Below are 288358 nucleotides of genomic sequence, written 5' to 3'. Positions count from 1 at the left end.
GGTCAGGCGTGGTGGTGCCTATCTATAATCTCAGCACTCAGGAGGCTGAGTGCTTTATACCTCAAAAGATATTAAGTTCAGTCTTGAGATAGTGAATAAATTTAGGAAATCTAATATACAGAATGATGACTATAGTTAATACTGGATGGTAAACTTGAAATTTTCCGAGAGTTCATCTTAAGGCATCTCACTATATAGAGCAATCCTAAATACCTGAAGTGATGGATATGCTAATTAGCTTGAAGTATTCATTATTTCAGTGTTTATCAAACATCGCATTGTATACCTTAAATACATATCATTTTTATTTGACAAGTATACCCTAATCAAACTGGAAAAAAATCAATTGAAAAAACTATGAAATATTATTTACTCTGCAAAAATATTTGCTTGCCATATTTTTTAAACTTAAACCCTCTGTGGGTCACTGATGACAATAACCAAATTTCTGCTTTAAGCTGACCATCAGACTTTGTTCTTAAAAAAAAAAAAGAACTATATAGGGTGGGCATGGTGACTCAAGCCTATAATCCTAGTTACTTGGGAGGCAGAGATCAGAAGGATCGCTGTTTGAGGTCAGCCCACACGAAATTTCATGAGACCCCCATCTCAACCCAATGGCCAGGTATGGTGGCATGTACCTGTCATCCCAACTATGTGGGAAGTATAAATTGGAGGATTGTGGTCCAAGTTGACAGGGGCATAAAGTGAGACTGTATATCAAAAACAACCAATACAAAAGGGCCGGCACAGTGGCTCAAGTGGTAGAGCCTAGCAATTGTGAGGCCCTGAGTTCAAACCCCAGTGCTGCCAGAAAAAAAGAACTGTACAGATGCAAATATGTGTATGGATTTTTTTATAGACAAGAACACCTCAAAAAATAAAACTTTTATTGAAAAAATGTACCAATTTGAACGTAAATGTTTTCCAAATGATTTAGATAGTGTTGCAAGAGAATATACAATTGGTTAATTCCTACTAAAATTCCACTGATTTTTGCATGGTTGTCTACAACTTCACTCAACAATAAATATCTAATGAGACTTCCTTGCTTCAGGCACTGTGGTATGCAAAGTTTATTAATAGTTTATTAATATTCTATTTATTAGTAGTTTATTAATATTCATATCCATGTAGATTTTTTTAATCTATGGCATAAGACCATGCTATCCACATAACACATACTAAAAAACAAATCCATGAATTTAATTTTGTGTCCTATCAGTCACAATAAAACAACTGCTTTATGTAAATGATATTTTGTTTCATGGTTGTTAGATACTAAAGTGGCTACAATTAATGGAACTTTTCTTCACCCAAACCACACTGTGTAGTTGGCCCCTTCTCATTTTGTCAGGGCTGTCTTTACACACACATGTGTCTCTTATGCTGTGTACAATATAATCCATAGGTTAGGCTGTGCACCCTTCCATACACTGCCTCATCTTCTGAAAAATAGCCTAAGGTCCTACAAGACTCTACAGAATTCTGGGAACTCCTGCTCACTCACAATGCCCTACATTCTGGGGATGTGGCCTTTTGTTTCCTCGTATTTACTCAGCTTATTTTTGTGTATCTCACTTCCACCTCACTCCAGAGGGACATTAGGCAACACCTGCTTGTTTCCTCCCCACTTACTTTTCTCCACCATCAGTTACTCAACCCCTAGTCAACAAGTATTTCCTACAAGCCAGGCATCTAAGATGCATGATGTTCTTTTCAAGAACATCAGTTTAGTGCTGTGCAGAGGGTGCTGTGGTCCAGTGTTCTGGATGCTATGGCCTGAATGTCTGTGTCCCCTCAAAGTTCCTATGTTGAACCTAATCCCTAAGGTGACAGTGTTAAGAGTGGGGCCTTTGGGGGGTTATTTTGTCATGAGGGCAGCCCTCACATATGGGATTAGTGCCTTTGTGAATAAGAATTGAGAGGTTGAGTGTGGTAATTCACACCTGTAATCTCAGCACTCAGGAGACTAAGGCAGAAGGACAGCAAGCTTGAGACCAGCCTGGGCTACTTCATAAGGCCTTGTCTCAAAAAGAAGAGGAGGCTTAAAGGATCCCATTTGCTCCTTCATACAGGGGAACATTTATGAGCCTCTCCAAACACTGCATCTGCTAGCACCTTGATCTTGGACTACCCAGCTCCAAAATGGTGAGCAATACATTTCTGTTGTTTATAAATTATCTAGTTTAAAGGCATTTTGTTATAGCAATCCAAATGGACTGAGACACTGGAGGTCATAGATGATCCAATCACTGAAAAATTGCCTATGATATCTGTGGTAACAATTTCATGCTATATAAGGAAAGAGGTGACAGTGACAGTACATAATGAGTTTTCAATTGCTGGGCCTTAGAAGAGAGAGGGGAAATGTGTAAGAGGAGGTGGCTGGTTCAGTCCAGGATAGGGGAAGACAGCTGGGAGCACAGGAAGACTTTCACAAGGTAAGGCAGTCTCTGAATCCTGGGCTAAACGAGAAAATAAACAAACAGACAAAATGTTTATTGAACAACACCTCAAAAACGGTTGTTACTCCTGCTAATAGGGTTACAATAAATCCAGCTGGACAGCCCCAGGAGAACAAGGAAAAGCAGAGCTGCATACAAAAATAAGTCCATTTCTTGAGACACCACTCTACAATGACTCATGGATGAACCTTTAAGTTCTCACAGTAAATAGGAGTGGTATGATTTACCAGATAACAAATGATTAAGCCAACCAACTTTGTAAAAAGAAAACACATCCACAATTTTGTTAGGCACATATTATTTTATCAATAGGCAGTCTTTCATAAAGATTTCCTAAAGTCTTCTTGTATAAGTTTGGAGTTAAGACATTCAAAGAAAGCCAGGCATGGTGGTCCATGCCTATAATCTCAGCCCTCAGGAGATAAGGTAGGAGAATCAAGAGTTTGAAGCCAGCCTGGGCTACATTATAAGACACTAAAAAAAATGTGGGGGAGAGGTTGGAGATTTAAAGCAAGAACAAAGTTGGGAGGCTACTTGTACTCAGCTGGGAACTATCAGTCACAGCACCCTACTTGTTTTCATAAGACCTAGGAATGGAACACAATGACGCAAGAGCTAAAAGAATTTGGAGTGCCATGTTTCCAAAACCCAACTCTGGATGCACCCCAGTGTGGGCCCTACACTGTGAATACTGAAAAGCTTACAGACATATGGAAGTCGGGTGAGAAATACTTTAAGTCACATCCAGGTTTAGATGCTGATTGAAAATATGCTGAAGAAGGTGTATTGGTCTTCCAGTCTGCCATAGCAAAATACCAGAGACTTGCTGGTATCTATTTCTCACCACTCTGGAGGCTAGAAATCCAAAATCAAGATTCTGATGAACTGAATTTTAGCTGAAAGCTCTTTCTGGGCTGTAAGCAGTCCCATTCTCACTGAACCGTCACATGGCAAAAAGAGAGAGAGAGATACCGCTCTCTTTTCCTGTTCTCATAGGGTTGCCAATCCTATCAGATCAAGGTTCCATCTTTAAATCCTCACTTACTCTAAAATCCCCAGTTCCAAACCGTCACACTGGAAATTACAGCTCCCATGAATACCTTAGAGAGGTACACAATTCGGTTCATAAACAGGTTATATTAGTGCCTTGCCAAAATTTTGTTTATATAACTAAATTCCTCATCATTTTCTTAAAAGTTTCAAGTTTGCAACAAAATGAATATATGCTTATTTAAATAGTACCAAGAAATCAAAATAACACTCATTACCTTAAATTCCCAGCCACACAGATAAATTTTCTCAACATTGTCCCTTTTACTCTAATTCAGTGAAATCCCAAGTCTAAAAGTGTGCTTCATCTTCTGAAGCTGATGAGGTATCGTGACTAGATTTTATATACTTTTTTAACTTCAGCAATGTTCTTTGGTGGACTTCCATTGCCACAATGGATGGATTTAAAAGTATAACACATGGCTATGCTTGCTCCATACCCTACCTAGATAGCTATGCATAGCCACAGGTACCCATGGGACAAGAAAGTCCTAAGATCTGAGAGAACCATCTGCTATCTCCTTACCCTCCTTCCACTGTCCCTGTTGCAAATACTTGGGACAAAATGTAGCACACTGGGGATTGCTTCATTTTCTAGACTATTCAGAGTCTCTAGGAAGGCTATTGTTAAGAATGTAGACACACCTGCCACTCTTGTTCAGAGGCAAACAGTTTCTTGAACCAAGATAGCCTACAGGATATCAGTGTTCCTGAGGTGTCGAGAAGACTGGTCATCTCACACTTGTGGCTACCTCTTGTGGTTATCTCTTGTGATTAACAGAATAACATCCCATAACAGAGACTATACCTCCAAACGTGACTTACTTCCTAAGGAACTGTGTTGTAGCCTGTGGTTCAGTCCACGTGGAAGTAGCGACCATGATGTTCTGTTACATGCTGGGTGCTCAAATTCAGTTTAACATGAGCCAAAAAGGCAGGGAGATCTAATGAAATAAAATAGAGTGGAGTCAAATTTTTAGGATATCTAAATAACAGGGTGGGAGTACATCAAACTTAAAGAATACACAAACTTAAAAAGAAACCTCTCATGCATGTCAGTGTATATTTACATTGTTTTCATAATGCTATTTAAATATGTATAGATATACAAGTATATATAGACACCTAAGGTTTATATCTCAAATCCATGTATGTCACGATAAAAAATAGTGGTTAAATGCCAAAAGTACATCATGAATAATGTGAAAATTAAAATACATTTGTCAAATCGCATGATATGCTGTAAACATGGTTATGTGAGTTGGTATAGGATTTTTTTTCCTCAGTTATGAAAATCTTAATGGATTTATGTTTCATAATTATGTATTCATAAATCATTTAATTAAATTTGATGTAGGTATATATTAAATAACTTATATTTTAGATAAATTTATATGCATTTTAATGTATTTATATTTTATCATATAAACTAAATCACAATCATTATAACAATATTTTATGATTGATTTCTTTTAAAATTATGAAATGCAAAGGACAGAAAAAAATTAAAATTACCCAAACATGTAATACTAAGGTCTACTGAGTTGAGGGTGCTTCTTTCCTTTCCTTTCAAATGCACAATTGTGGAGGGAGGAAAGGGAAACATCGGGTTGATCTACCTGTAAACTTTTACACCATACCCCATGCTTTCAGCTGTCTGGGTTTTCCTAGAACTGTGGGGTTTCCTAGGACATGGGACTTAAACCACCAAAATAAGGACAGTCCCAATCAAACTGAGATGGTCGATCACCATACTTTCAACCTCCACCTGCCTAAATCTTCATGTATTTTAAGTGGTAGCTACTCTTACTTTTTTTCCTTCCTCATTCAATACTCTTCATCCAGTTTCCCAAAATCTGTTGAAATACCTTAACACTGTTTCTTTAATGCTCAAGACTGAGAACTATGTCTTATGTAAATTCCACTGCTGTCATTTTCATGGCTCTAAGGAGGGAGAGCTGACAAACAGGTGTGGTCTGTTCTTAGACCAGAAGCCATATGGTTCTTTGGAGTTTCACAAACTCCTGGGGCTCCATAATGATTCAGTCCTAGTTCTATTTCTCAGAAAGCCTTTCTGTGTATAGGTAAATTCACCTGCCCTAAATGCATCATCTTCCACCTCTGTCCCATTTGGTTTTTTTTACATTAAGAAAAATTTTTTGATTTATCATACATTAATAAGATGAGAGAATTTCATTATGATAATTCCATACATGCATACAGTGTACCTTGAACAAGTTTACCTGCTCCATTATATTCCTATTACCACTTCTCCTTCTCTCCTGCTCTTTCAAACAGTGTTTGGTGGGATTCATTAGGTTGTCTTCATATGTATCTATGCGCTGTACTTCATTAGCTTATACCAATCGAAGTAGAGCCTCATGGCTCTGATGAGGTCCTAAATCAACAAAAATTGGATTCGCATATAATATTGGACTATGAAAGTCATCTAAATGATATTAATAGTCACTTTTCAGGATATCATTAAAATAAGCACACATAAGCTGGGGCTTGATGACTCATGCCTGTAATTCCAGCACTTGGGCAACTGAGCTAAAAAGATTATGAGCTCAAGGCCAGCCTGGGGTACCTTTGAGACCATCTCAAAAAGAAAACAATCATATAAAATTTAATACTAATTAAAACAAACTCTTAAATTACCAAGATTATATTTGCAGAATTGAGTGACTTCACATAAATCATTTTAACCCTACATGTTTATTCATAGTCATAGGGAATGTTTTTAAAATATGGAAAAAATAATGATCATAAGTTACATTTGACCTGAAAAATGTTAGAATGTAAGCAAGTCCTTTTTACTATTAATAATATAAGATCCAGTCACTTAGGTCTATTTCAGAGGAGAGTTTCCTAAGAAGCATTCTAAACAAGATCATACAATAACAAAGTAGAATGTTCACCTGACTTCTCACCCCTAGGAAGTCAGGTCCTAGGCCAAAATCTTTTTCCTTTTACAACTAGAAACACCACCACATTCTGTCCTAAATATTCTCAATTAACCTTGTCCCACCAGCTCTAGTTTTTTTAAGGATCTATGCTTATATCAATAAGCAGACTGATCTTACAGATTTTTTTTACCATAATTTAATTTATTATTTCAAATGTGAAATGAACTAAAAATTAGACAGCTAGTAATGTAGTAAATTTTATAGGATCCATTTCAGAATGGCACACACAATCTGTGAACTAATCTTCTCACCATGAGGCCATTGATGTAAATGTGAGTGATAGAGAAAATTCAAGCATTTGGAATCCTTATGAATTTAAAGAGAAACTCACATCTTAATAGAATTGAAAAGAGAAAAACACAAAACATAAATCTATTTGGAGGATAATTTTTTGTTCATTCTATTATTATGGCAAATATGTGTCTGGATTCTTTTTTGTTGATTTCTCAAAATAATGGTGTCTGGGTTTTGTCTAAAGCTCATTTCTTTTATTACAAACATTTTGACTTTCTTGAACTGAAAGGAAAAAGTCCTTTGAGAAACAATTTTGCCCTTGTTAAATAAGAAAAGAAATTTAGTAAAATACCAAACATGGAAAATTGGTACATTTTCTGAAAAAAAAAAAGATTTATCGCAATGTCTTCTGTAAGATGGAGATCCACTTTAAGGATAGAGAGGTAAGAATTCATTGATAAGAATTTTCATTTTGTGATTGTTTAAGCAATAATCCCTTTAATGTTTTGTGAGATGGCAATTTTATTTTATAGACCATCTTTTTTAGTCAAATAACTTAAAGGTAATTTCCAGCTCCTTAAATCACACAAAACAAGGACATAGTTCCCATAACTCTAATTTTAATGTCCATGAAAATCTTCATCAGGATGAAGATTTGTGACTAACTCATATCTCCAGAGTGCAGTCTTAGTTATCATTTCCCAAATTCATCTCTGGTTAAGTGTTTGAATACTGATGACAGGATGTTAAAATATATATCAAGTGAAATTGAAGGAAAAAATTCAGAAAGGCAGCTATGCAAGTCTGAACCTGAGAGACATGATACCTTTGAAGAGATTGAGGAGGATCTGTGACATTAGCTAGGCTCTTCTCTCTGGCAGAAGAGCAATCAGTTTCTGCCTACAAGCTTTGGTGAATTCCTCAAAATCCAAGGCATTAGCCCAGTTCACCACTTCCTAGGACTTTTTCTTGCCAACGTGAGGATGAAATGTGATCTGTTGAGAATCTGTATTAAGATTTAGGAATTAGCCAGTTATAGCATAGGATAAATATGGTAAGATAAAGTTACTGAAATTCTATACACATGAACTCACCAGGGTGCCATGAACTAATGAGTGGAGTTCTACATTGATGACTTGAAACTATTTCCCCACAGAATTAACAATACTTACGGAATTGATGTTTTAACCTACAACGTACATACATTTTGTTACCAATGAATAGTAGACCCTGATCATCACATGCAGTCCCTTTCTGTATCTATCTTGCCAGTGAAGACAAACTCTTCCTCTTTTTCCAGCTAGCTCAGAGCCACTCAAAGAAAATCAGAATCCTAAGATGTTATTAAAATAAGGTCTCAAATCTTCATAGAGGTGAGGAGACAAAAAATGGAAGGGGTTTACAAGGCAATGTCTCAAGAAGTCACATATAATTATCCATTTTCAGACTCAAAGAATAAATGGCCTTCCAGGAGGCTTCCTATTCTGCTGATGTCATCTTTAGAAATTTCAGTCTCTGTGCCTGAAATATAGTCATGAAAGACAAGATGTTGGTGATGTTGGTGATATTTATGGAAGAAAGAAGAATTAAAATCCTTCCTTTATGTCTCTTTCATGTAGTAAAAACCTATAAATTGTAATGAGCTCTGAGGATTTGACTGCATTTATAATTGTGGAAATTAAACAAGATAATGGAACATGTGGTTCTTCCATCTTTCTGAAAGCTGTCTTAACATCACATGAGTAGTGTGTCTAATTTTTCTGGCCTTTGGCCATACTATATACACAAGCCATGCTGACTAAATGCTTTAGACTATTTTGGCCAGAATGGATTCATTTGTATAGAAAGACTGTAGACAAAATGAATTAGTGCCTCTTCTCAACAGTAACCTGACACTACATTTCCTGTCCACTCAAATCTCTCCTGTGAAATACACACAATATTAAAATAAAAAATCTTGACAGTTACAGTTTTTTTCTTCTAGTAACTTGCTTCTTCCCTTTGGCAACTTAATCACTATGTTCCTGGATTTTATCATTTGTAAAATAAAGAAATTATACCAAATAGTATTCAAGGGCTTTTCTAACTGTAAACTCCATAGTATTTCTTACAGTTATATTAGGGTGCAATATATGCAAATATATTGTGAGTAATGAGAACTGGGTTCTCTACTTTTGCAGGAAAACAAAATATGGAAAAGAGGGAAGAACAGAATGAACCCTGTGGTGTTTGATTGAAGCTAAAGGTATAAGAATGAATTCATAGCTTGAATATAAATACAGATGGGTAGAAAAAGGCCTATAGATATGTGCATACAAAGATATATTTCCTGGCTCTGTCTGCTAACAAGGCCTAGGAACAATGACAGCAGCAGCTAGCAATCCTAGAGCCCAGAGATTAGTTCTAAATATCAGTGTCCAAAAAAAAAAAGAAACCAAGGCTGTGGCACAGAACATTTAAGATGTGTCCAAAACATTTTGTAATGCCAAAAAGCAAAAATGTGGTAGGGCCATGTCAAAAAAATAATAATTTGGAGGAGCTCCTAATGGTCAAAACTGGAAATTTTCAATGATGAAGCATATGATTACAAATTATAACCCACTGAGTAAAATAAGTAGCCAAGAGTCCACACTTAACCAATCAGTCAATAGGGAGAAGAAACTACTCTTCTTCACAATAGAATCTCAAGTAGATGTGAAAGAAACGAGAGAGACAGAAAATGACCCATGGGCAAACAGAAGGACAATTTAAGGATGCTAAAATCAGTGGGCAGAACCACAATGCAAAACTAAGATGAATATTTGCATAGCTATAAAATATCTCCTCACAAGACACTTACTAATTAAAAAGAGAAAATTCCAATATTATAATGGATAAACTTAGCAAAGACCAATTTAGCCGAATTGTGAAAGTTAACATCATCAGTAATAAGACATCCCATACCTGTATCCCCTGATGTGGTACACTGAGAAGGACATAATATTATTTCTGCATTCATTCCAGAAATGCACAATCCCAATTAAATGCTGAGAAAATATCAGATGAATGTAAAATGAGGGCTGACTGACCAGTACTTTTCAACCAAAAGTATCACCTAGCATGGGTGAGGACTTACGTTCATCCCAAGCATGGCAAAAAGGAAGAGAAGGGAAGAGGAGGGGAGGAAAGGAAGGAGAGGGAAGGGAAGGGGGAGAAGGAAGGGAAGGGAAGGAAGGAAGGAAGGAAGGAAGGAAGGAAGGAAGGAAGGAAGGAATTATGCTATGAATACATAAGATGTTTATATAAGGAGAAGCTGGGTACAGGTGTACAAGAATTCTCTGGAGGGCTTTCACAACATTTTTCAAAGACTGAAATCATTCCAGTCTTAAAAGCAACAAAAATTATATAGTTGTTATAATTTATAGATTTTACTTGTTTATTTGTTTATTTATTTAAAGACAGGATCTCCTATGTAACCCAAGCAGTCCTCAAACATGCGATCTTCTTGCCTCAGCCTCCTTAGTGCTGGGATTAAAGACATGCGCCACCACACTCAGCTAATTTATGTATTTTAAATGATAATGACATTCATTTAACAAATACCTATTGAATGACTTCTCATGCAGGCACTTTGTTAAGAACTATCTATTGGATGCAACATATGCATTTCCAGCTATTTTAAATGAACTTTCAAAGGAAACATTATTTTTTTAAGAAATGAAAACCAAATATTTCTAATTATAATCGTGGAATGACAACAAAAGTAATGAAGAGTAAACATACTTCAAATTAATCTATAAATACTATGTAGTTTTAGTATAAAAAAATCTTCACAAAATTATGGGGCTTCATAAATTAATTCTAAAGTTAATCTGGAAAATAAAATATGCAAGAATACCTAAGGAAACAATTTTATAAATGACCCTAACAAATGTAATAATGTACTTTAAATCTATAGCAATTAGAATGGTGTGATAAGAGTATAAGAAGAGATCAGTGATGCATGGAAGAGGGCCAAACACATCCATCTATCTATGAGAACTGAGTATAGGACATTGATGAAATTTTAATTCTCTGCAGGAAAGGTTAGGACGTATTAGGAAAAAACTAAGCTTGTATGTTCATTCAACAAGTATTTAAATGCCTACACTTAGACATTTAAATTTTAAGTATAGGAGGCAAATCTGCACTAAGTAAATTTCTAGTGTAATAAAGAGCTAGGTAATATTTTAGTTTACGAAAAATAAAAATATTAGGATAAAATACAAGTGAACTGTTTTTGAAATCTTGGGAGGGGATTAATCTAGCATAGAAAAGTCTACAAGCTATTGGGGAAAAAATTGAAAGATTTAATCTCACAGAATTTTAAGTGTTTACATGATAACAGATATAATAAACAAACTAAAAGATGTGAAGGAGGTTGAAAAACATTTTAGTGTGCATAAAGTATTAATTAGAAAATAAAATAGAGTGATAAACAAAAAGATAACTCAACTGTAAAATGGGAAAAAAATATGAATTTTCAATTAAAAGTGGTAATGATAAGTGTATATACTCAACCCATTAATAAACAAATACACACAAATTAAAGCAATATAGAGATACTTTGACCAGATTGGCAAAAATGTTTGAAGGTCATTAATATCCAATATTGATGACTGCAGTCATGCATGTGAGGCCAGGAATACTCAGACACACTGTCTATGTAATAAGATGTACATATGACTTAACAAAACAATTTAATTTCAATGAATCTATCAAAAAATACTTAAATGTATACACAAGAAGCATTACAGGGAAGATGATTTTCATTATGTAAAATAGCAAAATATTAGAAATAACCTCAATATCCTTTAAAATGAGAATGGCTAAAAATCTGTAAAACATTCAAATGTAATTGAACTATTTTCCAATAATTATAAAAAAGAATAAGATACTATTATATGTATACACATGGAAAAATCTCCAAGACATTTTGCTATGTGTAATAAACAACTTATATATCAATCAAGCAAGTATGATTACAGATGATTACATGCATGTAGAAAAGGGAAATTAACGTATTTTGTCTGTATTTGTTCCATATACTCTTTGACTTGAAATTTTACATTGGAAACACATTCATTTATGCTATATGTTGCTAAAACTACTAAGTGAAATAAACTTCCATATGTTTTATAAGAGCTCTATGTAAATATCACTATTCTGTACACCTTTTAAGTTCAAATTTAAAAGGGAAAAGTTGGCTAAGAGTAGAATATGTAATAAAAAATATGTATCCCTTAGATTAAACTAAGATTAAACAAGGTCCTCTTGGTCAAGCTTAAAAACGTGAATGATTTCCTCCTGAACAGACTCACTGAGCTACACATCAGGTGAATTGTTGGAAGGAATGTCTATGCAACTCTACTAAGTTGGAAGGTGAAGCAGGGAGGATGGGGCCAAGGATCCACCCAGCTCCCATTAGTAATCTGGGGCTCACATGGCATATGCCGAGGACCAGCACAACCAGACTCCTGAAGTTCATTAATCTGAAATGATAATGACAAAGTGAACTTACTCATTTGAATTCATTTCTTGCATTTAATGGAAATAAAGGTGGAGCAAGGTGAAGGAAGAAAAGTCATAGGTTCTACTAAACTAGGGGTAAACCATTGCGCAAATCAAGAATTAAAGAGTAAGTCTACGGAATGTATCCAAAACTAGAAGAGACACTTGAGAGACAGCGAGTGAATGATAGAGCTTCGGACACACAGTCCTATGAGAAAACCTGTGGGAATCTCCAAACAGGCAATCTTCCTGCCATCTACCAGTGGCTCAAACCAGAAACCAGCAGTCATTTTCCGTATGTCCCTTTGCTCTCCATCACTGGGAGAGAAGTGACTCCATCAACTCAACTTCCAGAGTACCTGGGGGGGCGAAGAAGACTGAATATGCTTTATATATATGAAATAGCACAACGAACCCACCAACACCATTTGAGAAAGGAAGGAGGTTAAGGGAATATAATGAAGAGGGTGAACTCATTCAAAATACACAGTACACATCTGTGGAATTATCAAAACAAAACCCCCTTGTACTATTAATATATACTAATAAAAATAGTAAGAAAAAAATCTTTCCACTGCATTCTACTCTCAAAGCCAACACCAAGGTCCTGCTGCCCACAGGGTTCACCAAGACAACCACAATGACCTTCTGTTCTCACAGCCTTCACTCCTGCCCCTAAAATCCATCTGTGATAGCAACTAGGGTGACCTTTTTAAAAAATGTAAGCAGTCTGTCCCTTCTATTTAAGGGGACTGCCATGACCATCAATTCAGCAGTTCTTGCCACAACATAGCTTTCACTTCTACATCTCTGTCATGCCAGTATCACTTCCTTTCTCTCCCTGCATCTTTCCTCAGAGTCCTCATGCCCTCTTTCCCCAAATTTTTGCCTTCCTTTTCATCAGTCAGGCCTCAGCTTAAATGATATTTACCAATAGATGATTCTCTGGCCATACAATCTAAAATAGCCCCCACCTCCAGCATTTTGGTCTCTGATAGCAATTACAGAAATGTGTAATTACACATTTCTTTGAGTGTGTGTCTGTTTAAGACATACATACATCAGCTGAATGCGTCCTACCAATGAAACAGATCATATGAGATGCTGTGATATGCAGAATTCTAAGAGGGTCTCCCAAAATACCTGTCCCCATCCTGCATGTGTTCTTCCCCTGTAATCTCTGAAACTGTGAATGTGATGGACTTCAGCCCATGGTTAGGTTATGTGACATGGCAGGATTGGCTTGAAAAAGGGATTTTGGCCTTTAGAAGCTGAGAGTGGTTTCATCTGGACTCAGAAGAGGAAGGCAGAGATTCAATACACAAGAAGGAGTTCATGGACACACAGTTGCTGGCTCAAGACGGGCAGCCATGCTCGGGAATCTAGGCAGCCAGCAAGGATGTAGGACCTTGGTCTCAGTACTACCAGAAATTGAATTCTGTCAACAAGACTGAACATGCAAGTCGATTTTTAACCATAGCCTTCAGATGAGAACTCTGGCTGGCTGATATCTTGATTTCAGCCTCTCAGACCCTGAGCCAAGAATCCAGGCATGCTATGTCCATTTTGACCTGAAGAACCATGAGCTAATAAATGGGTATTGTCTTAACCCTCCATAGTGTGATCACTTGTTACAGGACAATAGAAAACAAGTGCAGACACCGTTGGCTGAGACCACCAGGTGCTTGCAGAAGGGCCCTAGAACTCTCTTCCACCAGAGGTAGTGTGTAGAAAGTAGCTTCAGAGTGTTCCAGCAGCCTCTGGGAAGGGCAGAGTCTGTGCTCCCTACTCTGCTGCCAGCCCTCAGTTCCTGTGGCCTCATTTTCCTGGTTAACACTACACCTCTGACCAGTAACATTTTATGTGTTTGGGTTTTGGTCTTTCACACGGTACTGTGGCTCCTTTGAGTATTCTTGGTTCCCTACTTTTCTCACAAGGAGCAGGTCAGCCCCTTGCTCAAAAATCTCTTCCCAAGTGGGAAAGTTCCTAACTCTGGAGCCAGACTGACATTCCTTCAATTCTGAATCCCAGCCTGGATCTAGGAAATGGGGCTGCTGTCAGTTTAGGGGAGGAGGTTAGAATGGTCAAGGCTCACTTTTATGGAAGGAAAGCACTAAAAATGTGCAGTAGCTCTGCAAGGCCAGGAATTCCCATTTTGGTTTTTCTGGTTTTGTTTGTTTGTTTTGGTACTGGGGTTTGAACTCAGGTCTTTGTGTGTGCTAGGCAGGCATTCTACTGCTTGAGCAATGCCTCCAGCTCATTTTTGCTCTGGATATTTTTGAGATAAGGTCTTCTTTTTTGCCCAAGCCAGCTTGAAATTCAATGCTCCTATTTATATTTCCCACAGTGGCTAGGATGGCAGATGCATCTACCACACCCAGGTTTTTTCTGTCAAGTTGGGGTCTCACAAACAATTTTTCTCCCTGCTGGCCTAGAATGGGGAAATCTCAGCCTTCCATGCAGCTTGGGATGATAGGTATGAGCCACTGTGCCTACCCAGCTGTTGATTGAGATGGGGTCTCATAAATTTTTTGTCTGGGCTGGCCTCCAAACAGCAGGCCTCCTGATTTCAACCTTCTAAGTAGCCATTTTGATTTTTTAATTAGGCTAATCTCTTTTATACCTTAAACAAATACTAGTAGCATCAGCCTAAACTGATGACATCAGGGTGTTCCAAATTCATATTTTTCCTCTATATCTTGTGTGTGTATAAAATAACATGGAATTTCTCTGTCCTGAGTCGATATTTGTAAAACCCTGAAACTATAAGGTCTTTCTCAAGCTGTTGGACTATTCTAGAACCAGAAGAACTGAGTCCTGAGGTTATAGGTCCAGCATTGATAGAACTTATCAGTGGTGATGGTATAGTAAGTGCTTGCTATGGCCAGGCTCAGTGAGGTACTGAGGACCAGGCAGAGCCTGGGCAGGAAACTCCCCACAGTCCTTAACAGAAAGGTCTGTATAATTTCAAGTTCCCTTCCATGTTTGACATTCTACAAATGGATATGACAGATGAGAACAGAAGCATCATGCCAAACTGGCATTCAAGCTAAGACTGACTAAATTGGCTTACTGGTGTCCAACAAGTGGAGGGGAGAACTGGGAAGATTGGGCTATGGGACAATCAAGGAAAACTACAGAAAACTTATATCAAGTACCTACATCCTGCCAGGTATCTTCACATATGCATTTTCTTTTCAATTACTTTCTGAAATGAGGTGCTATCATCTCCATTTTACAAATGCGGAAACTGAAACAACAAGGTGAATGCCTTAACTCTGCATACTTAGTAAAGAAAGAGTGAGTTAGGATTCAAACTCAAGTGACTTCAGCTGGCATCGCCTGTCAGACTTGCCTGGGGTTCCTCCCTCATGTAACAGAGACATTTTGGACTCCAAGGATACCAATTCTGTTAATTGAAGATGTCTTGCTCACCAAGTACATACCTGGTATTAGTCACAGTGCTAGAGCTATTGCCTGTTTGCTGGGTAGTCCATGGTCCAGTGGGAACTCATGATAGGGTGGCAATAATGATTAGTTGGGATTTTTATGAGCAATATGAATATGGTAGCAGCAGTGAAGACCTGTCAGGCTTATCAAATGCCTACTATGCCTCCTGCACTGTGCTAAATGTCAGAAATATCATAGGCAGCAAAACAGGTCTTTCTTCTCATGCCTATGGCAGTTTCCTAGCTGTTAGTACTCTGAGGTAGAACCTATGCAAACTTTGAGAATGGTCTTATGTGATCCAATGATCTTTAAGAGAAGTATCCCAAGGTTTTGTTTTCATCTAAAGTGAAAATAGACCAGTTGGCCCAGATGGGATCAGCAGAAAAAGCCAACAGATTTCCGGTAAATACATGGCTGGATAGTTTGGGCAAGATCCAAGCCCAAAAAGCCTGTCTCAGAGTCATCTAAAGAAGCAGGGGCAGAATGTGAGTAGAACTAAGAAAGCTGGAGCTTGATCAATATGCCCCATCTGGGCAAATGTGTTAAAGGAAAAGACAGTCTGACTGGAGCATTAAAAAAGGGATATAATAGAATAGATCGAGAATTTATTAGTATTAATCTAATACTGCCAGCTGAAGCCTGATAAGTCACCAGAGAAGTATTAGCCACTGGAAAACAAAAATGATTTTTTTCCAGGTTGATAGGAATATCTCTTAAGATTATCTCATCTCTTTGTTTCTAATTTCATGATATAAGAAGGCTTCCAATTAATATTTTAACTTTGGCATCAGAAATTAGGGTGTAGATTCCAGTTAAATTATTAAGTTGGAAATCTCATGTATGCATCCATCTTTTATAAATCTGATTAATGTTTGCCTCAGGGAGCTGAATGATCACTTAGGAAAACTCCTACACAATACTAATATCTGGGTTTTGTCATTTCCCAGGGTGTGGTCTTTAGCTTTACAAGAACTGAAAAGAAAGAAACTGAATTGTGAAGATAAGGACCAGACCTAGGAAATGGGGACCACTCCAGATATTGTCATCTCAAGGGTGTTCTGCCTCTTTCTATAATCTCTTTGTGACTTTGCTAATTGCAAACATCCCTAAGATGGGTACCAGAGGGAGAGGAGGAAGAGGGGAGAACAAGAGAGAGTAGAAGGGAGGATAGATATGATATATACATGTATGGAAATACCACAGTGAATCCCATTAATTTGTACAATTAATATGTGTTAAAAATTGTAATTCAAAAATCCCTAAGAGAAACTTTTTGAAAGTGGGATTGCTAGTAAACAATGGACCATGACAAATTTACTTCCTTCTTAGTCACCTATGTGTTTTGGAGGATCTTGAGACTGGAATCTACAGGGAGAAAACAAGTCCTCGGCTTCACTGCCCAGCGCTGGTAGTTCTGTACTTTATTCTGGTTGATTCTGTACTACATCTTTTGTTTTTCAATTGTCTACCTTCCACACATCCTTGGATTTCCAAATCCTTGGATTTTCCATGAGAAAATTAAACCTACTTCCATGAAGCTGAAAGCTGAGCCGTCTCTGTTGATCTACAAAGCCTCTGAAGTGTGCCTCTCTGGCATCCTCCTGGCCCGAGCCCAGGCTGGCTGCTGAAGAACATTTGCATCAGAAGCAGCTGAGTTAATTTTTGTGGCAGAGAGGGAAAGTCTCACTGGCTAGGGTCTTTCCTAGGGTGCCCAAAATGAATCACTTATGTGGCATTTTGGGGACATGGATTCCACACAGAAGGTGATCTGAAATTCCTTCCAGATTTTAATGTCGGGGGTAGATGACTGCAACATAATAGCAACATTTACAGCGGCTGTGGATTCCATGCAATGAATACAATGTCTAAAGGATAGTTAATGGAGCTTATGGGTAATATATGTTTCAAAATATTTTTAACTGTGGTTTAAAAACACACAACAGAAAATTTTCCCTTCTTATTCACTTTTAAGTGTGCAGTAGTTAAGTATATTTAAATCATGGTGCAGCTGATCTCTAAGACTTTTCTATGTCGGAAATCTGAAACTCTATACCCGTTAAACACTCACTCCCCTCTCCCCTCTCTCCTAACCCTGGAAACCACCATTTTACTTTCTCTATTTAGTTACTTTAAGTAACTCATGTGAGTGAAGTCATACAGTATTTGTCTTTTTGTGAGGCTAACAGTATGCTTTTAATGATAATTCCAGTTCCTCAACTGTATATCCCTTTAGTTGAGAAATAACAAAACTTTATGATGTCACTATGACAATAGTTAGCTTTGCTTCAGGGTGCCACTGAGACTCACAGAGTGGATCTCGGTTCTCACGAGAGCCTGGAGAGATAGATAATGTGATTAGCACTATACAAATGAGAACCCAGGACCAGAGAGGTTAAGCAAGTAGCCCAATGTCACAGATGTAGTAAGGGCTACAGTCAGTGTTCACACCCAGGCAATCACCCCCTGAGCCTATGCTTTTCACGCTATACCACACTGCTTCTCATCAATGTCTATGATTTTCCTGGTGGCAATGCTTCTCTTCCAAACTGGATATACATTTCTCAGATGCAAACCCTGGTGAAGGTAACCTCCAATTTGGCAATATCTTCAAAGCATTCATCCTAAGAACTTACTCAGGTTTCTATAAGAAAGCTTGATGCAGTTAGTGTAGAAGATGCTCTGCATCCTCCCCATACCTGAACTCATCTGCATTTGCAGTGGACCATGCATGGGCACTCAAGGCTTTTCTCTCAGCTTCTCTGCCTGAGTCTTTCTAGAGTGTCCAAGCTATGCCAGCTTGTCCAGCCAGCATGCCGGGCAACTGAGAATACTGAGGGTGTAACATCCCCATGGTTGGGGTAAGAGGATAAATACCTTAGCTATTCTGTGCACTGCTCCTCCCTTTCCTCTTTCTCCCCTTGTCCTCATTCATATGTCCTGAGATGACTCAGAAAACTACTTTCCTCAGTTCTTTCTCTCAAGTCCACCAGGGAACCCAAACTAAGACAGTCAACAAACACAAAAGTAGAACTGCAATGCCCATTACTCCTCAGTTTGTTGTTTTTAACAGAATTGCATACTCAGACCAGATGTCTGTAGGAGTATCAAGGGATAAGCCATCTTGCCAATGGGACATTGGGAAAATATAACTGAGCTAAACACCTAATTTACCACAGCATGGAAGAACTAGATTTCAAATGGAGCTTGCCAGCCTTGTTCAACAGCCCCTTGGTAAGAATGGAGCAGATACTAAGTCATTTTAAACAACAAACAGCATAAATTAAATTTGAACTGCAGTGTATATGTCATTTGGTTCTTTGCAGAATAAATGAAATGCAAGCTGAGCAGATCTAAAAGGCAAGTCATTTCCTCTGTTTTTGAGAAAGCCACCTGTGGCTTTCTGTTTACTGCTACTAAGCCCTGCCCGGAGAGCACCATAAGTGGTTGTACAATGGGTCTCCATGCATTTCCCATTTATACTATTGAGATAAATGAAGCATTCAAGAGAAAATAAAACAGTAAATGCATGTTACACTTCGATTTTATGAAAGAAACATTTCACTTCATCCAAAAAGAAATAACCACATTGAACTCATTAGAAAATGATGAAAACAATATTTTGTCGCAGTCCTAAGCAGCTGGTTCTAGTCTAAGTGATTAAGTGGAAGTTAATCAATCATAGACAATTAAGCAAATGCTCTGTTGGACATCCCCACATAATGAGCAGTAACCTGCAGGGCATTTATAGAAACATGGCAGATGAACTTCATGTAGCCTAAGAGGGAGATGAAGTTCATGTTGCAAGAGTCCTGTGTACAAACCATGCTGTGCACATGAAGTTTGGCTCATGAAACTCACAAGTGAAAAGCAAGTACTTGAACCAAATACAGAACAATGAAGTGATTCCAAAATGAAATTAGTGCTTCCAATTTCTCAAAGGAAGTTTATTCCCAAGGGAAATGTGAACAATAGGAAGGAAGACAAACAATTACAACATAGGATGGTACTGAGTGATGAACAAGTTTTTTAAAGTCAAAGTTGATTGGAAAATCACCACACTATCATTCGCATGATGATAAATTTGCCTTAATCTCATCCTATTGGAACAACAATGGGAGAGAAAGAATGATAGGGGAGAATGGGAGAAATCACAGGTGAGGTAAAAAGACTGATTCTACCCCCCTTCCAAAAAAGAAGAGAAAAACAACCAAAAGAAGGAAGCTTAGAAGAAGAGAACTGGGAGTTTTTGAATTTAGTTTGGAGTGTTTCCACTGGAATGAAGTCATAACAACTCATTCTGTTTGTCTCCATTCTTATCTATCTCTAGGTGTGTCAGTCTTCCCTATTTTTAGAATAAAAGATTCTGGAGGATAAGTATGATTTATTTCGGTGTACTGTAGTGAAATTTAGGGAATAAAATGATAAAGAATTCTCTGGATACTGACCTGAGAAGTTATAGGTGAGTTTTTCTATCTTATATATACAGTTGTACAGTGACAGGAAGGAGTCTGCTTGAGGACGGGGATGTTCTGAAGACAGTCAAGGCACCCTATGTGGACTTGGATGACATCCTGAGGTGCTCTCTTTCAGTAACTGAGGACATCTGACCTATCTGTACAGCAGAGAAGTCTATCAGGACTTCACTCAGCACAGCCATTATAGAGCAAACTCATTATATGTACATATAATCCTGATATATGTCCATATCAGGATTGTCAACTTTCAGTATTTACATCCAAAATTTTTAACTTTTATTTTAAAACAATGTGAAATTGCTCAAATGCTTACATAGAACATGTGATACATAATTAAACCTTCTTAGGGTATAAAAGTATTATTTCAACTCACAAAACATTTTAATTAATTAATTTATTTATTTATTTTTATTCATATGTGCATACAAGGCTTGGGTCATTTCTCCCCCCTGCCCCCACCCCTCCCTTACCACCCACTCCACCCCCTCCCTTTTCCCCTCACCCCCTCAATACCCAGCAGAAACTATTTTGCCCTTATTTCTAATTTTGTTATAGAGAGAGTATAAGCAATAATAGGAAGGAACAAGGGTTTTTGCTGGTTGAGATAAGGATAGCTATACAGGGTCAACTCACAAAACATTTAACTCTTCTGTATTCCAGGACAGTGCCTGAAGCACTGGACATACAAAAATAGAAATAAGGATTTTTCTCACTGAGCTTATGCTCTGGCAGAGTAAGCATGTCGATTTGTTTTACAGAAAGGAGTAAAGATATAAATATCACTAGTGAATCAAGATATGGATATATTTATATGCAATTATATATTATACAAAATAGTAAATAAAGGCATATATATGTATCTTTATTTCAAACACATTCAAACATGTTCATTTTAATAGTTACACTATACTATGTATAAGAGAGTAAAACTTAATCAATCACTCCTCAGGTTAGTCAAAAAGAATATATATATTTTCTTTTTTAAAAAATTGATATGTCTACTCCACCAGAGTATAAGTTGGGAAAAAGCCTTATTCTCATTTAGGGGAAATATATGTATAATATATACATTTTATTATACATATATGTATGTGTATAATGTACAATGTATATGTATATGATAAAAATATATGTATATATAATATGATAATATAATAAAATAATACTAATTAACTTCCTACAGCAGCAAGAAATACCTGAGATAATCATCTTAAAAAGAGGAGAGGTTTATTTTGGCTCACAGTTTTGGGGGTATCAGCCTAGGGTGGTTGGTTCCATTGCTTCTGGGTCTCTGGCAAGGCAGCACAACCTGGTAGAGGAAACTGCTCATCTCAGGGCAACTGGGAGGCAAAGAGAGAGACAGGAAGGAACTCAGGTCCCAGTGCCTCCTTAAGGACTCACTCCCAGTGACCTAACTTCCTCCACCTAGGCTGCACCTCCTGAAGGTTCTACCATGTCCCATTAGCACCAAGCTGAAGACCAAGCCTTTAACAAATGGGTTTTGGGAACATTCAAGATTAAAGAGACAGTATAAAATATGACTTGGACATTAAAGATACATGAGGTGCACACACACACACACACATCAGAGAGAAAGGAGAGAGAGCAAGAGAGAGAGAGAGAAAGAGGAGAGAATGAGAAAAAGCTAAACTGATTTCTGGGTTTCTGGTCCAAGTAACGGTGTGACTGTGAAGCCATTTGGTGAAGTGGGAATGGTATATGCTGTAAGAAGTAAGGATAAGGAGGACAATAGTCAGCTCACCTGTGAGCTGTTATAGGTGATGTTGGAGATGATGTAGAATAGGCAACCCCAAGAGTGGGCCTAAAACTGACTCATTACAAAAGTCATTAGAGCCAGGCTCACACCTATAATCCTAGCTACATGGGAGGATGGGATCAGGAGGATAGCAATTCAAGACCAGCCCTAGCAAATAGTTCATGAGACCCCGATCTCCAAAATAACCAGAGCGAAATGGCCTGCAGGTGTGGCTTAAGTGGTAGAGAACCTCCTTTGCAAGCTTGAACCCCCTGTGTTCATATCCCAACCCTACCAAAAAAAATATTCAGTAGAATGCATCTTCAGTATCTGACTTGTGATATAAACAGAGTGAAATCATTCATATATGCCTCCTAACACATTCATGCATTATTATTCATGTCTCAAAGGACATCATATCTGTAGTTTAGTGCAGAGTGCAGGTGGCTTGCTTGTGCTTTCAGAGTAAGGAGCAGCTGTTGTCACTTCTGTTTGTCTATGTGTTTGTGAAAAGTTGTCGTCTCCTTTGTGGTCACAACATCACCTATTTATACTCCTCCTTTGACCTCAGCTCATTTACTGCCAGAGCTGAAGTAGGCACTTACCACTTTGCTCTCTAAGGAGTCTTTATTTTCCCCCTTGACCTGCTTCTTGGTGAATCTTTAATGCTTCTTGGCTTCTAAGCTAATAAACCAGTAAAATTTGGACCTTTCTCAAAGCCGGAATCCACCCCAGTGTTCCTCCTCCCAGAGGCCAAGGGACCCTGCCAACAGTGCTCACTTCTGCTCAGTGGATTCAGAGTCCCAAGTCATAAGGGCTCAGCCACTGCCTTGCTGCCTCACAGAGGGTAGACTCAGTATCTTTGTTCTGGGCTTTTCCAATTTCAGCTATTTCACAATGTTGAAGTGTTCAAGGACCTCAACTTTTGAAAATCATAGTTTTATTACATGTTAATTCTGAGTCTAGTGTTTTTACAGAAGACAAGCACATTCAAATATAAAAGTTATTTTTTTAACCTTAGTTTCTGCCAAGAAGTTCTTGAAATCATGATTCTTATGCCAAAACAAATCTGGAACAATGGCAAACGGATAGTACACTAGTTTCATATTGTGAAGGGAATTGTACACAGTGTTCAGGAGGCTGGACTGTATTTAGAAAGCAAAGACAAACCCTAGAAGGTTTTGAACAAACAGCAATGGAGACCTTCCTCTTTCCCTTGCTCCCTTCCTGTCCTCAAGATAAAAGAAGCTGGTTTAGAACATTTTAGCAGAGAATGAAGCACCCGCCCCCTTGTTCCTTGGAAAGTGACTTCAAGGTGCCTCTTATTTCTGCAGAAGTCAAGAGGACGACCATTCCACATGACAGTAAGATTAGTCCAAATTCCTTTTGCATTTTTCACACCAGATAAACCCTGACGGCACTGTAATTGTCCACCTCTTTGTGCTCCCCATTATTTCCACTTGCTGTGTACTTGTCTCACTTCTAGTTGACATGTGACATCTTACTATGTCATTTAGCTCAACTGTGGCCCTTTGGGAAGAATCATCACTTCTCCCTCTTGAGTTGTCATATCATGACTATCCCTTGCCACAAGAGTTCTTATCATACAATGTTTTGCTTATTGTATATGCCTATCACCTGACTAGGGACACCTGCTCTGTGTATCCCCAGAAACCACCAAAAGACCTAACCCTTCAATATGCATTTGTTGAACAGAATGGAAGTAACTGAATTGGAGGATAACTTGGTCAGCACTTTTTTTCTTGGAGCATTTCAACCTCTTGCAGGTTAAGATGATATATATTCAGTGTCTTCAGACCAGAAGAGATGGTACACAATAAAATATTACAGAAGCAAAATCCTAACTTTGTAAATTTTCACATTAGTGTTTCCTACAATATCAAATGGTATTCAGTGAAAGAAATCCAAGGAAGAAAGCAGAAAAGGTAATAAATATCAGTGAAAAGTAAAAGTTTATCTGCATGCTACCATTTACCTCAGCTCGTGTCTGATTTTTTCCCAAAATTTTCCTTTTAGTTTTTCATGAGGCTCTTTCTCACACAGAGCACAGGACACTCTTGGTGCAGCCTATCCCTCCCTCTGATGTCAGAAACAACAGCTCAGTTGCCCCAAGCCTGGACCAGCTCTGGGATGAGTTTGATGACTGTTCAATTCCACATCTGTGATGGTCTGTTCCTGTATGTCCCTGAAATGCATTTCCTAGCTCTCATTCTCTGTGACTTTATTAACTTCCTATACTCTTCTGATGTGCTGTTGTGTATGTAGCTGGTTTCTTTTCACATTGCCTTGTTGGAAAACTCAGCATTGTCTAAGTAACATTTTGAAGGCTGGGCTCAAACACAATTCTAGCAGGATTTATCAATCACTTTATACATGTTGCCTAAGAAAAAAGGCAAGCTAGTAATTTCTCAATTAAAAATTTTAAAGGTAACTCTAGCTTATCATTTTTTAAAAATGTAAATAATTTTAGTAGTGTTTTGGTACCAGAAGGTCTTGGAATATTTTTAAGTATTTGCATTGATGAATCTACATACAGTTGGCCTTCTGTATTATTGACTCAACCAACCCAAGACTGAAAATATCCCAAATGTATTGCATCTGTCCTGAACATATTCAGATGTTTTTTCTCATAATTTTTCTCTAAATAATATAGTGTAACAACTATTTATAGCATTTACTTTAGATTAGGTATTATAAGTAATCTACAAATGATTTAAAGCCTAGGAGAGGATGTATGTAGGCTATATGCAGGTTCTATGCAATTTTATGTGAGGGCTTGGACCTAGGTATCCAAGGATTTTGGTGTCCTGGAGCCAATCTCTGTGGACACCAAGGGACGACTAAGAACAAAGTAGAGGATAAAGGAAACAAGTCTGTTTTTAACTCATGTGCTTTTTTCTGAATCATATTATCCATCTTCAACATTATATTATTGGTTGAATTATTGTTTGTTATATATCTGGCAAAAAATTCTCTACTTGTCATTGCCTTTTAAGCTTTGATTGACATACTTGGTTAGAGTTGTTTATAATGCTTTTATTATTGAAATGAACATTATTGTTCTTTATTGTTGTGCTTGATGGTTTAGGAAAGGATTTTCCATGAAGCTTTAAACTCCAGCACTCCTCATTTATATGGATCCTTTCCAGAGTTTTGGAAGAAATCCTGGTAATGTGTTGCCCTGGTCATAAAACTTTCAAAAGTCAAACATTTTAACCATATTCACTTTCTTTTCATTCTCACTTCCTCTCCCTTACACTGAACTTTATGGCAAATGGTGTCTAGGAAATTATGGGCAGTTAAGGGATCTAACAAGGGAAGTTGAGTTCAAGACACATTGAATTTAGTTGGATGTGTTTTTTATGTAGTTTGCTCTCATTTCTGAGTATAGTTTAGGTCTTGCTAACTGTGTCCCTATAGGAATGCCTTCCAGGAATAGGTACAATATGCTTGAAATATAGAGTGAGGAACTTGGATACAAAATTAAAAGCTCGAGATTTAATTCTCCTCAATGCCAAGTCATAACAGAATTTGTCTCCTGACAATGTGTATGTTTTAGCTTTCCATTGCTATACAGATAATGGAGATAAGTCAATCTAAAAAGAGGAAAGATTGCAAGAGATATAGCTCAGAGGTAGAGCACTTGCCTACCATATGCCAGGCTCTCGGTCTGTTCCCCAACTCTACAAAAGAAGAAGGAGAAGACAGAGGGGTTTATTTATGGCTAACAGTTTTGAGGTTTTAGTTCATGACTAATTAGCCCTGCTGCCTTGAACTTGTGATACAGTAGCCATGGTGGCAGAGGAAGCCCATTCACCTCACTACTGGAAACACAAAAGAGAGGGGATGAGACCACAATCCCACAATCTCCTTGAGGGAACGCCCTCAAGGACCCGAAATCCTACTGTACTCCATCTCTTAAAGGTTCCACCATCTCCAGTAGCACCAATCTGAGGACCAGGCCTGTAACACATGGACCTTTGGGAGACATTTCAGATCCAACTGTAGTAACAGAGGGCTGGTGGAGTGGCTCAAGTGGTAGACTACCTGCCTAGCAAGTGCAAGTCCCTGAGTTCAAGCTGTAGTTCTGCCAGAAAAAAAAAAAAATCAAAACTTGATAATCCACTGTACATAATTTTAAATGTCCACATCATAAAATCATTTGCTATGCATTTCTATATAATATCAATTGAAATTATTTTGACACTTAGAAGCAAACTTTAACAATAAAAAAACCTTACCTAATACTGAAACCATAATTCATTACAAGAGAGGAGATAAATTTTAAGCAGAAGTAGTGAATGAGCCATGGTACCGTTAGACTTTCCAGTTAATGAAGAAGAATGAATCACACTTCCAATGAAGAAGTTGGAAAACATTTACCTTGTCTTGCTAATTTGTCAGGAAATACAAACATCATGGAAGAAAACATTACACAGCATTTCAGAACCATTAAGGACAGATTGCTAAAAGAGTGTAGACAATTGAAACATTTTTTTTTTTAAACAGACTCTGTGGAAGATAACTTAAAATGGCCTGAAGTCTTCCAACTGATACTTGAAAGAAACTTACTAGAGGTTTCTCAGTACAGCACCAATGCTAAAAATATGCATATTATCCATTATGAGTTGGGAAGCAGAAAGAAACTGTTCTTAGTCTAGCAATACAAAGAAGGCGCTTTGATCTTTTATTTTCTCTTGAGAAAATGATCTTTAAAAAATTATTGTCCTCTGAAGAGGTGGTCACATGGCTAGGTGTGTAGGACGTGTGTCGTAGAAAGTATTCATAAATATCTGAATTTTTCTGGGGTTTTGTATTATCTATAGTATTTACCAGCTTTATTTTCTGATTCTAAGTAGATATCACTTTTGTTTCTAATTTTGATCTCACAGTTTTATATTATTTTTCTAATGAAAGTTCTAAAATTGATTAAACTTAATTCCCACAAAATCTGGGTCCATGACTTTTCATCTGCTTAAAGAGTTCTTGACTATAAACATGATTCATGTTGTATATTTGAAATCTTATTTGTGGTATGTGGTACTTTTTTCTTTTAAAAAGCGGGCCAGTCATTCATCACCATTATTAAATAATATCATTTTCCTATTGTTAATAAAGGTTACTTTAGCATATATTAAACTTTTTTAATATGCTTGATCTCTTCCTAGGATTTTTTTTTCATTCTTTATCTATTGCGTTTTAATTGTTGTATTTTGAAAACCATAAGAATAAATCTCTTCCTATTCTTAGTTTTTTAAAATTTCTGGATTATTAGTGCTGGATATGGTGGCTCACGCCTGTAATCCTAACTACTCAGGAGGTGGAGATCAGGAGGATCATGGTTCAAGGCCACCTTGGACAACAAGTTAGTGAGCCCTTAGCTCAAGAAAACAAGCTGGGCATAGTAGTACATGTCTGTAGTGCCAGCTAAGCAGGAGACATAGGTAGGAAGGCACCACAGTGCCAGGCCAGCCCAGGCCAAAAAAAAAGTGCAAGACTCTACCTGAAAAATAAACTAAAGCAAAAAATCAAACAAAAAGTCCTGGGGCATGGCTCAAGTGGTAGATTGCTTGCCTATCAAGTTTTGGAAGGTCTTGAGTTCAAAGTCCAGTACTACAAAAAAATCCCAAAATACTAGATTACTGTAGCCTGTTTATTTTTCTTATGAACTTTGAAATCACTGTTATGTCATTGAAAATCCTAGTAGAAGGCTGGTAATTTGTTACCAATTCGGCAGGAACTGATATTTTAATAATACTTCATATCTGGTAGCATCATTTTTTGAAGTTGTCTATGTCCCTTGGATGATTCTGTGCATTTCTAGTTAAATATATATCTAAGTAGTTTATATTTGTTGTTGGAAAACTATTTCATAATTAATATGCCTATATATGTGATTTGTAAATGGCCATTTTACTCAATTTTCTTGTTTAAAGAATTTCACAAATTTAAATATTAATAATACTTTTCTCCATTGGAATACTTTGAAGCTTATTTAGCTTTTTTCATAATGTAACTGTTTACACCAAATATTTATGAATTTGATAGGGGTGCCCTCAAAGAAGAGATTAGGGGGCATGTTGAAGAGGGGAGATTGATTCATCTTGATACCTATGTATTCACCTGTGTGTATATTAAATGTTGAAAACAGATTCTCTCTAATTTCCTAAATTGTCAACCATAGATGTTGAACTAAATTGTGTACTTTTGGAGGACACATTGATACAATCATATTTTTAAAGTAATTTGTATCTGTGACATTAATAGATATCTTGATACTAAACCATCCTTGATTCCAAGAATAAACCTTACTATGTTAATAATTTGTTGCTGTTACTACATGTGGGTTGATGATTTTATTTAGGGTTTTTTCTCCTCTAAAATCATAAGTGAAATTTAGCTGGTTTTCTTTCATTGTGATAATTTTATCAGGTTTTGGTGTGAGGTTAAAATAAACTGGGAAGATTTCCATCTTTCTTTATACTCTGGGATATTTTAAATTGCAAAAGAAATCTATAATTTCAGAGTCTAAAATAACATCCATAAAATCATCTGGTTTTGGCAAATTTGGGGGGGGATAATTATCTTTTTCAATTTTATTCAGGATGGATCGTCTACATATTGAGCCAATTTGAGTTATTTATATATTCCATGAAGCCCATCCATTTCATCAAGATATTTTTACTCAGTTGCCTGAAGTTTTATAGAGAAATGGTACCCAATGTTTTGTCCTTGCACCCCACCAGTTAAGAAGTATTTGAGCAAGCACTCTGGTTTTCTTATTTAATAATTTTATATGTTTATTACTATACTCATAGTTGCATGAATTAGAAACTTGGTAATAAAAATGTTTACAGATGCAGTAAACCTTTAAAATAATTGTTCATTTTTTAAATTGATAATGGAATAAAACCTTTTTATAAGATAAGTCTTAGTCTTAATATTTTAATAAGAGTTTATGCAATTAAACCAGTATTATGATTGCTTAAATATCTTGGCTTAATACTTTGTGATACCAAGTGATCAAAGATCTTTCATCAAAAATAATTTATATTTGTTTTTAACAGAGACCTCACAAATACACATAGGTCCAAAGCAAATAAATGCATCCTTGTCAGCCTTACTAAATCATCATATTCCACTTCTTCAGTCTCATTTACCAATTATGTAGATATCATTTGAAATATTAGGTAAGGCTTGCTTTCCTTGATACTTATCAGCTGTCTTTTAAAATAATCTGAAGATATTTTTAAGAAATGAATTTAAAAGCCAAGGGGCCATGATTACAGTTTCCAAAGCAGGTTGCCTCATTCTATGTCAGTGTTTTTATAGTATGCGGCTATAAGACACTTTATAAGTGATAAATATTATTTCTACCAACAAAAATCACATGATGATAGAAACATTTCCAAATATTGACTCTCAAAATGGTGTTCCCACAGCAGAAGTTTCTTCCAAAAGCAGTTATTTTGTGTTTCTTTATATAAAAATCAACTATGATATTCATTTCTGAATGGAAGATTGTGCTAATTTTTTTCAGTGTCTGCTGGGTTGATACCACTGACAGTCATTTACTTTCACAAAAGGTCTCTATAAAAGAAACATGATACTCACTGATAACTTAAATAAGGAAAGGAAATCCCATGTACTTCTTCATTATTATTTGCTTATTTGTTTTTATTTATTGGCATCACTGGAGTTTAAACTTAGGGCTTTGTGTTTTTTGGGCAGGTGCTCTACTGCTTGAGCCATGCTTCCAGTCTTTTTTGCTCTGGTTATTTTTGAGATGGGGTCTTGGTTGTTTCCCTGGCTGACCTGGACTGTGATCCTCCTGTTTCCTTCTTCCCTCCATAGCTCACATGACAGAGTTGCCCCACCTGGCCCAGGCATTGGTTGAGATGGAGCGAGTCTCATCAATTTTTTGTGCAAGTTGGACTTGAACCGTGATCCTCCTGATCTCAGTCTCCCAAGTAGATACAGGTATGAGTCACTGGTGCCTGGCTTTTATTTTGTTTTTAATTGACAAATTTATGGAACAGTATGATACTCTAATACCTGTGTACATTTTGCAATGATCAAGTCAGTCTAATTAGTATATATATACCATCAAAGATTTGTCATCTCTTTTTGATGAGAACTTTCTAATTATTTTGAAACGTACAATACATTGTCAACTAGTCATCCTACTGTGTAATAGAACATCAGAACTTACTCCTCCTGTCTAACTGTAATTTGACAAACAAATATGACAAAATCTCGCCATCCTCCTTTCCCCTCCTCTCCTTCACTGACCCTTTCCAGCTTCCCATAACAGTCACTCTATCCTCTACTCGGTAGTATCAGCTCGTTAAGGTTCTACAAGTAAGCAAGCTTGTGCAGTGTTTGTCTTTCTGATCCTTGTTCATTCCATTTAACATAAAGCCCTCCAGGTTCATCCGTGTAGCCACAAATGACAAGATTTCAACTGTTCTTAAATATTTTTTAAATTGTTGTGCTGGGTGGGAGTACATTGTGACATTCACAAAAGTTCTTACATCAATGTATCATATCTGAATTGACTCCCCTCCACCATTCTCCTTTATCCACCCTCTCTCCATTCCTGGAATAGTCTCATTTTTCATTTACATACATGTATACACAGTATTTGCACTACAGTCACCCTCCCATGCCTTTTCTCCCCCTCTTCTTCCCCTACTGGTACCAAGCCCCCCAGACAGAAACTATACAGCTCTCCTGTTCTCTGATCTTGTAAAAGAAAAAAAGTAACATTTTTGTGTTTAGGATAGCTACACAGAGAGTTTTCTTGTGATATTTCCATGTATTTATGTATTATAATCCAAACTGGTTCATTTCCTCATTTTTCTTCTTTATACCTTAGTCCTCTTCTTATGGTGATTTCAACAGGTTTAAAAAAGTCTATATTCATTCTTGTATAGAGAGTACATCAACTATATTCACCTTCTTAACTTCCTTCTTTCACCCTCCCCCTCTTGTATGTGAGCTCCCCTTAGTGTGACCTGTTTTTCATACTATTGCTGTATTTGTGTTAGGTCTATATTCTACATATGAGAGAAAAACGTGTGGCCTTTGGCTCTCTGCACCTGGCTAACTTCACTTAAGATGATGTTCTCCAGTTGCATCCATTTACCTGCAAACGACAAAATTTCATTCCTCATTGTGGCTGAATAAAATTTCATTGTGTATAAAAAGCGCACTTTCTTAATCCATTCATCAGTATTGGGGCATCTTGGCTGTTTCCATAGCTTAGCTATTGTGAATAGTGCTGCAATAAATATGGGTGTGCAGGTGCCTTTGTTGTAACCTGATCAACATTCCTTTGGGTAAATCCCTAGGAGTGGAATTGCTGGAAGAGTTCACCTTTTTAAATGGCTGAATATTAATCCATTGCGTGTGCCTTGTTTTTATCCATTCATCTATTTCTGAATATATAGGTTAATTCCATATATTGATTATTGTGAACAGTGCTGCAAGGAAGGAGAGTACAGATAGCTCTCTGATGTACTGATCTCATTTCCTTTTGATAAATACCCAGCAGGACGGCTGAGTTATATGTAGTTGTATTTTTACTTTTTAAGGAATTCTTTCCATATTGGCTGTGGTAATTTACATTCCCACAATCGGTGTGTAAGAGTTCCTATTTCTTTTCATCCTCACCAGCATTTGGATCTTATGATTCTTATCAAAAGTTTGTTAAGTGTGCAAAGATATAATTTGTGGAATTTGGCATCTCCAATGTTGACATTTTAAAAGAATGATGGCATCCCACTATACAGTAATTCAGTATCAGCCACTATCCATTCTTAAAACTATAAAGTGTTTGTTCTCTTTCTCTCCATGACTCTTATTCCCATTCCACTCAAATCCCCGTCCCCAAGAATATATTTTAATTTGTACCTATTTATGAAACTCTATGTTAATTATCTTTTTCCTGCCATCAAAATATGCATATAAACTGAAAGTTTAATTTTTAATTACCTGTGAACATAAGGCTGTAAGTGTTAATTGCCTCTTGGATAGAGTTATCATTGCAATTGTTAGTAGTATGTAATTAGTATAAACAACATAACTATATTACAAAATTTCATAAATAATTATTAAATAAAATTTTAAATTATTGGAAATAAGGCTAATGATGAGATGAATAGGGTCACATTATTTTTTATGTTTCCATGCATAATTATTATTCACCCTATTCACAGGTTTCATGTTTCTAGACGTAAACCTTGAGAAATGTGATTTCATATAAATAGAAATGGAAGTTTTCTTGTAACAACACTGCTGCTCCATCTAACCACTTCTGGATCCCATGCCAAGAAGTCACCCCATGATGACAGTACTTTTAATAATCTATGTTTGGGCAATTCTAATTCATTTTTCCTTTTTGTGAAAAGCAAAGGTTTGATACGCTACCCAGTCATTAGGGTTCACTTATTTAGATTTTATTGGGAGTTCTGAAATGATTACTAGATTAACCTTTGCTATGTAATTAACACAATTACAGTGGCAAAAGGCAAAAAGCAGTTTTTGTTGCAGAGACTTAGTTGTAATATGAAAATACCATATTAAGCATGGATCTTCACCTTCAGTATATTGGGAGATGTTTGGTCTATATATGCTTAGCTAAATGCTATTCAGACTAGATAATTTAAAATAATAGAATTTGGAGGCATGTCTCAAATGGTAGAGCACCTGCCTAGTAAGCTTGAAGCCCTGAGTTCAAACCCTTATACCAACAAATAATAACAATAATGATTATTCTTTCAATTCCCTGAAATGAGATGAAGAATTATTGTGAATATCTTTTATTTCAGCAAACTCCTTTGATATCTTTTGGTCAAGTATGTAAAAGAATTTTTTAAATCCAGTTTTCTTAAACTGGGCTAGAGAGACATTTTTTAAAAAGTTATTAAAGACTTGTTAAAAGGATATATAAAGCTGGGCACAAGTGGCTCACACCTGTAATCCTAGCTATTTGAAAAGGTGAGATTGGGAGGATTGAGTTTTGAGGTCAGCCTGGACAAATAGTTTGAGAAACCCCCAACTCCAAAATAACCACAGCAAAAGATTATTTTGGAGATGTGACTCAAGCATTCAAGCACTTGTATTTCAAGTGTGAAGTCCTGAGTTTGTTTGGAGACAAAAATTTCACAAGACCCCATCTCAACCAATGGCTGGGCACAGTGCATCCCGGTCATCCCAGCTATTCAGGGAAAGCACAAATAGGAGGATTTCAGTTCAGGCCAGCACAGGCATAAAGTGAGACTCTAACTCAACAATGATCAACACTTGAGTGGAGTGTCTCAAGACCATGTGACTAACAAGGCAAGGCTCTGGGTTGAAACTTCAGTACTAAAAAAAAAAAAAAGGCTGGATTTGATCAGCACATGCTATATTACATTGAGTCCTGTTAATATTAATACATGGTCACAGCTTTTTAAAAGACCGAGTTGAGGGTTGATTATAATTACAGTGGTAATAAGTGTCATTGTAAAAGTTAAGTAAGAGATAGTAGGAAATGTAAACATTTTTGTCCAACCCCTCCACTTTAGGCCTTCTGCAGTATTAACTCCATGTTAGAATTTTAGCATGCCTCTTTCTACACCTTTTTCTGTTAACAAATACATACAGATATTAAGTCTGGGTTTTTTGTTTTGTTTTGTGTTTTGTTGTTCTCACATAGGGTTCAGGTTGATCTAAAAATTGTGTTTTTCCTGCCTCTGTGTCACAAGTGCTGCAATTACTGGTTTATGCCACCAGACCTGGCAAAGATTAAGGTTTTTTTAAAAAATGGAGTCAATTGCATAGGAACAGAGGGTAGCACAGTGGTAAGCAGAGGAAGGATAGGAAGAAATTGGCTAGCAGGTACAAAGTCACAGCTAGGTAGGAGGAATATGTTTGACAGACTATTAAACCGCAGAGTGGTTAACAATATATGGTGTATTTCAAAATAACATGAAGAGAGGGTTTCAGTGTTCCCACTAGAAAGAAATGGTAAGCATTTAAGACAATGGATTTTTATCATTACCCAATGGATACATCACACTGTACCCCACAAACATGCACAATTAGTATGTACTAATTAAGAATAAAAGGGGGGAAGTGAAATCATGCAATAGACATTAATTTGACAGCTTTCTTTTAAGATGAATTTTTCTGATATTCTTTATCTGTATTTTTTATGCAATACTATTTATAAAAGCATATCAAAATTTATAACTTTAAAAGCTTATTGTGGAGGGGACATACCCAAACATTGTATGCACATATGAATAAAAGAAAAAAAAAGCTTATTGTATCAGTATAAAATAATCCACTTGGGTCTCACTGGATGCTTACCACATGGGTATTTTTTAAATAGTTTTATTGAGATATAATTTATACATCATAACATTTATTTGTTTTAAGTACCTTAATGAATTTTAGTGTATTTACAGAGTTGTACAATCACAAAATCTAATTTTAAAGTATTCTACCATGCCATCTCGCCACTCCCAACCCCTTTCAGTCTCTAGTTATTTTCCTTTGTTTGACCTTTCGTATAAGTGAGATCATATAATGTGACTGGCTTCTTCTGCTGAGCAAGTTTTAAAAGTTCATCAATATTGTAGCATTTTTCAGTACTTCATGCCTTTTTATGGCCAAATAATATTCCATATACCTGGCATGCACTTATACATTTCATTATTCTTACTCTTATGATACATCATTATGATTTAGGTGTCATATAAATAAAAGGTTATACTTTGTTTTTAATCAATTTGGGAATCTTTTTTACCATGATAATTAAAGATATTCAAATTTTTGTCTTTTATTTTTATTTAAAAAGTTATTTTTGAGACAGGGTTTCATTATACAGTCCATAGTGGCCTCAAATTCGTAATCTTCTGCTTCTGCGTCCCCAGTGCTGAGATTACAGGCAGGAACCACCATGTCTGGTCCCACATATTAATTTTGGTGCTAACAAGATTTCATCTGTTTGTGCCATCTAGTTTTATGCTTTGTGGTTTATATCTGATATTGACCATTTTTCTTTTTCTAGATTTTTCTTATATTAAACAGTTTTTCCTTTCATTTTTTCCCCAGAATTTTCCAGTATTGCCAACTTTTTTTTTCTGCTAAATACTTGGAAAGTATATAGCTACTTTAATTCTGTAATTGAGTAGTTACCTGAAAGATGAATGTGTTTTTCTATGTTCCTGAGTGAGATTGGTCTATAATTTTATTTTCATGCTTTTTTTTTTTTCCTACAGTAGGCATTGAGGTTGTTTGGGCCTCAAAAATGAGAAATATTCCCTCTTCTTTTAATTATTTTTTTAAAGTTTGGTAAAACTAGTGTCATTATCTTTTTAAATGATTGAGTTTTTCTTCATGGGATTTTAATTATGGATTCGATTTCCTTAATAGAAGGACTCTGCAGATGTTCCATTTCTTCTATGTCTACTTAGTATTGTCTCTAGAAATTTGTTCATTTCACCTACATTTTCAGTGTTGGGATAATGTTTTTCTTAATGTTCTCATGATCTTTGTCATTTCACAGAATTAAATACTATAATATTTTATTCTTGGTATTGCTTATTTCTGCCTCCTTTGTTTTATTCTTAAAGAACTTACTTTGAGCTTTGTTGATTTTCTTCATCATATGTTTGTTTTCTATTGACATCTGCTCTTTATTTCACTCCTATTTTTTTTAATGCGTGTTCTTTCTTAAAGTTGAGGCTTCATTCACTGATGTCGGCCTTTCTAATTTAAGCCATAAACTCCATGAAAAATGTTAATTGCTTTCCACATATGGATACCGTGTCTTTTTTTCATTCTCTAACTTCCATTGTAATATCAGTTCGACCAATATTTTATTTTGAACTAACTCGGTAGTTTATTACTTAATTTCTTAGCTTTCTAACATATAAGGATTGTTTGTTTGTTTGTCCGGGAATGCAATCCAAATGCACCACGTCTGACTTTATGAGCCACTATAAGGTCATGTTTTAGAAAACGTTGCCCGTGTTTGAAATGAAGGTGTGCCGTGCAGCCATTTGGTCAAGAGTTTTGTATGTGCTTGTCAGCCCAAGTTCTCTTGTTGCAGTCTGTTGTCTCTATCATTGAGAGACATAATGGAAGACCTCTTAGTGGGATAGAAGATTTACCTGTTTTTCTTTGAACTCTGCCAATTTTGCTTTACATATTTTGAGGCAGTATTGACTATAAGTAAGTTTAAAGTTTAGTTTCTTCCTCATCAATTGAAATCTTCTCATTGAAGCACACCACTTTATCTCTAGTAAAGAGAACAGATTTTGCCTTAAAGTCCAATCCGACTGATATGGATCTTAGGACATAGCTTTTGGGGTTGATAGTTTCAATGGCATAATTTTCTATCATTTTATTTTCAACTAGTATACACCCCTTTAGTTTTAGATTTGCCTCATCTAAGTAGCTGGGTACTACATTTTTATTCAGTTTAACAGCTTTATCTTTTAATCGAGTTGTTCAGTCCACCTCCACTTAATGTAGCTATTAATGCATTTGTTTTAAATCTACCATCTTATTGAGTCCTGTATCTATTTTATGTTTCTTTTACCATCTGTTTTTCCCTTCTTACAGGCTGATTAGTTTTTATTCTTTGATTTCCTCTCCATTAGTTTGAAACCAATATAGTCATTGATTATTCTTTTAGTCATTAGCTTAGAGATAAGAACAGGCTCCTCACTTATCAAAGCCTAGTACTAAACATTTTTATTCTGTTTAAGGAAAATGTAAGAACATTAGAACATGTCAATTCTATTTGTCCTATTCTCAGAATTTTCCTTTTGTATTACTCTGTTTCTTTGATAGACATAATGTGCTCTGAAATCATATTTAAAATGTAGAAGAGATCTTTAACCTAGTTTGTTGTTTCTTGAAGAGAGAAGTAGGTGAGAAAGAGGGATTTACACTATTGCCACAAATGTGTCCCCTGTCTGAACCACCAAGTCTTTTCATAGGTCAAGCAATTTGCTTTTGTTTCATGTTTGCCCTTCAGTATAGCGAAATGTCTTTATTTGTCCAATTTTGATAGTCTAGATGGGTTTTGTTGAAAGCTCTGTGGGTTTTTTTGGTAGACTGTATAAAAACTGGAAAAATTGTCTCATTGAATGAATATCCCTTTGTTTTTATTATTTTGCAACTCCTCTGATAAAAATTTGGAGCCTATTTTCCTACTTGACTGGTCTTGTGACTTGCTTTGACAAACAGAATATGTCAGAGTCATACCATTTCCAAGTCAAGGCTTCAGGAGATCTTGTGCATTTGGTTCATTCTCTTAAATTTGTCACAGCCACCAAACAAATATTGGGTTAGCCTGCTGGAGGCTGGGGGAGTATGTGATGGTATAAGACACCCTTAGTGAAGCATCCTACAAGAGTCAGCACCAGTCAACCCAGCAGCTGACCATACCCACAAGTGCAGCCAATCAAGACTAGAAGAACTTCCCAAATATGTCCACTCAACTGCCAACCTACAGAATTGGTAGCTAAACAAATGACTACTATTTTAGGCTACTAAATTTTGGGAGAGGGGGCTATTTGTTATGCAGCAGAGGCTAACTGACACAGTTGTTATTCAAAACTTTTAATTCATAAGGAAGTAGAAAGGACAGTATAGATGTTTTTTAGGTTTTGCTTTTATAGCTTAGTTCTAGCAATCTGTGGGGGTGGGGAGGAAGTTATATGTTTGGGGAATCTCGCCAATATGCTAAGGTTGCACAGTGGTCACGGACTTATTCTCAACTATTACAATAAAGTGGTAATTAGGAGAAAGTAAAGGGGCCAGAGCTTGTGGTCTCTGTTGGGAGGCCAGAGAAAACTCATAGCCCTCCGTATAGTCATCTACAGCACCACATCCCTGGAAGACAGAGAGACAAAAGTGGATCAGCTCTACAGTGAGCCAGGAAGGCAAGTAAAAGCAGAGCGTTTTCGAGTTAGTTCACAAGAGACAGCCAGTGCTGAATCCAGAGAAAGGAATAACTTAATATTGATTAAGACATCTTAGACAGTATTATATAATTGTTATCATGAAAAATTTTCTAATAGGAAGTAATGTACAATTGACTTGATTTATCATGCTAGCAAGATTAAAGGAACACAAGAACTTCCAACCAAAAGAACAAAAACTATGATAAACTTTCAGATGTCTTTTCTTTGTGGGAATGTGACTTAACCCTGAGTATTTCCTATCATTCAATCCATCAAGAGGTCTGGCAGGTAAAGGTTTGGAGCCATTCATTTAACAAGTTCTATCAAGTGCCTGATATTTGTGAGTAGGTTGTAAGAAACATAAAAATAATCATAGTAACTCAGAAATAGGAACTTTCTTTAAGGAATAAGTAGACTAGTAGGGAGTGAGGTAAGGATGTTAGTGATGGTAATTCATTCTCCAAAGCATACATCCTCAGGTATAACAAAATGCCTGAGATAATCAACTTGTAAAGAGAAAAGGTTTATTTTGGCTCATAGATTTGGAGGTTCTGGTGCAAGATTAGGCAGATCCAGTGTTTGAGGCCTGTGGTGAGATAGGAATGCAAAACCACACACCTCAAGGTCAGGAGGGACTCCACCAGTCCCTCTGAGGTCATGCCCCCAATGACCTAAGACTCTCCACTAGGCCCCATCTTGTAACAGTTCTGCCACCTCCTGATTGTATCACCCTGGGGACGAAGCCTTCATACATAGGTCTTTGGCAGACATTCAACATTCAAACTGTAGTAGGTACCATCTGAAAGTGAATAATTCCACGTGAATTCAGCACAGGGTGGAATCAGGAATGCTTCATCCGAAGGGCTTCAGCTGATCTTCCAGGAATGGCAGAGTTTGGATAAGAAGGGACTCTGATAAGGGGCAGGAGGAGATGGAGGCCGTTTCCACATGGTGACATCAGCTTAGGCACTGAATCAGAGTCAGCAGGCCTTTTATTTAAGTGGCAGTAAGAAAGTGGCTAACCAGCTGTGTGATACAAGGAAGTCTCCAGGTCTTGCTCTCTCTTTCCTTTTCTGTGAAATCTGGCTTGAAACTCCATGTTTTTATATATTACAACTGTAATAAATATCTTTACTCAAAAAATACATAAATAAACTCCACTCTAAGGTTCCTCTTGCTAATGGCATATTGTCAGTCATATCCTTGCTTTATTTGACATCAAGCCCTTGTTTGGGAATGCAAGAGTTAGTTATAACACTAAAAGTGAAGAGAAATATGATTTATTTTACAGCAATATTTTTGACAGGAGCTTTCGGAGGGCTCTGTGTAAACAAAAGAAAGACTTTATGCATTAGTAATATATCTAGGAGAGATTTGGAAGATATTCGATGAGGACCTAAGTTGTTAGATGGAGCTATAAGACAGGAACAAGAAGCTCTAGAAAGCTGTGCTTGAAAATTGCAGAAAAAATAACCATTAAAAAATAAAGCTGATACTTTAAGTGTAAAAATGCAAGCTCTTTCTGAAAGATGAATGAGAGAAATGAAATTTTTGTTGACATTTTTCTTATGGTTTGGGTATGCTGAGGAAAGGAAGTTTGGAGGCTTGCTAATCATCTTTAGTTTTGCCTAAATAAGAAAGAAAACCAGACAACAGAAGAGAAACTTTGTAGTTACACTGAGTAGAACTGAGCCCAACTTGCATTTGTAATGACTTAGTAGTCTGCATAGCTGCACTAGTCTCTAAAACCATAAATCCATATTCCATCATTATTATTCAGTACAAATGATGTTAAATTTTTAAGTACCTTTATGGTATTTCTGCTATTTCTATAGGTGAAATTTAAGTCAACATTTACATTCAAAACATTTACGATTCATCTAAAGAAAAAATGACTTTGCTAAAGTAACGATCATCACCATGATTTTCTCCAGAGACCAGAGCTAATACGTGAAGGATCACTAAAGCCACATGTTTATTGAATAAAAAGCGTGATGTAACTTTGCATGTACTAACTCTTTTCTGATGCCTGCCTTCCTTTCAATAGACCGACAAGTCTGTTATTAATGAATTTCAAGTCAAAATGTTGTCATTCACATTAAAATGTGGGTGATCGATTTTTCTTATTCCTTCCCTCATTATCACTGCCCCATATCCTAAGACAGCAAAGGAACTCTACCATCAGACGGGAAGAAGGGTAATAGGAAAATCTCTAATGTTTGGAAATTCTATGCTGAAAAAATGGATTAACCAATATATACACTCAGTTAAAAGGCAAAATCCTAGGCTGGAGAACCTAGCATTTCACAGAGACACAAGTAAAATATTACACAAAGGATGTGGACTCATTTTAAAAAAAAAACTCAGACATACAGTTTTTCTATACTAAAGCATATTTTCGTCTGCAGGCAGACAAGTACAGGTAATTGCCTCCAGGTGTTTGCCTGCAGGAAGTCATTGAAATTCAGTGCTAGTAATGGCAGTTTTCTTAGCAGCAAAATCTAACCTGCAGGAACCTCATAGGCACAGGTATATTTTAGAATAGTAATGCCAGTCAGCTGAAAGATATTAGACTCAGGATGCCCAGTTTAACAGGCGTGAAGATTAGGTCAAACAAAAAGGAAGACATACTTATTAACTATTAGCAAAAATTTAAGAGTTAAAAAATATCCCTGGCTTTAAAATTTTTTAATGTTGTTTTTTCTGCCAGAGAAATATAAATTATAATCATAATTACACTTAAAGTTCTGATTTTATGGAAGTCCATGTTTGAAAATAATGTATTGTAGAAACAATAACCCAGATTTTTTTCCCACTGTGAATATAGGATATTTAATTAAAGGTGGTGGCAGATTAACCATGCGCCTTTAGCTCAATTCTACCACTCCAATGACAATAAGTTTTTGAAAATCACAAATCTATAATGACTAAATAAGAATGGAGACAACGGCCACAGGAATTTGGAAGTAAGGAGCAAAAGCTGAATCCTCAGCCAACCACAGGGAAAGCTGAAGAGTAGTTGTTGTCTTTCATTTTCTGAAGATTTTCAAATAAAGATCCAGGCATAGACATCACCAGGTTCCTTTGGTTCCTCTGGAAGTTCTATTGCAAGTGGGATTGTTTAAGAAGCAGCTGTGTTTCACTAGGGCCTACAGGGGAAGGGCTCCACAGGGCTTTATACACTTCTCCTGGGCAGGTGGCTGATCTTCCCAAGAAGTGGCCTGGACCCAGTGGCATCTCTGTGGACCCAAGGAGGTGGAACAAATCTCCAGAGTTCCTGCAGACGAATGGGCAGCTGCTGAAGGAGAACCGTTACAAGCTCATCCTCTTACCCAGGGAGCCCATGGCCCCCAAGAAGGGAGAGAGCTCTGCTGAAAAACTCAAATTGCCACCCAGCTGACAGGACCAGTAATGCCCATCTGGAACATCTACAAAAAGAAGAAAGCCAGGGTTATCTCAGAGGAGGAAAAGAACTTCAAAGCATTTGCCAGTCTTTGCATGGTCAGTGCCAATGCCAGGCTCTTTGGCATCTGAGCAAAAAGAGCCAAGGAAGCTGCAGAACATTGAGAATAAAAAAAAGTTGTAGTTTTATTATAAACCCTCAGGAAAACTACCCAAAAGAAAGAAAGAAAAAGCATCTGGGCCTCAGCATCTCTTTCCCCACTTCATGTGGCAAGTAGCCACCCAACAGAAGAGCTGAGAGGTTTACATCCTGGAGACAGACACACAGAAGTTACAACCAAGTGCTAAAACATGCAGCATTTCTTGCCCTTTTCTAGTGTAGAACACTGGTTACTCCCCCCTCACTCGGCTACCATGCACACCAAGTGAACAGAAGTCTTCTCTGGGCTATCTGACCAGCTCATGATAAAGGATCTAAAATAACAATCCTAAAGAGTCCAAAAGAAGAGCAAAACCAGGCACCATACAGACAAGTCCTTGGTCAAGACAGACTAGCCACACACTCCTCTGCTAGTCACTTTTGCCCATTCCTGCTGAGACAACAGTCACCAGCATCGGATTCTAACACATAAGGGCTGAAATAACCCGGGAGAAAATAGCATGTGGGGAGGATAAAAACTTGAAACTGTTATTAGTACACTCAGAGAAGATATTGCAGGTAGAAGACAAGAAAAGATGCTATTTTAGAAAATGAATATTTGGAGAGAAGAGAGGTCTCAGATATTAAAAGTAGAATTGTGGAAATGAAAATGGTATTTAAAAAGTTGGAAGGTACATTAGAGGGAACCTTCCAAAAATGAAGCAAAAATAGAAAAAAGGGGATAAAAGATAAAAAGAGAGGCGGTATCTAGGTGGTCCAACATCTGTATAATAGGAGTTCCACACAGAGACAACTCAGAAAATAGACATGAGGAAATCATCAAAGACAGAACTTAAAACTATTTCCTACAGATGAAATGACATGAGATTTTAGGTCAAAATAAACTATAGAAAGCCTGCCCTTAAATATAATAAAAGAAATTAAGACATATGAACAAAATTTAAGAAATCTGGGATAAAAAGAAAATTTTCTATAAGCTTCTAAAAAGAACACATTTCACAAGAAGAATCAAGATAGAGTGGTACAAAATTTCTCAGTAGTAAGCTGGGCGCTGGTGGCTCACGCCTGCAATCCCAACTACTCAGGAGGCAGAGATCAGGAGGATCACAGTTCAAAGCCAGCCCAGGCAAATAGTTCTTGAGACCCTATCTTGAAAATACCCATCACAAAAAAGGGCTGGTGGAATGGCTCAAGGTGTAAGCCCACAGTTCAAGCCCCAGTACCATATACACAAAAAATTTCTCAGTAGCAATACTAGAAGACAGGGAATTTAATGCCTGGAAAATTCTTTGGTAAAATTCTTTTCATTCTAGAATTCTTTGTCTAACCAAGCTATAAATTAAGCATACAGATAGAATGAAGACATTCTCAGATGCATGAGGTCTCAAACATTTTTGTTTTCCGTGAACCCTTTCCTAGGAAGTCGCTGGAGGATAGGCACTCCTAAAATGGGAGAATAACCTCATAAAGAGGGATGCAGGATACAGAAAATGACTGTCCCACATGAGAAATAGGAGACAGCAATCCCTGGGATGGAGATGAAAGGACCCCATGAAAAAGCTCAAAAGCTCTAGGAGAGATCTCAGCATGGTGGTACACACCTGTAATCCCAACACTGGGAGACTGAGGTAGGAGGATATGGAGTTTGAGGCCAGCTTGGATTACATATTGACACCTTGTCTCAAAATAAAACAAACAAAAAAACCCAAAAAATTAAAAAACAAAAAAGAGAAAGAGAGCAAGATTTAATAAGACAAAATATGTTGCAGTGATTTTGAATGTATTGGTATGACATTCACCCATCTTAGACTGAATTACTAAGTACATAGAAAGCCAAGCAAATAAACAAACTAAACAATATTTTTTCTCCAGGGGACTGAAAAAGGAAAAACCATCATAGCACAGTACATAGTTAAGCTGTGTACCGTATTCACAGTAAAATCCATAGTTGTGGTGATCACATGCTTGTAAACACTGACTGCTGACCTACTCAAAATCCTAATCTACATGAGGTACTTAGGACAGTGGTCAAGGTATGCTGGAAATGGAGGCAGTGAGATAAGAGAGCTAAAGTTTCATGTTTTAGAGAGAGGAGTGAATACATAATGTCTAAAAGTGAAAAGTCAGAAATTAGGAACACCCTTATGTTATCTGGAGATAAAAACATAAATATTAAAGAATTGATCAAAAGAGCTGAAAATACTGTATCCCAGGGCATGGGAAAGGTGAGAGGAGAGATGGTAAGAGATAGGTTTCCATAACACCATCTAACTTCAAACTTGAAATCACATCCTGAACACAGGCGAGATGGAAGGCACAGGCGTTGAATGTTAACCTACTAATAAGTGACACATCAAATACAGGAAGATACTTAAGTTTAGAGAGATTTACAGTAAGACAAGGAATTTTCTCCTTGAGAACCACAAACCTTTCTGGGTTCAGTTGGGAGTAAAAAGCACAAAATCGAATAAAAGAACAAGATATAGAAAAGTAGTTTGCTCTCTCTTTGGGATATTTCAGAGTACAGTTACATTGAGAAGGCAATAGTTTTATAAATGGAATATACAACATTGAATTAGAATTCATAACATTTTTATAAAAATAAAAATTTCATTGTTTAGAGCAGTTTTCAGTTTATAGATCTGAAAGTTCCTATGTCCTCTCTTGTCTAGCTCTCATTTCCCCCAATACTACTAACATATTTGCACATTGTTAATAGCTGATAGGCCTACATTGGTGAATTATTAAGTCCAGAGTTTACATTACTCTTTGTGTTTCACAGGTTTATGAAACCCACTGATTAAACAATACCATTTTAATTGTGCCATCTAGAAAATAGTTTTTATTTGTTAATTTGTGAGCTGAAGAACACATTCAAAAGATCAAATAAACATTTAGATTTTGGACTCACAATACTGTGTCTAGTCAGGATTCAAAGAAATCATGAAGACCATGCTTTGTGTGCTTCTGTATTACCTTTTGAAATCTTTCCAATTTGTAGTCTATAATCATATCTCAATATTCTCTAAAATACCTATGTGAGTTTTTTATTCCAATTTTTTATTGAAATGTAGTAAAGTTTGGAGAAAACATCACACAATTCTTGCAGGCATAACAAAATTATATAGTAGAGAAGAAAGGGACAAAATGCATGCATTGATTTTGTTTTCAAATCAATAGTTTACAGTAAATCCAAGTACATCAGGCATGTTATCTTTGATCAAAAAGAGCCTAGAATGTCATCTAACTGTTGAAACTGAAGATCACTGAAGGTTTGTCTAGGTCAGAAAAATGTGGTTTTGACCACACCATCTCAAATTGGTCAAAATGAAATGAGAAAGAATGAAGACGTCAATGTAAGAGAGTAGATTAAAGAAAACCTAAAAGGACGAGACTGGTGATTAAATTTTTTATTATCACAAAGTACCTGAGTAGCAAATTTGAAGATCTTTGAAGTAGTTCCAACAAGCCATAGATTCTTTTACCCAGAATGGATTTTAGTGAGCTAGTCCAACACGGTCGCTTTATAGGTAGAAGCTAAAGCCCAGGAGTTACCTACCCATGTTTCACACACAGGCAAAAAAACCAAAACAAGACTAGATGCCGGACTCAATAGACTTTGAGAAGATGGGTCATGGCTAACATCCAGAGTTGGTTACTAATTAATTAATGAGGGTGATATAATGGTAGGGGCCCTATAGTCAAGGCTGGAGTTATCTATTCGAAACAATTTATACCAGAAGATAGAAACGTGGAAAATTGAAAATAACAGTACTTGAAGAGACTTGCATGATTAATTACTACTCCAAAGGCCCATATATTAAAAGTTTGGCCCTCAGTTTGGCACTATTGGTAGGTGGTAGTCTTTAAGAAGTGAGGCCTAGTTGAAGGAAGTTAGGCCACTGGGAGTGTGACCTTGAAGGAGATGGAGGGACCCCGAGCCCCTCCCCTCTCTCTTCGCTTTTGAGTTGTCAAGAGGTGAACAGCTTGTTCCACTGCCTACTCCCTGTTAGGACATGCTTGCCGCAGGCCCAAAGGCAACATGGACTGATACATCCAAAATCGTGAGCCGAAATGATCCTTTCGCTTTATAACCTGATTATTACAGGCATTTCTCTCCCCTGTCTCCTTTATTAGTTAATAACCAACTCTGGATGTTAACCATGAACCATCATTCCAGGGAAATGAGATCCATAGTCTATTGATTATCTAGTTTTGTTTCGGTTTTTGGTGAGAAATATGGGTAAGTGGTACCTTCTCCCATTAACAGTGACTTTTCATTGCACTTTAGTTTCTACTTGTAAAGTGATTACAGAATCTAGGATTTGCTAGTTCTACTTCAAAGATTGGCAATCACAGTAGCAGAAAGCTCACTAACACAATTGTCTCACTGAGAGAATTTTATTTGAGCTTGAGAGATCACTACTTAGAGCAGTCATGGAAAGCCTGGACAATTCAGCTAGATCTTAGAGTATGGGTAGTGTGTAGAGAGCGAATCTTCTATTGAGGTACTTTGTGATAATGTAAAATTTAAAGACAGGCATTAGGCACAAGAACAATGATCAAAAAAAGAATGTGGAGGAAAGGAAGCATTAAGTCAACTGCAGGAACTGAGTGGAACCATTTAAAGGAATGAAGGTCTTATTAGTGAAGCAGCTGAACACAAAGCTGGAAATTAAGGCTTGGATCACCCTGAGGTGTGAATACCAGCTAGAGAATATGGTCTTTGTAGTTAGAGGGAAGCTACTTGGTTTCTTCAGTAAGGGAGTTACATGATCAAAGAACTCTTTTAGGAGATAATTAGGGTGGTTTGCCTGATTAAAAGAAGCTAGGCATGTTTGGAGTCTAACCCTTCTTTGCCAAGTTGATGTCATGGTGGACAACTGCCTTCTCCTCAGATACCCTCAGATGTTAATACCTGAAACATTCTACCTCTGGAGCAACTGACTGTTGGGTCATTTTTGTGAACTAGAATAGGGCTGCAACTGCTTTTTGTCTTTAGCAATTTTATGAAGAAGAGTGAGAACATTTTTAAATGTATCTCATTAGGCCTGTCCAAATCTTCTAAATGTGAGAACAAAGCGGGAGTTGGGATTGAGAATACAGGCAAGTGGGGGTTGGTTATGAGAAAAACTAAGCGGATAAGAAAAATGTTGTTGGCAATGTACAATATAAGCCTATATGGAATTGTCACAATAAATCCCCCCGGTACAATGAACATATCCTAATTAAAAAATTAATGGAAGAAAAAGAAAAAATGCTGTTGAAGACTGGAGAGCGGCTCAAGTGGTAGAGTGCCTGTCTAGCAAGCATGAGGCCCTGAGTTCAAACCCCACTACCACCCCCCCTAAAAAAGAAAGAAAAATGTAAAATATTGGGAATGATGTCAAAATTGGCCATAAAAAGATAGTTCTGATTTTAATTAATCAAAGAATCTGTATTCAAGAAGCCAGGTATGGGGGACAATAAAGTAGAAAAAAGTAGGATTTTTCGTGGAAAGAATTCAAAACACTTGAAAATATTAGTAGAAGTAATTAACAATGAAGAGGGCAGATGCCCAATTCACCATCTTCAAATAACCTGAAATTTTTTTCCTGGGTTAAGAATAAGTCATTCACTTAAAATTAAGAAGCAAAAAAGAAAAAGGAAATAGAGCAGTATACTGGTAAGTACTTAAAAGTATGGAAATAAACATTTACTTACAAAGGAATCCAGAGTCTGGAAGGTATGGGTAAGTCAGTGGTAGAGCTAATGCTTAGCATATATGAGGTCCTGGGTAAGCAATGCAGGAAGGGAAGGATGGAGGGAGGGAGGAGAAAAGAGGATATAAGAAAATAAAGGAGATGATATACGTCCATGCAGTGGAAGGATAAAGGAAAGGAGCTATTAAGTTAGATACTTACAGAAGTAGATATTTCTGATTACTTAATAAGCACACATTGCTCTTCTTTAAAGCACCACTAATATGACTGATTTTACAGATGAGGACACTATAAAATGTCCCTAGTCCCTTACAATATTAAACATAGGCTGCCAATTAGCAATGTGTCTGAGTTGGAATTTAGCCATCATAAAAAACATTTACATTGCTTTCTTTTTTCTAGAACATTTAGTTTAACCTGGCAGAATGATCCCTTTGCCTTAACTGCTACCCAGCTGGTCAATATTGCATGAGAATTTCTCAATATTGCTATATGCTTAGATTACCAGAAAAAAGGAAGCAAGCTTCAAGGAGACTTGAGTAGCAAAAAATTACACCGTCCAAGATCTGCTGATATGTATGCAGCATCCCAGAATTTTCATTCATTTTATTTTACTTTATTTTATTTTATTTTCGGTACTAGGGATGGAACCCAGTGCCTCATGCACCTGGTCAAGCACTCTCCCACTGAGCTACACCCTTAACCTAGAATCTCTCTTTAAATGCTGCTCAGTCTTTCTCTGGTTTCCTATGAATTTGTGAGAGCAGACACAGTGGAGTACTTTGTTGTGATTTATTGAAGAATGACAGACTGGCCTTTAGGGATAGATTATGAATCATGGACCACTATCATAACATAATACGCATGAAACTTTTTACATAGCAATTAGTTTGGGATAAATGATTTTTTAAAAAAATAAGAAAACCGGAGATTTCTTCAGACGAAATCTCATTAGCAATTTGAATGAAAAAAAGTTGTGTGAATTTGTTTTAGTTGCATCAAAATGGATACAGGATCATCATTGTTTAGCACAGACACACAAAAGGAATGGTTACTGAGATACTAGAAAAAATATTTTGGAAGGAAATTCATAACTCAACCATTCTCCTTCTCCAAATCAAACCTTAGTAAAAGAAAACAAAGCTCTTAGAATTACAAAAATAGGAGAAAAGGCTACTGTTGGACAACCTCTGATTTACTTTTTCTGGAAATAACTATTTTGTTCCGGGGGTGGACTATGGAACTTTCTGAGAGAACATGGTTACGAAACTGCTGTGTGATCAGAGCTCAGGAGGGGAACTGTTTTGACTCTTCTGTTACTATGGATGAGGGATGGAATTTTGCAACCAGAAGGTTCCACAGCAGTTGGGACGACAGTTGTAGCAAGCAGAAGACAAATGTGTGTGTCCTGTTACTCGTGCTTTGAGCACTACAGAAGGTGACTCTGCCAAGATTTCCTGCTTTCATCAATATTTTTTTTTATAATTACCAACAGTTGTGTGTGTCATCCATTAATAGAAAAAATAATTTTACAAATAATATCTACACTGTCTTTAGGTTAGGCAGCAATCTGGCTAGCTGATAGGTACCACACTTGCCCACGCATACACGCATACACACACAGGCTTATTTAGTTGACTGATTATAACTCCTGTTCTATTTTTCAAACATCTACCATAATTCAAGCTCCACCTTCTCTTACAGAAATTAAAATGGCTGAAATTTTAAAAGGCATTTGTAAGTAGATTAAAGCTCACCATGAACTATTATATTAAAAGAGAATGATGATAAATTCAAAATCACAAATTTATAACTGTAGGTTTTTATGTTCAGAAAATTGGACAAAAGTGCAGTATAGTGCAGTGTAGAATTTAGGGAAGGCAGTAATTGATGGTTTAAGAGTTGTTTGCTGGAAGCAAATGGGTTGCAAAATATGATTCCATGAACAGGCATCTGGGGAAAGTTTCTTAGAGTTTCTTAAAGTTTCAACATATTTACAGAGCGGGAAGCTGGTGAGTTTGGAATCTGGTAAGGTTTGGGTAAACAAAGATGCTAGTGTGACTGGGAGTCTAACCAATGGGTGTCTTCTCTCCCCAGGGTAGCAGGAGCTTTAAGCATTTGGCATTACTATGTACTCATTTTCTCACTAACTCTTTTTTTTTTTCTTTGACAGTACTGGGGTTTGGTAGGCAGGCACTCTACCATTTGAGCCACTCCACCCTATTTTGTGCTGGATTTTTTTTTTTTCAAGATAGGGTCCTGTGAACTACTTGCCTGGGGCTACTTCTAACTGCAATCCTCTTGATCTCCTCCTGAGTAGCTAAGATTATAGGTGTGAACCTCTGGTGCCTGCCTTAACGCGCTTTAATTCAACAATTATAACAACTCAGAAAGAAAAGGTAAGGAATATGGATTGAATTAGGCAGGATCACTTGGTAGAAAACTTTTCTTAGAAGTCATTCTTTGGACCCTTACTCTGCCATATTTTTTCTTAATTTTATATTGATATATACCACCCCCCCTTCCTTCCTTCCACACAAAATGGTTTTAAGTCACAAAACCTCTATCAAAACTGCACCAGAAGAGCTAGGCATGGTGACACATGTCTACAGAATCCCAGCACTCAGGAGGCTGAGTCAAGAGGGTCAAGAGTTCAAGGCCAGCCTACCCCTGTTTAGGGAGCCCTTGTCTCAAAAGCAAATAAACAACAGCCAGAACTGAAGCAGAGGAGAAACTGAGTAAAGACTATGAGCAAGCAAAAGTCAGTGGAGTCACTGGCAGGAATGAGGAAGGGAGGGAATTAAGGGAAAAGGACTTGGGGAGCTGGAGGCTGAGTCAGAGGAGGACGGACTGGAGCTCTCCAGGCACACTCCCAGCAGCCAGCTGGCGACCCTATACAATGTGTCAGACCATCCCATATTTCAACTTCCTAGTCTACAAATGAAGCACATCCCCTTTAACTATGTAATATAACTTTGCTTTCAGAAATAAAAATAAGATATTTAAAGAAAAATGTAAAAGCAAGAGAACAGGTTAAGTTGACAGGTAAGGCTTAGGAAGTAACTTGAAAGGTGAGCAAGATTCAGACTCCAGTATCGTGTAAAAAACATGTATTCAACACTGTTTTAGGTGCTGAGGATACAGTGGGTAACAAGACAAGGCTCTTGTGTTCTAGCTGTGGATTAAGAAATAATAAACAAGGAGACTAATTAAGATACACTTATATTTATGGTGTTATAAAAAGAATTAGTGGAGTGATGAGATACACTGTTTACGGGAGGGGAGGAGATATCTACCCTGTAGATAGGCTAAGACTTAAATTTATACATGTTCAGGAAAATGAGCCCCTTCAATCCTTTAGCAGTCAGTAAAATGGCTTTATTTATAGCACAATGACTGTGTAGACCAAGATGGCTTTCCACAGAAGGTTTGCAATCACTTTTCCTAGAAATGTTAAAGAGTAGCGTCCACTCTACTCTTTATTTTTAATAGAGCAACATTTTTAAATAAAGAGCAATATTTTTAGGACTTATTTAGGAGCAATTCTTCCTTGAAATAAGAGGGCCTAGAATGAAGACCCTTTGGTCCTTTCCAAGCACCTAGGTTGACATAAATGCCACTTGCAGGTCTATGTCAAGACTCTTGGTGTCTGCTATGGACTGATTTGTGCCCTTCTTCCATTCACATGTTGAAGGCTACCCTCCACACTGCATCTGGAACAGAGTCTTTAAGAGAACAGTAATTAAGGTTAAAATGAGCTCATAAGGATAGAGCCCTGATTCCATAGGTTAGTGTCCTTATAAGAAGAGACACCAGAGAGAGCCTCCCTTTCCCTCCATCCTTCTCCCCTGGAAAAGCCATGTGAAGATTCACTAGGAAGTGACCAGGAAAACAGCCTTCAGTAGAAGGCCGGAAACTTCATATTAGACTTCCATCCTCTAGAACCATGAGTAAATAAATATGTGTTGTTTAAGGCCCCAGCCCATGATATTTTGTTGTAACAGCCTGAGCTGATGAATAAAGTGTCTTAGATTGCTGTGCTTTTTGCACTTCATTGGATCATGGATAAGTTAGATTTCTTTTCTACAATGCTGTCCATCCATCCCTTTCTAGTTTTCCTCAGTATTCTACTTATGGACATGGCCTTGAAGGAATTGTTTGGAGAACTACAACTATCACTTTTATCAGTCACGTCTAGTGCTCTCCCCTGCAACAGGAACTACACCAAATACAAGCCATTAAACTGTCACATGTGCTATTGACCTAGGCCCTTTTCAATGAAGGTAATAGTGTAGCCTATAAGATTAACACTGTTAGCACTGGCATAAATGTGACTTAAATCATTCTCCAAACCAGACATGGCTAAACCCAAAGACATTTTCTCTTTGTCTTCTTAAGTATCACACTATCCCAACACCTCCATTTCCATGTCACGATCTACGGAGTTCTCCAAGCTTGAAAGTATAAACTTAGGGGGAAAAAAAAAAGCCAGGCACAGGTGGCTCAGGCCTGTAACGTAGCTACTCAGGAGACAGAGATCAGGAGGATGGTGGTTCAAAGCCAGACTGGGGAAATAGTTCATGAGGCCTTATCTCGAAAAAACCCATTACAAAAACGGATTGGTGGAGTGGTCCAAGGCCTAGGACCTGAGTTCAAATCCTAGTACTACAAAAACAAAACAAAACAACCTTTAGTTTTTCCTTTGGCTCTACAGATGTAGAATAGTATAAGGCTATTGTAATCTGTTTTTTTGTTTTTGTTTTTTAACAAGATATGCTCTCTAAGCTTTAAACGTATGGATATTCTCTGGTTTCCAGTCATGGATCTACCATTTGCTAGCTCTTTGGCTTCAGGCAGATTAGTTAGCATTTTAGAAGCACTAAATAATTTGAGCCATTTTTTTTTTGAGTGTAGAATGGGTTGATGGTAGGGATTAAGTGGGCTCATATAGGACTGCCCTGTGGGTTGTAAATTCCCATCATCCTTAATCACAACCTGCACTTCCTTCACTACTACACTGCAGTTTTTGGTACCCAGCTTTCATATCTATCCTAAACCTATCAGCGATAATAACTTTCCTTAAAAAGACTATTATCAGTCCAGATATCTCCAAACAACTACCAATGGTTTGCAGTATCATGTCTTAATTCCTTCCAAACCAAGACTCGGCTCTTCTTTGGTTGCCTGGTGCTAGCCCATTCTGTGTTCATAGTTCATTCCCAGAGAACCCAACCCTTTCCACTTGAGGGGACACAGGACAGTCCAGGTGGATGCCTCTTCTCTCTGTATAATCATTAATAGATTCTCTTTCACTCTCAAAAGTGTCCTAATTTGGGTGTTTGTGGTTTCACCTTTGCTTGGACTTTCTGCTCTAGGCAGAAAAACCATCACACAGTCCCCTTGTTCTCACCTTCCAGCTGCTTCTCTCCCTTGGGATTCTGTTCTCATATCTCTGCTAAATCCTTCAAAACTTTTTCTTCAAAATCCAACCCAGGACTCACCCTCTGATGGAACTTCCTCTGATAGCCCTGCCCTCAGCCCAACCAGAAACCTCTCAGTGACCATGTAAATAAGTCTGTATAACTTTAATTGCCTCTATTTATAAGCTGCTTCTTGTATCTTTTTCCCTCTAGGTATTTTTCCGTGTGTTTATGCCGTCTCCATTAATTTGTAAACTCCCAGAGGGCAAGGCCTGAACACAAGCTGTTGCTGTCATAAAGTGGATGCATAGACAGGGATGTCTCTTTATTACTGTTTTCTTTTTTAAAAGTATCTTTTGTGAGTGATGGTCCTGAGACTTCTAACTTGACAATGCATATAAAAATATATCAGGCTCTGCTAGTGTCCATATAAACAAAATAAAAGCAGCACTAACAAGCTTTCCAGAGAGTGAGCAGAAAAGTGTGTGGCTCTTTTGACCCATACGGAAAGCCCGATGTAAGTCATGTTTATTATAGTTTATGGTCTTCAGAGATTTTTTTTTTCTCTTCAAGGCTACAGGATTATCCCAAAAGGCAAATAATTTTTACTTCCAAAACTGAGATCTAAAAACTGAACAAAGTCCCAGGAAACAAACACCACCACCAGCGTATTTTAAGTTTGTACTATAATGGAAGGGAAACGAATCTAATTTACGAGGCCTCCTACGTGTCTCACAAAAACTACCACATGGTCCACCTCTCCAAGATCACTAGCTAGGTAGATCTTTCCTTTCGGTTCAGGTCACAAAGGGAAGCCAGTGCAAAAGTTGCATTTCTCACTGCAGGGTTAGAAATGGGGTTCCTTTACCTTGACCACCTGCTACCCTCGCTTCCAAGCAGGACACAGAGTGCCGACTATCTATGTGTCACTCGGCGTAGAGCCCAAGGTATAAACCCGCGTAGGCGGTGCACCAGATAACATCAAAGCCCCAGGCAGGGGCCAGAAAAGGGGGGGGGGTGACAAACGCGGCGAGGGAGCGAAGCGCCTCCCCCTAGCATTTCCTCTCACGCCCACTTCCAACCTAGGAGGCTTTTGGTTTCTGCTTTTGTTGTTTTTAAAATTAAAAGTTAAACCCAGGAAGCTCTGGATCAGACTTTTGCGTTGCAGTTCGGGTAAGTTTTTCCTCTCGATTCTTTTGTCTGGCGCCTGGCTTGGGAAGAGCAGGGGCGTGGGGCAGAGTTGGCAGAGTGTGCGGGGTTAGGTTTTGTCGCCGGGTCGCCCTGAGGAGGAGGGGATTCGGCGGGTGGACGGGAAAGCCCAGCGCGCGGAGGGCGAGGGGGGGCGGGCGGCGTGACCCGGCGGCCGGCGGGGAGGAACCTCCGGGATCTCCGCGTGGCGGTGGCGGTGCTGGTGGCGCTGCCCGGTCGCTCGCAGGGCGGAGGGCCGGGGCCGCGGGGCCGCGCCAGGGGGGAGCCCGAGCGGGGCCGCGCCGGGCCGCCGCGTGGGAACCCGCGCTGAGGACGCGGGGGCGGGGTGCACTTGCGCTCCCCCCAAACTGCTGGGCCAGAGGGAGGCGTGTAGAGCCTCTCTGTGACGTTGCCTCTCCTGAACCCCATTTCCCACGGGGGAGGATGGCGACATCACTGGCGTCCACAGGGCTAGTGGCTTGTAGAGAAATGGGCCCCCCTGGAGCCTTGCTCTGTCTTGCAGAGAGAGGTCACCCGGGTCCTCATTGTTCCAGGACTTTTGACAGTCCACACTGCAGTTTACTACTCACGTTTATCCTCTGGTTCTGTTTGTTATATTCTGAGAATCTGTACTGAATTTGCCACAAAACCAGCCGAAACAGAGTACTTTATAACCTAGCTGCATCTCCCTTATTCTGGTATCTAGGAAGTTAGGACTGCAGGCAAAGAAATTGCAGTTAGGAAATCCGAAAATTTGCTAGTAATGTTCTGTATTGTATTTGTTTCAAAAAAAAGTTTGTGTTCAAGAAAACACGTTGGAATGACAAAATTAATCTTTTATAATTCAAAATTGCATATGTATTTTGTTCAAAAGTTCCTAGCACGACAAATCCTAAACAAACACTGAATTTATATTACATAGTTGTGCCCAGCAACCGAATAGAAAATATTCATGTAGTTAGCATTTTTGACTTCCCAAGTGATAACACACACTCTACTTATCAGGCATCTTTATCCTGACAGACGATTAGCTGTGCTTTCACATTTAATTGCATGTTTAGTTTTTGATTCAAATAACCCAGTTAGGGAGTTGCATTTATATACTTTTTGTGATTGCAACCCATTAGTTATTCATTTCATAAGAGATTATATTATATTGAAAATTAAAAATTGTACTATTTCATTGTAGGTTAGTATAGCTTGCTAAACATCATTCTAAATTTATAGTTGGATGATTTTTGCTTCTCCAACCAAATTTACTTTTAGGTAGGCATATTTCCTCTTTGTATAACATTATCTTTGGCTCTAAAGAATTTAATGACTCTTTTTGCCATTATTGAATATTCCATTTTTAATCATTTCCATTCTGGGGCTTTGAGCTTTTCTTAGCTCAAATGAGCTAAAGGTAAGTTTTCCTGGCGGAATGGTAGGGGTTGGCCCTCGCAGGAAAGACTTAGACGTCTTTAGGAAAGTACAAGGGATCAAAACAATTGAAGTTTGCATAGATGGTCAGCTGTCTTCGTGGGCGTATGGTCGTTTAGTGTTTTTATTCCTTAAAAGGGGAAAAGAGTTTGGTTTTATGTAAGACTATTTTTTTGCATTGAAATTTCTGTTTTATTTTATCCCTTTCAAGTTCAAGCGGTGGCCCGTTAAAACCAATCACTGCTTGGAACTGTGCACCTCAAACTGCTAATGTTCCTTAGGGCTAACCAGAACCTTTTTACCCAGGTCCAGCCCTCTCCTGAGGTCTTCCCATAGAGTTCCACTCCTGCTTCCTCTAGTGCTTTCTAGCAGCGGGGTCAAACTCTGGTTTATAGTAATCACTCCTTCCCCTTTCATTCCTCCTTTGGGTCCTAGCAGCCGGGTCGGCGCCCAGCCCTGCACCCCTCTTCTGTCCCCAAAGTTCCTCCCTTGTTAGTCCCCAGCTGTCAGGTGGGCAGGCAGGGGTTAATCACGCTCGCAGCTACGGCTCCGGGAAGCACCCGCCGGTTTTGGAGCGGCCTCTGGAATAACCTTGGCTTCCCTCGATGTTTTAATAGAACATCCGCCACCAAAAAGTGGTTTCTGTTCAGAGTTAATAATAAGTCCCCTTCTACCCTCCAAACCAACACCCCGCCCCCCTCGCTTTTTTTTTTTTAAGTTGTTTTTCAAAGTTAATGAGTTTCAAGTTTCACAATGATTTTCCCCTTCCTTCTACGCGTTGCTGAGGAAACCCCCTTGGGGTCCCCCCTCCCTCTCATGTGCCTCCCCCTCCCCCCCGTCGGCCCGGGCGAGGGGCGGGGCTGGGAGACCCCATGACGTCACCGGGCCGGCCCACATCCTGCTTTAGAAAGTAAAGAGACGGTAAAGAGAAACTACGGCCCCGCCCAACCCCGCCCCTCTTCCCAGGCCAACCGCCCCCGACTGCGCGGCCCTGCCAGGCCTCCCCGGCCCGGCCCGCCCCTCCGCCCCCGTCAGCTCGATTCCCCCGCAGAGCGACCCTCCTTTCCCGCCCCTCGCGTCCCTAACCGCCCCTCCCCCTCGGGCCGCGCCACGGTCTCCTTCCGCGTCCCCTCCCGTCCCTGCGGTGGCCTGGCGGGGCGGGGCGACGGGTGGGTGGCAGGGGCTGGCGCGGTCCGGGTCCGCCCCGCCGGGGAGACCCGGGCACCGGCTCTACGCGATTGCCTGAGCCGGGGCACCCGGCCCGCCTCTGGCCCGAGCTGAGGTGGCGGCCGCGCCCGCCCAGCTGGTGTTCCCCGCCTTCTAGCCGCGAAGCCCCCGCCTCGGGACGCCCCCTCCCACGCCCAGCGCCCGCGCATCGAGGCCTCCCCGCCTCCCGCCCCCGGGGATCCCCTGGCGCCCCGCCCACCCGCGGGAAAGCCTCCGACCTTCGCCCTCCTTCCCCCGCGCCTCCCGGCCCGCGCGCCTCCCGCCGTCCCTAAAGACGCTAAACGTGCCCCACTCTGCCCCGGGGGAGAGGTAAAGCCCGCGCCCGCCCATCCCGCCGGGGCACCCCCCCCCTCCCGCAGGTCCGTCCGCCCGCCCTGGCGCGGCGCGCGCCCCGACCCCCCCGGACTCCCCCTCCCCGGCGGGCGGCCGCGATCATGCAGCGGCCCGGGGCGCCGCCGAGCGCCGCCACCTCCCCCGCCCGGCGCCTGCGGCCCCCGCCCGCGCGCCCCGCGCTCCCCCCCGCCCCCCGGCCCGCTCCCCTGTTTAATATTTCAGCGCTGGGTGGTGTGAGCGCCAGTCGCTGGCCTTTAGTGTGGCTGCTGCTGGGCGGCGGCGGCGGCGGGGAAGGGGACGGAGCCGGGGGACTGGGAGAGCAGCGGCAGCTGGAGGAGGTTATGTTTGTGTTTGGGGTTGTCAAGTGAAGGAGGGTTCCCGGGAGCCGCCGCCGCCGCCGCCGCCGCACGGGGGTCTCGGAGATCCCGAGCTGCGGCTGCCGCCATCAGCAGCGCCAGGGCCGGCTGCAGCTACAGCGGCTCCGCCGGGCGTCCTGGCATCAGGTTCGGCGCGGGCTCCGCGGCAGGGGCGCTGCAGCTGGGGAGGGCGGCGGGGCATCGCGGAGCTGGGGCGCGGGGCCGGGGAGGCGCAGGACCACCTCCCCCTGGGCGTGCGGGCTTGTGTGTGTGTGTGTGTGTGTGTTGTGCAACCGCCGACCTTGCAGAGGGGATGGCTGCGTGCGGGAGACACTTGCCACTTCTGGGCGCCCTGGCCGCGCGCAAGCGGCCCGAGCTGCGGTCCTGCGAGCCCAGCAGGTACGGAGGGACGCAGCCTGCCAGCCGCAGACGCATTTTGCAAGAGGGTGGGGGGCGAGGGAGACCAGGCCTCGGCTTCCCAACCTCCCGGCTTTGTGGCTTTCTTTCCCCTTCCTTCTTTGCTCTAAGTGTCTGTATACTCTCTGGCCACCTGGGTAGTTTCTTTCCGGGTTGGGAGTGCGCGCCTGCAGCTGTCGGGCTGGGGGTGGTGGGTTGGGGCGCGGGTGGGCTCGGGCTCGCCTTGGGGTCGGACTCGGGAAGGAGTTGCTGGCTGGAGAGGGGAGGGGGCGGTGGAGCTGGGCAAGGAGGAGTCTCAGGGCTGCCGCGCTCGCTTGCGCTCTCTCTCTCTCTCTCTCTCTCTCGCACACTCATTCGCCTCGTCCTCCTCCTGCTGCTCTCCGCATCCACTCCAGGCTCCTTCCTGAGCTGGCACATCCATTCCCCCTCCTCCTGGCATGCGAAGCGCTTTGTTCAGTGCAGCGTTGCAGAGGGGTTTTCCCAGGCTCCGCCCTCCACATTCATTCATGTTTTTTCTGCTTGCAACTGTCTTTACGCTTTTTGATCGTGTCCTGTTTTGGCTCCATGTAGTGTTTATTCCCCCTTCCCCCCGTAAAGGAAGGGTTTATCACTGGTCCTAGTAGCTACAATGCTGTCGTCTTTGAAAATACCTCCCCCCCACCAAGGATTTAAACATGGGATGGACAGCTAGGGACAGTGGGTAGGCAGTGAAGGAGGTAGCAGAGAGCCATTGTAGATTGGGAATTTGCGTATTTTGCATTTCTGCTCTGGATTCGATGGGATCACATGATTGGATTATAAACGGAGTTCACGCTTTAAAAACTTCGTTATATCGTGACTACTCAAAAGCTTTAAGTTTAACAAGGAACAGAACTAAGAATTCACCGAATGTATTTGGCTCTAATGTGTTTAAATTCTCTAAACCTTCCTGAATCAGGGAGTGGATACTTCTCAGTCATGGGAGTTGAGGAAGCATATCCTTTGTAGCTCAATTTAGCACAGTGCTACATGAAAATATATAGTATTGACCATTATATTTCATATTCTTCCCCGAGGGTAGTTAAGCAGTTGTGAATATGTTGTGCTGTGCCTTCCTAGAGCTATACCCAGAATAAAATACAGATGTTAATTGGAGTCTTTTATTCCTTCTATTTCTTAGCTAAAGTGAAACCATGAATTTTTTAAAAAACCTTATGCTAGGATAATAGACATTCTTTCCCAGTTGGGCTTTCTTAAGGAGAATTAATATGTCAGCATTTTTGTGTGACAGCAAAGCTTCTAAATTGTTTACTTTAGTCCTTATAACAACCTTCTGAGATGGGTCATGTTTCCTAATCTTACAGTTGGGAAATCTGATCTTCAGAGAGGTTAAGTACCTTGAACAAGGCCACACAGTATGGGGTAAAGCCTGGCCTTGAACCTAGTCTAGTTTGATACCAAAACATATATTGATGACTTTCTGTACCATGCATCCTCTTGAAAAAAAAAACAAAAAACAGAATAACTGAGTTGTGTGGTGCCACAGTCCTTAGTTGCTGTTTTTAGGCAGGTTCCTTAATCTCTCCCCAAACTTGTTTTGTCTCAGTTACTATCAGGATTAAATTAGGTAATATGTAAGAATGACATAGGAAAATGGCAAATGCTCAGTAGATACTTGTTTTTTATACAATAACAGATATGACAACAGTTTTAAACAAAGCATTCCTAGTCCACTGCTTTGTGTTTGCTTAGTGATCGAAGATTGTATTCTGTTCAGTGCCAACATAATGGGTTTAGCTTATCAGCTTTGCTGCAAGAAGTTTAAACTAAAATTTTAGTTCTTGGGAAAGAGAAGGCTGAGGTGGCCAACTTGGGAAGACAGGTGGCTAAGTTTTAGATAATTAATTGTCTTCACGTATTATATTTCAGATCACTTTTTAAAAAGATAGAGGTCAGGACAGACTAGGTTATGCTGCAGTAACAAATAATTCTCAAGCTTCAGTGACTTAAAACGACCAAAGGCTGTTTTTGTTAGCTCAGCTCACTCATGTCCTGTTAGTGGGAACTCAGCTCTATGTTGTCACATTGGCTGTCTGGAACAGTGCTGGGGCAGAATGCTCTGGAGGACCTTGCTTTGACAACTGAATGCTCCAGCCTGCAAGAGAAACATCTCTTTTCCACTCAAAGGTCATTTAGTTAGAACTGGAGGCAGTAAGTGCAGTAATAGGGCAGCAGCCATCATACCAACTACACGACTCTAAAACAAGATGACCAAGGGGCTGGCAGAGTAGCTCAAGTGGTAAGAGCACCTGCCTAGCAAGCATGAGGCCCTGAGTTCAAACTCTAGTAAACCACCTGCCCCCACAAAAAAAAAAAATCAAAACAAGATGACCAAGACATGGTGCCTGTCCTTATGAATGGCAGACGGAGTTTGTATAGTGTATGCCTCTTGTCGCCGGGTGCTGTCCTTCAATTGAACCAGTAATGTTATTTTAAAACATAAAGTGAATTTTTTCAGCCATGTCTGATAAAAGATAGTCTCATCATTTTCTTGACGAGACAGCCCAGATATTGGCAAAATGACCTGTCCTATATTTGATTAATGCTTGGCAGTGGTACCCAGTTTGGTTACTTCCACCTAAGTTTTAGGTTAGGGTTATGCTAAGCCTTAACTTTTGAACTATCCTTTTCATTTGAAGATAGTCAAATATGCTTCTTGTTTTATTCTTTGTGTTTTAGCCCATGGATTAATTGATTATGTTGCATTTATGGAGCCACCTTTTTGTGACCTGCTCTTGCTACAGTTTCTAAGAAGAAAAAGCTCCTAAATCCAAGAAGATGCCTCGAACGAAACAGATCCATCCCAGAAATCTAAGAGGTAAGCCTCCACATTCTGTAGAAGTAAGGCTTCTGGCAAAGGCAGCTCTCTTAATCTAACCTAAAAGTATGTCTTTGGTATCAGGAATGGCAGGTTCATCAATCTCTACTTTGCTGGTGACCTGTGGTTCACATGGTAGAGCTCTTGCCTCATGTGCCCCAGGCCCTGGGTTCAATACCCAGTGCTGCAGAAACAAAGCAAACTACAGATACTTACCCTTCTTCATGGCCAGCTCTGTTTTTGTTCATTTCCACTTGCCTTACACGATTGCTGTCTTTTTTAAGAGATATGAATATCTGTTGAATGAATTAGTTGCATTAGACAAATTACAGTTTTTCCCATCCATAGATGGTTGTTCAAGTCTGAGATATCTTAACAGGAACCATATTGGGATTGAGGAATCTGAAATGAATGGTTGATATTCTTTACCATCTGGATCACCATGCATTTTATATCTACTTTTCTCCTTTTTCCTTCCCCATACCTTCTTTTTTTTAATTTTTTTTTTTTGTAGTGGCTAGAGATGGAACCCAGGCCTCAAACATGCTAGACAAGTGCTTTCCCACTGAGCTATACTCCCTAACCCCTGCATACCTCTTTTGACATTTATTTCTGTTCTGCTGTACAAGTTAGAGCAACAAGGTAAGAAGAGAATTGAAATTGATATTTGCCCAGACCATTATTGGCAGAACTCAGAACAAACTGACTTGCTTTTCAGAAGGAACATTGGGTGACAAATATGTTCATAGGGCTGAGGGTGCAGCTTAGAGCTCAGTTTGTGCTTAACATGCCTGAGGCCCTGTGTTCAGTCCCCAGCACCAAACAAAAACAAAGCAAAACAAACAACATGTTTATGATAATACATTTCATGCAAAACCTTTTGAAAAATGATTTTTCTCTTAAATGTGAAGATATTTTAATATTAGAAAAGTAAGCATGTTTTAAACAAGATCTACATTCTAATTTATTAAGTGGGAATAGCAATTGTCTTTTACATTTAATAGTGGATAAGATTGTAGCAGTGTTAAGCAAACAACTGTTAAAGGAAGTAATTCCAAATGGAATAAAGTATCTTATGAAACCTAGTCATGCTTCACTTAACAATAGGGCCACTCTCTAAGAGTGAGCTGTTAGGTGATTTCCTTGTGGAAACATCACAGATTGCACTTACACAAACACGGGTGGTCTAACCTACCACACTCCTAGGCTGCATGGTATAGCCTGTTGCTCCAGGCTAGAAATCTGTACTGCATGTTACTGTACTGAGTACTGGAGGCAGTTGTGACATACGGGAAGTATTTGCGTAGAAAAGGTAGAGTGAAAATGCAGTGTAAAAGGTTAAAAATGGTATATACCGTGCAGAGCACTTCACCGTGAGTGGAGTTTGCAGGACTAGAAGTTGCTCTGGGCGAATTGGGGTGGGGGAGATGGAGAGTGAATATGAAGGCCCAGGACACTGTAAGGTTCTATAGTGTACTATAGGGTACTGCCATAGACTCTCAACACTGTACACTTGGGCTACACTAAATTTATAAAACTTTTTTTTTTTTTTGGTGGTACTGGGGTTTGAACTCAGGGTCTTACACTTGCTAAGTATGTGCTCTACTGCTTGAGCCACTCCATCTGCCCCATTTTTCTTCTTTAATAATAAAATTAACCTTAGCTTACTAAGGTTGCTTTTTTGTTTTATGCATTTTTAAAACTTTTAAACTCTTTTTAAAGGGTCGTGCCACTTAGCTTAAAATACAAACACCTTGTATAGTTGTGCAAAAATATTTTCTTTATATTGTTATTCTGTAAGTCTTTTTCTATTAAAAATACTTTCCTTTTAAAATTTTTGTTAAAAATGAACACGAGACAAATTAGCTCAGGCCTCCCAAGGGTCTTGACAGTTTCCCTGTCTTTTACCTTCGTATCTTGCCCCATAGTCAGAGTTCCAGGGCAGTAACAGGCACAGAGCTGTCACCTCCTATGATAACAGTGCCTTCTAGAGTCCCTTCTGACAGCTGCCTGAGCTGTTTCAGAGTTTATTTTTTAACAGGCACAAGGAGTAAATGCTGATAATACAAATTATAGTATACAAATACATCACCATTTGTTATCAAGTACAATGTACTGTATGTAACTGTAAGCACTCTACTGTTGTGTGACTGGCTGCATAGTGGCTTTGTTTAGACATGTCATCACAGACGTGAGTGATGCTTTGTGCTATGTAACTAGGTGACAGGAAATTTTTTAGCACCATTAAATTCTTAATGAGACCACTTTCATATATGTGGTTTGCTGATGACTGAAATGTAGTTATACAGTACATGACTGTATTTATTGCTGTTTATAGGGAAAAAAAAAACCTCAAGCACATATATACAAGGTAAGAAATGGTTGAAAAATCAAATAAACTCATAGAAAATGTTTCTTGGAGAAATAGATGTGGCCAGTCACCATAAGGTGCTCCCTGGAAATACGGTCCGTTTCTCAGCCTAGTTGAATCTGGAAGCAGTGCTTGTTTCCTGCCTAAAACATATTCACACTGTCAGCTGGCATAGGTGGAGGCCTTGGGCCCAAGTTCAATTGATCACTATAGTACAGTGTTTAATGAGGTGGGGAGTTAGAGGGACAGTTTTAAGTGTAGTGTTTCAAAGTCTGATTTTTCAGTCATAAAGAGAATGTGGAAGCTTGAATGTGCATTTGCCTGTCTCCTGCACTTAGAGTCTGAACCATTTCAGGTAGGGACTTTCTCTCATTTACTATGGCAGGCAAGTAAGGAGTTCACACCAAGGGGGCTCACTGAGGTGGGTATTTGAATCCTTTAGCTCTGATCTTAGGGTTTTTCTGTCCAGAAGGAATGCCCTGTTCCAGTTTGCACAAGGGTAGCATATAGCTAACAGCTGCCCTAGCCAGCTCATGGGAGCCCAGGCATTTGTTGAATGAGTATAGATAGTCCTAGAATTACGATGGTTTGCCTTAGGATTTCTCCAGTTTCAGGCAGTGAGAAAGTGATGCGCACTCAGAAGAAACCATAGGTTAGCCAGGTGCACCTGTAGTCCCGGCTACTTGAGAAGCTAAGGTGGGCAGGTTCCTTGAATCCAGGAGTTTAGGGTAGCTGGGGCAATGTAATGAGTCTCCATCTCCAAACACAACGACAAAACTCGGTAGAGTCCATACTTCGCATTCGGATATCCCCAGGAGAATGATACATGATGCTGTCCTCTTCTGATGCTGGGCGGTGGCATGGAGTCAAGGCAGCGATCATGTGGGGACCACTGGCACTGCACTGTGCTGCGTGTCTAAGCTAGGATGGCTGTAGGTCAGGTGTATTAAACCCATTTCCAACTTAGGGTGTTTCCCGTTTAGGATAGGGTTATTGGGACATCACCCCGTTGAACATCTGTATATGATAGATCTAAAATGATCATTTGTTCTGTCATGAATATTTAAAGGTGTATTCTTTATAATAGTCAAATATAGAATAAATACAAGTAGGAAAACTTTCATCTTTTCTAAAATTATGCTGTTTTCCATTTTCTAAGAGGACTTCAAGTTACAATGGGTTTTGGATCATCTTAGAGAGTCTAGTAAGTTATGAACACTCGGCTATTAAACACAAGGTTGAAGAAGGCGAGCACGAATGGCACAGTGACACCATGTCGGCCTTCCATGGGAGGAGGACCTCTGATGGGGAGTGAGGCAGACTTCCTAGGAGAGGTTGTTTGAGCCACCTTCGCTCCCTCACCAGGGCCTGATGAGAGTGAAGCTGTGCGAAGCTGTAATGCCTTAAAATTTCTGCCTGCCTTCTAAAGATGTATGTGAGGACTATCCTTGTGAAGAATTTTGGGAGTAAGGCATAAACATGAGCTGCTGGAGTTAAATTTTAAGCATATCTTTTATATTTCATTGTGACAGTATAGCACAAATCATATTTGCTTTTCCTGTGATCCTCTGCTTGGGCCTATAGAAATAGGTATGAAATGGAGAGAGAGGAACTCAGACAACCAGACGAGGAGTTCACACTGCTTGTGCTGTCCCATGGGGGTGTTCACAAAACCCATCACCTCCCTCTAGACTTCCTTGGAATGTAGTCTTACATTTGTCTTGTGCTTGGTAACTAAGTTAATATTAAAAGATTGATACCTTAAAAAGTCTTATATATTTATGTGAGCTTAAGAGATGAGTTTAAGTCTTAAACTTATTGTTTGATTTATTCTTTGTTTTTCAGTTGAGGTAGGTATATACAGTGTCTTTCTGGGGGTGGGACTTTTACTTAGAAAAAATGTGTATGCATACGTATGAGTGTGTGAGTATTAGGCAAATACAGAAATACAATGCTGATATGTCTCATGACAGAGTATACAAAATGTGCATGGATTTTAAAATTGGCACACTCAGGCTGTGCTTTCCCTAAGAGGGCAGAGTTTAAAGTTCTCTGCTCTTAGAGTTCTTTGGTAGAAAAGTTGAGAATTGATATGCTAAGGGCAGAAAATAAATTTGGAGTGCATCTGAGATCCAATTAGACCCGATAGGGGACCTGTTCACTTTGTAGGATCAAGTCACTGTGGAATTCATTCTGTTCATCTTTGGCTGTGTAGCCCAGATAGACCCTTTGTTTTTGCTGCTGATTTCCCTTCTGCATAATACAGGTGGTGGAGTTTTAGCATTGACTTCTTTTTTATGAGATTGGAGAAGAATGGAAGAACACTGGGAAAGGGTTGTCCTGAGTTCCCTGGAGAAGGACCTCTAGACCATGATGTGGCCAACACCAAGGTCCTTGCTTCCACACATGGTCTTAGTGAATGACCATAGGGAAGAACAAGCTTGCCCTGAAATCACTCCTTACTAATTGCTTCTCTGGGGTGGGGAGAGGTCTTTAACACCAGTTTCCCAGGTCTTTACTGGGACTCTTGGATAATGTGGACTGAGGAACTGGGGGTCTGGGGCCAGTCCTCTTGAGATAAAGGGCTGTTTTTGTGTTATAACAGATATTATTATCATGAATTGGTCTCAGAGCTTTGGAAAAAAGAAACAAGGTCTTTGTTGTATTTGAGCCTAAGGTTTCAAAGCCTCGTGTCCTCTACTTTTATGATGGGAAGCCACTGTGGAAAATACTAAGTATTAAACCTTTTACAAAACATATTTTGAAAATTTGGTGTGGCTGGTTTTAGTTTTTACTGGTTGAGTACATTTGGCTCTGAACACACTGCAAAAAATGAAAACTTTTTTCTCCCCTGTGAGCCAACTTTATTATGACACGAGAGGTAGCACTTGGAGTTGATCAGATCATGGCTGCCATTGACACATGGGTCTGTGGGTGCCCCATTTTACAAGGTGACCTGCAGTGACCTGAGTTTGGCTGGGGAGACCTTGCACAGTTTGTTGTTATCTCTTCTGCTTCTGGTGAGTAGCTTATTTGCCATTCTAGGAACTTAGCTTACAAGTACAGCATTTCAGGGCTTTCTCTCTTTGTAGAAAATATCTCTTATCCTCTCTGTTTGCTTTCTATGGGGGATGTCTTTGTCAAGGCCTTCACCACCTCTTTGAGGTTTTTTTCCTCCTTTCTTTATCTGTCAAGACCCTCTTCCCCCCCACAAACCTACACTGGACTGCATTGCTTGTGTCCACATGTGCCTCAGTGAAGTTATGGCTTTGCTTCCTAATTATTCATCACAGATCTCTCATCTTAGCTGGACTATAAATATGTCAGAACAGACTATTTCGGGCATCTGTGTTTGAGAGAGGAATATTTGGATGTGTTAGCTTTTTAGCAAACTGGAGGGTTAAGATGATTTGTATTTATAAAATTTGTTTATGTTTTTGAAGCTTGAGTAGGAAATGCTTCTGATATTTGGCAGTCTCTGATTAAAGAAACTTGTGATAAAACAGAATTTTAATTGGCTGAACAGATAAACCAAGTGGTTATTCTTAACTTAGGTTGAATGCAAAGTTTCCACGTGGGATTTGAAGAATTGATGTGTTTTGTACACTCAGTTGGTATGAAGGTGAGAAGTTTGGCCTCACGCTTTGTCTGGCTAACTGTGATCTTAGGGAGGCTTGGAGTGTCAGTTTCCTTGTCTGTAAAACATAGATAGTGGGTGAAGATGAGATAATCCAGCAACTGCAAGCTTCTGCCATCATGCTTGGTGCAGGGTAAGCTCTCAGGACAGAGCTGTTAATTTCCACAAGTACTGGGTCATGTCAAACTCTTGGGTTGCACCTGCTTCATAAACAGAGGGAATAGGAGTGCCTACAGCAAACCTTTCATCCTGCTTCATGTTACACAGAGGAAGCTGCATCTTTCAGTGTTGGTCACTGGCACTCCTTTTTCTTGTCCTCCAGCTGGGAGAGGAAGCTCAGTACAGAAAACAATTTGGGAAGTGCTCAGTGTGCCACCACCTCGATTTTTTCCACTGAAACTCATTCAAACCCTGCCTTGTTTTTTGACATGCTAAATGAGGTATTTTGTCTGTCTCCATCCAGCAGTCAGGAAACTGATTGTGTAAGCTCTTCTATTTTATTGAACTTTTGTAAAATATTTTGGCATTACAGATCATGTGGGATGTAAGTAAAATGCTCTTATTTAGGTTCTGAGATAGGTGTCAATTCTCTGTCCCCTGTTTTACTTCTGTGTGAGACAAAAAACCCAACCTGATTTTCAGGATTAATCTGATGAAGCTGAATGTTTTCATCTGCTATCATTTTGTGAGCCTGCTCTGGGGGAGGAGTTATAAAGTCTTATTTACTTGTTAATGTAGGGATTATCTTGTTGAGCTTTCAAGTAAAATATGATTAAGTTTGTTGATTGTCATGTGGAATTCTAGCTGTTCATGCACTGTTTTTCACATTTGAATGATAGGTCAGCAGTTCCATGCTGGCAGCCTTCTGATTTGAGAGGTCAGAAATATCTAGGGAAAACAACTCCACAGCTTATTTTGAAAAAATTCCATATATGACTGAAAGAACATAAGTAATAATTAAAAAAAATAGTTGTTGTTTAATGTAGGTGAAAAAGCCATTGATGTTGTTAGGAGCTGTGCTGTAAATAGGTGACATCGCATAGCTTGACTAGGACAACCTGAGAATAGAGTTAACACAGCCTCCCTTTTCTCGAAGATAATTATTTTCTCGGCTCATGTTGAGAACTTATTTGATGCTTTTTGAGTGCCCATTAATATTAACGAAATGCTTTTTTCTTTTTGAAAGCAAATAGAAAATATAATAATACGATTAACCAGCGTAATGATTTTATTTTAGAACATCTCTGTACAAAATATGTTCTGATGAGATATAATTTCATCTTACTGTAGCATAGAAGAAACCATTATGCTCCTGAAGTCTCCTATCATCTGCAAACATTTTTAAGTTCTGGAGTTAGAATGCAGTAATTTGAGCATTTCTGGGCTAAAGTTGGTTCTTATATTGTTGGAAAAATAATTTTATGAATAAATTAAGTGCCTTATTTTTCTTTCACATGTTTAGTTCTTTTAAAAACATTTTAGCAGTATTCTTCTGCATATTAATTGGCTATCCTCTTGTGTATGTTAATAATATGCCAATCACAAAAGATGCCATGGTGTTAGAGTTTGTTCATTAAGCACGAAAACTTATAACTGAATGGCATCATTTTTTCCCAATGATCAAGTCATTTTTTTCAAAAGGAAGCTCTTTTTTGTCCATAAACTTTAGGCTCATTTATAGTCCAGGATTGCATTAATTTTGACTCTTTAAAAATTTTTTGCTTTTTTACAAGTTTAAAATAAGAAGTTTTGAGAAGGTTCTTAGAAATCTATGATGAGTTCTTTCTACAGAGTTCTCTAAGATTGTGCTGCTGTGCTGTAGCATTGGAAAACAGAAAGCCATCACAAAATAGTTAGATGCCATTTAACTGGAATCACCCTATAATCAACCTCAACGTCCCTAACCATGAAATGGAGCCAAGGCAGTCTAACACTTACACCTACTTAATTGATCTGAGGCCTGATTTTTCTAGTGCTGAGGGATTTCTGTGTGTCTGTCTGATTAGAGTATGAATTTAAGCATACATGGTGATTGTTTTGAAAAGATGCTTGCTGTGTTTATCTTCCAACTCTTTCAGATTTACTAGTGAAGAAAAAGATAAGACCAGCACATAACTACTTAATAGTTACAGCACCCAAATAAAAGTAGGTTAAGCATACAATTAGGGCAGTGTGTGGTAGTATAAAAAGAAATGAAAAAGAAGTGAGCTGGGCTGACATGCTGGGACCTAGGAGGTGGTTCCTTGGTGCCAGCAGGTCACCAGGGCCCTCTCTGTCACTGTCCCTCTTACACACAAGTTAGAGTGGGAAGGAAGGAGAGCCAATGAGGTCTTTTAGTTCAGCCTCATTTCATAGATGAGAAATAAAGGCAGCCAAATGAACTTAAGTTACTCTACTTTCAGCAGCTTATTTGAAATATTTGTGACATATTGTTTCCAGTTTGTTTGTGTTTTCTCTTTTTGTTGAGATGGGTTCTTCTTCTGTTTCCCAGGCTTGCTTCAAGTGCTCCTCCTGCCTCAGCTTCCTGATTTATCTGGGACTACAGGTGTGCACCACCTTGCCTGCCTCCAGTTTTTAAAAACTCATATTGCTTCCCATAGCAGTGGTTGATCATGGGCCAATGGCAAGGAGAGTGTTCTGTATAGTTGTTATGATGTCAAAAAGATCTACCCTTTCCATAGGTCTGTGTACCATGCTCTATTCAAAGTGCCTCTTACACCTTTGCTCATTTCATTCCTGCAGCCACATGAGGTTAGATATTATTGCTCCTCCCATTTTACAGCTGTGAAAGTGAGATGCAGAGAGGTTGCTGCTTGCCTAGGGTCACTCAACTGGTGTCTCCAGGTCCGTCTGCTTTGCTTCTCACCATCATGCTCATGCTTGGGAAATTCATTGTAGGGAGCACTTTTCTGACCAGTGAGTTTGCAGAGACTACAGTTAGGGACAAAGCTTGTTAGGAACAGCGCAGTAGCTGGGTGCTAGTGGCTTGTGCCTGTAATCCTAGCTACTCAGGAGGCAGAGATAGGGAGGATCGCTATTTGAGGCCAGCCAGGGCAAATAGTACATGAGACCCTATCTTTAGAAAACCCATCACAAAAAGGGCTGGTGGAGTGGCTCAAGGTGTAGGCCCTGAGTTCAAGCTCCAGTACTGAAAAAAAAAGAACAGCACATTGAGCCGAGCTTGCTGCTGAGGTCAGAATTAGAGGGGTTATTTATTTTTTCTTCTAAGTCTTTGATTGTTGACAGTTTGTTGCAGAGCTTTGTTTGCACACAGTCCTCCAGATTGATCACAAACCATCAGGGATGTCTTCAGAAGAGTGTCACCATTGAAGACCTTCGCCTTCGCCTGTGTAGTTCATGTAGTGATAATCTGACTTAAAATGGAGAAGGGCAGTATTTACGTCAGAATCTCAGTGGAACAGTTGAGACACGAAGTCTTAGACAATATTTCTGAGGAAACAAATGTGAAAGCATTAAAGTTTGAAACAAAATGTAAAAGATAATGTTCTATAGTTTTCCTTGTGTGATGTGCACAGTAGAATGTAGAAGAACTGTCCTGTTTTCAAAGGTCATGGACTCTTCCACATTGCAGGTGTCGAGAAAGGACAAATGAAGAACTCAGGAGGTTTTTTGTTAGTCTTACATTTTAATTCTAGGAGTAGTGAAACTGCTAGTAGGCTATGCTGAGAGAAAAAGCCTAATACCTCTCCTCCTAAGGTTTTTCCTTTTTTTTGGTGGTACTGGGATTTGAACTCAGGGCCTTGCACTTACTAGCAGGTGCTCTACAACTTGAGCCATGCTTGCAACCCTATTTGCTTTAGTTATTTTTCAGGTAGGGTCTCACATACTTACCCAGGGCTGGCCTTGAACCATGTGTGCCTCTCAAGTAGCTGGGATTACAGATGTGAACCACTGTTCCCAGCTAGAGTTTTTAAATATGTCTCCAAACACAGGAAAAAGATCTAAGAGCAATATAAGACAACACTCACAATTTCGGATTAATATGGGACTCGAAGCATGGAATCCCCAAAAGGAAAACAGAGCAAAAACTAATCTCAGTGGGAGAAAGCAGCAAGCAGGAAGCACTTCTTGGAAGAGTCAGCTTTTTTTTCTCAATAAAACCTGAATGAGGAACAATGTTACAATGTGTCTTTAAAGAAAGGAAAGCTACAGATACTGAAAGAAATACCTTGCTTTGAGACTTCTGCAGAATGGGGAAGGGTCAGGTGCAAGTGATGGTCTGTCTTTTTCACTTGGCTGGAGTGGATTTCTCAATGAACTTAGAAGCTTCAAGGACCAAAAAGAGGAAAGAAGAGTTCTTAGATTTGATGTGTGTAGTTTCTGTTTACGGTAATGATAAAATTGCCAAGTTAAGTTGTTTTTTTTTTTTTTTTTAACTGCTAGGTAGGTGGTAAATGTTTAAGGAAGGTACAGCAGAGGCTGGGTACTGTCACGTCATACACTTTTCAGATTAAAAATGACTTCCACATAGGGTCAGTATGATGTGTTGACGTCCAGGGAACAGGATGACAGAGGACAAGAATAAGGCAGTGTTCTTTTTATTTTTTTCCATTCCAGAAAACTATCGTGTAGAAAAAAGAAAGCAGAAGAGCAATATGTGATAATTGCAATTTAGTTTCTTCTCTGACAGCAAGTCAAGGCCAGAGGGTGAACCTTCATCTCTAATTTCCTTTTTATCTAAATAGCTGTTATTTTAGGGAAGGGATTGGAAAACTAGTCTACTGATCAAAATCAGGCTCTACCAGTGTGTCAGTAAAGTTTTATTGAAATTCACCTGTGTTCATTATTCATGGACTGCCCATGGCTGTTTTCATGCGTGCAGTGAAGGCGAATAGTTAAGCCTGGCCGGCTGAGCACTCACTCTTCAACATAGAGACCTGACGCACGTATTTATGGACTTTTATATTTAGGGAAAAATACGAATGTCTCATCTTTCTCAGAGGAAATGGATTATTATAGGGTGACCCAGAGCTTCTGGTTTAGTACATGAGAGCTGCCACCTGCCGCGTGTGTCACGGGACTTCACATCTGTGGGAAGAAGTCCCACAGCAGTGGTGATAAAGTGAACAGGAGAGACCTGCGGAGGCTGAGTTGCTCTCAAGCTGCCGTGGTCATGGTCTCCACCCAGGAGGCCTGCCCCATTGCCTAGCCAGCTCTTCTGACGATAGAGCACTGTCCTACTCCCACTTGTGTTTCCAACAGGCACCTGAAACACCTAGTCAGGATTGTTCTTCAGCAAAATAGAGGTACGTTTGAAAGGAGTATTGTTTTTTTTTTTTTTTTTTGGTGGTACGGGAATTTGAACTCAGACCTCTGCACTTGCTAGACAGAGGCTCTACCACATGAGCCATGCTCCCCAGTCCTTTTTGCTTTAGGTGTTTTTTTCAGATCTTTACACTTTTTGCCTGGAGCTGACCCCAGGCAAAAAGTGCTTACTGCCTCTTATAGTTGAAATTACAGGCATGTACCAGCATACCCAGCTTGGTTTTTGAGATAGGGTCTCACAAAATTTTGCCTGAACTGGTTGAAAACTAATCCTCCTATCTCTGCTTCCTGTGTAGCAGAGATAGGTGTCAACCATAACACCCGGACCAAAAGAAGTATTCTCTGAGAAATGAACTCTTTGAGGAAATTTTTCCACTTGTAATTGGAGAGCCAGGTCTAAAGGATGGGCCCAGGTCACCTGTGAAATCACTGTGAGCAATTAGGCATATTATGTTTGGTACTTAAATACAGTTGAACCTCTGATATGTCTGAATTCTCAGTGTTCCCCATCACACCTTCTTCACTGTCATAATTCTTTATTCCCGTGGTTTTGAGGTCATAGGGGAGAGGAGGCAGAGGAAAGAATATTTTTCTGTTTAGGTTTCATTCTTACTTCATTTTGCTTAAGTTGAAATACTTCCTGTTTAAGGATGGGCTCAGCTGAGTTTGTGATGACCATGTGAGAAGGCGATGTTAGTTCTCCACAGACTCAACCAGGATGGGCTTGTGGCTCAGAGACAATGTGGGAACCAGCCACTTGACGTGTTTCCTTCCTCGGTGACAGGAAGAGTGAAGTGTGATGCAATCGAGGGCCACGTTGACTGCCATGGCTCACGAGTCTCGGCCTTGCCTCCGTGGCCCTGCGGTGATGTGTTGGGATGTGTGGAGCTTGGCAGCTCTGCCCTGTCTGCTAGGAAGTTTATAATTGACATAAGAGCACAATGGCTTGCTCATGGAAATCCAGACAGCTGTGCAAATGTTTGATGAGTGCACATACAAGGAAATCTCCCACCAGCATGGAGAAGGAGACGCATGACTGCGTAGTTACGGGGTTGAACATGCTCTTTGGCCTTCTAGATGTTGATAGTTTAAGGTGACCTGCTGTGCTTTGATGGAATCTGTACCCAGTGGGTGATGAGTTCATGTTCACGTTTGCATGACATCTTGGAGGAGCTGGCGTTGACGTTGGATGTACTGGATAATTGCTCCTGCCCAGAAGAATGACCTTGCTCCATCTCCAGACAGTAGCGACTGCCTCAGTCACGCTAGTGACTTACGGCTTTATCAAGATATAATGTACAGGCAGTAAAAATACCCAAGGTAAGTGTGCAATTTAGTGATGTTTAGTGAATCTGTATAGTTGGACAACCATCTTTAAAACATGTCTGCCATCCTCCCCACCCTCCATTGCCTTGAGTCAGTGGAGTGCCGGCAACTGCTGATCTGCTTTCTGACTCCATCTTTGCCCTTTTTGGACATTTAATAAAATACATCGTTTTTACATTTAACTTACTCTGTATAATGTGTTGGAGATCCATGTACATTGTAGCACGTATCAAGGTTTTGTTACCTTGTAATTGAACTGACCACATTCTGTTCGTCGTTCCTGAGTGGGTGGACGCTGGATTGGTTAGGATGAGTAAGGTTGCCATCAGCAATCCCGTGGTGGGTGGAGGATTCTAAAGTACCAGTTAGTCTAGTTGGTCATTGACGTTGATGTCACATGATCTCACAGTGGATTCCACTGTCACAGGGTAACTACTTGGTATGTTTTCTTCTCCTTTCACTTTGAGCCTCAGTCATTTCTCTCGTGGACAGTGTGTGCCTGTCTGTTTTTCAGGTGGCTGTTTATTTCGTCACAGTCATGTAATTGTTGGATTTATACCTGCCTTTTGGTATTTCTTTTCTATTTACTTCATGCTTTTGTTTGTCTGTTCCTCATTTATGGTCTTCTTTTAGTGTACCTTTTGATTTCTGTTTTCTTTTTTAAACTGCTGAAGAGTTTTCAAGTGATTGCTTTGAAGAGCATCGTTCTGTGTCACTGTTCACTCTAGAGCGGCACTTACTAAACTTGATAAAATACACAACTTTGCTCTAGGTCTCCTTCCCTTTTGTTATTTATTAATTATTATTTTTACTATTTTTGAGGCAGAGTCTCACTGTGTAGCAAAGGCTGGACTAGAACTTTCTGTGTAGCCCAGGCTGGCCTCGAACTCAAAATCTTCCTGCCTCGGCCTCCTGAGTACTGGGATTACAGCTGTATGCCACCATGCCTAGCACCTTTCCTTTCTTTTATGCCACTTATGTTTGGTCCTTACATAAGCTGTATAATGACAATTATACAGTGTTGAGTGCTGCTTTATACACTCTTATTTTTAAAGGACTTTAAAAGAAACGAGAGGAAAACAGTTGAGATTTACCACTGCCCACATACCTATCATTCCATGCTTTCTTCTCATGGATTCAGATTGCCTTGTATTGCGTCCACCCAGCCTAAAGTTCCTCCTGTAGCATTTCTTGTAAGGCAGGTCTTTTAGCAGTAAAGACCCTTCAAAAAAAAAAATTGATGGAATGTCTGTCTGTCTCCTTGAGTTTTAAAGAACTCTGGCTTTTTAGGTTTGTGGCTTTGGTTTTCTTTCTGCACTCCAGAACATTCTACTGCCCCCTGGCCTCTGTTGCTTGTGATAAGTCAGCTGTTTTTCTGTGTGAGAGAAATTGTGTTTTTCATGGTCTTTCATGTTTTTCCTTCTTCATGTTTGGGGATGATGTGTGTAGGTGTGTGTGAGGGTCTCAATGTGTTTATCCTATTGGAATTTTGTGGAAGTTTTTGGATTTCTAGATTATTGTGCTTATTAAATTTTGGGAGTTTAGGCTACTGGTTCTTCAATTATTTTGTTCTTCTTTTTTCTCTATCACACATACATTTGTCCTTAGATATCAGAGATGGATCAGTTCCTGGACCGCTCTTAGATAATAAAATCTGAAGCCACTCATGTTCCTTTTGAGGAATGATGTGCCTAGGTCCCATCCTCCTGTGTGCTCACCTGTAGATTGCTTATAATATCTAACACAGTATAAACAATTATTATACTGTGTTGCTTAGGGGATAATGACAAGAATAAAGTCTTGTGTTAAGAATAGCTGCAATTTTTGGACTTCGTCTCTCTTTATTAGTGTGTATTAATTGTATAAAGGCTTTTATTGTGATACTTCCATACACGTATAATGTACATGTACTTGGCTCATGTGCACCTCCTCTATGACTCTTTCTGTCCCCTCTTCCTTGGAATATTTTTTTTATCTGTGGTCAGTTGAATCCATGGATGCAGAGGCTGGCTGTATTATTAGTATGCTTTATGATTCACAGATCTCTGAAGCTTTTTTCGTATTTATTAAATCTTTTTTTCTCCGTTCCTCAGATTTCCATTCAGGTGTACTGATTCTGTCTGGTGCCAGCTCAGACACAATGCTGAGCTCCTCTACTATTTCATTTGTTGTATTTTTCACTCTGGAATTTTCATTTGGTTCTGTTTTATAATTTCTGTCTCTCTTTTGAGATTCTGAATTTGTTATAATCAGATTATAAATTGATATGGATATATATATTTTTTTCTTTTTTTCAGCACTGGGAATTGAGCCCAGGGTCTTGAATTGCCAGTACTTTACCACATAAGCCATACCTCTACTTTATTCTTATTTTGTTTCTGAGATAGGGTTTCACTAACTTTACCCAAGCTGACATCAAACTTTTGATCCTCCTGCCTCTGTCACCCAGTTAGCTAGGATTACAGGTGTGCACCATCTCATCTGGCTTCATAATAGTTTTTTAAGCATGCTTCCCTTCAGTTTTGTGTTTTTAAACAGATATATTCATATAAATGTTACTTTTAATTCTTAACCTATTAAATACAGCATCTGGAGACACCAGACACATTTTCTCTCGTCTGTTTTCCCTGAGAATAAGTCATACTTTGTTGTTTCTTTTCACATCTAAATTTTTTGTTCAATATTCTACATTTTACACAATGGATTATAGCAATTTCTTGTTATTATTCCATTGTGAGTTGTTACTTTGGCTATTTGTTTCATAACTTGTGTGGACTAACACTTTTTACTCCCATAAAGTGTTGGGCTGACGTGTCAGCTCAAGTTTCATTTTGTTGTTGTTTTATTTTGTTTTTTCCCTTCAAAGCCTGGCTTCCAAGGGGTCATCCTATATAGTTTTGTGTTCAGCCAAGACTGGTCAGAAGTTGATTGCAAGTCAGTAAAGATTTCACTCTTCACTGATGGCTCTGTGTGCACTGGGAGCACTTTCAGATGGCAGGCAGTTCTGATGTCTTTACTGGCTTTCACTTTCAGCCAGACCCCTTGCATCTTTCCCGTAAGTGTCCATGTAGGCACTTTTGGTAAGGGGTGGGCAGGTGGTGTGAGCCTGCTCTCGTCTCTGCTTGGCTGGAATACGTGTGGAGTTATCAAGGGTGTAGTGGTGGCCTCACTTCCCAGAACTCCCTGTGAAATCCCTGGCCAACCTGTTGGAGTGTTGTTTGCCTGAACAGGACCTCAACCTTAGGCCACCAGAGCTTCTTACTGAAGGGACTGCCAAGTGATTCACTATGCTCCCAATCCCAGGGCTGGCCTGGCAGTGGAAGTGGAATTGCTGGTTCTGCAACCTGCTGTTCAGTGTTGAACTATGGGGTGAGGGGTCAGGAAAGCCTCAGGGAACAAAGCTGGAGGCAGGCTTCTGCTGGGCTGGTCCTACCTGAAGTCCAGTACTTTCCATGAAGAAATTCCTCTCAGTGTGTGGATGCTTTGGGAGCATTTCAGAGCACAGGTAGTGCTGTTTTTGTGACAGTTTTGTCTGGCTTTCTAGTTGTGTCTTAAGGAGAGGGTCTGTGACTCCTTGTGTCTTTGCTCTGTTTCTCATGCATGCATAAGGAGTGGCCCCCTGTGACAGGCACTGTCCTGGACCCTGTTAACATCAGCTTGCACAATGTACTTTAGTATAAGCTTACTAAGGTCTGCCTGCAGTGGCTATCAAGATGCAGAAAGTCTAGATGCTGTTTAAAGATATAAGGAATTACATGGAGATACTTTGAGACATGAATCTAGGCATTATTGGAGTTTATTTTATTTTGGATGTTTTAGCAAGGATTTATTTTAGTCTAACAGGATAAAGTAGAGAGAAATGGAAAAAGGGCGAAACATTTCCTGCTCCCCACACAGGAAATGCGAGCAAAAACTCCCATTGTTGATATTTAAAATCTGTACTCCTCAGACAAATATTAGCCCATTGAGAACTGTAATGTCTAAGCTTCTGCCACTGGAAATATTGTTGAGCTGGAAAAAGAAAAGCAAGGGTTTAGAAATTGGGGTTGTAGATTTGAGTTTGAACTATCGTTCTACAATTTACTGTGTCTGCAGCCAACAGAACATTACCTTAGTTGTCTCAGTGTGTTTCTTGCATTCACCAGAATAACGAAGCCAACCTTATGGATTATTTTGAAGATTCACCATGTTGGTGAAACATCAGGCACTTCAAGGTGCAGTCATTCCTTGGTATCTGCAGGAGATTGCTTCCAGGACCTACCCCTGCAGAGACCCAAAGCTGCAAATCCTCAAGTCTCTGTATAAAATGTCACGGTATTTATATGACCTCCACGTGCACTCCCAGATACTTTAAATTGTCTCTACATAAACTTGTAATACCTTACACAGTGTAAATGCTATCTAAGTAATTGTTGCGCTGTATTTTAAAGATATTTCTAACCATGGACACGGAGGTCCAGCTGTACATAATAAAGTGAATATATCCACTCATAGTTTTGGTTAATTTGCCACCAGATTTATGTCCTTGCTTTAGCTCTAGGTTTGCTCCTTAAGTTTTCTCCTTTTTAAAACGGAGCAATTTTTGCATTTTATATAGTGATTGAAACATTACAGTGCATTTTTCTCAGAATGTGCTTTCGTTGAGTACTCTTTCCAGACACCCAAATGTTTCTGATATTTCATAGTGAATTCTCCTCCACAGTTTACATTCTCATGTGTATGAGTGACAGTGAAAACTGTTTATTGTCATTTTACGACAAAGGAGTACATATAATAGGATTGTCCAGTGGGTAGGTCTGGACAGGAGAGAAGGTGGCACCAACAGCTGGGGATCCTCTGGCCATCTCTGGAAGGAAGAAAACAAAGACTGTCATAGGGATTGTCACTGAGTGTATAGAGAAATGTTCTTGGGTCTTACGGGAACATGGCCCACTGCCCGGCCTCAGGCTCTGTCCTACGATAGGTTGTTTACATGGGGAAGTGGTAACTTTGGTTCATCCAGTCTTATGTCATCCTTACTTTTGAGTCCACATTGGACTCTGGCACATTGATTGGAATCTTCTCGAGTCATGCATATGTAATGATCCTTAGAACTGAGAAGTTAAAAGTTCCCCTTCCTGTTCTGCTTCACTCTGGCAGAATACCTTATTCCAGAATATGTTAGGATGATTTTTGATAGCTTTTTTAACATTAAGTTTCTAGACCCTGCCTATTCCTTGGAAGCCTTTCATTTTCTCCAGAAGAATGTGTTGTTGTACATAGTGTGTTGACCACGCTTGGATAAGTAGTTGGATAGGTAAAAAGTACTTGGATAGGTATAAATTTCACAATGTAGACACTGGGATTTGGATGTTCAGAAAATCAGGATTCAGAGGGTATTCATATTACAGTGCAACCAGGGAGCCCCTGTTCGGAGGGTGAAGGGATCATGCAGACACTTTGTAGCAGTCATCTGGAACGCGGAGTGGCAGTTGTTTCTGCCTGCATGAGGCCTGACTGAAGAGCAATGCCTGTGACATCCGTGGTACAGCCAACGCGCTGCAGTTCAACAAGGGGTTTCCTAAACGCTGAATGCACTTACATTTGTTGCAGAAGTCAGATGTGGCGCTGTTACATGTAAATTGGTCTGCATCTTGTATTCCTATTAAACATTAATATAAATGTCTTTTGAGACAGGTACATAACAGGGTTATAATAATTATTTTTTTCCCCCACAGGCTTTAGCAATCATATTTTTGGAAATACCTGTGAAAGAATTTTAAAATAATTTCATTAAATGATGCAAAAGCTTAATATTTTGTAGATCCAATATTTTTTCCTGTGTGCTCAGCAAATGTTTGATAAACAGCCCTGTAAGGCACAGTGCCTGCCAAGTGTTGTGGACGATACCAGAGTGACACTGGTGTAAATCTTCATCTCGATGACCTTGCAGTTCAGTGGGACAGATAAGACAAGTCCAAAATTGTAACGGCAGGCTTGAAGTGACAAGACTCTGAGTGACTCAAGCTTCCAGGAGAGACTGAAGGGAGGTAGTGAAGGATGCTGAGTGTTCCAATTCCATGAGGAGGTCACCACCTCCAACCCAAGTTCTCTTGTGTCCACACTAAACTGTTTCTGCAAATACCACTTTCGTGAAACTTATGTATGTATTTTTTCTAATTTCCTGTCATTGCGGGTGTCCAAAAACTAGCAAAGAGGATCCCAGGGTGTGAGGGACTTGTTAAGGAGGTGAGCTTGGACCAGTGGGTAGTTCCTCAAATTGAGAGTTGGGTTAGGCAGCAGAGGCTGCGTGTGGCATTCTGACTTGATACGCCACTGGAACGCCTGGATGTGCAGGACGTCAGCAAGACTATAATGGAAAAAAATAACTCGGGTATTCTGGGACTGAGAACATGTTAGATTTGAGAAAAATACCATTTGTGTGAATCCAGTGCTCGCTACCAAATGTATGAAGAGCTACTGACACCTCATGGGTGTGGATATTATTTTTGTCTAGAAAGTATACATGTGTGTGCGCCTAGTCTATAAATGGGTAGGTATATATACATAGCTATCATCTTGCCAAAATTGATCTCTGAGTTTAATCTGAGAAGGTGAAAGCTGTTCGGTACATTCTAAACAATATTCTTTACTGAAAAATAAAGTTGGGAACATTTGTTCAATGAACTCACAGATTAATCTTTGCAAAGTGTCCTGATTTGTCCTATAGAATTTTGCTGATAGAACTTCCTGTAAGTGTAGCACTGAAATGATGCATTATCTTTTCAAATTTACATGTATCGCTTTTTTGGGAAGAAATTACATTCTTTTCTGTTTTTAATGACACATTAAGCGTTCAACAAGGCTCGTACTTGCTGACAGGTAAGTCTAGGTGAATCTAATTCAGTGAAAGCTTGCACGTGGTACATTTTGCTTCCCATGTGTCCCTTGCTCTGTGGCCCTGCGTGAATACCAACTGAGTTGGTTGTTGAATGTTTCTAAGTAAATCTTATTTTCTAACATTTACAGTTTTAGAATGATTGTTACTCCCACATGAACACACACTTAAACAGGAAAGAATCTTTTACAAATGATGTTGGGATCAATGGAGTGAGTGTTTGGGAGGGAAAGTGTGGACAGAAGAAACCAAGATGTAGGAATCGGAAACACGAAAGACCATTATAGAGCTCTGGAGAGGTTGCATTACCAGATTTGGAGAATTAGAACTCAGCTATAAAAAATATGACATACAAAAGCATAGAATATCTATTTCAGAACTGATAGATAAAACTAATAGTAAAAATATAGCTTATTCTAATATATAATAAAAGCTAATAGATAAATGGACAAAGAATTTTGCAAATGATAAGTAATATATAGAAAAAGGATTCTCTAAAATAAATAGTGGAAATGAATTTTTTGGGGGGTGGAACTGGGATTTGAACTCAGGGCTTCACACTTGGGTGCTCCACCATTGAACCACTCCTCCAGTCCTAAGCAGTGGAAATGATTTTTTTTTTGATGGGGTTGGGGTTTGAACTCAGAGCTTCACGCTTGCAAAGCAGGTGCTCCACCACTTGAGCCACGCCTCCAGTCCTTAACCAGTGGGAATGAGATCATTTTTGTTTGCAAATGCAGTTGGTCTTTTAAAGAACAACACCAGGGCTGTTGAGGGTGTGTGGAACAGTGGACCTCTGTGTTGGTGATGGCATCCTTTGGCTAGGGTGGAAGCAGTATCAGAATTTTAGATTACTTCAGGCACCGATCAGATACGTGGCATGTGACTCTTGAGTTGGTTTGTCAGGCTGTGTCTGGGCACTGTTGCAGGCTGGGTGCCAAGCTCCCTAAGGTGGCCTCATAAGGTCCTGGGGATGGATAGGTAGCAGTGGCAACTGTCCAGAGCAGACTGTGGGACTTGTGACTTGGAGAATGAACAGAAGTTGACCAGATCATCTGGTCAGAGGGGCAATGTGCAAGGAAAGGGGGACTGGGGTATTTTAGAGACCTGCCAATTTCCAGGGTGCATTTAACAGGAGCAGAAAAGGGGACTGAGCATCGAGGGCCAGGTCATGAGCTGGGTGGGGCACACGTGACACCTAGGATGGAAGAAGACTACCTCATTTTCACCGCTGCAGGTTTTCACTTTGCAAAGCCCTGTATGAAATATTTATCTTGTTTGCCGTTCCCCATGCATGTAATTGTATGCATTTTTTGTACCAGTATCAAAACAAATAACTGTCTGTGTCAACTTCGTTGTCTGTTTGCTGTCATGGCCATTCATATATTGATCATTGGTAATTTTCCTAAGATTGCAAAGTGAATAAATGACAGAAATTAGGTTTTTCTGATTCCTGAACCATGAAACCATAATACTTTCTGGAATTCATTGCTGAGCTGAAGGTTATGCTGAACATAAACAAATTTGAGGCTAATCTTGTATTTGGCTGATAAAAAAGTTTCATTGGCTGTTACAGGAAAGAATTCCATATGAAATAGATAGTAGCAATGAGTGTTTTCCTCTTTTATTTTTAAATATTCTTCAACATGAAGAATGAAATCTAAGTGATAAATTCTACTGTTTATTGTTTTTCTTTTTAAGTGCATCCTGTGTAAGGGAAATTAAGGAACCAGGTCTGTCTGTTAGACATTAGTGTCATGCAGATTCCCTGTGATTTTAGTGTTTTGATGGATGGATGTCCTTCCTGTTGAAGGCAGTAGTCATTAGCTGCTTTATGAGATCTTACTCATTGCTTTCATAAGGAAGCACAGAGAGTACCATTTCTCAAATGTGTTTTTTTTAATATTTGGGAACTGTATTTTGGTGTAAGTCTTTTCCTTTTTTATCTTGTGTGTTTCCTGGATTAAAAACATTCTGAAAAGGGTCCATAGATTTTAGTAGCCTGCAAAGCATTCTTAGCACACAGTAAAAGGTAAGAACACACTCCTTCCTTCCCTACAGTCCAAAGCTAGCAAGGATAAAGGTGAGCTTTAGAAATTCCCAGATCATTTTGAGTCTCTACTCTGCTGCTGTTCAGCTCTATGGAGGATGCAGGTCATGTGTGAGCATCATCAAGATTTGTACAATACAACCATTGCTGATCTGATCTGTGATGACAAATAAAGTAATTAATACCTGGCAGGGTAACTGGCATCAGCATTGTTGCCCACCTTGGTCCTAATGCTCACGGAAGCTAGTTGTGTGTCCTTGGGGGAAATTACTTATCTTTTCTTGGTCTTTGTTACGTACCTTAGATAACAGCACTTAGATTTGTCTACTTCACTGAAAAATCTGATAATCTCACATTCCAGGACTGCCCCTTTCTGGTTGGAGTGCTTGGTCAGCTAAGCTGTAGGAACATATATGTGTTCTCATCTAGTACCCCCAAAGGGAAGGAGAAGTAGGCCTTTAGTCTGTGGATTAAGGACATGCATATACAGATGGAGCATCCCTTATCCAAAACACCTGGACCAGAAGGATTTTTCAGTTAGGAGTACTCGTATGGACTTTACCAGTTAAGCATCTCTGCTCTAATGTCCAGCCTTCGTCAGTGAGCATTGCTTTGTTTATGCCACCTGCCCTGCTTCCCTCCCCTCCCCTCCCCTCCCTTCTCCTTCCCCTTCCCTTCCCCTCCCCTCCCCTCTCCTCCCCTCCCTTCCTTCCTCCCTTTTCTTTTTAAAAGAAACGCACTTTCTGTCATTAACTATTTGCCAGTCACTTTTGGTGGAAAGCCATGCTGTTTATCAAAGATCATGACTTAAAGTAAAAACAGTGTACCTAATGGTCCCAGAACCTGCCCAGAGCCATGTGGAAATTGCCCTGGCAATATGCTTCCCTTTGGTGCTAGGTTCCCTGGCATCCATTCGAACACAGAGACACTTGAGTTTTTTGTAACTGGTCATCCTCTAGTTTTCATTCCCAGGAGCTCCTTAAACCTCAAGTTCCATTGGTGCCAAGCCAGTTAGGAGGCCATAGAACTGGTGGGTTTCCTGGAGTGGGCAACGATATCCTGGAAGGGGCTTATAATAAAATAGGAGGACGCTGGTTCTTTAATTCAGTGAAAGAATTTGCCAGAAGGGTATGGGTTGCTGGCATAATTCCCCCCACAGGTGGGTATCTTGTTTAAAGACAACCCAGGAACAGCCTGAATCCTGGGTGGTGCCTTGATGGGGAGCATGAGGCCTTCTGGTCTGGCCTTCCACTGGCTGGCATTTAGGGAGAATGAGGATGGGCCTGGCTGTCCCCAAGACTCACACAAAAGTGGATTCCCAGCTGTGGGGTGCACGTTCTAATGCTGGGTGACCATTGAGACATATAAGCCCAAAGACAGATGAATGTTTTCTATTGACAGGTTCGGGGGTTCTGGAAACTGTTATTTGGGTGTTTGAGTGAGTGCATGCGTGTGCCTGCCTTTGGAGAGGAAGGGATGCTAGCTTTCATCAGTCCTGAAAGGGCCTTTGGTCCAAAAGGAATTAAGCAACACTCTAATAAAGAGACTTCGCTGTGTATGAGTCTTTTCTTTTCCACCAGGTGGTGCAAATCTTTTATAATGTTCACAGAAGTGAAATCCTCTTTAAAGATAAGAAAAATTTGAAATTAATTCATTTTCTTTAAGAGTTTATTCTACCACACAACAGTGAAGAGTTGATCTGGCTTTTAGTTTCTGTGTTTAATAAATAAATATATGGCCGTATGTAGCTTTAAAAATAATGACCATAGGTTTAAATTATCCATAAGTTTTGATACTGTCCTATTTTGTTTGTAGAAAGAAACTGTAACCATGGAGGAAAATGGCAATATATTCAGTATATTAATGTCTCATGCCTGCAATAGTGGTAGAAAAACTCAATTTTTGTAATTTTTCTTGATGCAAAGAACTTGTATGATTTAAATTTTTGAGAGGTAAAGTCGTGTCATGACATTTTAACTGGGGGTGTGGCCTCAGGGACAGAAGGTTGTGATCAGATACAGGAAGGAAAGCTGTGATTGGACAGGCACCTGAATGGACACTTCAGGCAGGACCCTTGTAAGTGAGGTGTAAATATTTCATGGCCAGGACGAAGATAAACATGAGTGTGCTTTAGTTCAGATGTGTTGGAGAGTGGTCTTAGAAACTTGGAAGAGACATGCATGCTTTGAATATTTTGGGGAGAGCATTCGAATACATTTGCTAAGTTTAGTCAGCTGTTATTAACCATTGTAGTTTAACATTCAGATTTGACTTATTAATAGTTAGGATGTTGATATCAAGGGTTAGCTTGTATAAGCAGTTAAGATATTCCAAAGCAAAAATGGATTGACTCAAGGGCCATGCCGTGTGTCTGAAATTTTGAGAATTTACTAAATAAGATCTTTTTTTGATAGTACTTGTAACTCTGCTGTTTAGGTTCATTTTAGATCCATTATTTCACAACCATTTTTTAAAAAATTGCTGTTTCTTTAAAGAGAAAAGGTAACTTAATTTAAATTTAATTTCTGCCTAATGAGAAAAATTAAATACTGAGGATTAAAGTTTTTGTCAGGGAAGGTTGGCTTTTGGAAGGTCACAACCATGGTAAAAGCTAAAATAGTTTTCAACCCCCAAGAGCCATTTTTCTCCCTAGAAGAAGCATGATGTCAGCTCTGCTGTGGTTCAGACCCTTTCCTCTTTCTGGCTGGTCTGCAGTCAGAGTGGTGGCTGTGCCCTGTCCCCAGCGCATCGTGAGCCAGCCGTTCACAGGGTGTGCTTGTGTAAGGGGTGGAAATGAAACACACTTTCCAGCTGCTCCTCACCATGTTCCTTAAACCCAGAGAGTGACACTGATGGCACTAGATTCCCTCCCAAAACTGCATGTTGTCCTGAACAATTTCGTTTCTGAAGAAATTTTCTCAGGGCTTAGACAGAAATGAGTGAATTCCTTTATTTTTGCTCCATTTTGATGGTGCCTTCTTTAGACTTGTGCCTAGACGGAAAAAATAAAGCAGTCTTGTGTTTTCACCTATTTTTGTCAAGAAGCTGTGTTTTATTGAAGAACAGAATCACGTAAACAATAAAAAAGGTTACGCTCTGCTTACGCAGCTGGATGAAACATAGAAAAGTAGCAGATGAGCCTCGCAGATCTCAGACCCTGACTTGGGACAGTTTGAAGAGACAGCCTCCTTCAGAGGCAGAAAAGTAACTGCCATTTTATTTATTTGGAAAAAGAATGTAATTGGTGGGCCATGGACGTGAAGGTTGGTCAGTCAGTCTTTTGTTTGTCTCTGACTCTCCCCTAAACTGGTAACAGATTGCAGCCTCTCCTAAGTTTTCTATTTTCAGCACTAAATAGCCAGAGAGAGAGAGAGAGAGAGAAGATTGCGAATTTATTAGTATTTTTTTCCCCAAAGCAGAGGCTACTATATACCTTACCTCTAGCTTCATCTCCCCCGGCATAGTAAGAGTTTGGTGTAGAGCTGAGCTTGATGGTGCACAACGGTAATCCCTGCACTTGGGAGGCTGAGGCAGGAGGATTGTGAGTTTGAGGCCAGCCTGGGCTACATAGCAAGACCCTGTCTCAACAAAGCGACACAGAAGAGTTTTGATGTAGACCTCCTACAGGTTTGTACATACAGATCTTAATTAGTCGCACCATCTATAGTACAAATTTACCTAACTTATTTACTTATTTCCTTGATAGAACAAATTGCTGGGTTTTGTTTTCCTTTTTTCTCCCAGCAATTTGTATATAATTCTATTTATTGATCTTTTTATAGGATAGATTTCCCACATGGCCCCTTATGAGCCAAAGCATGCCCACATGGTCAGATTCAGTAGACGTTGACATCCGTGTTAGCAGCACCTCTTTCCCCCTCCCTGCATCATCATCACAGGTTTTACTTTTGGGGGATTCTGATGGGTAGAAGATGGGTAGCTTGTTTAAATGTGCACTCCAGATCTCTATCGGCCGCTCGCCCTCATCCTCCCTCTGTGTGTTGGTTGCGAGTAGCCTTTGCAGGCTTCCTCTCGGATGCTCCTCCTTTTCGCATCAGTTTAGGGAGGGCTTTTCTTTCTGTTAATGCTTTGACAGTCACATTGTTTCCAGTGATTCTGCCAAATCTATATTTTAGTTTTGTTTTTCGTGCATTTTCATTAAAACTTATGTAGTCGGTCTGTGGATGTCTTTCTGTCCTAAGCTGCAGTTACCCAGGTATTCTTCTTAAGCATCTTCTGATCTTTCTACTAGAAATAGGTTTAGGTTGTCAAACAACATTTTACTGATTCAAAAGCACATAGATTTTATAAATACCTTCCCACCTCTGAAGTAGTTTGGTATAATACTGTGTCATAGTTCAGCTAGTAGTATTTTTTTCTCTTTCAGGGCTATGTGAAATAATGGTTTATGTTGTAACTGATGCCTTGAATTTAATATAATTGATTCTTTTTGCATTTAGATTTTTAACCCATTTGTACTTATTTTTGTGCATGTTGTCAGGTAGGTAGTTATATTTTCCCCTAGAAAGAAAGCCAGCTTGCCAGGCTTGTTTCCTAAATGAATTCAGGAAATTGCTGTGTAGTAGCTTTTCATATATACTTTGACTGCTAGCTGATTCATTAATTAATTTATTCTTATGCTTATATTTGGTCAATCATAGCTTTTGAGTGGGTGTTAAATTCCAGAAGGGTAGGTTTGGCTTTATCATTCACGTTACATTATTTTAAGTAATACTGGGGTTTGAACTCAGGGCCTGTTGCTTGCTGGGCAGGCGCTCTGCCACTTGAGCCACACTCCCTGCTTCACCATCCACTTAAAAAATTTCTTAATGTTTCCTGTCAGTGTTCTACTGTTTGACTCCAAAGTATCTGTTTCATTGGGCAGGCGTTTCATGTGGGATTTGCATGTAAATATTTGAAAGATATTTTGAGTGCTCATGTGACAATTATTTCCGGTTTTCCTGGGTCGATCTCAGCTCCTTGGGCAGTAGCATCAGGCATGGAGGTTGTCCTCCTTGATCATCCAGAAGCTCACCAGCGTGTGAGTGGCATTTCTAAAGTTTTTGTTGAGAGACTGGCCTGGCATTTATCGACTCTGATGTCTGTCCCTCAATGCTAGTGAAACTCTAGTCCTTTATGATAATGCTTCAGAACAACCTGAGGGGCGGGACTTGGGGCTGGTAGAAGAGCAAGGGTAATGTTGCAAGATGGGTGAGAATGTGAATACAGGTCTCTACCTTTAGATATATATTTGGAGTTTTTGATAATAAACGTTTTTTTCAGTATCCCTTACGTATAAGTGATGCATTCTGTGGGGTGGGCCTTTCCCTGGTGAGATCACTGAATTATTAAACCTGTGAGTGCCAGCTAGGGCACTTCTGGCTTTCCGAATAAGAAGTGTAAGTGATCCACCCACCCCCTATATTTTATCATCTCTGGGGGCAAATTTGTGGACTGTTTTTCAACTCAAGATACTAACCAATTTAATAATTTTTGTCTTCGGGGAAAATCCATTCAAATTTTTGAATAATAAGATCTCAGTTGAACTTTAAAACAGAGTTTTAGTTAGGGACTCAGTGGGCACAGTGTGCCATGGGAAGCATTACCACCACCCTGTGCCGTCACCCTGTGAGTGCCCCTAAGCTCTTGCCGGGGTGATAACTGAGGAAACCCAGTGCTTGGTGCTGTGCAGTGCAATGTAGCTATGGGCCTCCTACCTCCTGCTTCCCTTCTGGGGAGACTGACTCTGTGTCCTGCCCCAGACATTTCCGAGCCTCCACTGCAGTCCTTGCCTGTAATCTTTCTGCAGAGCTGAGTTACATTTCCTTTTTCAGAAGGTTTGTGTTTATTTGCTGGTGCTTGGGCTTGTGTGGGTATTTAGATCAGCTGTGTGTTCTACTGACTAATGAGATCACCGGGGTGATCCACACTGTGGATCTTGGCTTTCTCCTGGCACATTCAACTCTGTTCCTGACCCTTGTCATCTATGGGTGTGTTTATTCATATGGCTGGTCAGAAACTGGCCTGGGTGAATGTGTATGTGGATCCAAATGCATCTGTCATCCACCTCACAGGCAGCATGGCACCTGGGTTCTGGGGTCCATGGATGGCTGTGTGGATGAAGAGGAAGGACAACTTGCTCCATGCTCAGCACTGGCTTCAGATAGGTGAGATTATCCTGTAAGGAAGGTGGAGCATTTGGAATTTACATTGACGTGTCAGGGTGGATTGACTTGTGTGTGTATTTCTTTTAACATTTCATGAATTGGGCATATTTTGAAAGGTGCTATCAAAGTGGAAAGGTGGCCCAGGGCTGCACTGCTGCCATCTGTAGAGCACAGTGCCAGTGGTGTTCCTTGGATTGTGTAGTGGGCTTAACCTGGAGCCAATCCATTAATTTATACAGCAAATTTATATTGAGTTGATGCCCATAATGAAGTGTGCCTGTCTATGTTAAGGGGGTGTTTGTTAGTGGCGATTATCTCAGAGGATTTGCTAGCATGGTTGTAGCACATAAACACCCTTTTATAACAAATCTCAAACCTCATTTATTAACAGTTGAAACTGTATTATAATTTCAACAGTGCATGCCTATTTAAATGCTCTCTATCCCATCTGTAGAAATGCAGACATGCCTAATAAAAATTTGATAATAATGACTATATCTAAACACTGAGAAGCCAGGCATTATAATTGCCTTTGAAACCTACACATTTAAAATTCAGAAGATAATTTGTATTTTTAATACTAAAAATTTCTTTTTATAAGTGAATGTGATTTTCAAACAAAAGTTAATTATCTTTTGTGAAATATCAAGTGAAGAAACGAAGTACATTCCTAATAGTTATTATGGGTAGCAATCCATATTGATTGAGTTCTCAGTTTGGGACCTATCCTAATTTTATTTCCTAATTTAATCCTTCAAAAACATCCTGTGGCATGTTGATACTTTTGTTGTCCCCATCTTAGAGAGAGGGAAAGGGAGCCGTATAGGAGTAGGAAGCTGCAAGCCACATAGTAAGTGAATGTCAGCGCAGAGACTGGAGTGAGGTCTGGGTCCCTTCAAAGCCTACACTTCATCTCAGAGGTGCCACTTCGTGCAAGGCATGAAATGCTATTCAAATAGTTCTAGCAGTAACTTATAAATAAATAAGAATGACACAAATTCTGAATGCCTACAAGATGTAAGTCTTGTAAAGTACGTTGGGTGTGCTGAAGAATCACCCTTGTACTGTGATATACAGGATGCAGAAAGACTGTACAGGTTAACAATTGGAGGCATTTTGCCAAGGTCATTGTTAGGGACTTCAGGAAGTTGTACAGTTGCCCATTGTGTGCAACAGCGATTTTGGAAGGCATTCTTGGAAACAGAGAGGAAACAGATGTAACTGAATGCTCACTTTATGCCACACCCTGTCCTGGGTGCTGTCACAGGTGCTGCCTGGTACTCCTCACAGTGCTGGGGACACAGGTTTAGAATGGCCCGGAGAGCCTCAGTAACTTGTCCCAGGTCATGCAGCCATCAGGGAAGAGCTGCTACGAAGGAACAGGTCTTCTGTCACAAACATTCCTCCCACTCAGGTTGGCTTTTCCCTCACCTTGCTTTTGGGGTCGGGTTGACTGAAGGAGGTGAGGTTTCCTTTTGTCTTTACCCTTCAGTGTTTTCAGTAATCCATGCAGTCCACTGTGTTGCTGCCTATGCCCCCAGTAGGAAGCAGTGGGCTCCCCTAGATATTGTAAGAGCTCACTGGTGGTCGTGGAACACTCTTCATTTCTCATTAAGCCAGATGGGAAGAAATGTCAGATCCTTGTTTGGGTTCATGGCACTTGTCCACTCGTCCATTCAGAGCAGTGACCTTGCTTTTCACATCTGAGTTCTGAGCAGTTTCTCAGTTCTGAGCGAGGCTGGAGTCCCTCTTGAGTTTCTAAGTGAACCATGTGTTTGGCTCTTTGGTTCCGGAACTTCCCTTTCCTTACCATTTCCAGCCTTTTCCAGGCTTTCTGATAAGGAGCCATCACTGTTTAGTTCAGTTTTTGTCCCCCCTAGAAAGTCCTGGATTCTATGTTCCATGTGGTCCAGTGTTAAGAGCAGAAGGGTCACAGCAAAGCCCATCTCTGACCCAATGCTGTTCATGTGAACAGTGCATTCCAGACGCTTGAGAACTAACATTTTTGATAAAGGAAGGAACTTTGCTTGAATACAGAATTAACAATCATATTTTTCAGAACCTTCCATGTAGAAATTAAGTGCTTATTTAGGGTTGAGAAGAGATGGCTTTTATTTTCAATACTCCATCTCTCTAAACACCCATTGGCCTTCCAAATGAAAATGCTTGCTCCTTCTCAGAATCTTTCCTTTTTTTTTTTTTTTTTTAAACTTGAGCCTTGTCTCCCCTCTGCCCTTTTTCTCAATAGTCAAGGTGCTCCTTGGCCAGATATTCTGGTGCATGTCTGTAATCCTAGCTACCCAGGAGATGGAGGTAGGAGGATCATGACTGACCCAGAGGAATAACACAAACTAAAGCAAAAATGGGTGTGGCTCAAGAAGTAGAGCTCTTTCCCAGCAAGCATATGACTTTGAGTTCAATCCCCAGTACTGATTCCTGCACCCCCCAAAAAATGCATCTTGTGATTCACAGGATATTTACATATATATGAGGTCATTCTATTGTTAGTGATGCCTGGACACACTCTTGCAAAACCAATGTTAAGGTCTTTAAAAAGAAACATTGGGATGCTTCTTTTTAAAAATGCCTTCCAGTTCACTTGAAGAGCTCTAGCAGTTAAAACCAGATTTTCTCCTTTTTAATGTTATTGGGGGTGGAGGGGCCGTCCTTAGTCTTTGTGCAGCAGAGATGCAGGGTTGCTTTGGAACACTTGCTTCCTAGGTACCACATGGCCTCTGAGCACAGTGGTGAAACTGCCCTTTCTGCTTGGGAATATTTCTGTTATGTTCTTGCTACTCGTCTGCTCAGTTCATCACGGTGTCTAGCCAACTTCTGGGTGTCCAGAGGAGTAGAGCAGAAGTGAGAATGCAATAAAAGGTGTGTGGTAGGAAGGGGAGAGGCTCCCAACCCGTGGATAACCATAGCATTTGCTTTGAGGTTTAGGCTTTCATAATGTGAGCAACATTGAAATAGCTGCTAAAGTGAAGAAATCTCTTAGGGACACGGAAGTTGGGGATGAATGATGTCTACAGTGGCCAGACTTACCTATATTTAAGGTGAAAGGTAAATTTGGTCCATACCCCTTATGGTGGGCAGCCAGCCTCCCTCTAAGGCATTTTGTGTGTGTGTGTGTGTGTGTTCACTCCCCATTTCACTGTCTCTAAGATTTGGCAGCTGGTGGTCAGGACCTTGTGGAAGAGAACCCGAGTTCCTTCTGAGCTTCTCAGGGTGCTTGTGGGGTGACAGTGTGGGGTTTTGTGGTTGGTGGAGTGCATAAGGCTTTGCATCAGTGGGAGACCAGCATGCCCGTTGTTCTGGCTGAATCGATTACTTCTGTTTAAATGACTTACATTGAAAATCTAACAAGGGCTCTTAGATTTCTAAGCTTTACCCAGTTCTCTATTCATGGAACAACATAAATAGCAAAGAAGATATTTTTCTGCCTGCTTGCTCAGGTAATAAATACTCATTATGTGTAGAAAGATGGAAGGATTATTTGCAGACAATTTGAAGTTATTTAAAGACAAATTAAATTTGTGGATTTCTAACTAATAAGCTTATAGTCTAATGCAAGTTTGAGTAGTTTTATTAAATAAGCTTTTCTTTCTCTAGCAGACTCTACTTGGGATTTCAACAATTTTTATTACGCAATGACGGAATATTTCTTTTGTGAAATTCTGCTTCCTGTTTAGATGTCACTTATAATAAGAAAGAAAGAAATAAAGAAAGTTGGAATTTGATGAATTGATTTGTAATATTAAAATGAGGATGAAAAACCACAAGGTATTCCTCGTGATGATTCTCTTGTCTGGCGTGCACTGAGCATAGTGGCCTATCTGGTATGGACCATAGATCAGTAGGCACTTAGACATGTCCCTGTTGCTCCTGAGAGAATTGTAACCTCCTGTCTGAGCAGCTTGTCATCCTGGGCCTCTCAGCCTAACATTAGGTGCCCCAAGTGCTCAGGTACCTGGTCTGCCAGTGCAGTCTGGACAGCGCTGAACTAGGAAGCCATGATCAAGTGTATAGTCTTGACTTTTCCATGTACTCATGTGCCAGATGTTAAGCCTTGACTTCCTCATCTGTAAGGAAGGAGAGCATGCATACCTGCCACACATGGACATTGTAAAGATTAAATACCACCATTTCTATCAGTAGGCCCCTGAGTGGAGGTGTCCCTGAATCTTACCTCCCATCCCTATCTGGAGAAACTTCCTTTACTTTCAGGAGAAACTGTTTCTCCTGGCATTGAGCTGTATTTGTTGGGCCCCTCTGGGTAATATCACGACAGGTGCCTCTGTTCCAGCCTCTGTTTAGGAGGGCCATTTGTTCCTGTAAGCAGGCTGTGTTTCTCTTTGGTTGCAGGTGTTTGTCCTCACTTTTCCACAGTGAGGTTCATGCTTGCTCTGGTCTCAGCTTGTTGAAGTGCCTTCTTGAAGAAGGTGGGAATGCTGGCAGGCGGAGTCTTGGCCTAGTGTGTTGTGTTCATTGCTTCTGGTTGGCCATTGTTTCTAGGCCTCTTCAGTTGACTGTGTGTGTGTACACGCATGTGTGCGTAAGTGCACATACATACTTTGAAATAAAAATCAGAAATACACCTGTATGAGGGTTTTTCTCACAATGAGAATTTTATTCTTAGTGACTCTTGGAATGATAGAATTACTTACCTGCTTTCTCTCAGGATACACAAGCAACATTTTCAGAATAACAGTGTCAATACTGCCATCACTGCATTTTCATTTTTTCCTTAGCTGTGTTCTGTAGAGATATATAGTTGAAATAATGTATTTTAATAATGTCACTCGTTCCTCCTTATGTGGTTATGTTACAACTTAATACGTAGTGAAATTCATTTCTCACATTTTATTTTTGGTTTTTAGGGATTTTAAATTTAAAATCTTTATTTTATAATTATATAAGATATTTACATGGCTCCAAAGTAGAATCTAGAAATCAAAATATTGTTAAGGAAGCCCAGCTTCTAGCTCTGGTCTCTCTTCTCCACTAAGTATCCACTTAAAAAATATTACAATTTGTTCATCTTATTTTAGTCTGTGCTGTGTGTGTGCATACATGTATGTGTATACATGCCTATATGTGTATGTACATATATACTATGTGGCTTATAGGTCATATATAGCTACATAAGACACATACAGATGTTTTTGTGGACAAATGCTTCATGTTTCTAAAGGAGAGGAGACTTACTCAGTGACCCTTTATTTGCCAACACATGCTCTCAAGCCATTCTTTTCTTTAGGGAGAAGGAGATGGCGAGAGAGGGTGGTACATGAATGGATATTCTAAAATTATTTCATTAAGATGGAATGAAGTTTTTTTTTTTAATCTGCCAAATCACAATTTCTACTAATACCATGTTTTTCAGAATCCTTGTTATGTTTTAAGCTTCATAAACTCTTGCTTGGTTACCTACTTTTTTTTTTTTTTTAAGTTAGCTATTTTTTCCATAATTACACTTGCCCATAATTATACTTAAGCAGTCTTGGGAGAAAACCTCTGTGGCTTTCTGAAAAACTGTTCTTTCATATAAACTTACCCAGATGAGATCTAGGAGGAACTGTGTCTCTGGTTTCAGAATGAATTTCAACCCTGTGTGGGGGACTTTCCAAATGAGAGGAGCCTGCCATGGTGTGCGGTTAGCCAGCATGGAGTTGGAGGCTGCAACAGCTGTTGCTGGCTGGTGAAACATGCTGGAGATTGAGCGCGGTGTTTGGAAACTGGTGACTTCCACTTGTGCTAGCTTTGGATGCATAAAGAAAAGTCTTCCAGTGTACCGAAACTATGGTACTCCGGAGAACTATGAAGCCATGGTCTTTCTCTTACTTAGTTTACATTTACCTAGCAGGAATCTGCAGCTCCCTGCAGGCATCCAGAATAGGTGAATACATGTTGACAGGGTCACTCAGGGTGGCTTTTGTGTAACACGATATCATACGTAAGGAGTTGTAAACTTCTTAAACTTTTTTTTTTAAATTGATGTTTCCAGGAAAATAATTTGCTTAGTTTAGAAAGTTTGTATTTGTGAAGAAGGGTAAAAGCACGAACATTTGTTGGATATCACCTCTCTATCTGGTTTGTGACATCAGTTTTCTCAGGCACTAAAGCCATCGTGTGAGACAGGTGGCCTTGTTTAAATTTGTGTGCGTGTGTGTGTGTGTGTGTGTGTGAGATGAAAGAAACTGTGATGTGGGGAGTTCGTTTCCTTCTGGGCATCAAACAACTAGTAAGTCACAGGACCAAAAATTGAGCCACAGCTCGAATACAGGTCCTCGCTGTGTCCAGGACACCGTGTTACCTCAGCTTTAGTTTCTGGTCCTGAAATGCAACCCAAGGGATTCATTTCAGCAGAGGAGAGTAGGTAACTATTTGTGAACTAGAAGTTGTAGTCAGTGTAACAGTTATTCCTGTGCTTTAAACATGTGTGCTAAAATGGTTTTAAAATGCTTCCCTGTGAGGACCTGTGCTCAGAAAGTAATTTCTTAGAGTGGGGTTGGGGATTCCCATCAACACAGCTTTTAAAATAATTTTGATTTTCGTTATTGGAAAAGTTGTATAGTTGCTGTGATTGGACTATGTGCTTTTACAATTCACAACTTTAATTCTCCCCCAGATCAGAAGACTTTCTGGGCAACTGCTTTAATTTGCATCTCCATTTTGGGGAAAATCTAAAATCATGTTTCCATAGTATATGGTGTTTCAGAATAAAGTTTGCAAGATACAAGGTATAAAATTATTATAGATATCTCCTAATATGCTGGTCGTACATGTGCAGGGATGTTCTGTGGCTTGTCTAGTCAAATTTTGCTTCTTCTTTAAAAATTGGGATGTCCTGACTACCAATTTATGTTTCATTTTAAAAGAAGAGTTGGGTATTCTTGTAGTTAAGTTAGAAGATACTGTTTACCAAAGGTAAAAATACATAGAAATGTGTTATAAGCTATGGGAAAAAGATTATTATAAGAAAATACTATTAAGTATATATTAAATGTTAGGATATAACAGCAAAATATTGGTAGGACCTGCAATTCTTTTTTTTTTTTTTAATTTTTAATTTATTTTTAGTTTTTTTATTCTTTTATTCACGTGCATACATTATTTGAGCCATTGGTACCTGCAATTCTTATGAGGCAGGAGACCAATAGAATAGTCTAAGGCCCTGGGTGTCAGCATGGACAGTTCTCAGAGTCCACAGAGCCAGGTAAGGGCAGAATTGGTTCCAAGTCTTGACTGAAACCAAGATGGAGCCAGGGCTGTGGATGAGGGTGTGGATGCTGCAGCCCAGGTGTGTGTGGCAAGAGAGGACATCTGGATCAGCCCCCTTGGACTGGAAATGGCATCAGAACTTAAGTGGTACGCATGGGTCTGTTCTTTTCCAGAGTTAAGTGCAGTCAGGATGAGCATCTTAACACAGAGTGCTTGTTCCATATTTGGGAATTTTAGTTTTCCAGTTGAACACGCTCACAGGCAGGATAGCAGAAAGGGACTGCACAATTTCATTGTTCTCCACGCAGAAATAGGAGCGACAGTTTGTTAGCACCAGAAAGGCGGTCATCTTGCCTTTCCGCATTTCAACTAGAGGCTGCTACACCCGAAACCCAATAGCTTTTATGCCCTCCTAGCTCTTTGCTCTCAGCAGCTTGTGAAAAGTATCTGCTCTGCATTCATTTGCTTTAATCTATTAATCATGGCACCAATTTGAAGTATTTAGGATTTGATTATATTCTGTTCGCTCACTTGCTTGAGGACTGTGTAAGTAACTGGATTGATACCAAAGTTGATGCTTTCATTATTCTCTCTCTATCCTCCATAAGATGGAGGATAGTATAAGAAAACATACCATTTCTTAATATATATTCATTCCAGAAAAATTAGAAGATCCATCCACATGCTCATGGAACTAGTAGTCACTCAACTATTTCATGTAGAAAAAACTTAGCAATTTGTTGTGAGTTGTTTTTATGTGTTCAAAAATGTGTAAGTACATGCATATATGTATTTACACACAGTTCGAGCATGCACTTAAAACATGGATGGTATGATACAATATGCATTACGTGGTGCTCCCCTTAATATTATCACTAGTTTTTCTCAGTGTCACTGAAATTCCCTGCAGACATTGTTTTAGATGACTACACTGTGTCGTGTCCCATGACGACCAGAACTAACATGCTGTCGCTGTCGTGTGATTTATTTGTCTCATTGTGGCTGTGGAGCCTTCACGTTTCGTTACTTTTCTAGTTAGCATGCATGATTCAATGACACAGCACTTTGTTTTTAATTGAAAAATGCCTTGCTTCTTGTTGGTTGAGAGTCTGAGCATTTGGAGCTGGGATGTATCTCTGATAGAGTGTACCCACATGAGGCCCCAGTAACAGAAAAACAACAACAAAGATCTGAGCATTTGATTTAAGAACCTAATTCAGGATTGTAATACTCCACTTTTATATTTATACCACAGTAATTTAAAGAAAAATTTCTCTGCATTTTAAATACTTCTTTTAGGATGCTCCTCTTAGTAACTTCACTTTGACCTTTGACTTACTGTTTCATGAAATGTAGATTGTCGCCATGCTAGGGCTGCTGTGCAGAACAGGGTGGACGTTCCTGCCTCTGTAGTGCTTACTGCCTGCTGGGAAAGTGAACTATTCAGTAATTACGTAAATTATCATAGAATTACACTTGTGATGAGTATCACACACCAAAAGTTACATGTGCTGTAGAATGATGCTTGAGGAATCTAAACTGGAGAGTAAAGGAAATTCTTTGAGAATTCCCATTAATTTTATTGTCTTGTGGCTTCTGTTTAAAATAGAAAACTCTTGAGTGTGTTATCGAGGTCACAGCACGGACACTTTATGCATTTATTCTCTTACCAAATATGTAGTTTGGAGGAGAAGCAATCATTAATCCTTTAGGTTGGATATTTAATTTCTGAACTGGAATGTTTTTTGAGCTACCAAATTTCAGGGTATAAACTGAGTTATTTCTGCCAGCATCCTGAATTTGAAGGAGGAGATTTCATTGCTATGATTAAAAAGCTCTTTCCTGCTCACAAAGCAAGTTATAAGAAATAAGCAAAATGGGGCTGGCAGAGTAGCTCAGGTGGCAGAACAACTGGCTAGCAAGCATGAGGCCTTCAGTTCAAACCCCAGTGCTGACGAAAAAGAAAAAAATAAGCAAAATGACATAGACCAGTATGCTGATTAGTCCATAAAGTCCAGCACAGGCATCCTTTTAAAGCAGGGCTGTTTATAAAGTGAGTGCAGTAAGATACAGGAGGACATTGAGCATCACTGTGGTGAACTGTGAAATGGTCGTGGGAAAAGATGAGTTATTACTTGTTCCTTTTGTTGTACATTTGATTGCTCAGTGTTTTCACAGATGTCATATATGGGATTAAGAAGTCAGGGAGCAGTTGCTCTGAGGCTCCAGATTAGATTTAAATTTGACCTGATATAAAGGATAGAAAAAAGCTGAGAAAGAAAGGATTAGGTGATGCCTAATGAGCAGTGAGGAATCTCAGGCAGAAGGTAGGTTTCAGTGCCTTCAGGATTTGTAGGAGCTGAGATAGGCTCAGTGGAGCTCCTAGTGAATAAGTGGGCAGTGTGAGATGTGAAGAGGAAGGGGGCCTCTTGAGTTTATTTACTGAGATTGAAGTAGTGTAATGTTCTTAAAGAAAAGTGAAAAGACTAATAAATGCCCAGGCTTCCTTCACTTCAGTTCCTAGCTGTGAACATGTTGGCACATTCTTCCCTTTTATTTATTTTTTTTGTTGCTGTTTTGTTTTGCTTGTGGTACATTTGAAAGTACACTAAAGCTACGAGTTTTTATAAGTTGATTTTGTATAATGCCACCTTACTGAATTCTTATTTCATTCTTACCAATTCAATTGATTTTCTTGAAATTTTCTAATTAAATTATAAAATCAAATAAAATGATTTTTCTTTTTTCTTTTTTACTCCATTATTATACCTTTAAAATTTTTTAATCTTATTTTATTGCATTGCTCATTACATCTAGTGAATTGAGTATTCCTTATCCTAAATGCTGGGGTCAAAAGTATTTCTGGATTTTGGGGTTTTTTGGATTTTGGAATGTTTGTATATACATAATGATGTATCTTGGAGATGGCATCCAAAAGTAAACTTGAAATTCATTTCTGCTTCACATACAGCTTTCATACATAGCTTGAAGTACTGTTACACAATATTTTTAGTAACTTGTGCATGGAACAGTTTTGTGGCATGGGATTTTCCACTTGTAGCATGATATTGGTCTGGAAAATAATCTGTGGATTTCTGATTTCTGGGTTAGGGAATGCTCGAACCTATGGTATCACTGACAAGATACTGACTTTAATGGAAACGGTTCTCACAGCTCACAGTTAAATACAGAGATTGCATTTAATGTCTTGTAGATATTCTTTACATCATTTTGGAAGTTATTTTGTAACCATGACTTTCTGAGTATTTTGGTAAGAATGGGTTTGGAATTTTATCAGTTTGGCTTTGATATGTCTGTGGTGAATTGTAGAAATATATTTTTCTAATGTCAATCTAGAGACTAATTGTTGATATATTTTAAATAGCTCAGTGAATATAGTTGCTATCATGACAATGAAATAAGGTACATTTTAAAATACTATATAATTATTATTATTGATGTGCTTCCCAAATCAGCAGAGAGTGACAGTGTCACTGCTGTCATCTGGAGGACTGTACAATTCTTTGTCAAGAAGAGATCCTCACTCTTGAAATGGTTGGCTGTCTGTCATCTACATACTAAAACGCAAGTCTCCTCCTCATCCTCGCCCTCTTTCGGGGTTTTGCTTCTGAGTCTGTGGACTGGAAAATCTTGATGTTCATCTGTGTGTCCCACAACCTCAGATAGAAGCACTTGAAGCAGTTATCTCAGTTTTCCTTATGATTTCTGTTACCAAATACTTGCAGAGATGGCAATCGTGATACATACCGTCTTAAGAGATAACTAATTCTGGTGCTCTGCTGTATTTGTGGCTCTCTTGGCTTTAACGCTTGGGGCCGTGTAGTTAGTTATGCTCAGCGTTGGTTACAATGCTTCTCACTTGAATATTTGATGTTACACCTCTTTCTAAATAGATTAGAGTGGTGGGTAGAAAATTTAATACTGTTTTTTGAAAATTCAGAACCCTTCCTGACAACGAATAATCACAATGTAATAATCGTAAAATTGACAGATACTAGGTTTAGCATTCATAAGTCCCCGAAGCCAGTATATGGGATCGTCATGCCTCCAGTGTGTGGGGGAAGGAAGGAATGCATGCAGGCAGATTGAACTGATAACTATTTCATCTCTTTTCAGCCATGTGGGTGTGTCTTTAGATGTTCTGGATGCTCTTCTTTCTCTCTTTGTAGAATCAGAAAGATGGTAAGTGTGGATTCTAGAAAGGAGGTCATTTTAAATGGAAAATGCTGCTATAATGTGGAGGGCTTTGATCTGAGAGCACGAGCCAGTGTTGGCTTTTCCTGATGATTTGGAAATTTGTAAAACTTATCTATACTGCATATAAATGCAGTACTTACTGGCAATTAGGAAAACAGCTTTCTGAAAATAGCTTTCACCCAGTCATGCACTTAGATTATCGGAGGGAGTCAAAAGAAGGTTGAAGATGCAGTTGATGGCATCAGCTACATTTTAGGTCCACGCCCAAGTTGCCTGGCTCTTCTGAAGTTAGCTCATAAATGAAATCCTAGAATTATTGATCTTATACCTGAAAGGAACCTGGAGAATATTAATTTAAAAATATTTTGGCATTTCCAGTGGAGCAAATATTGTACCAGATGTTAGGAATAATAAAAATGAATGAAATATGGCTCTGGCATAGCTGAAGTGGTAGAGCACCTGCCTAGCAAGTGTAAGGCTCTCAATCCCCAGTACTGTATAAATAAATAAACATATGAATGAACAAATGAATGAATGAATGAATGAATGAAATATAGTTCTTGTTCTTAACATCTAGCCTGGAAGAAAAAGAACCTTACTTGTGGGTAGCAGGTTCTAGAATGGAACCCTTAGGACATTCTACATTTTCTAGGTTTGTAGCCTCAGGCTGGTCAGGTGACCAAGGCACATCCAGCTCCAGGATGGTAGTAGCATTGTTAGGACTAGACTCCGAGTTTCAAAACAAGCCATAGTTCAAGACTTGTTAGTTTTTGAAAAGGACCATAGTACCTCATCTGTATGTAGCTGTGCATGTATTTTAGTAGCTTACTCTATGCACTTAGCAGCTGTTTAATTTGAGTGACAGGTATTCCTACTTTTCTGTCTCACATTTTGGGGAGAAGTAGGTTAGGTGACTATTCCCACTAAATATTTAAAAACAAAAACAGTTAATAATTGGAGTTATTTTTAATCCAATTGTGTCATTGTGTTATCTAAAATCTGACACTGTGACCCTAGACCTCAGGATAAGGGCTTAGATCATTTCACAGTGCTCTCCATTCTCTTGCTCACTTTTCCCGTGGAATCCCTTCTGTTGCTTCCTGCTTTACACTTGAACTTCAGAGCCATGGACACCGTGTACCTATGGACGTACTGTGCTCTTTCCAGCTGCCATATTTTGCCTTTTTGATCCTCCTCTTAAGCACTGGGCCAGGCTGGCTGCTGAGGTACATGGGCCAGGCTGGCTGCTGAGGTACAGCTCCTACAGTGCCCTAGTGGCCCTTGTGAAAATGTCTCTTGTCTGGCTGTCCCTAAGCATCAGTGTGCCTAGTCCATTGGTAGGCACTTAATAAATATGTGGTGAGTAATGAAGTTTGAAAGCTGCCCTTTTCATGGGACAGTTAAAAAAGGTGTATATATACCCCTCGGTATATATTTTTAAAAATACTGCTTATTGTATTGTTCTCTATCCCATGTAAACATAATGGATTTGGATTCCAATATGTTTTCTCTTAGGGGAGTGTGTCTTTTAAGGATATTTAAGCCACTCTGTTTACATTGCTTACAGTCTCTGGGAGCTTGCTTCACACTATTGCAATTGGAATTCTTATTAGACAATCACATTTTTAATAATAACATGCAGAATTTGACATTTGGTCCATATTATGGGTTAAACATTTCATGATTTTATTGATGGGGATTATGTCACCTCTCTAATCTCTGTAACCTTGCAAAGTGCTTTTTTAAATGTATCTGGGAAATGAAACTTCAGACAATTGCAAGGTGAACCTGGTAACATTGAAAGATTATCTGTTCAGCTTTTAATTCCTGTTGGATTATTAATAGATAGTTGATTATTTGGTTTAAAAAACAAATTGAAAATACTGACTTTTCTAAATAAATGAGAATTTGCCAAGGAAACAATGGATATTGAGTTCTGATCCTTTCTTGGTAATAGTAATGGATTCTTTCTCTCTCTCTCTCTCTCTCTCTCTCTCTCTCTCTCTCTCCCCCCCTCTCCCTCCCTCTTTCCCTCTTTCCCTCTTTCTCCTCTTCTCTTAAGCCACATTTCAGAATGGCTAATACCTTAAAGGACTCTTATCTAGGCAGCCCAGATACACAAGGGGCTTGCTGAGACACTGGGTTGGTAACTGAAACTCAGCAAATCATAATCGTCTTTGGATCCTCAGTCAGGTTATGTAAGTGGCCATACAGATGGATTTTTAACTCTGATTTTCCTAAGTTGCCTTCCCAGCCATTAGCTGGCAGGGATGGGGTTCTCAAATGCAGAATCAAGAATAAACTACTGTTTCTTTAAGAAGGAAATTAAGTAGGGAGGGAGAGCGGGCTGTTGTGACTGCTGACATTTGTGGCCTCCTTTCATTTGCGTAAGAGGTGGACTGGCTTCTCTGTGGCTGTGGTTGCCATGGAGAGGTAGTGGGGGAGAACTCCCAGGACTGCAGCCTGAGAGCCAGGCCGAGGCAGCACAGATAATGGGGGATGGCTGACCTGCCATGGCTGGTAAACGTGACTGTGCACATGGCCGTGGGAGTGACGGATATGTTTGTGCAAGTGCCGTGGATTCTCTGTGTGAAGTGAAAGGACTGTAGTGTTGTGTGCGTCCCCAGCCTGCGATGTGATTGCCTGCAGTCCATGCGATTTGATCAGAGTTGAAACAATTAAACCAAATGTACACCCTGATCATAAGAAACTAACTTCAGCTGGCAGATTTGCATCTAGCTAAACAGTGTCAGTGACAAGGCAAATAGATTGTGGTGGGAATAAAACACTTAGAGAAAAATCTACCATGGTAAATGAAACTGCAAGAAACGAATGAGTTATTCACTGAAGTCTTTAACATGGATGTTATAGAACAGTGTAGCTTGCTAATACAGGAAGAATGAAAGCATGAAAGTTGTAAGATTTTTTTTCTACAGAGCAGGTAGAAGCAAATCAGTTGGGTGTTTTGTAAGTAAATAAGCTTGTATCTTAGGAGATAGATTTTGAGTCTTTATCATTGCTATTAATATATTTTAATGGAAATACTTTGACATCAAAAGGGAAATTGTTAATAACACGAGTTTGTAGTACAATCATTCCAAGCCTTTTGTTTTGTTGACATAGTGGCGAATTGAGTAGGATGACTATATTAGTTTCTGGTCTTTGTTTTCTTGTGGCTATCATTATGGATAATACTTTTGTTTAAAAACAACTCTGACTGATAATCTTAATTTAAATTCCAAGCTACTGTTTAAGAAAATATTTTTAAGTAAAAATATATTTCTCTTGAGGAAACATATCGTGTTAAATTTCTCAAATGTAAAGAAACTCATCTGAGTTTTCAGTTTTCTGAAGACAGCTAAATGAGAGCTGACTATAAATGAACATTTTGGTACAAATTACAGATTTCACCCACATCATTAGAAGCAATGTCAATGACAGAATGCACTGTCAGGTGGTTTTTAGGCATTGCTACCTCAGCATATTTGCAACTTAACTTGTTTTGAGAATGGTAACTTGTCTAATCTAGCCCATGAAACAAGTGCCAGACCAAGTCTTTTTTAAAAAATACAGTCTGGGCTCAGTGGCACACACCTGAACCCTCAGCACTCAGGAAGCAGAGGCAGTAGGATCCATGAGTTCAAGGCCATCTTGGGCTACATAGTGAGACTGTGTCTCAAAAAAAAAACAAATCTTAAAAAAAAAAAATTCTCAGAAAAGAGAGTTATACAAAAGAGGAGAATTTAAGGCCTAAGAGCTAAAGTTATATTGGACAAACAGAATCAGATTAAAAACCCCATTGTATGGAATAGATAAAATACTGTGTGAGGAATAGGAAGATGAGGAATTACTACTTTTCTGGAATTATTGGTAGACATATCTGAGAGGTGGGATTCAAGCTTGATCATGGATAATGTTGAGTTTGGGATTACAGTGACTGTGACAGAGCTGGACGATGGAGTTTATGACTTTGGGGTGACATACATGTATTTACTGCAAGAGGAGGTTGGGTGCTGCTGGTGAATCCTGCAGCAGTCCCAGTTAGGGTGAGGATAGGGCTTCAAGGGCATGTGTGTGGTTGAAGGTCACAGGAGAAAGGTGAGGAATTGCCAGGTCAGGCAAGATGCCTTTCTGATGTCCATGAAGAATACCAAGACGTAAGGCACACAGCACGCACAGGTTCCCATCTGGAAGTCCTATGCCTTGGTTCACACCTGGCTCGTCTTCGGTGACCTCTGTGAAGTGGGCTTCTGCTGGCCACTGTTTGCTCTTCTGGAAAATGGAGCCCATAGGTGCTGCCTTCCTCCTCAGTAGGACTTTGACCGATCAAGTGAGTTCGTGTCTGTGAAGTTCCAACAACAGGCCTCGCACAGAGTAAGCACTTGGACTTCAGCTTTTGTTGATAGTGCTCTGTACTGCAGGGGCTCTAAAAGACAGTGTTGCTCACTTAGCAGGAAGGTTTTCAAGAGGAGGGTTCTTTTTGTCTGTTTGTTGTAATTCCCTTATTTTTTTTCTTTCTTCCCTCTCTTCCCTTCCGTCCTTCGTTTTCCTTCTCTCTTTCGTTCCTTTTTTTTTTTTTGACAGTGCTGGGGATATCAAACTCTGGGCTTCCTGCATGGATGGCAAGTGCTCTACTACCAAGCCCACCCCCAGCCCCTAAAAACAAGGGGATTCTTTTGATTGACTGATGGATATTTGATTTTTTGAGACAAGGCTTGCTGTGTGTACAGGCTGGCCTTGAGCTCAAGGTCAAGAGGAGGACTACTTAGGGCTTGTGCCATCTCCCATCAGTTTAAGAATAGTACATGAGTGTTAATTCTGTTCTGCTGGGGTATTTAACATTTATCTTAGGGAGTTTAGAAATAGTGAACCTTATCAGCTTTCCAAAATAATTACATTACACCCTGGCTCTCCCTCATGCACTCTACAATATTATGGCCGAAAGAGCTTGAAGTCTTCCTAGGTACACTTCTATTTTAGTGTGTTTTCCTCATGATTTGTCTGAGCGGGTTTCTATGATACATTAGCAGCAAAAGCAAAAGGCAGCAGCGATAAATGGTCAAAATCCATTTTTGGTTTGACTGCTTCAGACCGGTTCCTACATCTGAAGTTACAAGCCTAATGACTTGTTTTCAGCCAGAGTCCTTGGGAGTGTTGGATTTGGCCAAGTACTTCCCTTTGTGAACAAAATGAAAACAGTTCATCATTTCTGTAATGGTTACTTCCTTCTCAGAGCATATCAGTTTTTTGAGTACTTGGCTTAGGGAGATTTAGATTGAAATTTTTATGCATCACAAATTTTAGCATAAGTATTTGTTTAGAACCACTTAAATGTGCTAAGGACTCAATACTGTCCTTCTCTTCTATGAAGTGTTATATCAGGATAACAGTGACAACAAGTAGAGGACGGACGCGTGCATGTACAATATGCAGTGTGATGGGGACATGTTTCAAATGATGCATGCAGTATGTACAACATACATACTACACACCTAAACATGCATAAACACCACACATGTACACACACACACGTGATTATTACTCACTTGTTTAGACTAGTGGCTTTGAATAACAATGTGAATAGACCTCAAATAACTTATTTTCCCAAAATAAAATATATATTTTATTCAGCAGCATTGGTGATAATGTTTTATAAGTATCAGTTATTTGAAAATCAGTTTAGGGAGTTCATCTCTGAGGGTGTTGACCAGTAATAAAAAGCTAATTATTACATTAATCATTAATATTATGATACAGTTGACTACCTACAAGTTTCTGCTCTTTTTAATCGTGTTGTGTTTTAATGAAGTGTATCACTTAGTAGTAGAAACTATAGTATAGAAAATTAGTGCTTGCAAGTTATATATTTAGCCTATTTGTATTTACTGCTGTGAAACTGAAAGTTTTATGCACTTTTCTCATGAGTTCTTTTTTTCTTTTATTATCATACCTTAATTCATGAGAGTTTTAAATCAAATTTTACATTAGTCATTTGTTCTTCAATCACATAAAAAAAGATAATAAGGATGGTTTAAACAGTACAGTTAACTGCAGACTTCTTGAGCTGCTTCTTTTTTTTTTTTTAAGGGTAGGTATCCTTTGCTTGTGATTATGAATTTTAATTCTTCTCGGCTTTTGAGTGGCCTTACACCGTGTAGAGCAGTCAGGATTATTGCATTTATCTAGTGCTAGTGTCAGGATGAGTTGACCCCTCACTGAATGCTGTATGTCCAGCAGGGTACTCAGGACAGTGGTGAGCCCTTCCTTGTCTCTGCCCTGGGGGCACTTAGAGTTGCTCACAGTAGAAGGAGAAGAGAGGCGACTGCTGTGGAAGAGAAAGTGTAAGGTAGCAGGTGACATGGGACTGAGAATGGACCAGTGGCCCATAAAAGAAAGAACCATAAAATGTTAGGCTGTTTGGGCTGATTCTAATTCCCCATATAAATGTCATCTCTGTAGTTGATGAGTAAACTTGAACCTAGCCTGTTGTTTTCACCCTATTTTTCTCCCTCAACCACCTACTTAATGTTTCATATCTGCTTAACTTCTGCTGCTGGCTGGTGAGGGGCTATCCTTGGGAAGAAATGCAAATTGGGTGATTTTGAGATGAGACAACACACTTGTTTTTAAATTTTATAAATTGTTTTTGGCAGTACTGGGGATTGAACCAGGCCTCACACAAGCTAGGTAAGCCCTCTACCACTTGAGTTATGCCCCAGCCAAAAAACGGACTTCTTAGCTGATTTTAGAATGTTTCGACTAAACTTTTGGCTAAATTTAGTGAATGTAAAGAGTAAAGAATAATATTTTGTGGTATTTATCATGGCGTTATTGCCAGTTACTAAATGTTAAAAATCCTTAATTTGAAAAGTGTAAACAGGCACCAAATAATTTTGAGGCATCAAATAATGTGTAGTTTAGGTGAGAACACTAAGAAAGAATCTGAGAGTATGCCTATATATTCATATATGTACAGATGTATGGGTATATGTACATGTATCTATATAACATGTATTTGGTTATGCATGTTAGCACATGTCTTCCCTAGTATGAATTATATGTGTTTAATTTAAAAAATCACTTTAGAAGTATATACATAAGTTAATAGATTCCCCTTTCCTTCTTCTGCTGTTTACCCTCACATAGAGCCATATTAATATCTTGTCACTTTTTTCCAGAAGTGTTTGTGCAGACATGACAGTATTATTCTTTAAACCATGGACACAAAAACTGAACCACATAGTACATAGTGATCTGAACCTCTGTTAAATATTTATAAAACTTAACTTTCTCATGTTCCAAAATGTTATGATCTAAGTGTCTACAGTTTTGAGTTTAAATTGAAAGTGGAGTCATACCACGTAGGAGGACCACTCACAGAACTTGGCTCCTCTTCCCATTTCTTCCCACCCACCTGGTCAGGGTCCTTAACACTTTGTTGCTGAATTTTTATTTTCTTACTTATAGTAGTAGTATAATAGCAATAAATCAAATATATAACAAACAAAAATAACATTTCAAATGAATATGCATTTGAAATAGTGAGAACAAAGCATGTTCAATCTCTCTAGTGAGGAAACATGATAAAACACAGCCAGCACCTCTGGAACTCTGAATTTTAAATCAACATTCATGCCCGAGCTGCCACAGCCAGGTCAGCTTCCCACCAAGTCCATCAACTGTCTGAGGATCCGTCCTTAATGGGTTATCAGGGTCCTGTCATTCCTTTGTCAACTTAGTATTGCATCCCTTGGTTCTAGATGCTTCAGAAGCACCTCGTTACCTGTGGCAATCCGTTGCAGGAACCCCCGTGGTGCCTGAAATGGTAGACAGTATCAAACCCTCTGTGAACTAAGTTTATTCCTGTAATAATACTGTGATAGGGCTTAATTTATCAGTTAGGCATAGAGAGATTAACAATAAACTATTAATGAAATAGAACAATTGTAATATGCTGTAATACAATTATTTCGATCTTGGGAATTACTTCTGGAATTTTCCATGAAATGCTTTCAGACTGCAGAGGACCAGGGGTAACTGAAAGCAGAGCAGAGAGACTGGAGGGGGGAGGACTCTGCACACGCTGAGCTGAGCATGTGAATTGTGCAGCACGTGCCTCCCAGGAGGTCACCTGCTGCCCTCATCCTCCCGCCTCCTGCCTGAAGCCTCGGTGCCACTTCTCACACATGCCGTGCCCTCCCCTGCACACCACTTTCTGCCATGCACGTGCTCGCTTCCCAAGTGCTGTGCCCTCCTTCCTGCGTGCCCACCGTCCAGTGTGTCCACCTTCTGTGTGCCCATCTTCCCACATGTTCACCTTCCTTTGTGCTGACCTTCCTGTGTGCCCGTCTCCTGTGTGCCCGCCTTCCTGCATGTCCCACTTTTTCTGTGTGTCCTTCCTCTGTGCCCACTGTCCTGCGTGCCCACCTCCTGCATGCCCACTGTCCTGCGTGCCCGCCTTCCTGCATGTCCACTTTGTGTGCCCATCTTCCTACATGTCCACCTTCCTTTGTGCTGACCTTCCTGCGTGTCCACCTTCCTGTATGTCCACCTGCCTGCATGCTTCTCCACACGTGCCATCGTACTCTTGTGGCTTACCTCAGCTCTCACGTTCAGCTGTGCCCATGACAGTAGAGAACAAATTCAAAAAGCACTTTAAATGGACAAGGAGACTTTATGAAATGTGCGTGGTTGATAGCTTGCCGTTTGTAATATGTATTAAAAATAGACTGGGAACAAACCATGTGCCGTATATTAGTTTGTGTTGGTAAAAGATAACTATTTTAGGCTGGGCATAGTGGCACATGTCTATAATCCCAGCTTCTTGGGAGACAGAGATTGGGAGGGTGTCAGTTCTAGGCAAGCCCAGGTAAAAAGTGAGCAATATGCCATCTCAACAAGAAAGACAAGTGTGCTGGTGCACATTTATGATCACAGCTACATGGGAAACATAGGTAGGAGGATCAAAGTCCAAGTCCAGCCCAGCCAGAAGGCAAGATGCTATGTGAAATATAACTAAAAACAAAAAAGGGCTAGAGGTGTGACTAAAGTGGTAGAGTGCCTGCCTAGCAAGTATGAGGCCCAGAGTTCAAATCCTAGTACTGCCAAAAATACTTACTTACTTACCTACCTACCTACATGCATGCATAAATCAACTATTTCAGCCAGGCGTGGTGGCACATTCTATAATACAAGCTACTCGGGAGGCAGAGATCTGGAGGATCAAGGTTTGAGGACAGCATAGGCAAAAGAGTTATTGAGATCCCTATATCATATAATGTTTAAATTTCAACAACTAAAGTTAAATCTCACAAAGTAAAGTAACTCAAAAAGAACAGGAAGTACAAAAGGAGAATGAGGTGTATGTCTTTCCTGCCCAGTGCCTCCCGTGGTGACTCTAGATCTATGGGTGCAGGCACACACACAATCATTTTTATGTTTTGTCACAATGGAAGGGCACTGTATTCTTGGGTCTTGCTTTTTGCTCTTCTTTGCTTTTTTAACTTTGCATCTGGAAAGCGTTTCAGTCTTGTCCCTGTTAAAGGTGAACTGTGACCCTATCCCCATCTTTATTCCCAGAGAATTTAAGAACACAGGGCGTCAAGTTTCTGGAAAGTATCTTCAGTTCTTTTTGTCATCCTCAGCCTCAGTGTGTGCAAACCTGCCTCCTAGTGGCAGCTCAGAAGTTATTTCCTCCTGGCTCAGAGTGCTTTTAGGGCCAGTGACCAGCTCTGGGCTGGCCTTTGGACTCTCTGCCTCACTCATCACATACCAGTATGTGCCATTTCCTGCCTCTCACGGTTGATACTGTAACAATCTGTGAATGGTACTTACTTGATAATCCATTTTTAAAATTTCAGATTGGGCTCTTTCATTCCTCTTTAAAGCTTTTGATAATTGAAGTTTTAGGTGACTACGCCACAGGTGAGTATTATAGTCCTCCAACTCCCAGTCACCAACCAGTCTGCTTGCATTTGTTCTCCTCCCTTCAGTTGCCTTCCCATACTGAGTTAAAGAACTTCAGATAAAGCATTTCGTTCATGTTTTCTTAAACTCCAAAAGATAACGGATATCTTTTCACATAATCTCAGTTCCTTCTTGAGCCTCCCCCCCGCTCAAGGAATTCCTTAATGTGGTCAAATAGTCTATCAGTATTTTAATTTCTAACATTTCATTTGGATCAGGACAGATAAGTTCCATGTATTTTATAAGTTCATACATATTTTTATGTTATTTTGCTTTTTACACTCACTTTCCATTTTTTATGGCTTTGATTTGTTTGGGTCACTAGGTAACAGATTCAAAATGTAGGATGCTCACTGAAATAAAAATTCACAAGAAAAAATAATTAAAAATTAATGAAGTCAAGTCTTAGAAATGTTTGTGTAAAGAACAGAAATTTATTTCTGACAGTTCTGAAGTCTGGGGAAGCAAGATCAGAGGTGGTACCTGGTCAGGACTTTCTTCCTGCATGGAAACGCCCGGGAAGGTGGACAGCAGGAGCGGGATGGATTCTCTTATTTTTTTTAAAATTTTTAAAAATTTTTTTCTTTTATTCATCTATGCATACAATGTTTGGGTCATTTCTCCCCACTTCCCTCCACCACCTCCCGTACCCCCCTCCCACTCCCCCCACCCCCTGGACTCTCTTCTTGTAGCAAGAGAGCAGCAAAGAGAACCGTCCTCCCGCCAGGCCTTTTAGTAGCAGCATTAACCCATTCCTGAGGATGGGGCCTCCTGACCTGAACACCTCCCTTTAGGCCCCACCTCCCCACACTGTTGCCTTGGAAGTGAAGTTCCCAATGCACGAAGAATTGAAGACAGAGTTGATGCCCACACCTGTGCAAGGATAATGAGTGCATTAGGTCTGCTAGATGTGTGCTGGCGGCTGGAAGGAAAACACTTGCTTGTTGTTTCTTTAGATTGTCACCACCTGCTCAGTGTCACATGGAGATAGGCATTTTCAGGATCTCTGAGCCATGAGCGTGGATGACTGGGAGCTGAAATCTCCACAGAAGACAATCTTGCTGCAGGGATGCTGTATGTCAGCTAGGGAGCTAGGGAGCTAGGGATTGACCGACCTTAAACCACAATGCTCAGAGCCCAGGAGGAGCCTGGGTGCTTTTCTTCCTAGGCAAGTTACCTGAAGCATTGTGAACCTGTTACATGCAGTTAGGCCCAATTATAAATGGATCTTGAGGCCAGATGTGGTGGTTCACATCTGTAATCCTAGCTCTTGGGAAGGCACAAATTGGGAGGATAGTGGTTTGAGGCCAGTATCACACACACACAAAAGATCATAAAACAGAAATTCAGTTTCAAATCAGTGATTCGGTGCCCAAACCATATTGGTCCTTCATCTGATTAACCTTCTATCTTATCAGGCTTCCAGGCTAGCCTACAAAAGGTACTTAATTTGCGAGGAACCTGGCTTTATTGTAACTGGTAACTTAGAGCTGATCCTGTTAAAATCAGGCCTGATCACCTGCCATTGTGTCAGACAGAGATAGCTCAAGATGTTAGGTGGGTGCTTCTGTGTTAGGAAGCCTAGGCCAACACTCTGAAGTCAGCTGCTTGGGCCTCCTTTTCTAGCATGGGATGGGGGAGTGACAGCTCCCTGAAAGCAGGTGCCTCCTCAGCCAACGCTTAAAGTTGACAGGAGAGCAAGGGGACTGTGCAGTGCTGATAAACCCCATGGCTCATAGCTGGGAAGTTCTGAGTCTCAGCTGTGCCCAACTCTAGGAGAAAACAGAGTGCCAGGGTATGATTTGCCTCCCACCATTTCATTTAGTTAGAGCTCCAGACACTCTGCCTCTGAATCCTCTTCAAAGAAGTTGTGGCAGTTACTGCCACCATTTCTTTCCTTCCAGTCTCACACTGCTCACCTCTGTTTTCTCCTTTCTCACTTCTTAGAGTTGTGGGTATATTTGGATCTGTAGCAACCTGAGATCACAGGACATGATGGAGTACTGTTTTGTGTCTTGCTTGCTGTTGTATCCCCCACAGAGTACTACCAATTCTGAAAAGGGTCACAGAAGAAGAGGAGGTTGTTTTGGTAAGAAGGTGAGGAAGAGGTGCACATACATCAAATTAATGGGATGGTTGTAGTAAATATTAACCGTAGCGAATATTACCCACCCTGATTGGCAGTGCTGCGTGCCTCTGCCCCTGGGAAGGCAAGTGAAAGATGCTATGCAGAGCATCAACTTGGCTAAGAGCAGTTCCTGAATTATGATTTAAAGCCTAAGGCAACATGCAAGTGAGTTTCCACATTTTGTCTGTGGTGTCAGATTGTGTTCCTCCATTCTCTATTGGTTCCCTCTCTTGGATCTTCCCACACTGCCCTAGCACTGATCAACCTTGTCTTATTCCAACAAACCCAAATCCAGGGATATCCACATATGATTTACCTAGACTATAGTACCATCATCACTGCTCCTGGAGTGCTGCAAGCACATACCCATTCCTGATGGTGAGCGAGGGGGGGAAGGTGTTGCCAGGACAGCAGGAGACACCCTGAAGTCAGGTAGCCTGTCAGTCAGACAGCCAGGGCTTACTACACTTAGTTTCTATATTTTTGCCCTATACAATAACAAGACCTTCATATCTAAGTCCTTTTCTTTTGTGGTTAATGAGAGAACCTTTTGAAATTTACCTTAGGAAAAGTGGTGTAAGGATGTAATGGATGTACTATTTGCTGACAAAGGGTAGGACAGGTAGCCAGCCTGAGAAGCTGGAGCTGCATGAGGTGAGGGTTTCAGTCTTTGAGATCCACACTTCCTGAGTCTTTTCCAGTCATTTGCATCTGCACCCTTAGTCCCAAATTCCTAGTGTGTGCGTGTATGCACATGAGTGTCCAGGAGGCTCACCTGTGAGCTAAATGTGTGGAAAGCCAACACTGGCTAATAAGACAAGCTTGGTGGACCTTGGCTTTTTTTAGGGTCAGGATGCTGTCTTCATAGTCTTTTTTTCTCCCACCATGGTTACCATGACTACCGCCTTCATTTGCTGTGTCAGAAATCATCAAACACTGGAAAAGGAAACCAGCGTTGCCCTACACTAATGATTGTGTCTAACCCAAAGTGGACAACATATGTGTTGTGATCATTAAAAACTGGGTGTTGGAAAGCACAAATTTTAAGTAACTTCACACAATAGTTGATTACGTTGAAATAGTTTTGTATTTTTCAGACGTTGGATTTTCAGCAGGAAGATTACTTTGTAGTTTGGGGCGGCCATTAGTAATAATAATTTGGCTCTATTTTTGGTGTAACACTAAGAATATTTGCTTTGGCTTTGTATTTTAGAAGTATAGCTTAATTGGCTGCTTAGCCGTGAAGTAAGGGCACCTTATCTTCCGTAGCTTCCTCTGACAGCAGCAGCAGCCTTGGGAAGGCAGAGGGATGCTGCCGCTGGGTACCCAATAACACATCCCTGCCAACAGCCAGCTGATAAGCCTTTTCCCTTAAGTTCTATACTATTTTGAATCTTGACCCGATAATATCTGTAATTTAGAGAATTGCTTCTCAAGGTGGACTGCTTGTTGGAATCACTTGGGAAAGTTTTTAAAATGCTAATTTAATTGGTACAGGGGACAGCCCCAGTATCAGGATTTTTATAGGATTGTACTATTACATGACTCAAGTCCGTAGCAGGTTTGGGCTCTGCTGTTCAGGGGAAGTATAAAGGGCTGTCAGACCAGGAGCTGGAAGAGTGACACTATGGAGTTGACCTTGAGCTGAGGTGATGTGGCAGCTATCTAAAGAAGGAGCTTTGTGACTGAGCTCAGCCTCTCCTCTGGGCCTCTGTGGGCTCCAAGACAACATGAGGTTTGGAGAAGACTTGGGGAAGTTGCTTTGCTTTCTATTTCTTAGAAAATGTTCACTGAACCATGAAAGCTGCAGTTCTTTGTAGCATTTTCCATGGGTAAAAAGATACCATTATGTCTGGCAACACTTGGGAGGCTGAGAAAGGGAATCACAAGTTCAAGGCTAGCCTGGGCTTCGTAGTGAGACCCTGTCCCCTTGCCCCCTGCCCCCCCCCAAAAAAAACCTTCTTTTTTTAAAGAAGTTCTTTAAAATGTAGTTTAAGGACAATGATCTCCACAGTTCTCAGCTGTAATGAACAAGGCTGCCATGTGAAACCAGGTGATTGCTTTCTCTCTCTCCAGATAGAATAATTAGATGTGTTATTGAGGGACAAAACATTTTAACTCCCTAGTAGATAGTCCAGTGATTCTTAATTTGTGTGTCTGTGTGCCTGGTCAGTTTTGATATGAAGATGGTCTTTGTAAAGAAACATTGCACTTAGTTGGTCCACAATTTTAAAAGCATAACAGAGCTTATATCTGCTTTTTCTTTAAACTTGTTTCAAGCTTTTTTCAGTATCATGATGGAAACATGCTTTGTGAAAAGATCTTTTTCAGAGGGCCATCCATACAAGAATAGCAAGATGCAACATTTTGCATTTTAATTTTTAGTATGTTTTGTTCCTCATGGTCTTTGCTGTTCTCTGACTCAGTCTCATACGGGGATAGACATTTTTCTTGCCCATCTAACTTCTGTCTCTAGCCCATTTTACCCACTGCCACTTTCTAAAATTCATTTATTCACATGTGCACACATTGTTTGGGGCTTTTCTCCCACCTGCCCCTTGCTCCCTCCCTCTCTCTCCCACCCTCCTCACTTCCAGGCAGAACCCTATTCTGCCCTCTTCTCTAATTTTGTTAAAGATAAGACATAAGCAATAATAAGAAAAACAAAGTGTTTTTGCTGGTTGAGATAAGGATAGCTATACAGAGAGATTCCTAGCATTGCTTCCATGCACGTGTGTGTTACAACCCGAATTGATTCATCTCTTCCTGACCTCTTCACTACTTCCCCATCACCTTCCCAGATTGACCTCTGTAGTTTTAAGATTACTATATATTAGTTCCTCTGCAGTGGGGACATCAAACACTTTCAAGTTTTAGGTTTTGTACCTTTCCCTATTCCTCCTGTACGTGTCCTTCCCTTGGCGTGTGACCCATGTCTAATAATATTACTGTATTTGTTTTAGATTTAAAGTCCACATATGAGGGAGAACATACAATTTTTGGCTTTCTGAGCCTGGCTAACTTCACTTAAGATGATGTTCTCCACTTTCATCCATTTACTTGCGAATGATAAGATCTCATTCTTCATGGCTGAGTAGAATTCCATTGTGTGTAAATACCACATTTTTCTTAATCCATCGTCAGTGGTGGGGCATCTTGGCTGTTTCCATAACTTGGCTATTGTGAATAGCACTGCAATAAACATGGGTGTGCAGGTGCCTCTGGAGTAACCTGAGTCACCTTCCTTTGGATATAGCCCCAGGAGTGGGATTGCTGGATCATATAGTATATCAGTTTAGATTTTTAAGAAGCCTCCATATTGTTTTCCACAGTGGTTGTACTAGCTTGCATTCCCACAAGAAGTGTATGAGGATTCCTTTCCCCCGACATCCTTGCCAACATTTGTTCTTGGTGGTGTTCTTGATGATAGCTGTTCTAACAGGGGTGAGGTGGAATCTTAATGTGGTTTTGATTTGCATTTCCTTTATGGCCAGAGATGATAAGCATTTTTTCATGTGTTTTTTGGCCATTTGAATTTCTTCTTTTGAAAATGTTCTGTTTAGTTCAGTTACCCATTTCTTTATTGGTTCATTGATTTGGGGGGAGTTTAGTGTTTTGAACTCCCTGTATATTCTGGTTATCAGTCCTTTGTCTGATGTATAAGCTAGCAAACATTTTCTCCCACTCTGTGGTGGTCTCTTCAGTTTAGAGACCATTTTTTCTGTTGTTTGGAAGCTTTTTAATTTCATGTAGTCCCATTTGTCTATCCTTTCTCTTAGCTGCTGAGCTGCTGGGGTTCTGTTGAGGAAGTCCTTGCCTATTGCTTCCAGGGTATTCCCTGTTCTTTTCTGTACTAGCTTCAGAGTTTTGGGTCTGATATTAAAGTCTTTGATCCATTTTGAGTTGATGGTAGTACAGGGTGATAAACATGGATCTAGTTTCAGTTTTCTGCAAGCAGATAGCCACTTTTCCCAGTAACACTTGTTGAAGAGGCTATCTATTTTCTGTTGTATGTTTTAGGCACCTTTGTTGAAGATAGGGTGGGCATAGCTGTGTGGATTCATATCGAGGTCCTCTATTCTGTTCCACTGGTCTTCATGTCTGTTTTTGTGCCACTACCATGCTGTTTTTATTGCTATTGCTTTGTAATGTAGTTTGAAGTCAGGTATTGTGATACTTCCAGCATTGCTCTTTTTGCTGAGCATTGCCTTGGCTATTCGCAGTCTCTTGTGTTTCCAGATGAACTTTAGGGTAGATTTTTCAATCTCTGTGATGAATGTCATTGGGATTTTGATGGGAATTGCATTAAACATGTAGATTGCTTTTGGTAGTATAGCCATTTTTACTATGTTAATTCTACCAATCCATGAGCATGGGAGATCTTCCCACCTTCTGTAGTCTTCCTCAATCATTCTTCAGAGGTTTGTAGTTCTTCTTATAGAGGTCATTCACATCCTTTGTTAAGTTTACTCCTGGGTATTTGATTTTTTTTTTTTGAGGCTATTGTAAATGGAATTGTTTCCATATATTCTTTCTCAGTTTGTTCGTTATTGGTGTATAAAAAAGCTAATGATTTTTGTAAGTTGATTTTGTATCCTGCCACATTTATGGTGTCTAGGAGTTTTTGGGTCTTTGAGGTATAGGATCATGTCGTCTGCAAATAGGGATATTTTGACAGTTTCTTTACCTGTTTGTATTCCTTTTATTTCCTCTTCTTGTCTTATTGCTCTGGCTAGGAATTCCAGTACTATGTAAAATAGGAGTGGAGATAGTGGGCACCTTTGTCTTGTTCCTGATTTTAGAGGAAATGGTTTCACTTTTTCTCCAATATGTATGATGTTGGCTATAGGTTTGTCATATATAGCCTTTACAATGTTGAGGTACTTTCCTTCTATTCCAAGTTTTCTTAGAGCTTTTATCATGAGTGGTGTTGAATCTTATCAAAGGCTTTTTCTGCATCTACTGAGATGATCAAGTGTTTTTTGGTTTTGGTTCTATTAATGTGCTGTATTACATTTATAGATTTGTGTGTATTGAACCACCCCTGCATCCCTCCACAGCCACTCTTGATCACTTTAAAACCTGTGAACCCTTCCCTAGAAATTGATCCATTCTCCCCCCCCCCCACATTTCTGGGGCCCTCAAACTGCCAGTTGCCTCCTGCTCAGTCACCTTTCCTAAGGACCCTCATCTCCTTTCTCCCTCCCATCCTAGAGGCTACCCATCCTGTTTGGTCAACACATGAGTACTCTCTAGCAACTCCATTTCTCTGAATTCCTTGTTTTTTCTCCTGGAAAAGTTCAAAGTTGGCATCCCTTCTCTGCCCCTCATCCAGGTGCCAGGCTTGTTAGAATAGAGGACACCACTGCAGACTGGAGTCAACAAACTTTCCTTGGTTTCTACATCACAGGTCTGGAGGTGCTGAGTCTCAGTCTTCTGTCACCTACTTCACCTTATTTTCCTAGTGTCTAATCCCCCTTGTGTGTGTGTGTGTGTACATACACACACACAACTCCCTTTTCTTTGGAGACCTCCATGCCTCTTCTCAATATAGTTGAAGCCATTGGATGTGAGCTCCCTCAGATTCCTCTTTCCAGCCAGCACGCTTTGCCTGAACATCCCTGCTTTCCCCAGGCCTTCCCTCTGGCCTTGGAGAGCAGCTCTGGCTGTTTGCCTGTTTAAACCTCTGCCTGGACTCTTGCTGGTGTCTTCTACTTTTTCCAGATCCTCACCCATCCATATTCCTTGTTTTTTCTCATACCTTCACTTTTTTAGTTCACCCCCACCCCATCCCAGGTCTTTCTCTCTGCCTCCACAATACTCACTTTTGCTCAGTGTTTTTTGTTTGCTCTTTTTTTTTTTTTTGGTTGTGGGTTTTTAAGCTGGCCTAGAACTCACTATCCCCTAGCCTCAGCTTCCTTAGTACTGGGATTTCAGGTGTGCCCTATCACACTCAGCTCGTTACAGTGTGAAAGGATAGTTTGGCTTTATTCTCTTTTCTTCCCCATCTCAGGTCTCCTCGCTTCCTTGGCTACTGCCCTCTAGCCTCCCTGGCCCCCACATGCTTTGGGAAGCACTACATCCACCTCTTTAACTGCTCAGTGCACTGGAGACCCTTTTTGTTCATTGCTCACGTCGCATATTGTTTTGACATTTTTGAAACCCTGCTAATGACTTTTGTGGACAAAATCTTTCCTATTCTTAGAATTCCTTCTAGTCTTTCCCTTTTTTCTCCTCTTTCTTGGGACTCTTTTCCTGCACATGTTCCTTAAAAATTGGGGCTGTCTCCCACCCCACCAATGTTTGTTAGCTGGAGAGTAAGTGACCCATCAAAACCACTGGCAAAAGCTTTACACATTTACCCAATCTGGAATGTCATCCCTGAAGTGTCTGAGTCAGTAGGTCTTCAAAGAAATCACAATGTAATATTCCACAATATTCTATCATACAGAGACACCATGATTTCTTTAACCACTTCTTAAATATGTATACATTGAACAAGTACTCATTGCGCACTTAACTGTGTCAGGCACAATTCGTTATGTAGTTTTCTTGCTGTCATAAAAAGCATTTGATGAGTAGCATTTGTTCCTCCCCTTCTTTCATAGGCTCAGAGTAGGGTTCCAAAGGGCAGGTTACTTTCTTAAAGGAATGAGTTGTTTTTCAAAGATCTTGAAATGTGGTCACATTGCCTCATAGAAAAGTTCTCTGTCTGTTTCCACCAGCTCTGGCATGGTTTTAATTGTCGACTGCATAAGAAAGTGGCTCCCAGACGCTTATCTCTGGATCTGCTCTCTCTAAGTTTATGATCCAAATTGCATTGAGTTCCTAACTAACTCCGTTTTCTGCTCTTTTGTGTTTCTAAAACCTCAGTGTTCCCTTACTTGAATACCCACCCCCCTGGACCGTAGTCACACTCTTACACAAGTAAACGATTTGCTGCGGTACTTCCCTAAGATTCTGCACAGTACAGGACTGTTCGTTAAGGCTGGCACATTGGAGCTAATGCATATACTCTGAACTGAATGAACCACAGTTACAGGTTACATATCCTTTTTCCAAAATGCTTGGGACCAGAGGTGTCTCTGGTTTTGGAGTTTTTCAGACTTGGAATATTTGCATCAACTCTTCAGGTTGAATATTCCTAATCTAAAAATCTGAAATCCAAAATGTTTCTACGTTTGGAATGTTTTGCACATCAGTGTTTCAGATTTTGGAGCAATTTGGATTTTCAGATTAAGATGTGCAACCTATGGTATTCTCATGTTTTAGAAATTATCTTGATTTTTTCATGGGATTTAGAAATGTGGAATTTAGGATGAATAGCCACCATTTTTATAAAAGATAATTTAGTACATTACTATGGTTTATTTCTGTTAAATAATTTTTTTTCTGCAGTACTGGAGTTTGAGCTCAGGGCCTTGCACTCTGGATGAAGGCACTCTACCTCTTGAGCCATGTCCCTGGCACTTTTTGCCCTGGTATTTTGGAGATAGTATCTCACTTTTTTCCCAGGCCAGCCTGGATTATGCTTCTCCTATTTTACACTTCCCACTGTTGCTGGGATGACAGCAACACACCCAGCTTTTTTCCCGTTAGGATGGAAACTTTTTGCTTGGAACCATGATCCTCTTGATCTCAGCCTCCTAAGTAGCTGGGGATGACAGGTGTGCACCACTGCACCCAACTTTTCTTTGAGATGTGGTCTCTGCCCAGGCTGGCCTCAAACCACAGTCCTCCTGATCTCAGCTTCCAAAGTAGTTAGGATTATAGGTGTGAGCCACTGGCATCAGCTTATAATTCTTTTTTATACCCAAGTATTTATTCATTATAGGTAATTTAGTAATTCAAAGAAAATATAAATAGTAAAATGAAAATTATTAATGTTCCATCCTCAGATATCTCTTTACATACTGAGTTTTTTTTCCCCATAGTAAAAAACCAGTTTTACATTACTCTTATTTTCTCCATAACATTCATGGTGGTTAATCTATTCAGGGCTCCCTCTTTCTGGATCAATTTGGATAACTGTATGTTTTTCTAGAAGTCTACTAATTTATCACAGTTTTGAGATTTGTTAGCACAGAATTGAGTTTCTGTTTATTTTTTTTTCCACTTGTATTTCAGACAGGCTTTTTCCCTTTGAAATATTGCTAGTCTGGACGCATTTTCAACATTATCTTAGTTTGTCATAGATAGGCTCAGGGGCACTGGAGATATGGGACTTGGAGTTAAAGTGGATTGTTCATAGGATAGGTTTGCTTGGTTGATTTAGCCTGGAAGACTGGGAGTGGCCTTCATGCAGGAGAGCATCTGTTTTGGCATTACACCATTGTCTATATTTAGAGTCATTGAAATAGCTCGAGCAGTTAGCAGTGAAAGTGAAGAGCATGGACTGATGTCTAACAAAGAAAAGCAGAAGTCATGCTTTATTCAGTAGTAACAATAGGGCACTAACATATGACACTCTTTTCAATTAGATGGCCCTTCTTTTCAACAAACAGAGGTGACTTTTACAGTTCATTAGGTTCTACGTGATGACTTTTTGTTGTTTGTGTTGTAGGACTAAGCGAAGAGAAGGGATATGGGTGCTGGAGCAGAGGCTGAGGCTGAGTGGAGGGAGCATCGAGAGGCTGAGCTAACAGGATGGAGGTGGACACAGTTTAGATCTTTTATACACCAAAGCTTTAATTCTCTTCTGAGTGTGTAGTTCTTTGTGGAATTGTTACCCAGATTGGTGGAGGGGGGCATGTTGGGGGTATCTCAGAATCTAAGGTCCTGTCTCCATCCTTTTCTCCCCGCATCCCCTAGAGCAAGACTTACAGTGAGGGATGTTACTGTTGGGGGCTGTTACCCTCGGGTAAAGGCGTGATGAAAAAGATGTGAGCAGAGGTGCAGGTTTGTAGTCCTGTAGTGAGTCGTAAGTTAATGTGGATGACGGATATCACTTTTCATTTTACATAGGAAAGGATACAAAGTAGAGTGGGTAAGCTGGTTTTGAGTTATATACATACATATTACATATGTATAATGGGGTGAAATATCAAAATGTATTTATTGCTCTGGATCATAATGCGGAAAAACCCCAGTGCTATTGCCTTAAATAGCAGTATTTGGTTCATCTTCTATGAACCAATTTAAGAGCATATAATAAAGACACTTTCTCTCAAAGTTTGGAGATTATTGTGGAAACAATCGTATTTACCAGGAAAATTGTAAAACGCAGGTTAAATATACACACGACTTTGACAGAAGCACAAGCTATTTGCATGGCTGCAACAAACTTTCTAATTAGTGATCGTGTTCACCTGCTGAACTGGAGTTGAAGGTCAAAGCATGTGAGAAGATGCTTATTGCATCCAGTGCAGGACATGCTCCAAGCCAGTAGTTCAAGTCTGTCTGCTGTTACCAGCAAAAAAGAACTTAATTGAAAAATTTAGGAGAGTAGTATTTAGTGGTCAAATGTAAACTCAGGTCATTTTTGTAAGAATTTACATTAACGTGACTAGAAGGTGGCTAATTTCAATGTACTGCATTGTAGTTAATAAATCATGAGTTTTTGTTGCTTTGAGCCACAAATGAATCTGTTAATAACAAGTTGCATTTAGTACATAATGTCAAATCATGTGTAAACTCTAGATAAAGCTTAGCCAATACTGCTGTGAATATATATATATAATATGTACATATAGAATTTATGATTCTTTAATAATAGAAATAATGGTTGGTAATGAAACTACTTTTTAAGTGTTTCTTAAGGACTATATATTTAAATCACATGATTTATTATTTATACTTTGAATGTCTATAATGTACTTAATGTGTTTTTTAAAGTGGCCCTTATTCTTTGGTTACTATTAATGTAGATTTTTATCCATGCATTAGGAATTTCTTTCTTTGAGATAAAATTACTACTGTTGAATGCTGGGTCCAGTCCCTGCATTTGTTGCACTAATTCTTAGTTTTATTTATTTTTGTTTTTTAACTGGTACATAAAACAAAAATTATACATGCTTATTGGACAACATGTGATCATGATAGTTTAATACATGTATAGATTATGTAAAATTAGGTTAAAATATCTATCTTCTCTAATACTTATCATTTTTTAATAGTGAAAATTCAAACTCTTCTTGACTTTTTCTCCCCCCAGTGCTAGAAATGGAACCCAGGACCTTGTGCATGCAAAACACACACTATACCACTGAGTTAACATCCCCAGCCCAGGCTTCTCATTTAATATGGGATTTTTTTTTCTAAAAAAAATTATTGTCAGTTTCAACTCATTATTTCAAGAGTTATAGCTTCAGTCTGTCAATCTGGTTGCCTGTGCTCTTCTCCAGGTATATTCTGCTTGTGATATTAGCAGGGAGCAAACAGGACAGTGCTTGGGGACGCATTTGTCAGGTTGGAAATGTAGGTATTTTGACCTTTGCTGAGATCGAATGTTTCTTATTTCAGACCAGCTTGCTTCCTTTGTTCCACAGTGCCCATTCTGCCTTGGTTGAATCAATGTGCAGTGGAAGGCAGTTTGATCAGTAAGTCAGATGTTATCTGAATTTCTGGCTTTTCTGGCAAGAGGCAGGTCTACCAGAGTTAGAAGAGGCCATGGTGGTCGTTGCCTGTGATTTGTTTAGAATTGGATGCTACATTGGAGGTTGCATCTTCCCAGACCAGTAGTGGTAAATTTAGCATTGGGGACAATTTGTGGGGCTGGTGGTATATGCCAAAAGGCAGAGACTAATTATTTACATGGCTAAGGAAACCATATTTCAAGAGCGTTTATCTAAGCTATGCTCTCATGGGGTATCTAACATGTTGTGTAATGTTATCTAAAATGTTATGTAGACTAAATGTTTGTATCTTTGTATATGTACATGTATGCAAAATATACCTTGGGGATTTTATATCTTTCACCATTATAATAAGTGCTTAGACCAATGTATTAATTTTGGAATTAGTTACTGTCATCATCAACTATATACAAACATTAAAATTCAAATTGGTACCAAAGTAGGACATGATCATTTTTTTTTATTACAAAATACAGTCATGTCCATAGCCTCAGAATGAAGAAGAACAGGCTTGGGGCACACTTGCCTCTCTGCTCTGTCCACCCGAGGCAGCACTCCCAACTCGTGTTTGCTTTTGGGTTACACCTGCCTGTCAAAGCTGTGTACGTGTATAGTCACTTTCCTTGATGCATTACTCTGTCTCACACTTTGTAGATTCTCCATTGTTACAGGGGACACACAGAGTCCTGCCAGGTCTCTTTCAGATCACTGTTTCCTTGGTTTTTCCATCCACTTCTGTCTTCCATGCTTGTCCTACATCTTTGTGTCACAGCATTTTCTGTCACTCTAATGAAATACCGAAGCTGGGAAGAAGTTCATTTAGCTCACAGTTTAGGGGACTGAAGGATCAAACAGTATGGTGATGACTCTGACAAGAGTCCCAATGGGTGCGTCACTCCACGGTGGATGACATCATGGTGGATGCATGCAAGACCACAAGCCTAGGAAGGAGCCTGGAGAGTGGCCAGCCTTGTTCTTTAAAAACATCCTACTCCCAAGTCCTGACTCAGAGTCCCATGAGAACTACCTTAATCCTTTCTGAGAATAGTATCCCCAATGACCTAAGAACTCTCTTCATTGTCACCGCCCCCCCCCCAAATCACCTCTTCACACTGCTTCAGTGGGGACTAAGCTCACAACATAAGAACACGTGGGGTTCATTCAAACCATATCTAAGCCATGGTGCCATCAGGAAATTTGATTCTAATCTGGTAAGCATTTGTTTTATCTCTTAACAAAATCCCTATTGGGCACTTCATACATAAGGAAAGTATTACTTTTAGATATTCTTAAACAATAAAGTACTTTTTAGCTATAGTTCAATATTTAAAATACAATAATTATTTGCATTATGGAAATGTGAGTCAATTAGAAGTAGTTCTTCTAAGAAATTATTAAAATTAAAAGTTTAAAAGAGAATATATCTTTTAACAGTTTACACACTTTCCTTTCATAAATGCATTCATTTAATTAAATATTTATTAGTGTGTGTCTGACTGCTTGTAAGTAGTATGTTGCTTTACTGTATTAGTAATGACTCATTGATTTATGTATTTTCCTTTTTATCTTTTAGACAAAATTGAAGAAGCACAAAAAGAGCTTAATGGAGCAGAAGTTTCCAAAAAAGGTAAATTAAATTCGACCCTAGTATAAACTTTATTACTGCCCATGTAGATAGTTCATAATTGCAGCCTGAACAAAATCAGTCACTGTAAACAGGTCACAGAATTAAAAATTGGTGCTTCCTCATTACCTTAGACTAACTGGTACCTAAAGTCCTATGGACTCTGCTGTGTGAACTATTTTAGCTACACAGCGTATTCTAGAACTGTTTCTCACATACTCACATACTGATGGGCAAACAGCCTGAATGCAAATCAGTGGAAGAACAGTTGAATCCAATGTAGCAAATTCATATTTGGAGATATCAGCAGCGTTAGCAAAAATGTTCATGATTTCAGTTGGAGGTGATAACTTATTGTTAAATAAGAAAAATTAGGTCAGGTACAGTGTTTTATGCCTGTAATCCCAGCTATTTGAGATGCAGAGATTGGGAGAATAGTGGTTCGAGGCCTGGCAAAAAGTTAAGCGAGACCCCCATCTGAAGCAACAAGCTGAGCATGATGGTACGTACCAGTGATCCAAGCTGTGCAGAAGGCATCATTAGAAGAATAGTTGACTGAAGCTGCCCCGAGGTAAAAAAGAGACATTGCCTGGAAAATAACTAAACAGCAAAACAAAACAAAACAAAACAAAAAAGCCCCAACAACAACAACAAAACACCCTGAAAACTTGATAGGCGGAAAGTGGTTTCGTGGCAGAAAGCATCTTGCCTTTGCAGGTAATGTAAAAGTACACATGATGCAGAAGAGCGTGAGGGAGAGGGGTAGCGTCCCCCGTATCTGTTAGTAAAACTCGTGTTCTTTCACTGTTGTGGGGGAGTAAAGGGCTCCATACATTGTTTATTTGGCAGTAGCTTAGCTAAATAGGATTCCAGCGGAAAGCCTTTTCTTTTTTGAAAATTTATTTTCTAGATTGATCATTGATTGAGCAGATGTCTTAGAGAAAATAATTTCCTGCTATCCCATTCTCCACCTCTTGGAGCAACCTGTGCACCACCAAGATGATTAAGTACAAGGTGATGGATGGCAGCCTTAAAGTGTCTTCTTCCCTACCCCTCCTCCACAGGGACCGGGAATGGCCATATCCTATCTGACAGAGAAGCAAGGCTAGAAAGGGTTAGGGAGGTTGCCATAACTATGATGACCCTTTGAGAGGCTGCCTAGCATCCCTTCCTTCCTTCCTCACACTGCCATAGCTGTGACACTGGGACGTTGGGTTAGGAGAGGCCTTGCTTCTTAGACTTCTTGGTCACAGCTACTCATGGCTTTGAGCTGCTTCAAGTAGCAGAATCAATGTGAGCTTGTCTTTCTTTCTTACTCTTGTGGCAAAAGTTTTCACAAAAGTGAGCTAAATGCCTAATAGAAAGAAGGAAGGGACAAAGGCTCTAGAAGAAGAAGTTGGGTGACGAGCTTCAGAGTAACGGAGTGGGCTGCCATTGGCAGGCTGCACTCAGCTCAGCCCAAGGTGAATACCAAGGGAGCGTTGTTCCGTGCCAGGCGCTGCTCACAATTACTACTTGCCTTTCATTTTAACACAGAAATTCTGTGGCAAATTAAAAACAAAACAGTTTTCTTTTCATGTATAAGTACAGAATATTGTCAGTTCCTCTTTAACAATAGGAGGGAAAAGTCTTGGAAATGACTCTGGAAGTACTGAGCCTTCTCAGCTCTCTTCTTGCTGAGTTCCCTATTTTTCTTAAAGGAAATTCATTTCTTCCATCTAAGACCATATTATAAAAGTATGGGCTTATTTATTGTTTTGGGGTTATGATGAGTCCTCTGCAGTAGATCATTTTCCTCCATATCTCTGAGATGCTTTTGGTTTTTCTCACCATGAAAGTCCGAGTAAATCTATTTGAGTTTTGGTTTCACATTGCAAATGGATCTAAGGCTTTTGTCTCCATTGAAAGTTGTTTGGTCCCAAACTTAATGGGTAGTTCTCCTCCCTCTTCTTTTCATAATTAGTAGCACAAGTAAATAATTGATTCTCAGAAGTATCCATCTTAGCAGTAAACTCTTAAAAAACACGAAACTTGTTCATTGAGAGAGTAAAGGAGGTTTTCCTATTTTTTAACATTTTAAGAAGGGTAAATCTGTTTATTGTAATATGGTAGGATAGAAACTAGCTGTGTCAGTCACACATACACAATAAAGAGATGCAATGAATTTTAACAGTGTGCATGTCTCATTCTTTTTCTCTGCTTCCAAATGAAAATCAGGCAATGTTAATTTGATTTATTTTGATTTTTAATCCATCTGGGATAAATAGTAGCATGTACCATTCACACGTTCTCTGCAGTTCCATTGTTCTTCCTTATGGCATTGTCTATGTTCTTAACATGCATTGTGCTTGACACTGTTTTCAGTTATTGAGCAGAATTTAAATAAAATAGTGATTGTCACAGATGTGGTAATGGGACGTGAGTAAAATAAACTAGAAAGAAAAAATTTGATCATTAGGAGAGTGTTATGGGCCATTTCTTGAGTAAACTTTAATTTTCATTCTTTTAATATTTTATCATACAGCGTGACACATAGATTAACATGTGTAACGCATTAAATTATAACAGCTACCGATGAGGTGGTAAGGTTGGACCCCAGCCCCCAGTGCAAGGACTGCAGCGCTCTCCTGCCCCTCCCAGGCTCCTCTGCACCACATCCGCCCTTACGAAGAGGCATTAACGTCTCAATTTTGTGATCATCACTTCAGTGCTTTGCACAAATGATGCTCTCTGAGTGGGCATCCCTGACCAAGGTGGGGTTTTGTTTGTTTTGCCTGAGTCTGAACCTAAAATGCAGTGATGCTTTACAGTCTCTTCAGTGTTTTCACTTGGCCTCACCCAGCATCGCATGCAGCTGCTTTTCATTGTGGTCACAATATTCATTGAACGACACGCTTGTTGCATTCCTCTACTGAGAGATTTGAGCTATTTCTGTCTGTTGCTGATCACAAACAGGAGATGGTTCCATATCCTGGTACCAGGTGTGAGTTTTCAGGGACATACTTAGGGAAGGTGAATGTCCACCTCATGGAACGATGCTCAGTTGTTTCCCCAAGTTTTTTTTAACTTCTTGTATTCTCACCATGACTGTTTAAGAATTCATTTTGTGCTGTCAATACACGATATTTTCAGTCTTTAACTTTTGCCATTGGAGTGGATATAAACTAGCATTTTATTTTGCACTCGATTTATATTTTCCTAACTACTAATGTTAAAAGAAAAACTTCAGACACCTTAAGTTTAACAAAGTTTATTTGAGCAAGGAAAAATTCATGAGTTGTATAACACCATAAGGTGGACGTTTTTTAGATTCCACATAGGAATGAGATCAAGTGGAACTTATCTTTCTGTGCTTCTGTGCCTGGCCTATTCCATGTAATATAATACTGTCCAGTACTGTCCATATAATTGAAAATGACAGGATGCATTTTTCATGGCTGAATAGTATTTTACTGTGACTACACACCATGTTTTCTTTACTCATGCATCACTTGATGGACAAGTCAGTTGTTTCCATTTCTTGCGTACCATGGATAATTTTATAATGAACATGGCTGCTGTCTAATACTGTCTGTGAAGCATGTGTTGAGTTGATGCCCCTTTTGAGATCTGCTTCATATTAAGTTGCATAGGTGAACAGGTTTGTTTCCTAGCTCTTCTGCTGCTTTATTGTCTTGACGTACAGCATGCATTATAAATGAGTAACTGTATACAGCAGTGCAAATCCCTCAAGTTACTAATTTTCTTCAGTTTTTAATAACTATTTCTAATTTTCACTCCTCTATTTAAATTTTGGAATCTGTCTTTAAAACTTTTTAGAGTTTCGTTTGGATTGGGATGGGCAAGCTGACCATCCTCATAGTTTTAGGTTTCCTGTACATAAAGATGAAATATTTGATGATCTTATTTTCTTTGATGTCTTAGAACTTTCTCCATATGGATTGTTCTTATAAATTCATTGGGCTTATTTCTTGGAACTTTATTTGTTTAAACTTTTTTTTAGTTTTGCATTTCATTGAGTTTTGTTTTTGTTTTGTTTTTTTTTCCCCTGGTCCTGGGGATGCGTCATGCCTGCTAGGCAAATGCTCTGCCACTGAGCCACACCCCAGTGCCACTGATTTCATTCAGTTATTTGCTTCTCTGCTTGCTTGTAAAAGTTGTTTCTGGCTTTTGTTGGCACATTAAAATGCAGCACATGTTTGTAGACTGGTCTTTTATCAAGCGTCCAGCTGAATTCTCATGCATTCTGAAGCGCATTGGTACTTTCTTGTCTTATCAATTGGGGTAATCAAAGTTTTGTTCCTTGCTTCTGAAGTCATTGCTTTTTTTATTTACTCTCTCATCCTCCCTACTTGGCTTCAGTAAAATGCCAACAGAAAGCTGTAGTGTTGGCGTCCACGCTTTGTTCTTGATTTAAAGAAAATGCCTCTAATATTTCACTGAAAATGTGTGCTGTCTTTTTGTTTGTTTGTTTATTGAGGTCAGTATATTTTTTAACTGCTTAATGAGGTTATATTCTGTTTCTATTGAGATTTAAAAATCATAAATGGCTATCTTTATCAAATGTTTTTTCATAAATAAAAGATAATCTGTGATTTCATCTCTGTTTTAAAACTGACTTGCAATCATTTTATAAAATCAGTTTGGTCATTGTGTTTTGTCTTTGTAAGCACACTGTGAGCTTAGATTTTTAAATATTTTGTTGAAGAGTTTTGTGTCCGTGTTCAAGACATTTGCCTATAATTTTTTTTTTTTTTTGCTTGTTGGTAGCTTTCCCTGCCCCATTTTGTTTTAAAGTTACACTAGTTTAACTCAATAATCTGAGGACTGAATACTTATGCTTTTCATGAAGGCATTAATATTGGAAAGATGTCTTCATAGGCAATTCTTAAAACATATTTTGGCTTTTAAATGGCTAATTCAGTGTCTTTAATGATATATGGTTATTTAGTCTTCCTATTTCAATCAGTTTTAAAGAGTTGTATTTTTCTTCTAATTTGTCCATCTTATATAAGCACTCACAGTTACTGGCAAAAATGCATAGTATTTCTTCTCTTGCCATCTTTCATTGCTGCTGGATCATAGCTGTCTCTAGTTCTCTCTCTCTTTCTCTCTGCTATTGATTAAGCTCATAACCTTTCACTTGCTAGTCATGTACTCTGCCACAGAGCTTCATTCCCCAGCCATACGTGTTTTGCAACAGGGTCTCACTGTCCTTCTGCCTCAGCCTCCCAAGCGCTTGAACCCACCATGCCTGCCTGGCTGCTTTTCTCTTTCTTGATTAGCGTTATCAGAGAGTTCTGTTTTTCTCATCAACTTCTAATTTTTTAATACGCTCTTACATCTTTATAGTTTTGTTAACTTTTGTTCTTAAAATCTTTTCTCTTCTATTTTCTTGGGATTTATTTTGTTATTCAGATTTCTTAAACTGAAAACAGCTCATTCCTTTTTACACCTTTGTTCTTTTCTGCTGGGTCATTAAAACTCTTAATTTTCTTCAAAGTTCTTTCGATAGTTCACATGTGATTTTGTATTTACTAGTTTTATCAGTCTAATGCTGGCTTCTTTTTGACCTCTTTGTTAGAATTTTCTTTTTCCACATGGGTGGTTGGGGGGGTTGTATTTGTGTGCACGTGTGTGTGATTTGTGACTTAACTACATCATGGTATTGGTTGTTTTTGTAAAACTGTTTAGGATATCTACAATTATTTCTTGTTTCTGAGCACTGTATAATCAGATTTCAGTGCTCTACAAAAGTGTTCTAGATTTATTAGCGATCTGCATTGTTTAAATTTGCCGTTTTGCAAAAGGCATAAGCCAAAGTTGAAGTTCAATGATTTATTCCCAAGGAGCACAAAGGAAAATGTCGCCAGGACGATCGGAGCCCGAGTCTTGGGCTGTGCTGTCCTGATTTCACTCCATAGCCAGAGGAGAGCTGTGCCTTAGTGGTGGTCGAATGGCTGGTGTGTCACTTCTTCTGAGCTACCCTTTGTGTGACGACTGACATCAGTCACCTCCAGAAATGGGTGATTCCTGGAAACATGGTGAGGATTCAGGCGTGGGTAGAGAAAGATGGCAGTCTTAGGCTAGCTGGCATTCTGATGGTATCTTTTCTACACAGTTGTTTGTCAAACAACAGAAACCTACAGTTGCCACCGTGATCAGTAGCTTCTTCTCAGCAGCAGTGCTGTCCCTCTGGCATTTTATACTCCAGCCACCAGAATGTTTTTGCTGAAACAGTAATTTCTAATTAATGTGTAAATAAGGCCAGAGTTTGCTCACCTTCTTTCCTATATTGGGGTTTTGGGAAAGCTCCTTAGAATATGAATAAATTTCCAAAAAGTAATAAATATGATGATTCTCATTCTCAAATTATTTTTTAAACATTATACATGATACGTTTGGAAATGAAGTTTAATTTCTAACGAGTATGACTTAACACTATTGCCGGTGTTAATAAGACCAAGCTCTAATGCCCTTAACAGTCTCCTTAAAAATTCTGCTAAGTTAAAATAACGAAGAAAATTCAAAACATATATGTTTATTTAGGGGTGATGAAGTCCTCATGTAAGACAGATGTCTTAAGGGGCATAATGGAAAAGTCGAACAGATTTTGTCCAATTAAAATGAATAATGTTAATATAATTTGGGGTAAGATGAAAATGTTTTAAACATTCTAGGGGAAATATGTGTAGTAAAACAAAACTTAGGAAGCTCAGTTGGGATTTTGCATACATGGAAGAGCACAGAAATGAATGTTGACATAGTGACAGTAAAGACAGAGTATTTCCATAAAATGAGCTCCAGAGGATTTTCAAAGAAATGCATCAGGTGTATTGTTGTAGTGTAATACTGGTGAGAAATAGTTTAATGTATTATTGAGAAGTTGTGGTGCTTGGATTTATAAATTGTTAGAAAATAATGAATTTTAATGAGCATGTTAAGTGGGGATTTATTTTAAACAGTGTAACTTCTCTTAAATGTCCTAAAAGATGGGGGAAGGGAGGGATTAAAAAAAAACAAATGTCCTGAAAAATGCATCTTGTTTTCCTCATAAAGTTGTTACTCATTCATTTATTCAGTGAGCTTTTATTTGGCACCAGCCACTTGTTCTTAAGTCCTGAGAACTAGGAAAGAAAAGGTGTGAGCCGGAAAGGCACCGCAGGCTTTGGCTCAGCTCGTGCTCACATTGCCGGGGAGTCTGAACTGATGAGGTCGAGTTCCTGAGGGGGTCTGTAGACTGCCAACAGAGCCAACAAATTTCTTATTTCTTGGAAAAGAAAGTCTTCTCCTGCTTCTTCTCATGTTACATTACTTAGAATTTCAAATCAGGTTCATGAAATGTTCTCAGTGGCACAGACAGTGAATGCTGTGAGCTTGAATTACAGAAAAATTAGTGTCAATTTAATTATTTGTGCCATGCTTGTAAGTTAAAGCTATCATATGTCAAGCGTTTCAGTGTTTTGGGATTTGTAATTGCCAGATCTCAAGAAAGCATTGCCTTTCATCAAATAGATTGTGCCAGCCTCATGAGAGGCGATTCACACAAGAGAAACAAAGCATTTTCATACATCAGTGTGAAATAAATGGCTTTAAATATCCTGTCCTCCTGGTATTTGAGTGCAAAATCGTGAACCTGGCCTTCTTCTGAAATGTGGAGGGAAAGAACTTGGTGTTCCGTGTGTCACTGGTTATTATCTATGGAGCCAGTAACCAAATTAGAGACTTAGATAGCTAACATGATTTTAATTTCATAGAATAATTCATAAAATGATGCATTTTGTGAACTTTATAATGTGTTTCATTGAATTCAAGATGCTATTGGTTGTAAAATACGCAATAACTTTTTTTAGCAAGGGAAAAGTCACTGCCAATTAAATTATGACAAAATGCCGTTCTTACCTTTGATTAACAGGTGCACCCTGATTTCAGAAAATGAAATTCTTAAAATGCCCATCTATCTTAGATTCTATTCAATACGTATTTATGTCTGTCGCCTTGTTTTGTGACAGGAGTAATTACAATAATGACATGTGGATGTTGCTGTGTTGGTTACCGGTCCTTAGGACTGTGAAGGCAAAGAAATGGGTCTCACGGCTTTACCTGGGGATTCCTAGAAGAATAATATGGGTCCCAGGTTTTGTTTGCTTCTCTCCTGTTCTAGGGTAATTGACTCCATGCCGTATGCCACACACCCCAGTGTTTCCTAGATAAATGTTATAGGACAACTGAATAGGAAAGCGTGTGCTGGTTTTCTCTAGCTCTGTGGCTGTGTCTTCTATGGGGCCACAAAGAAAAAAACTGAAAATAAAAAAGCCACCTCAGATCCCTGTTGCCTCTGTAGAGACTTGTTTTTTTCCTCAGAGAAGGCAGCAAACATGTTGGATGAAACCAAGGGATATAATTTGTAGAGAGAAAGAGTAGAAACTAATTAAAAGGGAGGCAGATAAAGTGAAGTCAAATAAGGAACTGGAATCTAGAAAATAAAATTGAAAAAAAATACAAAGCAAAGAAGATATGGCAGTAACACAGTACCTTTTCACCAAAAATAATGGTCTTTTACTAGTTCACTATTCAGAATGCGTTTTGTGGGGCTATGCTATATGTAAGAAGTATCAAACACTGGAGGGTGATAAGTCAGAATTTTGCCCTGACCAGCAAGCCTGGGACATAAACATATTTCACTCAAAAAGAAATTAGAAGCATCAAAGACGCTTGTGTGTGGTGATGCTTAAGCATGGTCAGGTGCCAAGCCCCCAGTGGACACCTAAAACCATGGATAGAACCAAACCCTATATGCCTTTCCTACCCATCCATACCCACGTTAATGGTCAGTTTATAAATATGGCATAGTAAGAGATTAGCAGCAATAACCAGTAATAAAGAGCAATTATAACAAGGTACTATAACAAAAATCACTTAAAACTTATGAATTACTCATTTCTAGAATTTTCCGTTAATTTTTTCAAACTGCCATTGCCCACAGATAGCTGAAAGCAGGAAGCGTGAAATCATGGATAAGGGGCCCTCTGTGTGTCCTGAAGGCAGACCATGGAAGTTGAGCCCCAGCACAGGGGCAGGAGGAGAACACTGCAACTCCTGGCAGCTTCTGTCGTGGCAGGCCATCTACCTAGCATGGGGTTAACCACTTCCTAACTGTTTACCAAAACACTCTCATGTTAGACTGCCAGGCCCTCACCTCACTGCTCTTTGCCCCTCACCTGTCACCTCTCCAAACTCCTCCAGCTTGGGTTTGTGTGATCACATCCCAGTGTCACTGTAGTTCCTGCGCATACAGAAGGTCTTTGACAGATGGTCATTGAGTCAGTGAAGATGGATGGGTGGATGAGTGGATAAGTAGAGGGTGGGAGAGAATGGATTCCTTTACCTGACCAGCAGAACTTGTAAACCACATCCACCATTGCTTGTACTTCTCAAGTGTAGTTAAATAGATATTTATTTCCCCTGCTGTAACCTAGACGGCTTATCTGAAGCAAATTGTTTCTTTCAGTACCTTAAATTATCTGGTGCAGGGATGCATACCAATAGTGTGTGTGTCGTAGTAACAAAAATGCTTCATTCTTCAACCTAAAATAGAGTCTATGGACAGCTACAAATGGATCTTTTCTTGGGAGTTTATTTAATCATGAAGACTAGGACTTCTGTCAGTGTAGTTATGTTGTAATACCACAGCATCTTTTTAACCTGGTGTGGAAGGCTATGATTTTTTCTGAAGACCTGAAGATTCCAGGTTTCTGAAGCTTTAATAATACAGCCCAAAGCCTTCATGGTAGAGATGTTTATCCAAGGGATTTCACATTTTCTTGTCTTGGAAATACAAAACAATACAATTTAAACTTTTCTCGTTGACTAAGGCTCAGTGGTGAGCTGGTAAACTAGCTCAGGATGGAGAAGCAATGATTTGTAGCATTTGCCAAAGAGGTGCAAATGCTCCCCAGTGTGGTTGATTTCCACCTGCTAATGGTTGCGCCTTGCAGAATTCCTGAATATGTCATCATAGAGTGGTTTTTAGCACACACTGCGTAGAGAAGTCATTATCACATTGTATTCTTCTTGTGGGTTCAAATATAGTAGGAGAGAGAAGAAGCCCCAGGTTTAGAGATCTTAGAACTTAGAAAAATCACTAAGGTTTTTAGAATCTTTGTCATGAAAGTGGAACAAAAAAGGAAGCCTTTCACAGCAGAGAAATGTGACTTATTCTATAAATTAGTGTTCTAATTGAAGGCTGGACTGGCCTTCTACCAGATGGTTTTTGGAAATCTGCAGAAACACATCAGAATTATTTGGTTTTATTATCAGCACCAGATTTCTTGTTAGCAGTGCTGAGGTTTTTACCTTCTTCATTTCTACTATTTTATGTAAACCATGTTGTACACTTAATTCCATAGCACTTCATATCAGTTGTTGTCACTTTCCTGTTACCTTCTTTGCCAACCCTGCTGTGGCATAGCCACTGAGACCTGTCTTGAAGAACTAAGTTGATGTGACACTTGCTCTTGGGTGTTAGAATCAGGCCAGTGCTAATTGCACAGGTTAAATAAGGTTAATAGAACAAAGTCTGTTAGTGTATGCTTACTCACTTCCTCTTAGTGGTATTTTTAAAAGACGTGGTTATATAAAGTAGTAATTATAACAATGTATCATTGGGATGTAACATTTATAGATGTAATATACATAGCAAGAATCTTATTAAGGGGGTTAGAAAAGAGAAGACAGCTGCATAAGCAATGTTTCCATATCTCACTGGAATTAAGTTACTTTAAATCTGAAGAGATTCATGGAAGTTATTTCCTCTGTAGAGCTTCTACAGAGGAAATAATTAAAAAGAGAGATGGTGAAAAAAATTATTACAGAAACTGAAATGTTTTACCTAATATAAAAGAAAGCAGTAATGGAGAAGTAGAGGAACCAAAATGACATGACAGAAAACATGAGGTTAAGCGGCAGACATAAGTCCACCTATGCCAGTGGTAAATATAATGTGAACGGGTTAAACAGTCCAATCAAAAGGCCAAGATGGTCAGGCTAGATTGAAAACAAGGTACAACTGCATGCCATCTGTCTACATGATACACTTTAGATTCAAAGACACATATATGTGAAAGTGAAATGATGGGAAAAGATAATGCAAATAGCCAATCTAAGAAAGCTGGTATGACTATACTCAGACCAGACAAAGGAGACTTTAAGATAGTGATGCAGTGACATTTTTCTAATGATAGAAATATCAGTCCATGAAGAAGATAGGACAGTTATAAACATATATTCATCTAACAACTGAGCCCCAAAATACATAAACAAAAACTGACTTAGTGGAGGGAGATTTTAAAACACCTCAGCATTAACAGTTGGAGATTTCAGCACCCCTCTTTCAATAGTGAATGGAACCTTCTAATCAGGAAGTCAACAAGGAAATAAGATTTGTACAATGCTCTAAACCAACTAGACCCAAACAGCCCACCCAGCATCTTCAGAGTATCCATCTTCTCCAGCACCCATGAAACGTTCTTCAGGAAAGACAAGAACCTACGTTCAAAAACAGAGTACGAGTGAATTTAACAGGATTAAAATAATGCACAGTTTGTTCCAGCCACCACAAACAAAATGAGAAATCAGCAACAGAAAATTGTCTGAATCTGTATTGTCCCTTTGGGAGGGGAATGGCAGTCACCAAAGCAGCATTGTTACCATGTCAATGACTCAAGGCTTTCCAGCCAAGTAGACTAGATACAGCATTGTGAAATTGACACAGGTGATATTAGAATCAGCACACACAAGGAAACTAACAAGGATATAGGATGCTGGGCCTGCTTTCTCAAGTGTGTGTGTGTGTGCGCACGCATGTGTTATACATCTATACACATATATGGGACATACATATTTTTTTTGTCTTCCTTTGAATGGGATTTGATCTCAAACCTTACTTATAATCCACTTTTCCTAGTGCCTGAGGTTCTGGTCCAGCATTGCTGCCGTGTTCTGATTGGTTGCCAGTGTAGGTCCTTTAGGAATAGTTACAAATGTTAGCACAAAATATCTATAAACATATACACACACACATATGTATTTATACATAAATACATATGTGTGTGTCTATGTATATGACTGTAGTTCCACAAGGAAAAGAAAGAAACCATGAAGTTGTTCAAAGGCTTCTCCATGTCACTTTAACTGTTGCTCCTTTGAAGGCAATCTTTTTTTAAAAAATTATTATTCTATACTGACTATATTCTATAGCGGATGTATTCTAAGCTTCTCTATTTTAAAGAATTTTAGACTTGTCTTTGACTTTCACAGTTTCAGAATAGTGTGTGTAGGTTGATTTCTCTATTTATTTTGCTGTGTTTCATAAAATGCTCTTGAATCTGTAGGTTCATGTGTTTCTTTAGTTCTCAAAAGCTTTTCAGATCTTACTTCTTCAAATTGCCATCTCTTTACCTTTTGAGATTCCAAAAGGCCTCTGCACAGGTTCCTCTTTGTCTCAAAACCATACTTCTGGATTCTGCATCTTTTTTCCTATTATTACTTTCTTCTGTGTCATTTTGTGTCTTCTGACATCTTTCAGTTCAGTATCTTTTTCACTTGTTCTAATCTGAATTTAAATCTATCCAGTGAGTTCTAAATTTCATGGTATTTTTTTTCATTTCTTTCATTTATATTTTGCTTTTCAAATCTGCTGTGTCTCTTTTTATACCTTCTGGTTCTTCTTGAACAAAATAAGCATGCATGTTTTAAAGTCTTTGTATTTACATTCCAATGTATTGGGCCTCTGTGGATGTGTTTATGATATTGGTTCTCAGATGCCTGGTTGTCTGTGTTGGACATTTTATTTCAAAACTTATAGAAGCATTTTGAAGCCTAAATTGAAATCTTCATTCAGAGAAGACCAATTTTCTTCTGCCAGGCTTCTAGGAGAGCTAGCAGTCTTTGTTTCATTTTTTTTGTTTCTTGGGTTCTTGTTTGTTTGTTGGTACTAGGGCTCAAATCAGGGCCTCTTGGGCTTGGTAGGTGGGTGCTCTACCACGGAGACATGTCCTCAGCCCACATGTCATCTTCATCAAGTTTTTGGCATTGTGATTTTTTTTCCAGCCACTGAAACTGAGTTGTGTATCCACCATGCTTGGCTTGCATCTGGGTTCTTACTGAGCACTAGAATGAAACCTGTTAGGTTCCCAACTGAAAATATTCAATGTGTTTCCCATGCTTGGCCTCCCTGGATTTTGTCATTTGCTCCCACAGTCCTGCAGGCTGTCAGAACTGATCAGCCTTTTAGCTCTCCTTTGGAATAGGCAAACCCTCCCTGGGCAAAAGGAGCCCAAATGCTCTTCTCCCCTTTTGGACTTGATCCCCTCCTGGATCTTGACTCAGTAACTTTTCACTACCTTTTCAATGCTGACAAAATTCATAGTGTGTTTAGCTAATCTGTTGTCCTCAGAAGAGGTCTGAATTTATTGTTTAATTCTCCACTACCCCCTTATCAACAGGACTAGTTCTACTACCACTTCCTCCCCCACACTCTTTTCTTTCTGTCTCTTCCTCCTTTGCGCCCTTCCTCTCCCTCAGCAGGGTTTTGCTACATAAACCAGGCTGTCCTCAAACTTGGAATCCTCCTGCCTCAGCCTCCTGAGTGCTGGGAGAACAGGTGTGTACCACTGTACCAGGCTTATAAAAGTTCTTTCTACATTATTATATAAGTCCTTTCTCTGCCTTACCTATTGCAAATACTTTTCTCAGTTTGTATTCCCTTTTTACATGAGAATCCATGTATGTGCATACCTCTAGTTCTTATGTATTCAAATAGTTTTTCTTTTGTTTGCTTGTTTTGCTCACGTAGTATAGTATCAGCCTGAGATGAACTAAGTACACATCCATGTTTTTCTAGTTCTTTCTCAGGTTTCATTTCTTACCCTGAATATTTGAACTTATTTTGGTATGTGGTATTTCCTCATGATACCCTTTTATTTTATCATCCCATGCATGACACCTGGTCACATGTTTTAAAGAAACTATGTCATCCCTTCTCTAAAATTTCAAAATACGGTACTTTTTTCATGAATAAAAGTCTTTAATGAGTTTTAGTTTTAGCCATTGGTTTGATCTTGAGAAAATATGCTTTTAATCATTTAACGTATTTTCACGAGGTTGTCATCACATATATCTTTTTCAGAATTTGTGTCTAATTTTTCTAGAATGCTTATTCTCCCAAATGAAATTTCAAATAATGTCACATTTTTTAAAAGCAAAATTTTTGTTGGGTAAGATTGTGTAAAATGTAGGAAGACAGCTTCAAAATTCTTTCCACTAGCATGGCGTGCTACTTGGTTTTGTAACCTTTTTTTATTTTTAATCATACTAGAAAACTTTTAAATTTTCTGTATGTTTTTAATATTTTGTGGTAATTTTATTTGTAGGATTTTTTTTTTTTTTTGGTTTCTGTTGATACCAAAATAGAGTATTGTCATTACATTTTCTAATTTTTTTGATGTAAAGGAAAGATTGATATTTGTAATTTTTGGCAAAGGGCACCTTACTGAGCTCTTGTTAGGTGTAACAGGTTTTTAGTCATCACTCTGGGGCTCACTAGGAGACTGTTACCAGAGGATAATGCTACTTTTGTCTTTGCTATCATGCATTTCTTTCTGTTCTCTCATTGCATTGACTAGAAGGGCTGGAGAAATGATTGTAAAAGCAGTGGTTCTTGCAGAAATCCTCTCGTCTTGGACTGCAGAGATTTTGCCAGTGTTTGGGTGTTGGCTGTCATTGGCATGAGGCAGATATATTCTTTATCATGTTTTCCTAGTTTGCTAGGTTTGTTTTGATTTTTCTAATTTTCTTTGAGCCTACCTCTCTGACCCTTTGGCTATTTAGAATTCTCTTGTTTAATTTCCAGATTCTTGAGGATTTCCCAGATATCTATTCTGCTATTTTTTCCTCCTTTAATTTTGTTGTGGTCAGAGGACATGTTTTCTATGTTCCTTTAACTTTCTTGAGCAGTGTATTTTGGCCTACTGACCTAGCACTGTAGAATAGAAACCGTTACCCAGTTTCTATTGCTGTATAACATCGCTAATTCTCAGTTTATCTTACTTTATTATTTTATTTTTGGTTCTGGGGTGAGCTAACCCCCCAGCCCAAACATAGCAGTGTAGAACAACACTTACTGCCTTATTGTTCCATAGGTGAGAAGCCTGACACAGGTCTTACTGGGCCATAGTCAAGGTGTCAGAAGGCTGTGTGTCTCTCTGGAGGCTCTAGGGGAGAATTTGTTTCTTCGCTCACTGAGCTCTTCGGTAGAACTAAGTCCTGTGGTTGTAGTGTCCTTGTTGGCTGTAGCTGAGGGCCACTCTCAGTTTCTAGAGGCACTACATCCTATAGATTGCGGCTCCCTTTCTCCATCTTCATTTTTATTATTTATTTATTTATTCATAAAATAAATAAATATCTATCTATTTCATGGTACTGTGGGTTGAACCTGCATGGCCTCACACATGCTAAACTTGTGTTGTTTTAATCAGTTTTCTATCAATGTGACAAAATACCAAGACAAGTGTCTTAAAAGGAGGAAGGATTTATTGTGGCTCACGATTCCAGAGATTTTAGTCAGTGGTTGGGTGATTTATGCCTAAAGTGGGGCAAAACCTGAGCCCTGGGACTACATGGCAGAGGAAGCTGCACTTCATGGCTGGCCAGGAAGCAGAGAGCACGGACGGGGCCAAGAAAAAGATACACCCTTCCAGGACCTCTCCCCAGTGACCTGCTTCCTCCAACCAAGCCTCACCTTCTGCAGTTTCCATTGCCTTACAATAATGCCATCAAATTATGACTCATCAATGGGTTTTAATTCACTGATGAAGTCTGAGCCTTCATGGTCCAGTCACTTCCAAATGCCCCATCTGCTGCATTGGCACCCCAGCACATGGGTCTTCGGGGAATATTTCAGGTCCAAACTTAGCACACGCTCTGCACTGAGCTGCAACCCAGACTCCTTTTCCATCTTTAAAGCCAACGATGGTAGCTTGAGTCTCCTCTCCAATCTCTTTCCTGCCCCCTCTCTATTGAGCTCTGTGACTTCAGCCAGCAGAGATTCTCCATTTTTAAAGAATTTTATGATAAAATTTGAAAGAGTTCTGGGATAATATCCTCATCCCAAAGTCCATAACCTTATCGCATTTGCAGTTCCCTGATCCACTAAAGGAGCCCATTTCTGGAGACTGAGGTGTCAACTTTTTGTAGGCCTTCATTTTGCTTTCCACACTGCCTTAAGTACAGCACAGCTTTACCCTGTGGTGTCTTTTAAAGTGGTACACTTTTGAGGTGATAAAAATTTTTAAATCTTTTTTGAATTTCCTTCTTTTTAGAGCTCTTCACTTGTAATTTGTATGCATAGAACCAAATTAAAGTTACATCATTTCAGTACAGGTCTGCTGGCAATGAATTCTGAGTTTTTGTCTTTCTGAAAAGTCTTTGTTTTGCCTTCATTTTTGAAAGTTAAATTATTTCTCAATTTCTAAATCCTGAGTTGACAAGTTTTGGGTTTTTTTCTTTTCCCTTTTAGTAGTGTAAAAATGGAGTAGAGGGCGTTCAGAAAGAAGTTGAGAGTCATGCATTTTGCCATGTTAGGATCATCTAATAATTACAGGAGAGATGGGAACAACTCAGCAATGAATTGAATCTGGCTTCCTGGTTTTTGCTAAATGAATTCTAGTCTCTTCTGCTCTATATTCTAGGCGCAGAGTAACCTTCAGATCTTGTCATGTGTGCCACCTCCAAGAAACTCCTCACTTCCAGCACCATTAGCTCTCCCCCCTTCTCTGTGTAACTCCTTGACCATTCCTTTGTATTGCACAATAATTTATTTGTTATCCATCTTGCATCTGCGTTGTTCCTCTGCACTGACTTTTGCTTCCTGTTTATTAGCACATTCAACCCTTTTATCCTAAAGAAATCTTCCCTTTCCTCCATTCTCCCGCAGTAACATCTGGTCCTTTTCTTTTCCTTCCCAGTCCAATTCCCAGGAAGTGGTCTGTCTTTGCTGTCTCTCCTGCTTCCCTCCTTCCTCTTGTCTGAGATGGCTTTGACCCCTGACCCTTACTGACACTGCTATCAGAGATAATGATGTCCTTACCATCCCCATGACCTCATGCCACTTTTCATCCTGTGTATCTGAATGCTGTATTAAATACTCACAGCCACATCTTCCTCATTACATTTCCCCAAACCCGGAATTCCTGACACTTCACTATCAAGGCTTTATTGGATCTTTCTGATTTTCACCTTGTTTTTTCTAGCTCAGTTACCCAGGCTTCTGGTATCAGACCTCTTTCCTCTCCACAGCATATGCTCTTTGGCTGGTCATTTATTTACTTTCACAAAAACAACTCTCACTGTGCATTCCCAGATCTATCCTTCTAGCCCAGACCTCTCTCTAGGGAAAGAAAAGAATGTACATGTATACTTCATGTATCATAATTTTCAGATTGCTATGTAATCTTGGTAATTATTTTAAATGGTTCTGTAATGCTGTGTTAAGTGGCTGTGCCATAATTAGCCTAACCAATTTTCTGTTGAAAATTACTTGTCCTGGATTTCTAGCTACAGTTTACAACCCATGCATGTATATTGAGTTTGAGGTTTGGTGGGATGGAAAGCGAGGGGACTTTTTCCCTTTCACACTAGCTCAGTTCTCCCATACACAGACAGGAAACCTCAGCACAGCCTTTGGCAGACCTTTCACAGACTTTCTTGTTTTAATCAGTGGCCCACTATCACTACCTAAGTCCCAGACAGCTTTTTAACTCTAGCACAAGCTACTGGAAAAAGCCTCTACCTCCCTTCTCCCCCCCAAGTCTCCTGACTCTCTGACTCTACCTGCTCTCAATTGTTAGATAAGAATTAGTTCTTCTGTCCCTAAGGCCCAAAAGAGGGATAAAGGTTTTCACATTCATATGTGTCTGGAGTGAATCTGAAAAAGAATTGACCTTTAATCAAAGTAGGCTTTCAGACCAACCAGGAGGCTATAGCTCTCCATACCTCCTCCCTACCTTGCAGTAGCCTTTGCCTCTCCTGGCTAGCAACCAGATGCTCTGCCCAGCCAGAAAGCTTGCTTGTTTTCCCTCTGTGATTCTCTAGAAGTAGTCTTCAGACCAGAAGAAACACAGGAGCCCAAATGATCAGGTCTTTGCCTTCAGCATACAGAACCTGGGCACTTTAGCTCCTGTGTCCCCAAACATTCAGATTTTTCAACCACGTAGCCTTCCTTTGTGGGTTTGCTAAGCTGCCTGCCTAATTCTCCTATTGGAGGGAGAACCTGGGCTTTTTAAAATGAAGCCCAGTGAGTCCATGATTCTGAGGGCAGCAACAGTGACATTTTTGGTCCCCTTCCCAGGTGTGATTTGTATCTGTGAAATGAACCTATATTTGGAGGTCTGACCTGTTGATGCTTCAGTTTTTGCCTTATTTTCATCCACTTTCAGTAGCACATGGTGAGCTGGGGAATATGATTTTCAGCACTTGGTTGACTCTTGTTTTTGAGTCCTTCCTCATTCTTCCCAATCTGACTGTATCTTCTCCCCTGAGTAAGGGGAGAAGGTTATGTGTCATCCCTCTTGTGAACCAAGCTTGTGCAAATTTAGTTTTAACATAAAGGCATTCCTAAAATAATAATGCAGTAAGTAGACAGTAGCATCCTTACTGTGATCAGGACAGAGGGTAGCCCTGTGCACCAGTTAGTGACATTACGGTTTGGAATATGAAGTGTCCCCCAAAAGGCTCATGTGTTGAATGTTTGGTTCCCAGCTGGTGGTGCTATTTTGGAAAGTTCTGGAAACTTTAGGAAGTGGGGCCTCGCTGGAGGAAGGAGGTCTCTGGGGGCAGGTCCTCAGAGGCTGTATCACATCTGGGCCCTTCTCTGACCTCTCTCCCTGCTACCTGTCTGCCACGAGGTGACCAGCCCCCATTTTTATATATAACTGTCGTGATGTTCTGCCTTACTTTGGACCCAAAGTAACGGAGTCAAAGACCATGGACTGACACCCAAGCAATCGTGAGCTAAATAAATATGTCTTCCCTTCAGTTGTTTCTGTTGGACATCTGGTCACAGCTGTGAGAAAAGCAATACAATAATAAATAAAGTAAGTGAAGTTGTCACAGTCTTCGGACTGTCTACTGCCACTTATCTCGTGGTCTTTCTCTCTCTTTGCTCCTGCTAATAGATTTTTCACAAATTGCATTTGAAGTTACGGAAAAGCACAAGAGCTAATGGTGTACAGCTGTTCCTCCCCCCCCCCCCCCCCCCCCCCCCGTGCCACTTGTCGTTCTGCTGTGAAGCACTGTGGTCTATACAGCCTCTTAACTCCAGGACCTAGGGTAACTGCATCCCAGATGTTGTAGATAAAGCCATAAAGTTTGATGATTGTACCGGGTCTTATGTGTAGATAGGAGGGCGAGAGAAAGTAACTTCAGTTACTCTCTAATACATTGCTTTAAAATTAATCAACAGTAAGCTGAGTTTAAAAACTACTTCAGGTGTGTCATTCTCTGAAAACCCTAGACTGTGGCCTTTTACACTAGGGCATTGGTTTCTAAGAGGAGGCCTCTATCTGTGATTCCTAGCCAGATGGATGAGCCACCCCTTCAGAGCACTCCAGTCCTCTATCCTGAGAACCAAGGGATGGAGAGGAAAGTCAACAAAGAGAGGCGTGCAGCCCGCTCTACTTCACCTGTAGGGTGATGTCAGTATGATTTCCATCTTACATATTCCCAGCAGCCTTCCTCCATTTACCTCTCTCGTCCCATCCATCATCTTCCCCTATCCTAACACCAACAACAAAAGTCTCTGAATTTAGACACTGAATTTAAACCTCCTCCCCTCCCAAGAACACATAGTGGTGTGAGCTTTATCCCTTAGCAAGGACAGTGAACCCTGTAAAACAAAGGAGATCCAACAAAATTCTGGTAGAATGAAAAAGACTGAGAACATGTTCTCAGTTGAGTACCACCCCTCACCCTTAACCATGATCTCAGGCAATGGAAAAGCTGTGAGTATATGAAACAAAAGTGTTTTTGAGCATAGAACCTAATGCCATCATAAATTTATTAAAACAAGAGCTCAAACTTAATTTGAAACATAAAATGAGATGAAATGGGAAATATGAAACTAAGAATATAATGAGAACAAATCAACATCAGTCTGAAACAAATAAATTTGAAACAGTAAAGAAGTTAATGACCTAAAAATTCAATTACTGACATAGGGAAAAGCTTTAGAAAGCTGTAGAGAAAACAAAATGGGAAACAAATACACACAAACAAAAACAATAACAAAAAAAGATGAAAGAAACTTGAATCATCATAGGGGTGATCCAGCATGAACACCACTGATTTATCTAAAGAAATGAACCTTATGCCAAAGAAGAAATTTATCAGGAACTGTAATACAAGAAAAGTTTCCTGAAATAAACCAAGTTGCCTGAAGGCAAAGGAGTATGCAACATTTTGAAGGGAAGAATAGTATCTCCTAAGGAAATATGGATAAGTTTAGTAATTCTGTTATTTTGTTGGTTTCTTTTTTTTTTTTTTTTTGGCTTTCTCCAGACAGGGCCTCAGTTGATACATAGCCCAGACAGGATTGGAATTTAAGATTCTCTTGTCTCAGCCTCCCAAATACTGGGGTCACAGGTGTGTGTTACTAATGCCATCTTTCATTTTAAGCACAAAGTTAAATTTTGTTCTTTTTATTTAAAGCATAAAACATATTTCTGGCTGTTCCAACATGGGATAAATTTTTACATTTTTCTTTGGAGTGTATAGCACAATTTAATTTAAAAAAATACATAGTTATCTAAAAATAAAACCTTATTCCAGAAAGTATGTGAAACAGTAAAACAATCATGAACATGTTCTGCGTGGAACTTGGCGTTGGTGGTGTCAGGTCTGAGAGCTGCCCTGCAAGGCTTCCTCATCTCTTTCTTTAGTTACTTTCACTGCTTTGTGTCTTTCCCCTCCTCCCAGCTTTCAGGAAGGAGAGGAAACTGCTCACCTTCCATGGTGATTATCGTTTTTATGTCACCGTGTGCCTAAAGCACAACATTGACTTCATGATGTGCAGCTTGAGGCGGGAAATATCATTTCATAAAACAGTGGACTGAAGAATTAAAAAACGTCACTTTGTACAAGTTAACAGTACTGATGTCTTTTGTCTGTTATTATTTAGCTGAAATATTTTAGTCATGAGACCCCCTCCCCCACCTTTTCGGTGGTTACAGTGGGATAATACTTATTTTTTCATTAATCTAATATATAAGAGCACACAAACAGATGTCACAACATGACTAGAATACTTTATTTTATGTAAATTTTCATCCTTAATAAATGCAAAGTAGTTATTACAGAGTAGACATTTTGGTCTAATATGAATTTCAAATATGTGCATTGCAACAGCTATTTGAAAATAATGAAGAATTAAAGTATTTGGCTTTTCTACAAGTAAGTAATATATGGTTGAATAATTTTGTTTGTATGCCAAGGATCCAACAAATGGAAACCAAATGAAATTAGGACAAGTAATTATTGCTCAAAAATATAATGGTTGACAGAGATTATGGGTAGTTGATGCCCTTTAAATGCTGATTTATTTCCAAAACAGCTAGAAAAAAGGATGACTTCATCTTTTCTTTCCTGCAATAAATTTTTCCTCTGTGTATGTACGTCTTGCCTCCCTTCCTCCTTCCCTATCTACCTATTTGTCATTAAAGACAAAGAAGCAGCTGTGAGTATTTTGTTTAGTTAAAATAGTGTTTTATGGTTTTTGTGTTTCTTTTGTAACCAAGAGCCATTAAGGTCTTAGGACTTTTTAGTTTTGTTGGTAGGAAACCACAAATAAGTGGTTTTACTTTTGTAGTTTTCTGTTCATTAGTGTAATTGCTAAAGTTCCAGTACTTCAAGATTCTACCAACGAATATTTCATGATCACCCAACATATACTCACTCTAAAAACTATTACATAGTTCCCTTCTGTTTGTCAGTACATCAGTATTGTGTATTTAGAAACTTCATGAAGAGCTTGCTTTAAAAGATCCTTAATTTAATCAACATCCAAACACCCAGCATGAAAAGGTCTTCCTTCTTTGTCGGTCCCCCTTCTCAGACTGGTGTCAACAGAGTCCTCAGATAGGAGAGTAAAAGGGGAGGACATTCAATGGTGAAAACTTACAGCTCCACAACCTGGGTTACTTCAGAAAGGAACATAGTGTTCTAGAAAAGTTTCCATGAATTTTGATTGTGACCTTCAAAAATTGCCACAATGTTAGTGCAGTATTATTTAGAATAGGCTTTTCTCAGACTACTTTCTTCAACTGTCAGAGTGCTCTCGTGATAGTAATCTTAATTTAAAAGAAAATTACGGTTGGTGTTCTACAATCTTACCAATTGGTTTCTTTTTTTTTCCAACAGAAATCCTAGAGGCTGGTGTTAAAGGAGCTTCAGAATCCCTTAAAGGTGTGAAACGAAAGAAGATTGTCACTGAGAATCACCTGAAGAAAATACCAAAATCCCCCCTGAGAAATCCTCTCCAGGCAAAACACAAACAAAACACAGAGGAGTTGGCTTTTGCTGGTCTTCAGAGTGCTTCAGAGCCTCACAAGAAACAGAATTATATTCCTGTCAAAAATGGGAAGCAGTTTGCCAAACAAAATGGAGAAAGACCTGGTATAACTGCCGAGGTCTCCAAGTCTGAAGACCCCGTGTCCCCCAAGAAGCCCCCGCTCCTGCAGCACCCGTCAGAACTGCGAAGATGGAGATCAGAAGGCGCGGACCCAGCCGGGCTCAGTGTCCTGGATGAAAAACGGGACACAAGCTCCTTGTGCAGCAAAACCAGGACTGACAACAGTGAATGTATCCCTTCCCATGGCTGTGCCACTCCCCCCTCATATACAAACACCGCCTTCGATGTCTTACTGAAAGCGATGGAGCCAGAGCTGAGCACCTTGTCACAAAAGGGCTCATCGTGTGCAATTAAGACAGAAAAACTAAGACCAAATAAACCTGCACGATCCCCTTCACAATTAAAACTCAGTTCTGTGGGTGCCCCAAATCAGACTTCACAAGACTTTGTTGCCAAGTCGCAGTGCTCTCCCTGTACCTCATACACAGTGCATGTGGCCACTGCTCAGAAGAATGAGCCAGTGGCTGTTCAATCCGTTTCTCACCAGTATAATCCACAGGAACACTTTGTTTCCAAACCTAACCAACACAGTCAGCAGCTTCCGGGGCGTGCAGGTTTCACAGGATCACTAATGAATCTGCAAACTCAAGAGAATGCTAAACTTGACCAGGTGTATAATATAGCAATGACGTCAACCATAGGTCTCACTTCACCTTCCAGTAGAACTCAGGTTACTCCTCCAAACCAGCAAATGGATTCTGCTTCACCCTTGTCAATAAGTCCAGCCAATTCCACACAGTCTCCCCCCACGCCAATCTATAATTCAACTCACGTTGCCTCTGTTGTTAATCAAAGCGTAGAACAAATGTGCAATCTTCTTCTGAGAGATCAGAAGCCAAAAAAACAAGGAAAATATATCTGTGAGTATTGCAATAGAGCTTGTGCAAAGCCTAGTGTGCTTTTAAAGCATATCCGCTCCCACACTGGAGAGCGGCCCTACCCCTGTGTGACTTGCGGATTTTCCTTTAAGACTAAAAGTAATCTGTATAAGCACAAAAAATCCCACGCACATACTATCAAACTGGGTCTTGTCTTGCAACCAGATGCTGGTGGTTTGTTCTTATCCCAGGAGTCCCCAAAAGCACTTAGTGTCCAGTCAGATGTAGAAGACAGTGGGGAGAGCGAGGAGGAGGGCCCCGGTGAGGGGAGACAGAATGACCCCAATACTGCAGAGCTGCAGCCTGTGCAAATAGTGAAGAAAGTAGCAAGTTCTGAACCCGTCGTAGCAAAATCAGCTTCTGTTCTGGGCAGTTCAGATCATGTTGCAGGTGACTTTTCATCACAGGACAGATCTTCAGAATCACAGGCACTGGCAGAGTTACCAAAAGTTGTGGTCCACCCTGTCAGCACGTCCCCCTTGAGAACCGATAGTCCCAAGGTTGTCAGTCCCAAACCTGAACTTTCTAGTGCTCAGAGACAGAAGGACCTCCAGGTCGCAACCATACTGTCCCATTCAGTCAGTGTGTCCTCCCTCGAGACTGATGAGAAATCCCATCCAAAAGGGGACCTGAGTCAGCCAGAAGGAAAACAAGAGTGTCATGGAGGAGCAGTACATGCCCAACTCCAAAGGCAGCAGGCCACCGATTACTCCCAAGAGCAGCAAGGCAAACTCCTGAGTCCTCGGAGTTTAGGAAGTACGGATTCTGGCTACTTTTCACGGTCTGAAAGTGCTGATCAAGCAGTGAGTCCTCCAACTCCCTTTGCTAGAACCTTCCCCACCACAGAACCAGATTCCACTAAGAATAATGGACCCTCTACACCTCGAATCGGTACACCAGCACCCCCTGCTTTGACAGCAGGGGAAAAACCATTGCTCTTAGCAGGCCAGATGCGCCCACCATTAGCCACAAAAACACTGGAGGAGCGGATATCAAAGCTTATCTCAGACAATGAGGCCCTGGTAGATGATAAGCAGCTGGACAGTGTCAAGCCACGGAGAACCTCCCTCTCCAGACGAGGAAGCATCGATTCCCCCAAGTCCTACATATTTAAAGATTCTTTCCAGTTTGACCTAAAACCAATGGGGCGGAGAACAAGTTCAAGTTCTGATATACCAAAGTCCCCATTTACCCCTACTGAGAAGTCAAAACAAGTGTTTCTCCTGTCAGTACCCTCCCTTGACTGCTTGCCTATTACAAGAAGTAACTCCATGCCAACAACAGGTTACTCAGCAGTCCCTGCAAATTTAATTCCTCCCCCTCACCCACTAAGAGGAAGCCAGTCATTTGATGACAAAATTGGCGCTTTCTATGATGATGTCTTTGTCTCAGGACCCAACACTTCAGTACCCCCAAGTGGACATCCCCGTCCTCTCGTCCGGCAGGCAGCAGTAGAAGACTCTTTGGCCAATGAGAACCATGTTCTTGGCACTGGCCAGTCCTTGGATGAGAGCTGTCAAGGATGCCCTGCTACCAGTGAAGCTGGGTCAGCCCGGAACAAGGCTGTGGCACCAGGCTCACACCTAGAGAAAAAGAAGTCTCACCAAGGACGAGGGACCATGTTTGAGTGTGAAACCTGTAGAAATAGATACAGGAAATTGGAGAATTTTGAAAACCATAAGAAATTTTACTGTTCAGAGTTACATGGACCCAAAACCAAGGTAACTATGAGAGAGCCTGAACACAGCCCTGTAGCTGGCGGGACACAGCCCCAAGTTCTGCACTACAGAGTTGCTGGTTCCACAGGTGTCTGGGAGCAGACGCCCCAGATCAGAAAAAGGAGGAAAATGAAAAGTGTTGGAGATGATGAGGAGCTTCAGCCAAATGAAAGTGGAACGTCTCCCAAAAGCTCTGATGCCCTTCAGCTGCAGAGTGCCTCAGGCTCTGCTCCCAGCCTGTCCAAACAGGCCACTGCCATGACCAGTGACCAGCAGCCCAGGAGCATACAGCTGCACAACTCCCAGGTTCCACTGATGGCCAGGGGCCCTGAGCAGACCATGGATCCAAAGCTGTCTACCATCATGGAACAGCCGATGAGTGCAGCTGTCCAGGACAAGGTGGAGGTGAAGAGGCAAGGGACCGGCATCTCAGTCATCCAGCACACTAACTCCCTGAGTAGACCCAACTCATTTGATAAGCTGGAGCCCTTCGAAGCAAGCTCCACTGTTTCTTTCCAGGAACTGAGTAGAACTGGGAAGCCTGGGTCTCTGAGAGTGATGGGAAGCTCGCCAGAGGAAGGCCACCCTTCTCGGGACATGTCACATCCTCACCAGCCTGCACTGTCAGATGCTCTCAGGGGAGAGCTGTGGGAAAGCTCCAGAAAGATTGCAAGTGAGCGACACGTGTTAGGACCACCCTCGAGACTTGTCCGGCAGCACAATATCCAAGTTCCAGAAATTCTTGTCACAGAAGAGCCAGATCGGGACCTGGAAACCCAGGGCCATGAGGAAGAAAAATCTGAGAAGTTCAGTTGGCCTCAGCGTAGTGAAACCTTGTCAAAGTTGCCAACAGAGAAACTGCCACCCAAAAAGAAAAGACTCCGCCTGACCGAGATAGAGCACTCCTCCACGGAGTCAAGTTTTGACTCAACTCTCTCCCGGAGTCTAAGCAGAGAGAGCAGCTTATCACACACCTCGAGTTTCTCAGCCTCCTTAGACATAGAGGACACTTCTAAAACAGAGGTCTCCCCCAAAATCGATTTTCCAAATAAAGCAGAGTTTCTTTTGATCCCGCCTGGCTCAAATACACTGAATGTCCCTGGAAGTCACCGGGAAATGAAGCGTGCTGCATCAGAACAGATCAATTGCCTGCCAATGCTGATGGAGGTCTCTGACTTCAGAAGTAAGTCATTCGACTGTGGGAGCATGACCCCACCCCAGACAGCCCCACCTGCCGAATCACAGCCTTCAACCCCCCCTTCTAGTGTGGGGGTCCCTGGACATGTGCCCCTTTTGGAAAGAAGGCGGGGCCCACTGATCCGACAGATATCTTTAAACATAGCTCCAGATAGTCATCTGTTGCCTGGAAGCCTATCATCGTTCCAAAATATTGCTCTGGCAGTGCCATTTCAGGGTTCTCAGCTCCCTAACACTTCTCTGGCTGAGTTTCCTGCAAATACTTTGCATTCCCAGACTCAAACAAAGGATCTGCGGGCACAAACATCAAATTCTAGCTCTACTAACGTCTTTCCGGTTCAACAGCCTTTCAGTATCAATTTGTTAAATCAAACCCCTGCAACCCTTAGCCACCAAAACACACAGCTGCCTCTGCAAGTGTTTGCAAAGGGAGACAAACCAGATGCACGATCCACCATATGTGTGTCTTCTCCAAGCCAGGATTGCTTTGCTCCTAAGTACCAACTTGAGTGTCAGGTCTTCTCTGCAGGTCAATCCTGTTCTTCTAATCCTGTCCATCTTTTGCCCAGTCAAGTTCTTCCAGACCCAGCTGGAGCAGATCAGTGCATGGCTACAGTAGCCTTACCAACCAAACTGGTGGATTCCATGTCTAACTCGGACCCTTTGCCACCTCTGGGACTCAGGCCACCAGGCCCTCTTCAGGTGCAGAAGGTGCCATCATCCTTCATGCTACCTATACATCTGCAGAGTAATGTTCCCACATACTGTTTTGCCACTGTCACATCGCTGCCACAAATCCTAGTGACTCAAGATCTCTCCAGCACACCAATTTGCCAGACTAATCAAAGTATAGTACCAACCAGTGAAGAACAAAGTCCCATGCCAAAATCACAGGACGATCACCAGAATGCTTTGCCAAACCCAGAGGAAGAACTCATTTGCAAAAATGTTTTCTCTGAGATCAGCCAGAGTTCTTTCTCCGAATCTTTGCCCATAACTCAGAAAATGTCTGCTGGTAGACTTTCCCCCCAACAAGAATCTTCAGTCTCCAGCAAAAGGATGCTTTCCCCAGCAAACAGCTTAGACATTGCCATGGAAAAGCACCAGAAGCGGGCCAAAGATGAAAATGGAGCTGTTTGTGCCACGGACATTAGACCATTGGAGCCACTGAGTTCAAGAGCAAACGAGGGTAATAGACAGAAGAAACCAGTTTTAGTGAGACAGCTTTGTACTACAGAGTCCCTCGAAGGAGTGATATTGGAGCAGGATGTTTTTTCTCAGCCTGAAACTAGTAGGGAAGCTATTAATTTGACAGCGGTTTTACCAGCTGATAATTTGTCATCAGGACACTCCAAGTTTATAGTCATAGAACCTATCAATGAATTGCAAGAATTTGAAAATATTAAGTGTTCTGCATCATTAACTCTTACAGTTCAAAATTCACCTCTCCCTTCAGAAGATACCCACATTTCTCCTTTGAAATCTGTAGGCAATGGCCAAGAAAGGACATCTCCAGGGATTAACAATCAAAGTGGCAAAGTGAATGTCCAAGGACAAAGTGAACCACCCACCACCACTCTTCCATGGCTCAACCCTGCAGACACGCATCAGCTGTCTTTCCCTAGCCTAAAGACTGCAACCAGCTTTACGTGGTGTTATCTATTAAGGCAGAAGTCATTGCCTTTGCCTCAGAATGACCAGAAAACTTCAGCCTACACTGACTGGATAGTAAGCTCCAGTAACCCAAATCCACTTGGTTTGCCTACAAAAGTTGCTCTTTCTCTCCTTAATTCAAAACAGAAGACTGGAAAATCACTATATTGTCAAGCAATAACCACCCACTCTAAATCAGATTTACTGGTCTATTCAAGCAAGTGGAAAAGCAACTTAAGCAAGGTACTTGAAATAGAATTTATTTTCAAATATGGTTTGTGCAAATTAGTTTCAACATGTCTTGATACCTTTAAATATTTTACTTAGAAGTATTTTAATTTTGAATTACACATTGTACTCTGTGTGTTGTAATTATTGGGAAGGCAGGTGACATTATTTACCCCGGTAGTAATTCTGATAAGAATCAACTGGAGTCCTTGCAGTGATTCCATCTTGAAATGATGACTTACTCTGAGCACTGTTTTTATTTTGTTTTTTTTAGCTGACTATGGTAAGTCTTTAATGGGAGAGATAATCACATTTTACCTTGATCTAACTTTTCTCTTGGGGTATTATTGTTAAATGAGAGGAGACTGTGGTTCCTGCTAGTGCAGGGACACAAAGAGTTGCAGTGTCAGTAGTATCACAGGAGTATGTGCAATTCTAAAAGAAGGAAGTCTTTTAACATTGTGGATAGATGGAGGAGGTGTGGATATAGGAACGTGCATCAAAGGTGGTAATACTGTAGCCGAGACACAGATGATAATAATAAGAAAAGAAGGAGGGGGAGGAATGGATTTTTAGACAAACAATAATAAAACCTTTTTTGGGGGGAAGAGGGTGCAGTACTTGGGTTTGAACTCAGGGTTTAACTTGCAAAACAGTGCTCTACCACTTAAGCCACACCTGCAGCCCTTTTTGCTGTGGTTATTTTGGAGATCCAGTCTAGGTTTTTGCCTAGGCCAACCTGAACCATGATGCTCCTTTTTTATGCTTCCTGCCTTCGCTAGAATGACAGGTGCTTGCCATCACACCCAGCTTTTTTCCATTAAGATAGGATCTCGCAAGCTTTTTGGCCTGGATTGGCCTTCCACATAACATGGGATGACAGGTCCATGCCATTGTGCCCAGCTACTGGTTAGAATGGGGCCTTGCCAACTTTTTGCCCAGGCTGGTCTGGACCCGCAGTCCTCTGGATCTCAGCCTCCCAAGTAGCTAGGGTTATAGGAATGAGCCACATACACCTGGCTTTAAAAACAATGTTTAATAGACCACTAAATAACATGGAAGCAAGAAGAAACTTGGCTCATTTAAAGAACTGCAAGGGTCCGCTCTGGCCAGAAGGTTTTGCAAGTTTAAAACAGTAACATACTTTGAAGTTAGAAATGTAGGTAAAAATCAAAGCTTGTGCATGATGTTGGAAAACCATCAGTGATCCTTCAGGGAAGAAAGTCACCTCTAGACATTTGGAAGATTTATTTTTTTAAGTGCTCAGACTCGAAACCTACTAATTCAGAATCTTAAATGAAACCTAATCATGAGAATTTAAGGAGAGCTTCATTTATATTCCTGCTGTGCCATGAAAAATGCTTCTCCTGGGCTGAGGTGGAGCCCAGTGGTACAGCATGTGTTCAGCATATGTGAGATCCTGGGTTCGATCCCCAGCATGGGGAAAAAAAAAAAAGGAAGAAAAAAAGGGCTCTCAAGTACCAAATACCTTGATATCTGGAAATACGTGCCTACAGCTGGATCTCTGGAGTGAGCTCCAGATTGAAGGTGTAGAGATTCTTCAGTGTGTATATATAATTAATGAGATTGCTTAAGAGGAGAATAAAGAAAAAGAGTGGATAAAGAAAGCCTACAAGGAAAACATGATGCAACTGTTCCTAGAGGAAAGAGGAAGACCAGGAGAAAGTTGTGTCACACAAAACATGGCAGAATAGGTTTCAAGAGTTGTTCCAGTAGAGAGGTTAAATAAAGATGAAAGCAAACAGGAGTATTAGATGCTAGGCTGGCTGGGATCCACAACCCAAACATGAGTGGACTTATGATTCAAATGGAAAACATCAAACAAATGCTGTAAAGTGAAAGAGAAGGAGAAACAAGGTATCTCCAACATCTGATGCTGTGAAGTAGTCAAGCACATTAAAATTAAAGAAATGATAAAGATTTCAGCATTTGCTGGGCACTGGTGGCTCACACTTGTAATTCCAGCTACTCAGGAGGCAGAGATCAGGAGGATGGTTGTTTGAAGCCAGCCCAGGCAAATAGTCTGTAAGACCCTATCTCAAATATACCCAACACAAAAAAGTGCTGGTGGAGTGGCTCAAGTGGTAGAGCACCCGCCTAGCAAGCATGAGGCCCTGAGTTCAAACCTCAGAACCACCAAAAGAAAAAGATTACTGATTACTTTGGTAAATAGTAAGTAGCTGGATTTGATAGTAGGAAAATGAGCAAAAGATAAAGGGGAAATTGATGCTGAAAAGAATGAAAGAGGGTTATTGTCTAAGGGTAGCCAGAAGGAGCATGGTGGTCAGTACTCCTTCACACTCCGTGTGTGAGGAGCATGGCCAGCAGCCCTTCTTTGCTGGCATCTTTGTAAGAGTGCACCCTCTACTCTCTTGTCACTATTATTAGATAATCTCAGGACCACAGCAGTATAACTTTTAAAGGAGTTTTGTGTAGAAGCCCATGATTAGCAAAGCTGTGTTTCATGTTGGATTCAGGCAAAGGACTGGAGTTCGAGCCTTTACCTTGGTCAGGTAACTTGACCCTGAGATTGTCCTTCCTCCCTGAGATGTGTAGTCCACCTCTGCTACCTGCCTCACAAGGATAGGTGGGAGTGGATGTTGTGACCCGTGAGAAAACACTGTTAATGGGGAAGCTATGTAAGGTCTTGAACAAAACCACAAGGTGGTATTTCCCAGAGGAAAACCACACAGTGTTTTATCATTTTGGTGTTCATTACCTTTCCAAAGATTGAATTATTAGTGGCCTAAAACCTAAATGCAGGTTTTTGAACTGACCTGGATCTCACAGTGACCAGTATTCAGGAAACTTTTGAGAAGATCTAGAGAAGAACATGCTTGTGACTCAGACTGATGGGGGGCAGGGAAGTAGAGCACCTGGACATGGAGCTTCTGGTTTACCTTGCAGTGCAGGAGCACAGGCGGAAGGGAGCTGAGTGATGCTTCTTGGGTTCTCAGACATTATTAGACGAAAAGAGGTAACTAGCTCATTCTTTTCCACCTCCAAAGCATAAAATCTTTAAGTCATATATTTTAGCTATAGCATTAGTGGTTAAATACAAGAAAGAATATTTAGTCTATTGTAAAAGAATGTTTCTGTTATGTTCATGGAGTACCAAGGTGGGGGATTTAGCTGGGGATCTCAGGGATTGGAGGGAATAAAATGACATTTGAATCTGTTACTTCTTTGGGATGCATTTCATTAAGTTAACTACCTGCTCGTACTCTGCCATGTTTTAATTTCCAGTGAAACATTAGCATGTTCGTGTTTTCAGTTTTATTAAATTAGTTTCTCTTTTTTTCCCTTTCAGATAGCATTAGATAATCAAAAGTCCACAATAGTTGAATTCAGCAATAAAGATGCCTCTGAAATTAACAGTGAGCAAGATAAAGAAAATTCCTTAATCAAAAGTGAACCGAGAAGAATTAAAATATTTGATGGAGGGCAAGTACAAATTTTATTCTTAAATGTACATTTAAACTTACTTTTTAAATGTACATTTGCTTTCATGTGAAAGAAGACTTATCAGTGCCAGTTTTATTTAAATGTTGCAAAGTTTCTCAGCTTACTAACAAAATCTTTATGGAAAAATATGTTAGTATTATGTTAAATAATTCCATTTTGATGGAGAAAATGATAACTAGGAAACATCATAGGGCCCAGAAGGCAGCTAAGAACTAAAGTATCAGAGTGAGCCGAGGTTTCATGCTGAAAACCTGCTCTAAGCGAGATGGATTTATTGCTTATTTGATGTCTTACCGTATTTTATTATGAGAGGAGCAAATTGTAAAAGCCAATTATAGTTATAGTAAAGATCAGAAATATTTTAGATCTTTACAGTTGTGATTGAATTTAGCCATGAAGAAAACTTAAAATAGTATCTTAGAATCAAGGAAAAAATTCTGAATTAAACATCATATTGAGTAAGTTTGTTTCATTAGAACTAGCTGTTAGAACTTTTAAGTGTTGATGTGGAAACTGGAATATTCTATTACTAATGTGTTCATAAAATTTTTGTAGATTGGGTATAAAAGTTGTGCTTTATTTTTTAGGTTGAATTTTAATATTTCCTCAAAGACATAGTGTCCAATCTCCCTGTTCATTTTCTTTTCTTTAAATTAGATATAAATCAAATGAAGAGTATGTATATGTTCGAGGCAGGGGAAGAGGAAAGTACATTTGTGAAGAATGTGGAATACGTTGTAAGAAGCCTAGCATGTTAAAGAAACACATACGAACACACACAGACGTTCGCCCCTACCACTGCACGTACTGTAACTTCTCCTTTAAGACTAAAGGTATGAGATGCACCTTGCTGTGGTCTGTGCTGTGTGCATTTTCCTGAGACAGCTAAGACTGGGCCTTGCCTACTTGATCCAGGAGAAGTAGCTTCAGTCTCATGAGCGTCACACTGTTATTTCTTTGTTTCTAGACCCCTTTGGGAAAGGTTTTTAATCATACATTTTTAGAATATATAGAAGTGTAAGATTTAAAAGGAGCAAGCGCCCTTTTCTATATTTTATTCTCCATATTACAGTTGCAGAACATGGTGACTAATACATTTTCAAATAATATTTACTTTGGGACTAAAGAAGAAAAAAATTTTCATGACCAGAAGCATATTCATTTGGGTCCTAAAATATTAAAAAAAGATTAAAGATATTAATCACAGTAAACCTTTTTAATAATTACACTCATGTCTTATTATCTAATTTTAAGCTTGTGCATATTTTTTTGCCTTTTTTTATGATGCAGTTCTTACTCAAATAATACGGGAATTTCAGCTTTAAAAAATTTTAACCTTTCTACTACTTAATATTTAAAAGAGATCTCAGAAGTAGTCATTAAAATTATATTTAGCATCCTTTTTGTTTTTCTTATTTTTATTTAAATCATAAGCCTTTATTATAATTTTACCCTATACAAATTTCTTCTTATGCATAATGGATGTAATACCATAAAATGTTTGCCTTCCAAATTAGGATCCTCGTTCATGAATCATTATATAACAGTTTAATTCTTACTATTTTAACTTCAGATGCTTACCCTTTTAAAAAGTCAGAATCTTTCTCTATTGGTGCAGTATAATCATGGAAATATCTGTCATTAAAAAAATCAATTTTATAGAAATGATTTCTGTTCCTTTTGACTTAGCATTTGCTTTTTTCTCATATAAATTGTCTTCACAGTTTTCTTTTTAAAGATTGATCAGCTCTTTAGAAAAATTTGCTACATTTTTTAGCTAGCATTTATTGGCATTTAAGAAAGCTGTAATGTAACAACTAGATAGCTTCAAATAAGCTACCTTCAAATGTCAATGGTATCTGCAGAAGAATGATGGGGAAAATGTTCTTCAGAGAGGGTTGGCTGCAGTAATCATGCAGTTCTTTAAGGGTAGTGACATACAGCCACTTTCTCATGGAGAAAGAGTTTCAGGTGATCTCCCCAGTCCTGAGGGAGACCTCAGGTAGGATCTTTTGCATTTTCACTGGTTTTGATCCTGGGATTTAAGAGGCTTTTATTTTCTAATTATTATCCTATGAAACTAGGAGCATATTTAAAGGGCTGATTTTAATAATAAAAGATTACCAAATACAGAATGATGTTACCAAGTACAAGAAGATCAAAATATACTGTGAAATGAGTCATTCTCAATAGAAAGAAGAAAAGGAAGTGGTGGTTTTAGACATTTACTCATAAAATAAGAGCAAGCAAGGAAGGATGAGCTGGGAGTGAAAAAAAGTTAAACCACAGGGATTTCTTGGCAAGGAAAAATATTATGAGTCCCCCAAGGACTAATTTTAGTGGTATACCTCAAAACAACGTCATACAAGATTTTAGCTAAGTGTTTATTAAGTGGTGATCAGGCATGATGACCCTCAACGAGTGAGCATTGTCTGCTAGTGGTTTTCTCTAATATGCTGCAGATCTGAACTCATACAAAGTTTTTTCTTTTGTCAGGTAAGTCGTGGAATTAAATGATAAGTATCTATTTGAACAAACCTACCCTAGCTAAAGGGACTAGTTAATAAAACATTAAAAGTTCATTTTTTTCCTATTTTACCATAACAGTTCTCATTTTGGCGGGTCAGATTCCTTTCAGGAGCCTGCCTCTCATGCATCTGAATAATGCAGATTCCATGGCACCTTACCCAGTTCCCATCTTATTTGTTATCCCAGCCAATCCAACTCTGCTTCTCATTGACATGTCTGGTTGTTAGCAGAAGGAAATACGTGTCACCTTTTACTATTATAAATACAGTACACAGAGATAGTAAAATGCTATCAGAAGATTAATTTGTACTGTAGCAATGTGATACTTCTGATGGCAAGGCTTATGAATCTGTAATTCATTATTTGTCCATTTAGTTTCTTTTACCAGTACATTTTCAAAATAATTTTAGTTGGTTTATTTTCATAATTCTGCTGTAAAGGTCAGTCAAGAGAAAAAACACTGTGAGTTGCATCTCTGAGTAACTTAGTTCCATGTATGTCACAGAAAGTTAGACTGACTACATGTAGCTATGAGAAGCCAGAAACAAAGCCTCCCTGCTTGCCTGAGGACTTAGATATATGTCTACTAAATCTGCCATAAAATTAATACCATTCAATTAATATATTTTAAGAATACATTTCAGTTAATACAGTTTGATTAATAAATTAATACCTGTGTTTATAACATTGCTAGGGGATGTTGCCATCTAAATAGGCACATTTTGTGTATTTAAACTGCTAATTTTTATTTTAAATTATTTGGGGATGGCTTAATAATAAGTGCTCAAGTTAGAAAAATTGCTTATTAAAAACTTATATCCTGAATTTTCTTAGTTGCAGTTATACATTCACTCCTTGGAGGACAGCTTGCTATGGCTTTCTAGGAAGCAAATGCATTTTGAAAGAGAACTCTTAGTGAACCGTGTGATTTGGTTTGTAATATCATTATTACAAAGTGAAAGCATTTTGATATACTAGTGGAAATCTCAGCCACATTAAGGTGACTAAACCATTCTCATAACTTCTTAATGTGAAAACTTCAAAGATCTTATACAACAGTTAGAGGTCTGTGTAATGAACACAACTGTGGCCGTCATCTCTTAATAACTGTTAGCATTTTGCCATACTTGTTTCATATTTTATTTTTCAGTAGATTTAACATACATGTCAGCCAAGCCATTTAAACCAGATTACCTCCAGAATCACAAAGGCCTGGGTCTTGTGGGTCTTCCATGTCATCTAGTATAAGCAAAGTCTTATACCTGAACTTCAGGACTCCACTTTGAGATGCTATGAGTTGGTGCAAGTCAGCTTGTACAAGTGTGACCAGTTTTACAAACTTGATGTATTTATCAAGAATGTGAAGCTCATCAAATTTGCATGGGTTTCTAATAATGTAAACCTAAAATTTAGACCAATGATTCAGATACTTTTAGCTCTTTTATTATTCTTAAATACCAATTTGCCCTTGCCCACCAAATTTAGTGTTTAGATTTTTGGTTGTTGTTTTCTCAAAAGGTAAAGCATGCCCTTATTGACAGTGTTTTTTGTGTGTGGCATTATCCACTTAGGAAGCCTGGTATCAGGAGAATCTGACCTGTCCCCGTGTTCATGGTCCCCTGGGGCAAGTGCACCCTGTGGCTCCCAGTGAACCTGGTGATGCTCTCAGGTCTATTCAGCAGCTGCCAGAGGAAACACCCTTAAAAATACTATTAGGACACATTTAGTCAGTTCATGATGTGAAATTAGTCCAGGAAGTCCTTTGTCCTGTTCCACACACAGAGAAGTACTGTTCATAATAATTTTGTATAGTCAGGCTTAAAGTTTTAAAATTAAATTCCCACATATCAGAAATAAAGAAGAAAACTCAAAGCTAGCATGGTAAGCAGATGCTTAAAGTTTGTCTAAATTCTGTAAGAGAATCAAAAGCTGATTTATGCCTACAGGCCTGGGATGTTTTGACTTTTTTTTGTTGTTTATTTTTGGTGGTGGTTTGTTTGTTTTTGTTTTCTGAAACAAGGTCTTGCTAATATAAATCAAGCTGGCCTGGAGCTCACTGTTTTCCTGTCCTTTGACTTTAGGCCATGTGGGAAATAAAACTAGCTCCTTAAAAGCAAACCCCTAAACCTGTGCCATACAAAACAAACAAACAAACAAAAGCAAAGTGGTCTGAAACCAATAAAACTATTAAGGTTCCAGGAACAATCCGTTGGGAAATTGTCGAGTACAAGTGTTTCTGTAGTGCAGGATCCTTCGAAATCCATGGAAAACAATCTGACTGAAGATTAGCTTACAAGTAAAACTAAACAGCATGCAAGAAAGTAAACTACCATGAGAGAGAACCAGCAGACACAGCTACAGGTCATAGTACAATCTGAAAGAGACTTCAACTGTGAGAAATAAGTAATAGTGAATAAAAGCTGCAAGCCATGGGGGCACTCAAAGCAGAGGAAGCAGATTTGAAAAGGAGACACTGCTACTAACAAATAAAAGGTTATTGCAGCCAGTATTTTCTTTAATCCAATTTTTTTCTCTGTGGGAATTGTTTAACCAAAGTCTGTACTTTTGCTTGAAGTAAGAATGGAATTTGCCATTATTGACAAATGCAAGACCAAAATAATACTATGTAAGCTTAGTGAACGTTTTTTTCCCTTAAGGAAATCTGACAAAGCACATGAAATCCAAGGCACATAGCAAGAAATGTGTGGACTTAGGCGTCTCAGTAGGTTTAATAGACGATCAAGATACAGAAGAATCAGGTAAGGCTTTACATCATATTTTTCATAATTGCTATTTACAATGTACTATTTTTTGCATCCATACTTTCCTTTCCATTCCCACTGATACTGCTTAATTCCTATTTTCATAACCTTGCATTTAAATGTGTGACAGACTCCTGATTGGTTTTCCCATCTCAAGTTTTTCTTCCTTCCCTTTCTTCTGTCCATACTGATGTTAAATTAATCTTTCTAAAGCATTTGTTTAATCACACTGTTCCTCTGATCAGTTTTTCATCAGTTCCCATTTGCCTTTAAAATCAAGTGTGAACCATTTGACCTTAATCAGAATCCTTTATAATCTGCCCCTACCTACTTCACCCTTTCCATTTCTCACTTCAGCCACCCTCATGCTTGAATTTCCTCCAGCATGACATTCATTGATCCTGCTGTCCTCCACCCATCCTCCACTTAGAGCTCCTGTCTTTGCTCCCCAGACATGCCTCCAGTCTGCACTGGTCATAGACTCACTTTCCTTCAAGATATATCGCAAAACCACTGCCACCATGAAGTCTTCTCTGATTTTCCCTTCCCACGCACCTTGTGAGAAACCAATTTTTCCCTTCTCTGAACTCTTGTCTACCATATTCTGTGATTTGGAAATTCATGTGTTTCTTCTCCCCACCCCCAGCCTCCCTAGCACAGCTGCTCCAAAAGTATGTGCAGAATAAGGCATTTGTTTGCTTGTCAGAAATGTTTATTGCTTAAGTTATTTTTTTAATAGTGTTAACAAATATAAGTATTTATCTCTGACCAATTTGGAGGGAAAATAAACTCGTTCTTATGTTCCGATTTATCTGAGGAGAAGTATCTTTTTTTCTTTTCTTTTTGATGTTACTGGAGCTTGAACTCAGGACCTCCAGCTTGCTAGGCAGGCACTTTACCACTTGAGCCACACCCCCAGTCCTTTTTGTTCTGGTTGTTTTTGAGATAGGGTCTTGCTTTTAATGCCTGAGTTGGTCTGAACCTGGATCCTCCTATTTGTGCTTCCCAGAGTAGCTGGGATGTGTGCCACCACACCCAGCCATTGGTTGAGATGGGCTCTCACAAACATTTTGCCCATGCTGGCCTCAAAATGAGTTACTCCAATTTCTGCCTCCAGAGTAGCGAAGATTACAGGCTTGAGTCACCATTGCACACAGCAAGAGAGGAGAAATGTCTTTAACCAAAGACTTTACCAGCAAAACAGAGAATTTTAAAAAGAATTTTTAAAAAATGATATCTTGCTGTTTTTTCTAAATGCCCTAAATTAAATATTTACCTGCTTGCTACATTTTTTCTTAATTTGTATTAGCCTGATATAGAGAAAATAAAAGGAGAAAATGATGAGGACATCCTTGAAAATATAGGTTAAAATATCAACTCATTTAACCTCACTGACAACCAGTAACACACTAAATCAGTCAGTCTGCATTTATTTCTATATGTGCAGAAGTGACTCATATCTTAAGTAGTAAGAGAGATTCAGATGTAAGTTGCTAGGAAAAGTGTGTAAGAATTCCTGCAAGTATACTTATTACCCACTGACTAGAAAAGGTCCAAGGTGAAGGTTACAGCACCAAACACCGGTAACTGAAAAGTGTACCTGTAAAAGGTGGTGCCATCATAATAGGATATCACGTGCTTTACTTCTTCAAGATGAGTCTTATAAAAAGCAACAGGCATGTGTAGAGTCCTCCAAACTGTTAAGGGAAGGTAACCTTTATATCCTAAATTTACACAGAAGTAAGTATAGTTTTCATTGTTCAGATCAACTGACTGACTAGCTGACTTACATATCTATCCATTCATTTTTGTGCTTTTCATCTCATTCCAAAAGCATTGGAAGTTGGTCTTAGGTCATAAATCAAAGCCAGTAGTCTAGTTCCCTATTAGGATTAGTTATTCTGATAAGTCAAGGCTCTTTTACCTGTTTTTATATATTCAATTTAATTTTTTAATAGCTGTGTTTAGAGGAAGTGCTTGGTTTCTTCATAGGTTTTATTGAATAGTAAAGTGTAGCACACAAGTACAAAATCCTAAATGCCATGTCAAGAGAAACCCAAAATTCTTCATGGCCATGCCAGCAAAATACATTCCTCTTCTTTTACTTTATTCTAGGCTTGTAGTGTGGTATAAATATAGTAAGCAGTTGTCTTAAACAAATGGTCTTTTCCCTCTAATTCTCTTTTGTGCTTTAGAAAATATTTTGAGATTTTTTTCAATACCAAAAGATTACAAAGAATTTTAGGACACACACTCATGTGTTCCTACCAGATGTGATGATTTTAAGTATTTTCTTCAGAGTTGCTTCACATCCTCATAAATTCAGTGTAATTTTTTTTTATAAAGAACAGTCTTGGTAAGGCATTGTGCACATGGTACAGCAATGCTCTCCCCCTCAGAGGCATTGGGGGTTTCTCTTCAATTCACTTAACTTTCTTGTGGAGGTCCATGAATAGTATGTGGTTTTATGTTTATATTTTAAATTTGCATAAACAATACAACTTTGTGTATAGAAATGTAGAAAATTAATTTAACTTTACAATCCCACATTGTTTTCCAGAAAGAACTTGCCATTTCCCTACCTCTTTAATGTATTGTCCGAATTTAAATTTTGGCCAATTTGATGGATGATAGATAGTTTGTTGTCTTTATTTGTGGTTTCTTGGCTGCTCAACTAAGGTTAAGTCTTGCTTTCCTTTCGGAAGAACTTTCACTCCATTAAGTTGATGAGAGTTAGAGATGGGATTTTGCTTAACAGGTTTTCAAATAGTCTGTGTTTGGGAAGTAGGAGCCCAGAAGCTTGCAAGGTGGGAATATGTGTTTGGCAGGTGTGCTGTTTTATAGCTTACCTCTAGCCAGAGATATGCTGCTTATTCTTTTCCCATCTCCTTTGCTGTCTCCTCCATATCTTCTACATGTGAGCCTTGGGCATGGTCTCTGATCTTCTCTCTCTTCTGTCTCTGTACGCACTGCAAGTCATCTCCTAGTCTTCTGAACTTGAAAGCCATCTGGGTACAGATAACTCCCCACCCACTCCATGCCTGCTCACCGTCTCTGTTCTGATGCCTAATGGGCATTTAAGTTTGACATGTCCCAAACTCTTGATTTAGCCATCATCTCTAAGGCACATTTCTCCTGCAGCCTTCCCCCAAGTTGCCACTGCTTTTCCAAAAATCTTGATATTATACTTGATGCCCATCTTTTTCTCACTTTGCCTCTAATGTACCAGTAAAACTTCTCTTGGCTCTTCCTTCCAAATGTCTTCAGAATCCTACTGTTTTAACCCCCCATAACCCTGGTCAAAGCTCCCATCATCTCTACTACATTGCTTCTTGTAGCTCCTGACTGGCATCCATAAGTGAGCCCTGCCTCTTCTGACTGTTTTCAACAGAGCATCCAAAGTAGACCTTTACAAATTATGTCAGTCCCCTGCTTCCTCCCCTCCTGTGGTTTCCTTGCTCTCAGGCACTGATCTACCACACCCTGGGAGCTCCCACCCACTCACCCTTCCCACCACCATCTCTGACCCAGCTCCCACTCCTTCCTCCCATGCTGACTCAGACTCAGCCACAGGGCCTCCTGGCTCTTTTCTGAGCACACACAGAAGCTCCTTTGCCCTTCCTCCCATGTTTTAGAATGTTCTCACCACCCATGCCTGCAGCTCTCTGTTCCGAGGGCCCCTCCTCAGTGGGGCCTGCCTGAACTTCCCTGTGCATCGAGAAAGGAAGCTCCCCTCTGACTGCCAGCATTACTTCTGCCCATTATTCTCTGAGCTTTCCTTATCACACAGATTGCCACCAGATGTACATGTGTCTCTGTGTGTGTACTTGTCTAGTATTTGTTCCCAAGGAATGGAACATGAGTGGCATAGGGACAGCGATCTAGTTTTGTTCACTGCTCTTAGGGCTGTGCCTAACAGAGATAGTTGATTGAATGAATGCTCAGGAAAACATGCTATGCAATCTTATATGAAATACTTCATTAGTATTTTTAGAATTTGAATTTGATATATTGAATTCCCATGAAATTCCTTCTCTAAAATTGAATAGCACACTGTTTAACACCTGTCCCTATAAGTAGTGTATGTGATAGAGACACAGCCCCTACAGGTATTATTAAGGTGGTGATGGCATTCATTTATGAATTGGTTGTTTATTGACCATTGGATCAGAAGATGGTTTGTGTTTCTAACTATCTCATTTACTCAGTTTTGATAATGACCTCTCCAGATTGATAAAGATGTTTTCCAGTTTTCTGTAACGCTAGACAAGAAAAGTTCATTCTCTCTCTGGTTGACTCACTTGTTTCTTTACCATGTGGACAAGTCTTTGGTGTTTATACACTTACTGTACTCCATGAGCTCTTGGTTCAGGTTGGGATACTAGGATGAACCCAGGCTTGGCAGGGAGGGATCAGGGATGACCAAGTTGATTGCATTGATGACAAGAGGTCTCCCAAAAGGAAGAGAAGGGATGTGTTTGTCCTCCCCTGGCTTTATTGAAGGAGGATTAATAAGGGAAGGTAAGCAATCCAGACCCTAAGGGACTTGTTTGGACAAAAGTGCACAGACTGGAGGAGAGGGAAATAGAGGAGGAAAGAGGTAAGCAGGAGCCCAGCCTGGGAAGGGGCTGACATACAGGGAGTGCTATGCAAGGAATTTCAGAGTGGGGTGCTGCCTTCTAGGTTTAAATTATACATTACATTAATTCTGTAATTATATCAAAGAATAATGGCTGTTTATACTGAGTTCTTCATGCTTTGACACTTGTTTCTTACATGTAAGTTTTTAGTATTTCATTCTAAATGTTCAACAATATGTGTAGTGTTTCTTTAAGAACCACGGCGTTTTTTTAATGAGCTAATGTCATTTAAAGTCATTGGCTCTTTTTTTTGGGAGGGTAGGGGGGAATGGCACTCTACCACTTGAGCCACACTTCCAGTCCGTTTTGCATTTTTGGAGATGGGGTCTCTCAAAGTATTTCCCCAGGCTAGCCTCAAACCATGATCCTCCTGATCTCAGTCTCTTAAAAAGTACCTAGGATTACAGACATGAGTCACTGGTGCCCAGCTGCCATTGCTTCTTTAGGACCATGTATATTAGACTTTTTCCCAGACTGTTTTCTTAAATGTTTTGGAACCATGAAGACCAAAAATATTAGAGCCTTTAATCTTCAACCCTGGAATTTTCACTACTGTGTGGTTTGTTAAATTGTCTTATTTTTTGTTTTTTGATTTTGCTACAGTTTCATTTTGTAGAGGGAATTTAAACAGAACTGACTAAAAGAAGCATGATTACATGGAGTGGATATCCTAGCAGCAATAATAAAATTTTAAGTAATACTACAGAGCAGACCTTTTCTGGGCAGTTGAATGTTTTTAGAAAAAAAAGTACCTTAGGCTTCACCATCTTGCATTCTCTACCAGGGGGAATTTAACCATTTGATGGGAAGGCTGATTTCTCTTATGACATCCAGTTTTGTCAGGGATATGTATAAATGTATGAAAACTAATTTGGAAATCGTGTTCTTCATTTATTAATTTAGGGAGCATTATTTCCCCTGGAATTAATTTCTATTCTGGCCAAATACTGCTATGGTATAACACTCTTCCCATAGAATAAACTGTTGTAAAAGGTAGGCCCATGACTTCGGTGTTTCTGTTTTAAAACCTTGCCGGTAACTCCACACGGGTGTTGTCAGGATAGCAATGAATATTCTCAAGTGTTTCCTTTTAGTATCAGTTTTAAGTCCCTAAGGAAAATGTGAAGTATTAGACATACTCTAGGAATAGATGAAGAAGCAGACTTTAAAAAATTGTGAAGCAAAATAAATGTCTTCGGGCCCTACACTTTTAAGTGTTGAAACACACATGTACTGGTAGACTCAGGCTGAGGACCCACAGGCTATACTTTCCAGTGAACTTAAATCCTCAGCTTGTCTCCCTGTGCCTCAGGGTCACCCAGAGCAAGAGCCCCCTCTTAGGGGTCAAGCTCACGAGAGTGCTTGAGAATCCTGCTGGACAGCAGATTCTCCATTTCTGAGCCTATTAAATGAAAATAAATGTGTGATAACATTATTGAGTAATTGAAGATCATTCAACACTTAACTTTGCTGTCTTTTCCCTTTAATGGTGACCAGCCTTATCAAAAGCTCTTGTGAAACCTAGGAGTTTGAATATATTGGTTATATTCTTAATCTAACATAAATCTAGTACTTTGCCTGCTGCCTGAGCACACTGCTAGGATCCACAGAAAGACGACTTGCACTGGAGGTTCAAGGACTTCCTGAAGTGTTGCCTGAGGCAAGTGGTGGTATGGTAATCACAGTACCCCCCCCTTCTGTTCCCAAGGCACTGGATATGGGCGTTTTCAGAGGTGCTGGGGATGGAACCCAGGGCCTCAGGTACAGCAAGTGAGCACTCTACCACTGAGTCACACATCAGCCCTCAGAGGCCTTTCTTCATGCCCACATACCTGTGGTTACTGGGGGATATCTGACCAGCTGTATGAAAACTAAAAATCTCAAGTAACCCAGTGTATAATATACTAATTTAAAGAAAAATAGGTAACCAAAATCAGGGGCCTCTTCACAAAGTAGCACAATGAAACATGAAGTCTTGAGAAACATAAAAATTTGTGACATTAAGTCTTCTTACCTTAATTGGGTGTGGTGGTGCACACCTCTAGTCCCAGCTGTTGGGAGGAACCCAATAGCTGGGCAACATAGCCAGACCCTGTCTCAAAAAAAAAGAAAGAAAGGGCAAAGTCTTCTCCAGTTCACCCTTCGGCTTTCATACAAGCATGATGGTAGTTATGTCACTCCTTTTAGAAGGACTATTATATTCTGCACATTCCTGTGAGAGTCTCACAGACTTAAATAGTTAAAGCTAAGAGGATACTCTAGAACTTCTACACATTTAAATGTTGCTTATCTCAGATGTGAGAAATGGGGTAGATCTCAAAAAATAAATTAACAAGGACATGGTTTGGAAGACTGAATTCTACTTCTAAGTCTTAACTAGAAATGGAGTAGTATCTGCCATTGTAGACCAGCACCAGAAACCCAAGGCCAGTGTTTTTAGTTTATAGGGTACTCTTGGGATCTTGGTCATTTAACTGGTCTTTTCTCTAAAACAAACATAGTCATAACCAAGAAATGTCTCTGAGCTTTCATTCACTGAACAGAATTTATTAAACACCCATAAGAGGCCACACTTTCTACAAAGCATGCTGGCACAGCATTTACTGTTCACACATCATCAATGTTTGGTAATATCTTGGTCAGTTGATAGCATTCAAGGAAAAGTTAAGTCCTTTAAAGTATGTTGGTATTTGGTTATTCCTTGACTTCCTTGACGTCTGCCTTTTTTGTTTGTCTTTCACTAACAGTGAAAGCATTACCTTTAACCTTTGCTTTTTCCAAGGCTCATAAGTCTGTCTGTCTCTGCTCTGAAGACAGCACTGGCCCCAGTGTCATTCACCAGTTTAATGTGCACCTGCCCAGTTGAGTGGCACAGAGTCAGCAACCCTTGATCTTAAGTCTTTACTATCCTTTGCAAAAGCAGGCTCCGTCAGCTGAACTTTTGTTCCATTTCTCAGTGGAGTAAATTTACAGATGTTGGCAGACATTTATTTTGAGTCAAGCAGAGGGAATTATAAATTTTTATAAGCCAGCCATTACAATTTGGACATTTGGTATTTATAAGCTTCCTTCGTGTAGTTTAAAATTAGCAATTTCCACTGTAATTATAGTATATGTTTGTGAAGTCAAGTCTCCCAGCCTTGATCACTTTCTCCCTTTTTTTTTTTTTTTTTTTTTGGTCTTTTCTTTTTTTGGTGCTGGGATCAAACCCAGGGTCTTGCACATGCTAGGCAAGCACTGGACCGCCGAGCTCCATCCCAGCCCTCCCTTGTGTTCTTGACATTCAGAAGCACAGCACAGCAGGGATCGTGTTCCTGGGGTTTTAGGGAATGCATGTTAGTTTCCACCTTTTGTATTACATATCTATTACTCCAGTCTTTGCTTTTCTTTCTTTGATTAAAAGAATGTTTTCATCGACAAAACGCAGGACTTCAGTGCAGGAGTGTTTGTGTGTACTTTCACTGCCAAACCAGGAGACCATTTAACCATTTAATACAGTGAAGTACAGTGCAAAGCAGTATTTTGTTGCTGTTGTTTTGTTTTATTTGGAGAAAGATTCTTACTGTATAGTTCAGGCTGGTCTAGAACTCCTTCATCCTCCCGAGTGCTGGGATTACAGGCGTGTACTGTCACCTCGGGCTAAAAAACATCATTCTTTTGGAGTTTAAGTGCTGTATGATAGTACATGCGGAGATGATATTAGATCACAGGTTTTGAAGCCTGGATCATATTTGTCCATAAAAAATTTAAGTGAATTTTATAAAAATTCTAGCAAAAGCCTGTAGAATATGTTATCACTGGCATTCTTGAAGAAAACAGTTATGACCCCCTTTAAGAAAAATTTCCATGTATGATATGAAACTGCAGTCACCTCTAGGATTTGTACTTAAAGCAGCACTAGCAATATTTATGAGCTGCACAGAGCAGTTGGGTTCATTGCCTAAAGGTAACTAATATAAATCCTAGCCTACTGTGTTCTTAAAGCTTGTTTTCATATAAACAAAACAAAGCTACATTATGTGTGCAGATTTAAAAAAAAAACTGTTCCCCCGGTTGCTGTTATTTATTTGGCTTTAAAGTAATATTTCCAAAGATGAGAAAAACAAAGACAGACAAGCTGTAACAAAGAAGAATGTTGGTGGCCAGCAGGGGTAAGGGTGCCAGTCCGCAGGGATCTCTCTTGTCTGGGGCATCCTCGCTGTCTCTGTGGCTGTGGCTCTTCCAGCAGGTGTCACTGGCAGCCGTGGGAGGGCAGGTTACAGTTCATGGTACTGCTCCTCCAAAGATCAGTTTTTTTAAAATTGTTATTGGCATAAATTAATTGTACAGAGGGTTTCATTGTGATATGTACAACATGCATAATAATGTACTTTGACCAAATTCACCCCATCTATATTTACCTTTCTTAACCACCCTCCCTCCCCGCCTTCCTTTGTAACAGGTTTTGGTGGGTTTCAGTGCGTTATTTTTGAGCGTATGCATCATGCTTTTGTAATATTCACACACACACACACACACACACACACACACACACATGCTGTCACCCCTCAGGAGATCACCCTTGAAATTGTTTTTGGGGAAGTCATGTGATGTAAACTGATGAAACATTTACTGTTGGAAAAAATGTCACTGTGTTGCATGCCTCTTTTCTCCCTCATGAATTGAAACTCAGAAAAAAATGCAGGAATCTTTTGTATTGGAATAAAATTTTATTGGATATTGGAAACATTTGTTTATAATAAGTAGGGAATTAATCTAGGGTGACACAGATTAAATGGAACTTTTAAGGGTCATTCATTTAGAAATTTGTTAAGCAAATACGGATTTATATCTATTCTGCAGCCTCTGATGGCTGCAGAGAAGTAAGCCACAGAGTGTCCCTCCTTGTGTGTTGACTGTATGCCAGGGAGTATAGTCATACTGAGGGAGTACACACAGAAAAACAAACAGTTGCAATATAATAGGAAGACAGTGTAGCTTACTTAGATGATGACAGGACTTCTAAATGCATAAAAACTTTGTCTGCGGCTGTACCACCCTGAATGTGCCCAATCTCGTCTAAATGCATAAAACCTTGCACTTAAATGTCATCTTTGATGCTTTCAAGACAGGTAGGTATCCTAACTTCCTTGCCTAAGGAGGGTTTAACATCAGTTCTGTCATGGGTATTCTTCCATACATGGGACTATGGTATAGCTGTCAGCAAGCTTTTTTTGTAAAAGGCCATATTGTAGCCATTTCAGGCAGGCAAGACCCTGTATTCTCTGTCATCTGTCGCTGCAATACTGAGCTTTGTGATATTAGCATTATAGACAGAAAGCAGCCATGGCAGTGTGTGAATGAATGAGCCTGACTGTTTCCCTATAAAACACACTGTGAGGCACATGTGGTCAGTGGTCCTAGTTTGCTAGTCCCTAATGTGGTGGATACTTGGAATGGTGTCATAGTTATTCTGTTAAATAGCTGTAAAATACACGAGCAAAATAATCAGTATCACAAAATCATATATGATAAGGGTTTTAGAGATGTTATCAAGTCCTTGCTCTCATCCTCACTGGCTTATTGATCAGAGGCAAGACACTTTCCTTCTATAGGCACAACTTGTGACTTTGTACCCTGACCAGTACCAGTACACTTCTCTGGGGCCCAGAGTACAGATTAAGAGTCAAGGGAAGTAATATGAAAGGACTTTTGCTAGCATTAATCCAAATAGGGAACAAAGTTGTCTGGTCTGTTTTGGTGCTGTGACTATTTCAAAGGATGCTAAAGTCTTCTGTTCAGTATGCTCTACCCATCTTAGCTTGTTCTTTTATCCCAGAACATCAGCCAGTTTGCTGAATATATAATCATCCATTATTCATTTGTAGGTTTCCAGACTTACAGTGGTCTGCCCCTTCAGAAAATTCCAGACAGTAAGCACTCTGAGAAAGAAACACCATTCCCTCTGGATAGGAAAAGTACCCCAACCCCTTCTGAGTCTTCTGGAAGTTGCAGGCTGTGGATCTATCTAGAAGAAAGTCCAGAGAAGCCACCTTGTGGCTAATCCTGACCTGACATTTGACATGGTCAAGGAAAATCAGATTAATGTTGAGCCAAATAGTTTTATACCTTCCCTTTTAAAAATGTGTACTATTCTTTTCATTTTCTTCATATAAATTTCTTAAACTAAAAAAGAGATCAGGATGATTCTTGAAATATATGTGACTAAATTTTAAATATTTATAATATAGTTCCTAAACTCCCATAGTTTAGGAAAATGCAGGGTATTTGTGAAATTAAGTTCAATTATTAACTTATATTCTCCTTGGGCTCTGGATTTTATATGTTCTACTATTGGTAATCAAATAATTACATAAAGCTTTTAATGTTACATATATAAACATTTAATTTGTGCATATTTGTAATTAGTTTAATGACTATAATTCACTGTTGACCTTTCAGATCATTCTGTAATTAAATTTTAAAAATATAACTGAATATGAAATGCTTAGCATAGACTAACATAGGTTTGAATCTGACACTTGTAAGTTGTGAGCTCAAAAATTTAAAAATAATTAGCCATGTTTTTCAGTTTTTAAAATCATTCCATGTGACAAAGTCAAACCATTAATTAGTCCCTGTTCTGATTCTGATCAAATGGTACTGGTTGGTATGGAATGCTAAACTGGGTTCTGAGATGTGCAGATGGTGGGAAGCAGGGTGGAGCCATTTTTATCATCACGTCTACACTGGAGTTAGAAATGTGGAAAAGTAGATAACAGCACTTTTTGGTGGTAACAATTTAAAACATTTATGTAATTCAGGGTGGATGTAGAAATTTCCAGTGTTCACCAATAGAAGGGCTATTCATTTCAAGAAATGATAGTTTCCTATTAAACAATAGGAAAGAAAAAATGCTAGCCAGGCACCAGTGACTCACCTGTGTAATCCTAGCTACTCAGGAGGCAGAAATCAGGAGGATTGAGGTTCGAAATCAGCCTGGGCGAGACCCTCTCTCAGAAAACAACAACAACAAAAAACTTCATCACAAAAAAGAGCTGGTGGAGTGGCTCAAGGTGAAGACCCTGAGTTCAAATCCCAGTACTTCCAAAAGAAAAAATGCTTATCAGAGAAATCTTTGAAGATAATGAAGAGGTGAATATTATGTAAGTTTATGAGAGACAGAAAAGTAGTCTCAGTAAAGTAAAATCAGGATCCTGTATTGCTGGCAAATTTTTCAGATTATTTTTTATTTTCATTTTGGGGTTGTTTTTTTGATATTCTTAAAGGGTAAATTTCATCATATTGGGGAAGTTGCAGAAGCTAGTTCAGAGAGAGTACTCTCTACCCACCTTCTCCTCTGTTAGCTTCTTGCATGGCAATAGGACAATTGTCAACACTAAAAAGTTAGCCTCCACTCACTGTTACTGACCTTACTCACGTATCACCCATGTTTCCACCACGTCCCCTCACTGTCCCAGGATCATACAATGTGTTTCATCATCGCTTCTCCTCTGGTTCCTGCATTGATCCTCAGCCTTTCTCATCTTGCATGACCTTGACGAAGAGTATTGATTGGTTATTAGAAGAATGTTTTTCGTTTTAGGCTCTTTTTAAGACACACTTTATAATAGGATTGAGGTTTTGTGTTATTGGGGAGGATCCCACAGGGGCTGTGCTTTCCTCAGCTTATCACATCAGAGGCACTTGATGTCACTACATATTAATCACACTGACTGTTATCACTTGACCAAGTCCATGTCTGTCAAGAGTCTGTACTGTAAACTTAATATTTTCCCCTCTGTAAATACTCAATATTTGAGACCACACAAATGCCTTGGATCTTGACTGTGATAAGTGCACTGTGGTGTTCTAATTTATTAACTGGAATTATCTGGAAGGAAAGTTACCATTTCTCCATTCACTCATTCATTGATCCATGTGGACTCAAGGACACGTGTTTTATGTCTTGGGTTATGTCCAATACTGTCATTACTTATGCCTGCTCGGTTTCCAGCATCAGCCATGGACACTGAAAGTGCATTGAGGAATGTTCCTGTGTCCTTCCAGCCTGTCCGTGTCTTCTTTATTTTTAAGCAGTTCTTTACTTTCTGGCACCCAGGATGTTCCAGTCCAACAATAAACCATTTTTCTAAGGATCCCTGGCCCTTTTTACAAGGGAATTGAATTTAGAAACCAAGCCCTGGGTACTGGTTTCTGTGCTCATTGCCCCTGAACTGTCACTGCTTCTAGTGCCTCTTCTTGGACAGAGTTAGGAAGCCTATGTTCACATGCCAACACACAGACACCTGTGTACACACACGTCTGCCACATTCACATGCACTGAGACTTCAGTTCCAGGCCCCCACCACTGGCTCTGTTCTACCTTCTCCATTTCCTTCCTCTTAACTTCTTTCACCAACAGTCTGAAGTCTGGTTCTCACCTATGATTGGCTATATGTTTGTTCTACTCTAGTACACAAATAAAATCGTTTTAGAGCTCTTCATCCACGGCTCTGTAAGAAGATTTGCAACTATAATCAATGTGTCCTGCTTTTTGCCTTTAACCTTCACAGTACCCAGTCACTTCTCTCTTTGCTGACGTTTCTGACATCAGAACCTTCCTCCCCATCCTCTTTAGTTCAGCTCTCTACCATCTAACACAAGATGTCTAGCTTTGAATACAAAATTACAAAGCATGCAAAAAGGCAAAAAGTTCAAGACCAGTCAGATATGACACAGGTATTATAACTGACAGAATTTAAATGATTATTGTTAATAAGTTTGAGGCTTTAATGGGAAAGGTGGTGTAACATGTTTTTATGCTTGGAATAGGCACCCCTCTCCCACTGGGCCGTTAGTGTGGAAGCAGGAGTTGGACTGAGTTAGAATACCTGTCCTCACTGCTCCAAAGGCTTCTGATTGCTGTAGACACCTTGTGGTTTTGGTTTATAAGAATAATGTCTGTTCAGTACTCTAGTTTTAGGTCTTCCTGTTGTGCTATGCTTTGGAGAGGGTCTCTGCACCTTCTTGCCTTTCCTGTCTCTCTGCAGTTACCTTCCAGCTCCACAATGTGACACTGGAGGTAGAGGAAGACCATGGGCTACCTCTCTTCTGCCTGGCCTCCCTCTTGTATGTGTGCCATGCTCGTACCTTTCTGGGTTATGACTTTCTCATACCTGTCCCTGGGATCTGCTGTGTTCCTGTCCCTCCCCAAGGAGCTGGGTTTGTTTTTTTCTCCTGTACTCTTTTTCTATTACAGTGTGTTTTCACCAATGTCCTGAGGACACCAGTGCTCATTGCCTTCCCCTCACAGAATAAGGCTTTTGTCTCCCTAGTGGGGAAAGGAGAGTTGGATCCAGGTGAAGTTCTTTCCTCTCCTATGAGGCTTCAGCTCCTCTCCCAGATCTGGATCACAGTGGATGCTTCTTGTACTCTTTATTGAGGCCTGTATGGGTTTATGACATGGTGCCTACCAAGAGTCCCAGGGGTGTCACATAGTCCTGTCAGTTCACACATGGCTCCAACCAACTATTTTATTCTGTCAACCATTTTACCTGAGCAGTTCTGATCAGTGGTCTGTTGCATCTGCCCCAGGTGACATGAGCTTACTTCTTTTCGCTATTTCCTTCTTTCCTGCCTCTCCTTGGATTTGGGGTTGTTTGATTGCCTAGGACTCAGCTTTTCAATGTGTTGGGGTAAAGTCAAACTTAAAGTTAGGCCTACTCCTTTATTTTGTTTTTACAAAGTAGTCATCTTTAAGGTAACGCAAGTCCCATCCTAGCTAGACTTTGCAGCAAGGTTAGCCTTGGATGAGATCAGACTTCCTCTTCAGTAGCCTGTTCTCCTGGCCATCCAATCCCCTGCAGTCATCTCCTTTCTCCCTTTAGAAGAAGATGCAGCTCTAAAACCATCTGATCTGCCACCAGTGTGGCAAATTCGAGTCAAACTGAGGATGACTCTCTAATTGAAGAATTTCAAACATCAGATAAGATGCCTAGGCACTTGGAGTAAGAATAAGTCCCTGAGTTTAATCTCCAGTACCACCCAGTTATGATGGTGAACTGAGAAGTGAAACTTGACTAGACTTTGGTGCTGGAGGTGCGGCTCAAGTGGTACAGCACCAGCCTTACAAGCATGAAGCCCTGAGTTTGAACCTTGGTCTGACCAAAAAACAAAAAAATATAAAAACTAAGCTCATTGACTTAAAGCCTTTGTTCTTTAGCTGGACACCGATGCCTCACGTTTGTAATCCTAGCTACTTGGGAGGCTGAGATCCAGAGGATCATGGCTTAAGGCCTTCCCAGGAAGATACTTTATGAGACCCCTATCTCCAAAATAACCAAAGCAAAATAGACTAGAGGTGTGATTCAACCAGTAGCATGCCTGCTTTGCAAGCACAAAGCCCTGAGTTCAAAACCCAGACCTACCCCCCAAAAAAAGTTACGTGGTGTCTCTGAAGATATTTTATACTGTACCTCCTCTTCTTTTTGTGATGAGGTGAGATAATACAGAGCCCCACTTTGAGATAAAATGAGGTGAATGATGTGAGCATGATGGTATAGCATTAGATTCCATTGACCTTCTTACTTAAACAGAAGCCCTGTGATACTGCAGCAGTCCATCTGACAGTACTGAGCCCTCTGGTTCTATCCAATACAGCTACTCAGTCATAAATGGGCTGGTATTGTACAGTGTGGACAGGCTGGACAATGGGACAATTCATGTCCTGGGTGGGATGGAGCAGGATGATGCACAAGTTAAAACTTAGTGCTTACTTCTGGGATTTTCTGTTTAATATTTTCTAACTGCAATTGACTGAAGCGAATAGAAGCAATACCACAGATATGTCTGGACTACTGTGCATGTAAATGCAGAACCTATCACAGTTAAACTGGTCTGATTCACTTATATCTCAGTGACAGAGAAGTAGGGCAGATGTTTTTTATTCCTACCTAAACGTATTAAAGTTTGTTAGCATTCCAAGTGAAAGAGCCTGTAGTGTACAAGATTTTGAAAAGGAATAGTTTTTAAACAAGTTCCACACGAGCATATGAGAATTTTGAAACTACCTGGATCATTCTAAGTATTCCTCCATAACCCAGTCTCGTGTAGTCTATGACGTTCATATCAGTGACTTTTAGATGATGTCACTCTCCCTTTAAGAAATGGATCAAGGGCTGGCAGAGTGGCTAACTTGGTAGAGGGCCTGCCTGACAAGCTTGAGGCTTTGAGTCCAAACCCCAGTACTGCAAAAAAAAGAAAAGAAAAGGAATGGATCAAATCATGTAATACAAAAAGCTGAAAGAAAATTAAAAAATAGTAACAGAAGAAGGCTTAAATATCAGATGGATATTACTACTGAGAGAACAATGGATACATGTCTACAAAGTAGTTCAAATTTAAAGAAAGTTATTTTGCTTACAGATCAAATGGCCATCAGTTTTTGTGTTTTAATTTGTTCAATTAAAAGAAGACTTTAAAAAGTAAGTAAAGAAAAACAACTTAGGTAAAGAGCTGACCCTTTATTAACTTCTCATATAGTTGTCAAAGTTTAAGAATTTTCCAGGCGTTGTTAGAAGCTTTGATTTCTCATTTGCTTTATATTTCACCCTCTGCCTATCCTTTACTCTTCTGAAGTTTGCTCCATGTTCCCCATCCTGAACCTGCCTGCCCCAGCCATGCCCCTGTCCCTCGGTGCCCCTCTTGGAGCTCCTGTTGGCCAGCTGACTGACTGCTGCTTCTCCCTATCATTCTCCTCACCTAGAATGTATGCTCTGTGGGTGGCCCCTGTCCATCACAGTCCTCATGATATAGCCGAGCTTCTAAAAATTAACAGATTGCATTTGTGTACTCATAGAGAATTCTGTAACAAACCCTCTTGGTTGTTTTATTAGATGAGAAACAAAGGTTCAGTTACGAGCGGTCTGGATATGATCTTGAAGAATCTGATGGCCCAGATGAGGACGATAATGAGAATGAAGAGGACGATGAAGACAGCCAGGCAGAGTCTGTCCTGTCAGCAGCACCCTCAGTCACAGCCAGCCCACAGCATCTTCCATCTAGGAGTGGCCTTCAGGACACTGTGAGTGCAGATGAGGAGCTCCACGTTACTGACTGTTTCTCTGCAGCACACACAGACCCCACGGATGTCCTGCCCAGGGCGTTACTCACCAAGATGACTGTTCTGCGAACAGTGCAGTCTGACCACAGCAGGAAGACAAACTCGCCAGGAAAGGTCAGGCAGCAGGCTGCGAAAGATGAGGATGGGACAATCGCTTCTGTAGAGGCTGCCAGGTCACCAGAAGCTGCTCCCAGATCCCCCTGTCATCAAATGTCTGTGGACTACCCCAAGTCAGAGGTTCTGAGAAGTTCTATGGCTGGAAAGACTGTCACTTCAACACAGGTAGATGATTGGCTATGTTTGTTTTCCTTTGTAACCTGTTACATATGGGAGCCTAATAGCATAACAAATAATGCGCCTAAACAATTCGCTATGTCCAAAGCAGTTTATATTATTTCATTGTTATATTTAGTGGCAGAAATCATTTATGTCCATTGGAACCTTGTTAAGTATCTTAACAAGCGTTCGCATATTGTGTTGTAAATCTGTGAAAGAGACAAATGCTTGAAAAATACACTCATTACTGTTGCTTTGTGAAAAACACTGAAATGAAATGTGTGTATGTGCTAATTGTGAGCACGCATCCTGGGACTTACTTACTTACTTACAACGAATTGTTTTTCCACTGCTGTTGATGTGGCATGTTTGCAACACATTGTCCAAATGTTTTGGGCTTTGCCCCCACTGGCAAAACAGCTACTAGTTTTCATGACAAAGTTAATGTGACCCAAAAATGTTTCAAGTTCACGTTGCTTGGATAATCAGATTGCTGTGGCTGCTTGGGAAAGCTTCTTCCCAAGAGCTAGCATGGAGCCAGACACAGGCTCAGAGAGGCCCAGGAAGCACACTGGGTGCTGCCTGCTTCCCATGACTGTCTGGTGACCAGTGACAATTCTTGGAATAGTGCATTCTTCTCCCACTGACAGTTCTCCTACCTCTCACATGTGTTGAGTAGTGCAAAAGAATTCTTTTCTAAATTGAACAGAAAAATACAAGGACTATAAGTGCTTCCTATCCTAAATCAATATAATTTAAGTATGTAAGTGTTTAAATTATACTAATACAGAAATTAAATTAACATATAAATTAATATTATGTAGCTATTATCAAGACAAGGCTAATGTTTACATACTAATCTTGGGAGATGGGCAAGAGTTATCACTTCCAACATTTCTTTACTTCAACTTGAAGTAAAGAAATAGCACACTCTATGCTACCCTGTCCCCAAATCCCTCATACCTACCACACCTGGAAATCTGGTATTTAGGAGACATTTCATAAACTTACAAATAAGTGAGCAAATAAATAAACAACTGCAGACCTTTGTCTTGGTGACAACAATTTACTTCATGAGTGAATAATCTTAGTTAATTTTTCCCCAGTTGAGTTGATGCTCACAGCCAACTATGGCAATTTCTCACCAACTCCATATTTCTAAAATAAGTTGGAGCTGATGGTGTCAGGAATAATGACAGCAACATAAGTAAGAATATAACCTGGCTACCTGTCCGTTATTCTTAGTATAAAATGTGAGAGGATATCTCGAAAATCTGTTTGAAAAATATACAGTGCTATACAGAACGTGTTCCTGTTACTTGTACTAGGAAAGAAAGAAATTAAAGATGAGATAGTTTTTTGTTGTTGTTGGAAATTTATTTCCAAAAAATCAAAACATAATTCTTTAGCAAGCTTATTGCTATAAAAGACCAATATGCGTATTTTATCTCATTGGAAGAAGAGATTGAAAACTAGCATTTTAGGTCAGTGATAAGGAAAGCTTTGCCATCTAAGGGTCATTCTTTCTTGTCTTTCAGGGCATGTCATCCGTTAGACTTCCTCCTGCTTCAGCCGAGCCTAGCCCTCAGCCAGCAGCTGGCTTTCCTTTTGTAGCCTCACCTCATCCCAACAGTCAAGAACAGAAGCAGCCAGTCCCCCTTCACCCACCTCCAGGCCTGCCTTCTCCTCAGACGCATTTGTTCAGCCACCTCCCCTTGCATTCCCAGCAGCAGTCAAGGACCCCGTACAACATGGTTCCCGTGGGGGGAATCCACGTGGTGCCTGCGGGCCTCACGTACTCCACTTTCGTGCCCATTCAGGCTGGGCCAATGCAGCTGACGATCCCTGCTGTCAGTGTCATTCACAGAACCATGGGCACGCCTGGGGACGCCATCACAGAAGTTTCTGGCACCACAAATCCTGCTGGAGTGGCTGAACTGAGCAGTGTTGTGCCATGCATTCCTATTGGCCAAATCCGTGTGCCCGGCCTTCAGAACCTAGGTACCCCGAGCCTGTCGTCACTCACATCACTAAGCATGGAGGCTGTCAATATCGTAGGCCTGGCAAACCCCAACATCGCCCCACAGGTGCACCCCCCGGGACTTGCTCTCAACGCCGTGGGACTGCAGGTGTTGACTGCGAATCCTCCTTCCCAAAGCAATCCCCCCCCTCAGGCGCACATTCCAGGTCTCCAAATCCTAAACATAGCCCTGCCAACCTTGATTCCCTCAATCAGCCAGGTAACTGTGGACACCCAGGGAGCTCCTGAAACACCAGCTTCCCAAAGCAGAGGGTGCGAGACACAGCTCAAGCAGACACCCGCAGCCAGTGCAAACCAGGTCAGCAGGACCGATTCTCCTCAGGGGTCACCTAAAGTCCAGCAGGAAAATGCAAGAAAAGCACTAGGTCCACTTGCCCCTGCAGGTGACCACGCAAAGCTCGACAGCTCAAGTAAAACAGACTCTGAGAGGGCCACCTTGGCAAACCACACGAAGCCCACACCTGAGCTCACCTCTGTGCCCACGCCAGGGGCACTGCAGAAGGCACAGGTTGAAGCTTTGCCCAAGCCATTGGGCCAGCGCACTCTGTCTCCAGACAGGCAGGGGTCGAGGGCTGCAGCACTGCCCCAAAGGCAGCTCACCGTGCAGTTCAGCGATGTGAGCAGTGATGACGATGAGGACAGGCTCGTGATAGCAACCTAGTGATTTATTTTTTATCGTTTTTTTTTTTAACTAACACTTAAAGGTTTCTTTGAAAACCCTCCTTTCTTTAAAGCACATTTTTCTGACATGAACTCATGACTAATCTTTGTGCAATCATGAACTTTTGACCAATAATTGTTTTGTGTCAGCTCCAGCCATTTTTGTACATGTTGTATAGACAATTGTGCCTTTTAGGAGTTTTACGTTTAGAAACTGTACAGATTGTTGAATATCTATATACATAAAAATGTTATATATGTATATGAAATCCAGGTAGTTATTTGTGTTTAGTAAGAAGAACCAGTCAAATAAATCAGATGATTAAATTATATGTTGCACTGTTAAATATAAATTTTTATGGCTGTGGGGCAGAGTTTCTGTGTATAAATTAGTATGTAAACCCCATATTTATTGTACTCATGTTAGTCTTTGCAAATGGATCTGTCTTCCTCCTTGTGTAAGATGTTAACTTTACACTTCAGACAGATTTTCTGTGTTATGAAAGGTTTCAGTAAAATATTGTTTACTGACTTTACCATTGCTTGAGTTGTGCTGTCTTTTTATCTCTAATGACCAGTAATCTGCATTTGGAAAATAGCCCCAGGTTCCGCGCCTTCCAAAAACCCCCACCCTTGGTTTTGAGGTCCACCCTTTGAAACTGTGACTGCAGCCTAACAATTTTTCTTAGCTGTTTCCCAATTTTTCTTAGCTGTGAGAAGTAATTTTGTAGTCATATAACTTGTTAGAAATTGGCTATTTGAGAACATTTTCTGTAAGCACATGTAAGAGACAGACTGAAAAGGCAAAGTTCCTAAATGTGGTTATGAAAATTCCTGGTAAAAGTCCTGAGTTGGCATGGGTGAGACCCCTGAAGCCATACCCCCAGACTGTGCAAGTAGCCAGGGCTTTTTGTTCTTCAGTCCTACACTAAACCCCAGAAGATGCAAGATTCATGGAAAAACCAAAATCACAAGTTTAACTCATTCAGAAAAAATTGCAAGGATGGAGGTAGTTATTACCACTATAACGATTTCCATTATTACCTGAGGATTACAGAAGCTAGGTTTGTGAGAAAGATGTTTTAATGCTGGAATTTGAATATGTAGTACACTGTTGGGTCAGTTCAGTTACATTTTTAAAGGACTGCTTCCTACATTTAACTATGGTGTGATGTGCTTGGATGTTCTCTGAAAATTTAATGTTTGTACTTTGAACATTTCAGGATTCATTACACTATGTACATACATTAATATTAGTGATTTTCATGCTTTAATGTGGCTTTTCAAGTATTTTCCTACCACAGAAAGTCACAGACTCAATGGTTCAACGAGACTTTTTCAACTGGGTAACGGCTGAAAGCAGTATGCATTCTGTAGAAGTGTACTTGAAGTTGGACTTTCTGCTGGACTAGTGACAAGTTGGATGCTGGCAGCAACCAGTCACACTGAGGGTGAAACTGACACCTGACAGAGGCAAGCTGTGTAGCCAAGCAAAGGTGCTCAGAGGTCAGGTAGCGTAAGTGGATTTTTAATCAACATATTAGTGGATTTGTTGAGGGGTTATCCTAAGTCAAGGAGCATCTATTTGTATTTGAAATATGCAGCTAAATAAGAAATGTTACCATAGTATTTGCCATTACATTTTGAAATTAATCCCATACGCAAAATAGACAAGTTAATTTTTTAACTATTTTTGCTAATAGTACAAGGGGTTTCATTTGTGATAACACCATGGACCTACACAGTATACTCTGCACAAATTCACCCCCTGGGAATAGTTAATTTTCAAGGGTTTCTCCATTTTTCCCAAGGAACACTGTCCAGTTAAAATTCCCAAATGCAAATGGTTTGCAAATAATGGAATTCAGAAGGCTGCTGGAACTTCATTTGACCTGGCCTTTGTGCTTCAAGGATGACCCAGATCAGTAGGGAACTAGGGTGCAGTGACATGGCAAATCTCTTTGCAAAATATCTGGCAAAACTACGTCAAAAGCCTGATGTGGGGCTGGGAATGCAACTCGTGGTGAGAGCGCTTGCCTAGCAGGCAGGAAGCCTTGGGGCTCGATTGCCAGCACAGCAAAAAAATGAATAAAGCAAAAGCATAATTTGAAGCAATTTCAGTATCTTCTCATATAAATCTATTACCATGACCTCACCAGAAGTGATGGGGAAAAATAACTGAGGAACCAAAAGTCATTTTTCTAGTTTTCAAAGATGAGCAGATCTTTGCTGTGAAATTTTCTTGTAAGTTAACATAAATCAAGGGCGTTCAAGTAACTCGGTTTCACTACTGAATCTTAGGCCACAATAATTATTTCTTTCAGAATGATAATTAACAGATGATTTTTTAATGTAGAGATTTTGTTTCTAATTTATCATTTTTTCATAGTACAACCATGATTTTCTTTTCACAGAAACAGTGTAAATAACCATTTTCTCATTAATCACTGACCTGAATTTCAAATAATAGCACTTAATAAGGATTATAGAGCATAGTCATTACTTTCAGTGTTTTTTTTTTCTTCATGGGTGCTCGGGTCAGACTGTAACATCAGTCCTATTCTTGGTGTTCCTACTTTTAACCCTACATTTTGAGATTAAATTTAAGCAATACCAGAAAGGTGCTTTTCATTAACTTCGTTACAAAATTATATACATTCTAAGGGTGTTAAATCTTAAGACAGAAATCTTCCTTCAAAATGACTTCCCTCCCATGACCTTGGAGCATTATTCAATATTTGAAGACAGCTATTAGATATATATTTATATTTTAATGATAATAACTTCCTATTCTCATTAAAAAGATAGTGCATTTAAAGTAAGAATAGTAAAACATTTTCTCTACAAAGTGTATAATCTGAAAACCATCAGGATTCACTTAAACATACTGGATTCTCAGTCCTACACAGGTTGCTGTAGAACTTGCACACAGAAGGTGCTGTGATAGGCAGTGTAGGCATACCTGCTCTCAGGTGTTTCCTGTCTTCTGAATTAGGCTCGGCCTGAAGACTCAGGCCTCCAAAATCAAGTAATGATTTAAGTGCCAACCAAGTCCAATACTATGAAAGAAACGAAAGAAATTAGAAGACATGCTTTTTACCCAAAGGAGCATGCCTGCCATACAGACCAGAAAATGATAGGAAACCATATACCTTAAAACCACAGCAGGTAAACATACGAGAGTTAGTTATTGTCTTAAGTAATTAATGAGTGTGTTATGTATGTTGGGAACTGTATTTTGAAGGAGGTGTAGGATGTGAGGCTTTCAAATAAACACCATGCCAAGCAGTAGCACAAAAATAGCAGTCATGAAGGCTAAAACAAGTGGAAAGGGATTCATGCAGACTTCATAGCAGTCATGAAGGCTAAAACAAGTGGAAAGGGATTCATGCACCAGCCATGCAGACAGCACTTGCAGAATGCAAATGTAACGCAAATTAATAGCTTTTGCCCTCCACAAGCTTAAATTCTAGTATAACATAAGATACAAAGGATCATGAGTGGCTTAGAAGTGGCACAACTGGCTGAGTTGACACTTGTAGGAGAATGGGACATTTAAGTTTGGCCTTCAAGGGATTTTATTAAGTGGAGACAATGCATAGGATGAACATTACAAACAGCAGCAATATGGGGGCAAGTCAGGATTTATTCCAAGCAGGAAGGATTATCTCCCCCGGTTATAGGCAAGGAAGCTGCATATCACAAATGTTATAAAACTGGTTTTGCAGGTGCTGGAGTTGGCATTTGTCACCCGGATTGTGTGACCCAGCATTACACATACGTCAAGATTCAGGGAATAAAAAAGAGTCCATAGGCCAAAAGAATGAAGAATGTGTTTGGGATTCAGCAGACTTCTGACAAAGCTGAGATGACATTCTGGAGAACATGTGATTTAAGGGTGTTTATCACTAAGCTCCTTGGGGGGAAAGGATGCTCAGTGGTCAGCATAGTATGGGCAAGAGAGCATGGACTTTTGATCCAAAAGACCGACCGTCTGCCTTTCTCTAATGTGCTAATAATTTGTGCAGGAACAAGACAGCAAAAGGAGAAAAGGAAAGTCATGCCGAGGAACATGGGAAGCAAACACAAGCTAACTGTTACCAAGACAGCATCCTTCCTTCTCATTTGATGGACTCACTAAAATTACAGGAGACGTCTGCCAGTGACTCACAGGTTGAAACTCAGCATCAGGGAGATTTCCGTGGCTGGAGACATGCGTTGAACATACAGCAGAACCAGACAGCAAAGCAGGGCTCTGGGACTTGGGTTGCCAATGTGACTGTACTCAGTACCATAGCGGTTTCCTTGTTACCAAGTTGAGTGTGTGTCATTCACATCTCCCTTCCCCACAAGAAAAAGCATAATGTGGGAGAAATTAGGAATACATTATTTAGACCCAGGCAAAAGATAGCCACAGTCTTGTCTCACACGATCGGAGCATCCTGGGAGTATTGTTACAGTTTGAATAGGGTATGTCTCACAGGCTCATGTGTTGAACGCTTAGTCTCCAGTTGGTGGCCCTATTTTGGGAGGTGGGACCTAGCTGGAGGAATTAGATGATTGGGGACATGCCTTTGGAGATTAGATTGGTTCTCAGTTCCTTCTTCTCTTTGCTTCCTGTCTGCAAACCTCATCCTCTGCCACATGCTCCAGCTGCCATGAGCTCGAGGAGAATCACAGAAGAAATAATGAGAAAGTTGTCTTCCCAGTGGGAAAGAGAGAGTCGGGGATTATGAAAGAAAGGCAAGTTGGCTACTATGAGGGAAATTCTTTGTCCCCATTAATTTTTATGTAAAACCAGAATTCACCTCATGGCAAGAAATTGTTAAGGATTCATGATGCATGAGCAAAACTCATATTTGCATAATAACCAGACATAGATATAGAGGAACATATTTATCTTCAAGGAAGACTGAAGGATTAAGTTTATTGTTTACACCAATCCTTTGAGATACACAGCATCAGCCAAGAAAAATGTGTAACTTCTGAAAGTTGTTCCCATTACCACTTCCAAGAGCAGGGATTCTGAGAACTGGGCCTGCACTGAGGAGACACAGGCCACCAAGTAGGGACCAGAAAATGATCCATTCACATTCTGACATCAGGCACAAGAATTAGGCAGACATTTCTTCCAAAGTTATGAATCAAGTATTGTTTCTTTCGTGGTTTCAGTCTTTCAGACATAATTAAAATTAAAAATCCCTGTTACATTTAACCAAAGTTTTCTAATTACTTTGTTTTTTTGTTCTCAGGGAATTTAGGGTTGTTTTATTCGGTCCTGCGAGAGAGTTCCATCAGACGCTAAGAGTATTTCAGCACACTGGAGAATTCTTTGCTACATTGTTCCTGCTAGAAGCAGGAACTATCTGTGGCATTATGATGGAATATCAGAGGTTAAGAATCTAAGAAAAGTTTTACTTTGTTTCCTCCACCATTTAGGCCATCTGCCTAATTTCGAAAAGATATGATTGACTTAGGTAACCATATTGACACCTTATAATAAGAAGGAAAATTTCTTAACTTAAAGAGATAGTGAAAAGCTAGTTTCAAAATTAGGCAAATTCTCTTAATCTAGCAAGGCCTTCTACTAGATTTTAAGTTTTTAGATTATATGCAACTTGGTCATGCTCCCTTCATATGATACAGTGCAGATTTTGTAAATAAGACTCATTATATAGAGCACAGTATTACTAATTTTAACAATTGCAATAGATACTATATGATGTTATGCTCATTTTGTGGTTGAAAACATTGCTGAGGGTTACAGAGCTAGGTAGGTAGTAAGACTGGGCTAGAAAATTAAGTCTGTTTTTTCCTACTGTTTTTGCTGCTTTTCAGTAATAATTTATAATGATTGGGTAGTATTATTTTTATTTCTTGGTAAAAGTCTATTTAGTATTCAGAAACCATTCCATTTAAATTTCCATCTGAAATGATTATGTCCAATACCATGAATATTTGTGTAGATAATAGATTTTATAACCTTTTTCTATGCCCCTTTTCACAGTTGATATAATCAGAGCCATAAAAATATTTGGTGAAGAGACATTTAATTTAAATAACAGGAGATAAAAGGGCACTCCAAAATGACAATTCTAATCAAGCATAAAACATGTAATTTTCCAAGTGCATTAGGTTTTAATTATTAACCATTATTCAGAAAAATGTCTTTGTTACATGTCTTGTGATTATAAAAGTTAGATTGAAAGTTGACCGTGGATTCACATTGTTTTGGTATCGACATGGTTTGAACACAGCATAGCATATTGTAATAATATTACAATGACCCTGAGATGATACTTTCACAAATATTTCCAAAAAGAAGAACAATTTTCCATTACTTTTGACAGGACAATTATGTAAACATATTTCTTCAGTGAAGAGGGAGCACCATCAAATTGTACGGCTTTGTATGTGCTGATTTAACGATAATAAAAAGGAAAATGATGATATTTATAAATTATAGTTACAAAAGCAGTAAGAAGAAAAATATTTGATCTCTTTAGCAAGTGATTGCATATCTCAGTATAAACCAATCGTGGTCACTTCACAGAATTTAACCTTTTTTCCTTCCTCTAGTTCCTACTTTTGATTTTGAAAATGTAGAAGTGATTGACTAAATACCTTTTATGTTGCTTGTCAATTGTGGATTCTAAAGAGTTCGTTCATGCAAGCCTATATGCATTTGTTATGTCATTGTTTTTGCCTGAGACAAGATATCTTTCATGCATTTGTTTTCAGTTTCTTGAAAGACAGTCTGTTTAGTTATTTACCTATGAATGTTGCCAAATGGGATCTAAGGAAACCTTGTTAGGTGAAAGACAACAGGGCTTTACATTCCTGGAGGTCAGTCATGAGAGCAAAGCCAGCTTTGAGATCAGTCAATTAGCCAGGCATGCTTAGTTTTCTTTGCTAATAGCAAGGCTTATTTTTGCCCAATAAGGTCAAATGTTAAGACTGGTTTTGATTCAGCATTTGTAACTTTGATACATTTGGATTTAGTTGTTTTGGAACATCTTTACCCATTAGACAACAAGATATTTTCAGTTCCTTCAACGTTCACATCTGTAGGAAGTATTTTACAATTTTATGCAGTTTGCTCATGTGCAACCCTCATAATTACTAGTTGAAAAAATCCAATCTTCATTAAAACTATATTAGCTATTGTCTATTGAAATAACTTGCATCATAGAATGTAATGAAATGAAATCTTTTGAATTCATAATGTTAATTATAATAAACTGAATTTCAAGAATAATCTTTGGAGAGAAAAAATAATTTAAAAAAATGTTTAAAGTTCAGACCCAAATCACTTATTACTTCTCTTTGTTAATGCCCATGATGTTAAATGCATAATGAAAGACTTTTCTTGGTGTCAGCCTCTGTTGGAAAGAGTGTGAAATATTTAGTACATGGGTTCATCAGCCCTCTTTGATGCTTAAGCAGCCCTGAGTGCCTCAGGTCAGACCTGTGAAGTCCCTTAAATGGAGATAAAGATCAGAAGGACACCCGGACCCCAGGGACCTATCCTGGAAAAATGTTCTGTTTGTTTTGTTTTGTAACTAAACAAATTCCTCAAACCCTTTGTTGTCATTTTTCTAAATCCTTCCCAAAAAAAGGAGGGATTTGAAAGACACACAGATTCAGACATCAAAACATGTAAAGCTTATATAGCCTATAGCAATAGGTCCAGTCCTGTGTTCTTTAGAATTTCAACTGAAATAGATAAAATATTTTCATGACAGACATCCAGTATTGTCTCCCAGGGGCACTCAAAGCTTTTGTGGCTGTTGTTTTATTTTTCCTACTTAAAAAACTACCTCTTCAGCATATGCTGAGTGTATTTATAAATGATTTTCAATTTAATGTAAGTGATTTGTAAATGAATGATTTGAAAAGCCTGGACATTTCATTAATTCAAAGAGTAGTAGGCAGCACTTACATCTGCTCACTGGAGTTTCAATCAACTTCACTTCAATCTCTACTCAAGGTTCATTTGAGTGGCCATAGATTGTATCCTTGACTGCTACAAGTCATCTCACAAAGTTACAACCTATTAGAGTATGGACAATAAGAATGCATTTGAAAAAAAACCAAAAACCTCAAGGTTTATGATCTATACATTACAGCAATATTATTAGTTACAAATAGCCCTGATGTTCTGTGGTTTCTGTTTGTCAAACCAAAATATAAGCTTAAATTTTGATTCCTACTTTTAGTATTGCATATGGAATCAAGTAAGAGAGCAGTTAAGAATAGATCATCTACATTCAGACCCCAGGTAGACAATTGACCAGTTAAGTGTATATTTTTTGTGCCTCAGTTTTCTCATCTGTCAGTCAAAGCAAAATGAGTCCCCACCTGAGAGAGCTTTTGAGAAGATGAAAGCAGATGGTATTGTAAATCAGCAAACAATTTCTAGCCGTAGCAATATCTGAACAAATGTTAGCACTACTTATGAATTATACTTTTACAGACACTAACATTTGTCCAAAAATACTTATGAGATATATACTCCATGAAAGACCACACTCAGTTTTATATATGACTTTGTTGGAAAAAAAACCCAAACACTTATACCCTATTTTTAAACGTGGCATGTTTAAAATGTTCTCTAAGTGCTTTGCAGAAAAAGCAGACAAGGAAGAAGTAAAATTAATAAACTCAACAGGTCATCTCTAGCAGCTTATGTGAACTCCTTTTTCTAAAAGGTAAAGAGTGTATTCCCGTGTGTCCTTAAAGAGAAGATGGACAGCCAGGTGGCGGAAGAATGTGTGGGGTCTTTGTAGAAGGTAAGGTGCAATCCTAAAGAGCAGGTACACATTTCCTGGACTTTTCCGAGGCTTTGCTCTTGGTGGAACTTTACTGGGCCTCTTCCAGAGCCCAGACCTGCCCAGAAACTGGCCTTAGACAAGGGTGGCACATCCTGAGGCTGAGAGGGATCCAACTTGGCCCACTGAGTCTCTGCATTTATGGTTGTGCTCTAATTGAGGTTGCTTATCATCACCTGGCAATTCAGAGTTACTCCTGACTGAGACAGACTTCAGAGATGATTATGAACAGCTGATTAGTCAAAGAGGTATGTAGTTTGACTCAAGGGAATTTTTTTTCAAGTCTTGGTGTATTTTTAAGAATGAAATTTTATACTGGAGGCATGACTCAAGTGGTACAGTGCCTGCTTTGCAAGTATGAAGACCTGAATTCAAACCCCAGACCCACCAGAAGAAAAATAAAAGAAAGAAAGAAGGAAGAAAGGAGGAAGGGAGGAAGGGAAGGAGGGAGGGAGGGAGGAAAGGAAGGAAGGAGGGAAGGAGGGAGGAAAGGAAGGAAGGAGGGAAGGAGGGAAGGAGGGAGGGAGGAAAGGAAGGAGGGAGGGAGGGAGGGAAGGAGGAAAGAGGGAAGGAGGGAGGGAGGGAAGGAGGGAAGGAGGGAGGGAGGAAAGGAAGGAGGGAGGGAGGAAAGGAAGGAAGGAAGGAAGGAGGGAGGGAGGAAGGGAAGGAGGGAAAAAGGGAGGGAGGAAGGAATGATTGGAATTTTAAGTGTAAATGGCAAACTATAACTCCTTCAATGTCTTCATTTAATAAATGAGGAAAAAGAGGTCCAAAGAGAATAAATACTTGCCATCCTTTATAAAGGATAAAAAGAGGCTACTGTCATGACCGCCAATGACACCAGCTCTACAGACTATAGCTTTCCTCCTCTACAGACCAGCATTCTAATACCTCAATCTCATCTATAAAATGGGATAATAATATCAACTTTATAAAATTGGTACAAAAGATTTCTGTGTAATATGAAAAAGATCTATCTGAATCATTTTTAAAGTAGAGGGTTTTAACTCTTAATTTAATGTTTGGGGGAATTTTTCTTTAAGTCTGAAAGTGATAGTAATACATAGATTTATGAGGTTGAAATAAATATTTTTAGCAAAAACTAGAAATCGTTGTTATTAAAAGATTACCTATGTCTTTTCTGTCTTTTATAGTCCTATAGTGAACAACTTTAGAGAAATTATCTGAGCCATGCTTGAACTAAGAGAGTCACTTGTATCTCTTGTATACGTGGAATTTAGATTCACATTGAATTAAAAAATTTTCATACAAAATGTTAACAATCATGAAGATAGGAAAAGCAAAGAGGAATTTTTTTACTGTACTGTATGTAGGGGCTTTTATATAACTAGATCGTGTTTCCATGATACAAAGTATAAATTTTAAAGTAAACAAGTATACCCTTATCCTATGGAAAAGGATATGGTATTATCTCATGTGCAAGAAAAGAAAAAAATGAAGTAAGTAGCTGTCATTGCATTAGCTATATATTGAATTGTAATTTGTGGCATAGAACTGAAATTTGTGCTTAATCAAATATGACCTATAACAGCATAATGGTGCTTTGTATATACTGTAAGTATTGCTAATAGACTCAGCACTGGTGATGGACTTATGGCTCTCGAATGTGACTTCTGAGGTAGGCTTTTGGATGTGCCTCAGAAAGTATCTGGGTGCCCAAGAATTTTTCTGCTAATGGAGATACTTCCTTTTGGGGTTTGTGTGTGTGTGTGTGTGTGTGTGTGTGTGTGTGTGTGCGCACGCGCATGCACATATGTGTATGTGCATATGTGTGTTTTGCTTACATGTTTTCATGTTTAGAATGTATTTTTATTAGTGTTAATTTAAGTAAAATATGTCCTATGGATAAAATGACCTTGCCAATGACAATGAAAAACAGGCTCATTCATGTAATTGCTTATTTGTCATAGTGATGGAAAACTGACTTGCACAGCACTACATGACACTGAGGTAGAAGATGGCTTTCAGGTAACAAAAAATAACAAAAGTCACAAAGGCTTCTAAATTCAAATTCATCAAGATGAAAAACTTTGGTATTGTAGAAAATCATTATAATGTTTTTAAGAGACAACTTATGTTGGGAAAAGATATGTGTTTTATATATCTAACAGAGGATTCTCATCTAAAATATGTTTAAAATATTTCACAAGTCAGTAAGGAGAAATTAAATGGCTCAATAGAAAAATGCTCAAGAAGTAAAAATTAGCAATTAATAACATGAAAAATACAAATGACCAACAAATACATTTTAAAAATACACTTTCAATATCCATGAGGGGAATGCAATTAAAATGAGATTTAAAAACATAAGCAATCCCTGGTGTGGGTGGGAATAGTGGAGGAAGCTGTGTCTTCAGATACACCCAGCAGAGGGAGGTCTGAGTTGATGGAGCCATTTGAAAGGTTAAGGTAGCAGCATTTGCTAAACTAAAACTGCAGTCTATGTTCCACAGACCTCATTTTTCCATATCAACTTTAGAGGAGCACTTGCCAAGGAGACAGGAACAAAGAAACTCATTGTGTGATTGCTTTTCCTACATTGAAAAATTGCAACAACTTACAGGTACCTCAGAGTAAAGCAATGCCTGAATGAACTATGGCCTTTTCCTTCTCTGGAAATAAGCATAATTAAAAAGAAAAACATTACATAAAAGGTTAAATCTCCACGATGCAGCACTGGATGTCCTGTGAGAGGCTGTGGAAAAACCATTCAGGAGGATGGTTGTATTTTATGGGCAAACAAATAACACACTTTTTTTTCTATCCAAGCTAAGAACAAGTGACTACACAGCTGGAGACCAAAATGTCATCTTTGTGACTGATCATGTCAATAATGGAGCAAGTGGCTCAGATTCACAACAGTGCTTAATGCAGTCTTGCTCCCATTATTCCTATCAGTCTTGACTCCTTTCAAGCTTTTCTGCCTCTCCAGGTGAATCTTGAGGCAGTCCATGGTAAAGGAGCTTAGTCTTGCATAACTTTTTAAAGTAGAATATTTTCACTGTGCGCAAGGGATTCATTGTGACAATTCCCAATAGGCTTATATTATACATTGGTTAGATTGCCCCCACCATCTCTCCCCCTCTACCCACTCCCTGCCCCACTTTAAGCAATTGAAAGAAGTTTCATTGTTCTATTTCATGTAAGTATAAGAAGTCCATCAACGTTATTTCCTCACCTTGATCTCCTCTGTTCACCTTCCCTCTCCCACAGGTACCCCTCCACACTGTACCAATTTTATAGTTCTTTCATTATTAATTTCTAAGTCAATGTTCAAAGGGATTTCTCCATGTATCCTCACTGAGTATACTTTACTTTGGTCAGTTCAACCCCTTCCATTACTCTCCCTTACCCCTGCCTCCCACACACCATTTTTCAACAGCTTCCAGTGCCTATCGTTATATCCTCTACAATGATGGATGTTAGGTTTTGGATCTGTTGTATCATTCTCTTTTCCTTTCCCAAGTTCCGTAGAGTATTCCACAACTACAAACATACCCTATGTATGAGTTTTGCATAATTTCACATTCGTCAGAGCCAGAAAGTAGAGACTGATTCTTCAGTCCATCACCTTTTAGTAGATTAGCTCTACCCACTTCAGAACATGGCCTTTGCCACCAATTTGTAAGTTCTTTCTCCTTCTCATCCCAGGAGTGAGGGGATGGAAGGCCTGGAGCACACAAGCTCATAGCCAGCTTGCTCTTGCTCCTAGTGCATTTGCTCTTACTCTTAATATTATTCCTTGAGGGTGATGAATATTTTTCCTCAAACAGTATTACTTAAAAGTAGTGCTTAAAGTTGTTTTTTAATGGAACACAAATAAACAAAACCAAAACTCAAGCAGAAAGCTACAATAATGTTAGGCACTTTTTTCAAATGTAGTTACATATAAATAATGTATATTTGTTCCAAAAAGGAACATGTGTTCATGCTACATTTGTGTAATAAAACAAAAATTAAGAAAGAAAATAACATGGGATAATAATGATTAGCTGTAACATGAATTTTCTTTAAAAATACTAGAAAATATTCCTATAAATTTAAGACGAAAAGTCAAGAAGCTTTATATCATTATCAATATACACTGAAGAGATCGAAGAGCATTTGTGAAATAGTGAAAAGTCATAATTACTAAAATGTGATGAATTACAATATGTCACATATCCAGTAGCCACTTTATGTGTTTCTTTCATTTAATCCTCTTATTAATTGTCCTAACCCATTTGTACTGCTACGACAGAATACATGATACTAGACACTTAATAATGAAGGGAGATTTATTTCTTACAGTCTTTAAGACACAAAGTCAGAAGCTGAAGAACTAACATCTAGTGATGGCCTTCATGCTGCATCACCCCATGCAGAAGGTAGAAAGGCAATGGAGCAGGAGAGAGCACGAGTTCAAAGTCATAACCCCAGGCCCTTTGATTCAGCTTTCATCCCTCCTTGAGGGGGGAGTTTTCATTACCTAAATGTCTCCACTTCCCAACACTGTTGCATTGGTGATTGACTGTCTAACATATGTGCTTGGTGATTGTGTGGGGGGGTTCATTTTCAAACCATAGCACTTCTTTTCAGTTAAGGACAGAAAGCTTAGAATAGGTAAATATGTGCCCACAATTCTAGAAAATTTGAGCCCAGTTCTATCGTGTATTTATATAACAGGTTTCAGGGTTTGTTTTTTTTTTAGCCACCAGGCTCATCATTGAATATGATGAATATATGTATTTTAAATTAAAATAATTCAGTTGTTTTCTTGACATATATATTTGCAGTGGTTCATAAACTTCAATCTTCATCTACTGAGAATAGGGTCTTTTATTCTTATAACCTATAATTATAAGCATTCAATATTTTTCAAGGGAAAATGTATCTATTTATGCAAGTATTTAATAATCACCTACAGATCTATTCTAATTGTCAGTTTCTCCAAAATTACTATTGTTTCTAAATTTCTTAACAAGCAATTATAAATAGATGTTTTGGTATAAAAAATGAGAAGACATCCAGTTCTTCCTGTATTTCATAAACACCATGTAATTTCCTTTCATCAAAAATTTTATACAAATACTGAAGTAATGTTAGGCCAGCCTCTGAGCTTCAGTCTATATGGAAAGAGTCCAAAAATTATTTTTCATCTGGATTACCTTATGTTTTATGCTACAATGTTGGAAATTTACATAAGTGATTAATATTCAAATGCATGAACATATCTGTTTTCATTTGCAGCAACAGGCCTATTATTTTAAATGTTCAATACTGAGTAGTTTGGAAAGAATAGTTCAAGTACAGGTGTAAACAGCATGTGATTTAATTGGGGTAGACAGCTCTACAGCAAGGATGGCAGGGTGATCAGGTTCATAGGCCAAAGCTGGTAAATCAAGGTAAAAGCTGATGCTCTTAACTTCAGATGACCTCAACATTCTGATTACATGTACATTTAGCTTGGCTCATAAACTTTATCCGATCTGATATTGTAGAGAAGCCCTGAGGTTGTCCAATAGAGAAGTCCTTAGGGAGTCCCAGTAGATTTTCGAGCCAACAGAAATACACTCAACTGCCAACCATTGACTCGTTCACTAAATTCCCTCTGTTAAAATGTGTCATCCTGATGCTATTGTGCTAATAGAAATGTACAATCTATATTTCTCAAAGTATACATCTGGTTCTTCTCTTGTCACAAAATGTGAAGCTAACAGCTGACTATTTACCTTAATAGTTTTTCTTTTGAAAAAAGAAAAATGTGTGCTGTGGTACAGACAAAAGAAGCTACTTTTTTATCTGCTAAAATGGAGTGAGGTTGTGATCAAAGCCACAAAATAGCAACCATGTAATACTACATTTTTCTTTTCCCAAAATCCGATTCCTGGGATATCCAAATGCAATTTTTCTATACTTGATTCTCAGTTCCTAAAATCTGAAAATTAGACAAAGTTATACTTTAAGCCCAAAGTTTCAAGTACCTCTTGCCTTAGCAATAAGGAACAAAGGTATTTTGAAAAGAGGAAAACAGCATAAGATGTTGGTGAAAGCAAAGATCTAGAAATCCATTTTAGGAACTTGTTATGTGGAGACGTGAAGAGAAAGGAATTCTATATCAGTACCTTTCTTTCTTTTTGTTTTTAAAAGAAACATTTTTATTTAAAGAAAAGAAAAAATACAAGCAAGTGAAAAAGCTATACAATGAATCTCAATTATAAATTGCCTTTTCATGCTAGGTTTAATGGATGTGAAGCAAAAAGATAAGGTCATTCCGTGTATAGATTATAGAGCTCGTAGAACTACTTGGTAACTCTAAGAGATGTATTTCCAGCTTGTTTCTTATTAGTAGCAAAAGTCCTAATCATGTGATGTATTAATATGAAATCAGATTTCACAGTGGTTTCAAATAAAGTTTTCATTCTAGTTCAGGAACAAAGAAATGGCCTGTTTCTTCAGAGAGAGAGAGAGAGAGAGAGAGAGAGAGAGAGAGAGAGAGAGAGAGAAGAGATGACATGACATAGTGATTGAGTTTTTGACTGAGGGCATATTATATGGGTTCTCCTGGAACTCCACCGCCTATGCTTTTGTGACTTACTATCTCTAATCTTTCATTTCTTCCTTCACAAAGAATAAAATATGCCATACCTGCCACAAGAGTCTTGTGAGAAAGATCTGATGAAGAAGCACAGAAGAATCACCTCATGATATAAACACACGATGCAAGCAGTGATGTCTTTATCAATATGTGTGTTTCTTTGTGATTACCAATGGGATGACACTGTATGCATATTCACTGCAGTATGCAGTGACAGCTCAGGGGTTAGCCTTCCTAGTGACTCAGAAAGGATGCAGACCTTAGCAGCGAAGAGGAGTCCTCTTTTCTGAAAGCAATGCTGCAAAAACAATTTTAAAGACCAACTTACAGAATAACATTTTTTATGGGAGAGTCAGTGTACTCCCAACTAGAATGTCTAGGAAAAGTGATTTTTACAAAAATTCCAGAAAGTTTTATGCCAAACAAAACAATTGAAACTAGAGGAGTTTACCAAACTGAATTTAATCCTCTTGAAAAGTAGGGAAACTTGAGAAGAAACAGATTCATCAATATGGTAAAACAAAGTTGTTTTTGTTGGCCTTAGCATCCCCTGCAGAATTAATTAGATACATTAAACACTCAAAAGAGCAGGGGAGAGAGAGAGAGAGAAGGGAGAGGAGAGAAGGGGAGGGGAGGGGAAAGGAGGGGAGGGGAGGGGAGGAGAAGAAGGAAGGAAGGAAGGGAGAAAGAAAGAAAGAAACAGAGAGAGAGAGAGAGAGAAAGAAAAAAAAATAATTGAAGGATCCCACTCCTTTTTGGTGGAGCTCACTGGCTTCAGCAGCACCCTCTTGTGTTTGTTTAATGTTTTGTGCAAATGTCTGTCTGCATTACAATCCACAGTATGGAGTTCTGGGAGCTGTGTTCTACAGTCCTTCAGATAAAAGTCCTTATTATTCAGATGAGATATTTCACTGATAACTAAGTTTTAATCATTTAATTTAATCTTGGCCTCCTTGCACCAGAATCCAGATATCCTGATTCCTAATCATATTTGTGCCTCTCGGGGTTTTTCACATTTATAAGATATGATCACTTAATGGTTGGAGAGCGATTTCAACTCATTTTTGGCTGGATTCTGACCAGCTACCATCACTCAAAATAATATTGGAACACATACTTCCTAGAAACAGAGAGGAATCAAAACTATATCTTAATAATTTTGTTGAACTTGGAGTCACAGAAACAAGAGGCAGAATCTATGTTCATATTTGTCTATGTAAAGAGAACCCAATATTTAAAATATCAATAGCTAGTGAAACTAAAATAGGAAGATTTTAATTATCAAAGTTAATATTAATTTAATTAATATTAGTTAAATTAGTGGCAGGAATCCTAGACAAAAATCCCATTGCAACTATGAATCCGTTGATAGATGGCAAGATACATACATACTCAGAAAGGTGGATGGGCTTTTGGTGACATGGGAGCTATTTGACAGAACTTAAAAGAGGACCACTAAAATACTCCTGTTGGGTCACATTACTTGGGGAACACTGATCACTGGTATAGGATTGCCTTTCTTTATGGCTTCAAGAAACTATAGGCAGAGTGATTTCAGCCAAGAGCTTATTTTTGGTTCTTTCAAAGTCTTTGTACGAAGAATGCAGCTGATGTAGTTATCTCTACCTTTCCCGCTGGAATTTTCTAGAATGTTAGCTACTAAAGGCTTACAAAAAAGTAGCTTTAAGAACACTTAACACACATATCATTTTTTCCTTTTCCACCTACTTATAATTATAATGTCATTGCACTAAATACAAATGCAAAGAAACTTCATTCCACTAATCCAGAATTGCACACACACATGTGCACACACACCAATATCCTTTGATCTGTATTCATTGCCACCCATCAATGTGGCATTCACAAACAATTTCATTTTGGCAGACTATATTTGCATTTTAACTTCATTATGATCAGGATAATGAGGCTATTGATGGTTTCTTCAATTTTTCCTCTTATTAGCCTCTTAAACTTGAACTGCAGCCCTTTTGTGCATCAATCTGTTGCCACAGATGGAAATCTTTTAGAATGCATTTTCTGTTTCTATGAAGCAGTTAGGATAGGAAAAATCACTTTATACCCACAAGTTTAAATTCCACTAATAAAATCAAAACTTTTGTATGTGACTATTTAATTGTCCCACACTGTAATGAGTTCAGCTAGAAAGTGATATGTATTATTAATTTATCCTAACATTAAAAAAATCTTCCTAGGAAAAGTCATTACCTATTTTGAAATGAAAAGCAGTAGAGATCTTTGAAATACTCTTTAAAAATTTCAGGCTAAAATTTAATACATATACACACCTATATATATATATATATATATATGCACACACTATGAATATATTATATATATGGTGGTAAATTTTCTGGAATAAACATTTTGCTTTTAAAAAATGAAGGGTCTTCTAGCGATGGACATGACTAAGTGGCAGGTGTTGAGTTTAGTCAGAAGTAATGAAGTATGACATGGGACAAAATACTTGAAGCTAGGCATTGGGTGGTATGCCACACAGATCTGTCATCCTGAAGTGAGAGAAGCACATATGCGTGGAACCATCCCACCTTCACCTCTGCTTCCTGCCTGGGGCACTTTCCTAATGATGGCGTTAGGTGAGAGCAGTGGTCAGAATGGGTGGAGGAAGCAGACATCAGGGCTCATGCTAAGACCACTGTAATTTATGCAGAAGGGAATTCAGAGAGGAAGGAGCTGCAGATAAAATCTGCTCTGAGATCTGCACTCCAATCCTTTGAGTGGTTGTCCTCATTCCTGGCAGACCACATCTGCAGAGGTGCTATGGGTTGAACCTGGCACTGAAAGTTGCATAGTACTGGGAGGGGCTGGAGCTCTGACCATCAAAGTGCAGTCATCTCACCTAGTACCCCAGCTGTTCTGTTGAAATCTCCAAAGTAGACATAACAACCAAGTGATAAAGTAAGCAAGAGATTTGAGTAGCCATTCTGTGTAAGAAAAGATAGACATATATGAATGGTTAATAAGCCCAGGAAAATTTACTCAGAGTGAATTTATTCATTAGGGAAATGTGAATCAAGGCTACAATGACATAACATTACAAACCCACTGGAATGGTTGTAGTAAGATACCAGAAAGCACCAGATGTTGGCAAGGGCTGGAGAAATGGAAATCTCCACGTATACTGGTGGGAATGCACGGCACAGCCACTTTGGAAAACGTTTGCCAGTGTCTTGAAGTAACAAACATAAACTTACCATTCAACCTAGCAAATTCACTTCTGGAAATCTACCCAACAGAATTGAAAACATATATGTACATAATGACATGAACTTGAGAACTGGGTGCTTGCCTAGCAAACATGAGACCCTGACTCTACCCCAGTGCCACACAAAAAGAAAGAAAAGGAAAAAAAAAAGACATGTACTTGAATGTTCATAGAAGCCTTATTTTAATAGCCAAAACAAGTAACAATCTAAATAGCAATCAACTGGTGACTGGGTAGACAAAATGCGTGTATCCATACAATGAAATTGTATATTTAGCAATTGAAAAGAATGCCTACAAAATATACTAAGCTAGAAAATATAGTAAGTAAAAGAAGGCAGATACAAAAGATTATTTGGCTTATATGTAATGTCTACAAAAGACAAATTTATAGTCAGAAAGGCCAATAGTTGCTTAGGAAAATAAACAATCGAATTAACTATAAATAGCAATATTATGAAGAACTTTTTTGCAATGATGGAAATTTTCTTACACAGAATGAAGAAGACACTGATATAGTTCCATATATTCTGTAAATTTACTAACCTTTATAGGTTTTATGGATTTAATTCCTCAAAGTAATCAAATACCACACTGAATAAACTATTTGAAGTCACAGTTTTCTGACAAAAATTTTTAAAATGAAGGTATACTAACCATAGAGTGAGTGCTATCTAATAAAGCCTAAAGTCAAGTTGATCCACCAGTAAATTAACTGCCAGCTAGAATATAACTCAACACTGTTCCAAGGAAGGCAATAAAAACCAGATTCTCAGACACATAGTAGCTACAATATCTAACATGAGATAAAAAGTTACTAGATACATAAATAAGCCAGAAAAATGTAACCAATTACCAAGGGAAAATAAAGTAAAAAGAAACCGACATGAGATGACCCAGATGATGGAATTATGAAATAAACCTTGCTAAGAGTTTTTAAAATTTTATGGAAGGATTAAAATTTTATGGACAGCCTGAGTGAAAAGATGGTGAATTTCAGCAGAGAAATCAAAACCATAAAAATTTCAAAACAACCAAGTCCGGCGCCAGTGCCTCACATCTGTAATCCTAGATACTCAGGAGGCAGAGATCAGGAGGATCTCAGTTCAAAGCCAGCCTGGGCAAAATAGTTGGTGAGACTCTATCTCAAAAAATCCCATCAGGAAAAAGGGCTGGTGGAGTGGCTTAAGGTGTAGCCCTTGAGTTCAAACCCCAGTATCCCTCTCCACAATTTTTTTGAAACAAAAAATTCATTGGGTGGTTTGAACATGAGATTCAATAATAATAATGGGGGTAAACTTTGTATACAGCAATAAAAAAAATCTAAACTTAAGCACAAATAAGAAATGTTTCTGAAAAGCAATCAATAGCTTCCATGGTAAGCTAAGACATTTTCAAGAGGTAGAATGTATTTGTAACTAGGGCCACAGAAAGAACACAGAGACAATTTGGAGCAGAGGAAATATTTACCCCAAAAATGGCTTAAATTTTTCCATAGGTAAGAATGACTTTTAACTTTTCTTTAAAAGCAACACAAGGCAGCCTGCAAGGAACTTGCCTCTTTGGAATTGAATTATCAACCTAAAATTCCACATCCAGAAAAGTAGCCTTTAAAAATAAAATTTAAGATATTTTTAACAAAAGTTGAAAGCAAATATCACTTATGAAAGGCAATGTAAAAGTCATCAATAAAATATTAGCTAATAAAATCAAAGTACATCTTTTAAAGAATTACAAGCCACAACCAAGTGGGGTTCATACCAGAAATGCAAGAAGAGTTCTATATTATGGAAATTTGTTTTTATCATATTAACATTACAAAGATGAGAACTCATCTGATCATCTTTAGAGATGCCAAAAAGTTATTAGATATATTTCTGGTCTTCAAATATTAATAAGTCAGGCTAGATTGGCTACTTTTTTCCTTTTCTTTTAGGTCTTTGTTCTTGTTCTTTTTTTTCCCCTGATACTAGGGATTGAAGTCCCAGGCAAGCGCTCTACCTCTTGAGTCCATTTTGCTTTTTTTTTTTTTTGGATTGTTTTTCAGATAAGGTCTCATTCTTTTGCTCACGCTAGACAGGAGAGACTGCAACCCTCCTACCTCTATCTACAAAGAGATGGAATTATACATATGTCTCGCCGTGTCTGGCTTGTTTAAGAGACAGGGTCTTGCTGACTTTTGCCCTGGCTGGCTTCATACTGCAATCCTTCTATCTCCATCTTCCAAGTAGCTGGGATTACAGCACTTACCACCATGAATATCCTGATAGATACTTAACAAACATAAAAGGGTTTTCAGAAACATTAAGATGTTAAAATATTCTTCAAAAGAGTGTGTACATTTAAGCATGAAAAAGAAATGAGAATAAAAAAATAGAAAAGGAAGACAGAACTATATATCCATAGGTTCTCAATTTTACACTTGGAAAACATATAAAAAGAATAAATGAATTTAATATGATATGAAGTTGACATTAAAATTGCCAAAGACAGTGGTTCATCCCTGTAATATTAGCTACTCAGGAGGTGGATATGGGGACCAGCCTGGGCAAAAAGTCCACAAGACCCCATCTCAACCAGAAAAATCTGGGTGTGGTGGTGCACACCTGTCATCCTAGTTACATGGGAAGCATAAATAAGGTCAGAGTCTAGCCAGTCTGTGCATAAACATGAAAAACAAATAAAGCAGAAAGGGGTGGGGTGGGCCTCAACTGATGGAGCACCTCCCTTGCATGTGCAAGGCTCTGAGATCAACCCCTAGTACTACCAAAAAAATTGATTGCTTATATAAAAAATAGAAAACAAAAGAAATGACATCACATTATAAGAAGTAAATATAAGAAATATCAATGATATATATGAAGAAATCGTTCAAATGTTACTAACATAAAAATAATATTCGTTTGAACAGAAAGGAATGCACTATTTCTGAGTTGAATAACACATTATTGCAAATTTCAATTTTCTCAATACTAAATCATGAGTTCAATGTGATTGCAATAAATATACCAGAGAAAAACTTGGAACTTAATGAACTAATTCTCAGTTTAATGGAAAAATATTCAAGCAAAAATAAGCAAATTCTGAGGAAAGATTACTGAAAGTGCCTACCCCCACCAAATGCTATAAAGAATCATTAAAACAATACATTATTGGCAAATGTCTATCCCTACAAATGGGCATGACTGCAGAGTGCAAAAGAGATATATGTTGAATACATATTTGAAATATAATAATGTTCAAATTTCTTTTTTTTTTGCACTAGGGCTTGAACTCAGAGCCTCACACGTGCTAGGCAGGCACTTTACCACACCAGCGACTCTACCCACCCTTTTCTGTGATGGGTTTTTTCAAGATAGGGTCTTGTGAATTATTTGCCCAGGACTGGCTTTGAACCATGATCCTCCCAATCTCTGCCTCCTGAGTAATGCTTGAATTTCTTATGACTACAGAAATGTCAACTTATTTGAGGCACTGTATTATCTTATCCATAAAAGAAGCTAATTTGATTTCTCACCTTGGGCCTTTCACCAAAGTAAATTCCAGACTGATTAGCTATTTTAACGGCGCTTAAAAAACCATGGAAAAATACTAGTAAAAAATTTAGTAGCTGTTTTTAATAAGAGTAAAAAGGCCTTCTAAACTAATTATACAAAATTCAACAATTCTAAAAGACTAATGAATTTAATGACATAAAAGTCACAAGGAAATTTAACATAGATGAAAAGTGCAACATGCATAGTGAGTTATACATAAATAACAAAAGAACAAAATACATGTATGTCAATGAGAAAATGCCAATATTCAAAGAAAAAATGGCAAAAAAAAATCACGAAGAAATAGTTGAAAGGAAGAAGTACACAAATGAAGTTTGTGCCTATGACAATTATTCTACTTCACTCATAAGAAAAATGCTGACTAAAACTGCATCCCTTGTGACAAAAATATCAAAAAATGTTAATAATCTACCACTTGAGAGAATATATGGAAAGCCAGTTCATTTCAGACATTTTTCAACCAATTGGGAGTGCAATTTGGCACTATGTATCAAGTTTAAGAATGCATATTTCTAAGAAGTTATTCCATTTCTGGGAATTTAGACTTATTGGCATATTCACACATAGGAAAAACTGAACACTGGTATTTGTTGCATCATTATGTGTAACTGTAAAAGTTGGAATGAAGCTGGATGTCCAGATAAGGAACAGGTTATCTAAAAGTTGGGATATCTATGCAGCCAGTCAATGAAAAATAATGAGGCAAATCTACATATATTGATAAGGAGCCATTACTAAAGTATATTAAGTCAAAAAGAAAGCAAAGTATAGAACAATGTGTATATTTTTCGACAGTTGAGAAAAACTGTAAATATTTGTGTACACATCGCTGCCTGTTCTTGCACAAAGATAACTGTCAAGGTTTGTACATCCCAAACAGCACTGAGGATGAGGAACAGGAACACATGGGAAATGCTGACTTGTCATTCTTTAACCTTTTGTTCCTGTTGAATTATTTACTGTGTAGATGTTTTCATTGTTTAAAAACTAGAAAAAAAATCTTCAGAGTTAGTAAGGGGATAGGGCTAGGAGTAGAAATATTTCAGTGGCTTGCATCTAGAATAAAAGTCAAAATTTTTCAGAGGTTCATCCTTCCTTGAACCGGCCTTTCCTCATTTTTGCAGTAGCCTCTCATCCTGTGGTCTCCTTTGATTTCCAGCTCTCAGGGGTTTCTTTCCATTCCTTGGACAAGTCAGCTTTGTTCTGTTTTAGTCCATTTTGTGCTGCTCTAACAGAACAGTAAAGTAGGTAGTTAATAAACCATAGAAATTTATTCCTCATGGTTCTGGAGTCTGGGCTTCTACTCCCCAGGTGCTGACACTGGCATGGACCTTCCAGCTGTGTCACCCATGGTGGGAGGTGGAAGGGTAAGAGATTGTGTAGAAAGAAGGGAAACAGGACAAACTTGTCCTTTCATAAGGACCCCAATAACTAACCGACACTCATGCTGATGGCATTTGTCATTCTTAAGGGCAGAGCCCTCATGATGAAAATGCCTCTTAAAGTTTCCAGCACAGGAACTTTGGGGGACACATTCAAGCTATAGTGTGCCCTTCAGAATGTGTGTGGTTGCTCGCTTGCTTGCCACCTGCAGTTCTTTCAGATCTCTTTGCTGGCTTTCTCGTTTATCCTCTTGCTTCTGATGGTCACCTCTTCAGAGAGATCCTCCTTAACAGTCACTTGACAATGAGGTCCTTTATTATAGTGTTTTAATGGTACCTAATTCCTTCTATTTTTACTTGCCACAGACAGTAATTTCATTGTTTCTTTATTTGTTGGCTTATATCATGTCTTTCTGCACTGCTCCCTGAGATTGTAAACTTGAGTTAAGATTCTATTTTCTTCTCTGGATCACATCTACCGTACTACCTAATGTTTCAGCTGCACTGGATTGCAAACATCCCTTAAAGAAATGAATCCAGCCAGAAACCGAAAGTTTCATAACAAGTTAGCAGGATAAATGCCTTCCTGATTAGTATATAAGTATAAAAGTGCAATCACTAGTTTCGGGATTTTGAACTGTCACGATACCCAATATATTCTGTTGTTTTTATGCCAAAGTTCCATGGACAACAGGTATACTCAGTTCTCTTGACAACCTCAGTGTTTGGTAACTAAATTAGAAAAAAAGGACATAGAAAAAAATGTAATTTTAGCAGTTGCTAACTAGATTATTAGTTCTAGTAGGAGTATTAAACTTCTCAAGAAGTAAAATCCTCAAATAACATTTCCTATAGCAAATAAACGAGATAAGCAAGACATGAAGCAATGACTCTTACTTAAGGGCAATGTTACTTCCTCACCATTGATTTGTTGAAATATCTTCCACTATAAACCAGTCTAAAGAAGAAATAGTGAAATATGTACACAAGTGGACAGTTAACATCATTTGATTATCTTTGCCAACATCCAATATACAATGAAGTAATAGAGCTCCGTTTTAATAACAGTACCAACGTAAAGGTTGTATTAGTTCAGGTTCTATTGCTGTAACAAAATACCAAAGGCTAGGTAGTGTAAAAAGAAAAGGTTTATTTGATTCACAATTCTGGTGACTGGGAGGACTGAATAGCATGCACCAGCATCCTGGAAGGGCTGTCCTGGATGCATTCTAACAAGGTAAAGAAGGGTAAGGGACTTGGAGGTGTGCAGAGGTGCTGTATGGGGTGACCTCGCTCTGTAACAACCCTCTCTTGTAAAAGCTAATCTACTCTATGAAAGCAGCATTACCCTCTTGTGGGGGTGTTGCTCCCTATGATTTAATCACTTTCTTCTGGGCTCCACCCTCTTCACATCAACACATGGGGGACCAGACTTCCAGCATGTGACTTTGGGGACGTACTGAAACCACATCCGAGCCATAGCGATGGAGTCAATGCCTTTGCATGCTAAATTCCTTCCCTTTCCCATTTGATTCTCATTGTGAAACCACAGAGAGATTGTTTTAGTGCATGGTCTTGTAAAATAATGAAATTTTGGAGCTGGAAAATTGATGGTGTCATTTGTTTCTATTCATTTTATAAATGAGAACACTGAGGCTACGGCTCAGGATAAAGGGTGCTTAGATCTCACACCCAAGGCTGGGATTAGGATCTTGGTTCTTTTTTTAAAAAAAAAATTATTTTAAGCTTTTATCCTCAGTTGGTAGCATAACTTCACAGACAGAACTATACCATAGGGCTTTATTTTTTTATTTTACTAATTCGGTTATTTGTAGTGTGATGCTGGAGATGGAATCCACCTCCCTCCCCATGCAAGGCAAGCTTTCCATCACTGAGCACCATCCCAAGCCCCAGTGTCTCAGTCCCTTTCTGGGCCACTAGATAAGCTTCTGCAATAGCATACTGTCATACAAAGAACTTTTTAAATGTTAAAACTAATTGTATTTTAAAAAATCTGGTTGTTTATGTAAATAAATTGCAACACCATTTCTTGAAACATGGAATATGGTGCAATCCGAGATCTCACATTCAAATGCAATCATAATTTTCATTTTTGGATATTATTTCCCAGTATCTTTCTTTGATTTGTGTGTTTCATAGAAATATGTATGTCTCTGCGCTGTCAGCTTTCCACCACTGTAACAAAATACCTGAAATAATCAACTTATGAAGATGAAGAGTTTAATTGGACTTTCAGTTTCAGAGGCTGTAGGGTTGACCTTTTTGCTTTTGGGTCTGTCGTGAGGCAGTCCATCACAGTGGGTATGGTGCAGTGGAGCAAGTTGCACCTCATGCTGGCCAAGAAGCAAAGAGAACTCAGGCTCCCAAAATCCCTTTCTAGTTCATGCCACCTTTCCTTTAACTTCATCCCACTAAACCCCACCTCTTAAATGCATCACCACCTCCCATGGCTCCAAGCTGAGAACCAAGTCTCATAAGAAAGAGCCTTTTTTGGTTGGGGAGGGTTAGATTTGACATCCAAACTATATATGCTTTCTATTTAACAGATTCCTATATTTTTATGATTGCTAATGGTTTTTCATAATCATAATTTAATATACACTCAATATGCTGCCTAATGAACATTGTGTAATTTATTTATATTCTTTCTCATTGAGGGCTGATTTCATTTTATGCTTTTCTAAACTATTCTGAAGTAAGCATTCCATATGGATCACATGGCCAATAGTGCTGATAATTTCTGTGGGATAGATTATCAATTACAGGATCAAATGGAATAAATATCATTAAAATTATCGATTCATATTGTCAAAGCATTTTCTTTAAAAGGTGTGATAATATCACCAACAGTGTGTGAAAAACAGTTCTCAAATTTGTCTTATCTTGGATGTTGTCATTTAAAAGCAAATTGCTAACTTAATGGACTAAAATAGCTTCCAATTCTTCTTTCATTTGTATTTATTTGCTTATTAAGGAGGTCAATCATCTTCCAATTTATTTGTTTGCTGGATATCTTTTAAGGCTAGATTAATCTACTGTGATTTTAATGACAAGCAAAGACATTGAAGATGAAAAAGCAGTGGAGAGTGGAGATGCTTAGTGACCCCCTACTAAGGTGCTGAATACTTCAAATGATATTGTCAGGCACATTAACAGGAAATTATGAGAAAGAGAGGAAATAAGTATCAAGGTCTCAGCTCATATTATGGTAAGGCAGACTTCAAACCAGCTCAGTTTATTTTATTATTTTTTTGTGGTTTTATTTTTTATTTGTTTATTTTTTAAATTTCTTTTATTCATATGTGCATACAATATTTGGGTCATTTCCAGCTCAGTTTTAGAACATAAGGGACTTTTATCCATTACCATAATTTTAAACAAACAAATGCTTAGCTGAGAAATAACTAACAATACTAAAAGGAGACAGTGGACAGCAGGGACAGCTCCTTCATGCTGGGTCCTGAGTTATGCTGGGCCTGGTAGGCAGTAGATGGTGTTATCACTGAGCACTTGACAGAGGCCACCAGGCTGCTGAGAACTGAGATGTGCTGCAATGCAAAATATATACTTGTTTCTGAGGACTTGGGACAAAACAAGCACAAAGAAAGCAAAATGCTTCCTTGATAACTTTTTATTGATCACATGTTCAAATGCTAATTTTTAATTTACTGGGTTCAATAGATTTTAACTTACCTGTTTCATTTTACTTTTTTAAGTGTGACTTCTTGAAATTAATGATTATATTTATGGCTACTCTTGGCTATCATTGGTCTAGGAATTCATTATGATATTAGATTCTAGGATGGCTGTTACAAAACGAGAGAGAGAGGGAAAGAGGGAGACAGGGAGCAAGAGAGGGAGAGAGAGGTGTAATTAAAATGACTAAAGAAATGGTAGTGCAACAACCAATATGGCGACCAGAGTGTCTCTGATGAGCTCAAATATTTGTTCATAAACTTGCATTTTAACAGACCTACTACAAAAGACAGAAGGAAACACATGCTCAGCTGTGTTGTCAGGACTCTTGTACCAGAACAAGGTAGAAGAAGCCCAAAGGGTTTGAAAACTACATATGTTCCGAGCATAGAAAAGAGCCAAGAAGGACAGACATTAGCTAGGGAAGCTGAGAAAATATTCATACATGAGAGAGAGAAGACAGAGTCAATATTTTCACTCTACACAACTTTATTTTCGCTTCTGTTCTCTCTATAAAGAAATATGATCTTTACACTGAAAAAGAGAGACAAAAATCTCAAGGGAAAAATAAATCCAAGATAGAAGAGGAGATTTAAAAGAATACCAGGTATTATAAATAAATTTTCATCTCTGACTTCAGATAAATTTTACTTATGGGTAATGAAATCACTGAACATCTTCAGTAGTTGATTTGGTCTAAAACTGAACTCATTTAGCTACTAGCTTGTCAGTTCCCTGAGCCAATGGTCTTGACCTCTTCTACACACTGCTGTATCCCAATGTCTAGAATGTGGGCTGACAAGTATGCTCAATAAGTGTATCTGGGATGCATGAGCAGAGCACACAGAGTGGGCAGATGATTGAAATGGGGAAATCTCTTCATCTTGAAAATGGGAGAAATGAGGATTCTGATTTACATTAAAACCTAAGCATCATGCAGACAAAATGTAGCAAGTACAAACGTTTACAATACAGTAATAAATACTTGCAATGTTTCAGCCTTCCAGAGTTTTAATCCACATAATAATACAATTAATTGGTGTGATATGGATTTTTCAGGTAAGGAAATTTAATCCCCAGGAAGTTTAGTGACTTGTCTGGGGTCTGGACAGAAAAACTGACACACAGAACACATCTATCTGACTCCACACTCATTATTTTCACTCTACTAGTTGTTTCATAAAAAGAAATCAGGATTACTTTGAATCCACCCATGTATAATACCAATGACATGCTAATTTTTTCTAGTTTCATCTCTAATCAAATTGCTGATTTGACTAATGACTGTAGATAACTGGTTTATCCTCTTTTTGTGTGTGTGTGATACTGGAGTTTGAACTCAGGTTCTTACCCTTGGTAGACAGACATTACACTTTTTTCTAAGGTCATAATATCTTTATCCCAAACCTGATATATAAAAACGTTCTCAGTGTGGTTACTCTGGATGAAACAGTTTCAGACACATACCTAAATAAACATGCATTCATCTTTTGTTTGTTTGTGGTTTTTTGATTTGTTTGTTTTTGGCAGGGCTGGGGATTAAATTTGGGCCTTGCCCTGGCTAAGCAAGCACTCTACCACTTGAGCCACACCCCCAGTCCTTTCGCTTTTAGCTTCTTTTTCATACAGGGTCTAGTGCTTTTTTCCTTGGCTGGTCTCAGACCAGGATCCTCCTACCTCCACCTTCCGAGTAGCTGGAACAACCAACATGTACCATGACACCCACCTTGCTTTTGAAACAGGGCGCCTGGAACTATGATCATCCTGTCTGCCTCCTGAGTATCTAGGATTAGAGATGTGCACTGCCACACTCAGCCTTTGCAGAATGCTATACCCACATCTCCACTATTCTGTTCTAGAAATTCATGATTATATTTATGGCTACTGTTGGCTACCATTGGTCTAGGAATTCATTATGATATTAGATTCTAGGATGGCTGCTAATGGCAACTTGCATTAGCATAAGGTGGAGTTAACAGTTGACATGATTCCCTGCTCCAGATTGTTCCTCCCTTCCTGCCCCCATTTCAATCCAGTCTGTTCACTTCTGACTCATGGTCCTAGTAGATGCAGGAAGGAGCCTTCCCCTCACCCATGTCAGAATTCTTTCCCCAGGCTCCCTGGGAAAGTTGCCTCATGCTTTTAGTTCATCTTAAGCTGCCCTGAGGGTCACATTCCACTTATTTCACTTAATTAAGATTTATATAGCTTTATGCTACACTAGGAGCTGACAAGAAAATCACTGTTGCATTTGAAATTTATGCTTATTCTATGTCATGATCTGGGCTAAGAATGAAGGGTTTTAAAAAATGTGTAAACATATTATTTGCTCTCAATAATCTTAAATCCAGAAAGATGATGGTAGTAAGCAAATCTCCTTCCATTCAGTCTAGTGCACACTAGAAGTACAGATGTGATGCCATGAAAACCCCAAGAAAGAACAGTTAAATCATTCTGAGGAAAGTCTTGAAGAATACGCACATGCACTGCGTCAGTTAATAGGGAAGTGGGAGTTCCAGGCAGAGGTGTCCACATGATAAAAACATGAAGGCTGATGACATGAGACTTTGGAATTGGCCTGGGGAAAGAATGGAGAAGGGGGATGCAGGAAGCAAGGTGGTAAAGGTAGGTTGGGTTGGATCATAAAAGACTCTAGGCCCTACTCTTAAAGCTGAGGGGAACCAAGCTGTGGGATTTCAAGGTGGGGTTGATGGAATCTGACGTGCATGCCAGAGGGACCACTGCTGGCAGCCGCAGAGGATTAAGATGGCAAGGAAAGGAAAAGAGAAAGACCATTAGTGGGGAAAGTAGTAATACAAACAAAAGGTGGCAAGAGTCTGAATGGGGTTCCTCAAATAAGACATGCTAAAATAAGAGAGCTATGTAGGAGGTGAACCTGAAAGAATTTTAGGAGGTGAAATTGAAAGAATTTTATGAACATTTAGATATAGATTAAGAAAGAGAGAGAAGGCACAGAGAACGTGGGTTTCTGACTTGAGCAAGTTAGGGGGATACTTCAGAAGGGTTATTACCTGAAAAGTAGGTTGTTAGTGGTGAGTGATACTGGTTCCAGTATTGGAAATGTTGAGTCTGAGATGCTTGTGAAGTACACAGGGCAATGAGTAGTAGTCAGTTCTCGGAAAGGACTTAACAGCCCTAGAAGAGTAGGTGGGGCCAGAGATCATGACTTCTATGGAAGTCACCAGTGTGGATGTTCTGGCTGAAACCCAAGGTTTTGGTGAAGTCACCCAGGGTGTTGGTTGAGAGTGAAAAGAACAAAGGACTGGGAAGGAACAAGAGGAAGGGATTCATAGTTGGTCTTCATTGCCTTGTCTTGTTTTGTGAAAATGGGGAGTTTTGAATATTTTTGTTTTTTATGCTAAGAGGAAGAGCCAAAGGAGAAAGTGTGAAGGTACAGAAGAGAATGTGTAAGTGATGGGTAATTTTCTTAAGGGACAAATGTATTGATTCATTCATTCAATAAATATTTGCTGAATGACTCTACAAGGCTGGGAATAAAAGATTTTTAATCTCAGTTTACATTCTACTGGTGATGAGAGAACACCAACAAGAAGTAAAGTATGTCAGAAAGTGACAAATGCTAGAGATAAATATAAGGCCACTTAAAGGGGTGAGGAGGATTGGTTGGAAAGTACCTGTTTGTGTGATTTAATTAGAGACTAAGGAGGAAGCTCCTGAGAAGGTGACAAAAACTCAGAGATAAAGGAGAGAGCCATCCAGATCTACAAGGAAAGAATACTTCTGGGGTAATATAATTTATTTGGAGCCTACCAATTCACATGTTAATCTCATCCAAAAACTACCTTCCCAGAAGCATCTAGAACAGCATTTGGCCATCACAGAGGTAAATGGCAGAGGTAAGAAGGTGGACTGAAAAGCCATTGGAAGAGGTGATGGTCACTGGAACTAACATGTTATGGCAGAAGTGATGAGAAATGGTCAAAGTGGGTACCTCTGCATATGGTAGACAACTTCTGGGAGTCCAAAGATGACAAGAAGTTGTCCCTGTGGTCAAGATTTTCTCACTCTGTAATTGTTATGAACACTGTAATTATTTATTTGTTCATGGCAAAGTCACCTTGATTATTACCTTTCTGGTACAAATCACATTTACATCTACTCCAACAGAATGGAGCCTGCTATTCCTTCTACCATACTGGTACATGCTTGCTCACTATGCCTTGCTCATAATTCACAATAATCACAATGAATACCATTAACTCACTAAATCCCTCACAGACCACCTTAGCTACTAAACAAAAGTCAGTCAATCCAGCAAACAGGTCATTGTCCTGATCAGAGTGCATAGTCAGGTTACTGGCCAGTGAGCATGAAACCCTGAGTCCAAACGCCAGTACCACAAAAAAAAGTTATACTCTGTAGAATCCAAAGGAAACTAAAATAAATATGCTCCAGTTCTTTCATTGTAAAGACAGTCACTCTATTTTTTAAACAAATTTTAGTCTCTTTATATATTATGGTCAGTGTATTTGAGTGGAAAATATAAACACTATATGCTGGATACACAGGCTCTTGGGGATTTTTCCAGTGCAGAGTCCAACTTTTGCTGGCCCAAAACTTGGTTTGCCTGTCTCATCATCACCCTCAGTAAGTTGGGTGCTGGCCTGGCTATGATGGGCACAGAAGCTCTTCCTACTTTCAATATGCAGAGTAGACAGGATGGCTAAAGCTGTAGCTGAAACTCCTGCTATGGTTTGACTGGGTTCTCCAAGGTTTCCTGTGTTGAAATTTCATCCTCATTGTGAGATATTAAGAGGGTGGAAACCTAATCTATGCATGGTGGTTAGCAGTGGGGGTCTTTGTGAGGTGAGTAGGATTAGGTAAGGTCAGTAGGGTGGAGCTTTTATGCTTGAATCCTGATGGCTATGTAATGCTCTGTACAACCTCAGTCTCTACCAACAAGGAGGCTATTATCAGATGAAGCCCTTCAACCTTGGACTTATGGAACCATTAGTCAAAATAGACCTTTTTGCTTTATACAGTAGCCTGCCCAAGGGTATTTTGTTATAGTAATGAAAACTAAATCCAATTTTGGAGCCTAGGCTTGAGATGAAACCTAGTAGATGAGGAATGTTTTAAACATGGAGGTGAAGACTACAGGAGAATTTAGTGAGACAACATAGATGGAAGACAAGGTTTGAGGAAGTCTAGAAAGCCAGTATTTGAGGTAGTTCTCCCTATACATCTACCATCTGTTTCTACTGGGCATCACAGATCCATTTAAAAGGATGCATAGACATGTTTCTTAAACTTCCACTGAGTATCCCTCAAGCCAAAGAAATTGAATAGTCTGTCTCATGCCTGGAATATATTTGAAGTTGTTCTGTTTTATTTTAAAGATTTAATTCATGGTTGGATTCTACTTTATAATGTCATTATTGTTTTCATGACTCTTCCCAATAAAACTTTGTATAAAATAAGCACTCCAGAAAAATGGCTTGTGTTTGTGCATGATTTTATATAACCCTTGGCACACTTTACCTAAGGCAGGCTTAGCCCAGTTTGAAAGGCACGAACCTAGAGATTAATACTCAACACTGGTTAAATTAGTTGACGTTATTTTGAGTCTTGTATCTTAAATATCTGGCACAGAGATGGGAACCTAAGAGGTGATCAAGAAGCCGTGGTTTGCTGATGGACGCCTTCTCATGTGGTTATATTATTCTAGATGTTTCTAAGCATGTGCTTTTCTTTCTCTGGCAGTTTATTTCCATTGATATAGAGTCCAGCATTGGAACATGTGTAAGGCATGTACATTGTACTGAAGAATAGCAACATGAACTAGTCTGGACGTCACACACGTTCTTTTAATCTTTGCCAATGACTCAGGGACAAATCCCAAATAAACTTCTCTATTTTTATTCTTTTCTTTTTATCGTAATACTGTTCTTGAAATTATTTTTATCTTATTTTGCTTTTATTAAGAGCTACTTGAAAAAGCTTATCCAGAGAGTTAAAAAAAATGACTCATACATCCATATGAGAGTTACTTTTGAAACAGTTTTCCTTGTTGCTCCTTTCTAGTATGTTTTTGGTAAAACTCTATAGCTTGGTTGGCATTATGGCTAAATATGGGGGCATTCATGAGAACACCACTAAAGTAAACTCTGACTGACTTATAGGATGAAAGGAAACGGGAAGAGATCCAATGTGTTGGCATTACAAGAATGGCTCCTTCTGCATTTAAGAAAGTATTTTTCTACAAGTCAATGATTTGGAAAGACACACCAATCTAAACCTACATTTTCTAGTTTCCTGGAAGTTAAAAAAAACACAACTGTAGATACTACAGTAGACAAATTTTAATTTTCTATTTTCCATCATACAGTCTTTTCTTCTGCATTTTGTTATTTAAAGAGGTTTATTTTATTTCATATTTACAGTGCATGTCTCATTTTCTTGTTATGTTTCTAGTAAGGCAAAGTTATTGATGGTTTTAAATAGTATCAGTGCTTAATTCTCCCCAGATATTTGATTTAGGACATTTTTATATAACTCTTCCCTTACTGCCAATTTATGTCAGCAGAGCATGTTTCGGATAAGTTTTTGTGGAATAAATAAAGGAGTGAATATAAATCCACAAAATGCAAATTTGCTTTAATATGAAATTATAAAACATACCCCAAGGAAGATAAATGCCTCCCACCTACCACACACATCTGACACTATGGATTCTGATTCCCTTTCTCTCTTCCCTTGACCCAGTTTTTGTGTTGTGAGCTTTGGTTAAGATCAGAAAAGTTATAATCACCAGAGAGTTACCTGCAAACCAGAATTCCATCCTCCTTCAATTTCCTGAAAATTAAGTAATCATAGGCAACCTCTCTTCAAATCTGTCTAGTGAATGTAAGTATAGAGAAAATATTTGTGAAGAACATCCAAAAAGTTGGCTTTCTGATTTCAAGAGAGAAGTACATATTTTCTGATGCTGAATGCAGGTTGATGCCAGGCATCACTCATGGTGACATGTTTCTCCATTTTGTGATCTGACTCCCAAACTATGTCACCAAGAAGAAGTGTCTCCCTCCTGTCCTGGAGCTGGTGGGAGAATATTCTGGCCTATGAAGCTTTGTTGCTGAGAACTGCACTTTGGCAGCTGGAATAACCTTATATAGCAGCACTCTTCATGCACCTTGTTCCAGAAAGGTCCATAAGGAATGTGGTGACTTCTGATGCTGATAAGGACATTCCATGGCAGAGGGCTGGGTCCAGTGGAAGACGGATCAGGATGGCATGATTTCCCATTAACTCCAGCTCTGCTTTCACACAGGTGGTGAATAGCAGCACAGCTTTCATAATCACACACATCCCTGCCTGGGCTCTTTTAAACATTGGAATAGTCAAACGAATGTGCACATCTTATAAGCAAGTTTGCCCTGCTGGCCTTTCAATGTAGTCATTTATTATTACAGAAGTGATGAAGGCACCCAGAGTCACTGGCAAGCTATTGTTTTCCCTTTTCTGAGAACAGCAGGAAGAGACAGAAGCACTTCAGGAAATAATTGATCTATGTTTTCACAAGGCAATGAGAAAATGAATCAACATCAGGCTGGGAAGACTGCTCTGTGTCACGGAAGATAGAAAATGTCTCTGAAGATCACTCATGTCTAAAAAGTTTCACACTGGTCTTGGTGCAATTGTGGCCTAGAATGTTGAGTGCAGGGGTTCAGAGAAAACTCCTTCCCCTCTTAAAGTAAGAGTGAAGAATAGAGATGTTCAGGAGACATTTCTATGCAGACACCTGTCAACAGCCTCATTAGAGTGGCTTTGTCAACAGTGCTGTCTATTGTGGGATAATTCCAGCTACCAGTCAGAGAGCTCCTTACAGGCCCACCCAGATTTTAATCTTTGTGTTGCTAACATACAGCACAGTGCCCACACATAGTAGGTGGACAAATTTCTTCCATTCACTTTCTTTATCCTTTGCTGTGTTATTCTAACAGAATAACCAAGGCTGGGTACTTCATAAAATAAATAACCTTATTTAGCACACTTTTGTAGGCTGAAAGTCCAAGATCAGGCAGCCCCATCTGGTCAGCCTCTGATGAGGGACTTCTGGCTGATTCATGACTTGGTGAAGAAGTGGAAAAGGAAACAGCCATGTAAAGAAAAGGCTGCGCATATGATATGAACTTGACTGATAGCAGCCCACTTTCTTAGCAATCAAGCCACTCACAGGAGACCTGGCCCACTCCTGCGAGATGGGCATTGGTCTCTTATATGGTGGCACCCACATAATCTGATCAGCTCCTGCTAGCTCTCACTTCTTGAAGGTTCTACCTCCTCAGTGCTGATACACTGAGGATCAAACTTTTGTACAACTTTGGGGGGAAAACCACACCCAAACTGTAACACCCTCTTCCCTCTCTCCTCTTCTCTCTTCTCTCTCTCTCTCTCTAGCTCTCTCTCTCTCTGTCTCCCCCCTCCATGCTTCTCTCCACCCTCAGCCTCTGAAGACTTTTTATTTGTGAAGGAGTCTATTCGAGCACAGTTTGGAAAGTCACTGCATGGTGAATTTCAGCACTGTGCATCCTCCTAAATGTCAAGAAAAACCATCTCCTAATGGTGACAAGTTCATTCTCAACCCATTTCTGCGCTGTTTGCAGTCAATTCTGATTCCTGCATTTTAAGTATTGCATTCATTACCATGGAGCACAACCCATAGACCAGGCCTAGTAGCAGTCACACAGCTCAGTAATTTATTTGTCCATTTGCAAATATTTTTAAGTACCTATCATGTGCTAAGCTCTGGAAGAAGAGCAGCGAATGAACCTGCAAACACTCGCATAGCCCAAGTCTTGCGTGAGGACTTGTGTTGTTCACAGACATCATGAAGCTTCTCACCGGGAGTGGAAGAACAAGAGCAACATGCAAACACTGAACATCCATGACATTGGTGGCAATGAGTGACATGAAGAAAAAGGAAGGAATGACGTGAGCTGCATAAAGAGCGGCCAGCTGGAGAGGTGGTTGCCATTTGAACAAAGAGCTGAAGTAGGGTCAATGCTAATACTTTACCTTTACGGTGAGCAAAGCATTACAGCCAGATGGAATAGCAAGCACAAAAGCCCTGAGGCAGAGAGTGCTTGCACTTTCAAGAACTACAGTGTGACCGCAGCACAGGCGATGAGGAGGAAATGATGAGAGGTGAGGTCACAGAGCTGGCAAGGGTGATGTTTTCTATAGTCCCATAGAACATGCTAAGGTCTTTGACTCCTGTCTAGGTCAGATGGGAAGCCGGTGAGTGACGATGCAAAGGACATGATACAGTGGTTAGAATCTTCCTCCTCGTTCTCTTCCTTTTTCTCCTAGTCTTCCTCCTCCTGTTTCTTCTTTGTCTAGCTCGTTTTTGATGAGCTTCATCATGACATTTTCATACATGTATGTAATGTACTTTGATCACATCCACCCTCATTATTCTCTCGTTTCCTCCTTCCATTGGTTCCCTTCCTCTTCCCAAATAGCCTGTCTTCTACTTTCATGTCTTTTTTTAAAAAAATATGGATTCCACATATAAGAGAAGGCATGCAAGATTTGTCTTCCTGAGTCTGGCTGATTTTGCATAAGTGCAAAATAAATGATGATCTCCAGTTCCATCCATTTTATTGCAAGTGACATAATTTCATTCTTCTTTATGACTGAGAATTACTCTATTGTGTATATGTACCACATTTACTTTACCCATTAATTGGTCCTTGGGCAGCTAGGCTGATTCCACATATTGGTTATTGTGAGCTGAGCTGCAATGAACGTGGGCGTGCAGGTGTCTCTATTTTATGCTGACTTTTACTCCAGATATATGCCCAGGAATGGTAGAGCAGGATCATATGGAAGTTCTATTTTTAGTTCTTTAAGGAACCTCCACACTGATTGCCACAGTGGCTGCTCTAATTTACATCCCTACCCACAGGTATGAGTGCTCCTTTTCCTCCATGACATTGCCAGCGTCACTGCCATTTGTTATCTAAATGCCATTCTGACGGGGGTGAGATGGGATCTCAGTGTAGCTTTGATTTGTGTTTCTGTAATGTGCTTCTGCTTCTTGTTGATTGTGTGACTGTGTCTTCTGTGTGACAACTCCTACTCCCTAAGGTTGTTAAAAGGATTAGATAAGTTAATATGTGTAAAGTACACATGTACTAAAGGTATAAAATAAACACATTCTGAAAGTAACATTTTGGGAGGTAACTGTGGCCCCCCCCCTTTCAAGAACTGATAAAGTGCCTATCCTAAAGTCATATAGCCCGTAGACAGCCTGGTCAGAATTTACACCGGGATCCCTGTGACCCCAGTGCCCCCATTCTTATCAGATATCACACCCTTCTTTCCATTTGCAGTTTCACCTGCTGGAGCTGTCATTAAAAGACAGTAACCCTTTTTATATGTGGAATTATGTCCCCCGCCCAAATTCTTCTGTTGAAGTCCTTAATCCTTGGTAGCTCATAATATGACTTCACTTGGAGATGGGGATTTTACAGAGGTAATCAGGTTAACATGGGGCCATTAGGATGATACCCGATAATCTAACCTGCCTGGGGTCCTTATAGAAGGGCAGTTTGGACCCAGATGTAGTCGCACATGGAGAATTCTGCCCAAAGCCGAGCATTTACCAGATGCTAATGGAAAGGCATAGAGCAGATCCTTCCCTGGCATCTTTCATGAGAGCATGACCTGGCCCACATTTTGGACTTGTAACCTCTAGAATAACTGTCTGTTGTCTAAACCACCAATATATGGTACTTAGTTATGGCAGCTGTGAGAGAGGAATGTGCTATGTGTCCGTTATTTTAAATATTCTATGCACTCAAGTCAGTTCCTGCTTAATCTAGTGATGATACAGCATTACACTGGGCCTGGTGCAGGGGACTAGGCTTCGTGAAGCTTCTGCATTGTCCACACCCTTTGGCCGAGGGGTAGGTAGGAAGCTGCTATAAGTCATTTACAATTAGAGGTGATCGCAAGGAGGAGTGATCACCTACGTCTCCGATGTGTGCTAATTTCCTCCTGTAATTAACCTGTCAACACCACCTGGTACTAAACTTAGGTGGCTGCTAAAGTTGATCACATAAAATGTGAGGAAATTGGATCTTATGGGGGAAATGTCACATCAACGTATCAGAAGCATTTAAAAAATCTGTTCGGATTTGGATGACTTCTTAAGTCAGGCAAATCATTCTGACAAGCAGAGCTTGCTGGCACCTGGAGAGCCTGGTAAAGCCCTTAGTTTTGATTGTCTGTTGTGTGGTTGATTACAGAAAGTGATTTCCGGAGCATCCACACTAAAAGGTAACATGCCTGCTGAAGCTGCATTGAACCATAGTCAGCTGTCCCTTACAGAGATCTGGTCAGAAACAGTGTCACTACTTGTGTGTTGAACACTTGTATAGGGTGGTGGCAGAGGGACACCCAGTAGATGTGGTTCTCATGAGCTCTCTGCTTTCCCTCAGCCTTAGTCTTTTCCCTTAAATTATTTAAATTCCTTGTGCTAATAATGGACCAAGATCCGTGATTTCTACTGAATTCCCATAGTTTGTGCTTGGTAAATTTCCCCATCACTCCTGTGACACAGCCTGAGAATTGATGGGCTCACCTTGCAAATAAGAATTTGAGTTTAAGGATCATGGATTGTGTGTATTAGTAGGCTTACCATCACTGTGACAAAATACCCAAGATAATCAACTTTTAAGGGGGAAAGTTTTATTTTAGCTCATGGTTTTGGAGGTTTCAGCTCATGGTTGGTTGATGTGTTGCTTTGTGGCCTAAGTTTGTTGGGGTGGAGGCAGAACATCATGGCGGGGATAGGTGATGGGGCAAAACTGCTCACTTCTTGGTGGCCAAGATGCAAAGAGACAATAACGAAGGAGCCAGAGACCAGATATGCCCTTCAAGGGCACATCCTAGTGACCTCACTTCCTTCCACTAGGCCTCACCTCCCAATAGCTCCACATGCTGGGGACCAAGCCTTTAACACTTGAACATCTGGGGGCATTTAAGATCCAAACCTTAACAATGTGGGAGACTACAGACCTTGAATTGAATTCAGCTCTGCCACCTACTGTTACATTTTTAGAAGTGCATTCTTAAAAACATGGTTTAGAACAATGTAGAAAGTTTAGCTTTTAAGAAGCCATTGTTGATTGCCTGAGAGAAGAAAGTTCATAATGACTATTTAGGTCAATACTTCCTTACTGTTGGTATTTCAAGAGGAAAAGCAAGATAGTATTGGTTAATTTTTGCTAGTTCTTGATTTCCATGTTTCATCGACTTAGATGGTTGTTTTGCAGGAGTGAATGCCTTTTTCCCCCTTTGAGCAATTTCCTAGAGAAAAAGACCATAACAGTAACAAGAAACGTTTTTATTAAACTATACAGTGCTTGCCGGGAACCAGCCACTATTCCAAGCACCTCTCCACCACCACACACATGCTTTTTAAAAGCTTCCAAAGTCACCCTAAGAAACAGGCACATGTATCCTCATTTTCCAGATGAGGAAGCTGAGGCATAGAGGAGCTTAGGTCACTCACTCAAGATCATACAAGACTGATGAGTGGCAAAACACTGGAACCCACAGGAGCTAGTATGGATCTTTATACGTGGGTGTACATCTTACCACCTGGTTAAGGCAAAGTGAAATTTGTGTAAAAACCCACTGCCATGGATTAGAAACTTGATATTTTCTTTTGTATTTTAGTTTGACTTTCTCTGAGTCATTGAATGTGTGGAGTAAGGGGAAGAGGCAAAGGATATTTTTTAAAAAGAGTGCAGTGCATTAAACCCTGGTAGGGCTGATGTGAATTGGGCTTCTAGGCTGACCTTAAGATTGGCCTAAATTGGACACACACATCAGAAACTGAAGGGAATATCTACAAAGAATGTTTAAGCTTGTCCCCAACAAGTAGCTTGGTGGTCCCATTTACAGGGTGAAAACCAATGTTTCTGCTAAACAGGATACCCTTGAAAAAACAATGGCAGAGAGGCCATGGGAGGTTGGACAGGAGACAAATGATTTAGATTATTCCTTCAGAAACACTTTCTTGAGCATCAACTTTAAAATTAAATTAGTTTTTTCCCTTACCATTTTATCTGTTCTCTTTCTTCTCTGTTGCTCCTATGTTTTCCTACTTTTCTGTAAAGGTTGTGAAATGACTTTAATCCACTCAAAACCCCAAACTTCTCCTATTATGAACCCTGGGAAGATTTTTTTTAATTACTGGGGATTGAACTCAGGGCCTCCAGTATGCTAGACATGCATACTACCACTTGAGCCATACCCCTAATCCTTTTGTTTTTATTTTGATTTTGGGAAAGAGTCTCAATACCTTTGCCTATGCTGGACTTAAACTTGAGATCCTCCTGCCTCTGTCTCTAAGAAGCTGAGATCACAGGCATGTACCACCACACCCGACTACTGGAAAGATTTCTAAAGATGGGGAGAGCTGTCACCCACCATGAGTAACTCATGGGTGATTCCCATGGATGGGAATGAAGCAATAGGGTCATCTGATGCTAGAGCCTCATTACCAGATGCTGGCAGTAGGAAGGAAGCCTTGGTAGAAAAGGATTCCATCATGGTATATGTGACCACAAAGGAAATGAATGCAGCCATTATAGGCTGACTTGTGTTCTTCTAAGGTTCATGCTGGAGATCTAACCCCAGGACCTCTGTTAGAGTTAATTAAGGTAAAATGAAGTCGTGAGAGCTGGCCCTGGTCCAGTATCATTGGTGTCTTCATAAGAAGAGGAGGTTAGGACAGAGACCCATACAGAGGGAAGACTGTGTGAGGACACAGGGAGAAGACACCCTCGTCAGGCCAAGGAGAGAGGCTTCAGGAGAAACCAACCCTGCAGTTGTCTTGACATTGGTCTTTCAGCCTCCAGGATGATGAGGAGCACAATCTGTTGTTTAATCCCCTACACTGTGGTATTGGTTATGGTGGCCCTAGAACACTGGAGTAGTGAGCGTTTGGTCTTACGCAAGCCTTGTGTTCACAGAATTCAGAGCAGTTCATCTCCCTTTACTTGTGCCTACACCCCTCAGCTGCAGCTGTGCTGGCCTCCTGCTGTCCCTCAAATATCCTTCTTCCAGATCTTTCTAGCTCCTTCTCTTCCTTCAAATATTTGTTCCAGTCTCGCCTTCTCTGACTGCCTTATTCAAATCACAAACCAAGCAATTCCTACCATCCCCCGGTATTCCTTATGCTCCTTTGTTACTTAATTTTTCTCTATAGTACTTATCACCTTCAAGCACCCTCTGTTCAATCAGCTGGAAAAGATGCAAGCTTCATGAAAGGAGAGAAGTTTGTCTGTTTCATTCACTGACTATGTCTAGTGCTGAGACAATGCTTGGTACACAGTGGGTACCAAGGAAAAAGTTGTTGAAGCTGTGGGGGAGGCATAGGTAGGAGAACTGTGGACCAAGGTCAGCCCTGAGAGCAAGTACAAGAGACCCTATGTGGAAAATAACTAAAGCAACAAAGTGCTGGGGGTATAACTCAAGTGGTAGAGCACCTACCTAGCAAGCTCAAGGCCCTGAGTTCAAACTTGGTACTGACTTGGGCTGGTGGAATGACTCAAGTAGTAAGAGTGCTTGCTTAGCAAGTGTGACTCCTGAGTTCAAGCCCCAGTGCTGTCAAAAAAAAGACTTAAAATATCATATCTGATATAACATAATTGCCTTATGCATATGATCAAAATATTCCTGTGTGGCTAAGAATACTGATGTGTTTTCCTCTTCATTGTGTCTTGTGAAAGTATGAGAAATTGAGAGTTTAAGGATTCATCTGAAGATGACACTAGGTAACAAAGCCTGTAAGAAAAGCTTGATTCAGGACAATGACCAATTTGTCCTTTTGAAAAAAGTACATTTATGATAAATGGAACCGGTACTTACCAGCAATTGAGCTCCAGTGCTTAGTAACACACAGTCCCTGCTTTAGGGAGCAGGGATGGAAGGGATGAAAATGCAGAAATGAAATGCAAAGCCTGGATTGAAAAGTACATTAGGTCTCAGTCCAAATGCTTCTTACCTTGCCAAATGCTTTACCTTTCCAAAGCTAATCAAAGGTAACAGCCTTGGATTAGCTGCTATGATTTTATAGCAGATAGTTGCTGTGAAACACTGAATTTCGATTTCTGTTGCTTTTTGTGCTTGGTGACTTTTATTTACTACTGATTTTAGCACAGTTAGAGTAGTTTACAGTTGCTAAGGCCAATTATAATATAGAGAACATCAATACCATGGGTGGATTTTTGAAGAAAGAATAAAGCATCTAAGGAAACTAAGCTGAACGCGTACCCGGTGTGAAGTTGCCACCCTCGTCCTTCCACGAAGTCATCATTTCTGCCTGCAAAACATTGGAGACACTGTTCTGGAGACTGAACGAATAATTTAAAGGGAGAAAGGATACATCTTTGTAAATTACTGACAGGAACATTGATTAAATACAATTTAACCAAAACCTCGTTGCATATCCGGATAAATTTCCTTGCCAGTCTTTCTTCAGAAAAAAGGAAAAAACAGCTTCCTAATGTGGATTTGGTTTCCCTGGAAGTAGACCCATGTTCTAAAAACTTGTCCTCTGTGGTAGTAAAATGTCACTTTTTTTCTGTTGCTGTTTAGAAATCTTGAAAAGTCTCAGTGCCTGATAAATGAATGCCTCACTTACGAGTCTCTCTCTTTCCATATATACGTATTTGCAGAATCTCAAGCGGTATGTCTGAATATTGCTAATGAAACCCTGTCTTATTAACTCAGGGAAGGTCCATAGACTCTCTTTAATGGCTTTGTGCCCCACCTCTCTTCCAAGAGTACTTTATATCACTTTGCCTTCACCACTTCCCAGAAGTGCTTTACGTGTATTGATTTGCTACAAGTAATCAATGTATATATGCATAGTCATATAAACACATATACATGTATTTCTATATACATGTACTGTATGTATGTAGCACCTATTTTTTAATAAAAATGATGAATTTTTGTCTGAGGGAAAAATCATGTAATATAGAAAAGTACAAAGAATAAAGTTAACAATTTGCACAAAATCACATCCTTTAAGGAAAACAACTGGTATGGACCCTTGGAGAGCAGCAGTCTAGATCTGTCTAAACCTATGTTGCAAACTCAAATGCCTCAGAAGTCAAGAAGAAGCTTAATGGTTGAGATGGGTTGGTGTAAGGAAAATCACTGAATCCTCTGTCTACCTTGTAGTTTTCCACGTGGATTTGGAGAAATACTTTTCTAAGAAAAACAAGCCAGATGGTAAAGGGCAAGGATGCTGTTGTCACTGTGAGGAGCTCACGAGGAGGGGTAGTGAATATGGCAATGTGGAGAGGGCATACCCCATTGAGAGGGAGTCAGTTGCTCAGACAGAGCAATGGCTGCTGGGTGAAAATGTGGCCCCAGTTTTGCCTGACCTTCTGATCCATTAGAAGTAAGCCAGTTGTGCTTGTACTTGAAGCTCTGTAATTTTAAAATATTTTCTCAAAATTGTTTAACAACACTGTGCAGGTAAAATGAAATATGGACTGTAGCCCACTAACTGCGTTTGTTATGAAGAGTTGGATGGATGGCTAGATGTGGACCAGTAATCAAATGATTTTTCAAAAGTAAGAAAATTCTATAGAATTAACTTACTCTTTTAAAATCACAATGAATTTTACTTAAACTTGACTAAAACAAACTAAACTGACATGAAAATGAGAGTTGTTGAATCACTAAGCATTTTCTCATTATCAAAAATTATCTAAATGCAAGAAAATGACAAAGAAAACCATTAAGAGATTGAAGATTTATAACTATAATGATTCCTATATTTTAAACAATGTCACCTTTGGTACTCTTCCAGGGACAAAGGTATTTAAAGAATCTTCTCTTTCTGGCATTCCGATCCTTCTCTTTCTCTGAACACTATTTTTTAATGTTTATGGCATGATGTCATGCCCCTTCCTTATCTGATTTCTGCTGGGGAATTTTCTGATACCTCTAGATAAAGCACGGGTTTTTATAATCCTGTGCCATTTCCTCATATTTATGCAGAAACTTTTCTCAACAAGCTAGTATGGTATTTACCAAGAAACTGTTATATATAATAAAAATTTACAACATAGCATGACTCATAACATCTACTGTCTAGTTCTTTCAGGTATATCATTAATTTAGCCACTGTACACTACCCACATCAGGAGGCCATCATTACCTGTCTGCAGAGCCACATAAACCATGTTTCAATTTCCTAGTTTACTCAATAACGATGTTGCCAGGTGATGCCCCTGACATGCAGAGGTCAGCTTGAAATTTCTGAAAGTCTTCAAGAGATAGGAAATCAGAATCACACATGTTTTTGATGTGTCAGTGTTGTGTATGATCAACCCCAGTAAGTGATCTACCCTCTCCAGCAACAGTATGGAGAAGCTGCTGGTGGTGACACAAAGGGTCTCCACACTCTCAAAGTGACTTTCCTCTCAATGACATCACAAGCACATCGACCTTGAGCTTACTGGTGTGTGGTGTGTTAGGTGCTGGGCTTTGTGGTGGGTGAAAATGTATATGCCTGCATAAATGAGAGGAATAGAGCTTCAGAAAGAAATGTGTCTAGATTTAAGACTACCAAAGAGAATTTAAATTTGAAAATTTTAATCATTCGGAGATCAGGGCTTTTGATGAAGAAAAGCAGTTACTTATTTGTCTCCCCCTAAAATTTTCTTTTGGTACAATGTGCCTTTAAAAATGTATTTCTACAAAAGCCACCTCAACCCTCTATCCCACACGATGCCCTGTTGTTTTATTTTCAGCTTCTGGAAGGATGGATGCTGTGGTCGGTACAATAGTCTTTTTTCCCCGTTCATTTCACCTGCATTTAAAATTGTTGGCCTGGGTCATGCAGGTGACAGGAAGATATAATACAGTGTCTATACAACTAGAGGGGGGCGTGTGTGTTCAATGAAACGATGTTCAATCAGTCATGGAACTTTACACAGGGCAGTAGGTCTAGAATGAAGTAGACTTTCAATAATGAAATTCCATTCATCTTAAAAATCAGTTTAAATTTAACTTATGCAAGAAATAGTGCTGTAACTCCAACCTTTTACTCACATTCGTCAATATCCATCAACAATCCTGGCTTCTGAGTTCCTAGATCACCTCTAACCTGTGCACTATTCTGTTCCTCTACCAAGCCTTTGCAGTCTGTTTTCAAGGCCATACCATAGGCCTTTCAATATCAATAGTACATCACCTCAAAATCCCAATGTCAGTGTACCCCCCTCTGATGACCACCTCCCCACTTTCTAATCTCCTTTCACTGTTTTGCCCACTACAGCAATTTTTTGAATTCCCCACTTCTGCCAATCCATTGTCCTTATTTTTCCATCATACCATTATTATTTATAATGAAACATTTTATACATCCAAAAGGTATAAAGAACAATGCAACTCCTGCCTATCTACTACCCACCAAAGGATACAAAATAATATCCATGGCATTGAACCTGGCTCTGTAACCTTCCCATCTGCACTCTGAGATAAACAGCATCTGAACTTTGTCCCCATGGTTCCCATGCATCTCTTTTTCTCTCATCCCTCTCAACAATGTTGGTTAGTTTTTCATAGTCTTAAGCTTATAAATGTTGGTATCATAAATTGTCTTTAACTTCCTTTTCTCTTTCAGTGACAATTATGTAAGAGAAGCCCTTGTTGGCCCATCTCTACCTCATCGTTTTCACAGCTGTGTTATTCTATACTGTGAATATGCCATAGTTATTTTAAACATATGTTTCTGCTGTTAGTGGGTATTTTGTTTTTCCAGTTGTGTTGTTTTGAGTGATGGTACTCTGAACATTTTTGTGCATGTCTCATTTTTGAGTTTTCTCTGAGAGAACTGGTCATTCCATAGGGTGTATCTGCCAATGGTAGGGTATAGGTGATGTTGATCTCAAATTCCTTCCAGAGTACTCATGCTACCACCTTGTCTTCATTGAGCATATCTTGTCTTTTCCTTCTTTTTACCCAATTTAGATAATCCAGAGCCATCACTGAAATTATTTCCTTCCATGCACTGTGGCCACCCTGGCTTTTCTCCTTTCAGTGAACCTCCATAGCAAAACTCTTTCTTTAGTTTAATCAAATTCTTATTATAGTCATGTGCAACAAGATGACTTTTCAGATAATAGCCCACATATATGACAGTGGTCTCTGTCTCATGTATAAAAGAGCTAAATCATTCTTATTGCCTTGTGATGATGTCATAGCCATCATGACATAGCACAATGCACTCCTTCTGTGTTTGTGGTGATGCTGGTGAAACCAAGCCTATTGCACTGCCAGCTGTATAAAATTGCAGATAGCACATAACACTTGGCAATGGTAACAAACACCTATGATACTGGTTCATGTATGCTGTACTTTTATCATCATGTCAGAGTGTATTCCTACTAGTATATTCTTACTATGACACCAACAGCAGCCTCATACATCTTGTGTTTATCGTGTCTCCTGATTGGATCATTTTCTCTTGTACTTCATTTATTCTCACATCGTTCTTTGGACTGTAGCTCTAGGAGCAACAGTCTATACCATATATTATATAGTCTAGGTGCATAGCAAGCTATGCCACCAAGGCTTGTGTACATGCAGATTGTGATGCTCCAACAATGATGAAGTCAACTAACAACAGAGTTCTCTGAACACGTCCCCCATCCTTCTACATCAAGTGACTATATTCTGAACTGAAGACAGAGAACACAAGTCCTCTGATTGAATACTCCACCTGTATGACCTTGTGAACACTCTCAGGTCTGCCAGGCAGTCCCACTGCTTTTCCCTAACCTTATCTTATCTTTTTGCACTTTTCTCCTCTAACTGTTCGCTCAAACAATGATCTTTATTTTTTCCCTTTGACAAAAGAAAGCAGTCAGAGGTCCTCTCTCTTTGCAATTGGACAGCTAACATGTACCTATACCCATTACACTCTGTCTTCCCATGTGCTGTCCAGGGACAGTGGACTGCTCTTCACTCTGTCTGAAGCCAACCCCACTACTAGGACACTACTCTGTCTGTCTGCTGTAGCTACATACCTTTCTAGCCTAATTTTCTCTCCTTCTCTCCCATCATTATTTCCCCCCTTTCTGCTGGATCTTTCTCATTAGCACACAGATTCATTTTAAAATTTCCCACCTTAAAATAAAAAAAACAAAATTGCTTGTTATGAAAAATGGGTCACACTAAGGGGAGTTCACATATGAGAGAGGGAGGGTAAAAGAAGGAAGTTAAGAAGGTAAATATGTTAATGTATTTCCTATACAAGAATGAATATAGAATATTAAAAACCTGTTGAAATCACCAGAAGAAGGGGACTAAGGTAGAAAGGAGAAAAATAGAGGAGATGAACTAATTGGGGTTATAGTACATATATACATGGAAATGTCACAAGGAAACTCCCTGAGTAGCTATCTTAAACAAACAAAAATACCTTTCTTTTTTTTTTTGCAAAAACACGTCCTGCCTGGGGGTGTTGGTATCAGTGGGAGGGGGGAGGATGTGAGGACAGGGTGTAGGAAGGTGAATATGGTACAAATATTATGTACTCATATGTGAAAATAGAAAAAATGAGACCTGTTGAAGCTATTCCAGGAATTGGGGGAAGGGAGATAAATGAGAATGATGGAGGGGATGAATTCAACTAGGATGTACTGTAAGAACTTTTGTCAATGTCACAATGTACCCCCAGCACCACAACAGCAACAACAAGAGTACACTACTACCTACTACTACTAAAGAATAAGAGCAAACTGCATGGGACTAGAAGGGAGAAATAAATTTTAAAAAAGTTGTTATCCTCCTGTTTCCCCATCTCTTTACTCATCTGCTTTGCTTTGCAGTAAACTTCTTAAGAGTTACCTGTGCTGTCTCCACTTTCTCACTCTCATCTATTTAGCACAGGCAAAGTTGTTATCATGCCAAGCACCTGATCATGTCCATGTTACTAAATCCAGTTACCAGGCTCAGGACTGACCACCAGCCCAGGTGCAATGGAGTCAATATTCTCTTTATGGTGGCAGAGGTAGCAGCTCCATTACCAAGTCTACTTCCCAGTCTCCCCCAGATCCACAAACATCACTATAGCCACCACCCCTTTTCCCAGGAGTCATGTCTGATTCCTGTTTAAATCTTCCATCCCACCACAACAAACATTTTAGCACAGCTGGTCATCCCAAATTAGCAACTATCACCTGAATTTGACCCATTTTCAGAACCTAACCAGCTACCATCCTAGCCTAAGTCATTATCTCTCTCCCAAGCCACTATATTAGGCTCCCAAATGTCTACCATCCTCCATTTTAGGTCCTGCACAGTGTGTTTACAGGGCATCAGGCTATTGTCTTCCTTTTTCCTTTCCCCTTTGAAAAGTGTTTATTGAGTCAGGTGTAGTGGCTCACAACTGAAATCCCAACTACTGGGGAGGCAGAGATTGTGAAGACCTTGGATTGAAGCTAGCTAAGGCAAAAAGTTGGCAAGGCTCCATCTCAACCAATAAAAAGCTGGGCGTGGTGGTACACACCTGTATGCAAGGGGCATAAAAGGGAGAAAACGCACCAGCCAGCCTGAGCAAAAACATGACCCTATTTAAAAAACAACCAAAGCAAAAAGGGCTGGGGGTGTGACTCAAGAAATAGAGCACCTGCCTAGCAAGTGCAAAGTCCTGAGTTCAAACCCCAGTATGGCCAAATTTTTTTTTTTACTGAAATATAACATTGAGCAAGGTGTTTAAATCTTAACTATTTGACTCAGTTTTTACATATGTCTATTTGCTCATGTTCTGTGGTCAGAATGTTGGTGTCCATACACCCCCGGCCTTCATATGCTGGAACATAGTCCCCAATGTAATTGAATTAAGAGGTGAGGTCTTTAGGAGATGATTAAGCTTCATAACTGAGATTAGTGGCTTTATAAAAGAGACTTGGGGAACTTGCTTTCCCTTTCACCTTTCTACCAGATGAAGACACAGCTAGTCGCCATTTATGAAGCAGAAAGAGAGAGCGCTCACCAGACACCAAATCCAATGGCACCTTGACTTTCAGCTTCCTAGCTTTCAGAACTATGAGCAATGAATTTCCACCATTTAAAAATTGCCTAGTGTAAGGCATTTTGTGTTAGCAGCCTCAGCTGCATAAGCCATTGTGTAAGGACATCTGGGTGACCTACAGATCACTTCCAGATCCCTACACTTGTGACCTCTCCAGTCAACAACCCCCAAATGTAACAACTCTTGTAATGTCTTTCAATACAGATGACGTTTGCTTTTTTTGAACTTCACATAATGGCATTCATTCATGTTTGGCTTCTTTCGCCTCTCCATTAGTTGGTGACAGTCACTCATTCTGGAGTGTGTAGCTGTATTTTGTTATTATGCATTGCTATGTGATAGTCCACTGTATGAAAACACAATTAATTTATCCATTGTACAGTTATTGAACTGGATTACTTCCAGTTTGGGGCTATTAGGCATAATTATTTTATGAATATTCTCATATGTAGTTTTTTGGTGGACATAGCTGCTATTTCTGTTGGTACCTTTCTGGGAGTGGTACTGGTTGGCTGAAGGAATATGTGTGGTCAGCTTTAGTGGATACTATCAATTATTTTCCAAAGACTTTGTCAATTCGCACTCTCATACAGAGAATGAGTTCCTCTACATTCTTACCAACACTTTCATTTTAGCCATTTTTCAGCATCATGATCATCTTTTGAAAAGGAAAATCAAAGCACAACTCCTCCTATTAACAATTCCCCCATGATTCTTCCTTGCCCTTCTCTGGGCTTGGCTCCCTCTTCCCCCTTCTCTCCCTTTTCCTCCTCTCCTCCTCCCCTCACCTTCCTGCTGCATACTCTGTTTGCCATTCCTGTCTCTGGGCACTTTTTCTTTCTGTTCTCCAAGACTGATAGAGTCTTGCTCATACACTGGAGTCCCTCACTCTCTCATTTCCTTGAGTTTTCCTCTCATGTATTCCTTTGAGAGCTGTGCCTTCTGCTCCCCTCCCACCACTCTACCACTTTACCTGGCTTTGTTTTCCTTCATAATCCTTAGTTCCTGACTTTATGTCATAGACTTGTTGACCTGTTTACCCTTGGTCTGCCTTGATGGGATGTGCATTACACAAGTGTAGGGTGCAGCAGGCACTCACATGTATAGCACCAGGAGATTCTCATCTACACAAGTCCTTTCTCCCCAGAGATTCTATCTCAGCACTTAACTGATAACAGTGAGTCTGGCTTTTCCTCCATTTTCTCTTATCCCATTTCCATTTTCTTTTCTATTCGCTCTTCTTCCTACTCCATCGTGCTATCCTTCCCTGCTACAGAGGGGACAGGGCATCAGGTTGTGCTCTTAACATGAAGGTTCTAATTTTCAGGGCAGCAAATGGGTAGAGAGCTGGTGAGCTAACACTAGTTTTGCAGCATTAAAAACACACAGTGCTCTACAATGTGCCTTCAATTTAGCCAAAAGATTTTATAGAAATTGTCCTCTCTGTTCATCTAACTCTGTGTCTTCATTTCCCTCCACACCTCCAACAAGACAGCTCACAAACAGATCTCTGCACTGGAGTCTATTCTGTGTAACTGCAAGCCCCTGTAGCCACTGAAGTCACAGCGCCATGCTGGCCCACCCAGAGGCAACTGTCAACCCTGTCTTCTCAGATGGCGAGCAGCAGCCAGTTGGAGCCCAGGATTTGGTAGAGGGTGCTGGGAATGCATGAGGGAAGTCTGAGGGAACAAAAGAGGGCTGATGAATATTCACCACTCCATCTAGTGGGCAACAGGGCAGCCTTCCAGATTTGTCATTGCTTTGGAGTCTGGTATGGTCATTAGCATATTTCCAAGGAGCCCTAGAAAGAAGCATGGAATAATGTATATCTGGGAGGTTGCTGGCTTGCAAACAACTGGAAAATATGACTTAGCCCCCCTGGGGGGAGGGAGAAATTTGGAACAATTCTGAGATGATGAAAGAATGGAGCTGGATGAGAAGATGAAAATGTAGTTCCAAGTCTGGAAGAGAAAGTTCATCTTTAACAGAAACTGCAAATGGCACCATTATCCACATAGAACCCTCCATATTGTCACCTTGTCATACAGAGAGGGGAAAGGACAGTTGGCATAGTGTATGTGTACAAATGGCTCAAGAGGCAATCCAGGAAGATGGAAGAGAGGCTGTCTACGCCTCCAGGTGGCTGTAGGCAAATGTATCCCAGCCTGGGTCTGTGTTGAATGGCAATGGGCCAGGTGTTACAAGCACCTCTCATTAGGTTTTCATCACCCTGTGAATATGCCTATGGATGAATTTATAAACAGTTATAAGTAGCACAATTGCCCAGAAAGAAATGATTGATTTACACGAGTGTGGGTTTATTTTGGCCACCCCTTGTACACCTCAGGGAATTTCCAGTAATCCTTGGCCAGACAAGTCTAGGCTCACATCGGTCTTGCTCTTGTTTGTCTTTAACCTATATGTAGGTGATATGAGTGTGCACAGCTTACTGTGGTAATAAAACCCAGCCTCAGCATTTGCTGTGGCTCCAGATCCTCGGCTACACCCTCTGCATTCTTGGCAGAGGTCACCTCCCACTGCACAGCCTGAAAAGGTCAGGGGATACTTCTCCAAAGTGGGCTTTGCAGCTCAGCAGGGGAGGGACACTCAAACCTGGGCAAAGGAATTCAAGGGTTCTAGACATCAGAAGAGGTTTCTTCTTGTTCCTTCCTTCTATGAAGGAAGAATGTGACACTCAGCATTGCAACTCCAGTTTTGTGATCATATAGCCCCTGATCCAGAGTTCAATTGCCAAATGGCTGAAAGAACCTGGACTGCCTCTATCTAAGATTCTTGTTGAGGGAAAACAAATGTTATCTAAGCCCCTTTTCGTTCCATATTTTGTTTCTTATGGGAAGAGAGCATTAACAATGAACTACAGCTATTCAGGCTGATAGACATTGATGTAAGTGTCATCATGAGTCCCTTTTACAAGATCCTCAGGGCTTTCAACTGCAAGTAGAAGAAAGCACAAAGTCTTCACCTTGGACCCCAGATCCTGTACAATTAACCTCTGAACATCTTCAAAACTTCTCAGGCCTTGCTCTCTGTTCCTCACACATATTCCTTATATTCTTGTTAATTGTTACTGTCAAGTTCTACCGAGGGCCTTTGCTCACACTCATTGACTAAACTTTATTCATTCCTCTGCACTCACTTCTAAGTTATTTCCTAAGGACTTTCTCAGTTATTGGTTGGATGTGGTAGTACACACTTGTAATCTCAGCACTAGGGATATGCAGGTAGGAGGATTTCAAGTTCAAGACCAGGCAGATCCTGCCTCAAAAAACTAAACAAAACTTCCTCGGTTATTTCTTTATTCTATTACCCAGTCTAAAGCAGATGCCTCATATTACTTCCAGTGATAGTTCCCTGCTTCTTGGTCTCTGTAGTCAACTGGGAAGCTCTTGCTACATGCAATCCAATTTCCTTCCAAAGGCAGAGACAAGTACTAAATCTGCCTTGCCCAGGTTGCCTTGCAGCTGGCTCTAGAAGTAGTTGAAATTTTGCCCATAAGATGCTCCCATGGGAGCTGGCTGTGACATGTATTGCATGGACGGAGAGAAGTAGATAGAGGAGTCCATTTGACCAGCTGGGATCCTGGCAGAGCAGATGAGATTTTGTACCTTGGCAAAGGGAGAGGCTCCTTTGTGGCCTATTTCTGTAATAGGGTTGGGAATGTTAATTTTGGAATTTAGGCCCAGGGTTTGTTTCTTCAGCCCTCTGCAGAATATGGATCTAATTCTACTTTTAATATATCTGTGTAGGTTCATGTGTTAAAGACTTGGTCCCAGCTGATGGAGCTATTAGGAGCTGGTAGACCCTTTAATAGGTGGGGCCTGGTGGAAGGAAGTGAGGTCACTAAGGTCAGGCCCTTAAAAGGGATACTGGAGCTTTGGCCTTCTCTCTGTCCCTTCAGCCACCATGAAGTGAGCAGCTTTGCTTCTTCATGTGCTACCCACCATGATGTGCTGCCTCACCACAGGTCCAAAATGATGGGACCAAGAGACCATGTACTGAAACTGTCAACCAAAATAAGCCTTCCCTCCTTTAAGTTGTTTTTCTCAGATGTTTTGTCATAGCAATAGCAGGCTGACTAACACAACTTATTTCTGCTTAAATTTGTCTACAGTGGATCCTGTTGTCTGTAATTAAGAACTCTGACCATTGGAGCATTTGCTGCCACAATTTATAATTATATATTCATTTATAGATTTGCACATTCTCTGTTGTCTCCAACTAGCCTCTATAATCTGAATATTCAGCACAGGGCACCAAACATGTCTGAAACCCAATATTTATGGAGTACTTCAGTAAGTAGATAAATGGAAAACCAACAACAGACACTGCATATAAAGTTATAAAAATTTAAGTCCTGAAGTTCCACCTTTGATAGTTGAGACTCTAATGATATCTAAGAAGCCAGAAGCCAATATTTATAATGAATTTCCAACTTTTTAAAAACTCACCCTGCAATGATAGCCAAGTTAGAAAAATCAGAAATGCTGAATACTTGGGAATGTAAATTCCAACAGCCATTCAAGGGGATAATAATCCTAACCACAATGTTTGTGTTTCTCAGGAAACATGATTTTTCTTTAAGGAAGATTTCAAGAGCCTTTCCTATATCCCTAAGAGATCACACCCACTCTGGGATTCTGGATGATATTACAGTAAGATGGAACTTTCCATCAAGAGGCAGTCTCACACTTTCCCCTGGGTGATTTCTTATATAGACACTGTCATGCCCACTCCACTGACAGATGTATAAGGACATGAACCTAGGCCTGGCTTGGCTAATCCTTATGTAACAGCGCCCAGCACAATGTCTAGCATACAACCAGCACTCAGGAAATACTAGTTGAACATTAAATGGATTTTGCTGCATATTATTTAGGCATAAAATTTGAGGAGTTTCATAAAGCACTAAAGTTAGTATTGTATTTGTACCAATGAATCACATGCCTCTGTTTATGTCTTGTTCAGATGTGTACATGACCCTATCCAGATGTGAAACGTTTTCTGCATGCTGCAACCTTTTCATTGTTGTACACATGCCCTTCTCCTGTGCTGTTTTCCCTCAAATATTAAAAAACCAAATAAGTGTGCTCCTTTTATTTCTCACCCTTATTCCTGCAGCCCCTTTCCTGAGCCTCCCTCTGTCTGATATTCCTGATACTCCCTCTGTCTGATATTCCTGATAACTGTGCCTGCTCTCTGAATTTACTCATAGCTTGGAGTTGCTCCTGGCTGCCTGACCCTCACCATTATGATAATTGGAGAAAAAGGAGTGGAGGCTTAGAAAAAGAAAAGGAGAGGAATGATCTACTTCAGAACACCCTCCAAACCCAGGGAGGAAGACAAAATGGTGGATGGTGTTTCTCCAGGGCAGCCAAATGTTCCTCATCAAAGTCTGATGTTGACCAGAACAGGCATGTTTCTGCCACATTTGCTGTTGTTTAATTCTGCTGTGTATGGATCTATAAATTACATAATAGGTATAGAATTTCTGCTTTAATCCAATATAATTGCAGTACATTTCATCTGACACAATGGGCATAGACAATAAACATATATTTTCTCTGTTCCTTCTATTACTCCTTCCATGCCAGTAATTGACATCAATGTCCAAAATTTCTATTGGCTCAAATTTTCATTAGTACACAAATCACCACATTTTAACTCCACCAGGAGTTAGGGTTCCTTACTTCTGATATCTTCTTCTTGTGACCCATCTTCTTTGGCATGACTCCCCAACACACACACACAAACACACACACACACGCTCATGACCCCTGACCTGTTACTGAGGGTTCATGCTCCCCAGACATTTGGGAATCTATGCTTTATGTCTGAGAGCACAGAGCATAACTGCCAAGCCTCAGAAATTAAGGTAAAACTCCAGTACTGTCAAAAAAGAATAAAAAAGAAACTCCATATCCCCAATTCATTATGGTGACCAGTAAAATGTTGCCCACAACCATATCTGCTTGTCTGAGCCTCTGTTGAGATTCTCCAAACTCAACAAGCCCCTGTTCCTCTTACTCTTCTTCCTATTTTCTCTGTTCATAAAATATTCCTTTCTCTTCTCTGAACTACCTCCTTTGTAGTTTCCTTCTTAAAAACAGGCAGATATATGCAGTTTAGGAAGGAGAAGAGCTACCAATGGAAGTTACAATTATTATTTATGAAATCTCTTCTTTTCATGTCCTCTCCTTCTTCTTCCTCCTCCTCCTGTCTCTTCCTTTTTCATCTTCTTCTTTTATTAAGGTATATCACCACACCTGGGTTTTCTTATTACTCTCATTATTCTTGTTATAGTCTATAAGGTTGCTGTGAACACTTAGTGAATACTGAAACAGTTCTCCTAGTAGAAATACAGGATTAGGTTCCTGTGAGCCATTGAACACAACATTTTTGCCAACCAATCAGTATATAGCCCTGCTTTGTGTGTGTTTTTCATTTGAGAACACCTTAGGTAATACATATTGCCAATTCATTGAATTGAACTCACAGCACTCATGTTTATCTAAAACACATTTTGTTTTGTTTTTTTCTGTAAGGCATAATGCAAACTTCTTGTACTTAGGTCACTAGATAGCATTTCTGTACTAAAATGACTTAGGGGTCATTTTAGACAACAAAAACATAAACAAATCCACAATCTACTGTGGGGAGCAGATTATGAGGAAGCCTATGAGAACTTGACATAAGCATAGCTGTGCCCAATAATTGGCAAGCTGAGTTTTGCATGGCCCCAGCCGCAGAAGAGTACAAAATGCAGCACAGCTGCTTTTCCTAAGTTGTTTACATTCAGAGAAGTAGGAACACAGGTTTCTCTTGTTACAATGTCATGCCCCTCTCCAAGTACTGTTGCTCCACCTCCTTATTTACCACTGGATTTAAAAGACTCCCTAAAGGAGGACAGGAGGTTTTTTGATGGGGGATGGATGGAAGTTTTTTTGATGGGGGATGGATTGATTGATTGGCTGCTGAGTTATGCTAGAGATTAGAAGAAACATGGGACAGTGCAAGTCTGAGGACCAGGATTTGAAGAGTTATGCTAATGCAGTCTTTAGATACAGCTGCTGTTGTGGTCTGCAAGTTTGAGCTCCGAGACTTTAAAGAGAACATGGGACAGAGCAAGTCTAAAGGCCAAGACTCTAAGAGAGATTATGGTAAAGAAAAGCTAAGAGAAAACATAGGACAGAGCAAGTCTTAGGAAAGAGACTTTAAAAAATAGAAAAGAAGCAAGGTTTTAAAGAATAAAGAAAAGAAGCAAAGTAAAAGAAGAGTTATTAGAGACAAAAAGCAACGAGGCTGTTGTGCATCTCCATCCGAGTGCCCAGCACAACTGACCAACTTTATGCATGTCTGTCTTCTATCATTTGTCCTTTCTGTATCTCCAGTCTCCCCACCCCACCCCCCACCCCCAGTTAGGTCAGTAGTAACAGAGCGTGAGGCAGTGCCCTAAAATCCACAAAAAGGTTAAGAACATGGCATGAGATAGACAGCAAGGGAGACATTAACAGTATGGAGAATTGAAACAGGAAGACAGAATGTCACCTTGTGTGACCTCAGTTGGGGACATGCATGTTGGTAACTCAAACTTTTACCACACTGTGTATGTCCATGAATCACTCAGAAATGCCACCAGTATGGATTTAGAGATTACAAACAAACTTTATCAATTAGGCAAAAAATTGCAAATACTGTAACCCATGAATAATGAGACTCAACTGTATTTATTCCCCTCTACTAAGTAATGGAGTCTGTTGCAAATGGTAGAAAGAAAGGGTGAAAGATTTTTGGAGAATTTTTGAAAATGATTTGCCCAAGGCACAGAACCAAAACAGCAGTCAACTGGCCTAAGGGAGAGAAATATAACTCCTTGTGTCCCTAGCAGTCTGTCTGCAGCTCTCTTTGTGTGAAAAATGACTGTCCATATTATGTGAGTTTTGTTACCACGTAAGTGTAATTATGTTTTAATAAAAAGTAGATTTATAGCCAGACAATGAGCCATGAAGTTAAGCAGCCCAGGAGTGGTTGTGAATTCTCAGCCATGCTGCCCAGGTAGGCTGTCCTTAGTACAGCAGAACTGACTCCCTGCTCAGGGTAGAAAACTGAACACGGCTGACCTGCAAGGGCTCCTGAGGGCCACACTCTTTGTTTATCCTGTTAATTATAAACATCAACCACCCATCAAAACTCCAATTCAATTAATCAAAAGTCAAATCCAAAATTAACAGAAGAAGGTAAAAACACTGATTTGAAGGAATGAGAAAAATCTGAATCTGATGGAAAAGAAAGTCAGTAAATCTATTCAAGACATATTTTATTTTTGCCCCCCAAGTGAATTCGATGCTTGTTTGCTAAAATTCACTGTTTTCTTCTACTAGAACTTCGCTACAGTTTGACTGTTAGAGTTCCAGAGTTGTGCTCTGTGCAGAAGCAAAGTGAAAATATTTCAGGAGCTTCTTAGACAACCATGGTGAAAGAAAATACCTGATTGTCCTCACAGTTGGCAGTTAGGGCTATCAGTGAGAGTGTTTGATTGAACATAAGGGGAAAGGGAAATGCTTAAAGACTTTGTTATTCAGACCTTGCTTTCATGGAATAATACTGTGGTCTGCTTTATTCCTTTAGCTTGTATTCACAGATACCACTAAAGATACGTGGTAATGGTGATTCTTTTTTGATAAGTTTTAATCTCTTCTACAAATTTGATGTATTCAATAATAAATGTGGGTCAAGTCACCTCCTACTTTTCTTTCTTTTTTTGGCAGTACTGGGGTTTGAACTCAGGGCCTCTTACTTGCTGACCAGATGCTTTACCACTTGAGTCACCACCCCCCCAGCCCTATTTTGCTTTAGTTATTTTTTAATTAGTTTTTGGTGCTATTTGCCTGAGTTAGCCTCAAGCTGTGATCCTCCCAGTCTCTATCTTCTGAGTAAAAGGTATTACAGGTGTGCACCTCATATCCAGTCTCTCCTATGGTTTTTTTAAAGAGAGATAAACACTATTGTCAGAATTTTCTGACCATTGACTAGTAAAATAAGCTTAAAAAGCAAAAACAAAAGAAAAGAAACAACAACAAAAAATACCCCAAGATCTGGACTGGAGGTATGGCTCAAGTGGTAGAGTGCCTACCTAACAAGCACAAGGTCCTAAGTTCACCCAAAGAAACAAACACAAAAAAATGAATTTAAAACATAAAAAACTCTGTATTTAGAGTAAATAAAAGAAAGGGTAAAATGTTGGACTTTTCCCTGCAGAAAGGAGTTCTCTGCTTTCTTATGTAACCTCTTAGCAGGAAACAACAATGTACATATTATAATGTTATGTTATATATGTGTGTATAACTTCCAGTAATGTGGTCATAAACCATATTACTGGATATATCCATCCAGCCAACTAGATCACTGATGGGAAGTCTGTCATAGTTTTAGTTATAGAGTTCATTTTATTTTTCATCAGACCATAAGATGTCCAGTATCACATAAATAAGGGTCACCTGATTCTTAAATGGCACTCATAAACTTGGAAGAAACTGAGTGAGATCAGCCCTCCTCCAAGTTCAGTGACTTCTGGAATGCAGAATCTCTTGCGTGTCCTCTGAGCCAAGCAACCTGGAGCTATCAGGCTTGTCTTTTGTCTCCTTTGCCTCCCCTCATGTGTCAGTGTGTTTGTTATTAGAAAAAAAATTATGACTTTCTTAATTAGAATGAAATTGTGTCTATTAAAATGGGGTTGATCCTAATTGATCACTCAAAAGATTAATAGACTAAAGGAAAATGCTGTAAGATAAGAATTCATGGTGTGGTTTATTCACTGAAGCTACTGTGAGTCGCACATAGGGATTTTCAAGTCATTTTTTGATGAAAGGCTGTTGGGTGCAGCCTTAAGAGCGATGAGAGAGTCAACAGAATGTTCTTGGAAAGACTGTGGGCAAACTTTCTTCTCTTTTGCTCTGTTCTCATTAGTAGAAAAAGCGAGCAGGTCATTTTCAGAAGGATTAAAAGGTCAGGGGAGGTGGTGAGGGAAGTCTACATGGCTTTAGAAAGCTGTTATCAGAGGATCAGGCTAGAAAACAGTCTGCTTGCTAATCCTTTGGTTGGACCGGCAGATTTAGAAAGGCCTTTTTTTTTCTCATTCCGGGAGCTATTCCCCGCCCCACACCAGAACTGCTTGATTTGCCTTTGTGTTTATACTTAGTCCAGGCCCCCTCCTTTTCTCTGCAGTGCTCCCCCTCTTGTTCAGAATTCTCTGTCTCCAAACCTTACCCTTCCACCTCTCCTTGTCTTGTCCTGTTTTCCTCTGAATTCAACCATCTTTGCTTGGTTTTATCTAAAAGCCTTCTACCCTCTACAATAGTTTATATTTCCACTTATGCAGAAACTCTTCAGAGGGAAGGTAGAACTGACTTAGAAAATACTAGAATTAAAGAGGATCTTTGAAGTCACAGTCTAACTTAAAAAAACAAAAACATCTCAGGCTGGCTGCAATTTCTTGATCCTCCTGCCTCAGCCTCTCAGTGCTGGGATTCTAGGTATGCACTACCTCATCTGGCTTGCCTGCTTTCTTTCTCCATCATTTGCAACTGAGCAGAATTCATGGAGTTGCCCAAAGTCACATGGCTATAAAGCAACTGAGCCAGAATGAGACTTGAGATTTCTCACTCTACCTTGCCCCTTAATGATTACAAAGAGACTGCAAAATCTCATCTACTCTACTCATCTAAGGCAGTTGTGGTGTTACTACAGTTGTCCCTGGGAACCTGAGGGATTGGTTCCAGGACCCCTGGAGCAAATGTACAGGTGCTCAAGTCTTTTTTACAAAATGATATTTACATAGAGTCTATACACATCCTCCTACATATTTTAAATCTTTTCTAGATTATAACACCAACTACAATGACAATGCTATGTAAAAAGGTGTTATACTTCATTGTTTAGGGAATGATAAGAAGAAAAGTATCTGTATAGATTTGTTTACACAAGCAATTTCTTTCTTTCTTTTTTATTTTGTTTATTGGCAATACTGGGGTTTGAACTCAGGGACTTGCACGTGCTAGGAAGATGCTCTATTACTTGAGCAATATTTCCAACCCCTTTCTATTTGGTTATTTCTCAGGTACAGTCTCGTGTTTTTTGCCTGAACCACAATCCTCTTACCTATGCCTCCCTCATAGCTGGAATTACAGTTTTGAACCACCACATCCAGCTTTTGTATTGAGATGGGCTCTTGCTAAATTGTTGCCCAGGTTGGCTTCAAACCATAATCCACCATGCTCAGGTAATTTTTAATCTGCAGTTGACTTAACCTACAGATGTGGAACTGTGAATATGGGGAGGGCTGTCTATAGAACTAACCCGGTGTGCAAGCTGCTCTTGTTGGTATGATGCCAACACAATGACACCTGTACGCACACATGCTTGTAGCTTGAAAAATTAAGGGAATGGACATCTGCTTTACAGACAGATCCCCATGATCTGTACTTGTGGTGGAGGCCTCAGTTACTGAGCTACAAATGGGAAATAGACTTTTCATAACCTCAAGGCCAAAGTCACAGGGTGCCCTCCTTCTGCTCCTCATCTCTGTATTCATCGAACTGTTGCTAAGACGCTAAGTAACACAGAAATAGGGGAACCTCACAGTGGTTTGACAGAGGTTTTTACATAATGCTATAGAAAGTGAAACCACCTGAAGGCTTTAGCATTAATGGGACTCTATCCATCCCCTTCTGATCCTGGAAGCTCCTTTTGTGTCTTGTCCTTCTGGGTCATTAGTCACAGAGGGCAAGGAGCCCAGTGTGATATGTGTATCAGGATTAGGAAGCTGGTGCTTGATAAGAATGCTGAATGACTTTGCTAGTCACCTTTTGCAACTTGAAAATCGCTCCCAATATCAAACTTTAGAATAAAGCACCACCTTGTGGTCTGATGCACTTATTAAAGTGGCAAAACTTGAAAGCTCAAGCTGGAATGCTCCCTCATCTGGTGGAGGAGAAGCCACAGTCAGAAAAGTGACTGCCTGCAAGCAAGAGCCCTCAATGCCTTTCTGTTGCTTCTCGGGGGCTCTTGGATCAGTCAGTAATGGCATGGCTCGTCATAGAATGAGTCCCATGTTAATACACTCTGCTTCTCACACATCATAAATCAATTTAATCCTTTCAAAACCATAGGGAAGGAGGTCTCATTCTTTAAGTGAGGAAACTGAGTCCGAGGTCATCTAATGGCCTTATGACATAGAAGTGGCAGAGAGGATTAGAAGTCAAGTCTTTCTAAAACAAAGTCTCTGCTCTTAACCATTTCTGTTCTGACCTTCAAGGCCAAGACCAAGACCAGGTCCACTCAGGCTCTGTTGGAGGATTTTGGCTTTGGGCTCCACACTTAACCAGAGTTTCTGGAATCCTTCCAGGAATTTATTCAGGGCACTGGAAGTGACCTGCTTGTCAAGGTTGCGCTGGTCAGGAAGGTTCTAACCCCAAAGGTGAGTGCCTCGCTGGTACCCATCTACCTTCTGAGACAGACAGAGGTTAGGGAATCCCTTTGGCTTGTGATGATGTACCAGAGGGCACGTGGCATAATCCTAGATCATTTCATGAGGAAACAAAACCAGGAAGTGGTATTTGACAAATATTCACTTGAGAATTTACAGTGCCTTCTTGAACCATGACATATTCTTTTAAAAGTCATTGTTTAATCTACAGGTAGGTTTAAAGGGAAGGTTGGAATATCTATTTGACTAGTATAATAAAGAAAGTGGTAGTAATACAAATAAAACAATATAGGATTAGAAGGAAGACCTTGCCTTGTTGTTCCAATGATACTGTAAATATTCTCTGGTAAGTTCTTTGTCTCTGGGTCTCCATTTCTCATTTGTAGGCAAAGGGTTGGGTTTCACTAAAGAGTAGGTGGTTCTAAAACAGGGTACAATGCAACTTTATGGAAAATGTGAGTTCAGAACCTCAGCTGTCTCTGTTTCCTGAGAAAATCTGTTCTGCCCAGATTTCCTTCCTATTCTCAACAGAATATACTGCTAATTTTGGTAACACAGTGACTTGCACACAGTCCTGTTTGATAACATTTTCTAGTAACATTGATTTGGGAGGAATACCTATCTCTGTTTTTTCAAAGGAGATAAATTCACATATTCAGGACTCTGTAACCCCTTTCCATACATTGTAAAGGAATGTGAAAAGTATTTCACATTGCTATGGGGTTTCTTCCATTGGAGAGTTAGAGTGTAACACCAACACTATGCCTGTTGATCTTAAAGCCTCTCCAGTTATATTTCCTTCCTCTGCTCTACTCAGTTTCTTACTGTGGATCTCTACTGAACCATTCTTTTAACACACAATATATATGAGAGAAGATTCTAGAACAGTTCTGTCCATAGAACTCTATGCAACTCTGAAAATGTTATTTGTGCTTTTCAGTAGCCACAGGTGGCAACTGGGCATTTGAAATGTGGGTGGTAAGACTAATAGAGTAAACATTTAGTTTTGATTTCTTTAATTTTGAAGTTAAATAAAAGGCATGTCTACCATATTAGCCAGTGAGGTTGACCAGCACTAATTATACAGGACTTTGTTGTAGACATTATGGTTTCTCTAGGACATAAAACCTGTATTATAGTAGAGCTGTCCTGAACACTGGTTTCGTAAGCAGACTTTTAAAGATTTCGTTTTGTTATGTTGTTCTTGTAAACAGGATTTCATAAAAATCACGTTTTATCAGTCTTTGTGAAATGTAGTCTGTTTTTTAGATGACTGAATTTTTTCTTAGCTAATTTCATATTGAATGGTAGAAGAATTCCTGTTTCATTCCATGGGACTAAAACCTATTCCTTTGGAAAGAATGATAGAAAGTGATTAATAATGAAACGCATGGCATCTGTGTAGAAACAAGACACAAGGAAACACACTGAAAACCCCTGAACAACAGGCTAGAGGGGAAAGGGTGAGGAAGAATAGTGAGTGGCGCGGCGGGAGGGGAGAGGGAGCTAGAATGACTTAAGCACAATATGTTTACCAGAAAAATACCAAGGCAAAATTCCCACTGAACAATGAACCAACACCTAAACAATGAAGGACAGGAATGTAAAGTAGGTAATGTTAGGGGGAGGGTACTAGTAGAAGGCAGAGTGTAAATGCAGAAAGTAAAGAAGATTAATAAGATGTACTTTCTATACACATACGAATATGAAATATTGAAACCCATTGAAATCACCATAAGAAAGTGGATGGGCTAGAAGGGAGAATAATGGAAGGGATGAACCAATTTGGAGTATAATACATGTATATATGGAAACATAAACCAAAAAAATGTTCTTTTTTAATAGAAGAAGGACAGGAAGGAAAAACAGTTTCTATTTGGAAGTGAATACCAGTAGGAGTGCAAAGGAAAGGGTAACAGAGGGTGAATAAGGTGGAAGTATAAAAATAGAAAAATGAAACCTGTTTAAATTGTTCTAAAGGGTAAAGACGATAATGGAGAAAGATGGAGGGGATGAATCTAATTCAGATATATTGTAAGCACTTATGTAAATGTCACATTGTACCCCCTGAACAATTGTAACATGCTAATAATAAAAAAATTATCCCTTGGTTACAGATAGAAAGAAAAGTTACTTTGTCTCCCTGAATTTTCCTAATCAATGATAAAATACATTTGAATGGGTACCTTATAATGTTTCCAGTTAATGAGTATTTTTGTTGTCAAACACTTAATAGTAAAAATAGTGTCTCTCTTTAAAAGTAGAACTTCCTAGATAGCTGTGTGAAATATTTGAGATGAAGAATGAAATTTGGAATACTGACAAAATTCTAAATGCTTTCTCTGTAACTCCTGCCTTCCGTGGGATCAAGTAGCATTCCAAATACATTTCTTGTTAATTAGGCCAGTATTAACCTGAACATTATCCCTACTGACCTCAAAATAAAACTTTTTATCCTTAAAATGCATAAAAAGGTTTTCAAGTAGGTTACAATCCTAAGAAAGTGATGCCCATGTTATAAGAGAAGTTAGAAAGTCTAACAAAATTATACACAACTGTGATAAACAGATGATCGCGCAGGAAAGCACAAAGCTGTGCTTCAAGTGAAATCAGGTAAATAAGAGATTCTGACTTTTACATGGGACAAAGGAGTGGCATCCGTAGGTGTTTCCCTATAATGTCTGCTGCATGACCAAGCCTTTCAGGTGGGGCCTTGGCTGGCCTGCTGAACGGCCATGTGCTGGCTTTGCTTTCAAACACTGTTACCCTGCGGATCAGAGTTTTATTCGAAGATTTCAGCTGCTTTTGACTTTTGACTTACTTGATCTACATTCTTTGTCTACATTTTGTTTTTGTATAAAACCATCTCTACTCCAGAAAGTGACTTATAATTCCCAAAGTGCCTTTCCTAAAGAGGAGCATTTCTTACATGCTTAAAGGCTAATAAATGAAAATCAGCCTCAGACCCTTAAAAAAAACCCAAAGCACTAGGAAACCAAATTAAGTCTGTGTTTTTATTTCTCTGTGATTGACTTTTCATGGAAGTTTGGGCTAGAGGAGACACAGACTTTCCACTGGGGTATGAGGAGACATCTGTGCTGTGACAAACCCAGTCTGTGTAAAAGTAAGCTCATTTCTCAAGTCTTGTGGCTTATGGAGGAAGCAGAGGCCTCCCCCACCCACTCAACTTCCATTCAATTGGGGATATTCAGCTCAATTAGGGATATTCAGCTCCATGGGACAGAAAATGCCACAGACTCAGTGACCTCTAGGCCTTGAGGAGGTTGATCAAGGCTGCAGTTGTCAGAGAGCCACCAGAGAACTCACACAGAGATAAAACCTTTCCCATGGTGGACCAATTACAGCCATCAGACTACCAGGGGTCCTCACAGAAGGAAAGAAAGTTAAACCTTCCTAGAATGGTGGTTAATGAAGCTGAGGTTAAGGCGGGGACATTTAGCTCTGGCAGAAAGAAAAACTAAGAATTATCTTATAGGGGTTGGTGTGACAGCCTTAATACAAGGATGTCACCTTTATAACAAAATGAAAGAGTGGTTTAGCCCATTTTCTGTTGCCATAGCAAAATACCTGAACCTGGGTAATATATAAAGAAAAGAGATTTATTTGGCTTATAATTTTAGAGACTGAAATTCCCAAATCAGGGAGCCTCATTTGGCCACTGATGAGGGCCTCATCTTGCAGCTGGCATCATGATGGGAGTATGTGTGCGAGGGATTACAGGTGGGACAGGAAGCCAGAGAGTGGAAAGGGGAAGTCTTGCTCTTTTATAACAACTCGCTGTTGTGGGAGCTAGCCAGGGTCCCACCAGAACTAATAGGGGCCAGGGCCCCTATGACCTAATCACTTCTCACTACTTCACAAGCTCTTAAAGGTTCTACCACCTTTTAACATCACCACACTGAGGACTAAGCTTCTAACACATGAACCCTGGAGGGATACTCTCAATCCATATCCAAACCTCTCAAAGAAGAGAAAGAAGAGGTATGACCCAGGTAGGCTCTGCAATGAGTCACTTCCTATAGCTCCACTTAAACAAAGTTGTCTCAGTGCCTCAGTTAAAATGAATCAGAAATAACATTAAACCTATATTGTGAATTACTTCTAGATGGTTAAACATATATTCAGTGCTGGGGCCAAATATTTGAAAAAACTACATATGATATAAATTTGGTGGGTTTAGTCAGGCATCCCTGGCTCCTGTCTGTGAATCTAGCTACTTGGATGCTGAGATTGAAAGGATGGTGATTCTAGGTCAGCTTGAGTAAAATGTTCACCAGTCCCCATCTCAACAGACAGCTGGGAACAGTGGTATACACCTGTCATCCCAGCTATATCGAGAAACATAGAATAGGATTGTGGTCCAGGCTGACCTTGGCAAAAAGTGAGGCCCTAACTCCAAAATAACAGAGCAAAAAGGACTGTAGATGTGGCTTAAGTGGTAGAGTGCCTACCTAGCTAGTGTGAAGCCCTGAGTTCAAACCCCAGTACCACTAATAATAATAATAAATTGGGTGAGTTTTGTCATTCTTTATTGGTCTTTTGGTAGTTAGTATAAAATTCCAACTTTTAGAAACTTTAGTATGTGTAAATTGGACAGATGCTTGTCAGGACCCATGGATGCTCAGTCTCCAGTGAATGGCAAGCCCTCTTATATGCTGGATAAAGAACCACAATTCTGAGTTCTGTTACAACGCTGGGCCCAGAGTAGGCAAATGTGGTAGGTAGCATCTCTTTCAGAATTTTGTTCCTTTCTGGCTGTCACATGCACAACACTCTCCACAGTAATTTCTTCTCTCCCTCAACCCACTTACAAATACTTGTATAGGAATAGCAGGATTCTAGTTGTTCCCAAATGTCCATGTTCTCTGTAATAAAGTCTCTGAATCCCAGCTTGGTCATAGCCACCTAGTAGAAAAGTGGGTTCTCTGGTCCCTTTGAAGCTAGATATGGCAGAGTGACTAAGCTTTGGTGAATGGCTATAAACAGAGAGAGGAGTGTGTGCAGCTCCCAGGGTGTGTCTTTTAGGGGTAGGGCCCTTCTTTAAGGGGCTAGCTTTTTACCTGGCTCTTTCCTACTTCCTGCTGGCAAGAACCCAAATGTCATGGCTTACAGCTAGAAAAGCATCTTGGACCACAAGATAGAAACTCCTGGAAAATGGTTGGAGCAATATGTAAATTAGCCAAGAGTAGGAGGAGGAGAGTGTATGGAGGAGCATTGAGATTACAAAGTAAAATAAGAGAGATATCAGTCATAAGCTCCATGTTCAGACAAGACTTTCGTACTTTCTTAGAAGCAGAATGGATTGAATTCCACTAGGACAAGCACCACTAAGTTTTGCATTGACAGAGCCTGCCAGGCTGACCTGCAGAACTTAACCATCTACCCTCTCCCAGCCAGCAGCAGCAGGAAGGTTGTCAGAGCTGTAGAGGCTTCAGCAAGTGCATATGCCTAGAGTAACAGGGACAAGTAAGTATGTCAAAGGGGGACACAGCCAGGGGTCGTAGGTGACAGCAAATACTGAAGTCTTTCCCAGCATGCAGAATGAAGGTTTACCCAAAACTGAACATTTTCTTTCTGTTCTCTTTCTGTCCACTGAGATCTGATCATTTTGAGGGATGGCGTGATTCTTAACTTTTTTCCTAAATGGGAGAAGTGGTTTGTGTGTGTGTGTGTGTGTGTGTGTGTGTGTGTGTGTGGGGTTTATCCTGTTCCTCTGGTACTCTTGCATGTGTTGGATAACTTGTGTGTCTCATCGGCATTTAAGAGCATAAGTTACACACTAAGGTCTGAGGAAGACCACTGAATATTATGCACAAAACTTAAACTTAGGATCAAACATATGAATTTAATAGAACTTTGAGAATGTTCCCTTGGGGAACTGAGGTGAGTTACTTTAAATATCAAATAAGGGTACACATAGATATGTGAATAACTGATGGAGGGGCATAATTGTCCTTTAGTATTTATTCTTCCTTTTTCAGTAGGAGCCAAGAACCATAAGCGACACTAGTGTACAACTTCTAGGAGGTGTCACTAACAGGAAACAATGGAAATGTCCTGATTCTTTTCTTGTATCTTGCTGCCTGGAATGCAGACGTGTTGGGTGGTGCTGGATCCTGTTGTATGCTGAGGATGATAGACACAGAAGAGCGCATCGGAAGCCCTGATCATGGTGAAGCTGCCAGGTCTGGATCACCAACATTCATGTGGGAAAGTGTTGAAACTTCCATTAAGTTAAAAGTCACTTTTATCCTGCACTTTCAATCACTCTCTGCTGATCCAATCCCAGCTGCTCTAGGAAGATACTTTCCCTGTGGAAAACATTTATCAGCAGGCACCTGGACGCATTGTAGTGGGAGAGACACGAGGCACTGGTACAAATAGTGAGAGGCTATGGCATTTGGAGTTTCTATAGGCCTAGCACTTGTCGTATGAAAAGTATTTGCAAAAAACATGGCTTTATGTTTTTGCTTGAGAAGACTGTTTATTGCCGTATAGCAAGTGGAACACAGATACAATTGCTCACCTGTTTCCTTCAGAAATGAAATGTAGTTTAGATCCAAAACAGTTTTTTCTTCTCTTACTCATTTTTGCAGGAGGCAGCTGCATGACTAACACCTTTTTGAAGACTCATCATTTCCATTCTCTTGCAACCTCGAACCAATGCTTCATCTCAAGAAACTTTTGCAAAATGCATCAACATACATGTCTAATACAAATTTTACCCCAGTACGCCAAAGGAAGCAAAGTTGCACTGGTGTGGCTTTCTTCTGCAATAGCTGTGTAAAGACGGCTGCTCTTTCTTACTGCTTTTCCATAAAAGGCTTGAGAGAAGGAAGTTAAACCACAGCTCCATTATGTAATGGACTATGCATTAATGCAATTTATCTGGAATGAGGAAGGGAAAGATTTAGCCTTGAAAGAATTTCTTCAACAGCATATTGTTTTTGCTGCAAAGTTGTCTCTGAAATTGCAGGTGAGAGACAGGCAGTGGCCTGGGCCACCCTTGTCCATTTACACCAAAGCCTTTCTGGACATGTGCAGATTTAGGGGAAATGAGGAATTTGTTCAATAGATGGTCCAATTCTATGAGCACTCTTCACTAATTTGGGAGGAACAATCCTGCAGAACAGTGGTGAAGAGCCTTGACTTAATCCAGACTTGACTGTGACTACTGTGTCCACCAGTAGTGAGTAGTTATTAGTATGTGAGTTTGGGAGCTGGGGGCCTGGTTCAAGTTGTTGAGCACCTACCTAGCAAGTACAAGGCCTTGAGTTCAAACCCCAGTACCACCAAAAGAAAAATAAAAAGTGTGAGAGCTTTGGGGAGTCAAACTTCTTTGCTTTCAGGTCTGTCTCTATTATTTCATTTTACCCATCTGTTATTTTATCTGTCTGTTCCTCAGTCTCTTTATTTATAAAATGGGGATTTACGTGTACAATACCTCAGAGGGCTGCTGTTATACGTGTGAATGTGTGGTAAAGTATACTCCATGGTATGTATTAATACATGGTACTTACAGCTTTCAGGGGGAGTTAGTGAGGTGCATGTTAAACACACTGGAATGGACTGATCCACATCTGAATCCCAGCCTTGCTAATCACTGGTTAGTTGACCTTGAATATTTGCCACTTGCTTTGGCTCTGTCTCCCTCTAACTGTCCACACTTTGACTACAGTGACCTTTCTGTTTCTCCAATCCTGTTTATGGTCTGCATATGATATTTTCTCTGATTGGAATTTTCCTTACTAATTATTATTATCCCTGTGATGGCTATTTCTGTCTTGCCAGACCAAGATCAGGTGCAAGGTATATCTCTGAGAGCTCTCTATGCCTGTCTTGCAGATCACCTATAATCATAGTGATATGTTCATTTTTTTGTAATTACTCATCTTTGTTGAGAGACTATGAATTCTAACCAGGGTCTGTAATCTCCACGTCTTTACTAGTGCTTAGATCAGAGTAGACACTCAGTAAACATCTTTTGGGTAGACGCATATATAAAAAGAGGAGATGTAAGGGGAATTTCCTTTTCTTTGTGTTTTATAAACTTGTTTCGGTTATCCTGCATTCCCAAGAGTCTAACACAGTGCCTGGCAATTAACAAGCTGTTCAATGTCTTCCTTACATGGGTGGGTAAATTGTATGGTAAGTCATATTCAGTTCTCTAAGAGGTAACATTTGAATTTGAATATGGATACCGCAATCTCTTTAGATAGGCTTTCATTGACTATAACCTATTCTGTATGAATATTGCCTGTTTTGTCTCTCAGTTGGGAAAGCATTAACTAACTTGTGGTGGAAATGCTGGGTTTTTTTTAAATGATAGAAATGTTATTTCCCTACAAAATATAAACTAAGACTTGAAGGGCTTGAAGGGAAGATTATGAAATATTTTGATTTCAGAATTCCTTCATGCTCTTAAAAATCATTGAGGACCCTAAGAAGCTTTGTTTATGTGGGTTATATTTACTACTTTAGGAAAGAAAAATATTAAAAACACCCTTATGTGTTTAAAATAGCAACGATAAACTCAGTATATAGTAAATAAAATAACCATTTTGTGAAATTATATTTTTCTACTGGATCTTTTGCTCAAGCATGATTCTGCCATTAATTCATCTGTCATTTGGAAAATATCAACTCATTGAGTCATACTGATCCTTCCAAATATTAGCTATGTAATTAAAAAAAAACATGTATTAGTATCATTGAATCTCAGTAGAAAAAGTCTTTAAAGCATTAGGAAGATACCAGGTTTATAGTAGTGGATACAAGTTTTCCAAAATTCTAAGTTTTACTTGAAATTTAAAATTTGAGTTTTAACCACAAGCAATGTCTGTCACTTTTCTTTATTTACTATTGAGGAAATTCAGTGAAGTAGTCAAGTATAAATAACAATAGTTTGCTCTAGAAACACTGCATACCCACGAGAATGTGTAGTGGGTGCCTTATGCACTCTTCTTATTTCATCATTCAGAATATTGAAAGATATGTAGTCAAAGGATGAGTTTTTTATTAAAGTCAATCACTTTTCCTGTTTCACTGAGACAGACAATCGTTCTCACCCTTTGTTTATGCTACTGCGTGATGAATACCCGATGCTGCCTGGAGCCCTTGATGGATCAACAGGAAAGCCACAGCTATTTCACTCACTTCTTCATTTACACAATTATTTCATAAGTCATCACTGAGGGGAATAAAAGACAAGCAGCACCCTAGGGTACTACTTTTCAAACAATTTTGATCTGGTGGACTTACAAAAGGATCTCAGAAAAACCCAGGGATTCACAGTATTCTATACTAAAAGATTTAGTGGGATCACATGGATAACAATTACAAAAATATAATTCTTTAACCTAGAAGGTAACACCCATGCACAGGAAATCAATGTCAGTCAATGCCCTGTATAGCTATCCTTATCTCAACCAGCAAAACCCCTTGTTCCTTCCTATTATTGCTTATACTCTCTCTACAACAAAATTAGAGATAAGGGCAAAATAGTTTCTGCTGGGTATTGAGGGGGGGAGCGGGAGGGGGTGGAGTGGGTGGTAAGGGAGGGGGTGGGGGCAGGGGGGAGAAATAAACCAAGCCTTGTATGCACATATGAATAATAAAAGAAAAATGAAAAAAAAAAAAACAAAACAAAAATATAATTCTTTAATTAAGCACCTTTTCCTACATCCCCTACCTCATCAGGACCAAATAAGCCCAGAGCAAAATGTTACAAAAGTGTGTGACAATTGATTTAGGTCAATGCACAGAAAGTATCTTACAAATAATTATTAGTGCAAAAAAGAACTCTCAAAATGTTTTTTAAAAATTCTATTCCTAGAAACATTCCAGGATTTAAGTGGCAATGATTGCAAAGACTAAGCTCCTAGTGTACCTTAAAGGCCTTTGCAGCAGCTTCATCCCCCTAAAGATTTATCGTATATCATTTTAACATTGAAACGTCTCTGTGATATGATTGTACAGGTGATTTCATTCCATAGAAGGACATGGCTGGATGCACCCACACCCACCTGGGCAAATGAGGAACTAGGGTCATTTTCCTTCAGCGTCTTGTTTCCTCCATGCTGCACCACTTGACCACCTGTTATCCTCAGGAAACGTTCCATTTCAATAAAAAGAGAAGATTCCAAGGAACTCTGTCTTTGGAAATTCTGAATGTGCAGTTTTCCAAATAACTGAACACCTACAGGGAACGTGTGATTTCTGTGTGCTTTTCCAGTTTCCATTTCTGCTGAGAGGCAGAAGTTCGTGCGAAGGAAGAATTTCTCTCCACCAGGGGCCTCATCACTTGCTAAATTTAGAATTCCAGATTACAGATGACGGAGTCTCCACCCCCGATGTGCTGGAGCTTCTCATTCTGAAAGTACACATACATTTTTCCTTCCCCTTTGCAATTAGAGGGGAAACTTGACCAAGAACTCTGTGGCCATTGGCCTGTTGTAAGTGAGAGTTGCTGTTTTTGGAGGTTTAGGCAGAATGTGTTGAAGGGGAGGAGGCTGTGGGTGGGGATGGATAACCCTAGAAAGACCAGGGAAAGCATGATCCCCTGGTCCTGCTGAAGTAGAAGCACTCTTATTTACTAGCCTTTATAGGCAACAGAATCTTCTCTGCATGTCACCAGTGAGTAATTGTCCTAGCAATGCTGTATTTATGTGACCTATATTTTACCTCCCAAAGATGGAGGAAGATCCTTAAGGATCTTCCATTGGATTCCTTAAGGATCCATCATTGTGTGCGGAGAAGGCAAATTCTCCTCCCCTCTTCCTAGTCATAAGGTCTTTTCTCTTAAAAAGACATTCTTTAAAAAAATTAGCATAAATTAATTGCACAGAGGGGTTTTATTACGATATTTGCAAACATGTATATAATGTACTTCAATCAAATTCACTCTGTCAGTTTTCTTTCTTAAGCCAATACCTCCTTCCTTCTCCCTTTTAACAGTTTTCAGGGGGTTTCTTTCTTTTTTGAATTACCATATTATTGTTGTACTGGGGGTACATTGTGACATTTACAAAAGTGTTTACAATATATCTTAGTTAAATTCACTCCCACCATCATTCTCCTTAGAGTAGTTTCAACAGGTTTTTTTTTCCCATTTTCATACATGAGTACATAGTATTTCTAGATATTCACCCTCCTACACCTTTTCCCTAAATCTTTCCCCTTTCTACTACTACCAACCTCCAGACAGGATCTGCTTTACCTTCCTGTCCATTTTTGAAAAAAGACATTTTTGATTGTTTAAGCTAGCTATACAGGGTACTTCACTGTGACATTTTCATGTATATGTGTATTACCCACATTGGCTCATTCTCTCCATTTTTTCCTTTCTACCTTAGCTCCCTTCTTATGGGGATTTCAACAGGTTTAAAAATTCTGTATTTGTTCTTGGGTAGAAAGTGCATCTTGTTACTTCCATCATGCCCTCAGCTCTTTAAATCCTTATCCGTGGTTTAAATGACAGGCACAGTTGAAGTGTTTTTGATTGGAGCTGCCCTAGTATGTGGAGGGCACCATCCAAGCCTCCTTTACCCCACATCTCAGGGTCAAAGAGAGATAACAAGAATACACATGGCTCAGACGCAATCACTCATTCACATTTGGAATAACTTGTCTTGGTGGAAAACCATTTTCTCAGACAGCAATTTACCTAGGAATTGCAACAACATTCTCCTATGTGCCAAGAATATCAATCAGTTCAAAAGTCCCTCTTCCAAGTCACCAGTGAGGTCCTCGGCATGTATATACAAGCAGGTTACATTTGTAACCCTGTTCTTTGGGGCTAGTGGAAATGTCAAGGCTGGATATGGAATTAATTGCCTATTTTTTTGACCATTTTTTCTCTTTCCTGATCCTGTTTGTAGCTTTCCTATTTTCAGTTTAGAAGAATGAGCACTTTAGGATGAAAACTCTTACGAACTCTGAAGCAGGAAAGAAGATGGATAATGAGCCAGAGTCCTGGGTTCTAGTTTCCATTGTCATTTATTAGCTTAGACTGATCCACTCACCTTCTTCCTCTGTCTCAGTTGTCCATCTTCTCCTGGAAGTAGTAGTTTTCTGAAAGCAACATGATTAAGGCCCATGGCCTTTTATTGCATCAGGTTTTATTGAAACAATGCTTCCAAAGTTAGTTTTGACACATCAGCTTTGCTTATATCACTGCTCTTGTTAGTTGGCGTATCGAGAGAATTATAGCCTACATGCAAAGAAAAATGATTTTTTGGGACACTGAAAATGAATATATGACATGAAGAAGATCAAGTAGGAAGGCTGAATTTTGGGATTTCAGGTTTAATCCTCAACCTCTGATTTTTTGAAAGATTGGTGCTATGATGTTATCATTTAGTGCAAAGTTTCAAATGCTTGGACCTTAAACTAGGCAAAATTAATCAATCACAGTCTTTCTTGACATTGTTTTACGAGTCATCTGTGTAACTTGTTAAGATAAAAATTCAGATGCAGTGGAATTTGGAAAGAGCCCAAATTCTGAATTTCTAGCTGCTTATTTTGATGCTGCTGGTCTGTGGACTGACCACATCTGGAGTAGCAAGAATCTAGTATGCTGTGTATTACACTGAAAGACAAAGCATCTTATGTTCTCCATGAATAAGATACTATTGAAGATTCAATTGTTGCTTTATTTTACAGTACCTAGGAATTCCTTTCTAAAATTGATTTAAAATCACATACTTTGAAGAACTACATTATAAAGATTATAAAATGACTTGAGCAGTAATTGTTTGACATGCATATTTGCTTAATAAATATTGGTTGCTTGATTTCTGGAAAGATGATCTTCAGAGATGTGTGGCAAGTGTGTTCCAGTGATATAAAATGACATAGACTTATTTAGGGGATCTAGAATTCTGTGCCTTAGAGACAAGACAAAGTGGATAGCATCAGAGCTAGCGAGAATGCCAGGCTCACCTGCAAGTAGCAACAGAGTTCCTTTGTAAACAGCCTTCCTTTGTAAACTCGTGTAACATGAACAATTGCTGTAGGATATGGAAGGAGAGTTTGTTTCAGCCTATGACTGTGTATCTCCTGAAGTGAAGGAAAGGCATTGAATAATTTGCCAATCGCTAGGAAAGCTGGAATTCTTATTTGCAAGGCTTGATAAGTATGTGGGTGTGCCATGTTTATTTCATTGAGATTTATGACAAGCAAATTCCTACTGCTGACTACACCTTCCTGGCCCACTCGGGGTTGATTTTAGGGTTGCTTAGCTCCTACCTTTCTCTACCAGACACCAAAGACTGCCAGACCCAGGCTCACCTGTGAATGAAACAAGGAAATTCCCAGGGGTCAAGAGAAGGCTGAAACTCCTACTTGAAGCAATCTTTGGTACATTCAGAGTATGTGGAAATGAATGTATACAAATATATATGTGTATATGCATGTTAGGTAAGAGATTCTTAATTAAAATTCGTGAGAACTTTTGACTTTTAAAAAAGGAGCTCAACTTTGAAAAAAAGACAGATATTGAAAAAAATAAAAAGGATCTCAAAACACCAACTGTGAGTCAAGTCCATTGGAAGTATACAAGAGAAATCAAGTTATTAGTTACAAGTTCATTGCTCATTGACTATGGGAAATAATATGGTGTTATTGATAATATGGTGTTGTTGATGATCTTAATAGGATAAAGGTGGTACCCTTTTTGGTATTTTGTTTGTTCTTTTAATTACTTGTTTGTTTTTTCTCTTTTTTCCTTTGTAAAATCAGACCTGACCTTGTAATTGGCACGCTCAACAATGTCTTTATCTCTCTCACTATTGCCAGTAGTAAAAATTGTTAAATGTTTTGCAGAATAATTGACATATTTTCAGGATCATTCAGTTAAACTCTTTGCTAAAATAATTCAAAACTCCTGGTCTTCCTGACATTATCAATGAATAGAGATTTTCAAGGTTGCTAAAAGTTTGTTCTGTTCCATGGGAGAAACTTTGGGTGAGGTTGAGTGTTGAAAAAGTTTCATGTTGCATAACCTGGGAAAATGCCTGTTCATGCAAATTTTATAGCTGCATAAAGGAATTAAGAACACATCTAGCACCCTTGTATGCAACTTTCATTTTTTAACTGCAAAAGTAATCCTTTAAGAGAAAAATAGTACTTTTTTAAAAGGCTTTGTTCAAAAGAAAACTGTGTAGGAGATAGAAATTGAAGGGTGTGGTCAACTTCCCTCCTAGGTAGGGAAGTCAAGGGTTTCTTAAGCACAAATTTTATTTCCTCACGGTTCTGAAGACTAGAAAGTCCAAGTTCAAGGCTCTGACAGCTGGGGAGCTCTTCATGCCATATCATCTCATGTGGACAGGCAAAGAGACTTGAAAGAGAGGTAGAGGGAAGAGGGTAAACTCGTCCTTGTATAAGAATCCACTCCAGCTGTAAGGGCATATATCCATTTATGAAAATAGAGTTCTCATGATCTCATCAGTTCTTAAAGTTCTCCCCTCGTAATTACCATTACAATGGCAATTGTATTTTCAGCACATGCTTTGAGGGGTACACATACCAATCCGGCTACGGAAATGGCTGTAAAATTGCTACAAGTGTAAATAAAGGAATATTTTTGAGCTGATGGAAGTCAAAGGCTAGCAAAATGATGTGGTTAAGGGTGATATGACTTTAGCTGCTGTGCCTCTAAAGTTAAACATGAGCTGAACTGACAAGGGACATATAATACTCACAGGTCATTCAAAAAATGTTAAAATCACATAGATACAAAGGTCAGTACATGATAAATTGAGTCATATCCAAAAAATCTAGTTAGCTAATCTGTTATTTTACCATTTGACATAATGCATAGTTCATTGATAGATTTCTCCATAGTAGGAATTTTGTAAAGACTTATACAATAAAAGCAATGAATGACATAGCTCTTGAAGAAAAATCAGTTATCACACTAATTAATTTGGATTACATGCCTTTGATAGATATCTCACCAAACTTGAAATGTCACTCAAGAAGAAACACTTTTCGTCTTCTGAAATTACAGGAAAGCATTACCATTTGTGTTTCTCTTCTTTGGGGGGTTGGGACTGGGGTTTGAACTCATGACTTCATGCTTTCAAAGCAGGTGCTCTTCTGTTTGAGCCACACTGCCAGTCCATTTTACTCTGGTTATTTTGAAGTTTGGGTCTCTGAACTATTTGCCCTGGGCTTGCCTCAAGACTTGATCCTCCTGATCTCAGCCTCCCACGTAGCTAGGATTTATAGGCGTAAGCCACTGGTGCCCAGCTAAAATGAGCACACTCTTAGTTGATGCTGATAGAAGTGTGTTTAATGTTTATTTGTGTAAAATTGGGTATGCATAAATATACAGGTAGCAGTATCCTTTTAATGTCCTATATTTAATTAGGCCAAATTGATATACCTTCTAGGTATTGTTTGATTATATTCAGTTTGCTTTGTTCTCCCTTTCACTTACTCCTAAACTCTGGTTATAACTCAAGAGTTCTTGATATATTGTATGAACGTAATTGACAGCTGCTGAAATCCTGATAGCACTCTGTTCCTTCTGACATATGGAACCAAAGGACACATATAAAAAGAAGGGCAAAAGAGGGATTTTAATTTCACATGTGATTTCTTTTGTCTTTGATGATGCTTTTGTTTCTTACAAATCACAAAATAAATGAAACCTTAGGTACCATTTTTATTCCTTGCCATTTCTCCAATGTGCAAAAAAAAAAAAAAAAGAAGAGAGAGAATTTTGGAGTAGGGCTCTGAGGTTTGCCAGATAATCAAGGTATTGGAAAAGGAGGGTAATTTGGGTTGAATGCTAACAGTGGTGAAACTTTCTGCATGGTCATAATGGCTTTCCAGAACTCTTTGGCCTTGGTAATTCTGCAGAAATGTAAGGTGGCCAACCTGATTCTTCTTAAGTTGCAGCAATATCAGTTAAATTTGGGATTGATAGTGAGATGGACAAAAAGTGGGGCAGTTTTAAATTTGCCTAAACTTTATGTCTTTGTGTATGTCTTCACCCAGTTTTCATACCTTCAGTAAGCCACACACTCTGCAAGATGGTATTTAAAGATGAATAAGCTTATTCTCAAGGAACAAGCAATTTTAAAGTTGAAAGATAAAGTATCCAACCTGTAGAGGAGGAGGAAAAGTGGATAGGAGGTAGGAGGAAGAAATGATAACTACCTCTAAAGAAAATGAAATTTAAATGATCTCAGAATATTCCTTCAAAACTAGATGTCAAGAACAGTAGAGCTAATTACAGAATTATATTGGGAAGGTTTGTAATCAGACACACTTTATGTATAGGCTCTGCAGTGAAAATCAGAAAATATACTTTCAGTGGAGAATTGTTTGAATTCATACTACAGTATACCAAGATTTGAGTAAATTAGGTACTTAATAGTATTAGAAACACAATTTATTAAAAGCAGTATTTAAGACTATCAATAAATAGTAAAATTAGTGACTGAAAAATTGCCTGTAACTGTCAAAAATGGAGGAAGAACATACACAATGGAAAAAAATAATCTTCCCTTTATAAGCTAGGCACTTTTCTAGTCAGTGATATTACAACAATAAATTAAACAAATTAAAAATTGAATAGATATAAGTTTGGAATTTATAGAGGTTATATTCTATTGGGGAATCTGAAAATAAGAAAAAATAAATAAGACAGGTGAGGTGGCTCATGCCTGTTATCCCAGATATTTGGAAAGTAGAGCTCAGGAAGATTATGGTTTGAGGTCAGCCATAATCTTCATAATCACAGTTTGTGAGACTCCATCTCAACCAATAAAAGTTGGGTGTGGTGGCATGTACCTGTTATCCCAGCGACTTGGGAAGCACACACAGGAAGGTCAGTCCAGGTGTACCCTGGACATAAACATGAGACCATATCTCAAAAGGCAAAAAGAGGGTATGGCTTAATTAGGAGAGCGTGTGCCCTGCAAACATGAAGATCTAAGTTCAAAACTCAGGATCACCAAAAATATTGTTTGATTATATTCAGTGTGATTATAAATATAAATATTGTTTGATTATAAATAAATACTATGAATCACAGAATAGCTTGCTATTCTATCATTGATAATAAAAATTGGAATATAGGTATAAAAGGATAATAAAGTGAGTAAAAGAAGGATAAATTCCTTTATCTTATATGTAGAAGACAGAAAATAGGACTTGAAAGTTTTTAGGTATTTATATTTATGTGCATACACAAAACAAAAGAATTATTTCTTAGACAAATAGAAGTCAAGGTAAAGAGCACTAAGACATGGTAACAATAACTTAAGTCAGCATATCAGAAGTCCATCTTCTTGTTCTGACTGTTTCTACTCTTGCCTCCCTAACTCAAGGTATTGCTTTACAGCCCTGGAAGTCACGCCTAAAACCTGGGCATCCTTCTTTATTGGCCTGCTCTCTCATCAGCTGCCATGTTTTTTTTCCCACCTACTAAGTACATCTTAATCCATTTTCTTCCTTCCAAGTTTACTGCTGCTTTGCTCACGTAGGACGCCATCATCTCTTACCTGGGTTTCTACCTCAACCCCTTAATTGGCTCCCTAGCATTCTGGCTAATTTTCATCAAATTTATTTTCCACCAGGAGATCAATGTGATCTTTTGAAATACCAATCTGATTTTGTCATTGTTCTGCATAAAATATCTTTCACATCTCATTGTCCAAACTCCTTAATGTCACCTTTTATAGTTTGATTATTGATGGTCTTTCCAGACTGGCATGTATCTTGCTGCTTTTTTATATCTAGCCATGTGAACATTTTCATTTCCTAAATTCTGAATCAGGCTCTCTCTCACCCGCTGCAGCATGGACTGTTTTCTTCCTTCTGGCCTCCTCTCCTCTCATATCTCCCTTTGCCCAGTTAATTCCTGCTCTGAGCTTAGATGTCACTTCTACTCGCAAACCTTTCCCAATTGCTCACACTGCTAAATCTGCTTGATTTTTTTATTCTAAATGTTCCAATAGACTCTTAAACTTTCCTTATCATGGCACCTTTCCCACTTTTTTATAACAGACTATTGATATCCAAACTAGATTGCAAACTCCATAAAGCTCTGGATCACACATCTAAGACAACAATCTTTCCAGAAAAAAATTTAGTAAATTAGGAAAAAAAATTTAAGACGTAAGAATTTAAAACTAAGAATTTAAAAAGCTGACTACTAAAATAAGCCAATAGAATAAAAAAAAGGACTCAACCAAGGTAAAACAAAATAACTTAGAAACAGAATGCTGGCATTTCTTTGAAAGGAAACATGTACAAAATATAATGAATAACCCAGAGCAAATGTAAGTAAGACAAAAAGCACACACACAATTGAGAAATTTGGTATGAGAAGAGACAACAGATATCGAGGGAATTTAAAATTATGCCTATGACTTAGAGCAACGTTTAAAATAAGTTTCCTTGATAAATATAATTGACCAAAAGTGTTTTCATAATCTACAAGTCTGAAAACTCCAATAACTCTGGAAAATTTGAAAAAAAAGTTCAAATAATTATCTCAAAGGAATAAAGAGGGGGGAGTAAGCTTGACAGCTTTACAGCTTTCTCATTTTCAAGGAGCAGATAAAAAAACTATCAAATTCATTTTATGAGAGTGAAATGATTTGGGTTCAAGCAGCTGAGTAAATAGCACAAAACTTCTTAATCGAATGGAATCTTATCTTTGCATGTAGCTGCAGAAATCCTTAAAATAATTACAACCCAAATATAAAGTATCTTACTAAATCATCCATCACATCCTAGTAGGGTTAGTCCTGGAATACAAGACTAGCTTAATAGGGGAAACAGGTTAGCATAGGAAATCAATGACTCTAATGAGGAAAATGATAATGCTCATAAAACCATTTCAAACCTTTTGGGATAATAATTCTCAGAAAAACTAACATGCAAAGGACATTTATTGAGATTGTTAATGAGTATCAGTGGAAGAACAGCTGAGGCACATTTTCCCTCTCTCATTAAAATCAAGAGCAAAATCAGAATGTCTAGTATTATTGTTACTATTTATAAGAACGCTCTGAGCATCAATTTTGATGTAGAATTGACTGAAATCTCTGAGTATGTTTTGCTTTGCTTTTGGCTGTGGAAGACTGGGTAGACAAACACCTGCTTCAACTGGGTTTCTGGAATCCCTGACACCTGTCTGGCCAAAGATGGTGAGGTTGTATAGATTACCAGTGTATCTAATCAATTGATGATTGACAGCTAAGATTGAGATAAACCCTATGGGATTTTCATTTTTATAGATTAAAATGATCAAGTACCAGTGGTTTCTGATGACTCGGTCTAATATAAATATTGCGAGAGATAACTCGAGGGAGGACAGTATGACAGAAGAGATAAGCAGGAATGTTTCATAAATGAGCCGGATTGTTACAGGTGCGTGGCAAGGATGTGTGTGCACCTCGGTTCACCTCCTCTATTCAGATGAAGTGTCACCCAGCATGCCCTGAAAAAGCTTGCACAAAATACAAGATGTTCATACTTAAAGCTTTCTTCCTTACCACCTACTCCCATCCCCACAGTGGACCATCAGCCTCATTGACGCAGAAGAGCAAGGCTGGAGGACCTCTGCAGGGGCATAGCCCTGGTTGCATACAGCTGTGACCAAGGAAAGCATGTGTCTGTCCACGAGCCAGCAAAATGGACATGAAACCGCTACCTTTCTCACTGTGAGCTCCATCATTCCTCAGTGACTCTGGTTCAGGTTCATCTGAATCTGTGACATGGTAATAATCCACTTTGACCCAACTAAGGTGTACAAAAATAATCAAATAAGAATATGGTAGAAGAGGCTGGGCATGGTGGCTCATACCTATAGTCCCAGCTACTTGGGAGACCGAGATCAAAAGGATCAAGTTTCCAGATGAGACTTGGCAAAAAGTTAACAAGAACCCATTTCAAAAAAAATCAAGCCAGGTGTAGTGGCTCATTTCTGTAATCACTACTACATGGGAGACATAAGTAGGACTGTGGTCCAGGCCGGCCTAGGTAAAAATGTGAGAACTTACATGAAAAATAACCAAAGCAAAAATGCCTGGGGGCATGGCTCAATTGGTAGAGCACCTGCTGAGTAAGTTGGAAGGCCTGAATTCAAACCCCAGTACCACCATAATAACAAGAAGAATAGAACTACTACGAGTGTTTCAAGTCCTATGTGGGAATTCTTCCCATCCTGTGGGAAGAAGTATTGAGAGTAGAATGCCAGCTCCACCATCAGGAATTTCATGAGGAATAAAAATCTAAAATCACAGATAAATAATCTCAATAACTCAGTGGACTTTTATTCATTTAATAAAGAGAATGAAAAGAAAAGAAAAATGTAGGGGAAAAATGAGGAACCAAACCCCTTTTTGATGTGAATAATAAGATGTTGTATACTTTAAAATCACACTTAAGAATGTTCTAAGAAGAATTCCCTTCTCTCTTTGAGTCTTTGAGGCTCAAAACTTTACTAAAAACCATGTTGGAATGATGGGCAAAGATTTTCAGCCATCAAAGATGAACGCTCATTCAGATTTTCACAATCTATGAATTCTAGGTGTGAAGTTGAGTTTTTGCATTCACATTACTAAAAGACGGTTTCCGGAATTCAATTTTGCTCTGCACAAAAAGTTATTGAGGACTGGGCTGCAGCTCAGTGGAAAACTGGTGCTTAGCATGCATGAAGCTCCGGTTCAATACCCAGCAAAAATAAAAAATGTATTGACATCATTAAAATTATCTTACTGGCATGGATTGGATTGGGAGTGTCCCAGCCTATGGCACTCCTGGGAGGTGACAGAAACTTTGAAGAGGTGGGGCACAGTGTGGTCTTAGGTCACTGAGTTGTGTCTTTGAAGTGGATTGTGGGCCTGGGCTCTTTCCTGCCAACATGAACTGAGTTTTTTCTTCCAGCACATGTTCCTCGCCATGATAAGCTGCTTCCCCATAGCCCAAAGGCAACAGGGCCAGTTGACCATTAGACTGAACCCTCCAAAACTGTGAGCTACAACAGACCTTTCCTCTTTTTTAGTTATCTTAGGTATTTTACTACATTAATGGAAAGCTGACCAACGCACTGGTATTAAATGTGTTCTGCATGTTATATATTAGTCACTGGGCAAGCAGCATCAAGTAGAATTTCTCATAAGTTTGATATTATGGTAGAGTTATACTGAATTAGGTAAGTTGCTCTTTGACCTGATCAATGAGAGACTTAGAGGCACCAGCTAACGAAATTACTTATCTTAAGAAGAAAGTTCATATGACTCTTCAATTCCTATTCTTTGTTCAAGATAAACTTCAAGAGATTTGGGAACTGGCTTTGCCATGTTTTACAAAGGTGGGAAGCAGCTGTTGCATGTAAAAAAGGCTGACTGAACAAAATAAAACCTCAAAGCTATGTGTTGTAGGTAACAGTCCCTGAACAAGAAGACATACTATTCAGCAACTTCTTCAGAGAAACTAGCTTAGAATACTTGGAAACTGCTCAAGAAATAATCAGATGGATGAGTCTTAAGAGTGAAAATATTTCTTCCATGATTCCTGCTATAAAAATACTCCTATCATTCTGCTCCAGGAAAATAAATGCTGCAATTAGTATCAGTGAGAGCTGAGATGGACGGGGAAAAATCAGAGATAATTCTGTTATCCCAAAAGCTGATTGCATCCATTGCATCATTTTTAGATACAAAGTCTGAGGGAATATTTTTATCAAGTGACTTATTTGCATGTAAAAAATAATGTAAATCAAAGCATCAGTGAAGCTAGAGGTCTGAAGTGCGACGCCGACAGTATGCAGAAGACATCTCGTTCCAGCAGTACACACACCTCTTGCTGGTGTGAAGCTGCATTCCCACTGATTGGCCACCTCTTCCAGGCCAAGAATTAAGTCCCTTTCCCTTCTTTGGTACTACCAGAGGGAAAGGAAACTTGCTGGTTGCATTCTCCATGAGCAGTACCTATCTCAATAGAGCTAGCTAAAATCGTATCGGCACTGATCTTAATGAAACTGAGCATCATTTAATTTATGTCACCAACGTGTAGCAATCTTGTGACCTGCTGGTCACAAGGGCTGAGGAATTACCAATCATAATATCAAATTTCGAAAATTAGACTACTAAGGGTTTTTCTGGGCAGTGTGGTGGCTTCCTTTGGTGATCACGCAATCACACGGCTGACCGAGCTGCTGCCACCCAGCCATACCAGTTAGGATTGGATCACATATTACTAGTCCAGGAAAAAGATGCAAATTCAAACTTCCACATTGAATTTCTATTCAACGTGTATTGCTTTTGTGCTACTGTAAGTTAAAAAAAAATAGTAAATTGAATCATTGTGAGTTGTAGACTGTAATGATAATTATAAGTAACAATTTACATTAGATTTATATTCTTACTGTTTATTCTGTGTTGGCGATATACAGCTTTACTATGGTTTTGGGTAAATATTAATTTTTAACATTTGGCCTTTTTTTTCTGTACTGAGGATTGAACCTAGGGCCTCATGCTTGGTAGGAAAGCACTCTTATTACTTGAGCCACACCTCACACCCTCAGCCCTTTTGTTTTTATTTTGCTTTTAAGATAGGATCTTATGCTAACTTTGCCTGGGCTGGTCTCAAACTCAGGATCCTCTTGCTTCCACCTCCTGAGTGGGTGGAATTACAGGTGTACACCACTATGCCTCTAGATATGCCTCCAATATGAGTAGTCAGAATCCCTGTATTTAACAGGGCTCTAAAGGTACTGGCTAATGCACTAGATCAGAAATAGAAATGCAATAGAATTCCCAAAAGGAGGACATAAAATTATCATTCTTTACAGACGACATCAATATAACATTAGAAAACCTGTGAGTGTCAAGTAAAATACTCTTAGAGTTAATGCGAGTTCATTAGCAACCTAAAACTTCAGCAGCTTAGAGTTTCTAAAAGATTTAAATAATTAGAAATGTATTAAGTTTACTAGTGAGACAAATTAGCATTGTAAATATACAAATACTTTTCAACTCATTTGTGGGTTGAATAAACTTCTAGTCACAATTGCAATGGAATTTCTTTTGAAACTTAATAAAAAGTGTTGAAAGAGGAGTAAGTGAGAAATATTCAAGTGTTGGGAAGAACATTCAGTAAAATCATGTGATTTTATTGAAAATAAAAAGATAGATAGGAAACATAATAGAGTCAGAAACCAATTCCCAGTGCCATGGGAAAGGCATGAAATTTGTTGTAAATACTATAAGAAAAATTAGCTTGTTGGGGCAAATAATGAATCATATACCATTCCTTGAAGCTCTCCTTATTTAAGAAGAGCTTTTAGTAGTGCCTGGCACACAGTAGTCAGGCAGATATATGCGTTTATTATATAAATAAAACACATAGGTTTCAAGATAAGTTTTAAAGTTTAAAGTAAGCCGGTGGCTCACACCTGTAATCCTAATTACTTGGGAAGCTGAGATCAGGAGGATTGAAGTTGGAGGCCTTCCCGGACAAATAGCTTGAGAGACGCCATCTCCAAAATAACCAGAGCAAAATGGACTGGAGTGTGACTCCAGAGCACCTGCTTTGCAAGTGCAAAGCCCTAAGTTCAAATCCCAGTACCACCAAAAAAAAAAAAAAAAAGCAAAAGTAAAATGAATAAAACCTTTAGAAATAAAGAAAAGACCAATGAATATTTAATTGATTTGGGAATTTCTGCACAAAAAGATTGATATATTTAGCTGCATTTTGTCCTACACCAGAAGAAATTACAAAGCAAACAACCATCTGGGTGAAATATTTCTTAGCAAACCTGGTAGACAAATATATAAAAAGTTCTTACAAATCAGTAAGAAAACCAGTAATAGCTCTTGACAGAGTGCATGAATAGGGAACTGACAGAAGAAATTTAACATTAGAACATTCTGTCAGGTTTATGAAAACAATACTTATTCAAGGTAATAAAAGTTTAAAAATGGATAGACTTCAAATCATCTCTATATTTTATGATCCTGCTAAATTTTTTAAGTCAAAGATAAAATTCTCATGGTTAAGGAGAGATTGCAATGAAAATAAATAAGATTTTTCTTCTCTATACTGCTAGTTTGACTCTTGGAAAGCAGATTCTTGACTCTTTGCTGCTTCTGGGCTTGTCTTCAGATCTGAGTAATCAGTTTAATTTCTTTTTTTTTTTTTTTTGTGGTACTGGGGCTTGACCTCAAGACCTACACCTTGAGCCACTTTACCAGCTCATTTTTTGAAGGGTTTTTTTCAAGATAGAGTCTCCTGAACTATTTGCCTGGGCTGGCTTTGAACCGCCATCCTCCTGATCTCTACCTCCTGAGCAGCTAGGATTACAGGTGCGAGCCACCTGTGCCCGGTTAAATTGTTTTTTCTATTTAATCAGCTTTATACTCTAGGTACTGGCCTCTGCAACAACAAATGAAATGTCAGCTCTCCTAACATACTTCCTCTCTCTCCCATCCTACCCAGGTAATTATGTCAGTTTTAAATCATTACATTATTATGACTGTGTAAATATTTTTCCCCACAAGGCCCAGTAATGTTTTATGATTATATGTCTTTTATGAGTTTTTGTCCTACTGTCTCTCCATAGTTTCTGATTGCTTTTACTTTTTATAGCACTAATTGCCTTTGGCATACATTTAAAAAACAACAACAACAAAAAAAACCCTTGTATCCTATCAGGCACGCTAGCAAACTCTATCTTGGACTTAGGCCGCTGTCTCATAATCTTAGATCTTTCTGCTCCAAGCTGGCTTGGTGGCCCTGCTGAGAATCATTTCAATGACTATATAGGTGGAAAGGGTGGGGTGAGATATTCAAACATTGTAGGTGGAATGTGAATTGGCACAGCCACTCTACAGAGCAATGTGGTGAAAGCTGTAAATGTTCAAAGATTTGACCCTGTGTTTTACTTGTTGAAACTTCTTCTAAAAAATAATCAGAGATATTTTCAGATTAATGTACAAGAATAGTCACTGTAATAATGAACATATGAAAGAGAGGAAGTGGTGTTATCATGCACTTAGCTGTGAATTGTTAATAGACTGGAGGAAAGAAGATCCCTGATTTAGATAGTTTGACTTAATGATCCTCAATTTTTCCATGGTGAGAAAGTGATATACATTCAGTGATATACACACTTGCAATTTTCAATTTGGATCTTTTCCTGGGTGAATGACATCAGTCTGATCCTTTCCTGAGAGGCCCGGTGGTGGCAGAATAGCTCCTATAGCCAGGGGATCGTGAGGGTACATTTAAAGCATGTTAGACTATGATGTATGATAAATTAGGTTTACCAAATGCATTTTTAGCTACAATATTTTCAATTTAGGATGGATTTATCACCACAAATGGAGAGGAGCATCTGTACTCTGGATTCACTAAAAGCCATTGTACTTTTTGAACTCTACGTTGGGAAAACAAAGAAAGAAACAGTTACCTTCAAGCAGCTAAAACTAAGGTATAATAAGAGAACTACTTGATGGTCGAGCATCAGAAACATGTTACACACATGGAGAAAACCAGGACAGAGCAAAGTCTGCTTTCAAAGTGATCTACAATCCAAAGACTCGAGGTCACACACTGCAACATCTCAAGTACTGAATTACTGACATGGTGTGGCTGTATATTACTGGCCATCCCAGGTAGCAGGCATGGCCCAGGTGGGTCCCAGGGCTATTACATTTAAATATAGTGATAAGAGTGCTGCTCCCAAGCAATGAGAAAGAGCACAGCTATGAACAAATGTGTCAAGAGTTAGGCGGTATGTGAAACTGAGAGGGAAGGGATGTCATTGGGGAAAGGCTGAAAGTTCACACAGAGGCCACAGGACATTACCCTAGTGCTAGCATGCCAAGCAAAGGCTGTGTGGGGAGGGATTAGACTCACCTTAGGAATTCCAAAGGATGTTATGTCATCAGGGGAAATCCAAGTTTCACCTGGGATGAAGTAGAGGAGGGTGTATTTGAGGCAATATCCAAATTTCTGGAAGGTTCTTCAGCAGGACAGGGCTTCTGCATGTGTATTGGCAAGGTTAAAAGAGGGTGGGGGGGAAGATGTGCCACAAAATGATCAAGCTTCTCTGAATAAAGAGCTGTAGACAAGGGTGAGCCATGAGAATGTGGCTCTTAGGTTTCCAAGGATGAGAAATTCCTGTTGAGGGATAGAGAGGAAGGACATGGACAGAACCAATGGGACCTAACTGGTGGCCCAAGCATTTCAACTACACCTCTGGAATAAATTTGAAAAAAATGCCTGCACACACTATTGCTTCAACTCCCTTGATTTCACCTAATTGCCTCAGGCCCATCAGGATTCTTGAGGTTGATTTCATGAACAAGTAATGACTGGGAAACCCTATGGCTAAGTAATTTGAATGAATGCTTTGCAAGAAAATGAAGTGGTAGGGACCAGAGGTTTAGGATTATTTGTTGATTGAAGTAAAAGCAGGGAGGAGAGAATATTTAAGGGTACTCCAATAAAAGACCGGACATCTGGTGTTAGCTGAAGCTCTCTGGGACAGGTTGTGTACCCTGAAAGAACAAGTGGTTTGTGTGGGAACATTTGGGGTTGTGTGAAATCCTGCCTGAAGTTTGACTCAAGGTAGAACATGGTGTAGTTTTGATTCCCTAGAAGAATAGAGTGCTCTCCTTTATGGGGGCAAAATCTGCTGGAAATGACTGTGACTTTGGACTAACAGAAGGGGTAGGAGTAAATTAGTGAAGGAAGACAAGAAGAGGAAATAAAAATGATGCACGCCTTAGAAGTAGACAGACAAAAAATTTTAATTAACTACCTGAGGTGTTTTGTTCTCCAAGATCTCCAAATCAAATGTTTACTTCCAACCTAGGGTAACCATCATTCAGCACGGGTAGGGTTGTGGGAGGTAAGGATGTTTACATTGTGCTTTCTTATTTCTGATTATTTCTCGTTAGAGTAGAAGATCTGACTGTGAAAAGACAGTCCTATATCTTACACTCATTTGTATTTTTATTATTTCCTTGGCCCAAATTTTGAGAAACGGTCCATGTAGACCAATAGAATACAGAATATCTTGCATACTCTGGTAAAAATGATGAGAAAGATTCACTCTTAAACCAGCTCATGACTTCATTCTAGATATCTAAGCAGTTTCTACAACTGAGTTTCTGAATTTCACCTGCTAAATATACCACTTTTTTTTCCAAAGGGAAAAAAATCGTATTCTGTAACACATGCCACAGCCTCACATCCTGCAAAACCAGGGGGTGTAATATGTTTGATGAATTAGAACCCAAAAAGCTCTATTCCAAAGGGTGGACACATGCAAATTTTTGACCAAGAACAAAATCTCATGGGAGATCTGGTCTTTGCCTTCATCCAGGACTGGACACACAGAGTGGCCTCATTTTTCACCCCTTTGGCATTGTCCAGCCCCCACCCTGAATCCACACACAGACTGTCATCTCCATAATACAGTTTTCTGGACTTCCATCATCACTTCTCACGGAGAAACCTGTCACTACCATAAATCAACTTGAATGTGATTGATACGTGGCCTGAAGTTACACAAACAGTATGAGACCTTGGAAGAGAGAGTTAAATGGATTATTCCGGACATCTTTCATGATCCTTACAGGCTCCTTCCTTATATTTCTCTGTAGTATGTTTCATTTTCTGAGCAGCTTCTTAATTTCAGTATAATCATTTCCTCTATCCTTTCTGTTTCTTGCTAAGAAAAGAGAAAAGAATATATTTATTAGAAATTGTCCTTGTGAACTTTCCTTTGCATTTTCAATGATAGCTCTGCTGTCTTGATTTCTAAAGAGAGCAGAAAGGACTGGTGTGCTATAGGTCTAACTTTCTTTAATTTTGGGTTTGAGCTCCTGAATTACTTTTCTTTTAGACTTCATTAAAATGTTTAATATGTGTTTCACGAATAAACAAATGTCATTCTGCCAACAGAACCTATATAATTATTTTTACATAGGTTCTATTTTTACTATTGTTACACTCAAGGGACGCTAATGAATAAAGAATGAAGAATAATACCTAACCTAAAATTAATATGCATATAAGCTCCTTATAATAATAATAATAATAATATTCATTCCTTTGGCTAGGTCTTTGCTCATCAAGATTCTGGTGGCTCTAGTGACAAAAGAAATGCAGGCACTTGAGGCAGTGCAGTTAGGAATCGGGGCCCCTGCATGGGGCCCCTACTTAAAGTGAGAGTGACTTGGGCTTGAATCTATAATTCCCATAACTGTAAACAGTGAAAAAGTTTCTTCATTTCTTTGAGCTTCTGGGAATGTAGATGCCTATTGGAAGTATGGACAAACGAGTTGATATAATGGTCCTGAAGGGAATGGATAATCATTTTTCCAAAAATGTTAAAGTGTATTGTGTTAGTCAGCTTTCTATCACTGTAGCAAAATGCCTGATAGAATCAACTTTTAAAGCAGCAAAAGTTATTTTGTTTCACAGTTTCTGCCCATGATCAGTTGGCTGCATTGCCTTTGGCCTGTGGTGAGGCAACAAATGGCAGAAGAAATGGTTCACCTCATGGCAGCCAGGAAGCAGAGATAGACTAAAAAAGAGGCCAGAGTCCCAGTATCTGCTTCGAGTAAACACTCTCAAAGACGTAATTTCCTTCCACTGGGCCTCAGCTCCTTAGTTTCTACCACCTTCCCATATCAATAAAGATAATGGCCTAATCTTTAACACACGGGCCTTTGAGAGATATTTCATCCAAACTAAAACAAATATATGAAAGGGGAAATTATTTGAGTTTCTTGTTAACTTCACTGAGCAGGTAGAAAGGGAGAGAACCAAGGCAGGGTGCTCTAGATAGAAGGCAATGGAGGGAAGTCTTCAGAGACAAAAGTTGGGGAGAACTGGAAAGATAAGCTGCAGAGTGGGAGGAGATGAAGGAAGGAAAAGATGACTTAGATACTCTTCCTTGTGAATGTGTTCATAACTATTAACAATGGCATCTTTTTGCTAGAATTTGATATTAAAGCGTGCTGATTTCTTAACTGGGTATTTCCCTTATGAACCATATTGTCAACTTTGCTGTTCTTTCCTAGTTATTTTGAAGAGACACGTACAATACATAGAAAACAAGGAGAGAATAAAGAGCTATACTACTTAGCCTGATTATAAGTGCAAAAGTCTTACAGAGTCAGAAGTGAATGTGGGATAGAATATGTGGCAGGTTCTGAGGAGAATGTTAGGTTCAGTAAGGGCTCCTTAGGTGTCCACAACAACAGGAGGTCTTGATGTTAGGCCTGTCCAAGTTGTGTGCAACTTTATACTTAGATCTCCGAGGAAGGTGCCAGAAATGACATAATCCTGAGTGAATGAAAACAAGAACCTATCATTATGGAATGAGCTATATCCCATCAAAATTCATATACTGAAGCACTAACCTCCAACACCTCAGAATATGAGTGAATTTGAGATAGTATCTTTAAGTAGGTGATTATAAAACAGGGTCACTTGGATGAGGCCAAATTCAGTGACTAGTGTCTTTATGAGAAGAGGATGTTAGGACCACAGCCACACACTAGACATGTCCATGCAGAGAGATGCCCATGGAAAGACAGAGGCAGAGAGTAGCATCCAGAATCCAGGGAGAAATGCTTTCATAGACAAATAATCCTGTGAGAATCTTTGTCATGGATTTCTAACCTCTAGAACTTTGAGGAAGTACATTTCTGCTATGTAAGTCAACCAATCTGTAGTACTTTGTTATGGCAGCCCTAACAAACTAATAGACTATCCTTCCTGTTCCACAGTCACTTCAAATGACAATGATGTCTTATATTTGCTGTCTATTCCCATGGTAACAACTCATTTTTAGGCTCTAAATGACTAAGCTAGAAGCACAGGAGAAAATAAAGCTGGATAAATAGGGGACATAAGTGGATGAGGAACAGAAACAAAAGACTACATGAAAAATACAGTTGAGATGGTGCAAGGCTACCATGAAACAAGATTGAGGGAACCCTCCCATTCTTTCCAATGACTCAGAGACTGGTCACTACTTGACAGACTTTTTCCCTAGATAATCCACTAGTATTTGAAAAGGAGACAGAAACCTGGGTCACCATGTTTGTTCATTGTTTCAGATATAGGGCAAGGGGATGAGGCAGATGTGATGAGGCAGAAGAGCTGGAATTTGGGTGTTGGTTAGGGAAAAAGGAGACCAAAGGAAGAGCTTGGGAAAGGGAGAGTTAATCATGTGCCTGCCTCTGGCATCTTCACACATGCAATAATAAGTTTAGAGCAAACATGAAGGAAGAAAAGAGAGATAATAATTATTGAGTCATACTGTTTTTGAAATGTGTGTCAAAGACAGCTTTGAGAGGGAAAAGAGGTGGAGAAGATACCTCAAAAATACTAAATTGAATGCCAAGTATGGCCAAAGAGAGTTTGGGGGTAAGATAGGATGGGTATAAAGGAAAGCAGAAAGGAAGAACTCAATGGTAGTGGTGCAAGTCCAGCTGTTAGAACATGCCTTTGAATTGCTCTCATGAACTAAAGGATATCCAGACACGAGAATCATAGCCCAACCTCCCAAAGTGTCCCAGTCCAGTGATGGATACTGGCTAGTGAAGTGTGAGGATACTACAATGTTGTAAGCACTAAGACAGGGACACGTGGTATTCACTGGGAGTATAAGGAGTGATACCTTTCCTTGTGCTGGGAGGGAAAGGGTGGTTAGAAGAGACCTCGCAGAAAAGGTGGAACCCAAACCAAGTAGAAAAGGGTGGGGGGAGGCAGACCAAGCAATGGGTGGAAGTGCATTCCATACCTATGGAAATGTATGAGATGGGAGAACATGGCTCATTCATGGAACTACACGTCGATCCTGATGGCTGGAATATAGAACAGTATTTCTGACACTTGGTCTTCTCAGTAGCGGAGAGGGGTCCACATTGTCTTTCTTAGAACTTAAAAATGTCTGTTTTAATAATGTAAATGTATCATCTATACATATTATAAATCATCTGAATAATTTGAAGATATTTGAGAAGTATTTCAATAAAGATAATTTAGGACAATTCCAAGTTAAACAATATATTTTTTAAAGGAATATGTTTAAACATTGGTGGGGAGTGCAACTAATATGTAAATAGGACCATATTTTTTAAGTTATTATTGACCAGCAAATTTCCTGATTCTAACAATAGCCCAAGGCTCTGCAAATTTCAGGGGCCTAAGCTAACACCACAACTCATCAGACATGGCAGTACTTTAGTGGCCTCCCAGGGTTCAAGTGATATTCTTGTGCTACCCTGAATTTGAGTTTTAAGTGCCATTCCCATAAGTTCTACTGGAAAATCAGAACTATGAAGAAAATCTTTAATGTGAAAAATGGAAGCCAAAACAATCATTGACTTAAATGGAAAGTGGGAAGTAGCAAGACACAGAAAGAGCAGTCTCTATTAAGAAATACCCCTGAGGGGGTAGAATAGGGTGGATTTTTTTCTAAAGCATGTGTTGTACTTGATTTCTACTTCATCTGGACAAAATTTCATCTATTACCTTCACTGTTACTAAACACACATACACACACACACACACACACACACACACACACACACAACCAAACTTGCTCTTAAGAGCCATTATTTGGTGCATTTTCATTGTCTTTGGCTCAGTGAATTTTAAACATGTACACTACCCTCCTTAAGACTTATTGAGTCAGCTAAAAGTGGAGTTTGAGAAGCAACTAGTTGTAATAGATTTCATTTAGATCATTACTAACATTTGAAGGATTGTGAAGCAATTAGCAACTTAAGACTCTTAGTAAAATGCTCTTTGATTTCTCAGCAGAAATTGCGATGGAGAGAGACTACAAAAGCATGTTGGTGGAATATTAGTACAGAGTTCCACGATGTAATCAAAACATACCAGTGATGTTTAATATATCGTGGGAAATCCTCACTAAAAGAAGAATGTTCCATGATGGAAAAAGTGACAATTTATTCTGAAAATTCTTGCTTCTCCAAAGCCCAAATTCCTATTCGTGTTTCTCTCCCAACTAGAATGTAAGAATATGAGAACAAAGATGGTATTGTTTACAATTATACTCGCAGGGAGTGTCTAGTTTCTAATAGGTTCTCCACAAACATTTCCAGAATAAATTGAAATCATGTACACACCTAGTCTGGGCCAGGTGCTTTCAAATCTTTGTCACACTTGATTTTCATCAGCACCAAGGAGGTGTTTTAGTATCTCCTGTAGAAACTGAGGCTCAAGAAGCTAATGATCCAAGGTTAAATAGCTAGTGTCACTCCTGACATTTTACTCAGGCAGTCTAATTTAACTCTCAGGAAAGTTTTCTTGTTTACTTTGGATTTAGGGAGTAATTCTGGGTCTTTAGTGGGAGGGCTGGGCCCTGGCCATTGGAAAACTTGTTGAATTCCTCTGCTAGGATCTGTCCTCTAAAGACCCATGTGAACTAGACAGGTTACTGGTGGATTTCCTTCCAGATCTCAATGCTTAAGACTATACCTATACATTCGCAGCCTTAAAAACTTCTGTTCCAAGGGCACCTCCAGTGGTACCCATGATCTCCCAAAGAACTGTTGGTTAAAATGGGCACCTCACATTACTGCTTTCAGCTGGCAGTCCTGCTCCCTTCCCCATGCACAAGCTTCCTCCTGGCATACCAGCAGACAGAAAGCACTGTCCTGATGAGTCATTTTTGGCTCAGAAGCCTCTTCTCACTCAAGAGGCAATAGAGGGATGGGATGCAGTCTTGGCACAAATTCTTGAAGGGAGGGACTTGGCCAGGTTATACATATTTCTATTGTTATAAAATCCTGATACAGAAGATCTGCTGTATTATTTTTTTTCTTTACTCTAAGCAAAATTTACTTTTCCCCCAACCTTGGATTTGACCATTTTGGACCACATTGGATTTGACTTTTTATATATATATTTATATAATACTTACAGAATACTTATATTTACATATGTGTTTCATAAATGTTAAATTTGTACCTCTTTATAGTAAGATCTAGGGAAAGCACTTTCAGGTAGGTTAAATGGGTGCCATTTTTGGAAAAGTTATTGGGGCTGTTAAAAATAGGCAGACAGCTTGAATCTAAAATTTCTTCTTTTTTTGTGGTACTGAGGTTTGAATTCAGGGTCTCAGACTTGCTAGGCAGGTGCCCTACTGCTTGAGCCACTCTGCAAGTCCCTAAAATTTCCCTTCTTAATTACCTGTTTAAATTGCAAAGTGAGGACTTTAAGAGACAGGGACTGTCTTTGTGTGTGTGTGTGTGTGTGTGTGTGTGTGTGTGTGTGTGTGTGTGTGTGTGTGTCTGTGTGTCTGTGTATACATGTGCTTTCCTGTGCGTGCATGTGTGTACCTGCACACAAGTGAAAGTAAGAATCCTAATGTACAAGGACTTTTGTTATTTATACAAAGATGCCGATACTTTCAGGTCAGTTCCTAAGTAGGAGAGGGTTCATCCAGCTGGTATTTTCTAATAGGGAAAGAGAAAGGGGGCCTGTGTGACTGCTGGTACAGGTTGTGGGCTGAGCACTCTATGTACATTGTGAATTCAGTTTATATTTAAATGTTTTACTGAGCACCTCTTAAAAGTAAGTCACCGTGCAGAAGCTGGGAAAACAAAGATGAATAATGCACATTCTTTTGCACCGAGGAATTTACAGTCCAGAAGGTGAGGCAGGTGAACAACTAATGATCATAATTGGGTGTAATAAGGGTTACGCAAGAAGTCTGCACACAGTTATCATGCGGGAGGACTTAGGAGAGGCACCTGCACTTTGCTTTAGCAAAAGATGGCAAGGCTTATTATAGGCCAGACCAGGCTTGATTCATATATAGATGGAGGTGTTTTAAGGAGACTTTGCCAAAGAGGTGACATCCACCATGGGTCTTCAAACATCTGTGCAGAAGTGTCAGGGCATCAAAGTATCATTGCAGACAAAGGAAAAAACATGCACAAGCTCCCAGAGGCAAGAGAGAGCTGGACAGGTTCAAGGACATTGTTTACATACGTAATGCTGGGAGGCAAGGCCGTTTTGAAGAGTTCAGATTCATTTGGATGGCTGTGGGAAATGTGTGAGGGACTTAAGATGGGAGAGAAATAAAATCTGTTTTGCATTTTATAAATATAAATCTGTCAGCATTTTGAATATAAACATATGATTGCTTTTGTTATTTGCTTTGGGGAGGTTTTTGATTAACTAGAATAATAAGAAGGACATTCACATGATCTCCTAATTATTGTGCTAGCTATTGTCTAATTAATTCTCTTCCCACAAAAACCTTCTATTAGTATATCTAGCAAGTTATAAGTCAGCTGGTATAAGTTCTGTCTTGAAATTCAGTGAATGAATTATGAAGAAAGTGAGGCAGAAGGCAGGAAACCAGTCATGAAGTCGTCTGGGTGATCCACAGAGTGGAAATTCCCAGGAGACAGAGTGTGGAAGATTTGAAAAGAAAAGACAAGAGGCACAAGTGTCAGGTATGGCTTGAGGAGTCTGGCTTGGGCAACGAGGAAAATGGTGGGGAATTAATGTAACACGTATTAAGCACCAGCGGTGTGTTGGTATTTTTATAAGCTTTGTGGACATGAACTCATTTAGTTCCTTCAGCCATGTGATGTTAGGATTTCTTTTTCCACATTTACAGATGAGGGAACAGAAACAAAAAGGATAAGTAGCTTCCCCAAGTCTACACAATTAGTAAGAAACAAATTTGGGTACTGTAAGTTCATAAAGGTCTTGAAGGCCAAAAAGCAAAAGATAAGATTAATTATTCAGGAGACATAAAAGGGCCAAGGACAGCACCCTGGGAAATTCCGATGTTTCAAGAGTGGCCTGTGAAAGAGATTGAGCTGGCTCAGCCTGACAGGTTGGAGACCTCAGAAGACAATGGTGTGACAGATGCCAAGGCCTCCAGGTCAGGACTGTACCTGCCCTTTCCAGAGGAGGAAATGGAACCTGGAGATGGCAGAGCTGGGATGCAACGGGACCTTGGAATGCCATTCTCTTCTCATGGGCCCTTTGTGATTAAGAAAGCATTTGGAGCCCAATCCTATGATTATGACTTTTAGTTTTGGATTCTGAATCATTTTGAGAGGGTAAGACTTAGTTATGAGTCAAAACTCCTTATTTTAAATGCTAGTTGTAAGTCTAATTTCTTCTCTTTCTGAAATCTTTTACTGGAACATTTAAAGAGTTAGAAAATTACTTGGTTTAATGATAGGTCCTCTCAAATAAGAACTAGCTAGAAAGTATCTAGGAGAAGTAGAATAGCTCAATTAACCCTGAAATATTTACCATTGTAGTGAACTGGATGACTTACAGCTCAGGAAATTTGTAGTTAACTTTGTTATTTACAATAATTGCTAGAATAATATTATTGAATGTTTTCCTCAGAATTCAATTCAGCAAACCACATCAGTTCTCAGAGGTCTTTGGTTTTCTCAGGCCACTAGGTAGCCAGCTACTTCCTCTCAATTCACTGAACCATGTCAGCCCCCAAAATTTGCTCTAATTTGTTGTCTTCAACCTACAATTTTGCTGCGACAGCCCTCAGGGTCTTCAACCTCTGATGCCTGCCCACATTCCCTTCTTCAGCTAGTCTCATCCACACATAGCATTCCTTTCTCACATGTACGTTGTGTTTCTTTTTCCTTCAAAAAAGAAAGAATTGAAGTAGTGTGTCCATTTAAAACCCTCTTTCAAAGGCCAGCAGGTGTCCTTAATAAAATTTATCACTTGGCTCAGATTTTGAAAGGATACCACCTTCCCTCCTGGATTTTTATCTTTTTATTTTCTTTTTTTCTCTGGCAGTACTTGAAGCTGAATTCCCAATATGGTTGTCATAAAACCATCATAGTAATAAAACCTGCTTCTATAGCCCTTAACATAACCTGACAGTTTTTATTTGCTTGTCTTCATGTTTGGCTGTCTCTCCACTACCTTAAGATCTAAGGAGACAGGAATTACATCTTTTTTTTTTTCTTTTTAATTCGCCATTGCAAATCCTACTTGAATTTCAAGTTCAGTGTCCTTTTCAACACAGTATCCTGGTACCAGAGGTAAGGAGCGGGGGTCCGACCAACATGCATGGCCCTTGGGAAAGGAGTTGAGAAGGTGAGAAATTTGTTCTCTCTCCAAGATGACTGCAGAACGAGTATTAGGTGGATAGTTTGAAGAATGGGACCTGGGCCTGGAAGGGAGGATGAGCCGGGAACTAAAAGATAAAGTGCTGGGATGGAGGAAAATGAGTCTGTTAGTCAGACAGGAGCTAAAGGGAGCTTGACAAAATGGGAAGCTGGAAGGAAGGGGTTAGTGGCAGATTAGGGTTAGGATTGGTTGAGGATACATTGTGCTAACTAAAGGTGTCTGGGAACAGATGTCCTTTCATCAACCATTTTTTTATGTTCTTACTTTGCAAGAGCAGTATGCTTCATTGCAACTTCATGTCTTTGGGAAGATGCCATTAGGAACATTTGAACTCAATAGGTAAAAACTCTAGTGAGACTAGGTGTGGTGGTGTGCAACCCCAGCTACTCAGAAGGCAAAGACAGGAGGATTGCCAACCTAGGCAAAATTAGCAAGACCCTGTCTCAAGAACAAAAAGGCTTGGGTGTATCTCAAGTGGTAGAGCACTTGCTTAATAAGTTTGAGGTCCTGGGTCAAATCCCCAGCACCATTAGAACAACAACAAGAAGAACAACAACTGTCTAGTGACACGAAAATATCTCAGAGCCATAAATGAAACTCTGACTTATTATTCCTTCCATGAAGGAAAATGTAATGGGGCATAGTGGTGCAATCCTACTATCCCAGCTACATGGCAGGCATGAGTAGGGAGGATCACTGTCCAGGAACAGCATAGGCATAAATTGCAAGACCCTATTCAAAAAAAAAAAAATCCCTATAGCAGGACTGGAGATAGGGCTCAAGCAGTACAGTGCCTACTTTACAAGCATGAAGCCCTGAGTTCAAACCTTAGTCCCACCAAAAAAAGTTCCTAAAGCAAAAAGAACTGGTGGCTCAAGTGGTAGAGAACATGCCTGGCAAACTTGCATTCAAAACCCCAGTACTGTCAAAAAAAGAGAAGGAAAATCTAGAATGAAGAAGGACAGATAGTCCAGATTCTTAGAAAGTAGATTTTTACAGTTAAAAATTGGGTATGAACCTCCAGAGATTATAAAAAAGGCAAGTGTTCAACGAGAAGCTAAAAATATGACAAAAAGGATAACTACAAGCAATCTAATCAAAAACAGTTTTAACAGAGGAAAAAAAGCAGAAATCTGTGTAACTACACAGGGAGAAGTCTTATTAGAGTTGTTTGTCAAAAACCTACATAAGTATATACATAAGCGGCATATAATCAAGTACAGATGGAAAGATGGCTTTAATCTGTGAACAAATAGTTCTGCAACAAAATAAGAGAAAAGAGCAGCTAATTTCTAGTGAGCTAAAGCTTGCAAGAATATTTAAAAGCAGAACAGCAAAAAAGGTATTTTTAAATCTACATTCTCAATGAAGATAGGCAGCACCCGCCTTACTTTTTTCAGGATTGGTATAATTCTGAAAAGTATAAATTTTAAGACCAGAAGAGAAAATTTCTTCATTTTATTGCATAATAAATTGGTCTTATTAATAGCAGCATATCCTTTTTTGATAACTGCATGTTCCACAGCAAGCTTTTATATATATTATCTTACTTAATAATATTTTCCTAAAACATTTTCATAAATTGGAAAAAATCTAAATTATTTATTCTTTACCTTTTCAGTTAAGGCATGTTAGTGTTTTGATTACATATACTTGGTTTGGCCTCTATGGCCTGATAGAAAATTTCTATAGCAAATTCAGCTCCTGAGAACAATTACAGGCAACTGAAGTGACCATTTTTTTCCCCTCTGACACTGTCTTCCTTTTTAGGATAACTTGTGTGGTATACCTTAGTCAATAACTGAAATGACTGGCATATGACATTTAAGTCAATGACTGAATCATCTCATGTAAAGCAGTGTATACCATAGAGCTAAACAAGAGTTGCCCATCCCATCTAGGTTTGCCTGAGTACATACTATGATGTGTCACAATGACAAAAATCACAAAACAACATGTTTCTTGGGATCCTATTGTTAAAGGGCACAAGTTTGTACATTCTCTCTACTACCCATTTAACAACTCAAGTTCTTCATTTTCAGCTAGAGTTAGGAAGTTCTTATGTGCTTAGCCTCAGAACCATAGCTTCTTCCTGACAGCCTAATCCTTCCTCTTTCAGACATTCATGTACAATACCCATTGTGTTTCGAGGTTTTTTTATTTTGACTCTTCAAATTTTTTATTTTGACTCTTCAAATAACAGCTCTGCTGTTAATTATGATTTTGATGCTAAATGTGTTTTTTCAGTCAACCTCCACTAATAGAACTTACACAAAACTGTTCTTCTTCTATTTTCTTTACGCCTCTTCTTTTATATTGTTTATTTAATGAGATCTTGCTCTTTCCTTTTTTACTGGGTCCTTGACTTAAAAAGACCTGTACATCTCACTAGTTACATTTTTTCAAATCAATATAATTGTCTCCATCCTTTGACATATGGCCTCAACTAAATGCTTCATTTAAGTATCTTGAGATAAGCAGTACACTCGCGCGCACACACACACACACACACACACACACACACACACACACACGGAGGGCTGAGGAATGGGGCAGGGGAGAGAGACAGAGAGAGACTGAGTGAAAGTTTGATTTCCAAGGGCCTGTTCAATAAGTAGACACTAGTTCTTGTTGAGTTGGATAATCTATATTTGGACAATGTTATTATTAGAGTTTCGCTTTCCTAAAAATTGAGTGTTCTCATAGTTTGGCATTCTGGCTAAATTATAAATTGATCACTTTCAGTAGATAAATTCTATTTCTCTGATATGTTGTCTTTACTTCTGCTTTTAAATTATCAGTTACTGTCTACTGCAAAGATGGTTACCCTTTCCAGGTTCTATGTTCTCCAGTAGGGAACAGAGCCCCTGAGAATTTATTTACTTATTGATCATTTCTTACTTTTTGTATCTAAGGTTGTAAACCAGTAGCATCATCTTTAATTTAAAGAAATAACCTGAGTATAGATTTGATTGAAAGAAACTAAAAAAGATTATTTAGGGTACCCTGGGCATTTTCTGGTCAACTTTTGAGAGGAAGAAAAACTCCGTGTCTCATTCTGTACATATAGAAGAAAATGCTAACTTATCAAAGAAGTGAGGTGGGGGAGGGTATTAGTTTAAAAATCTCTCTGTGTGGGGGGACTTGTGCTCTTTGTCTCATTTTGTTGGGTACACGTGATCATCAAGTGGCAATGTCCTCTCTGAAAGGGGGAGGGGAATGACAGAGTAGGGAAAAATGAAGCTGCTGGTACAGAGACCTGGTCATTAGTCCAAAAAGATAATTTCTTCTAGATAATGTACAAAAATAGAATACATGTTGGAGGAGAAAGAACAGCCAGAAAGAAACAAGGCTGTAAAGATGTTTTATCTAGAAAATGTTAGTCCTCCCTGACTAATCTTGAAACAAGTTTGGAAAAAAACAGTCTAAATAAGCTACTTTGCAATTCAAGACATGCTTTGCACTTTGTAGCAAGATCCTGTCTTTCCATGAACAGTATCAGTTTCAGTATTCTCTAACTCATCCTTTCCTGCTTCTCTCACATCCCAGGAAGGGGGCTTGAAAAGGGACTGGGCTCAAGGCCTGATCTTTCCTCCTTCCCCTCCCTTGCTCTTCTTCCTTCTTCTCTCCTCCCTCTCTTCCTCCTTCTTTTTAAAGTGGCTGAAATGTCCTAACATTCAATCATCATCAAGTTCCCTTTATATTCTTCATTTTATTCCATTTTTCTTTTTCCCCACATATCTTTAAAACAAACCAACATGAAAATGTCATTTCTCTTCATTCTTTGTTCTTGTTAGTCATATGTAGGAAAGGTATGTGTTCAATGCCTTTTGACTGCTGTAGGTAAAACTATACTTAGGGAAATACCAGTAATCAATAAATGTTAAGTTGTATTAGCACAAAGCATGCAGGACTTTTAAAGCTTTACAGAAGAATAAATTAAAAACATCATTTTCCAGGAAAATTATTCTTGTAACCATCCCGAAAGGTTTTTCTTTTTTCATCCTAAGAACAAATGGAAAAAAATAGAAATGCCAAATCAAACAAAACCCTTAGTGTTAAATGTGTCTTGGAGCTTGTGGAATTAAATTTGCATTTTTAAAAGAATTCAAATGCCCCTTTAGAAAAATAAGTCACTCTTTCCCATTTTTTTTTCCCATAATGACAACCAGTAAGAAAAGTTCTATTATCTTCCCCAGCACATTAATATTTGGGAAAACAGTGAGGAGAAATTTACTGTTACCAAAAATTACAGTTTAGAGAGAAAGGTTTAGATTACTTATAGGTAGCCAGACTTTTTATTGGTGACATAGTCTGGGCTCAAAAATCATTTGAGTTTAAGGACTGTGAAGAAGTTCCTCATGGAAATGTGGCCTGGTTTTTTTCATCTTCTTTTCCTTTTAGGGCCCTCATGGTCATCCTTAGGCCTCCAGAATTACAGTGTGAAAACTCTGTTCTGTTGCCCTCTGCACCCTCTGGCACTTTACAGAAATGTGGGACACATTCCCTATACATGTCACCGTCATGATCTGTCTCTCATCATCATGAGCCATCTTATCTCACAGCAATTTTTACCCCAATAACCAACCATCCTGTTAAAATTCTCTGTCCCTTCTTTTCCATTTTCTGTCCTTTGCCATATCTCTAAATTCTCTTATCTTTGAAATTCTCTCCTCTTCTCTTCCCTTCCCTGTGGCTTTCCCCTTGGTGGTTTTGAACAATTACTTGGGCACCCAGTGGCCCTGTTTATGTATACCCATGAAATTACAGAAATTGAATTAAAACAGCTTTCTGACTTCAATTTCTAATACAAAAAATGCACATTAAGTGAATCAATTTCTTGCTCCCCCCTCTTTTTTATTGTTGTGCTGGATGGGGGTACATTGTGGCATTTACAAAAATTCTTATATCAAATATATCATAGGGTAGCTTTGAGAAAGATCAAAGACTTCTACTTATGTTTCACCACTACATATGGATGTCAAATAAACATTTTTTTTAAATGCACAATCATCAATGAAATGGCCTCATTGAAAAACAAAAGGTTCTGACTGGAGTGGGCTTAGCATGGTACTGAACACTGTCCACATTCACAATGTCAGGAAAACATTGAATCAGCTGTCATAGTTACATGAGTCCCGTCTGTCAGAATCTGTTCCTTTTGACATACTGAATTAGGTCATTTTCTCTTGCTATAAGACAATACCTGAGAGTGGGTTTATTTATAAAGAATGGAGGTTTATTTTGTATCAATATCCTGGAGGCTGGGAGGTCCAAGAGCAGGCCTCCAGAATCTGCTGGGCTTTTGGTGACAGCCCTGTGTTGTTTCAACTCATAGCAGAAATCAGAAGAGCAAGTGTGCAGATGAGGAAGAAACAAAACACCAGGGCAGCCTTGCTTTATAGCAGTTTATTGTCACTCCCTGGAAAAAAGGCTTTCATCCTTTCTCCTCTCTTCCCCCAGAAGGTATCGGGGTTTGAACTCAGGACCTTATACTTGCTAGGCAGGTACTCTACAACCTGAGTCATGCCTCCAGTCCTTTATTGTTTTAGTTATTTTTTGGATAGAGTCTCATGCTTTTTGCCAAGGCTGGGCTTGAATTGCAATCCTCCCAATCACCATATCCCAAGTAGTTGGGATTACAGGCATGAGCCACAGTACCCGGTGTGCATTGATACTTCTTAATGACTTAATACCATATAAAAGCCCCATCTCTCAATAGTACTACAATGGGTTAAATTTCCACGAGCGTTTCAGAGGGGCCAAGTCATAATCCAATCACAGAACATTCCCTTCAGGTGTGTGGAAGGAAGGCTTGTTTAAATGATTGCATAAATTACAGGTAAAGAAGCGATTCCACTCCATCCCATTCTCCCTCAAGTGGCCTACTTTTTGTTCCCTGCATCAGATTCCTTTCAGTTCTAAATGACATGAATGACACAAAAGTAAAAGTAAAAATGAAAAAAAAAAAGATGGGAAGGCAGCCCTGGGCTGTCACATTTTCCTGTGATGTGTTAAATATAATTATCACTCTCTCACTTGAATGTATACGTTCATGTGTGTGCTTGGTGGGCGCCAGTGCAAACACTCGGACAGGATATTTAAACTTGGGGTCAAGGATGAAATGCAAGACAAAGGACAATGGCTGAAACACTGATGCAATAAACCAAGGGAAAGTGTCTGCTGGGAACTTTCATGGATGTGAACCCTTTGCTAGATTTTGGATGCCAGGTGCATCTGTGATGCCAGAGGTGCATCCTTATGAGTGTTTTCATGTAGTGTATTTGTTTATCTTGACAGTAGAATCAGAGCCAGGGCTTAATTCTTAACATAACAAGACACAAGGCATCCCAATGGGTGGAACAGTATTTATTCTGCAAGAGTGAGAAGAATGCCGGTGCTGGCATATAAGGCAGTTGTATCTGAATGAATATTTTTATTTCTAATAGCTTAATGAATCAATAAAAGTTCAGTGTTCAGTATGTATTAAACCATGAGTTAATGTATATTATTTCTTAGGATACTAGTGATATAAAATTTCCCTAAAATTATCTAAGTAAAAGAAACAAGCCTATTGAAAAGAAAATATTAAATAGAAACATCAAAGGAATACACAAATGCAGCAAATACTATGAAAGCAGTTTATGAATGACAGCTTTGGGTATGATCTTTTAAACTAAGCATAGAACCTAGGTTATGTGTTTTTTAAAATGCATGGGACGAATTTATCCTGGCCATCAACATATTTCTTGGGCTAAATCAACCATGATTTCTTGGACTGCAAGGGGAAGCTGTGTTTGTTCCTGTCTCCTGGGGGTATAGAATGTGTCATAGGCATAGTGAGTGTAATGTCCAAATTTTCACAAGAGCACTATACTAAGTAGAAATGTAAAGCAGTCACCAACATATGATTGAGCCAGACCTAGTGGCGTGGATTGCCTAGGATAAGCCAGTCTATCCATTCTTCATATCCATTGTCAAGCAATCTCACAGCTATTTTCTTCCCTGAGCAAAAATGCAACATTTCACACCAAATTTATTGGCTTGACAAAGTTGCAAGTTTTATTACGCAAAAGTTGACAAAGCAATGTCAAAGAGTGCTAAAAACAGTACACTTTGCTACTGTGTAATATCTGTGGTTGGAGCTCAGGGTGTTTTATTTATAGATATCTATTAATACATAGCCAGAGATAAAGAAAGAATTACATACAAAATAGCTTTATCGAACAACTTCCAGCATTCAAGTGTAACATCCAAAGCAAGAGCAAGAATGGCCATTAGCAGGCTGTTCTATTGGGGAAAAACCATCTTCCTTGCCTCTTCTCTCCCTCCATGCCTTCCCTATCTGGGGATGATTGGCCAGTGTTTTTCTTGGTTGTTCTTTGAGGGGTTGGTGGGTGGGCTGGGAAGGCACCTCCATATTTAAAAGCCTTCCTATTTGTCCAGTTCTTTAACCTCCCCCTCTCCTACCTCCCTCTCTAATAATGCCTTAAGGAGAGGTGGAGTGGAAGCACCTAGCTTGTAAAACTGGTTTGTTGGAGTTCTTCTCTCCTCCCCTCCCCTTGATTCTTGGGAAAATTTATTCCTGGGAAGCTACTGGTTCACCAAAGCTGCCGTCTCTGGACTTGAAGGAGGATTGCCCTTCCTCCTGGAGGAGGAAAACCGGGCTGCTGCAAGAGGTAGAGACGGAGAGATGATCAGAGGGCGGATTCCACCCCTAGTCCCAACACATACAAACACAACACATGTGCGCCTTGCAAACTCAGGATTCAAAAACTGGGAACAAGATTATACTCGGAAAGATGGAACCTTCCCAGATCTGAAATCCTGCGTTTTGATTTGCAATCTACTTTCCCAAAGCTCTAGAGGGCCGGGGAGGGTACGAATCGCCGCCCAGGTTTGCATTTCTTCCACCTGACACATTCACAGGTTGGTAGAGTCAGGACAGGTGAGGAGGGAGGGAGGGAGGTAGGAAGGCACTTGGGCCGTCTTCTTGAGCTTCACCTCTCCAGCTGATGGTTGGAGCTTCGGGCACCTGGGCACCTGCAGGACAAGGCGAGGGAGGGGGGCGGGCAGGCGGGTGGAGGGTCGCTCAGTCTGGTCACTGAAGTATATTTGCGAAGGCCGAGGGCGGGGACGGGACGGTCATTTCCGGGGAGGGGCTGGAGACAGGTTGGTCCTGACAGTTGTCAATGTTTGGTCAAATTTGCCAGGAGGTTTAAAAAAAAGTGGGGGGGGGGAGGGAGGGGAGGAGAGGGAGTCCCAGCCAAGACACATTTCCCAGCCACCATTCTTCCTCGGGAGGGAAGCTTGGACCTTGTGAATGTGACATCAGCTCTTCCAAGGTCCCAGCCCAAGCTGGGGCAGGCAAAGCTAGCTTCCTGCTTGGGCCCAGCTCTAGGGAGAGTGGTGGCCTCTCTGGTCCCCAGGGCTGGGCTGAGGTAAGCAACGCGGAGGCTGAGGGCCCCGCTGAGGCCCTGGGCATCGGGTGCAGGCATCTTCGGGTGCGTGTGTGGGTGTGAGAGGGAGGGTTCCTGCCGTTCCCCCCACTCCAGCTCCTACTGCAGGATCTCTTTTAGGAACAAATGTCCTTAGAGACCTGACACTGCTGCTGTCTCCCCAGCCGTGACTTCCAGGGAGGTCCAGGGGCTCAAGTATGTCCAAGTCCACAGCTTCAAAGTTGAGATAAAATTTGCTCTTTTGATTCTAGAGGTGAAGAAATGGTTCCATCGGATCCTCCTGTGTTGTCCTAGGATTAAAAGTGAACCCACCTCCCAATCCCCAGGGAAAATTGGAGTAAAACAAGATGGGGAGATGAAAGAGGGGTCTATCTGGTGTCATCCTTAAGTCTTGGTATAGACTGCTTTTTCCTGTGCAAGGGAAAGGCCCTAAGTGGATGGCGTAGGTCTTACAGGCTGGCTGGGAGAACTGGGGTGCAGCATGTATATTCGAGGTCCTTCCACTTTCTCATCTGAAAAATGGGGCAGTGTTTTCTATGTATGTTCTGCTTTATTCATTAAGGCATGTTGTCACTTGCACATTGACTTTGCTGTGGGCACCTCAAGGGGGAGGTATTTCAAGGTTAAATAGACAGGAAATTGTTTTGAAAATGTAAACACATTATTAAATGTGAGCTATTATCTTATCCCTTATTCAGCAAGGGCATTTCCTTCTTCCCAACACCACCCTTACGGCATATTCACGTAGCCCTGTTCCAGAGCGCCCTGTTGCCCTAAATAAGGAAAACACGGGGATAAAAAGGACTCAGGAAAGCTGCCCGCCTGTAAGGAGTGAATGGAAAAAGCGCGCCCCCTTTCCCGTCTTAGGCGCGCCATTCCCGGCCTTCCTGGGCCCTGGTCACAGGTTCTTCTGTGACCTAGAAGCCAAAGCTTTTACTTTTTGTCTTGATAAACATCAGCCCCTGTGGCTCTTCGTCTCCCCCTGGTGTTCTTCTCCTG

General features: G+C 39.4%; 1 protein-coding gene across 4 annotated transcripts; it reads left to right on the top strand.

The window, feature by feature from the left end:
• The first annotated feature begins 53442 nt into the window (after positions 1 to 53442).
• Hivep1 (HIVEP zinc finger 1) lies at positions 53443 to 181300 on the top strand. Of its 4 annotated transcripts, none has more exons than XM_074082898.1 (9): positions 53443 to 53777; positions 60266 to 60404; positions 123802 to 123855; positions 146323 to 152282; positions 155599 to 155732; positions 156411 to 156586; positions 160940 to 161041; positions 177561 to 178069; positions 179602 to 181300. In XM_074082898.1, the coding sequence occupies exons 2-9, from the start codon at positions 60365 to 60367 to the stop codon at positions 180763 to 180765; spliced, it is 8139 nt and encodes a 2712-aa protein (XP_073938999.1). In that variant the 5' UTR covers positions 53443 to 53777; positions 60266 to 60364; the 3' UTR covers positions 180766 to 181300. The 4 variants fall into 4 exon arrangements, with proteins under 4 accessions (XP_073938999.1, XP_073939001.1, XP_073939000.1 ...); XM_074082900.1 differs by lacking the exon at positions 53443 to 53777 and adding an exon at positions 56643 to 56750; XM_074082899.1 differs by lacking the exon at positions 53443 to 53777 and adding an exon at positions 56996 to 57277.
• The last annotated feature ends 107058 nt before the right edge of the window (positions 181301 to 288358 follow it).

This window comes from Castor canadensis, chromosome 8, assembly GCF_047511655.1.
Source record: "Castor canadensis chromosome 8, mCasCan1.hap1v2, whole genome shotgun sequence".
Lineage (NCBI taxonomy): Eukaryota > Metazoa > Chordata > Mammalia > Rodentia > Castoridae > Castor > Castor canadensis.
Note: the sequence above shows the minus strand (reverse complement) of the source record. Positions and strands in the feature narration are given on the sequence as shown.

What these genes read in the sequence shown, in the direction of transcription:
- Hivep1 (XM_074082898.1), top strand. Translation starts at nt 60,365, where the DNA reads ATGCCTCGAACGAAACAGATCCATCCCAGAAATCTAAGAG. An exon ending in ATTAAAATATTTGATGGAGG is followed by an intron (nt 155,733 to 156,410) that starts GCAAGTACAAAT and finishes TCTTTAAATTAG; the next exon opens with ATATAAATCAAATGAAGAGT. An exon ending in CTTCTCCTTTAAGACTAAAG is followed by an intron (nt 156,587 to 160,939) that starts GTATGAGATGCA and finishes TTTTCCCTTAAG; the next exon opens with GAAATCTGACAAAGCACATG.